This window comes from Balearica regulorum, chromosome 2 (genome assembly GCF_011004875.1).
Source record: "Balearica regulorum gibbericeps isolate bBalReg1 chromosome 2, bBalReg1.pri, whole genome shotgun sequence".
Classification (NCBI taxonomy): Eukaryota; Metazoa; Chordata; class Aves; order Gruiformes; family Gruidae; genus Balearica; species Balearica regulorum.
Window position 1 is genome coordinate 36,123,689 of NC_046185.1, and position 288,358 is coordinate 36,412,046.

Below are 288,358 nucleotides of genomic sequence, written 5' to 3' on the forward strand. Positions count from 1 at the left end.
TCCTACTTCAACACGGAATTAATGGAAAACTCAGTAATTTTTTTTCAGGGCACGAAAAATGTCAGCAAGTGCTAATAGGTTTTTGTTTCTCTTTCCTCAAATTGCTTATATATGAGGCTTGCCCTCCTAAAGTCAGTAAGAGAACTTTGTTTTTATGAAGCTTCAAATCTGCCCATTGAGTGCATGAGGGCTTTTAAACAGGAGGGGAAGAGCACAAAGGTTCACACGTGTGGACATCTCCACAACGGTCTGTGTGTACGTGCAGGGGGGCTGCGGTGGGAGCATGCAGAAATGTTCTTGGCTTTTGTTTTCATTTTGTTCTTTTTTTCAAGGAGAGGGAGGTCCACACTTCAGTCTGAATGTAATTCCTCAGTTCAGCTTTAAGAAAAGTTAGATAAAGAATAATGAAGCTTGTGATTAAAAATGTAAGGTTTTCAATGCATCTTCTGACTATTTGTAAGTAACTGGAGAGGAGACTTCCCTCTATTTATCTTTCCTCTATAACTTGAGGTTAAGAACCTAATAAATCTCTCCAAGTAGTCCCCCTTCACCTCATAGACATCTTGATCAGTACCACTGAGGTTCTGTGGTGTGCAACCAGCAACTACCACCCATTACAGCTGCTTAGTAATATTACCTGAACGCTGTCCTTCTGCTTTTACTCTTTTCCCATAAATTAGTTGAAAAATGTAAAAAATAGCTAAAAACAGAAAGAGAAGGTGCTGTAAAAATGCTGACTATAAGGAACTCCCCAGGTACTGGAGTTTCCAGAAAGATACATAGAAAGCTTCCCCTGTTGGGATTTTTTTTTTTTTTTAAATTTCTTTAAGCTGAGGATTTTATGAGTGTGTCCTTAGAAGGGAAAGGTTTGCTTTCTTGGCAGGAAGGGCAGGAGAGCAAGTCCTCTAACACCCATGAAGTTCAGGGATCAGTAGGGCAAAGCAGCTCGAAACCTCCCCTGGCCTCCACATGAAAAGCTGCCCGACTCCGGACTCCCCTGACTGTCGGTGTCCTGGTTTTCCTCGGAGACATGCTGCCACCAGCAGCTAATGGCTTGGAATAGGAGCTGATATTCCTGTCAATTGTCCGAGAGATGCCACTGGAGTTTTCCACTACTCCTGCTCTAAAATATTCCCTCCTCTCCCTACCTCAAGCTCTTTGCTTTGTGGAGCTGCTACAAGCATCTTGGAAGAGGGTGCATGTTCAAGAGCAATCTTTCCCACATCTTCTCCTGTGATGGGCGTTCAGAGCTTTCCTTTTCCTCCAACTATCATGTATTCATCAGTCCAAGACTATAAGGCCCAAAGAGAGAATACAATTACACAGAAGTGAACTTCAAAAGCAGAATTGTTAAACTATATTTTTTTTCGTCCGTGAACTTGCCATGACTTGTATGCAAGACATTTTCATTCCCCAAAATGGAGAACAAAGGAGACAAGAGGAATGGTTGCAGTGAAAACATGCAGTTCATTTTCTTATGTTTCAGTTTAAAAACAGACCAGAAAGGAAATAGTTACCTTGGATACACTCATTTCTCAATCTTCTCCCCATAGCCAAAGAGCATTGCATTGTTCTGAAATTTGGCACAGGGTTTGGTTTGTTTGTTTCCAAACAGAGAGTAGGGATGTTCGGATTTGAAGATTTTAGGTTCATTAGAAAGACAAACAGAGCTGTGACTACCTGTGTCTGACTTTCTGTAAAACTGAAACATCTGAGAGACTGATATTCTCTGTCTCTCTTTTCCTGTCTCTCTCTCAATCTCTTTGATTCTGTTTGTCTAAATCTCTTTATTTTATTTTTGGAAATTTCATGGCTGGAATTTAGCATTTCTTTTCCAGAAAATCTTTCCTTTATCCAATAGCAAGCACACCTTTTTCCCCCCTCTTACTTTGTCATGATGAAACATCTTCTGTGAGCTCAGACCTGGCTCTTTATTGCTGACACCAGCTGTTGTTACCAAGAAAACTGGGGAGTTTCCAGGTGAGACGTGGCAGATTTCAGCATTGTGTTTTAGATACTGGATCTAGTACAAGTTTTAGACCCTGATATTTTGTTGAAGATGCTCAAAATGTAAGGTTGAAGAGGAACATTTATCTCAACAAGAAATAATTCAAATGCAGGATTTGATTTTAGTCATCCCCGCTTGAAAGCTTTGGGTTATATGTTGGTAATACAAATAATCTGGTCCTTCTTTTATCCCTGTTCTTTAAGATTTTACCTATGGCAGAAGAGAAAAATAAACATTCTGAACTTTTTCTCACCTATTCCACGGTTACTTACATTTCTCATGCTGGAAGGTAGCTGAGTGGTCATGTGGGAAGGTGTAACAAAAATCCTAAAAACAACCACCAAAAAAAAGGGATTATGGAGGATGCTAAGAATATTCAGATGCGTACTGAAAGGCAATTGTTCTTGTTGCCTCTAAAACTGCTTGATTACCACTTGATTATTAGTCTTTTATTTTTATTCCTAGATTACCTGAATGTTTTAGTACCATCAATGACGGATGATATTTTTCTGAATCTCTTTTACCTCTGCTATGCAGTGAAGTTCAGCCACTCTGTACAAAGGTTATACCCAGTTAAAACAGCCTGTTAATTATTTATGAGACAGCAAGAAGACCAATGGGACTTTCACTTGTCCTTCTGGAGAAATAATGAGTCCATTACAGTCTATTTAACACCATGAAAAACAATATCCACAGGTGACCTTTCAGAATCATTGCCAAGTTGGATTTATGGCCATCATGTACTCTCATCAAGTAAGAATATCAAAGAGGGGCTTAAAGTTAAATCGGCACTTCAAATGGCAACAGCATCCTGAGGTTTGATAATAATAAAATCTCTTCATTTTCATTTATTTTATTTAAGCGAGTAAATGTCTCTCACAGACCAGGTCTGATAGCTATTGTTGGGGTTTTTTTCAGTTCTGGGACCCTACTGAATACTTTGGGTATGTGCTGTGATATGACATAATGATAATGGCTGAGATATAGCCATGTCTGTTAAAATGGTCAAAACATCTGTACGTGGAGAAAAACTTCAGCACTCCATTCCTCCAGCCGCACAGTCCCTGAAAACAACTTTGGATATTGAAAGACTGAAAGCTTTTTCAGTAGTGCTTAAGCCACCAGTATAAAAAAATTCAATACCACCATCACTTCCTAGGGATGAGAATTAACTCAAAAATAAAAATACATAAAACTTTGTTTTTAATTAGTAACTAATTCAAAGGAAAAAATACGTTTTGCCTGTCCTTTATGGTAGCAGATTATACTGAGGTAGATACAGTTTCAATCCTGATTCCTAGGTGGGTTTGAAAAGACATGTACATATATCAGAATGGTGACTATAGGAAGAAATAATAACTTAATCTAAATGCTGTCACTGAACAAAACAGCAGCATGTAGGACATATGCAGCTGTGAAACTGCAGATGGAATAACAAGGAAACAGAAGCTGACTGCATATCTTGAAACAGATGTGAAGCAGAAGGGGCATGTTTCAAGCAGCTGATCTAAAAAAAAAAAAAAAAAAGAAAAGAAAGGTTGCATTGAAGTAATTATAATTGATTGCTTATCTTTAAATAACTACAATAATTGGTGATATGCGGTTTCAAAAGGTAGGCTTGGTCCTTGTCTAAATGACTGCACAAGAGCAGGGCTGCAACTTGTGCATGTGATAAGAGCATGACCCACAAGTACCAGTGCCACCAGAACTGCCGGGGAAGCCAAACCCGGCATCCAAGGAAAGCTGAGTGCAGGCAGGAGGCACAAACGTAACAAGATGTTTATTCATCTTCTGTCATGAGCATCACATTCATGTGCTTTTCTTGGCCAAAGGGATAACATCTTCCACCTTCTGGATTGTCTGTCCCTTCCTTCTGCACCAGAGCACTGATAGCAATTTTCTTCTCCCTTACAGCAAAAGAACAGCAAAGCAGAAGTTTTCTTCACTATGAGCCTGTGGTTGTAAGAATTGTTTCTCCTTTGATGTCAGAAGCCATTTCTTCGTGTTGTGTCAGACTTAGGATACAAGCAACACTGACGCTTTTGTGGAGCTCGACCCAAGCAGTCTCCTCCCCTGTGTCAAATAAGCCATCTGCCCATGCAGCTGCACAGCTCCACCTGTCACTGCTGCTGCTGGCCGTCGTGTTCCCCACTTCTCACCCCAACCCCCTCCCACATCACCACCTACCTCAGCCTCCGACCGGTCCCATTCAGCCCATCAGAAAGGGTTATGAAACCTCACCCTGTGTCTTCTCGGTGGTGGCAAAGCCCTGATCAGCTCCATAAATTCCTGTTCATGCTGCCTGATGCTATGATAGCAATAGATGTGTTATCTATAAAACAAAACTTCCAGAGCTTCAGTGATTGCAGATTCAGCAGAAATTCTTGTGTCTCTTTTTTGTATTGAGTAGTTTCAAGACCTTCACACCTTCTGGAAAGGAGGTGTTTATTGAACTCCTAGTCAGAAGGTGCTTTACTAGGAACGTTCCAAGGATAGAACTACCAAATTTTGCTTTAGGGCAACGGAACCTGTATTCCTGTTTGCCCTTCACAGTTCAGAAGCTAGAACTGTATATCCTCCCATAACTCATTAACAGTAAGGAAATTGTAGAATATAATCTTCTCCTTTCTCTACTTACTTTTAAAATCCTTGAACTCTATATTTTGGATTTCTTTTTTTTTTCTTTTTTTTTTTTTTTTTAAATCCCACAGTAAATGAACTGGAGGCTATTCACAAATCAAATATTAAATGCTCGAATATCCAAGATCACCTAAATCCTGGGAACAAAGTTGGCCGCTTTCCAACTCAACAGCCCATAATCTGTATATTTTTTTCCAGTTCACTTTCGAGCTCTATTAAATTCAGTGTAGTCTGGTGGTCTTCGACAATTCAGTATTTTAAGTAGTCATCAGACATTTTTGAAAAAACAACATGAAGTAAAAAGATGCCTATTCAGGTTTTTTTGTCATGAGCAGTGTTTGTGGTCTGCTCTTGAAGCCCTCCCACATTCATCCTCTCCTTTCCACCCCCTTGAAGAATCTGATACACTGTGTCAAAAGCAGAGCCAACATTTGAGGAATTGAATATCTGTCCAAATGGTTTCATCTGAGTTTTCACTTTGGGTCTGTAGAGTACCTGCTGACAGGGAGCAGATTCCTCATTTCCTGCTGTTCAACATACAACTGGATCGTAAATGAAGCTCTTAACACGGCCTCTGTTACCAAAATCTAGCTGCATCCTCCCACCAAGTGATCTCCTCCTCAAGTCCTCATTTATCACTTTCATATTCCACTTTGAAAGAAACCAAACTTCCAGGGAGCAAAGTACCAGAAGGGAACCATTAGGAGAGGATGTTTGGGGAGCAAATTATCCACACAGACCATCAAGTTTTGTCTCTTCATTTTTATAGGTTCAAGACAAACCTTGATCAAAGAGTGTTTCCTTCCTACCCCCAACTCCCAAACTACAGCAGAGGCAATTTATAAGGAGAAAGCAATTTTTGGAAGATTCTGCTTGTTTATTTTACAGGGACCACCACAACATATAAGTTCTTCAGAGGCTACTCTTCTTCAAGGCAAGTTTCTGCCTTGCTTATTGAAACCAGTGTTCTCACCAAAATAAAATACTGTGTATTTTTGATCTGCCAGAGTTTGCTTCTAAAGAACAGGGAACTATTTTGTCTGAGCAGGAGCAGCCACCCTTTCTTCCTGACTAGCAGATACATGCTTTTGGTAATTGAATGCAGCTGTTCTCCTTTCTGCCCCTTCTTAAGCTTTTGAAGGAAATCCTACTTAGAGCGATGGCAGTGCCTTCAGCAGGGATCCAGAACATGAGGGAACACCAAGTGGAAAGACTACCTTTGCAAAGGACAGGTACTACATGACCCCATTCTTAAATCACTGCAGAAAATGTGGGTGTGATGTCACAGGAAAGTATAATTTCAACTACCTGTATTTTAGAGTCTAAACAGATAGCTGGTGTTTCTTTAAAAGAACGTCTTCCACAAGTGAGATATCCTTCTTGTCTCTTGGATGGAGAAGTCAAATTCTTTTGCCAGTGAGATAATGCATATGAAAAAGACTTCTATAGGCATCTATAGACACCTCATCTATTACCTGTCAACATAGCTGCCCTCATAGAGATGTCCAGGGATTAGAAATAGGAGAGTTTCCAATGATAGATCCTTGGGTCTACATGGCCTCTCCCATACTCTCATGAAATTATTAATGTAGGTGAGCCACAGAATACAGCCATAAAAGGAAAGGAATAAAATGAACTTTAAAACTCACTGTTTCTTATTTGTAACGTCACCAGTAAACACAATTTTATGTTTATACCTTTACATTTAGATGAGACTGTAATGTGGACCTTGGGCTTTCATAAGCGAATACATATTTCAGCATTGCAAATTTTGGGAATACACTTTTAGAAGAAAAGCTACATTTCCTATAAATACAAATTAATATACTGTGACAGCTAATGGAAAGTGTAAAATTAATATCAGGAATTAAGTCTCAGGACACTTAATAATAACAATAGCAAGACTTCAATAAATTAATAGCTGTGCTCGAATTGTGCAATTCTTCAGAGATATGCCAATGTATATGTGAGTGACAAGGGCAGTGGAAGTGCTGTAACTTCTTAAAATGGCTCCTAAATTAAGCAGATGATAGTTTCATTCTCTCAGGCTACAGACACAGGATCCAGTAGATAATGCTCAAGGCATAAGCCCAGATCAAATCTCACTGCAGCAGCAGTATCCAAAGGAGCAGAGAATAAGCAGTCAAAAGCATGCTGACCATGCATTGAAGAGAAGGTGCTTGAAAGTCCCTATTTACCCTTGTTTCAGCCAGGGGTACGGTTCTCAGTGTATGGGTGATGCAAAAATAACTCTTGAGGATTGAGTCAAGCATCCATCCACAGGATTTTAAATAAAGAGGAGCTGATGTGCTAGAGATTAACTGCACTGTAAGCATGTCTCCAGTGCTCTGTGGAGTGAGGCGGAGTGTTTCCTGAGGCAGGGGAAAAAAAAAAATCATTACTCCCATAAAATGACACATCACCCAATCTAGTGAACCAGGATGCACAGAATTTTGTAACACTGAGGCAGGTATGGCTCAGGCATGTCTACATCACATCATATAGGCATTAACTGCTGTACACGTGCAACACGTGTCCGTGGTCCGAAAGAAAAGTTCTTCCACGGGTAGTTACTGGTAGTTTTTCTAGGTTAAAATCAGCCAGGGTGCCTCACATCACTGCTGGCAGAATTTTGCCCCCTGAATCTGGAAGCAAACTCTTCTGTAATTAGAAATTCAGGAAGAATTAGGGCAGCCTCTAAAGTATGAGGAGCTTTCACAGCAGCTGCCCTCACGCTTTTACGGACATCAGTGAGAGCGCACAGCTCTAGGATAGATCACAGCTCCTGAATGCTTATTTATGGGAAGAGACGGAGAATCTGTGAATATAACAGCAGTGCTTGGCCTCTGCTAGAACAAATGTTCTCAATGGCTGAGAAGGATGCCAAATTGCAGAAGCCAGAATTTCTTGAGGGGAAATAAACATTTTTCCATTCTCTTTTTTTTCACCCTTTATATTTTTTAACAACCTTTAAGAATCTTTTGGCTGCAGCAGCAAAACTGTCTACAGGAAAAAAATAAATTACTAATTCCTTTAGTTTACACTCTGGCATAAACTTTTTAAACCTTGACTGTCTTTATTACATTCTGAATTAAACCATTTCTGCTGAATGGGGTAATTTATTTATATTTTTGTTGTTTCTGTTGGCATTTTATGTTCAGACATTTTTTGAAGTACTTAATATAAAATAAACTCACATGCAGATAACTTTGGAGCAGTGCAGTACTTTAAAAACCACATGTTTACAATAAAACAGTGAGAGCTTTGAAATCGAAGTTAAGCTCAGGATGAAACTAGAAAAAAAGTTAGAAAGGTTTCTGTGCTCATGAGTTTGACTCTGCCCGAGTTGGGCCAAAATTCTTTTCTCTTCAAAAATGACTTAAATCTGGACTTTCCCCAGTAAGCCAGTGGAGATACTTCATGTATGCTCCTCTCAAGAAAAGCAGAATTGGGGCCTCTCTTTCTACTCTTGGTTTAAGTAATGGAAAATCCCAAAAGCTGAAGAATTTGAGCCACGTGAATAAAAGACAACCATCTAAGGCCCAAGGTTTTCATCCATTCACACAAAATGTTTTCGCTGCCTCTGTCCTTGATTTCTGTATGCTCTGACTTTGTATCCTTTTGCACGCAGTTTTTGTAAGTGAGGGGAGCCTTTAAGTAAAAGTCTTCTACTGGCTGCATTAAAAATATGATAGACATGGTATCATATCAACTCTGAGCTGATACAGAGCAGCGTTTTTCCTCCTTACATTTTTGACAGAATTGTAGTGTGTTTTGGTGGTAGGAAAATGACCAAAGAATGGTAAAACCAGAAACTTCATTCATTTGTAGCCAGATCTTTTCTGGAAAAATAGAAACTCAGCTAGTGTTCTCTGAAGATTTCATCTTGCTCTAATTATACCTTTATTATGTTTTAGCAACTTAGTTTAAGAACAGTAAGAAAAAGTTTGGCAGGTATGCCCCAGATTTTTAAAACTCTGATTGAATAACTAAGCAAAGGCACAATTAGTGTGCAATTCTCCTAATTTTTGGTTGCCGTTGCCTGGTTCATCCAGTTCGGAGCTCAGTGACTGGAAGCTGGGCCTGTGTTTTCTGTTCTGGCCACTTGAGGGAATCAGTCTGTAGCTGTGGTCCATAACTTTTGTTTTTACGCTAAGGAAGTAAGAAAAATTATATTTGTTGCAGAAAGTTTTCCAACTTTACTTCAACATGAAAGACATCACAAAGCACCGGCTCAGAAATAAATTACTCCCTACATACTAAATATCCAGGAAGGGAAAAAAATGTTGATAAATGAGAGTCTTGGGAGTTGCTAAGTGAGGTCCCTGCACACAATTTATGATCATGCACTCTTGGACTTCAGAATGATTAATACAGCTAATTCTCAGTAGAATAAGAGCTGTTTTAGCCCAGGAGAGAACTGTACGCTATTGTTTATAGAAGCAGATAACATCAAAGTGGCCCACTGCTTGTGTTAAGCAAATACAGAATTCTGGGTCAGTGCAAATTAATCCTAAAGGAGTAAGAAAAAGTTCTTAATGACTGCTAGATCAGTGTGTTATCACTTTTCATATAACCAAAAATGGTAGAACTGTTAATGAGAATTACAAATGGCCTCGCTCACCGCAGCATGCTGGCAGCTGTCTATTAGCTTGGTCACCATTAAGTCCTCTGACGATCTGCACATATGACATTTGCTAATGAAGTGAAGAAGATTTAGGCAATTTTCTGAGATATTTGAGCCATTTCAAAACGGTCTTTTGCAACAAACACGCAGGGTGTTTTGCGCTGCAATTAGCTGAGTGGACTGAGCACATTTAAACCCATATCTTCCATTCATACAGTAAGATCTGGTTTATAGAAATAAATTAATTGAATTTACACATAAAGTTACTGGGGGGGGGGGAAAGTCTTGTTGGTTGTGTCTATTAAGCTGTGTTTTCTAGTTCAAAGACAAGGAAAGCACACAGTTTAACTTTGTTTAGAAGGAATAGGTTGCATTTCACAGATTGACAGTACCGCAAAGTTAACTACAAATTGCCTTAGAAACATTATTTGGTTCCCTTAAGGTACAATTTAACAGCTAGACCACAAGAAGGTCTCGAAAATAAACTTCCTTTGTTTTTAGGAGGTGGTTCAGGTTTTATTGGTAATGATTTGTGCACCTCTGAACATACCCCAACACACTATAATTCTGCTCCAGTCCCTCTGGCGTGATCTACGCACCACATTACGGGATGGGGCAGGGCTGCTGACAGGAAAGGAGTGGGAATGGGCTGTGACGGTGCCGTGGCCTTGTAAGCTGCGGGCTCGTCAGCCGTGCTGGCGGAACGGGAGGGCAAAAGTCTCCTCAATCCCTGTTGGCATGTCCATGCCTGTTTACAAGTCATCATAAAATGGTATGAATACACACTCTGTGGGTGATTTAACTCTCCCAGTATAGTCACTGTACAATTATTGGTCCATTAAATTTGTTTTGAAATGAATTGTCTTGTTTCACGCAGGATCGTTACACCAAGAAACTATTTACATCATTATTAGGTCCTCTGATAAATTGTCCTCTGGTACAGCTGTTGTCACTCAGTGAAGTTCATACACATTTCAGGGCTCCTCAGAATATTTGGCCATGAAAGCAAACACTTTTGAGAATGCAGTAACAGCAAAAATAGGTTCCCCCCTTGACTTATAGCTTTCCTTTCTACCCCATGTCTGGGGTGCATCTTTGCATATGGAGACATTTGCTGATGTAAGCCAAGGATGTGAAATATCCTTGTGAGTACACAGAGGGAAAATGTTTGTTCTGCGTAGGGCACCAGCTCCTTTTTTTCCCCACATTGAAACTGTTACATGGGAGAGTTCTTTGCTCAGAGGATGCAACAGAGTAGACCTGTAGCAGTCCCGCTTTATTCTAGCATCAAACTTCCCCAAAGACCTCAGAGATCTTTTTGTACGTATCTGGGTGGGGGGTAACCCAGAGCCCTACGTATGCTGTCTGGAGTAAACGAGCCAACTCTTTAGCAACGCACAGAGGGGCTCCAGATATTTGCCAAAAAAACTGTGGTTGGTGGGAAAAGCTGCTGACTTCCGAAATTAATAGCCTCCCAAAGGAGAGTTTATTAAGAAGGGGGGAAAAAAAGCCACACACACAAAATGAAAATACATCTTCTCTTCCTCTCTTTAGCCCTTCTCGCTTAGTTTGTTTGAGGAAGGTAAGCAGCTTTCACTCTCACCCATGGAAAATCAGTCGCCTGACCAGGAGGGAGGTCACCTGGAATTGCGTAGGTAAAAATTGTACAGCCTGTGATCTTAGTCCGAGGGAAAATGGCCATAGGTGTCTCTCATGCCCACTGCCCCATCACTGCTTAACCAAACCATTCATATTTTATTTTTTTTAATCTTCTCACAGGAGTCTGTCCCTCCTGCCCTTTAATCAGCCTTGATGTTTCTCTCTGAACTCCCTCCAGTATGTCTACATCTTCTACTGGTATGTATCTGGAACTAAACACAGTGTAATGAGTGCAGAACAGAGCTACAGTGTAATGGGCACACAGAGAACAAAATCAGTGTCTTTAGACTTGGGTAACCACTGTCTAGCAGAGCCAATCTACAAAGTTTGTGTTTGAACAGGCAAAATATGCTATTTTTCATTTGCAGATAAACTTCTGAAATCTTCCACCTCCACTCTAATTCCTGGAAAAGAGAGAAACAAAAGGAGACTACTGAGTGACTGCTGGTGTTTCGGCTCTGTCTGCCTCTCAAAAGACCGTGCACAGACCCCTTAAAATGCTCTGCAGACTTTCTTGCTGCCTGGCTTGTCCAGTTCACCCTTTCTAGCATCATACAAGTAATATGCTGTGCAACTGGCCACTCTGACAGCTTTCATGATGCCGAAGTTTATGGCAACTGTAAATCTATTAAGCCACAATTTGCACTTAATAAAATGAAACAGCAAGTAGTTAAATGAAAGCTCAATCCTAAACTGGAGAACATTTTTCAGGAAAAGTCATTGAGCCTGCCGTTGCTACTGCTGCCTTCCTTTGAGAAATTCAATCGTGCTGATTGAGGAAACCTGGAGAGAGCCGACTATTCCTTCCTTTGGTTCGTAATTGCCCCATAGACCATTTAATCATCTGTAGATGAAACAAAGCCAGTGCTGTGGAGTCCCGGAAGGGCAGGCATGCGCTTATCAAACGCTTCCTACCCACCGAGCAGAGCCGGGAGCTCATCCCGATGCCTCCCAGCAGCCCTGCTGTCAAAGCAAGGAGCTGAGAGCAGACGGGCTCTTCCTGCTGTCACTACGCCGGCCTTCCTGCCCGCCTTGATTTTATTACAGCAAAGTCTGCGCAAGCCAATTTTTCAGGAGCGGGGTTTGGAGCATAGAATGAAGGTCTTTCCACCCGAGAAGGCAGGCGGGCACTGAGACACCCGCCAGGACGAGAGCTGCTTGATGCTGTCTTGATGAGAAGAGATAAGCACTGGAAGTTAAATAAGAGGAGCGAGGATTTAGCGGCTCCTGTAAAACGCCTTTCTCTGTCAACTTTAAAATGCCATTCTTGATACCCCTGCCTCTGTGTTCCATATTGCGGTGTTTCTGGGTGACCAAGTGGATGGCCCTGTTTCACAGATGAATAGTCTGGTCAGAAACCATATGCTCAGTTTCATTAACTAGAAGAAGAAGAAAAAAAAAAAAAAAAAAAACCTGGCCAGGGAAGGCACTGAGAGCTCGAAAACCTGATCCATCATACTAATTGGTTTGGAATATTAGCCTTTAGTTGAGATTTGAAATCCATTTCCTCCTGAATATAGGCAATTTGCCTAACAGCTCAGGCACTATACATAACCACGTAAAGCTTGACATGCTGCCCTCGACCCCTAGCTCGTATTTTCTGGAATACACTGAGAGAATGCGGCACTTAAAATAGAGTTACAAGAATTGGCTGCTCCTGGGAGGGCATCTCTGGGCACGTATCTTCCCCCCCTTCTGAAACTTTTGTCGGGAAGAATTCTTATGAGGATTTTTAATTCACAAAAAACACTCAGTGCTGACTAATGTGTGCCAATTAAGTTCAGCCCATTGAATCAACAGTTTCCTGTTACCTGTTCCTTCAGGTAGAACAGCGGCTGATACCCCTGCCCTTTCCCAGGCTTCTGTGCAGGGACCTTTCCTGCCTGAAAACAGTGGGGACACCTGTTTTCCGAGCGCGGAAGGCCAGCACCTGAAATCCTAGGAATGGGCCCGCTATTGAGAAGAGGGTGCTTGATAAGGCAGCCACTGTGATAGGCAGCGGAAATTTGATGATGAAAGGAGATGCCTAATAGATTAATCTGGTGTGATTTGCCAAAACACAGGGTTTTCTGGAAGATTATCCACACTCGCAATAGGGAGCCCTTTGTTTTGTAAAAGTCCCCACTTATCATGGTATTCTTTATCTCAACAAGAAACATAATGGTTTACTTGTTTACATGCATGGCAGATATATTCAGAGCTGGGCTTAGGAACTGTGAACTCCTTTTCATTTGAAATGTTTCCAGCAGGCAGGTTATTAGCTGAGAGGGAACAAGCAGTTGGACACACATAAAATTTAAATCTGCCTTGCTTAGATTGGCAAAAATGAATGTTATTTCATCCACTGGGAAAATGTTTTACTTCCTGCTCAAATACTTTTGGAAGAAAATCACAAGCTCATTTGTAGCCATCATAAATGTATGTATATATTTTTTTAGAGTTAAGTGGTATGTCTACAGAAATGTATTTGTTACTGTACACCAGTTATTTTCCACTAATATTAATTATTTTATTAGCCTGTCTTTACTTCTTCAATTTTACTTTGCTTACTATAAAATGTGACTGATGGCTTTACGTTATTTATACTGAATGTGTGGCTGGAATCTAGCCCTTGATGTACCTTGGATAGAACTGCTTTGGTTTCTGGAATTGATTTTTAAATACCTTACACATCCGGGACTGCAGAACTACCAAAGCACTGTGTTCTTGAACTCTGAAAATAAACAAAAACTACCATGTTAGAAAACAGTTTTATTAAAGCCCTTTTTAGCAATCTTATATCAACAAAGTTTTTCATAGAGCGCAAGATTAAGCTTGCTGGATACACAACGTACGCGCCACACAAAAGCGTGCGCAGCAAGAACACGCATTGTGTTAAAGGAGCTGGAGCACAGGAGTTTCACGGAGTTATTTTTCCGTGCTCCTCAGCGGTAGCATACTGTGTGTACCATATAGGTTTTAAATTTACTGCAGAGGCAGCCAGTTTCCATATCATAATAAGTACGAGGTGGGGGGTCACTTCAAACAAGACGGAAAGAAAGGGAAGGCAAGTGAGCGAGCTGCTCGCCCTGATGCCGCAGGATTACTTATGTGGACCTACCTCAGCAATCCGCTGCAGCCAGCACAACAGTGAGGAAGGAACAGCAATTAGAAAGAGGGGGGAAATGGGGCTGGAAATCTGATAAATCCATCAAAAAGAATAGATCTCCAAAGATTTGTCTGTCTAGACCAGTGGACGGCTACAAACAGGAGTTAGTGGCTCATGCAAATGGATACAGTGTAATGAAAAATTACCATGGAGTAATACTTGGCATAGACAAAGGATTTTATTTTACTTGTAGGACATATTTTATGGTTTATGAAGACATTAGAAATCTACTTTCTGTTTTCTTCTTCCATATTCATAGTTTACATTGCTCATTTTACAATGTGTTCAGGCACACATTGTACTTTTTTCTGTCTGCTCCAAACCTTCCTATAGTTCAAACTGCACTTAAAGCCAAGTCCTGCAATTCAGCATAGTCAGCGCACAGCTGAAACTCAGGACTGTGGGGACGGCCTTCAGGATTTGCCTGGAGTTAGTGCAAAACCATCACATTTTTTGCAAAATTTCTTCTTTGCGCCTGCAGTGTCCATACAGTGTCCATAAAACTCTAAGGTGGATTCAGCAAGCAGAATCAAATATGGCTCCCTCAAAAAAAAAATTTTTTTTTAAAAAAATACTGCTTTCTAATGTTATTTCCTCTTGTTAAGTTTTATACCGGATTCACAAAAGCATCTGAATAGTGTCACATGCTGGAAAACAACAGTCCCATCTTCTGGCCACAATCAATGGGACTACTTTCAGAGGAAAGACCTTAGTAAAGCAAGAGTGAGATCTATGTTCTCTTAACTGTAGCAGTAGAGACAAAAAATAATTTCTTAATGTATTTCTTGGCACTTAGTTCTTTCTTCGCGTTTATTGAAACAATTGCACTTCCAGCATTTTCTATATTTTTAATTTAGGCTGGTGATTAAAACATTCTAGCAAAGATGAGATGATTAAACATTTTAGCCTTTTAAGGCACATTGCTTCCACTACAAAAATGAAAACATCTCTCATTAGGGTAAGTATGGTCAGCCCTATGTTTCATACTACTGTTTCTCACTCCCTTATCTTGAATATATTAGTATAGGCTTCTAAAAGGCTCCTTGATATTTTGGGAGGCTGGAAGGGTGTTGGGTTTTTTAGAATTGGTTTCTTTGTTGGGTTTTGGTGGGTCTTTTAGCAAATGCATCACACCCATTTGTTTGTTATTAGAAGTTCATGGTTACATCACCAGACACTAAAAATAGGATATTTCCTTTTATACAGATACTAAAATATTATGTCTGACTAGGACTTCTCCCCAAAAAGTACCTTCTGCCTTAGTCAAGGTTCTGCACGTACGCTCATATATGACCTATGGCATTGTAACCCACTATAGTGCAGAGTGCTCCAGAGGAATCTACGGCAACATTTTAGATCAGACCAGAAACCCATTTCTCACCAAATCTCCTGGTTGTTCCTATTCACTATGCTTTGGTACACAGCCCAGAGTGGTCTAAGAGCACATTCGATAAACATTTTTTGGATGAAACTAAGCCAGATGTGCTCCAGGACTGCACCTAATGCACTCCAACCACTAACAGGTCCCAGAAGCAGCCACAGACTAGCCCAAAGCAAACTCCCTCTGACACATGCCTGGTCCTCGGCACCAACAGATTTGCTCCGCTGATCTGCTCATACCAGTCTGTACTACCTGCTACTGTATACATAGCTTCTGTGACCAGCACTAATTTTGCCATATGGAAGGAAGTTTACGTGAATAAAAACACAGCGGTGGATTTCAGAGCAGATTAAGATCTCCTGGCGCAAACAGAAGCATTGCATGCTGAACGAGGGATTTGCTGGGAGGCAGGGCTTCAGCTGAAGCAAAGCGTCTTGGTAGACGTACAGAAGAAGCGCTGACGTTACCACACAGGATTGTTTGCTGCACGCTGCTACTTCCCATCAAACCTGTCACTTATCATTACAGCAGACATTTGTGAGTGTGACTGAAGAAAAGTCTCTATTTAAAATCAGCGCCCTGTGTTCCTGTGAATGTCCATCACAGGGAAATATCTCTTAAAAATAAATGGAAAGACTACTGGGGAAAAATGGCATGTATAATGATAAAGTAGCAGGCAATGGCACATCTCTGGAGAGTGACACAGGCCCTTCAGCATTTCTGGTTTGCCATTAGAGGGGGACGAGACAGACCTTTGTGCCTGGAATCTGGGTTGCTTTTTTGCTTTGTTTCTCCAGTTAGGTCTAGTAAAAGATACCAGCTCTCCTTACAAGCCTTGACTCGGTTGTAAACTTAGATCATCCAAGCTACAACAACAGGACAAACTCTGCATAGTGCAAATGTAATTTGCAGGGTCAGCAGGAAACTGATCCTGGCTCTTGGATGAAGAGAGAGCTATATATGTTGTGTCACATCCACGGAGCTGCCAGCACCTGCTAAGAACCTTCAATGCAAACTGAAGCCAAAGTGAGCTGAGGTCACGCTTCAGGCATGCCAGGATGGATGAAGTCATTGTGTTCGGCGACCCTGGCTAAATGTAGTGGCGATGTATACATATTGCAAAACTACCGTCCTCTGTCCATCCTCTGTTCCAGTCGTCCTTGGTCCTGCTTTTGAAGGATATGCAGCAAGGTAGCCTTTTGGCTGTATGAAACAGCTACAAAATTGATTTCTATGTTGTTAGATTAGGTACAGACTTTGTATGCGTGGCCAGAATTTAGCCCATTTTTCAAGGTTTTCCAGAAGATGTTACAAATGTCTTAAATTCATCTTTGAAACAAATGTGTGAAGTATGTGTTATAATATGTATTCTGTTCTACTGACCTCCCTAATGGGAAGACAAACATTACAGAAATCTTTACTGAACAGAAGGATAACTTTGGCATGTCAGCTCTCCACCGCTGGATCTGAGGCAACAGAACATTTATTGTTTTCAGGTCTCTGAGATTTTTTTAAAAGAAAATCTTGGATTTTTTGGCAGCTGAAAATAAGAGCTTTCAATTCAGACAAAAGAATTGTTGTTTCTGGTACTCATCCAAGGGATTAAATACAACATAAAAAGTAATATACTTCTGTCTGTACCTTAATGCCAATGAAGTGTGTGCTCTAATTTTGTCCTTCTCATCTTTATTCGTGGATAGATTTGTCATCTTTTGCTTCTTTGGTCATCTTCCCTGCACCACAAGAGGACATGGTGTGTGACATCCCTTCACTCTCTCATTTGGCTGTACACATCCAGGAATTGACGCTGCAGCAAAAGGTCATCAGACCTATAAATTAGTATGATCTTTGTGTAGAAATTCATCCTCTTTCACATTAGAGGGACAGTTTCCATTGTTTTGTTCAGTGTCCAGCATACCGTAGAAGTAAATGCAGCTGTTTCATTTTGAAGCCAGTAGACAGTTCCCATCACCAGTAGCAAAATGACAACTGTTTGATTCATGCTATCTGCTTGTCCCCTCTATGTAACTCTCCTCTTTCCTATCCCTGACCTATCCGTCCTGTCCATGGCTCATCACTACCCATGAAACTGGACAGAACTATTTTCAGTTATTCTCTGGAGAGGAATCACCTTCCTAGTTTCAGCCTTGCGAGATGCCGCTTAAAGCCAAATCACCACTGGACAAAGAGATCCCTCCATCTCTTCTCTATCCTTCTGCGCAACGCACACGGCAGAAGGATCTTGATTGTCTTCTGCCAGTTCAAACAAAGATTGTTCAGGAGGAATGAGCATTCCCATTGCCGTCCTTCTCTCCCACACAAATGATAATCATTTACAGCAATTTACAATAATACAACTTCGGAAAATATATATTGGAGGAGAAAGTGTTGTTTTAAGAACTATGTGGAATTTTCAACATAAAACTAAGAAGAGCACAGGCAATTTTTAGTGGTAAAATATTTAAATCCCTGCATATTTGACAGATTATTCCACATGAATGATAATGATTTGTTGTAAATGTCACCATAGCAGCTACATATAAATATATACAGTCTAGTCTGACTTCAGAATAAAGCAAGGTTTATCTTTATTACCTGGTACACCACCAAGAAACATCCCTTTCATATTCTTGAGAAAGGAGACCCAAGGTTTGCCTTTTCTTTTTTTTTTTTTTTTTTTTTTTTTCCCTTTCACTTAAATAGTGAGAAAATTGCAATGCAAGCTAGCCAGAAAATGTTGGCAAATAGACTTGAGGGGTGAAATCTGAGAATCCCAGAGACAAAAAAGAGGGATGTTGTCAGGAAGAGAAACTTAGACTTGGTAGCCACCCTCCTAGAGAAGGTAAAAAAAAGCCATGAAAATTAATTAGGTTGCCAAGTGATGAGTTGGAAAAGGAGCAAGGGAGCAATGAAAGAAGAAAGCCTTGAGAAGACACTGAAAGGCAGAGGAAGAGGAGAGGCAGTGAAAGCAGCAGAGGAAGGGAAGTACCGAGTGGCCTCAGAAGCATCGGGAAATCAGAGGTGGAAGCAGTTAAGTTGTCCAAAGGAGCGAGTGACCACGGAAGAGCAGTGATGGAGAAGCAGCAAGAGAAATCCACTTGGAGAAGGTGATAATCCCCTCAGTGAAAGCACGGCAGGAAAGCCGGTGCAGGGGAAGATGTGTGAAAGGGCAGCCCCTGAGTCAGGGAGCGAAGAGGAGGTGGAAAACAGCGGAGCCCATGAGGGAACCTCTCTGTCCGCTCTGCGTGCGGTCGTCCCCACCTCTGCCCCTCCGGCCGTGCTGAACGGAGAAGCGATGGCAGACTGCATGGCTGTTAGCGTAGCTGAAAGTCCTAGTCACACTCCTTCACAGAGAAATTACATTTCTTTAGGCCTGTCCAGAGGGGGAAAGAAACATTTTCTTATATTGTTGTGCCTGTTGGTCTCATGCTGAGAGCAGGGTTTGAACAAGGTCCTCCTCCGCTCGGGCTGTTTGCACCATCCATCTGAAGGCATTTGAAGGTAGTGCCTAAGCCTGGGGGAGGTCCGGTCTCTCCAGCTCCCAGAGTCAGCAGAACAAGAAAGGTTGCTCCAGGCAGCAATTCAGGGCTCCCAGCACAAGCGTCTTTCCTTGACTTCCCTCAACAAGACACTTTTTCTCTCTCTGGCCTGTACAGGCGACCTAAGGAGCCCAGCCCCCAGGAGGGCAGCACTCCACCACCAAGTCTCCCAAGCCAGCTTCAGATTTCTTATGCTGAAAGCAAAAGCTATAGGTAAAGAGAATGTTAAAGCTTAACCTTGTGTGTCTACCAGGATTATTTTTTTTTTTTCCTTTTTACTTTTTTGAATGGGTCATTTCCTGAAAGCTTTTCATTCAAATTAAAAACGGTGAGTACATCAATCGCTTGTAAATTTGAAAACGCTTAAAATACATGTGCAAAATAATAGGAAGAATCGTAAAGCTAACGCATGCGCTCAGCAGTGAAGAACATGAACAGAAGTTGAACATGTTGTCCTTTAAAAGAAGCTAATGTTGTATGTGTTGGTGTGGAAATACCATAGATCCTGTTTCAATTAAATGACTTCATTGAAAGAACCATAGCATGAAAATCGAATGCTACTATTTATTGAAAGTGATAAATCATCCAAGGATTATAGTTCATAAACATGAGACTCAATGTCTAGGAAAAAACGTAACTTAATAACTGCCTTAGGTATATTTAAAAAACCAAGCTGTTCTGTGAGTAGCTAACAGAGTCTGATCCCCTGTATGTTTGTGTCTTATATCCTCTATACGTTACCACTGTATTAACCCTATTCATCTCTCGCGTCCCTACTTGATAATCCCTTTTGGCAAGCGAGAGCGCGGCCTGGCCAGCCCAGAGCTATGGGTTTACTGGTGAGCTGGCCGATACGTGGCCAAGAGCATCCGTCGTGCATCTGGCCGTTGCCAGGCAGAAGCAAAGCTGGCTTTGCCAAACGGGGGCCAAGTTACCTGGAAGAACAAATATGTTTTTTTCTCTTCTATCCGACCACAAATTTTCATAGCAGTTATTGGAACTTAACAATGTTTGAGAGTTCTTCTCTTCTCTCAAATGTGGTTGAAATTGGCCTGAATTTTTGTGGGGACGGGAGGGGGTAGCGGGGGAGAAAGAGAGAGTGAGAGAGAAAACAGGGCTAAAAATAACAGCGTTTGGATTTTTCCAGGCCATTTATCTTGGAATATTAGAAAATGTAATGTGCAAAATAATACCGTTTTTTCTACCAAAACATAGAGTAGCAGACATAAATTGATTATTTTTATTTTGATCCAGTATTACACTTTCATACACACTGACAGCTGCATTTTCTTCAAATCAGAGGACACACACTTTGAGCTCTGCGTTTTTCATCTCGCAAAAGAACAGACAACACAGCGGGAAGTCATTTAGGCACTGGGGGGAAGAGTACTTTCCAATGTGTAGATTATTATGGAGATAAGCCCACAGCTGTGTGAGGAGCACATCGATAGAACCACATCTGTTTACATCAGCTGAGTATCTATCACTTATCTGTAGTGGTATGTTTCCCAAGACAGCTTAACTGATTTGGACTTAATACTTGATTACATGGTTATTTTAAGAACTCTACAATGGCCCATAAGAGAAATCTTACTGCCTTCAGTAGTCTTGTCTGATTTATACCCTAGGTCCCACAACTATTACTAATACAATGTATTAACAAACTAAAGGGAATGTTTTTAATAGTCTGCCATTGTGTTCACACTATCATCAGTAAAGTTATTCCTAACTTTGGGGAGTTAAAAACCCTTCTTCAAAGTAACTGGGCTCAAAGGCTGGTCCTCAGGCATAACTGACAGTATCAGGGGTGGAATGAAACTCAAGTCCTACGCACTAATGCCAACACCAAGATATAGTAGGTCCAGGACACCCCCACTGCTTTTGGCATTCTGATGCCATGGATAAATATCAGTTATTATTTTTGCGAATATTATCCTCCCCTGAGTTCATATTTTCACACTGGTTTCAATTTGGCTTACTGCATCTTAATCACAAATCTCTCCTCTCTTTTCCATGCCTATCTCTATGGCATCCGATTAAATGGTGCAAGACACCAGATCAGCATGTGGCAGATGAGATGCAGATGCAGCTAGCAAAGGCTTTACTGTTATGTATGTTGTAATTTATAGTTTTCATCAAGTGTCACTCAAAGGAAATAGATTTACACACATACACATTTATCTCTGCCTTTCCTCTTACCCTCCTACCTTTCTTTCTTTACTTTCTTTTTCTGTCTCAGTACATCTCTACTGTTCTGTTGTTCTTGATTCCTTAAAGAATGGCACCATTTTATGTATTTAGATGTCTACGGTGAAAAAAATGAAAAGAAAATGGATCAGTGTAAACATTTGCTTTGCAGAGAACTGTAATGGGCAATGACCAAGGAAGTCCTGCTGCGAAGTCAGCAAAGAAGCCAAAACTTTTAAATTTCACTGCCTCCAGTGCACATCAGCCTAATGTTCATTCCATCAGGAAAAACATGGATAAGTTAGAAATCTAATTACACTGACCTTCAGGGGTGATTTTTACTTGCTGTCACTCTCAGAATATGATCTTAGTGCCTACAGTCCCTTGTTCTCATTTTTAAAAACTAATGAGAGTGCATCTGTCCATAGTCCAGATCTCAAGATGCCAAACTTTTTTTTTTCTTTTTTGTTCCCACAGTAATGTTCGGACATGTATGGATGGAGCTAAGAGTTTTGTTCAGATCCGCTTTTAAATATATACTGTTTCACATTGAAAAAAATTGAAGAATCAGATGTAGGGAGAATGAACAACTTTATTTACAGGGAAATAACTGTTTTGTCTGTTCTTAATTTATTATACATTCAGTTGCTTTCTGCATATATCATATGGGCTATTGTACTCCAAATACACTTGCAGACATCTACCAACACAATAATCACTTGTGTTTACATTACAATCAGACTTGACTCATGCCTGTAAAGTCATCCCATTTTATGTATTTACACACAGACTTTCTCCTCGCTCTTTCCCCCCAACATACCACATAAAATGTAAGGAATGGTTCATAAATTCTGAAGTCAAATCTGCAAAAGTCACACAATGTTGGGATAAGGCTGCTGCTTAAACTAGAAGAATAACCAGTAGTGGGGATTAGGAGGTAGTCATCTGTGGGCTGACTCTGGAGGAAGAGCTGGGGTACTTTCTCAGTGCATTTTAGCTCTAGAAACAGGAGAGAAATTTGAACAGTGACCCTCAGGCATCCCAAATCTCACTCCAGGCTGTGGACCAGGCAAGGAAAATGGGGATTTTAAGAAATGACAAAAGACAGCTTCCACTGCCACTACATTATTTATAGACAGCGGGTTAAAATCACTGTGGACAAATGTAATGCTTGGATGCGCAGCTTCAGGAGCTGAAGCTCTGCCACCTGTATTCCAAATGTCAATCAGCTGGATTTCAACACATGGAAGTTACGACTGCAACTCTTGCTCTATGTGAACAGGTTTGCTCTTGCAAGTCTTTCGAAGGTAGGAATTTTTGAACAGAATTTTTTCATGACATTTGGATGAAATACCATTTGGATGCAAAAGGGGATCAAAGAGGCAAAAAACAAAATTTTTGAAAAAAAAATTACTTCAGGTAGAGACAGCATCCAAAACACTCAAATTCCATGTCCGTAGTGCTGCCACAGTACTCATGCGGCTGATGTGGAGGAATTGATATTTTCATCACACAGCTCTATGGCAGCTCTATCTGATGACTTGAAAAGGTGGAAAACAAATCATCTCCTCAAACACTCCCCAGTCTGTCTGGAAGGCCAAGCGACTTAACGCACAGCACAGCAGCGTGCTAAGGAGGCTGTACCGTTTGAAGCACAAATGGTCCCCCTGATCTGATGTAAAGCACTAGGAAGAAAAAAATCAAACAGGCAAAGATCACAGGAGCTCACAGGAGGGTGAATTCAGTGAAAATCACCCAGAGGCTGAATTTAATTGGCAATCGTAACATTGTTTTGTCAGGTCTAATAGCAACTCACCAAGCTAAAGAACTAAATGCAACAGTACAGTAAAAAAAAAAAAAGTGGTCAGGAAAAGCATCACCAAAACCTCACAAGGAGATATCTGGCATGTAAGTGCTAAATTAAACACTTCACCAAATACTTGTTGGCAAGGATAAATGTTGTTTTCATTCAAATCTATAAAATGAGAAAAAAATTACTCTAGGAGCTATTATTTATAGCTGTATTTTTTCCTGTAAACTTTGTCTGTATGAAGCATACTATGCACATTGTTATTATCATTTTAAATCAGTGAATTTTAGATTTTCTTCCACTCTGAAGTGATCCCGCTTCGTACTCTGCATCAGAAAGTCTTTAAATAAAAAGTAAGCATAAAGAGTTTAAGAACACAAACATCACAAGATGAGAATTAATTTATGCAAAAAGCCATAGTAAAAGTACATTGTAAGATTGTAATGCTGTGGTGAATATATTTTAAAAAAAAAACCAGCAAACAACAAACCAAAACAAAAAAACAACCCACCACCCACTTGTAGCAGATTATCTTTTTTTCTGTATTCTTTAAATGTTCTGATTCCAAATTTCAAAATGCTTTCCTATGTCAATGACAATCTTTATTAATAGAGTCCAATTAGTTCCACAAGGCACTTTCTGATGCACAAGCCCCTGGCTTGATTGCGGTGAATGGTGGGTATTTCCTGTGTTTAAGTCCACATATGGATTGAGTAAGGCAGTGGCAGAGAGACTACTGTTTTCCTTCACTACATCTTCATTTCTTTTTCACAGGCTAAGCCTTTTTTGTTTTTCCTGGCTCTGTTGTCAAAACATTGACCAGAGTTTTGGCTCATGGTATTGGAATATGAGGCCAAAACAATCCTCTGGAAACCAGTGTGGCAAAATGTATTTTAAATCTATACATTCACCATTCAACCATGGGAGTAACCACGCCCACTGCCTCACTCTGTGGTTTAAAAACAACATGGGTTTGCCCCCAGAACAGTTTGATTTATTTGACAAGCTTTTTCAAGCTGGGTATATCAACATTTAAACTGTTCTGAGGCTTGGCTTCCTACGTCACATGTACATCAAGTATTAAAACACACTCTAATCATTTTCTGCCTCTATTAAACGAGACAAGGTGAATGCATTGTGCATTCTGCAGGATTTCTTTGAAAACCTGTCAGTCTCTCCAAAGACAGACAGGGTACAGTGATTTTTTTTCCCCTCAAAAACATACAGTTAGGACCTTTTCTATATTATCTTTGTTACATCAGATGGAAAATGCATCACTATAATACTTATGTAGAGCTACTTCTGCGTGCCTGTTCCTGACACACAAAGGTCCTATGCAAAGCAGTAAAAGATGACACATTTTAAGGACTTCTTCGTAAAACATAACATAATGCACAAGTACCCTGCAACATTGCAGATTATTTTCCTGCGTTGTTGGGTTCCTGGAGGGATTCTCTTTCTTCACTAGGAATACAAACTAAAACTGGAACTCAGCTGTAAAACTGAAATCACTACAAGACCAATTTTGCACACATAATCGGGAAAATTAAAGTATAGAGACGGTATGTGGTAGATTAAATAATCTATCCAAACAGAATCTAATAGTTTAAGTACTAGGATGTAATTCCCCTGAACCAGAATCCCTGTACGATTTACTTCCAACTTGTTTCATTCCATTTTTTTGCACTGGGTGCCACAGCACTGAGCCGGGCCTCTTACAGTGTAGGTTGCACGGACGTGATCTACGTTTACACTCACCTACAGAAATATACGCATAGGCACGCAATAATACATCTAAGTTTGGGGAAAGGATCCGCTTCTACCTTGAACCACCTATAAATGACCCGTGCAACATTTGAATAAATGTAAATATCCCACCTGGATTTACTCCCAAACTGCACAGCGGGAACCAAAGACCAGGCCAGAAAGTGCCTTTCATCGTTAAATAAAACATAAACTTCTCAGCCAAACCTGTTTCATTGTGCGTGCTGCAGAAAGCTTTACAAGGGGGCGGGGGGGGGGGGGAAACTCTGTTTGTGAATGTAGCGACACGTTTTACGGTTTCTCTTTTATCTCCCCCAGCCCAGGGCTCCCCTGCCCAATTCCCACCCGGGGTGAGACGGAGCCCGGGGAATCGTCCCGGCCCTCGCTGAAAGAAAAACAACAGCAATTAGCGCGGGGGGGGGCGGGCACCCCGCTCCACGGCCGCTGCTGATGGATGTCCCGCTGCCCCCGGAGCCCTCCGCGGCCCCGGCCCCGCCCGGACCCCGCCACACCTCGGGCCCCCGGAGCGGCGGGGGGCCGGGCTCGCCCCCCTCCCCCCAGCCCGGGGATCCTCACCTTTACACGCAACCTCCCGCCTCCTCGCCGGCGGTTTTGCGTCCTTCAACGTATTCCCGTCGGCCTTCGTCACGAAATCTGTAAAACCCCACGCTGGATTTCTAGTGGCTAAATATAGACAACCAAAAAAAAAAAAAAGGGGGGGGGGACGACGACACACACGACACGAGACAGTAACATGAAGCAGCGTTTCAACAAACCCCATAAACCCGAGATGCAGGAGGTAGCGAGAAGAGGAAGGGGGAAGGGAGGAGGAGAAGCTTGAAAGTATCAGCACAAATAGCAAATAGCTTAGTTTTTACTCCCAGACACCATAACTTGTTTTACGATTAGTGATCTGTTTAAAGATTTGTCCTGGAAGTACTTGATATTGGGTTACAAAAGGCTACCTTAATTGCATTAAGCCATAATGACCCATGAAGGACTGCAAAGACTTAGAGGAAAAACACGCTTCTTCCTTAAAGAAATAAAATAAAATAAAGTAAAATAAAATAAAATAAAATAAAAATAAAAATAAAAAAATAAATAAATAAATAAATAAATAAATAAAAGTCGGAGCGCGGCAGGGCGGGCTGCGCGGCCGGGGGTCCTCGAGGAGAGAGGCAGCGCCCCGGCCCCGGTGGGCTCCGGCCCCGGGTGCCCCCCCGGGTGCCCCCCCGGGTGCCCTCGGCCCCCAGCCCGGCACTGCCACGCCGGGAGGGCGTGTGTCGACCCTGGGCGCAGCCGCCTGCGTTATGGTCCGGAATTAAATGTGTCTACTAATAATCTATAGTCTCGCTCGCCGGGGCAGAGCAGACAAACAAAATTGTCATTCCAAATGAAAAGAAAACACTATTTCTTAGAAGTGTTTAGGAGGGTGCACAGCGGGGCATATTTTCTTTCTTACTGGCAAGAGTTTGTAACTGGATCCCTTAACATTACTGAGAACATGAAAACATGAAACAAAAGTATTGATCCAAGATTTCGCAGAAGAAAAGTATCCAAATACCCACTGGTTGGTTTGAATTTTTTTTAAGGTTACATCAGATGTTGACGGGGGGAAGTGGAAGCTTGCGATATAGCCCTCGCATGCCCCATTCAAACACACGTGGAGGAAAGTGTTATTTGTGTTGTTAAATTTACATTATGTTCACTTTAATTGCATCAGCTGCTAGATAGATCTAGGAATAATGGCATTTAAGAGGGAAATAGCAATCATCTTCAGAAGACTGCAGCATAATGGAGGAACCTAATTAATTTAACCTTGCAGTCTTCCATAATGGCTGCACTTTATCATTTCCACAGATGGAGCTTGAAGGAATTAACAATGTTGTTTATCCCAGCAGACATCTCTGACTGTGGTTAGCCAATGGCAGATTTCCCACTTAAAGATGCATTTCTTCACTTGAGGGAAACCAGCTCGAGTCCTGGCAATAGCTGTCGAAACTCGCTAGTGTTATATGTGTGGGGGATATTGAAAAAGTCTGAGAAAACGCACAAGATGTGTCTCTTTATGGTCTCATCAAGTGACACTGGAAGAAGATAGAGTGTTTCCTTGCTTATTAGAGCCAAGACTTTTCCAATAGCATTTCAATTTCTCTTCCTTTATTTTCCCCTTCACTATATTTTTTTCTTTAACAGCGTATCCTGCTAATATTTTTTTTTTTCCCCTTTAAAAACGCAGTACGTATGTAGTAGTTTCTAGATTCGCAGAACTGAACCCAACACTTCTCCTAGATGATTTGCAATGTTTACAGACGTTTTATGCTTGGGAAACCTGAGTAGACTCGAGGTAAGCACTCCTCCACACACAAAACACAGCAAAAGGCGGATTATTTGAACAAGCTGATTGTTTATTATTTCAGGAAATAATGTCTTTTCCACGCTGTCATATTCTAGGGTGCACACGCACGCACACACTCAAGTCACTCGTGCGTGTCCGACTGGAGTCGGAAAGGGAGAAACCTGCCGCTTTGCAGCTTCTGGCTGTGAGGTAATACCCGCTCTTTCGTGATACTAAACTAGGAATAAACTACAGCGCTTAAATGCTCTACAGTTTTACCTGCATGGCTGGGATATTAAAGAGTGTCGTTTGGCCACTTTGAGGTGGGTATTTGTTACCCCGAGCAGCCGGGACCTAAGGAGTTAGCCGGAGAAGTGAAGTGTGTCAGAGGAGCACATTTGCAGCACGATTCTCTCTCCCCCACTCGTGTACAAAGAGAAACGATTGGCGGTGCCTCGGAGACCTTAAGGATAGTTCTGCCTTCTGTGTGCCGTAGCAGTGCTTCTGTGTTCGAAATAGATCTTAAACTGTATTGCGCTTTTCTTTTTTTTTTTTTTTCTTTTTTTTTTCTTTTTTTTTTTAAGGTTTATTGGTATGTGGGGTTTACTGTTGCTGTTGTTTTTTGGGTTGGGGTTTTTCGCACCCTTACGAGTGCCTGGCAAGCAAAACTCCGGTCCCTGAACTTATACCTTGTCCCTGCCCCAAATGACAACTTGATACCGTTGTGACGCCTTGATACAGAAAGCGTCTTTTCTATTCCTCCTTTGTACGGAGCAGCGTGCAATAGAAACCAGCGTGCGCACGAAAGAATGGGGGGCTGCTATTAAAGTTCGTACTACTAGTAGTTGCTATTAAGCGGTAACGGTGAACGGCAGCCCAGGAGCCACCTGGGTTCCTTGTGCCGTGTCATTTTAGGAGGGCAGGTTTGGATCTAAACCTCGATTTGTTAACGTGGCTGGTATCTCCACTACCAGCCAGCGGCGTGACATTGAATATCGACGCGATATGAAACCCTTGGGTGCGTTGTCAGTGCTCTCGTTCGCGGGATGCTTCCTTGGCTGCTGACGCCAAGAGCACGGCGAGGAGAAGCGCAGGGCAACTACAACAGTGAGAATGCTGTGATTTGGACTGATGACGTGCGCCGTGACGCTAACTCAGCTAATGGAGAGCTCATGATGCCGCTTCGCCAAACAAAGGAGTCTAAACGGTTTGAAGTCGTAGTCATTTGCCACATGGAAATAACCATGTATATCTATATGTATATATCCCCATGGAAAAAGATGGAATATAAGGAAGAATCGGCACAAAAAATAGCGCAGAGGAACTCGGGCTGCGACAGGCACGTAGCTCAAGTCTGGCCGAGGGTTGAAGCGTGAGGCGCAGCACCGCTATCTGCGCTGCACGGAAATCTGGTAAACCAGCCAAAAACAGAAAGAAAAAAATATTTTAAAAAAAGAAAAGAGAGAGAGAGAGAGAGAAAGAGTGATAATAAACACGGCTGGCGAAGCCCGCAGAGGCACGGCACGGCAGCGCCTGCGAGCCGGCAGCACCTGCTCGTCCCGCCGGACCCCCCCGCCCCCCGCGCAGCCGGCTCCGCGCAGCCCCGCCGGGCACCGCCTGCAGCGGAGCCCCTGGGCGCACACAGGCTGGCTGAGCACCTACGGCGCTGGCGAGCCGAGGGGGGGGGGGCCTGCGGTCCCTCGGGGGAGGGGATGGGGGGGATGCCAGGTGTCAGTGATGCGGTCGCTAGGGATTTGGAGTTTTGCTTCGTGATTTAGGCTAACGCCGTTGTGGGAATGCGCCCCGGTGCAAATCCCGCCCGTGTGAACACAGCTTTTCAGCGCCTACTCTTGCTCTACCGTCACATATTCCCAATGATAGTGATTTAACTGAAAATAAAATATTTTTTTTAAAACCTGCTACTAGAAAGATAGAATGCAAATCCCAGTGGGAAGCGCGCATGCTGCGGGATCCCCCTCTCCCCTCGGAGATGCGAGAGGGCCCGCGGCCTCCCACCGCGGGCGACCCCGGCCGCAGCGGTCCCCGCCGCCTCCGCGCCTGGCGCAGGGAGGAGGGCGGGAGGAGAGCGGCCGCCTTCCGCTCCATACCGCGCTCCCGCCTCGGCCGCTCCTCCCCTCGGGTCGGGGAAATCTGCCTGGGGATCCAGCAGGACTTTCCTGTTTACCCGGCCCCGGTGGCCCCCGCTGGTGCTACCGTTGATGTTTGCGCCCTTAAGGAAAGGAGGAGCGGGCAGGGACGAGACGGAGGGAGATGGTGGCAGCGGTGAACTAGGAGACGGGAAGGCTGTAAGAGCAGCTGCTTTATATTAGGACATGGGCTGAACTTGTCCTGCTCAGCTAGGCACCGGGGTACAGCGCTGCTGCGCGGAGGCGGTAGCATCCTCCCTCCAGGCTGAGACCCGCGGAGGCCAAACCTCCCTGGTACCCCTGCAGAGCCGCCCTGCAGCCAAGACACCAGGGCCCGAGCAAGGGCTCTGGTGCGACCCTCCGGTTCCCCCCAACCTCACCCGCGACTAAGGCTCCCTTGGGCTCCGTTCACAGCGCAAGCCGCTCATGCAAAGCGGCGGGGCCGGGGCAGGATTGATCCGGCCCCAGGTAGGGCGCGGAGCGGCTGCGGCGGGCAGGGAGGCTGCAAACGTTTCCTCCAGCGCTTCCCACCGGGCGGCAGCCAGCCGCGGGCGCTCCGTCCGGAGGGCGGGCTCCGCTTGTAACGGGGAGATCACGTAAATCTTCAAATCTCCTATGAAAATTAATAAAAACACACGAAATCCTAGACAGTCCATAGCAACTGATTTTTATCTACCGTTTTACGCGCTTCATTATCCACCTAAATATACCCACCACCTCCCCCCGCCCCGTGATTTAATGTAGTTTACGGAGACCACAGGCATTTTTGGCTCCCCTTAGCCTTTTCATTCTAGCGCTGGCAGCGGGCTGACTTCAGATTTCTCTCAACAGTTGAATGCATCTGGGGGTTGGGATAAGACCGAGGAGGGAGAAAATGACTGCATTTAGTGTACTTGTTTCGGTTCCTCTTCAAATCTACTTGGGGAGCCCCAAGCGCTTCAAACCCCGTGTTTCTGTGCATCGCCCGGGGCGCTCGCTCCCTGTCACCGTTACGCCCCAACGGAGAGTTTCTCTGGAAGCTGGAGACCCTGGCCAGGCTTGGGGGAAGGCGGGGGTTGGCTTTAATCAGCATTGTCAGAGAAACAGAATCAGGTGTGGATTTGTTTCAGGCCATGTTTACATCAATCAGTATTTTCGTTACAATCTTGTCAACAGTTTTAATTCAAAGCGTATGCTGAAGCCGGAGAAATTAAGCTGTCCAAGGGAGAGCGTTATTTTTAGAAAAATATTATTAAACATGTTGGCATGGCAGAAATATTTTGATTGTACTAGGGGCTAATATTTTTTTCTTAGCTTTATCGGCAACGAGATGGCTCGATACGGTGCGTGAGGACGGTCCGTGCTTTTAACGAACTACGGCCGTGGCCTGCCAACGCGGAGGAGCACACGATCTCCTCCTGAGCATTTCCCTGTAAATCTAAATTAGGCGCAGATATAGCCTTCCGTTCTCCCCAGCATCGGCAGCGTCTGGCGCAAGCGGTGCGAGCACGGGGGTTCTGCGGGCAGGGGTAACAGCGCCAGCCCTTGCGCGCCTTGGGGTGTCCTGCGCCGCCCCGCGCAGCGCCCCGCTTGCACCTCCCGGGGTACCCGCGCAGCCCTGCGCTCACGTCGTCGCCCCCCGGTGCTGCGGGTAAAAATGAGGCGGGAGCCCGCGGCGATTTTCTGGGCTTTGCGCAGCAGACGGTGGCGGGCCTGTAGGCGGGTTTGGAGGGGCCAGCCGATGCCAGGTGCGGAGAGCCGCGCAGAGCATCTCCCGCGGAGCCGCGGCCGGCTCAGCCACCCTGCCGCCCCGCTCAGCAGGTTAAATCCACCGGATCAAAGGCTAAACCGACAGAGAAGCGCTCCTACCTGCGCTGTATTTTTGGCTTAGCTATTTGCGCGGGGCTGGGGCGCTCTGGCTGCGCGGCGCGGTGCGGGCGCCCTGCGTGCGTCTCGCCGGCTCTTTTCGCTCCCGCTCTCCGGCATCCCCAGCTCCCTTTTCACATCAAATAGGCCATTAACTTTTGATCCTTGCTGTTACATTCCAGGTTTCCCAGTGATGTTTCCTGCACACTGAGACCCCCGCCCCCACTTCTGTCCCACTTCGCATTTAAACACGACCCGGTAGATCTGAATTTCTGTCGAAAATGTAATTTTGAACATATGCACTCATTCGTCTCTTCGCGCTTGGCCTCACATCGAAATCCCTCTCGGAGGAGGGACCTAAACTTTTAGATGCCCCAGAAGAGTGTTGAATTTTTGGCTTGCTTACGTCTTTTAGCAAGCGAGCCGGAATGAGCCCTATTAAAATACTGACTAATGCCTGCGAAGACGATTTCCACAACTTCAAAGCCCTTACGCGACTATTGGCAATGGCTGAGCTCAAGCGCTGCAAACAGCCGTAGGGATCACAGACGCGTTAGCTGCTCGTGTTTAGGACGTTACTAAGCCGGAGCAGTGACTCAATCTTCAGCCGATTAGGTCTGGGGGGGGGGGGGGGAGGTCCCTATTTGATCCCCTAGTTTTCTCTCTCGGCCGTAGGAAACCACTCGAGTGACTGCAGTGTGGAAGGAGCACCCCCAAGGTGCTACAGGAGGTCCCCTCCGCGACACAACGGGGTCGGCCCACGGTGCGTGAAAGGGAGTGATTTCACGCGTGTACCTGGTTTTGCACCCCGGTCTCTGCCCAGCAGCCCGCTTCTCCGAAACCTCGCTGCGGGGGGGGTGGGAGGGGGCGGCGAGGCGGCGGAGCCCCTCGGAGCATCACTCCGGCCCCGTGTTCCCTCAAGCCTGGGAAGTCCCGTCAAAGCAGCCAGGGAGGGGAGTGTCCAAAACACAGGAGAGCTGTTAGGGCTCCACATCCCCAGCCCGGCTCCGCGCAGCCCCGGGCCCGCGGAAGCGGCTGCGCGGCTGCGGAGTGGGGCGGACCACGAGTGCGGTTCGGCCGGGGCTGCTGCGGCCGGCGGGCTTCTCCCTCCTTCCCTGGTTTGTTGCCACTACGTTTGCAAGGTCAAATTTGCTCGTGGGATATTATTTACTTAAAATTCGCCGTTTCGTTAAGTTTCTTGACAATAAATTCGCTTTCTGGAAATTTTCCAGACGTGTGCTCAGAAGAGGCCTGAACAAACGCAGAGAAGGTAATATTAAATTCAAGCACTTTCCCCCAGATATCTAAGGATGGTTTTTTTCCTATTAACCTGTCAGAAAGGTGTCACAATGCTTTCATATAATTTTGTGCATTAAAGGAATACTATTCTCATCGTTGCAATAAGTATTTGCCTTGTGAGTTAATATTTGCATCGATGGCATTTGAACATCCTGTTACAAGCACAATTTTCTTGAAGGTACCAAGTAATTTTCTTTTATGATCTTCACGAGGATATAGTAATGACGGATAAGCAAGACTTCCACTGTAAACAAAATGATTAAATTACAGGCCAGCCTCTTGGACCGTTAGTAGTTAAATAGAACCACAATGTTTTAAGGAAAATGAGAAACGCCAAATACATAGAAGTTTTCCAAGATCCCAAATAAGGCACCTTTGATTAAACTCCTATATCTGATAAACTGCAGTTCCAACTTTCCAATAGTCACTCTTGGCTTAACTATTTCCACCAGTGGTCTCAGGCAAAACCAATGCACAAGTCCCTGTTTGCAGAATATGCCCTAAAACAAGTGAGTTGTTACTCTGAGTGGTTCAGCCTCCCATTAATACCTTTGTTATGTACACAGACTTCTGATTTCAGGCCTTTACTGCTGAAGAACCTGGTCTAGAATTGTAGAGAGACCAAAGCTAAGGATATTGTTCCGTTTCACACGGAGCGTTCAGTTTGAAGATCTTAATGAATATCAGGAAGAACAATAAAAATTACCAGAGAGTTTAAAAAATATAAAAGGCAATAAAACAGGACCTCATTGATAATCTACTTGATAATCTAGTTTTAGCCAGTTATTTCATGGAGGAAACTTTTGTAAATCCATGTATTCATAGATAGCTCAGTAAGTAGTTTTATTAAAATTACAAAACACAAGTGTTCACAGTGTTAGATCTTAGAAAAAATTAGACGTGAAGTTAGAGACTGAAAAAAGTTCTCAGAACTCAATGAAAGTCAGGGGGATTTCTACCACTGACTGCTATGGGAAGTTTCTATCTGCAATGACACAATTACCAGATTACGAAGCTGGAAGACGATCTTTTTATCTGCTCCACACAATGTTAAGTTGCTCCTTCTCCCACCTCCCTCCATCTTCATCACTTTTAGACAACTCCCCATCAAAAAGATATTGACAAACTAATGGAGGGAGGAGGGGATGAGCAGCATAGCAGAGGGAAAAATATTTAAAGTTTTATTTTCTAAATCAGCATATCATGTGGAAGATAACAACAAGCGTTGGAGGTATTGAAAACATAAGCACTCAGATGAAAATAGTTTATTGTGGGAAGTCAAAGAAAATATAACCAAGACTTGGAAGATAAAATGGATTCACATTTGAGTGGACTATTTGTTATTTGTCTCCTCGTGTCTCTCTTCTAACAGAGCACGTGAAGCTCTGTTGTCACATGTGGCTCACCAGCATGGCATTATAGGTGCCAGTTCATACTGGATCGCATTAGCATCTGCCTCAGAAATGTTTCCATGCTCCATTAGAAACCATTACTGAAAAACGCTCCCTTTGAATCTTGTATTTTTTTCTAGTAATAAAAATTTGGCTTTTAATTACATCTAGATGTAGCTGAGGGTGACATCTGGAACAAAACCCCTCAGGTTTGCTTGACCTTCTTTGCACGGATAGGTCAGGTTTATACTCATGGCAGTGTTTTTGTTCATAATGCCTGTGCCAGAGCAACACCTTGCTCGCCCGTCACAGCTGTATACATCGTGCGGGGGACTAGAGGCAACAGCACTGGAAATGTCTGTCTGTGACTGAAGGAATCTAAGAAGACTCTGAGGCAGACAGGAGGATGTTTACTGCCTAAGGAGGTCCCGTTTCATACTCCAGTTCTAGTATGAAACTTCACTTAAGTAAAACAATGAATATGTGAGAAACTGAATGTATGCTTGAGTTGCTTCTACAAAGTTAAACTGCAGTATAGACTGAGTGCTGGGTTGTTTTTTTTTTAACTTGTCAGGGCAAGGCAAGCAGCCTGCTGCAGTAGACCTGGCACAGAAGGAAAAAACCATATAGATAGAGCACAACAATGTCTCTGGTAATGAACTCAAATCCTTGAGTCTGTAAAACCACATTGTGTTCTTGAGTGATGAATTTTGTATTTGGATCACTAACTTAGTTGAAAGAAGTGTAAAGACAGCTCCCTACTGGCAAAATATCTGAGGAGGTTACAGAATGCTGTTTATTCCAGCTAGTGTCTGGAATAAATTATGTTCAAGAAATTGGCTCCTGATACTCCTATTTCAGATGAGAATTTGTACAGTGTGCTAAGTCCTAACACTTCTGGCCAAACCATAGCCTTCATTAGGATTTGCCATTCATCATACCTGCCAGGAGCTCTCAGATCTGGAGAGGTGCTTGTTTTGAGGAGTGAAAGAATAACAGAAAAGAAACTGTTTACCTTGGAACCACTGTCAGTTCTCGAAGACACTGGTCATCCAAATTTCAGGGTTCTGAGTTGTCAATACTAATACATTTTCTTGCTATTCCTACTGAAATTCATTAGTTATATAAGGAAGACCCAAATTGGTTTTAGATGACACTATAGGTCGTATAAGCCACATTATGGAGGTTTCTACTGCAGATAAGGGGATAATGGCAGCAGGTGACCTGACAGCTCTTGGGGTGAGAGGGAGCTTTCACAACTTGTTTTTACTCCAGTGGCAACAGCAGATGCTTGAGAATTTGTGAGACTGGACTCCAGGAAGTAGGATGGCCACCTGAGTGCTATTTTAAACATTTTGATCTATAAACCGTGTTTATCAATCACCTATTGTGAACAGTAATTATGTTGATTTTTTCACTCAGTGCCTAAATATTATATAGGCTTCACCTGATTCTTCTCACAACATCAACAGCTCAAAACCCTGCAGAAGGGGAAAGCCAACAGAAACACTGCAAAATCAAATCCAAGACAATTCAAATCACCCATTGCCATAGTGCCCAGGGCTTTCTATAAGAAGGAGGTCCACTCTTTTTACTTCCATAAGTAGGCTCAGGGCTCTCACGAGAGCATGATCCTCCTTGGGGCTGTGTTGCCAGCATTCTCACATGTCTATGCAACATCTACCCTCATGCTGGAGCCAAAGTTCATATTTTATTCTGAGGTATCCCCCACAAAAATAAAAGCATCCCTGGGGTCCTAGATGGTCTCTGGCAGAGACCTTCTTAAATATTTTGGTTATGTGTAGGTTTTTAGAATACTCTAATACTTGCATAAAATTAGTAAATACCTAGGAGATATGAATCTTTGATTTTTTACCAGGTAAGATTTCTAGGTGAAAAAGGACAGAATTTGGACATATGCTCAGCCCTACACCTGATTTTGAAGAGAGGCTCCATCACAGACTGGATAGTCAAAGACCTGTTCAGTCAAAGATTGTGAATTTCTGAAGAAACTGCTCTGTACACTGTAGAATTTAGGCTGCAAACATCTGTTCCATGAGTCCAGGAGAAAGTATGTTGTGGAGATCCTGTTTTCCTCTTGGCTTCCAGAGATTTTTATGGATCCACATATGCTCTTCTCCATTTCATATTCCACTAGAATGGGGCAAGTGGACCTGTGACTTTACCTCTCGAGTCTTTCTTATAATCTGTGGAGCACAATTTTTACAACCCCATAGATCACATTCTCCCCTCAGGTATGTTAGGGCAATTTAATCTGCTTCCCTGCAGTATAAAAATGCTCAGCTGAGGTAGTTTCATCCATTATTTCCCATCATCATGGGTCAAGGTGAGTTTGGCTACTGAATTTAATGGGAATTAGAGTAAGTGCTGTTTAATATCTTAACATTGAGTTGAACTAGAAATAGTGTAATGAAAAATTTTAAAAATATACGTATAAATATCCCATATTTGGTAACTCAAGATATGGTCTAATGGATTAACTTCCAAAGAGCGTGGACAGTTTGTTTCAGCTTGTCAGTATGTTTGTACATGGCCCCATGCTTAACATTTTAGTTAACTCTCACCCTTTCACAGGACTGTTACAGTAGAGAAGAAACAAGTGGGAGAAAAACCCCTTAAATTGTTAAAAAGTAAGAATGGATTCCAAGTGATTGGGGTCCTTCAGGACAAACATCTAGATATTCTAATGATTTAAATGGCGTTGTTTGTGTATTGTTAAGGAATATCAAATGACTGTGGGAACATAATTTTGATTTCTCCAAAGGTAGAGATATGTTTTTTATTTTCTGCAATTGGCATACAGGCAGACTGTGAAGAGCTGGGAAAGGAAAATAGCAGAAGAGTATGTACTGAAGACAAAGAAGTGTCTGAAATAAATGGAAGGGCTTGAAACAATGGCAACATTTTTGTTTTGCTTTCTGGTTTAAGAAGAAGAAAGGGAAGAGGAGGCCTGGACTGCAATGTTCATCTTTACAGTACAGGTTAAAAAAAAAAAAAAATCAGTGGCTGTGCTGCTTCCATGTGTGGACCAGCTTGCCAAATTGAGCGGGGCATTCATTTAGGTCAGGCTCAGGTGCCCGTGCTTCATGCTTCATGCACTAAGTTCATACCTCCAGGATGGACAAGCAAAGAGAACGTTCTACCACTGTTTTGCACTGACTTCATACCTGAAGTATAAGACACAAGGAATCAGACCCATGCTTTCTCTCTTCGTAGGTAATGAGGAGAGGCTGATGTGCACAAGCTCTGGTTTTAGGGATAATCCGATGTCCGTGGGGTCAGGTGCCATATGCGTAGCACAGCTTCTCCCAGAGCGGTGTTCCCACGCTGTCCTTGATGTCTTGACTCATTCTTTGCCTTCTCCATCAAGGGCAGCGATGGATCCCAGCGCGGTGCCGAGCGGTGTCAGATAACCCCCTGCGGCCCGGGGATGCCGCAGGTACCCCCCGACTGCCCGCCCCGCAGCCCCCGCTCTGCCACGAAAGCGACGGCGCTGCCAGCCAGGTTTGGGGCGCTCAACCTGCAGCCATCCCTCACGACCCCGCAGCACTGCAGGAACCCGCGATTCCTCAGGACCCATCTTTCCCCTCTCTAATAATACCTTCCTTCTTAAAAAGAAAATAAATTTAAAAAAAAAAAGCAAAAAAAAAAAAAAAGCGGAGGGAGAGAGGCCAGCGACGCTCTCGGTGTGCCCCGGCGAGTCGAAAGCAGCTGCAGCGGGGGGCAGCGGGTGGCGCGGCCGGGCAGGCGCGGTGCTGCCGCCGGGCGAGGCGGCGGCGGCGGCGGGAGGAGGAGGAAGAGGAGGCGGGCGGTCGGTCGAACCGCTCCGGGGAAGTTTCCTCGCCGCCGCCTCCCCGAAACCCCTCCCCGCCCAGCGCGGCTCCGCGCTCCTCGCAACTTACCGCCGGGCGCCGCTCCTGGGGAGCCGCCGGGCCCGCGCCGCCGCCCCGGAGGCCCCGCGGAGTAAGTGCGCGCCGTGCCGTGCCGTGCCGTGCCGAGCCGTGCCGAGCCGGGGCCCGGGGCCGTCGCTGCCCGCCCCCCGGAGCCGGCGCGGCGCGGGGTGCCGGACACGTGGGTGCGGCGGAGGACGGGCGGGACGCGCCGGCTCAGCCCCGGGCGTTGCGCCGCCGGAGGTGGCTACGCGGGGGGCGCAGAGCCGCGGGAGTTGCGGTGGCGAGGGAGGGGCAAGGCTGCGGGAGCCTCGGGGGGGTGGGAGGGGAAGGGGCGGCAGAGCTCGGCTCTCCCGGCGCCGCGGGAGTCCCCGGTGCCGGCCGGGGGTCGCCGGGCGCTGCGGAGCGTCCGGATGGGCCTCGGCCCGTCGGCTCCGCTGAGCGCGTGATTTTTGTGGCAACGGGCATCGCTGTGATGAGCGTGTCTGCCTTCACCCCTTTCCCTGGGGCCTGCCGGCTGTGAGCACGGCAAGTGTTAGGGGAGGTGTCCAGGCCCCCAGCGAGGAGCGGGCGGCTCCTCCTCCGACGGACGGGGAAAGGCTACCCATGCCGGGGCACCGACGGCGATCCCACCGCCCGCACCTCATCGCGCCCCGCGCTGCCCGGTGCCCCGGGCTGGCAGCCTGCCTCCGGGGGGTCGGGAGAAGGCAGGAGGGAAGGAGGGATGCTCGCCTTTCCGCTCTCCCCACATCCCAGCACCTCGTTCGGGACGAGGAGAGTGCCGAGTATCGGCGGCGGGGAAGGGGTACACCCACGGGTGTCCCTCTCATCAGCTCGCCTCCCGGGGTTTTCATTTCGCCCGCCGTCACCTAAGCCGTTCGAAAAGGTCGTTGGATATAGCTAGTTAGGAGATGATTTTGGTCTGTTTTGTTGGTCTAGGAGGTAAAGATTATTTTTGGTGCTGGAAATACTCTGTTCTCTAAAACTGTAATTAAATAGGCAGGTTTTTTCTGTCACAAAGTCAAAGATCAGAGTTTCCTTCAATTATTAAAATATAACATTAGGCTTTTTTTTTTTTTTTTTTCTTTTCCTTTCAGGCTCTAAGGAACATAGTGTTGCATTTAAATTGCAAAGAGAAGAGTAGTGCACATTGACTTTAGTGGCAAAGCCCTTTCATGGTTACATATACTCTAGCAAACTGCAATATGAACAGCAGCACTGGACAGTCACTATGTTTGAAGACTCACACTTTCCACAGTCTTTTAAAATAAAAATATGGTTATAAGAAGAGAAATCAGTCATTCAGTGCTGTGAGAAGCTCTTGAAAGAGAGAGTGTGGTGTGTGGAAAGTCCCTATGAAACAATTTCCAGATTAGAGCTGTTCATTCTCTGCCAAAAGCTGTGTAAGCATGAACCATAATGAGGGTAGTTGTAGGATCACAGAGTAGTCGTGGAGCAGGTAGCCTGTCTGCACCAGAAAATAAGAGACAGAAGGGCAATATGTATGGAAATGCCCCTAATTGAGGACTGCAGCTCATGGAGGTAGCTGGCACGTCTTCTAAAGGCTGGTCTGGCTACCCTCTCCCCAGACCTTTGTCCTAGCTTGCAAACATTTTTTTCTACCATAGATTTCAGCGTAAAGTAAACTGCAAGTATCTGCGTCCTTGAACAAAATTTTAAAATGTATAGATTAGTCTTTATGGATGGTTCAGCAATCTTCAGAATTGCAGAATTTGTAATAGCATCGATAAAAATGTTTACAACCGTGTAAGTAGAAACTAAGTCACTGGTTCCTGACAGCTGTGTTATTTATTCTAGGCCTGATGTTTCATTCCTAATATTCTTCATTAGCTGCATCTTCCCGTGTAAACTGAATCATAAAAAGGAGCCAGCAAGTCACTCTTTTTCTTGTTTGTGGCTCTGTCCTCCTTGCACTGCAAATCCTGCCACTGTGGGCAAGGTGAGGGATGGACTCTGGCAGCGGAATTTTAAAATCTTCAAAGGTCATTTGAACAGTTCCTCCAAGTCAGCTGGAAACTGGGGGCCTCTCGCATCCTCTGAGTTTGGAGAATTTTAGGTTATTTTCTTTGCTTTTTTTATTCAATTATTTAATTATAGAATCTATAAATATTATTGCTTAAAATAACCTTTCCTGGTAGATTTAGAGAAAGAGAGGGAGAGTGATACAAAATTAAGAGATTAAATTGAATTAAGAGGCTTGAGTTTTTTCCTTCCTTTCATTTTTACTCTTTTTATCTTTGAATGTTTAATCTGATATATCAAACATCATAAGATAATGATTTCTCAAATGTCTGGACACTTTTAATGCTCTTTTACTTTTTTTTCCTTTTCTTTAACCTCTTTGTGACACAGCATCTCTTCTCACTCTGTCTCAGAGTGCTAATCCTACTGCATGGCCGTAGAAAGTAAAATGAGAATTTACCATCGAGTTCTATGACACAGGTCAAGCTACCATGGAAAGGCTTTAGTGGTTGGACCAAGAAAGATTTGCCCGGATTTGCTGGTGTGACCGTAAGCTGTGGCTGCTTGGGAGAGGCACCCACAGGGGCAATTCTTGGGGGAGCCTGGGGGGGCAGCTGCTGCCCATACCCAGGGCAAGCCCTAGGCAGCGGGTGGGTGCGTGGGCAGCGTGGGCAGCGCAGGCAGCGCAGGCAGCGAACACCCCCACCGCAGCCCGCCCAGGGCCCCCGCCGTGCCAGACTGCCCGGAAAAATCACGGAGGTGAACTCCCACCCTATGAGGTGGGTCTGCATTTTTGCAGCTCCCCTTATAATGAAGTGAGCTAGGAGAAAGCTCTTTTTATTTATAAGAACGGAAATTGTGTGTAAAGTCCTTAAAATCAAGGAGGCCACAGCTGGGTACTTCATGTGCTCTTAAAAGCTTTTCCAAGTCGAAGTTGTTTCTCTGTCCTTCCTATGCTGTTTCCATAGCGAGTCACACCTACTGCCACTTTAGGCAATTGGCCTAATTCCTGAAATTTCTGAATTTAATTTCTCAGCTCAATAGCTTGAGCTCTTTATCATCTGAATATTGAAGGGGATTGCATGGTTTTGCAGGAATAATTTTTTCTTTTTTAGCTTTTAGGTTATACTGTTCTCAAAGGAAAGTGAAACATGTTCAGAATATTAGTGCAGCTCATTCTTAGCTTTCTCCTTTATTATGAAATATTATTTAACTTAGATATAACATTATTTGATAAACGAAACAATAATTCATCTTTTATAACAAATTGTAAAAATAACGTTCTGTAGATAACAACTATTGTCTGTTATGTTTTTCAGACTTAATCTATTACTATAGCCAGTAATATATGACAATAATTACAGTTGTATCTTGAGCTGTGGTGGGGAAAAAGATTGCGAGAGTATTAGGATAAGCAAACTTGTAAGAAGCGCAGCTGTTGCTAGAGGAAAGGTTGATTTAATGACTTAACTTCAACCCTTGTTTTGCCCTTGTGTGTTTTGTTTTTTCATAAATGTATATAAAATTCATTCTCATTGGTGGATGCAGTTTGGAGGCATGGAGAACTGAAACTAAATACTGCTGGTGCATTTTTTTCTGACAAAGAACACATCATGCATCGTTGCGTAGTTGTGTAAGCAGAACCTATTTATTAAGGTTGTCAATCCTTAAGTTTTCAGGTTTTATAATGTTAAAAATGATGAGTTACTGAATCAATTTTCATGAAAACAGAGTCTGGCAGAAATCAGAGGAAAAGAATGTCATCTGTCGAGCAAGAGATATGACAAAGTTGAACCAACCAGCATTTTAAAATGTTTTTTAGCATTGTTTTCCAAGGAACTGAGAGCCCTATGAATGCTCTTACACCCATTTCCTTCTCCTCCCCTGTAATATTCACACCAATTGTCCAAATTTGGCAAAGATTTATTGGTGAGGTTTTAGTTTCATAAGAAGTGACTGCTGGCTGGAGAAGAGAGGTCCTAGCCAGTGCCTCCTCCCTTGACCCCCTCGGAGCGGGCCTGGCCCTGCGGGGAGCCGGGCAGCACCATCCCTGGGATTACCCCCTGAGAAGCAAGAGCTCGACGATGTAGCATGGAAAGGTGAAGGAAAGCTGGCATCATAGTTAGGTAAACACAGTATCACTTCTCTTTTAAAATTAACTTTTAGTTAGTGAATTGTTGGTATTGCTGGTCACCATGGGTTAGACTTCCAAAGGTATTTAGGTGACTGAAGTTGCAGCTGGGTACTTACTGTCCTTCATAAGGGTGCTTGCAGTATAAAACAAACAAACAAACAAGCAAACGAATGTAAATGGCTATAAATGCTTAACCAGATGTGGTGCTTTTAAATAGCCCATTGGAGCTCACATTGACAACTTTGGAGCTCACATTGACAACTTCGACAGTTCAGTGACCACAGCCTTCTGGTTTTCTCAGGCTTAGGCTCATCCATGCTCTTTCACTTGCACTTTAAACAGAGGTTGAAAGGAAAAAGAAAGGAACTGTCTTCCTTCTTCTGTTCTCATAGATGCGCCTACTAGGGAAACTCACACCTTTACTGCATGATGGGAAGCAGAAGTATTTGTAGTTGGAAAATGTGAAGTCTAGCAGTTGATCTGTTGTAAAGGGTGAAAGTAAGATGTTTCTTGCAGTATGTGAATGCAGTGACTTACCAATGAAAATTTTGGTTGACCACGAGAGACAGGGAAGTTCTCTCATCGTATGGCAGGTAAATAAGAAAGCAGCATCCTTTGCCTTGCCGACGAAGATGTGAGGAAGGTCACTGGTACGCACATTCAGCTGAACGCCAGTTGGTGGTTGATCCACTGTGGATACTGGAACTGCCACTCGGGCAGAGACACCGGAGCTGTGGCTCTGTGCCACACGAGTGCCGCTGCGTGCTCCTATGATTAGCATGAGTCCAGAGGCAATTTGGTGGTTCTCACAGAGTGCGGGGCCTCAGCTGACCCTACCCTGCACCGGGAGATGCCGTGAATTTGGCCTGTGAGTCTCCCAGCTGAGCGCTGGCTTTCCATAGCCGAGGTGACTCACACAACCATGCTTTCTCTAACCCATCCTATCTGGGTGTATTTTTCTGCTCTGTGGGATACTGTGGCTTCCCCTGCTGAAAATACTGCTGGTAGCGTTTCTTACTGGAATATTTTTCCTAGCTTGGGGGAAGCCTCGGCTTTAATGAAGGTTGTTAGAATTTCAGACTCAATTGTATCTGATTTATTTTAAAAAAATGAATAAAAGTTAAAAACCCCTCCCTGATTAAAACGTGATTTCATCTAGAGGAAAATTACTTTTAATTGCTCTGTGTAAACCTTAAAATCTTTACATGTGACTTGTATTAATTATAGTTAGCAAACCTTTACTCGTGTGCACTGAATTGTGCAGAAGCAGTGCAGTTGTTTGTTGTTACGCCACAAACTTTTATAGACTGCATATATTTTACAAACTACTTTAAAAGCCCATGTAAAATAATAAGTAATGCCTTACCTTTAATTTAAATTTATAATAGGTATAGAAGGGCTTCCTAGAGCACGTATATAATCATTACTCATTAGATATGTTGTACAGAACCACATGGGTTGAAAGTAAGCTTTTTAAAGCATTTTACACTTCTTTCCTGAGCTTGGTAACTATTCCAGTTGCATGTTATGATTTGTAGCTCAATATTTTTCTTGTATGTATTTCATATTCTTTATTAACCATTCACTTGGTCTAATAGTGCTAATCTGTGGGTCCCCTCACCTTCTGTAGTGTGTTTGACACATACAAAGCAGAAAACGGATGTGTTGTTCAAAAAACTCGTGACAAAGGAATTGGCCGTTGCATTCTGGTTTTGTTCTCTTTGATAATGATACATGAATAAAACTGGGGAAATTAGGGATTCATGTAACTTTTTGAGAATAAAGATTCCATGGAATGCTAAGAGCAAAGCTGTTTAATCCTCTTTTGAGGCACAGAATTCACATTGTAAATGGTAATTTTATTAATTTTTAAAAGCATAAGTTTCCCTTATGCTTTCACCTTAAAAATGTTCTTTATTTCCTGTCCTAAACTGTTAATGTGTTTCTTTGCTGAACAGTTTCAACCTACATTTCAGATACAAATAAAGTTGATCCCACTGGGTAGTTTAAACATCGTATTAGTTTTGTAAGTCACTTAAAAAAAATTCTGGCAAGCAAGTTGCCAGTGTAATTTTAACGTTGTTCTACAGTTTGACTTTCATGTGTATTTAGTATTCAACGAAAAATATGATCTTTTGCTGTGTTTGGAGAGCTGTGCTTTTAGAATAACATTATTGCTTTAAAATAATATATGTATGTGTGTCTCCCACTTTGGCCCTTTGTGGAGCTTCTTGACAGAGGTGTCCTATTGGGTGCCTCTGCCAGGGAGATGCACTCAGCAATCCGGCCGTCGCTGGCACCAGATTTGGAACCCAATGCACATACTCACCAGGGCCTCAGTCCTGTTCGCAATTTAAACTGTTCCTGACCATGGCAGATGAAGAAAGCAACACAAAGACTTTATCAAGACAGTTTCTGGAGCAGTTATATTTCGCTTTTAGAACTTGTAAAAGCAATGGCAATTTATTAGCCTCATATTTGCAGTTCTACAGTCTTAAACGTTTGCCCTTCCAAGACGCTTTGGGGGTTTTGGTGACTACATTGTCAGGTTTCTTTCTCCACCTTGGGAGAGGTTTCTTTGTATTTGACTACGTCTCTTCCAACATCAGGGGACCAGAGGGCTCTTCTGAGCTTGCTGAATTCAGCAGCCAGCAGATTCCCATTCATTGAGAAACATGCCAACACCTTTTGCCTTTATTTATTTATTCAGGTGGGAATTTTCTGTTATTCTCACTCCACTTTCTCCCAAAAGCTTAGTTTGAATAATTGTGTAATCAGGCTCAATCATTTTTCTAGGTTGCTTCCACTTGAATGGAAGATATTCCAGGTTAGCAATTTAAATTAGCAAATTATTCATAAACGGCTTGGAGAACAAGGTGAACAGCAATGAGAGCAGGCTGTGAAGAATAGCACAAGGACATTATGAGACACGTCACTAGACAATAAAATGACAAATGAAATTCTGCAGAGATAAACGTAAACTGCCAGACCCTGGGCAAAATAGTTGTAGCTGTATGTGGAAAGCGATGGGCACTGAGCTGACTCTCGTCATTCAGAAATGAGATCTCGGCATCAAAGATAATTCCAAGAAAATTTCTCGGTAATGGCCCCCTCAAAATGAATGTTCAGCATTGTTAGGAATCAAAAAAAAGTTTACGTGGGTTCAAGAGGAAGATGGACAAGTACTTGAAAGAGCTGTACTGAGGCTTGCTAGACAGATGAACTCTGTCAGGCTCAGGAAATCTTCTGAGCAGGAATAGCAGGAAGCTGGGAAAATACTGGAGAAATGGCACATGCTTGTTCTGTTCTTGCTCTTCTGTGTCCCATTTATGGCCATCGTTGGAGACAGCACCAGGAGGATTGTTGGTCTGAACCAGTATCGTGGTCCTTCTGTTGTCAACACCCCCTTTTTCTTCTTAGGCTTAATCATACATGGGAGAGATGTGACACAAACTCTATTACATATGGCTTCTTTGAGACATACTTAGGCTTATGGTGTTGTAGCAATTTTAGAAATACTATCAAGATTCAAAATGTAGTACAGATGTATTACCCAGGCTGTCATTAATATAATTTGCTTGTGATGTGTTCTTTGTGGTTATAGTCCTTATTCCTGTCTTTCTTCCCTGTGCTCTTGTGTCTCCTCTCTTAATCTGGTCCAGCACCCAGTGAGATTTCTGTGGAGGTAGATGAGACCTCATGTTGCTTTACCAGAAATGTTAATTTTCATTGAGATTAAAAATACTAAGGAAACAACATAATTTTAGTTTGTAATCACTTTTTTTTCTCTTTATTTTAAAGTTAAAAGTAAACATCCAGTTAGTAAAAAAAAAAAAATCTAGATATTTAATTTATATTACTGACTTAAAAAGAATGACATTATTATGATGCTGACCTAGACATCACAGTGAGCGTAAGTGCCATTGGTTTTATAAGTGCTTGTCCAGTACACTGGAGTGCTTGTTCTCTGTTTAAAAAGGAAAGCTTACCAATAAACCAATAAAACCAAAGTTTTTCAGCCCTGTCTCCTGCAACTTTACTCCAGCCACAACTCCTAACATTTCTTGCATTTCTGCTCGGTGGTATTGGAAAAAAAAGGTCTGTTGAGATGGGCGCGGATGTTTATGGGGATGCAAAAGCGGTGACCTACCTCCCGTGCTGTTGTGCAGAGTATGTTACCTGCAGGCTTGCGTACCCACAGAGAGGTCTGGGGCTGGCCCAGAGTCTGTGTTTAGGTCCATGTCAGCACGGCACTTGGTGTGGGATGTCTTCCAGCAGATGTGCATGTTAGGTACTGCACATCTGGGCACCCATCCGTTTTACTGGTGGCCCCGAGACTCGCTGGAAGGCAGGATGCTGTACTGCATCTGCAGGCATTCCAGGCTAAATCAGAGGTGGTCTTCAGTCGCAGCGCTGGAGTTAATTGTTTGTAAAGCTGCTGAAAGGCTCCTACTAAATTTCATTTTTTAAAAATATCTTTCCCTCTTCCGTTTTATTTCCTTCCTTTTTTTTTTTTTTCTTTTTCTTTTTGGGTTTTAGCTGTTGCACTTGGCAAGTTTCTTTCCTAGCATTTGGAAATAATTGTTTTCTAAATGCTACCCAGGTTATCTGCCAAATTTAACACCTTAAAAGGAAGCGGGGGTGGGGGACGAGAGACCTACCTGGGAATGGAGTGAATGTAGGGAGCCTTTACCAAGCACTAAAAAGGAAACTTCCCAAATATAGCACCTAAAATCAAAACCATAAAGTTCCCTAACGTTAACTGTAAAATACCACATGCTATCATCTAAATGGTAAAAAAGACCATTTTGCCCAGCATCATAACCTCTTTCTTTCTTTCCCTACCAAATGATAAAGCACGTGTGGCTTTTATGTTTTGCTGTTGGTTTTTTTATCTTCTAGAGAATGAGGGAAATACAATTTGGGGAGATAACAATTTTATTTAGGTGTTACTAGAAAATCCTACCAGTTCATGAGATCAGTCTGGCAAACATTTGTTGTGGGTTTTTTTTAAAGAAAATAAGAACAAAGCAGTATCCACCGATGACACTAAAAGTGACCTCACTGCAGATCTTGCAATGGTGTAATCAACCAGAAGGTTCTACGACAGAAGCAGTTTTGCTGGTGGTGCAGGAACAGGAAAAAAAGTTTAATCCCTTCTCCTTGGTGATAGAAAGGGGAAGGTAGCCCAAGGTATTGTGTGTTCCTGCTGTTTGTGATCATAGTGAGCTTCAGGACGGGCTCACTGCAGCTGAACACACGTTACAGCAGCCCTGGGACGGCTCTGAGGTGTGGGTATCAGTGGCAGAGCACGGCTTTTATGGAGAACAGCTCGGCAAGAGTAAGAAATCAGGTTCATTGCCCTTAGAACATCGGTGCCTGTGGGTGCTGGGAGTCAGCCGTGGCCAGTTACCTTTTGGTCAACCTTGCGTTTGGCGATGTCCGTGCAAGAAATCACCCTCCGCCGGTAGCGTCCAGCCCCAAGAGATTATTTCACAGTGTCCCTGACTGCTTTTAACATCTGTTTCCCACTCGCTTTTGTCAGGTTTTGAAGTGGGCGCTCAGACAGGGACAGCCCTCGCACGACGAGGAGCTCATTGAAGCTCCTGGCCACCTCCGCAGCCTGGCCGGGGAGCGGTTGGCAACCGCCCTGCGCCTGGCTGCAAAGGCGCGCGTTCGGATCCGTATGTGCGGGGAAAATTGCACGGCGTTCGGTAACGCTTCAGAAAGAAGGGAATAAAATCCCCTGTAAACCACTTTCTGTACTTCTTTGCTCTTTGTGGTTTTTTTTTTTATTCCCTTTAAAATGCTAGTAGCTTTTTGGAGAAGGGGGCTGCCGGTTATCATGCCTGGTACAATAGTGCTTCTTTAGCTGCTTGGACTATAACTGCTACCATCATATATTTAATAAAATAATAATAATAATATTTAACGAAGCAAATGACTTCAAAATTAGTAGAGAAAAATAAAAGAGGATATGTACTTTCATGACTTCCCTTCAATTTAGATCTTGTCTTTTTCAATAATTTGAAGTAGTTTCCCTCATATTCGGTGGCATATTTTGCATATAACAACTTCTCTGTAATAGATACTCTATGTAATTTAAATGTCATTGTTGATACATTAACAACTCAAGGGAATTTAATTAGTTTTTGTAAAGCTTTACTAAAAGTTTAAAATAACCTAAGATGACAATTATAATAAGGACAACTAAGTTACTCTTGTTTGAAAGTTGAATATTTTAAATTAAAATTACTTAATTACATTGTAAATCAGCTGTTCTGTATTAACATCTAAGCCCTTATGTTACTGCTAGCTTGATTCTGCTGCCAGAAGTCTCTGGTGTCTGCTGAGCAAGACAAGTCTTTACCCCTAACATTGGGGGGGGGGGGGGCGTATATATGGGACCATTTCTTGAATCTCTTTTGCAATGGCTTGGAGGGGCAGAATTAGTCGGAGGAGAATATGCAATAGTGGGCTCTTTTGGTGCTGGTGTGTTATAGGAGCCTCTCCCAGAGAGAGAGAATGTTCGCCACAGCAGCTTCTGCAAGCTAGGTCGTCTAATTATGGTTGAACTATGATATACGCTAAAACATATATGCTTTTTCCTTATGGGCTTTAATAGAAAATGGGTTTTAAATGTAGACGATTACCAGTCTTGGTGAAGTTTTCTTTCCATTAGTAAAGAGAGCACTGCTGATCTGAAAAGCTGTCAGGTCATTCACATACCAGCATTACATCAATTGACTTTTGAATATTTTTCCATTAGAAAAGGCTCCATTTTATTCCCTCGCTGAAGTGGCAGACTTTCAGCTTGTGTGGTTTTTCCATTTATTGAGTTTTGCAATAAAAGAGTTTTTGAAACAGATGTCAGTCATTGCTTAGGAGTGGGGCATTTTGAGAGAACTGTTTTCTTCTGCTCTGTGCTATTATTATTTTATTTTATTTTAAGTTAGAGGAAATTCTTGTCCTTTCCCCTCCCTAACTTTGTCACTTTTTAAAGCCTTGAGTAATTTTCTAACCTATAATCTGGTGTCAGAACAAATATGACCACCAAACCCTGATTTCATAGAAATGTTTCAGATTGGCCATTGTTCTCGGCAGGAGTGGGACTGGATTAGATCTCTCAGTTGTAACCCAGAAAGAAGGGAGTGGATGCATTACAGAAGCATGGTTTGTATTAGCATCTTCCTTAGGGTGTGGAGCGGACCTGTTAACACTTTCTTAATGTTTAAATTTGTGCAATGAGTAGTGTCCAGTATGGATTTATGGTGCACAGAACGATCGACTTGAAGGGATTTTTTTTTTTTTTTTAATGTCTTGCAAGAATCCCATTCAGGTAGAAAGATGCAGAATAAGATTTTGGATCCTGATCCTAAAATACACATATATGTTTCATACGGAGAGTGGTTTTAATACAAATTGAATATCTTCAGGCCATCGGATCTTCACTTGTCATGGATAAGCAAAGTACTATTCACATCTCTGTGTATATAGGGCATATATATACACAGACACTTAAAAACCCAAGATTCACATTTTTATTATTCTTTAGGAGACTGCATTTGCCCCCTGTCTTTTTTTTTTTTTTTTAAAGCCAATTTTTCTAAAGAGGATTTTAGTTAAGTTTGTTTGAATTATTTGAATGATTAATTCTAAATTTTAAGACAGTCACATAGTTTTATTCTAAAGTAAATTGTCTCCGTAAGGAAACCATATTTTGGATTGATGTCTGTTTGGGAGGTAAACCTTTGTTAATTCATCTCAGTGCTTCAGTGTTATTTTTAACATCAAAGAACACCATTTCCAAAGGTGAGAGAACACAAAGCATCCCATATTTATAATTTATAGGGGCTAGGACTGTGACCTAATGTAAACTTGAAGAGATTTAGTATAAAAATATCCTTAGCTTGAGGGCAACGTTTTGAAAACTTTGTGGATTTTCTCTTTTATCCTGGCTCAGTCTACCATCATATTTCTTTGTTATTATTTCCTCTTAGCATTAAAGTACAATTGACATTGATAGATATCAAGGAGAGGCTGAACTTCACAAAAAAAAAAAAAAAAGAGAAAAAGAGATGTGTTGTTGGCACAGAAATACCGTCAGTAGAAGAGTTCCTGGCTGCCTTTTATTTGTCTGCCGACAGCGAGTGAACACGACAGGGCTCTCGCTGCCTGCTTTTGGCTCACGTGGGTTTGCAATAAACAGCTCAGCTATATATTTATTTTTAAGATAAATTCAATTCATTGAAGATAACTACTCCCAACTTGTGAATACTTGTTAGTTAATGGAAAGCTGCAGATGTAAAGATTAGCTCTTAATTTCATGCCAACAAATTAATACAGCTATGCGGTACTGTCTTTTCCACAGGTGTGTGTGTGTACTAGGACTGTCTGAACCTCACTGTAACTAATAGCCCATATATAATTTGGAAGAAGAAATCTTCAATGGAAGACCCCCAGGGAATAAATGGGAAATCTGTAAGTAAACAACTTGTCAGCCCTGAGAAAAAAAAGTTACGGCTTTTAAAGTGGTAATTATTTTTGCTGCAACCAAGTGGCTGGAAAGTTTTAGAAAGCTACACGCACTTTTAACGATTGGGAGCAGTGAATGATGACATTCATCGAGAGGTGGAGGCTTATGCTAACGCTACAGAAAATAAGTATAGATTTAAAAATATTTGTCTTCAGTGATTCATATCAGAAAATGATGGTTGTTGCTTTCTTTAAGAAATATTTGGCTTGCTGCATTTATATTGTTAGCATTTTGATCTATTAGAGAGTTTTCATCTTGTTAATTGAAGTTGCTTCTCTTTGCCTGCGTGAATATATGCAAATACTGCTTCTGGGAGAAGCGGGTGCAACTCCTAGCTGCCAAGTCTTATGAACAGTAGCAAAATTTGTGTTTCTTAAAAAAAATCTTTAGCAGCATTGTTGTTTTTTGTAAATGCCCATTTATAAAGTCACAATAGTAAGAAATTTTGCAAACTATCAGACGTGGTTAATAATATTTCATGCACGGTCAAATGATTAGTGTGTGTTATGGATTTGTTAGTTTAGTTTGTGATATCATTCTTGGCACTCAGTGAACATCAAAATGCTACATATACGTTTTTATTCTGGATTGTTTTAGCAGAAACGGTGCACGTTGAAATTGCCTTATTTTTACCAATTGTAAAGTAACTCCAAAACGTATTATTTAGTAAATTTGATTAGATGTATTTCCTGCATTTTTTTCTGGTTTATTTTCTACGTTTGACAATGCTCTGCACCATCTCTCACTCCTCCTCTTGAATATCCAGTTTCCCCGATGCTTGTGTTTGTTAGTTTTTCACATAGCAACAGAGTAGAAAGAACTAAGCCACCTAATAATAAGCCTGTTGTGTTGCGTGTTTTTGTTACACTTCTCGCCTAGTGTCGTTTTTACTGTCTGAAGCAATATGGCTTTGATTATTTTCCAATGTTCATTTGTTCCCCAGCCTGTCTCTATGTGTACGTTTGGGTATTTATGTGTGAAAAGGACCAATTTACTCCTAGAGAAAGGGGTGGCCATGGTTACCGACTGGTGCTAAACAGGGATGGGATGGTCCGCTTTGCAGTTGCAGTCCCAGAGCTTTCAGCACCACCCAGGCCCGCTCCTCGTTCTGTTCGGCATCAGGCTTTCCTCTATGCATGAAAAGCCTTTTCCCGAGGCTGCTGGGATTTTCTGTGGCTTCCACTGCAATACTGCCTCTCTGTACGCCCGGCATAGCCCGGGCTTCATGTGCCGCAGTGGGTTTGGGTTGGGTAATCACACGCTGGAGCTGTATGTAATGACAAATGTAACTGTCACTTAACATAACAGGAGTATTAAGGGAAATATTTGTTCATGGTTTGGCACCACCAGCACTCCTGTTGGGGTTATTCATTCCATTCCTTCTTTTCACCACTTAGTCCAGAGAGCCTGTAAAATACTTCATCTGCTCAGAATTTCCCTTTGCACTACCCAAGTGGGTGGTAGTCATGGATGCTATCAGGATTATCAAAATCTAAACCAGTAACTGCTGAACAGCCTTGCTGCTTGCACAGGCACTCAAGCTTCTGTAACGGTGAGGACTGGAGAGCCCAAAGGTATATGGCACAGGGCAGAAGTACCACTGTGGGCTGTGACTCTTCTGATTGCCCCATCATTGGATAGGTTTAAAACTGGGGTAGTAAACTGGGGAATCAAATCCTACAATTAGGTCTCTCTTTAATTCATTCATAATTGGACAAACTGCTGTATTTGCAACAGTCAGTTGACCAACATGGAGATTTCTTAAAAGCAGTAGTCAGAAGGCAAAATAGTCTTAGTGAAAATAAAGAAGATGGTGTAAGCAGTGGTTTTGTTTATTCTGCTCTGTGTGTGTGCACGCAAGAAAGAAAGAGAGGGTGAGGGATAGATTAACGCTCTGCACTTACAACACAGAAACTAAAAGCTATTTGGGATTTAAGAGCCCAAACACATGTAGCAACTCCTAAAACCTGATGGTAGTCCACAGGAAAAAAGGAAAACTTTTCTACAAGTGCCAGTTGAAAGGTACTTTAATTTTGGAACTGGTCAATGCAAACTATGCTGTGGAAGCAATTTCAGGTACATGTGGGTAAGGGAGGAGCTCTAGTCAGCAGCTGAGAATTGAAAGTGTATAATGTTTTAGGGAAATAGAGCTAGATGGACAACAGAGGAAGTACCAGGAGAAGAAAGGAAAATGAAAACAGTTTATCAGACAGCACTATGAGAGAGTAGAGGAGTAGGTCCTTTGCCACTGTCTTTGGCCAAGATTTCTCTGTTAGATGAGAAAGAGTATGATGTTTCATATGGGAGTGCAGTCCATCGGTGTTAACGTGCACAAGAGGATACCACAGTAAGCCCAGTAGGCTAACTTCTGCTCTCTATTATGTTCATACAGCTAAGAGGGGATTTTAGCATCTAAGCAACACTTTCATGATCCAGAGAAATGGTGCTAATGTTACCATCGTGTTTGGTTCACGTTCTGTAGGAATGGACTTGAAAACTTGTGCTTGCAAACTTGAATGTTCCATCTGTTCCTGCTTTTCTTTTACTAGGTGCCTGAGAAAGAAGCATACCACAAATCTGAGGCTGGCTAGATAGAGGATATCAGTGTATTTATCCTGCCTGAAAAGTCACTGATGCTCAGTTTCTTTCTTTCCAAGTCGAAAAAAGGCTTTGAAGCTTGTTTGCTAATGATATATGCACCCATTAAAGATGTTCCACTCATGTTTTATCAAGCTAACGTAAGAGTTCTTGAATCTTTGTAAGCGGTGGTTTTTTTTTTAATTTGCATCTCTGTGGTAATAAATTGGTTGTTGATTTCAGCCCAATTTGTCAGTGAAGCAGAAATCTCAGTGATAAACTGGGAGGTACTGTTGACTCTCTGGAGGGACAAGGTGCATTGCAGAGGGATCTAGATAGACTGGAGCAGTGGTGGTGATTAATGGGATGAAATTTAACAAGTCTAAATGCCAGATTCTGCACCTAGGATGGAGTAGTGCCAGGCACAAGTATATATTGGGAGAGGAGTGGCTGTGGAGCAGCCCTGCAGAAAGTGATCTGGGTGCCCTGGCAGCCAGGAGGGCAACCCACATCCTGGGGTGCATCAAACGCAGCATAACCAGCCGGTCAAAAGAGGTGATTGTCCACTGAGTTCAGCATTGGTGCGGCCTCACCTTCAGTACAGTGTGCAGTTCTGGGGCCCACGATTTCAGAAGGATGTGAAGGTCCTTGAATGCATCCAGAGGAGGGCAACAAAGCTGGTGAAAGGGCTGGAAGGCATGTCCTGTGAGGAGCAGCTACAGACTTTGGGCTTGTCTAGTTTGAGAAAAGGAGGCTGAGGGGTGACCTCATTGCTCTCTGCAGCTTCCTGAGGAGGGGAAGTGGAGAGGGAGGTGCTGGGCTCTTCTCCCTGGGATCCAGTGATAGAACGTGTGGGAATGGTTCAAAGCTGCGCCAGGGGAGGTTCAGATTGGACATTAGGAAGCATTTCTTTACCGAGAGGGTGGTCAAACCCTGGAACAGGCTTCCTAGAGAGGTGGTCAATGCCCCAAGGCCGTCAGTGTTTAAGCAGCATTTGGACAATGTCATTAACAACAGGCTTTAACTTTTGGTCAGCCCTGAAGTGGTCAGGTAGTTGGACTAGATGATTGTTGTAGGTCCCTTCCAACTGAACTATTCTATTCCATTCCATTCCATTCCATTCCATTCCATTCCATTCCATTCCATTCCATTCCATTCTATTCTATTCTATTCTATTCTATTCTATTCTATTCTATTCTATTCTATTCTATTCTATTCTATTCCAATCTACTTATATTCTATTCCTATTCTATTCCTATTCTATTCCTATTTCTATTCCTATTCCTATTCCTATTCTATTCTGTTCTGTTCTGTTCTGTTCCTACAACTGGGCTGCCTCAATGACTGGGCTGTTTCAACTCAAAGACTGTCCAAATGCTGTGCCGCTCACCTCACTGATCCTTCTGTGGATGTACTTCTTCACTTGACCAACTTTGGAGCAAACACCAGCCAAGTAGTATTGTTTGGCTTGCTACTGAAATCTGCAAGTCTGGTACATAGCTAACATGTTTACATTTGAAGTGCCATGCATAGGGTGCCATCTCATGCCAGATTTGATATACTAGTGCTCCAATCTCTGTTTCAGTTTGTAAGCCCTGTTCTTCACCATCCTGAGGGGACTTTTCTGCCTGCCAGTCATTTGCAATGAATCCCACTGCTCACGCACGCCTGAAAAGAAAAAAAATCACATCTTGTTTTAAATGTTTTTGACGTGGAGAACTCAGTTTGGATGTTAGAGAAATTCTGATTGTAAGGAAACTGACAATGGCTTGCAGTACACCTTATACAAATTTGGTTTAAAAAAATTGATGTAAAATTATTGTGGCTTATATTTGTGGTAGGCTAAATCTCTAACACTCCCAAAGCTGGCATTGGCATAAATGTATTGCCCTAGAAACCCTCTAGAAGCCCCAGAAACATAACAAACCCTGATAATCAGAAGATTCTGGCTTGATATGCTTGAGGTATACTCACACATGTGTTAGAGGTACTCTAATGGCAACTTTTTAAAAGTCTCCAAAAGGGCATTGTAGAGGTAAGAAGGCATTATATTTTATTTAATTTGGCTATTGATTTTTAAAATAGTGCATATTTTTGCTCATTTGCAAGATTCAGCAACAGGAAGTTTTCACAAGTAAATATTGGCATGTTTTCCGCAATTACTATACCCTATGGGAGTATTTGGGAGGGTATTTGTTCCCCATCAGTCTCTCTTTGGTTGCGGTATTAGATTATTACATAGCATTAAATATCTTTCATTCCTGCCCCGTCCGGACTTACAGTTGAAAATTTTCATTGCAAAATTGTACACCAAGAAGTATTTTCAGCATCGAGTATTTTTGATGATGGACTTCGCCCGTCTGGAAAACAGAGCGAAGACTCTGAGGCCCTCAGCAGTCAAGTTAGATCCAAACAGTGTATACCCAATAAGCCAAGTACCCAATGAGCCAAGAAAGGAGGTGCTTGTAGTCTGCTTCAGCAGTTAATCTTCTCCAATTCCTCCCGCAGCCCCCAAACCTCAGCTTTCGGTCAGCGCTCTGGGCAGCCTGGCTGCATACTTCCAACTTCTTGCTCCTCCCTGCTCCTTGCTGGACACCACTCTCCTGCTTACCCCATGCCGTGTATCAGAGAGCGGCACTTGCACCAAAAATTCACCTCGTACATCCGCTAATGGAAAGATGCAGAGCGAGTAGCTGGTTTGAGCAAGAAAAGGCGGGGGGGGAGAGGGGGGGGGAACCCAAACCAAAAAACATCCAGCACCTGGCTGCAGCAAAATAATGAATTTTGCAGCAAACATGCGAGATTCTGTGGAATCTTGGAAAAACGCCAGACTCCACGACCACAGAAATGCTGAGTCCATGGGGCCCAGAGAGAGATGGCTGGGGCAGTTCACATCTCTCCGTCTTTGTTTCAAGGTCTTTGCAGTCTTACTGAGGCATCAGATTACACTCTCTTCACATTTTCAAGGTTATCTTCACTACCAGAAAGGCTAGAAAGTTCATTTTGTTTCAGGGTAATCTGGGATTTGGCGGCGTGACTCTCCAGCCCGGGAGCTGTTTCAGAGGCCACCGCCACGGAGGTGGCATGGCAGGGCCTGCGGGCATGGCTTGTGACAGCCAGACACGGCCTCCGGGTTTGAACAGTGTCATCAACAGCATGTTTGTTGTGCTGTCACATTAGGGAACAAAATCTATGAGGAAAATGGGTGAAAATACAAGTATTTTACCTTTGGTTGAAAACTCATAGCATCGTCACCTGTGAAAATCATGTATATTGGTGCTACCTCAGTTTCTCTCAAAGGCTGGGACAGCACTGCACTCCCTTCTGCATTCCCTCGCTATTCTGAAGAAATGTGTAACACGCTTCCTTTTTGGAAAGCTCTGCAAGGTAATAACCAACAAGCACCATGCAACTGCAATCTGTAGCTGAGCCTATAAAATGTAATTGCCCACACCCTGCCCACTCCCCTTCCCCTCTCTATCTGCAATTGGTAGGATATTGGAAACATAAACCACAAAACCCACTTATAACACTTGGGAAGTGTCAAAAATAATGAACAGCCGGAACTAGCTGATGTATTTAAATTCCTCAAATTGAAATGAGCTGCTTCTAGGCAGTCTATGGTAACTGCTCAATCAGGAACTATTAGTAGAATTGTTTCTTTAAAAACATTTTAGTGAAAATACTCCTGAAAATTGTAAGCTGTTTGTGGGCAGTTCGAAGAGCATACCTTATTCACTACAAACTATTCATTCAGCTGGGTTTGCAATAACACCACGGAGGAATTCTTGTTACTTAAAATGTACTTTTCCTAATCGGTGGCAGAAACCCTGCAGTGCCGTAGGCAACGATGCTTGCAGCACTGACACAAGTACTTCTACCCACAGCTCGTAGTGTTGGGCATATTCACCTTTGCAGAACCAGAGCCTAAACACAGCATTCATTGTAACTCTTATATTTAATGAGCGTTTGTAATTTTCTGCCAATGATACTGGAAACTAATCCCACCGCCAGCATAACTCTTAGTGCATTTTCCGCACGCACACATCAGCGCTGACCTTATGGTCTCAGCTTTAGGAGCAGGATGGAGACCTTGCACGGATTTCGTTTGGGTTCATCAACACGAACCACCACTGATCTTAGCTACAAACCCTCTTTTCCTCAGAGAGGTGAATCTTTGTCTTTGTTATGGCGTGAGGCATGTTTAGATCACCTTATAAAAATGGGTATATAAAAAATACACAATCCATCTGACTGTTTCCAGCACGTGCATGCATACTGTTCTGCATGAAGTCCCTTCTTGAAAGTCTTGATGAAGTTGTAGTTTAGCCCTTAACAGTAAAAAGCAAACTGCCAGTGAAGTTTATTTTCTTTTTTACTAGGTCTTCTGGACCATTGTTCCGCTCGAGGAGCCATGTTTGTTAGTTTTGGCTGTCTGACTTTTCTTCCTTAAGGATAAACTCTCCTTAGGCAGTTGTACAACTATGCACTAAAAGACTGCATAGCAGTTTATTCACAGCCCAAGCTCCAGCAGAATTCAACTGTGTGACTTCCTGGCTTAAGCGGGGGTGCATCCGTAATGTAAATACCTACTTGATTTTGTGGAAAACCAGGAGGTTTTTTGTTTGTTCTTGAAAAAGATTCCTGCTGGAGGCTTGACTCTAAAGTTGGCATCCAGCCTTCTCGGCTGTGACTCGGATACTGATCTGATTTTGTGCTTTCATGGACATTTTTATATTTTAAAATTTTTAATTCAACATTAGCTTTGCTTACAAGCTACAGAGCAGAATAAAATCGCATTACAAACATCATAATATTAGATTTTATCACCATTTATTTCTTCTCGTCTGCCCAGGGATTTCTACATGTTCGGTAGAACTAATTTGCAGTCAGACACTGAGGTCTTCTAGAAGGCCAGCAGGCTCCACAAACTAATTTATCCAAATAACCAATCCCTCATAGGCCGGGCATAGAAGGACACCAAAATGGCCTAAGCAGGCAAAGCCCCCTTTTGAAGTCTGGAATGTTTTGACTGACTTGAAACAGGCGGCAGGAATGAAGGGATAATTTTCAGTGACCCATGGGACTTTTTTGCCATTTTCAAATATTAGGTAAAACAAAGAGAAATTGCTTGTTCTAATTTAGAAAGACTTAGCAATCCGGAAGGTAACCAGACTCAGAATTGAGTACTAAGGTATAGAGCTGAGGTTTACTCAATGCATTGCGGGTTTGCATCTGGGTATATAGTATTTACACACCCACACATACACACACTTCTTTACTTATACGTGCACATACCTAGACTGTTTTTTTAATTTCACTTTTATAACAAAACTTTAGTACAGAGTATATCTATGCAATATTATGTGAACTACCTGAAACACTGTTCTTAAGTACATACTGTTTTTCTTGAAACAATCATTTTTAATTAGAAGGATGTGTTTCAGTTGCTGCTTCAAAAGCTGGGGTACTCACTCAGATGCCAAGACTTCCGTGTCATACCTGTTTTCTTACACTCCCTGCCCTGGTGCCAGTCACATAAATGTGGAAATTAATATAATTTTTAAGTGAGTTTTCTAGTCTGAAGTAGTCTTGCAGACACAAAGGGGAAGTATTTTTAAGTATACATAAACCCACGATTTGCTATGAACACTTCTATGGAGAGATAGAGAATGTGAACATTTAGGAACAAAATTAAAACATTACAGATCAGGTACCTCGTGTTCAGCTGCTTGAATGTGTATCTTCAAGCCAGTATGGAGCAATCTCTTCAGCAACTTCTTTAGAGGCACGCCCTTGTGATTTTTGTCTCAAATTTACCATGCAGATTTATGTGATAGGTCCAACCCTGTGTTTAGCAAAACTATTGACACAGACCAACTCCAGGTCTCAGCTTTTTCCCCATGACATTGACTCACAGAGAAGCTGGAGCCTCCTGGCAGAAAGAGTGTTGTCTGTAAGGAGGAATCACTAAGCCAGTAGTGAAGCTTCTCTACCCATGCTTAATAGAAGTATGTTTCATTAAAACAGTATTTTGGCAAGGATTTTGGTCACCAACTCAACCTTTTCCTTCTGACATAGTCGGTGGTTCGTGTGCAGATATAACACTCATGGTTAAGGGAGAGGATAAATGCCATCTCCTGCGCTCTTGCAGTGAGGTTACAGGGTTAGGGGTCTGCAGAGCGTTGCTGCGGGGCTCGTGTGTGTGTCCCGATAACTTTATGGATAGCGATTTTAAGTTGGCAGTTTAAAGTTGGCACTTAAAGCTCTATGATACTTGGTTGGGCTACAGCTACTGCTGGTATTGCTCCTGCGTGCACAGCAAACTCCTAGTTCTACTTTGTTATTTTACATGGGATATTGAAATATAAATTTCTCCTGATTTCAGATTTCTCTGAAATATTTGTGCTTAGTATTGTCCTATGGTAACAGACAAATATGATAGAATGACAGAGAAATCCCGTTTAAGTGCAGTTTTCAATCTTATATATACTGACCTCAGATTAGTGGATTTCAGAAACATGATGTTTAAATTAATGTTATTTTGGTGTGAGTGTATATATGTGTGTCTGTGTGTGTCTGTGTGCATGGAATGTATTAGATTAAATTAAGTTATGTTCCAGCTTTTACTTGAGGAATATAATTTTGTTAGTAGTTAATAATGTTAATGCCATGATTTTCTCATATTATGTTTACATATATGGCTACAGTAAAATCAAATTATATTTGCTGGGGGTAAGATTAGTCAGTCAAGGACCTGTTTACAACAAGAGAAATTAAAATTCAGAGTTTAGAGGAAAGAGATGCTTCTCTATTTCTGTCTGCCTTGCTTTAGCTGTGTTGTCTAGACTGTCCTGGAAGTCATAGACTCGCTAGTCTCGTGGTCCGTGCACATAGCACAGCAGCAGAGCCTGGCAGTGACTGGGGAGGCTTCATAGGGATTTCTCATCAATCACACAGAATTTGTCATTCTGACATTTTTGGCATTCAAAGCCTTATATTCTGCCACCAGCATTCACACAGGGTGAACTTTCCATCGTACCAACAATGCACCTATACAACTGTGCAGTGCAGCAGATGGGAGAAAATTTCTTCCCAGCTCCTGTGGTGATCAGCTCATACCCCGGAGCACAGGATTTGATTATCCTGATTATAATTTACAGAGCTATAAATGTTGTTAATGGTCATGAGTCAATCAATGGAATTGCTTGAAGATAAAAAATTGCTTATTTTTTTTCTCAATCTGTTTTAAAAGGAGCAAGTAGGAGAGTAAGTAATTTCAGGCACACTTTCACACTGTCCTTGTGCAGCAAAGTAATTTTAAAATAGAAGATGTGTTACATTTGGGCAAAATGAGAATGGGGATTAAAGGAGAGAGAGCTTTTGGTGTAAACACTGCTTAGGTGCTTGTAGATTCAGGCATTTGCTCTTGCTGAATGTGTGTTTAGTACTGTTGGTATTTTTAGGAAAGTAAGCATGATCTATTTTTTATTTTATTTTTGTTCTTAATAATTGGACATATTTTTCATGTTTGACCACCCTTTTAGGCCTGTAAATAATTTAAAAGATCTAAAAGTATCTCTGTATTCAGAATCAACTGGTTAAATGCTTATATGCCTTGCTTTCACCTTCAGTTATTTGTACATGAAAAAAGAGTCTAAATTTAGGGATGGCCTGTTTCGCTTCTATTTTTCTACTCTAGTTTGAAGCATTAGGAGTTTTGAGAACAAGGTATATTTAGTGGTAGGCTGATAGGCTCATCAGATTTGTGTCATTTGCAATAATATTTTGGAAAGGGAGAAGGTGTAAGGTCGATGTCCTATTTGTCTCTGGTTTTAGTAAAGCATTGTAAAAGCTAAGTGGCACATCAAGCAGGTTTATAGAGTGCAGTCATTGCATAAATCCTCTGCTCAGTCCCTGGAAGGGCTGTATGCTGCCATTATACTTTCTATAAACAGAAGACAAGAACGCTGCCAAATCCTGGCAGCACTGGACACCAGCTCTTTCTGTTCTTAGCTCGTCTTGTTTATTGTTGCTCAAAGACTGTCTTATTTGCCAGTATTGCATGTGCTTTTGGTCATCAGGAGCAAAGAATGTATTGCACTTCTTGGTAGCTGGACTCTCCATCTCCTCAATTTCTTTTCCATCTGCAGTTTTAAATAAAATAATTACCTCTGATGAGTGTAATTAATTTGTCAGTGTTTTGGTCTGGCTAAGGAGAGTTAAAGATAATAGCTACTCAGAAGCAAACACTTTTGGGGCTGGAGAGGAAAACAGGAGCCTTGTATGACAGCTTGAAGAACGCTCAGATTTGGACTGGCCGAGAAGAGCAAGAGGTATGTAAGTGCCACTACATTGGGTTAGACAGTGTAACTTTGTCTGCTGTTCTCCGTCTCACAGGGACTAGTGGCAGACATCTAAAGAGAGTAGGAGAAATAGAGCAAATCCTGCTTTTGATAGGATGGAAGATACATCCAAACCATTGTGTTCAATACTGTCCTTCATGAACTTGCTTTTATTTGGACGTGTTTGTGCTTTAGGCCTCTGTAGCGATGAGTTCCACAAGTTAATTATGTGTTTTCTAAGAAAGTCTTTTTGTTGTTTTAGGCTTGCTGCCTAATAACTGCAGCAAAAACATGGGGGTGTTAAGTTTTCCTGACATGAGAAATAAAGAATTACCAATTTCTGTTCACGTCCTGCAGTCTCATTCCTGATTCTGTAGAATTCTGTTGTTTTCACGACACGGGGTGTCTCTTCCAAGCTGAAGAGCCTCAGTTTTTCCTGAGGCTGCTGCTGAGCTTTGTGTAAGAGATTCAAGACGTGAGCACTCTGGCTTTATGTTTTCTCCTTTACTCTGTGTTTCCTCCCTAGTACTTTTTGACACTATATCCACCCTTTTGACTGCCATTGGCTACTGAGCTGTTGTGTTCAGAAAATTATTGGCAACAACTCCAAGATCTCTTCCTTGGGAACAGTAGTTAATTTAGCACTTATCCTTGCCCATCCTCAGTTTGAGTTGTCTTTTACTTTGCATTTATCAACACAGAATTCACTGGCGCTTGTCATGTGTAGTCACCGTGATGCCAGTTCTCTGTAGGCAGCTTTACTGTGAGCTGGCCTGAGTAGTTTAGTAAATTTATAACCTTGCTGTTTGCCATCTTTTCCAGGGTATTTATGTTTAAAAGAGCAGGTCGTTTTGGAATTCCACTACTAATGTTGTTAAAACTGCCCACTTACTCTGTTCCATCCTTTAAATAGTTATTAATGACAGACCTTTTATTTTACCTTGTGACAAATTGTTTAAGAGCTTTTGGCTTGTGAGAGCTTTGCAGAAATCTAAATATACCACATTAACCAAATCATCCTTATCCAAATAATCATTAACTCCTTACAGAAACGCTAGTAATCTTGAAGTTATGACTTCTCTTTAAAAAGCCATGCTTTCTCTTCCCCATTACATCATATTCCCGTGTGCCTACCAATACTCTTGTTTATTATAGCAGCTGATTTGATCATGCTTCCATTGTTTTAGAGCTCCTGGGTGAACTCTTCGGTCTGGGTGTTTTGTGCCTCTTCATTTTGTTAATTTGCCTCAAAGCTTCCTCTGCTAATACTTTGATGTAGAGCTGTCAGGGTCTTCTCTTCTTGCATAGCGAGTATCAAGCAAATTTAGCTTTTCTGCAACCATCCTGTCTTGACTGAGCATTCCTTTATTACCACAGGCAAATGCTGGCTTTTTGCATGTTTTCCATGAAGTTTTACATTAATCTGAGCCAATAGCAAATGGTTCTTCAGGGGTTTTTTTGGTCTTGCATTTGAATCTGCAGAACTTAAGCCCTTTTCCACTTTCAGGTATTTAGCTGTAATGTGCGGTGCTCAGCCTGTGTAATGTCTTTGGACCCTCAGCATCTGCTCCAGCGGAGTCTTCTGCAGCTCTGCACAGGTCAGCTAGTCCTGTGCAGGTATGTAGAACATCTAAAATAGCACTAGAGGCCTTGTCTGAGCATCAGAATTGCTTGCAGTGTCTTTTTATTTTATTAGTCTTGTCTCCTCCTGTTTAGTAATTTTGTCTTTTTGTACTCTTGCCATCTTTGCAGAGTATAGAGTGAATGTACTGTTGCAGATCATTCTTACAATTGTTGTTTGCTATTTTATATATATAAATACTTGATTTAATGAGATCTATGGATCACATGTATTATGTATAAAAATAGAAAACCAGAAAATGTGGGGGATGAATTGCATGTTGACTTCCAGGTCAAGATTCATAACTTCCAAGAAGTTATGTATTATTTGAAGCGTACTTACCATGCCAACTGTGAGTACTGTGAACATGTCTGGTAACATGACTGAATGCACGCTTGCACCTTTGGAACCTCTTCTTGTTTCTTAGGAAATGAAACAAAAAATATTCCTGGTGTTAGAATATAATAGTTGGTTAGTAACTTTTCCTGGTTTGTATGCTACAGGAGTCAATCAAAGCCCTCCTAATGTGAATATGGGTTTAGTTCTTTTTTGACGTTTAATTGTACATTTCAGAAAGTCATCTCCCACACAGGCTTACAAAAAATTTAAATAGAAGCCTAGAAACCTCTTTAGTTTGTCTAACATGCTCTTGAAAGATTTTGGAGATTTGGTTCCTGTAGGTGGGCAGCCGTAGTCTCGCTCACGTCTAAGGCAGAGAAGGTAGTGGTGTCTCCTGCCCAGGCAGATGCCCTGCTACCGCCTTCTCACTGCTGACACCGCTGAATACGACTGGCTCTTCGAAACGCAAAACTGAGCCACACAGGCAATGGGACTTCTCTTTCTGTCAAAGCTAAAACAACAACAACAGGGTATTTCAACATCCCTGAAGCATTTTTAAACACCGGGGATGAATAATTTTTGAATTTTATCTTCCTGCCTGTTTTGTTGAAGGTGAACGCTCCAAACTACATCGGAATTAGGTCACAAAACTATGGTATGTAGGCAGCATTTTTGAGGCCATTTCCTTACAGTGTAAATAACCATGGAAATGAAGCTGCAAAAGCAGCAAAGTATTTGTTATTATTTGAAGCAACAGGTTATCTTTATGAATCTCCTTTATCTGTGTGAGATTTTCTAGTTTGGGGGTTTTCTTTTGTTTCTCAGAAGTGTTCCACATGAGACCAGAGCACCCTGTGACGATGTGTAAAGCTTTTGTATTATGTGCCAATGACTGAGAACAGAACTTACTGTCCCGTGGTCACTTTTACAGTGAGAGGTTTTATAATCTGTGCAGATGTGACAGTACAGCACTAGGGTGAGATCCGAGTAAAGCTTTTTGCTGTTTTTAAAAGAGTTGTTTGAACAGTTAAGCTGAACAGACTGTCACTAGAAAGAACTCCTTTCTCCAGCTGAGAATTGAGGTGACAAAATTTTGCTTTTCACATGGTATGCAACATATTTGATGCATGAGCTGAATAGCAGAGCTCATTACAGTGAGTAGTAAAAGTGTTGATATAGCTGTGATGAACTAAAGAGGTAAATGAGGTAAGATTTGCAGAAAAAAATGTGTGTTTTTGTAAGATCAAAATGATGGACGAAGGTTGGAAAAATGAAATCAGTTTTAGGTGCAAAAACATTCAGAACCTTTCTTACTGCATGTATTCATTCAAAAAAAAGAAAAAAGAATAGCTTTGAAACTGAAACTCTGTGAATTTGTGTTGAATTGGGCATAATAGTTGGGGGCACCGGCATCAGTTGCAAGTCAGGAAGATATGATTCCACCCCCTCTTCACTCTGTTCTCTGGTGATGGTGCTTGGGGTCGGAGCAGAGAGGTGACTGAACACCTCGTCCTTGCGAGCGAGCATCCTACCCACTGGACTGCAGATATTGCGAGGGAGAGGTTTGAGAGCAACCTATTCCAGAAGAGCAAGAGGGAAGATGCTTTCTTGGAGGAGCAGTTTGAATTCTAGCTCTAATCCGGCAGAAGTGGGGTTTAAGTTCTATTTTGCATTTGGATAGTCAAGGTGGTAAGAAACACCTGCTCCAGGCACCTGCTCTACTCCCCCCCCCCCCCCCCCCCATTTCTTTTGTCACCTAATGTTTTTGTTAAAAGCTCCTTCTCCAAAACTTTCTTCTCCTCTTGCTAGTGAAAAATTCTGGAAAGTTCTGATTTGTGGTCTGACTTGGAAGGGTTAGACAGGTAGGTTTTGTGATAGGGGAGACATCGCCTTCCAGCAAAACTGTATTCACAACTGTGTATTTCACATTCTTTTAGGAACCTGTATCGCACTAACTGAGGAAAGACAATGTTTGGAAATATTCCGTTAATTATGTAATATTATTTTAAGATCAATTAGCAGCTCTGTGATTTTTTTTAAAAATATATACTATTTATACCTAGGGCAAGATCAAAGACCCGTTCTGGTAGGTGGCACACAGAGAGGAAAGAGAAAAGCAAGCTGTTCCTTAAAGAACTTACAAGTTTAGTTTATAGCAAGATATGATGGAAGAGTAAACGTTAGAGTTGTGAGCTCATCTGTTCTAAAAGCAGCTTCTGAGAGCTGAATTAATTTAATTTTTTGAAAAAAGATGCTATTAATGGTTTTTAATGAAAAATAAACATAATCAATATCTTTAATAAGTAAGCCAGTGACTATTTTTTATTTTCTTTTAGTTGAACAGATGCACTAATTGAAGGTTGGCTCTAATACAGGGCTTTATTCCTGTTGTTGTTAAATATCAGTAGCCAGTGAGATCTGCTGACCCTCAAGTCTCAGGTAGTTTCGCCACCCTGGCTTCATTGTGCTCTTGGAACCAGTGCCTGCTGCGATGTTGCTGGGTAAATCCTAGAGCTTGGGACAGAAAAGAGAGTCTGCATTGCTACTGCTATCCACTGTGGCTAAATCCTGAGCAAGTCACTTGGAGTGCAGGATGTGGGGTCCTGCTCTTACCTTGTGCACTACTTTCCTTCCTCCATTTTATTCCTCATCTTTCCCATCTCTGTTGCCTTCTGTTCAAGAAAAACGTGTCGTAAGTAGCCAGCATGATTCCTTTAGCAAAGTCAGTTGTGAATCCTCAGCTGGCGAAGGTGCTAAAAACTGAGCCTTAGTTGTCTGGTGCTAGCATAGTTTGGTAGATCTAAGAACAGCTGATAAGATCATGAGCTCAACTTGGTCAACAAATTACAATTAAAAGTGTGCAGGAGACACAGAAGCTGTCTTTGTTTTGATTACGATTCCCTCTCCTTTTGTGAGTATTTTCATTGTTTCATATTCAAGAATGGAAGACTGGACACCAGCAATACAGCAGCTCCAAATCCTCTTTTTGCTGTCTCCTAGACTTCTTCCAGAGAAGAGTTAATCCAATGACAGTTGGATTATTTTGACACCACAAAAATATTTTATCCCCTTTTTGGCCTCCCCATGAAATGTTTTGGCATACAAATGGGAAGAGAATAAGAAATGTTATCAAACGGAAAGCACCTTAGTACTTTGAAAACATTAATATACCTTAGTATTTTGAAAACGTTAACTGCTCTTCTTTGTTAAAGGTTTAGACAATCTGTGTGAGGATTGTTGTTGTGGGGGGGGTGTGATGTCTTCTCTGTACTTGCAATGCCAAGATGTGTTGACTGCTTGTCACTGCATAGCGAGAAGGCTCACACTAACACCTTTGTTTCCCTGGGCCTCTTAGTCCATCAGATTTATCATATCTAACACAATTTCAAGAAACCTCCTATACAGAGCATGGCCAATCTCCTATGTTTTACAGTTGTTGTCCCCATGTTATGGCAATCGAGGTGTGTGCAGGAGGATGCTGTGGTGAGCAAGGTGAAGGTGAGAAGGAAGGTGGGAACTGCACTGTGTGGTGTAATGCATGAGTGGGTAGTAAAATGCTGTGGATGGTAGCTCTGAACTGTAAGAGAGGCAGGAAGTTTGGAGGAAAGAAGGACAAGTCATTTGTTCCCTCCTTTTATCTCCAGGTGAAAGCACTCCTCCACTCACGTGCCTTTCCTTGACTTTGACTTCTCATCTTTGTTTTCACATTTACCAGCACAGAACAGTCATTTTTTCCAGTTGAGGTTAACACATGACCAAGGATCATACCACCTCACGCCTGAGAAGTTATTTGTGCCTCTGAGCTTTCAAGTCTTATATTACCTGCCATGAAATTAAAAATGCATGTTAAACATTTTCCCAGAATGACTTTGAGACGTATCAGTTGTATACCTGTCTTCTGCTGATGAGCGTTGTGACTATTTGCTTATTTCACACTAATGCCAGATTTACAGTGATGCTTTTTAGGTCATCCTGAGTCCTTTCCTTAAGCTCTAGTACACCTTTGGCTCTTTTCCCATTCACTGTCAGCTTGTGCTAATAATAATCTGTGGATCTCAGCTGTTTTTGTCAAAAGGCCAGTGCTCTTTTGGGGATTTTTTTTTTTTTTTCCTGCACTCATCTTATTCAACTACTGATGTTTTGTGCCACTCTAGTTTCTCATTGTAAATGGCTATGTAGGAAAATGTTATTCCCTCCAAAGCATGCGCAGGGTATTCAGGATTAGAGACAGCTGCTAGAAATAGAAGTCGCATCCTTCTTGGTTTTGCTGAGCAGTTGTGGATAGTTTGTGTCAAACTGACTCCTCAGCGGGAGACTTTATGTAGTGGTTACTGCTGTTACCTAGAGAGGGTTATAAACTTTTGCCATGCTTTTTATTACAGAGGGCATTTACTGTCACAAACCTCTTGTGTTAGTATTTTTTCTTTTTAGTTCTTAATACAGGGTTACTTGGCCAATGTTTCACGCTTATGTATCTTTAACCACAAATCCTTGTGAGATACTAGTTTAGAGAGCGTTGTTATTCTGGCTGTAAGTTTTGTGCCCACTGAGAAATTGTGAGTTACATTTATAAGTCAAAGAGAATTGTCAGAAACAAGTGGTGCTGCCAAACCCAATGTATTTGGTACATTAACATTTGTTTTCTACGAGTCATTTTTAGGTGTAAAAGTAACATTTGAGTGAATTAAGTGCTAAGAAGCGTTACATAGGACCTGTGTAGGTCTGCCAACAAAAATAAACGTGGCCGTGATGAAGTGTGTGACGGTGGTGTTAGCAGAGCTGTAGAGGCTCTTGGAGGGACACTAAACAAGTACCCCTGGGATCACTAACAGGCTGGCCATGGGGAGTGCAGGTTGCTGGGCTTCTGAACCAGAGATTATCATCATTCAGTACAGCCTTTCAGTTTCAATGTTCATAAAGGAGTATTAGAAATTTATTATTTTTAACAGCCCTAAGTCTGTCAAAACTGAAAGACAAGTTTAACTGTCTGTAACATCCAGTGCGTTTAATCCAAAATCTTTGTGTTAGCCCAGTGTGCCCCAGTGTTAGCCCAGATTGCTCTGCTGACACTTTTTAAAGATCTAAGACCTTAGCGAGGAAGAAACTAAATTTCTCTGCTTTGAGATGTCTTTGTCTAATTGGATGTAATGTTTAGGTGGCAAGGAGGGTTTTGTGATTAAGACACTGACCTGACATTGGGATATATGAATCCTCTCCATGGCTGTCCTGCAAACTCCTTGCATGACTGTAGGCATGCCATGTAATCTGTCTCTGTCTATTCTTTGTCTGCAAAATACCATAGTAATGCTTTCCCATCTTGTCATATGAGTCTAATTAATTTGAGATAGTTGTAGTAAACTTGTGTTATGTATAGAAGTTGCACTAAGCACTGTGTCTTCCAGTCCCGAGTACTGAATTTGTGTTTCCTTTTGAAAGTCAAGTGAGAGAGTGCCAGACATGAAAGCTGAACTTTTTCTAAGCTTTTGCTTTCAGTGATGAAAATGATGAAGCTCAAAATATTATTCCTATGAACATCTCTGTAAATGCTCATGGCAACTATATTCCAGTGGACAAATCCAAACCACACAGGGAATGACCCACACGTTTTTGCAGTGATAAAGATCTGAAGTCTAGATTTGAACACTATAATCTGTCCCTGTGGGGGGAGCGGGAGTTATGCGTGCACAGCAAAAGCCCTGAATTTGATCCAGAATTTTCTCCTGTACTCTGTAAATATAGTAATTTCTCTTAAAGCATATTCTTGTGTATGGTTTCTTCCTCTTTGTGAATCCACACACATTTTATCATAAGACTGTTATACAGTCTATGAAAAATTGTATGCTCTTGGACTATTTAAATTCTAGAGAAATTATTTTCTATAGCAGACTTTGACATTTTTAAACACTGAACACATTTAAATGACACTGTTCGATGCTTTCACATTTCTTTGTTCTCATCTAGTCAGAATATAGTGTGGCAATGTTTTGTGATAACCCCACATTGTAGAATATGTTTAGTAGTTTTTTAGTCTATTGAGTAGCTTAATTAATTAATGCAAAGTGGTACTGAGAGGCAAATGAAGGAAATGCCAGGATAAATAAATCAAATTCTAAACTCATTCTTTAGCTCTTTCTAAAATAGGAAAAAGTTAGTAGACTTACTTTTAGACATCTGCTGTTGCTACTGTGCACAAATGATACTACATGAACAGAGGGCTACGTGATGCAATTTTAATAGTAGCAACAATCTACTATCTTGTAACTTGATGGGTTTTTAAATAATGCAAATTTTAGAACAAATATTTTTAAATTATAAATATAAAGGTAGTTGCCATATGTATTTCTTATATTTATTTTATATTTAGCTGTGGTTTCTCTATTAATCTTTGTTTCAAACATTAAATGCCTTCCTCATGGCAGCTGTCTATTCACTCGTACCATGACTACTGGCACGTTAAGTTCAAAGTGGAATGTCATGGAGAATGCAGATAATATATTTAGTTCCTGTCACCAGACAGCACAAGGCACCAGTGCGTCTCGTTCTCAGAAGGGGAAGCCAGCTACTTTCACTGCAATGTTCCCCTTCAGTTAATATAATTTGGTTGGAGGTTTTTTTTTGAAGAAGCGTTAGTCAAATCTATCAGCATGATTTTTACTGTAATCTTCAGTGTTATGAGTACCTGAAATAAATGTTTTAAAATAATTTGAACAGCAGTGTCAGAGAGAATATGTGGAAGAACATATATTTGGTTTTCAATGCTTTGATATGTGCATGCCAAAATATAAGTTGTAGCTGGAGCGGATGCAAGAGAACTCTGGATCTGAATGATCAGAAGCAAGCCATTTTAAAACAAATTATGGAAGCTTATAGAAGAGAAAACTTTCCCAAGAGCATAGTGAAAGGCTTAATCCATATTTGTAGAAAATTGCAGCTGTCAGGCTTTCTTTTATTACCCTAGCAAAATGCTGTGTCAGGTGTTACGAAAAAGTTTGGCCACGCATTTAGAAAATTAATAGCTTCCTTACATCAGATGTGTTAAATAGAAACATGTCTGGTTGTGTAGCCAGTTGTCATATTTTGATGTTCCTATTGAAAGTTACTTCTTTTACTGTATAATTTATGTTCAGCAATTAAGCTATGAGGAAAGAGACATTTTGTTGGAACAGTGATCTTCATGCACATAAAAAACATTTATAGGATGAGAGCAACATTTGCTATGCCAGTTTGCATATGTATAATGTCAGGTGCTCCCGAGAGCAGTTGCTATTCAGTCACAGCAAATTCCAGTGTGAAACAATAAAGAATTGCAAATTTGCCATGAAGAAAAAAGTTGGTATTGGCAAATGAATTTGTATCCCTGATAAATTGTGTTCAGTTTGTCAAAAGAACAAAGTGACAGTCAGTAGAAACGTCTTACATTGATGCTCTGAGTTTCTCTAAGTTCTACGTTTCCCTAATGGGTTTTCCAGCTTTTCAGTGCTTTCAGTTTAAACTTCTGATTTTATGGGGTTAATTTCTTCATTCTATGTTACAATTAGCATACTGAAAACTGGTGCTGCAACTGCTCTCATGGTGAATTTTTTCCCTCCTTGTGTGTAATTTTCCATGTTGAACCTGGTGTATGTTGTGTCTTACCCTGTCACTGCACAGCTCCAAGAAGAATCAGACTTCTTCTTGTCTTCCCACTAGGTAGTCGTAAAAAGCAATAATATTTCCTATTAGCCTTCTCTTCTTCAGGTTGATCAAACCCAGTTCCTTCAGCCTCTTCTTGTATGACATATGCCCCTTAATCTTCTTGATAGCCTTCTGCTGGGCTCATTCCAGTACAGAAATGTCTCTGTTATACTGGGAAGTCCAAAACTAGACAGCGTAGTTCAGATGCAGTCTTTCAAGTGCCACATAGAGGGGAAAATGACTTTCTCTGATATGCTGCTCGCAGGTTTGCTAATACAGCCCCATATGCTTTGGTCTTTTTCACTTCTGGTAGTTCATGTTCAAATGCTCCACCAGGTACCCCCATCCTCTTCTGTAAATGTTTCCTATCCAGTTGACACCCAGCCTGCACCGTCACATGTGGTTATTCTGTCCAGGCACGGGACTTGGCATGTCCCTTTGTGAACATCATGAGGTTCCTGTAGGCCCATATCTCCGGCATGTCAAGGTCTTTCAGATGAATAGCAGCCCTGCCTTACCCATTTGGGAGTGCAGGGTTGTGAACTTGCAAAACTTGCAATCTACAAACTTGTTTATAGTACACACCATCTATCACCCTGCTTGTTAGTATTGACCTTATTATCAATACCTGAGGGATGCCACTGGAAACTAGCTGCTAGCTGGCCTTCACAGGGCTGATCAAAAACCTTCAAGCCCAGAGGTTCAGCCAATTTTTCACCTTCCTTGTCTTCTACTTATTTGTCTGAAAGGATACTGTAGGAGACTTGGGGACTTCTGTCCACAGAGCCAGTCATTTCATCATGAAGGCAATCAGGTCAGTTAAGCACAGGTTGCCCTTGCTAAATCCATGCTGGCTGTTCCCAATTATCTTCTTGTCTGTCATGTGCCTGGAAATGGCTTCTGAGAGGATTTGTTCCATAATCTTCCTGGAGGCTGAGGTTAGGCTGACTGGCCTGTACAGTCTCCTTGTTCTTCTTGAAGATGGCGTGACATTTGCCCTTTTCCAGTCTTCAGGAATCTCCTCTGATCATTATGACCTCTCAAAGACGGTTGTGCTGCTTTTCTGACTCTATCCCTACACACAGGCCATGTGTCTATACTCCTTCATGAGAAGCCTGTCCCTGCCTCCACCTTCTATATACTTCATTTTTGTGGTTGAGCTCAATTAGGAGTGTCTTGTTCAGCCATACTGGCCTTCCGCCCTTCCTGCTGAGGTTCCTACTTGTTGGAAAAGACCATGCTTTGGGGAGATTGTCACTGGTCAACCAGCTTTCCTGGGCCCCTCTTACCCCCATGGGATCCTGCCAAGCAGGTCCTATCTGCTCTTCTGAATGATAAGATTTTAATAGATGAGAGAGTGGGGCTCAGTCATAGTCTGTAGGATGGAAGTGTTCATGGTAATCTGGGATTGGCTTCTGTCTGTGGGATAGGTCAGAAGAGAAGGGAGAGGGTGTATGTCTCATCTCCAGGTTGATAGCAGTGTGAAGGAATGCAGAGAGGAAGAAATGGAGGTACATGACTTCCATTGAGGATTACAATTGGTGATAACAGAGCTGCTGCTGCTACTAGCTAATGGCATCAGCAAGATAAATTTTAGAACTGTGATTTAGACAATCCAAACGTGGAGAAGATGGTTGCTACAAAGCGCATATAGGATTTGTAATGTTTCAGAAAAGTCCGTTAGCACTGGAATCCACAGACTTATAGATCAAATCTAAAAAAGGCAATAATGAAAGAAGATCAGCCAAAAATGTTTTCCCTCCTTTCCTCTTTTCTTCAGAATAATGGTTTATATGTATAAGGTTGTTACTAAACTCTATATAACTAAGAGGTAATTGCATATTATATAACAGTAGCCTATGTTATCACTGTTAATGTCCTTACACACTGGTGACATACTAGATCCCAACATCAATTAATATTTCTAATATAGCAATACTTCAGTGACATTACAAAGATCCTTAAAAAAACCCAAAACCAAACAACAGAAGAGTGTGTAGATACTATTATGCTTCTTCTGTCATTGTTTCTGGAACAAGACGTATATGATTTTTCCTCACTTTAAATGTGATACTGAATCCAAATCCATGTGCCTGTTTTCTGCAGAGTCAAGGTAGTATGGAAAGTTCTGGGTCTTCCAAAGAAACAGGACCTCACATTAGTTTTAATTTACTGCATGAGTCAGAAGACATTCTAAGCTTTAGAAAGTAATTGATTTGTTTCTCTCAGTTTTTCATGACAATCATTTTGTTTATTTGAGTGCAAACTGGCTAGAAAAAGCACAAGAGACTTGATGACAAGAAAAAAAATGCTGGAGTTTGTGTTTTAGTTAGTACTGTCGAATTATTAAATCAGAAAGAAAAAGAAAAAATATTTACAAGCACTATTTATGTTTTGACTGTAATATTATGCATTGTGAAAAATCTTCATATTCAGTGGTTACACTGTCCCTAATTTGCTGGTTTACCGCAAGTGTAAGGCTTGATTCTGACAGCGTTTCTGCATGTGCAGCTGTCTAAGCAGCTCTTCTGAAGTCCTTGCATCACTAGCTGAGGAAGAAAAAGTATACAAGTAGTATCTGTAATAAGCAATCAAACCGTCTCGGTGTTAGGATAGATGAAGATTTATTGGAATCCGGAAGATTTTATTAGAATGATTGGAAAGCTGTTTGAGGTGACAAAAGAAATGGGAGCCGCTCCAGAGAGCAGCCTGCACTGACCTGCCAGAGAGGTGCCGCTGGGAGGGAGCAGGCGGGCGGCACTGCGGTTTGGAGGGGCCGGGGGGTCCCTGAGGAGTCGGAAGCAGAGCAGCGAGACACAGATCATCTGAACAGTCGTAGTAGCAGCGATGTGGCTTTGCTGTATTTTTTGATCTCGTCCGTAACTGTGTGGTACCCGCTGCCAACTCCTCACAGGCTGCGCTGCTTTCGAACCAGAAGGACGCTCCCTACGGCAGCCTTGTCCCTGCCCCGCTGATGGATTTGAGACATGCTCTTTTCTCTCAAGATGAGAGCGATTTTTGAAGGCCATTTCTATCCGTAAGCTTCAAAGGAAATAGCTTTAAATAAGTGGGCATTTGCCTAGAGATTGGCAATATTTAAAGCTGGCTGAATGCCCATTTAAATAAAAAAGAAATCAAACAGTAAAACACGAGTGCCGATTGTGGATGTAAAGCATGGCTGGTTAGGTTGAAAGAGAAAATTGATTTAAGTGTGGTGGGTTTTTTTTTTTTTCCTTACAGAAGAATGCGAAGTAATTCCAATATTTTGAATGACTATTTTCTATGTAATGCTTATGGCATAAACAGAGCCCTTGACTTCTGAGAGCCTGATAGAATTTTATCAATTCCTGGGGGAAGTTCTCGCTTTTGAATGACCAGTAATTTTATGTCAGTTTATCTAATTGATAATGTTTATGCCTGTACAGTGTACAAAACAGAAAACCGCTTTTGTGGCAACTTTTAAAAGCTGAAGCTAGACTACAAAATTTGATAACCACAAAAACTATTTAATGCAGCTAAACTCCAGGGCCCAAATATTTTCCCATTATGTAATGTACAAAACAAATTCAATACCCGCAGCATTAAAAAAAATGCTTTTCCCTGCTTCCTGAGATGGTTATGGTTCTCTGCCTTTTATTTTGAAGATTTCTGTAAGTACTCCATTTGTTGGCCCTGTCTGCAGAGAAAAGCAATAATCAGTAAATGAGTAAATTTACTGATGAGTTGACAAAAAGCAGTAACTCTTCAGTCACTGTCGGTGGACTTTTGTAAGCACATATCATGAAATAAGGTATGATGAGAAATACAATATTGAGTTCATCATTGAGACATGAAGAGGCTGAATGTTGAAGAGATTGAGTTATATAGATATAGGTGTTAAAATGTTAGCAGTTCCTCTGCCTTTTCCACCTTAGTCAGTTTATGTTACTGAATGCTAAAGGCAACATAGTTAATTTTGAAATTGCTAAGGAGACTTCAAGAACAATTACCAAGAACTAGTTTAAATTCTGTAGTCCCTTCCGACTTGCAGTCAGGTTTCCGGCAAGTAAACTGCTGCCCTGCTGACCTTAAGCCTGGGGATATCCTTAAGACAAAATGCTATTTGTACTAAATTATGAAATCTTAGTTTTATAATGTAGCCTGTGTTATCTGGGGACTAAATTGGGACTATCGCGGATTCTTCCCTTAAGGTCTCATGTTTGTTGAAGCTGGATGTTAAGTATCAAAATAACTTTTCCTAATTTTCTAAAATGGACACATCATCATCATCATCATAATCCTGAAGTTTCATCTTTTCTTGATCCTTTAGTGGTAGGAGTTAGACTACCTCAGTGGTTTCTGGAATAGTCATGGTAGTTGAAACTCCATCAAGCAAGTCAAAGACCTTAATAAATGGGCAGGTCATAAAAGACTACTTAAGATACAAAAGAGTGTTACTGAGGTTTTTTAAATTAAATATTTTTTATGCCAAAACCATTTTTGCATCCCTTACAGCTGTGAGTTTCTTTTAATGAGATTTATACAAGTATTCACAAAGGGGAAAATGAGGCACACAGCTGAATATTAGTGCAGCTGTTTTCAGCTCTGATGAACGCAGTAGTTCAGTAGTATCTGTGATGATGTCGTTAATTTTAAATGTTTCATGCCACTGACAGGTCTTTTTCTGTAAAATACACCTGAGTAAAACATACATATCGTGTTAATTCATATTTAATTATGTTATATAAATACATATATGTATGTTATATATGTGTTAAGTGAACTGGGAAGATGTGTAGAAAGCTTCTCAACAGTACTGCAAGTATAACTGTTGTGAATGGATCTCAAGTTTACATTAATGAAAAATGACCTATTAAAGTATATTTTGTTCTAAATGCTAATTGAATTTTGGAAATGTTTATACTGAATCCCTTGCTTGCATTCCTTTTGTATTTATCTTTTAATCTTTTCAGAAGCAAAGTATTACAATCACTAAAAATCTCAAAGTCTTGATTTAGTAGATCACGTCTCCCAGAAGGGAACTTGTAAAAGGGAATTTTATATTCAACTTTTCTAGGTATCTGATTGAAAGAAAATTATTGAGGAAACTCTGCTAGTGCCAAGACTCATTTTTAAGGTGACTGATATTTCTGAACTGCAGCCAAGGTGATGGTTAGGCAGGTCATTTGTCACACTGTTTGATTTTCCATTGTTGGTTGATTTTTGATTGCAAGCTTTTGAGTTTACAGGGAAGATCTTGAGTATGAACCAAGTGGAACATTGCAGTGTTACTATAATTAGTCCTACCAACAAACTGTGCTTTTGCAGAGCTTATGTTTCTATATTTATAAACTATTATTAGTTTGTCGTAATACAAACAACATCTAAATAGTTCACTGTACTGTCTAGGGGCCTAATCACAGACTATGTATTCCTAGGTGAATGATGAAATACATAATTATTTTTAATGATTGGACCTAATGCAAAGATCATGAGAGAAACTATGACCATGTTGAAGTCAGCAAGAGGATTGTCAGTAATTTCAGAGGGACTAGCCTCCCAATTTTTTTGCAACTGTCAATTTTTCTTACTTGAGATAATTCCATGGCCCAAATTCCTCTCTTTTTATAAGGCCAGTTTCTGCCAGCTGATGATTAGTCTATAGTGGGTTAGTCTATTGTGCATTTCAAAGACTATTATTTTGAATTATGTCAGATTAAAAGTTGACCTTTGCTGAAATTTATGAAGCTCAGTTTTCAGTAGCTGTCTCCTGTGTGTGGATTTTCTATTATCTAAAATCTGACTGAGGTTATGAGGCAACCTTTCCTTTTATGGGGAAGAGCTAATCAGGATTTCTCTTCTAGTTAGGCTTCTCTGTCCCTTAGCACTGTAGAAGCTGCCCTCTGTCTGCCAGGTTCAAAAGTTACCAAGCAAAGAATGAGAGACACATGGGCTGCATGACAGCAAAATACTTGGTGTTTTTTTTCTTTTGATGCGAAATTGAATTTTTGTTTGCTGTGTAATTAAAAAATGGGGGGGGGGGAGTAAGTTTTAAACATATCTTCACTTTTCTCTCATGTAAATATTAAATATAAGTAACAGGTATGTCATTGTGCAAGATAAATCTTTAAGCTTCATCCTGTGTTGAAAATATTCTTTGTAGTAATGAAATTAGATGCCGAGTAGCATTCCACAAGATCTTTTAAAATGTCAGATCACATGTTAAAATAAGGTTTCAGATCTTTCACACAGTTTGATTATAAAATTGATAACCAGGGTAATACATCTCAGGGAAGCAATTGTTAGTTATTTAAGATCCTGGAAGTAGTGAGATGGGGAGTGCGGGGAAGTTTAGCAGGAAAGTGTAAGCTCTACTGTTTGACTTCTGTGTCCTATATGTTTTAGTAGGAACTCTTGTAGTTCTCTCATGGGTACCACACCATTCCCCAGAAGTGAATTACCTATGGGTTGGAAGGGACTTTTAAAGGTCATCTAGTCCAACTCCTCCTGCAATGAGCAAGGACATTTTCAACTAGATCAGCCCTGTCCAGCCTTGAATCCTCTGATCATCTTCGTGGCCCTCCTCTGGACTCACTCCAACAGCTCCCTGTCCTTCTTATGTTGGGGCCCCCAGATCTGGACACAGTACTCCAGGTGGGGTCTCATGAGAGTGACGTAGAGGGGCACATAGACCTCCCTTGACCTGCTGGTCATGTTTCTTTTGATGTGCAGCCCAGGATACGGTTGGCTTTCTGGGCTGTGAGTGCACATTGCCGGCTCATGTCCAGCTTTTCATCCACCAGTACCCCCAAGTCCTTCTCTGCAGGGCTGGTCTCAATCCCTGAATCCCCCAGCCTGTAATGATACCGGGATTTGCCCTGACCCATGTGCAGGACCTTGCACTTGGCCTTGTTGAACCTCATAAGGTTCACATGGGCCCACTCTTCAAGCTTATCCAGGTCCCTCTGGATGGCATCCCTTCCCTCAGACATGTCAACAGCACCACTCAGCTTGGTGGTGTTGGCAAACTTGCTGAGGGTGCACTCGCTCCCACTATGTGGCTGATGAAGATATTAAATGGTATGGGTCTCTTTAATAGCTTTAACTGTAGATGAAATTTCTTGATGTTTACTGACTGAAAAGTGACTCAAAGCAGGATTATCATAATTAAAAAAACTCCAACACCCAAACAAGAATTCCTGACCAACACAAAAATTATATAGAACCATAAAACTTTTGATATGCGTTTTAATATCTATTTCCATTTTTGTTGTACAAACAGTGCGAATAGACCAACAGACTTTTAAAAGTCATGTGCAACTATCTATAACTCTCAGATAAGTAAAACTGATCACACCTTATCCAGATCTTTGTGGGCCATATTCTTACTGGCCAGGTGCCATGTTTCATCACGTACATCCCTGAAAAGAAGTATACAACATGATTGATTTTATTTGATAGGATTTGATATTCCTTTATAAACACTCTGTGTGTATGTAAATGACAATGCAAAGTCCAGGGGACTTAGCTCAATGTGCCTGGAAGCATCCTGTTTCAAGTGAACGAGAGGGGACAGGCTGACTGTCTTGAGGACCAGAAAAAGTTTCTATGTCTGGTCAAGACATAGAAATTTAGAGGGATCAGTGACCTAATTAAAGAACATGAATTCTTCTAGTGTTGACGCCTAAAGTTCAAATGTTCTTTTTATACAGGAAACTCGCCTGCCTGGCTGCTACACAAATATTAAAACAACTCTGTGTGAGACAAGTTTTTTCAGCATCTGGTCTGCAGCACCATGAGACAGTAGCGAAATCTTTGCTATGCAAGACCTCCTTGTCAATCTTGAGCCTAAACATAGTAGCCAGTGTAATAGGATGTTTATTAGGGGAAACAAATAATTCATGTCTTGAGATAAGCTCCTAACATAGACCACATTCCTCTTGCAAGTTACTGTGAAATGACTGCTGTGTTTTCTTCCTAACTATGTTCCTTTCAGGAAGAGACTCTGCATGCCTGCTAAAGTCATTTGTAGCCTTGTCCTCCATATAAATGAATGTCAAGGTTGAATAAGATAAGTAATGAGTTGGACGACTACATACTTGAACACCAGAAGAGACATAGCTCCAAGTTTCCTTCCTTTAATCCTTGGTGGGTCGCTCTTATTCTCATAACTTTTTCTCCCGACAAACTTCTTACTGTGTGTTTCTGGAAAAAAATACCTTTTCTAGGGCTTATCCAAATCACATCTACTTCGTTACCACATTCACCTTGGGACAAAAGCCTTTAATGCAAGACAAGGGTAAAATATGAAAACAATGGTTTCCAACTGTTCTAAATCTTTACATTTTTATAACTAAATATTTTAGTGTCAGAAATGTAACTAATAAATTGAAAGCTTTCAAAATCACAACCAGGAGGTATGCCGTACCCTATAGCACATGTTTTAAAAAGGAAATGACTGAATAAATTAAAACATGGGAAGACAATCTGAGTTACATAATAGCTATATGTATTAAATCATTCAGGAGAAGTTGCAGCTGAACTAACAGTCTGTTAAAATGAACTCTCTGTGGTAGACTCTTCACTCACTGAACTTATTTAAAATGTAACAGAGAGGAGTGAATGGTTGTACAAAATGGAAAATTGCTGCCATGAAGAGATATGTTCAGATTTATTCCTTCCAGAAGAGAAGATGATGATTCAGTTACATACAAGGGAGAAGCAATTAACTGTATCTTTCTGTTTAAATCTGATGCTTATTTGAAATGATGTTTAACCCCAAACCAATTCTGTCCCTCTTATCTAAATGCTTATCTATAAAGGGAAGAAAGCATCATCTATTCATAGAGAAGACACAGTGGACCTAATTAGACATTGTTTACAGTCTGCATAAACACCAGGTCTAAACGCTTTCCCCATAAATGTTCATATAAGCACCCCATTGACCATTTTTTTCTCAGAATGTTCAATCATGTTTTCACTTCAAGTGCATGACATAACTACAGCCCGGCTAAAATTAAAGTCTTAATAGCTTCATATACAGTCCCTTACAGCAGGCCCCTTACAGACCAACCAGCCTTATGAATTCAGATCTTACTGTTTTATCTAAATTAGGAGCCAATGAGCTGGAACACATAATTTAATTTTATGATGCACTGAAAGTATTTCAGTAATTAGTCATACCAGTCTGCTACCACACACGATCTCAGAAGGGTATTTTACAGGTTGTCTATATAGTAGATTTTAAAGAACCGATATTATCTGTGATTAGTAAATATAGAAACATTTCTGATCTGTCAGAAGGGTTCCTTTATTGGTTTTTAAAGAACTGAGTTTGAAAAATACTTTGCCATGTATAAGACCAAAATACTGCAGTTAATGCTTGGAGAAGCAGCTCTTTTCCTCCCTTCTGTTCCTTTTTCAAAAAGGTTACTTGCCAGAGCTGCCTTCTAGCGATCTTCGTTTAGTAGCCACTGTGAAAACATTAGCTTTTACTTTGTCAGAGAAAGAAATATAAACATATAGCAAATCCCCCACATTCATATGCTAAAAGCATTAGTATGTCGTTGTTGCACCTAGAACTTGCCAGTTCAAGGGATTGTCTGCTCATGCATCATGGAAAAAGAGTGAATTCCCTCATCAAGTTGCACAGAGTTGGTAATTGTATAACACACAGAACTTTTGCTGAAAAAATATTTTAACTATATTTACTTATTTAGGAGAAATGCACTGAAAACAATAATATTAATTGGAAGGATTCCGTTGTATTTCCTGGCATGCTTTCTAATCAGTGATTTAAATAAAATTAGAGATATTGTGCTTAGATTTCAGGGGAAGAACTTCAGTATGTGATAATGCTTCAGTGGTTGCTCCATCTTTTCTTCGCTGTGTGCCACAGCAGTTGGGGCAATTTCAGTGAGGGAAGACAGCAGAAATCCAGTGTGCCCTGTACTTCCCAATGCCTTTGAGGAAGCAACTGAGCTGAATTCCTTGTAGTTTAGACTGGTTAGGACTTGGAAGCAGGTGAACTGTGAATACATAAGTTCATTTCATTCAATGGGGCTGCAAAGTTTAAACCAGGGGTGGACAAACCTCTTCACTGTAGGAGCTCCGTCCAAAAATCCTTGTGTGTAAAGAGCTGCATGCGGTATATTGCATACTTAGGAGAATCAAGGATAGAAGGAGTGTGATTTCCCAATAAGAAGTGACAAAAGAGTCCCTCTGCTCCCTAGGGCTGACCTGTCTTGCTTCTGAGTCCCAAAGCAGCTGAGGGATGTCATCTTCAGCAAACTGAAACTTGCTGGCAATGCGGAGTACCTGGCAGCCCGACTAAAAACTCGCTGCTGGCTTCTATTTAGCTTCACTGTAGGGAAATCCCTTTGAACATCCACTTCTGTCTAGCACTGCATTTTGGCCAGCCTTATCTGATTGCTTTAAGAATCTGAATCAGCTTAAGCATTAACCTGAGGAGTAAATGGTCTCATTACAATCAGTGCAGCTACCAACAGGCTAAACTTATGGTTCATGATTTAGGACCCTCCATTAACAGATGAATAGAGTGCATTCTAGTGGTTCCATATGTCCCCTCATTTTTCATTTATTGAAAGGTACTGCACCAGCTACAGTTCAGACCAAGCTGCTTTACAACACTTTATTATAATCTGAGATAGGTACATATAGTATGTTGTGAGGTTAGACACAAGTCCTGTTCATTTGAGAAGATACAGTCCATATAACAGTGAAGTGAAAACACGTTTCTTTCATTTGAATCTCGTGATTGCTCCATTCAAGGATCGCAGTTTATTTCTTTTGCTAAATTTCTGGGAGTTTATTCTATTAAAACTAGTGCTTGAAACTGGGAGTTATTTATAGAAGAGTGTTTTTCAGAGACACTTATCAGGAGTGGGGCTACTCCATTTTGTAGAAAACCAAGGAGAATGAAGTCCATTCTTGGGTGATACAGTAGACTAAGCGGTAATGCTAAAAATGATACAAGAGAACTCCTACCTACCCTTGTTATCAATAGTTGTTTTACCATTTATCTATAAAGGACATTTCTTAGACATATATGTATCTGAGGCCCATTTGAGGCTAATTTTCATTGATCTATAAATAAGAATAAAATAAGCCTTTTTGAACTTTTAATGGACTTTTTCGTTCCTAATGGCATTTTTACTACGTTACATATCTTCATAATATTTTAAATATGCTGACTCTAGACTGAACAGTATTAATAGAAACATAAATGAGAGAGAACTTCAACAGATTTTTTCATCTGTCACCATCTCTGAAGCAGGATCAAACACCTTAATTACAATTGTACCAGTGGACACTTATCTAACGTGCTCTTTGAAGCCTGCGATGCTGGAGTTTGCTCCATTCACAGTTCACAGAGGGTAATTCACTGCCCTCTTTGTGAGAGACTTTTAGGAATCAGTGGTGATTTATCGTACCTCTTCTCAATTTTCTCCTTTCTAGATCCACCAACTCTAGATCCACTGAGATCAGTTCTTTAAGTCATTCCTGATAGCTCATGTTTCCTCACCTTGATTGTGTCTGTTGCTCCTTGCAAGGTTCACCTGCTGGTTCACATTTTTATTGGGGTGTGTTACCTAAAAGAAGCTGAGGTTGTGTTGGAGTAGACGTGTGGGAGGATGACTTTGCATGTCTTGCATTTGACATTGCAGTTTATCTGTCATATAGGATGAACACTTTTTTCGCACAGATTGCTTAGACTTGATTTGTCATCTGCTCCAAACTCATTTCTCCAGAGATGCTACTTCTCCAGTAGTTGCTTTCTCATATCTGTTTAGATGTTGCAGTTATTTTACACATTAAGTATAATTTTAGCTTATTATAATTAAAAGGAACTAAAAATACATGCTCAATTTTCTGACCTGACAGTGAAGGGAACTCTAGAAACTTTCAGTGAGCATCTTGAATTCCAACTCTTGCTTTTATTTCGCTGATTTTTATATTTTATCCACACTCTTCTTGAAATAAATGTTCAGTACATATTGAATTAGAGCTATACCGCAACGTGAGTGAAATCACTCTGTCCGCTTTTTAAATGGTTAAACCTCTTATATATTTTATTATTGTCAGTGTCCTGTACCTATAATATTATCAGTCCTTTTTTTCTTGAATTTCAGTGGAAGTCTTGGAAGGACATTTCTTTTTACTGGTAACTTCTGTAAATAAATTAGTTGGGTTTTTTTTTGTCAGATGCTCAGACATAAACTGTTGGTTTTAATTATGTCCTGTAGCACTGCTTTCCTAGACTGTGTTCTTGCAGACATACATTTGCATGTAACTGATGTGGTTGAAGTTGAGGGGACTGCTTTCAGGGCATACATTTAAACATGTGTTTACATCTTTTGAGCACTTAGTCTTTACTTTGAGGTCTTCAGGGAAGCAACTCAGTCTGTTTTCCTCCCTGGAGAGTATCTTGTGCATTATAGTAACAACAAATAATATGAAGAATGGGTATATTTTCTTATTCCAGCATACAACTTTACATGAGGAAAACTAGGTTCTTCCAGATTTTCAATGCCTGCAGATTTCTTCAGGAAGTATTTTTGTTGTCTGATGACCTTTCCTTCATTAGTATGAATTTCCCTTCAAGGCAGGCATTTTTCAATCAACAGTAATTTGCATATAATTTATCAAGAGAAAAGCAAAGCAAAATAATTTTATTTAAAAATTTCCCTTTGTTTTAAGTGTCATTAGCAGTTCTGACTAATCAGATTTTTACAATCTCATCAGGCGCTTTTAGAAAATCTCTATGAACTCATCTAGAGGATGCATTTATTCCTAAGTGTCCTGTATTGCATTACAGCACAGTAACGAGTCACCGTCTGCTACAGATGTTTATGTGAAATGCAATTAACACTCTGCCAATTTAGTTTTTATAGGGACACAATCAATTTTTATTCATTTTAAAGCTAGAATGCTTTCTTTTATTGTGTACTGCCTCTCTGCTGATTATATAGCTAAACAAATTATTCTTCTGTTTGTAGTAAATGGGAGTGTTTAGGCAGACAGTACTGTGGTATATTACATGGATCACATATAAGATAGGAATTAAATATTTGGATTATGTAGAATTTGTAAGAACTAAAAGTTAATTTTAAAATATACTTAAGTTTGGTTTATTAAAAAAAAAATCACATGGAAATGAGAATGATGGTATTTAGAGATGTTTGTTTAGTCATAAGCTTGGTCCTGTGATATGCCTAGTGTCCAGAGCTATCGTGGCTTTCATTATTAGGGGAATAGAAAACTCAGCTTGTTCAGGGTTTCCTTTAATAATGACATTTTCTTAGATACTTGACTTAGTTAAAGTGATTGCAGTGAACAATACTGCAATATTATTATACACATACTTTGCTGCATAAAGAGACCCTAAGTAAGCAGTACATTCAACAAACGTAGGAATGTTGTTGTAGGTAAGGGCTGACAAAGACTTGAGAAGAACGGAGATTTCTAGATTGTCCCTGTTGGATAATATTTTTGGATATTAAGGGTGATGTTAATTCAAGTGAACAATAAGAAGGCAAAAAGAAGACTAGGGGTGGCATGAATGTGAACTATTAGTAAAAATTTTGCTTAGAATGAACTACCTTCTGCACTTAGCAAAATTAGTGATAAAATTGGCTTGTGCTCATTCAGAAGCCATTTTTTTCTAGGAAGTGGTTCCACCTTAAAGAAATATCAGTTATCCTGACTTTAGTGATCACAGGCAGAATCTGTAAATAGGGCGTCTGCTCATTAGTCCTTCTTCCTTTAGAAGCATACCCATATTATTTCCTATCCCTTCCTTATGCGTTTGTTTGTTTGCTTTTCTTCCTTGACTGTTGGACTATGTTAATCTGCTTTAGTAAAAGCTTATCAAAGAGTTGCTCCTTGCTTGTCCTTAGCGTATATAACTGTATAATTGGGCTGGCCAGGGAAACACTTGAATGTGACTTCACATAGGCCATCTGCTGGCATCTTCTGTTTGGAAAGGCTGTGCCTGACCCCCAAGCTGCTCCCCTGGGCACCCCCTGTGTTTCGTGCTCCAGCAAGCACTGTCCTTCCGCCAATACTGATGTTTCTTCCTTGGTGGGGCCTCCAGGTCACTTTTCTTTCTCATGGTCAGTTCTAGTGTTTGTTCCTGGGGCGTTCCCACATCTTGTTCTTTCCATCCTCCAACCCCAGGTCCTGCACTGCCCCTTACACCCCTGCATCCCCAGCTCCTGTCTCACCAGTCCTAGCTTTCTTCTTCCTCCCTCTGCTCACCTCTCTGCCTATTCTCTATGCTTTTCTCAGCCCCAGAGCTCATTTTCTCTCTCATCTGCTCTTCTTTCCATGCATTTCAATCAACTTTTTTCTCTGTCCTTCCTGGACACAATGCAGAGAATGAAGGGAAGGAAAAGATCATTAAAAAAAAAAAAAAGATAAAACCCCATTTCTGCCCTAATTTTATGAGACAGCCCACTCAGAATTCCCCAAAGCATGCCAAGTGTGGACAGATCAGTGCATAGGATTGACCTGTTAAAATGTAGTATGTTGTCAAGTCTCTACCATGAGCTGCAGTTTTACAAGGTTAATTATTTTTTACCAAATTCATAGGAAAGTTAATAATTGCTATTGAAATAAATTTCATGTTCCTGAGGTACAGTCCGCCTTAAAAAAAATAAAATCATTATTTTGAATGTGGGTGGAATCGTTTTCTTTTTTATCATTCTCAGAACTGGCTGAACAATTTTGATCGACATTTCATATCAGTCAGTTTGATATTGGGGAAGCTGTAAATTTACTGTTCCCCTAGAAGTAAAAGCATGTGTACATTTAAGCTTTCTAGATCTCTGCCAGTCAAGCTGGAAAATAAGTTGAAAAGCCATTTCTTCTGCAACTGCCTTGCTCCCCTTTTGTTGTCAGGCTGCAAGGCTTGTAAGTGTTTTTATAGTCCAGGGCACTCAGAAAATGCTTAGATTACACCTACTGACTATCAGAACCACCTCTGTGTTACCTATGCAACTATTAAAATACTTTTAGTTTCAGAGAAAGCAGTAAGAATTTGCATCCTGTGTGTGTTTAAAGCCCACATTTACATCCTCTGAATTTTTGCTACACATTTCAGAGAGGTTTCAGTCTAACTCCAAATGTATGAGTGCTTAAAGGCAGTCTTGTCTTTATACTTGCCTGTTAAGTGTCACGAATGCTTATGGTTTTGTTATCCATACCAACGTCAGTTTACTTAGGATGCAGTTACAGCACACTCCTGAATTTTCTTGACCTTAAACTTTGAGACAGAAATCTAACTTAAAGCACAGAAGCAGTTTCCCGAGATTTAAACTGTGACAATAAATAATGCACACACTTTTGTGTAATGAAATAATTAATAATTTCCCCCAAATTTAGTTACAAACTACTAAAGTTAATATTTAAATTGGTTTTTTAAAGTTCAAATTTCTATAAAATGCATCTAATAACTTTATAGAGCACCACAACACAAATGTAAAGAAAATATTTACAGATTATGATGAACCCCTCCATTTTAAATTGGTCATGTAAGGATGATCGTGTATTCAGAGAAAATATACAAAGGTTTTGTTTTATTTTTCAGATCGTTTTTACCTGATCTGGCTTTCTGTGGTAAGTAACAAAGTATTAGCACCTTTGGTGCTAATACTAATAACTCACAACCTAACGCAGAGTTTTTCGAGGCCTCCCTGCAGACAGTATGAAGGCTTCTTGTTTTACTTCTTAAAATTTATTAGTATTCAAGTTCAGTGAAGCCTAGATGAATAATTGCAGAAAATAAACACCCCTAGGAAGTACGAACAAGGTGAGCTATAGAAGCTGCTCTTACACCAAAGTCAGATGAGATCCACATTTGGTTCTCTTTCATGTTTCTCTTGCTGTTTTTCAAAGGAAATGGTACAATGACAGTGACCATTTTTAGTAACACACTGTAATTGCCGCAGCCTTAGGAGACAAACCATTGTGAAGCAGAGAAAAAAGGCTGAAAATGACCAGCAAGGACACTTTAATGAACACTTGAATGCACCTCAAATGAAAACCAGATGTTCTTTGTTAACTTCAGCAGTAAGCCTTCTGTTCCGATTGAGGAAACTGTACCTTCATCAAGGACAGAGAACAAGGAGAGCTCTCTCCAACGACGACACATATTTTTTGTATGTTTAATAGATAATACTGCAGAGGTATGTTTCTGAACATTTCTGAGCTTTTATGGCATATTTAACATCACTGATATAAATAACAACCCACGGCGCCGTAATTTTATGATATGAACAGTACAGTTCTTTATTTAAGAAAGCTCTGTAACACAATTTGCTTAGCAAATGGAAAATATTTCTGCAAAATAACTACCAAAAAACTACAAAAAAGAACTATTTCATTACCATTTCACTGCACCAGAAGGAATACTGCAAATAAAGTGATACTGTAAATAGAGTTTGATTTTCAGCATAGTTTTGATTTAATAGATTGTAAATACCATTTTTTAGCTCTCTGTTTTCCAAGTTCTAGTGGGACTGCCTAGGTCTGGCAAGTCAACCGCTGACAGGAAACTAAAAATTCCTGGGAGAATTAGTCACAGTATTTATGTGCATGTGTGTATCTATATCAATACATACCTAGACATTCAGCGATATATAGCATTGTATATAAACTCTAGACTGTCTCCTCAGACCTTAGGGAAACAGTTTAATCAGAGATGTTCAGAACTGATTCTGGAAAGCTACATCGTTTTGCTTTAGCACTGATTTCTCCAGGTCATCAGGTTGTTCTGCTGCCCATGGTGTGTGGCCAGCTGAATCCTTGGTAGATAGTGAGAATCCTGGCTCTGTCCCAGAAAATACAGATAATTTTTCTGTCCCATCTGTCCCCTTTCCCGTTAGGAGAAGTGGAACTGGAGGCAGAGACAGATCATGGTGGAGCTAACGGCTTTGTGCTTTATCAGTTGTGGGACTGTGTGGGTGGAAGTACAGGTGGGCTCCTGGTTGGTTTAGCTGGAGGTTAGGAATGGGGAAGAATAGCCAGCTACTTGTAGCTGTCCCTCTCCACTATGTCTGAATATAGTTTTAGGATTATGTATTAATATTTCATGAATTACTAATGTAATACGAATCATTACAATCAGCCACGTCAAGGCCTACTGAATGGAAAAGTAATGTATCATGCCAAGATCTACTTGGAGACAATTTAATTTATGGCTTATTGACTAAAATTTATGAGCTTTTTCTTCTGAGCTTTTAATATATGCTGAATAACAGTTTATCAAGGCACTTGTTCTATAATAAGTGATGTAGATCTGAAAGACTAGCATGCAGTGGCTGATGGGAGGCAATATACTACAGCTACAAGTTCTTCTTGCTTTGTGCATTAATTCTTCTGTAATTAATATTTAATTATTTAGCCATTTATGTGTTTGTATAGTTAATAACTTAGGATGTTAGGATTATAGGAAAATTCAGTTTGGAAGGCACCCCCGGAGGTCCCTAGTCCAACCTCCTGCTCAAAGCAGGATCACCTATAAGGTCAGACCAGGTTGCTCAGAGCTTTATCTAGTCCAGTCTTGAAAAACCTCCAAGGTTTTCATGTCAGGATGAAAAAGGTTTACTTGTTATCCACTCTGAAACTCTTGTGTTTCAGCTTATGCCCATTGTCCTTCACCCCCCCCCACACCACGCATCACTGTAAAGAGCCTGGCTCTTGTCTTATTGATGACCTTCTTGTAGGTACTGGAAGGATGCTATTAGGTTCCCCTTAAGCCTGCTAAACTTGGTAGAGTTTGCCTAATTTAATCCACTGGCCAAGCCACGTGTTATTTTGAGGAATAAAGGGCAGGTTTTAACTTTAAGTAACTCCCAGCAGCTCACTGTTAGCACATGTTTAGGTCCTTCAGATTTTTTGCCGCCTTCTTTGTTAGTACCATGCCTCTCCGTGCTGTCTGTATGTTGGTCTGACATCATGAGTGGTTGTGAGTGTTGTGCCCAGAGGTTCAGCATGGGGAGAACTAAAATGTTGGAGGGGTGTTTAGGTTGTGGATGCTCAACATTCTTTGTTGGATGCAGAAAGGTTTTGGTTTTGAGTGCCTCTTCACATAATAGGAGCAATCTGCTATTTACATTAGTCACGCAAGGTTCCTCCAAAGGTCAGTGGATTGCTCCTCTCTTGTGTTGTTTCCACTTAATCTATTCAGGAGGACATACCCTCTTTGCATCTTTCTTGCTTTCCGCCCTTTTGTGGGGATTTTAAACACTAAAATGAACGTCAGGTCCACAAAGCTACTGGGAACACCAGTTCACCTTCAGAGAACTGTTTAGCTCATCTTCACCAGATTACCCCATTTATCCTACTACTTAGTAGTTTTCAGAAACCTCTTAGGACATCTGCTCCGTTTCTTCGATTGCTACCTGGTGTGCTCTGCATTTTTTAGCACATTTAATTTTCAGCATGAGATGTCTGAAAATGTTCATACTATGAAAAGTAGTTAATCTGTTTTTATGAACATTTTCTTTTTTACAAACAAACAAATGAATCTCAGCTTCCTGAGAATGTGTTTCAAAGTTGCCACTAGCTGTCTTCATTACTTTGCATTCAAAACTATTTTGTTCCTGTGGCTGGATTGAGACTGGACTGGAGGGAGTAGGTGGGGATGTTCCCATATGTCCTCAAAGGGAATTCAAGGGTGTGTCTTACATTTGTTTCAAAGTAAAATGCCAAAATTGACCCAAAATAGGTGTTGTCTCTATCGATCCTTTTTTTTTTTTTTCATTTAAAAGAAAAGATCCCGTATATGCCTAGAGTTAAAAGTGAAAATCTGTTTTTTTTCTGTCCAGTAGTTAAAAACTACAGAACTGACTTGTACAGCTATATCAACTAGTTTGCATACAGCAGTCACAGCACACCAGGAAATACTGTGTGTCAAAAGTTGGAAAGATCAGATTCACAGATATTTTCAGAGCCTTGCTCATCTGTCACAGCTTTATGCTTGGCTCTCAGTGTTTCTGTCCTTATAGGGGAGCTGCGGGCTTGTAGCTGGGTTGCATGAAGCTGATGCTTTCACAAAGCCTTAGTGATGTGTATCCAGCAGATCATTTGGAGCACAAACTGTTGGCAGGAAACATGAGGAATTCCTTGTGATTCTCTGATACTTTTATAATTGCTATTTGGAGATTATTTTTTTCCACAGTAATGTAGTATTTCTACTGTAAAGACCCAATTTACTTTGGTTAGAAGTAGAGGTGGAAAGCTTTTCTTTCGATTTCTGCATTTATGGCAATGAGTGACAGTTTAGTATTTTGTACTCATCCTCAGAAGACTTATCGATTTAGTGCCCGGTGAGACAGCGGAGAGATGTACTAGATGGATGGATGGATGGATGGATGGAAAAGCATGGGGAGGGAGGGGAGCATATCACCAGGTCCTTCTGAATTTCAGAAATTGTGATCATTTAGATTTGGTGATAGCTACTGATGAACAGTATCTACATATGGATAGATAGAAAGTTTGCTCTTTGAGCAAATTTACTGACTTTTCTTTGATAGCATCCCTGCAGTGCATGGGCAAGGTTTTAGTTAGCGAGATGTACTCAGTTCAAGTTCTACAGATTTTGACTGGTTCTTTCAGGGCATCCCTTCCATGCTGCAAGCAGGAAAAATATTAGTGTTTTGGTTTCTTTCTATTTTAAGTAGTCTTCTTCTCCAGTGTAACTGAAGTTTTATTGTTCATTATGCCAACTAGTATGTCTCATAGAGAACTGAGGTCATGGAAATCAGCTGGGGAAGGACTTCACAGCAGCAGGAAGGAGTCCAGAAATGGCAGTGAAACTGTGGGTTTTCATTTGGTTATTGAGGCCTATTAAATTTATGTTTAAATGAGCAAACTTGATATGAATTGGTATACTGAGGAAAAAAAAATTGAGGTCATTCCTGTATTTCAAGCTTTAGCAATTAAAAGTGTAAATTAATGTGCTTTTGCTTGTTGTTTCATATACAAGCCAGGCTGGGATACTGATTCATGTGATTTGTGGAAATAGTAAAATATATACTTACTTGGGAAGTTATTCTCAGGTTTAATTTATATATTTTGAATAGATCTTGTGAAGTTTATCCCAATGTCATCATAAAATAGATTCACTCCTGCTTTAAGTGATAGTAGTACAACCAAATTATGTTTACAGAAGTAGATTTCAAACGAAATAGTAGATAAACCAAATAAGCCCCAAACGCACAATAATTTAGGTGTAAGTGCATTTTTTAAAATGAGTTTTGGGCTACATTTAAGGGCAAATATTACATGTATTTCTTCTGTTTCCTCCTAGTTCCTGTACATTGAGATTCAGTAACACATATATGCAAAAAGCAGAGCTTTATGAAAACATATATTGGTGTACTCATTAGTGCCAGATACCAACTCTTTACTAGAAGATGTTGATGTGTAGAATCACTAGTTAGAAAAAAACCCCTGGTTGTGAAAGCTGAAGTTACAGTATTTCCATATTGAACTGTGGTGATTTTACTGTTTCAGAATACATGGAGCCACTATTCAGGCACACAGCAGTGTTAAAATTTTGCATATACTGGAGTACTGCAGGAAAACTCTGACTGCCAGAGCGTGCAGTTTAAGGTGGCTGACAGCGATTTTCGTAAAGAAAAGAAACCATGAGCAAGGGAATTATACTGCATAGATACATTTTCAATTTCCCACTAAAATATCTCCATGTTATTTTCTCATTTCAGTCGTTTTTCCTTTTTACCACTTACTGGAATTTTGTCTTACAGTCTGGGAAAGCATTGTAACAGGGAGTAGAAATCACAGATTATAATTTAAATGTATGGTCTCATTGCTATTGCAACATGGATATTGCTGTCTGCTGAGATTTTGGTATAAGAATACTACTTCCTGGGGGTGTGTGTGTGTGGAATGGAGTTTGTAACTTAATAGGAAAAATAAATAGAAGGTCCCACTCTTAAACAAACAAAATCCCTCTACCTCTAACTCCTTAAAGTTTGAACACCATTCAGAGTAATTCAGAATTAAAGTTATATACACCAACAAGCCATTGTGTAAATGCAAACTAAAAAAGGAAGAAATAGTCGTCTTTTATATTTGTCCTGTATTGTATATAAAGCAGGGAAAGACTTCATATTATAATGCCTGATGTATATTTTAGCTTGTTTCACTGGAGCTCTCCTTAGAGATGCAAAGAAGTGAATGGAGAACTTCATTAGTTCTTGAAGGACAGAATAGATTATTGAATAATCATCACAGATCTTACCTCCCAGCTGTTTGAATTAAATAAGCTGTAATAAAATGTACACAAATCCTCCCAGAGATTTAAGTAGATGACTCTGCCCGAGGAAGTTGAATTATAGAAAAGAACATCTTAATTTCAGTCCACTGTCTCGGAAACTCATTTCATAGGCACTGAGAATATTGAACTCTCACAGCAATTAGGCTACTGAATTCTGGGCACCCAAGTCAGAAAATATAGCCCCTTGTATTTTCTCAAGACATGCATAATTATTCGGGGGGGGGGGGGGGGGGGGGAGTGAGGGGAGGTGTATTTGTAGAGAAATAGATGGAAGAGCTTATTTTATAAATAAAAAAAATTAATTTGTGATATTTTTTCTTAGGATCCTTTTGCTAATTCCCACTAGAATAAAAAACATCCAATTATTCATTTTGTAAAAGCCAAAACATTATCAGTCAGGCTATTAAACTGTAAGAAACTAAATGTAATAGTCAAGAAGGGAAGAGGCATTATATCTCTATAATGACTCATGAAGGATTCATCTATGTTAGTGTAAAATTAAACACCTACTTTTTATAGAAAGTTGAGGAACTGTTTGTGTTTACAATGCTGAAGGAGGTGCTAAACCAAATAAGGGAACAGCAGCAAGAAAGCCAAATGGCATTGTATTTGTTCAGCTTAAGAGGGGGTTGGTTAAAAAAAAAAAAAAAAAAAAAAAGAGTAATAATACTGGAAAGCACTGAAACATTTTTATCTGAGGTAACCGGTGAGTGTCGAGGTGTAAATGCCTCGGAGAACGTATGTGAGACACAATGAGGCTTCTGCATTCTTCATGTGGGTCACTGAGAAGGTGAACAAAAACCAGACAGATATGATCTATTTGGATTTTCAAAAAAAGCTTTATATTCTTGCGAGAAGTAGTTCAAGAAACACATTACTGCTCAACTTCTGTGTGGGTTGAAAAGTGGCTGGGAGAATAAAGAACAAATAGAAAGAGGAGATTGATATTCATCATGCAAACCCTTCAGCATCTATACTACAAGTACTTTGATAAATACACTTATTAACTAAAAACAGGATGAGTGGAGAGATGGCAAATTTAAGATAAGATGATTTAGGTGAAGAAGATGAAGAAAGGCTGAAGAACTCCTGCGCGACCTGATATAACTGACAAAAACGATGCAAACTGTTTGGAAGGACTGTCTGAGCTGCTGCAGCCAGAGCTCCTAGAGAGATTCAAACATCCTTTTGTGTAGCTCATTGTCACTTCTGCTCAGAGCACGGCACCAATCAAAAAATGAAATGGTTACATTGATACTAGAAAATGTTTTCTTTGTACAAATAATAAGCCTGTATTACCTATAGAAGAAAAATTACTTTTGCAGTTCAGAAAGATTTAAAAGTATATTAACAAGGATAATGCAGCTAACAACAGCATCATAAAATGATATTTTTTTAAAAATGTTACATAATCCTTATGCTTCAGAAGGCAAAGCCTTGGGCAATTGTGTCCCCCTGTTGTTGTTCTAGAAGAGCGGTCATCTCTCTGATAAACGTGTCTGGTACCATCAGATGGGTGAGACCCCCCGCTGCAGCAGTACAGCAGTCGTTGTGTTCAGAGTTCACCGATAAAGACAAAAGTTTCTAAATGAGAAAATGCTTGTACGTGTACGGGTCATTAGAAAACGGAAGTTCAGATTGCAAACCCACTCCATGTAGCTTTTGGGTCTCGCACATTTACTGTGTGCAACATGACACTTTTGTCTTATCTGAAAAGATATAACCTTCGCTATTCATATTAATTCATAACCGATCACCTGCAAATGAGCTAACTACTTAGACTTGTATGGTTTTAGTATCCTAGCCTAGCTAAGTGCTTCTGGAGACTTAAAGCTCAAAACTCAGCCCACTCAAAAAGCTTGTTAATGGGTCCCACATGACACAGCTATCAATTTTTTAGTATCAGATATACATGCTGTATCCATTATAACTTTCACTTAGGGGCAGGCTTGCCCTAACTGAGCAGGAGCTTGTAAGGCTTTGCTCTTAGTTTTGGTCTGAAAGAAGGAAAAAAAAAATAGCAGTGTTAGATGAAAGTGAAACTGTGTATTGCAGAAGACAATGCTCTCTATGTGTCTGGCAGAGAGAGGCCTGATGCATTGCAAAGAGTTGCAAGATTCTGTCTCTGTTTTTAACATTTCCCAGGTTGTTTAAATGTGCATTGTAAGCAATGATAAAATGACAAGTTATCATTGATCTGTCCTTTCCTCCATCTCAGAGGGATTCATTAAATAATGCATGCACCCATGTGAATTACCCTTCTTCACTATACTATCCCCAGACCATTAGCCAAATATAGCAACAGCAGCATCTTTCAACCCCTAGAATCCCTTTGGCTTTCATTTAATTAAATTATCCCATTATGAAAACTCTTATAATGAGATTAAATTTAATTATTTATTAGACACTTATTTGCACTAGGGAACCTATCAATTATGCATGGTTGTGCTAAACATTTTTCAATCCATCACCTTTTCTTTTCATGGAAGGTGCAATTTATTAAGTGCATCTGAAGTACTGTAACGGAGGAGCTCTAGCAGAAATGTGCATGTCATCCTAGTTCAATTAATTGCAAACGTAATAGGAGAACAGAAATATGAAAATTTGTTTTCTCTCCTTTTGAAATACAGCACGCTGACAGAATTGCACATTTTGCAGTTATTTGGTGGATCTCCTTTTTACATCCTACCTAGCAAAATTCATGGACAGTCATTTTAATTCATGGGTTTGGGCTGTATTTTGTGTGTTAACGGTTCCAAATTACACAAAAATTCAGATGTAATGCCTAATTAGAATAGTTCAAATAAATGTTTGTACCACACCGGGGCTTGTAGCTATGTGCATACAAGAATTTCTTATTAATTTATGGAAGATACAAATATTCTTCTAATATAAATTTGTTGATCATAAAGATTTAATTTTAGGCAAATTGTTAATGTGTATAGCCATAAAACATTATCAGTCATATATCTTCTTGATAAGAATTTGGATATGAAGGCAAAACCGTGTAAGCTACCAATAATTGTTTCAAGCAGAATGACATTTTCTGATGAATGTTAAGAAGAAGATATAAATGTCAATACAGCTCTGAGCTTTTCTTTTGTAAGACCTTGTCAATATGTAATTAATTATTCAACTGGAGTTCTGTGTGGCTCAGGGCAGCATTTCAAAGAGCTTTCTTTTTAAATTGCAAAGTCATCATAAGATTGCTTTTACTTTTTTTCCTTTCCTTTTTTTTTCCCCCCATTTAGAAATAGCATGTGTATAAAAGCTCATAGACACCTGCGAGGTGGCATAAGCAGTGCAGTGATAAAGTGAGGAGCAGCAGGCTTTTTAGTAGCAGTAGGCTTTAGCTTTTAATACATTACATGCTTTTAATGCATTACAAAATTCTGCCTTGCTTTAAAAGTGCTTGTGTTTCATGTTCAGATGTGAATGGGGGTCAAAGAGAAAGATTTATGTCCTTTTTTTCCTCACTTATGCATGTAAGAGGATGTTTGCTTCATTAACTTTGAAATTCACTGGCCAAACAGACTGCATATTTTAGAGGATTTAAGTAAATGTGCCCCAAAGTCCACACAAATTACTATGGAGCGTTTCAATCCTCATCTTAAAGGAATGAGACATGATGCATCTGTTAATAAAAATAAAGCAGTACTGCTTGTATTTGGCAAAACAGACATATCTTGTTCTTAGGACTTTATCAACGTCACTGGTTGTTGTTATTATTTGGTACTTTCTTCCTGAAAGTCAGGACTGTTAATTAAATTCCGGTGTACCCTAGTGGGCTTGATAGGATGGTTTTATTCCTGTGAGGGAGATTACATTCATTAGGACAGCTCTCCAGACAATATTCAGAAGTGAAGTTTACTTTTTGATATGCTGCTTTTGCCAGCCAAGGATCTAGCTCTCATTTTCCAGAGTAGCCACCCACCTTACACTTGGATACATATACTCATATGTAAGCCCCATATGTAAGATCGGTACGTAGTCACACACAAATGTTTCATCTGTCAAAGTCCCAAGATCATGTATGAGGTGAGTGGAGGTACCATAACTAGTACTTTTGGTGTCTGACACTTTCTCCACAGAATCAAACCTCTGAGTGAAGTTAAAAAATAATACCCAGACCAAGACCTTTGCAACATTACACTGCAGTGAGATTACCATCTGCAAACTCTTGAATGGTGGAAGGGTAAGTTACATTTGAGATCTTCTCAGTCTGTAAAAGCAGTATTTTAATATATTTTTCAGTAAGTTGCAGCAGAAACTTCATTTTAACTTTGGCAAAGATGTGATGATTGCTGTATTTTGCATTCTGAAACCTCGGTGCTGCAGTCGGCTGTGGAACAGCCCATCTTAGTCTGTGTTGGGGGCTGGTAAGTTGGCAACGGTTATTCTAATTTTTCCCATTGTATAATTAGTTGGCAGCTTCGAACTCTACTTTGAAACCTCCTTTAAGGATCATGTAGGCTACACACTGCAATATGTGAGCAAATAATTTTAAATGCATACTTGAGATATGAAAATGAGATGAAAATGAACATGAAAATGCATACTTGAGACATGACATCTGTCAGCCACCTGCTTAAATTATAGCTGTTCAGCCAGGCCAGATGCACTGGTAGGTGTACTCAATTTCCACACCTATAGTACATGAAGGTTTCAGTGTTTGCAAATTGGCTGTGGTTGCAAGTCTCCATGTACTCCTCTCTTCCTTTTACATGTGATAATATCTTTTCTTTCAAGTGTTACAAAAAAGGTGAGCCTTCTAAGCACTTCAGATGCTGAAACAGTAAAGAAACTGTACATCCAGCTTATATTGCAGAGCAGGGATATTGGATACAGCTTTTCAAAACTTTGGATACAAGTTTTGATAGTTTCACATGGGTGAAGACATGATCTGTGAGGAAAAATAGAATGGCAGTGATGATTTCATCATTGGTATCAAAAACTTGTAGGCAGGCTTTTCATTTACAGCTTGCTAATAGCTTGTTAACTTTCATTCATATCCTTTTGTATTTAATAAAGACAGCAATTAATAGGATACTGCATAGGTATCAATGTGTTAAAAAGCAGCTAATTTCGGCTGTGTACATTTTCAAGCTTTATTTTTAACACTGATGATAAAAACACACAATGTGGCCCAATCTAGCTTGTTAATGATCTTTGGTCTCCTGTGCTGTTATTAATAAAGAACAGCATGGACTTAGTATGGTTCTGAATTAATATTATTTAGAAATGTTTTAAAAGAAAGATATGAAGTTTAATAATAATATTATTTAGAGGCATGGAGTTTCCACTTTTGTTGCTTGTTTATTGCTTTCCCCTTCCATAGCTCTTCAACCAGAAACAGATTTCTGTAGACGAGTTAAGATAGGAGTAAAAATAATGTTGTATCAGGGAAATTATGTTTAAAAGGAAAAAACTTGTTAAAAATGGAGGGAAACATGGGTTTTCAGAAAATTACAGGATGTGGTAAAATTTTTAGGACAATTTAAATGCAAAAAGCTTTCAGCTTTTTTTATTCTTACAGCTTTTAAAATATTTTTAGACAAGTGAGACTTTGTTTAGTTTGGGTAAAAAGACTTCTGATTTGAGATTTGCTTGTTGCAGGAAAAGTTTCCTTTTCAACACATCTAGAATTTTTCCAATACAGATAACCATAGCTGGAAATCATCAAGGCATCAGGTCATTAGGCTTGGGAGAAGGACTCTTGCTTCCCTTGTCCCTGATGCAAACCTTTTTTCCCATCGTTTTAGGGCCTCAGGTTGCCAACACTCCTCCCATTTTCCTTGAAACAAGCTGACAGCCTAAGGCTTTCCAGCAGGCTGTGTAACAAAGCCCTTCCGAGACCTACTTGATGTAAAATCAGGTTCATCATGAGCTCATATATGGTGTCAGTTCTTGTGGCTTTTACTTCTTTTCTAGTGGTCTCATCCCTCACTACATTCCTATGCTGCCTTTGATTTTATTTTCTGGTATTCATCAAAGTAGACTGAACAAATGGGTGAAGAAGGAAGATCCTCTTCACTGGTATCACTCTTACTCATGACCTGCTGCTACATGGTGAGAAAGAGAAAGTCAATCTGGCCCATATATGAGACAGGACAGGACAGTCCAGATGTGTACAGCATCAGGTCTGAGATGCTGGCCAAAAGGAAAAAAACTCAAATGATCCATAATATGGAGGAAGTGACTTCTTGATCACAGCCACAGCTAGGCCCTGGTAGCAGGGAATGCACAACCAAAGTGAGAAAGGTTTTGGTGCCTGTAGTATTGTTTTCCCTCCTTTAGCAGCTCTATAGGAGGAACCTGATTTCTTGAGGTACAGCTTTGCTTGTATAGGTAGGGACTGAAAGGATTTCCTGTGACAACTGACAGATCTCACCCTCTGGGGAACTGTCTTTCTATGTAAAATGAAGTTGCTCTGTCAGCAGAATGAATGTCAGCAAAATGAAAAAGTTCATTAAAATAACTGAACAGAGCTGTAAATAGAGATCAGGCAGTTTCTTGTTATAACCTGGTTTCCTAAAGAAAAAAGGCAACCACATTCTTTGTACATGTCTGTCTAGCTGTATGTCTCCTAATAATAACTTTTCATTTTGTTGAGAAATCTCAATCCAGTCTGACAGAGAGCTAGCAGCCTCAAAAATAACACACTCTATCAGTTTTTACGTAAACAGGCAGATGAGTTGTGGAGAACTTATGTAGATGTCCTTGGCTGATGAAAGGCTAAAGACAAATATATCTTTCAGTAGACATCTGTGAATCTGTAGGATAGGCTGCCCTGTGCTGATGATAGCAGGTCGGAGGCATGTGGGTCTTCAGTACAGGCTAGCCGCCTTTTGACCCTGGGGGTGCTGCTGGTGGGTGAAGCTTGTTGCGTGTCCCTCTCCCCAGACTGCGGTTTTGTTAAGAGGTGTGTAGTACAGTTGGTCCCTCAGCAGTCCCAAGCCCAGAGATTGGATTTCTAAGCAACTTTCATCCCAGAAGCTGGACTCTTTCCTCGTAGGAGCTACACCATCCTCATCAGCAAACCTCCCCTTCTTCCCTGTCTCTTGATTCCCTTCACTTAAGTCTCCTCCATGATCCTCTCTTCAAGTTTCCCAACACGGAGCCTTCAAACCCATTGCAGCTGCTGCACCACCAGATTCCAGCCCATTTTAAGGTGCTGCTTTGAGCAGGCTGTGCTCCCGCTGGCTGCCCATGTTCACTGCCCCTGCCTCTGTGGCCGCTGAACCTCTTGAGGTTATCTGTGCGGGGAGAAAAATCCACCTTTCCTCCACTCTCGGTTTCCAGGAGATGGTAAAAAGCTGGTTAGAAGCAGCAACTGTGAAAAGTGAAGCCTACGAGCTGTAAAACAGAGGGAATCTCTGGCAAGATACTGTAACTAACTCTAAGCCTGTAATTCTGTCTACTCACAGCCTTGCTCTGAAATACCATGGCTGACCTTCCTGGCACATTGTGGGGAAAGTTCAAATATAGTCAAATGACAAAAATCTTTAATTTACAACTTGCTGTCATTAGCTTCTGGGGAAAGAATGTCAAAGTACAGTTTCTGGGACTGTTTGATGGGTTACCAGGTTGATTATGTCTTATTCTGGTTTTAGCGGTGCTTTTGATCCTACTTTTTTGGTAATTGTACTTTTAATTATGTCGGAGGTTCCCAGGATATTAATTTTCTATGTATCTAAACAGGCATTTCATCTAAGGAATGAATGGAACTGTCTTTAGAGATGAGGATTAGGAGCAGCATGAGGAGTTTAGTAACTGATTAGACTGGGAACTTTTTCCTTTGGGTATAAAATGCCACCGGAGCACCCTGAAGTGTCTATATGAAAAGACTGGATGTCCCTTGTGTATTTATAGACAGTTGAGTGGGAGATGCAGACAGTGCACACTTGGAATTAGGCAGTTATTTTAGATGGTGGAAAGCAGGAGGGAAATTTTCAAATTAGAGTGTGAGAACATAACCACGTGACTCATTAAAATTAATAGGAACTGCATAGTTTAGTCTCTGTGCACCACTTTGAAAATTTCCCTGGGTGTTTCTCTATGAATATTTATGCAATCAGAAATAAAATGCAGACAATGAAGCAAAAGCCCGTGTAAATACAAAGTGATCATGTAATTTACATGTTTTTAATTATTGACATAAGCTCCACTTTTGTCCAGTAATAAAAAATGCATATGAATGAAGAAATTAGTGAAACACAAGAGAAAACAGCTGCAGCAATTCTTTAAAAAGGAAATACTTTTCTGATTTAGTTTCTAAAGAAGTCACTAAACCTGCTTGTACTTTTAACAAAGATATTTAAAATCTATAGTCCAGTATTTATTTATTTTTAAAAAGACAGATGATTCTGTCACTCAAGAGGACCGGTTTATGTCAATCGGATCACCAGATAGCAAACAACCTTGTGGTAGTGTACCAAGAGTCTTCATTTGATCTCAACATTGGGTTAAACTAGTTCTTTGTATTCTGAAGACCGTACCTGCACTGAAGGATGATACGAGAAAGGTGCAGGAGGTAAAAGGAAAGGAATATGCATTTGCTTAAGAACTCACCTACCTACAGTGTCCTCTGACCAGTTACTACTGCCATACTAAAACACACAGGGTGCTTATCTTTAATTGTCATGAATGGTGTTAATTTTATTATCCACTGATTTTTTATTCAGCAGCATAAATCCAAAGCAAGGTAACTGGCCAGGTTCATAGTTCCTGATCGTCAGTTTAGTTCAGGGGAAGAATGAAAGATGAAGCAGTTATGTCTGAAAAAAAAATTATCATATGGTGTCTGCACCCCATCCAAAACTCAAGACACCCAGAAGTAATTTCACCTATTAGTATTATTGTACCACCATTGCTTTCCCAAGATGGATGCAGCAGGTCAAAGAATGGCAATGCCTGCGAAATGAGAATAGTTCTGAATCAATATAACCTTTAAAAAACCCTGTCAGGAAAAGTAGATATTCTGCAGCTTTTTCTGTGCTTCCCTGTCTGCCAGCTGGTTTCTACATTTTGAAGTCTTGTCAAACCGAGAAGCAATCTTCTGCCAAATAATTCCATCACCAATTAGTCTGTCATAGACTTTGTCAGTTTATCTTAACTTCACTGCCCTATGGACTGAATACTGGATACCAAACAAAGATCAAGAGAAAAGAAATGTTATGCTTTCTCTCTGTATAACACTGCCTTAACCCAAACATTCTCCTTCCCTGAAGTTGTGAAGCAGCGAAATTCCTCCCCAGGACCCCAAACTGAAAAAGGAAACAGTCACATCTCCAGTAGGACTGAGCTGCTCACACCCTTCCTAGCGAGACCCAGCATGGGAATTTAAAGGGGTGAGGAGAAATACATAACAAATTGATCAGTATCAGAGAGAGTGATCCCTTACATGTCACAAGCAAAATATAAGTGACCTCTGTATCCTATGGAAAATCTAAGGGTAGGATAGGATAGGGTAGGATAGGAGTATTTCAGTTGGAAGGGACTTACAATGATCATCTAGTCCAACTGCCTGACCACTTCAGGGCTGACCAGAAATTAAAGCCTGTTGTTAAGGGCATTGTCCAAATGCTGCTTCAACACTGATACCTTGGGGTATTGACCACCTCTTTAGGAAGCCTGTTCCAAGACAATAGATTCCCCTGGAAAATACATGCAGTTCTTCCCCAAAGGAGAGATTAACTAGCTTTTGTAAAGAAAGACAAATTGTGTAAACTGGTTAACCAAAGGGTAAATTGAGAGAGGGCTGGAAAATCGTGCTAGGTGAATGTGGGCATCTCCAGCTGTTGAAAGCAGCTCACGAACAGCTGGATAGCAGAACCTGCCAGCCAGCTCGTATCGCCACAGGACTGTCCCTGCTGCCAGTCTCATTCAGAATATCTGTGATTCCTACTTCAGTGTTTCAGATCAAGAGAGCTGACAGACTGAACACAAAAGAGATCTAATAAATACATCCACTCCCTTCTCTCATCTTCAAAGTCGAGAGAAGGGAAATAGGCTTCTGACATGCAATAAGGCAGTCACCCCTGCGTGGGAGAGCAGACTCCTCAGAAAGTATTTATAACGTGGTTAGGGGCAAGACACCAGCATGTTGGACAACGCATTGGCTTCTCTGATAAACACTTTCTGAAAAGTAATTTCCGGAGCTAACAAGGAATTATGTAAATGGAGAAATAATCAGATAAAGTGATCAAGACTGAAGATATGAAACACTCTTTCAGGGTGCAGTTATGAAAAGATAATTGGGAGGCATTTAGCAGATTTCAGCTGATGAATCAGAGTTGTGATTGCAGGCAGGTCAGAAAAAGGAAAAAAAATTAAATTGTAAATCAGTGTTTATGTTTTCTAGACTTGCAGGAAGTCAGCGTTTCATTTGTTTTAGCCCAAAATTAGGGGAAATTTTGAAAATGCTCTTTTTAGGAATAGCTCTTTTATGTGTGTGGCTTCCCCACCACCAAAAAAAAAAGGTTTTATTTTCACCACCATCGTACCAGTAGCTCTGATAAACACTCTGACAAACATGATAAGCATTCCAGTAAAGGCATTGATAACATTTATATTGATAAAGTCTTGTAGAAACATTTGTGAAAATGGCAGGTGAGGAAAATGATGATTTCACGAGAGATTCAGTTTCTTCAGGAAATGCTTCCTTTGTGGCAATAGATAAGCCCTGTTTATTGAAAGCTAGATTAAAAGCAGGTTTTACCAGTTGTAGGGAAGGTGCCTAAATTCTCACTGGGCCTGAATCTGTGCCTCTCCTCAGCCCCATCCCATCCCAGAAGCCCACCTGCACTGTGGAGATGCTGTGCCATTCTGTTGAAGGTTTCTCCAGCCACGTGCTTGTATGAGAGCTGCACTTGCATCTCTCCATGAGGTGGGTTTAAAATTTGAACCTGAGTCCTTCATGTGGGTGCCTGTATGCTGCTGCTGCTGCTGCTGCTGCGTCTCCCAAAACCGAGTCATTCAAGTGAAATCTAGGAGGAGAGCGATATGCCCTGGGCAGCAAGAGCTGGGGTGTGGAGGTTGCTGTTTGATGATCCTACAGGTAGATCATGAGTTGCAGGAGGGACCACTCACCACCGTGCTGTCCTGCTCTCCATCAAGAGGTCTTCTCCAGCTCTCCTGGCCAAGGTGCTTTGCTGTGCTGCAAGAGATGCAGTTTCTGGCCCTAACAAATTGCATTTTCATGAGAATGTGGGTGCTGTGATGTTTTCTGAATCCCGGCGAGCCTCAGGCAGCTGGGAACGGTAGCCTAAGTGCAGTGCTCAGCTCTGCAAGGGGAGAAATGGCACTCAGTATCCTCAGTAGCACAACTTAAGCACCAGTTCCAATCTGACTTCATTAGTTTCTTCATTTTTCTTAGATGATGTCCCATACAGTTATTTGGGTTGCATTGTAAGTTAGGTCGAAAGCTAAGGCCAATTCATGGAGTTGGGAACAGTTTGAGGATATTTCGTTTGGGTTTTTTTCCTGGTAAACAAGAAAAAGTATTCCTTTCATTTTGTTGATCGAATTCATAATTACCCAGTATAATTATTCATAATATTAGTACCTTGTCATAAATTTTATTTTTCATTGCAACTGTTAGCCAACAGTCATTAATAAGATGCTAACCTTTGCTTAGTATTCCATCTGTGACTGGAACACCAGAGTTCAGGTATTATAAATCAGTTTGAAGGGTTCAACATCAGTTTGAACATTTCAAGGCATACTCCTTTCATAAAAGGATGAAATAAAAGCTTTTATGAAAGGATGTTTCAAAATTATTTTTTAAATTCGATTTTGTGAATCCATTTGCACATTTCAGAAAACAAGCAGGGTAAGGAATAAATTCTTGGGGATTTTCAAATCATGGAGCTAATCCAAGATCTGTTCAAGTGAACAAAATTTGTTGGATTTACTTCTTCTTTCAATAGAATTCACCCTGCAGAGATGTTAATTTGGACATTGTTGCATTTGATTTTAGGCAGGGGAGGATGCTGTGGATTAGTAGTTCTTCTAGGATGGGAGGAAAGAAACACATTTTCATATGCTAAAGGAGATATTAAATTAACTAGTCATTGCCTTGAGCAAATGACACCTATGTGCTTATGGCATGTTGATACGTGGAAGTCATATAAAGTCTGGATGTCACCATTTTTATTATTTATTAGGTTATCGTGTTTCCACTGATGCCTGCCAATGTACTTTCATGTTTGTTGACTGTTAAATGGCATCACTGCTTTCTAACTGCTAATAGTTCTCATTACTATTAGTTCTCAGCTATTTGAGAATTTATTGGTGTTATGCGTGGATCTGTCTAGCAAGAGAAAAGCCATGTATGTGCTTAAACAGAGCTAAAGTTGGAAATTCGGCATGTATCTTTAAACTGTGCAGTGCAGTTTTATTAAAACAAAGAAACTTATGTCTTGCAAAGTTACAAGCAAGCTTAGGTGAGTGTAAAGATTTAGCCAATCAGTCTCTCAAACCGATCTCTTAAATCAATGTGATTTATTCTTTTTTTACTCATGGTCATGAATTTCTGAACCAAATGTAAACAGCAGTTTTCAAACCTCTTATTCAGGGTCTCTAAAGTCCACTTCTCTTACTAAATTAATAGGAAACATTTTTACTGCGTATTAACTTTCAGCTATTTTTTCATTGCCGTTTGCTTCAAGTCATTTTATGGTACCCATTCAAATTTTGAGAAACTTGGCAGACTTCAGTGCATCCAAACCTGAAGAGATAACTAGACCTGGATCCTGCAGCCTCGGCTGTGAGGGTTGACTCCAACACAGGTACACAGCCATTTTGAGGTCAGAAGGACTATCCACGGGTACCACAATCCCCTTTTGGATCGGACCTCAGTATGGTGACCTGGGCTGAAGGAGACCCCAACACTGGCTGACAGGAACATCATAATGTAGGACCTGCTGAAACGTATTTCATCCTGCACGTTCATCAGATGGTAAAAACAATTTTAGGCAACCCTATATTAGATTACTGTAAAAAATATTTGACCTACCAGTTGTTACTTTATGATGCATACTATATAACTATTTACTATTATTTACTTACTGACCAGAAAAACAAGAGCCAAATCCTGGAATTCATCAACTAATAGAGAAAGATTTATATAAAGCTCCTGCTGTGGTTGGTATACCACATATGTCTGAGGCCAATTCCATAAAAAGAAACTCAACATGAAGCTGATCCTATTTTAATTCAGTCTTTAAGATGCATACACAATACTTTATAGTATATTGGAGGTGAAAATATTAATAGTGTTTTCTTATTTTTTTTAAAAAAAAGATTAGAACTAAAAATAATGAGGATTTTGTGAGAGGGGAGACAGGAGGGAAGAGAAGTACATTGTAGGGGTATCATTGCTGGCTTGTGGCAGCCTTTCTGGGTCTTGCAGAGGAATGAGAGTTTTACGGTGCCCAAGCTGTACCCAGCTGAAGGGCAGCCACTCGCAATCCCTTGGATTTCACCCCTCCCGACTGTAGGCACCATGCAGTTCCTGAGACTCTTTCTGAATTCAGAACCCTTTCTAGGAGGGGGAGCCATCATTCTGGACACTTGTTTTGCTTTGCAGTGAGGGGTGGGGAAGCAATGAACCGGTGGCTGCGGGGGCCCGGGGATGCTTTCCCGTACGGCCACAGCCCACTGGGGCTTGGTGGAGCAGGCGGCAGCACCGCTGGTGTCCTCAGCCAGGGCAAAGGAGCCCTTGTTTTTGTCCCAGGCACCATAAGGCATCGCTTGAAGCATTCAGTCCTGAGCAGTACAATTTTGACATTATTTCAGTAAGCAGTCATCTGCGGTGGAATATGTTGGTGGAGTATGTTTCAGGCTTGTGCATTTTTAGGCTACAAGATTTGCTAAATTTTCCTACGTGTCTCTAATTTAGGATTTGCTGCTTTCCAGAAGAGCTATTAAAAATCAGCCTAGATACACAAAGGTACCCTGCTTATGAATATAAGGAAAGTGGCACCAAATGCACCGAAGATAAATAAACATTTTTGAGTTGCACTCAACACATTCCTTAGACTGATAGCTGCCAAACTGCAATTTTTAAAAAATCAAATTATAAGAGTTAAAAACTGTTTATCTCTGCTCATCCACCTGTGTTTCGAGCTCTTCATGCAGTTTGGTGCTGTTGTGTGTATCTTTGCGTCCCCTTCTCCTGATGTTATTGCATTCTTCCGGTATCACTGCGTGAAAAGTGTTCCGCCTCTGCTCGGCGTGCCGTACCCGTGCCGTGCGCTTTCAGCTTATGCACTGGCATCCAGCGCAAGGTGTGTTTTCATTTGTCTGTGTCTAGTTTGGGAACTTTATTTAGTGCAGGTTGCTGTGTATTATAAAAGGCAAGGCAGCCTTAAAGACGCCTTTTCAGAACTTCATCAGGTGAATCACTCAGGTGGATATGAATGCTTGTCTTTTGCGTATGCAAATGTGGTACAAAACAGAGAGGCAAAATATATGATTTGGTTTTTTAGGTATTCAAATCAAACTTTTGCTTGTTCTTAATTCTTGTGAAACCCTCCTGAAATCCTTATTTTAACCTATTTCCCTCTAAATTAATGACAGGTTTGCAGGGACAAAAGTACTGACTGCCCTCTGTGATTTTTTTCTCCCTTGAGCCTAGGTTTGAGAGGGATCTGTCATCTTATGTTCATGGGCTGAAAATATAGGTGTAATTGTGAATCATTGGTTTAGGAATTAAATATTTCTTTGGAAAGGTGGATTGTCAAGCAGGAAATATATGTAGAAAATCTGTATAATGCACTTAATTAAAAAAAATTGGTATTAGTAGCCTGGAAGTATCGGAGCAGTAAAAAGCATTTAAGCTTTGTTTACATTTTGGCTACAAGAGGTGCCTCTCTTTAAGTATTTAGATAAACAAACCAAAGCTGCTGTTTTCATTAGCATGTAACACAGAGCCCAGTTTCCTTACCTCAGAGAACATTAAACTAAAATTCAGTGGCAGAAAGCAATTTGATCTCTTGCAAATAGGAGTCTTGATAAACCTTACAGTATGGAAAAAACCAAAACCCAACCAACCCCCAAACCTTCAAATTTTGTACCTATTGACATTGCTTAATAAAAACATCTCGAGTGCTGGTGCTTCTGGGTGTGTTTCCAATAGCAATGTGATTGCAGGGCTCTGTGGATAAAGTTACCAATCCTTTGAATTCTGACCTTCAGTCTAAAACAGCTTTAGAGGTTACTCTTTTTCCGATTTGTGAGATTGCAGAGAAGAAGTTAATGCTGCTGGAAGGAAGCGGGGGAGGGAGCCCGGCTTGGAGATGAGAACTGGGACTTTGAAGCCATCTGAGAAGTTTTCCTCTGGCCTTGATTTATAACAGCAAATATTGGCAGTCTGACTCCGAGTAATTATGCAAAGTTTCAAAATAGAGCACGCGGCAATTGAAATTTCTGTGAATATAATTACTATTGAGACCCAATTGATTTTAAGGGGAATTATACTGTTGGGTTCAACAAAGTCCGGATTCTTGGGGGAGCCGTAGCCATCAAAACCCGAGAGCTAGCTTAAGCCCATCATCGGTGTCTATGGGGAGGGGAAACCTCAAAACTGAGTCCCCCTTAAACACATCTGTCTGTCTCCACTGCAGATAAGGGTTGGGATGATCACCTTAAACTAAATGCTTAATTGTCGATGGTTACAGTTAGGTGAGGATCTAACCCCTGCTGAACAAATGAGGGTCGTGGTATAATTACTGTAACGTTCAAAGGAGTTTATTGTGGTAAATTTCTTAAAAACAGTTTACAGGAAAAGCAATTGATGCGAGTGTCAAATAAACTGCCCTTGTAATGATTATTTTAACTTAGACTTCCACTTTTTCCTTTTCATTACAAGGCCCAAAATGTGGAATATTTATGAACTTCACTTTTAGAAGATACTTCACCCCTCCTGATCGTCGTAAGAAAAATATGTGTGACTGAATGTTTCAAGGTTAAGGACGTACATATTTACTGTATTCAACTAACGCAAGGTTTGTGATTTGAATGTGTGTTTATGAATCACTTATATTAGTCATAAATGCAGGTTTGTCTTATTTTGTCAAAGTGAGCTTGGATTTTTTGTTCTTCTGGTTTTCTTCACAATTCTAAATGTTTTAATTAACAATTATTTTTTCTCTATATATTTTTTTATTTGCTTGTCCAGTCTTATATGTCAGCAGCTGAAAAAAACTATGCAATAATTGACACAAATAACTAAAATACAGTAATGATCCACTGCTCCATCTACTGTTGAACAGTGACACGAATAATGCTTCAGGGAAAAAAAAAAGGAATGCATTTAGGAAATAATAATAAAATGGAATTTGCAACAAATAGACCTATTGTTTCTGTGGTTAGTGAACAAACATATTTTTCTTGCAGAATTAAGAATTCTGAGTATGACTTTAATTCAGAACTGAAAAACAAAGAGGAACTTTCCATCTCCCTTTTCACCTTATAGGAGGTGCTGACAAAACTGGGTTTGTTCATGTTAATGGAAAATAGTTGGAGAAAAGACAGTCTAGCATTACCGAGCTGACTCATGTTATACAGTGCGCTGTATTTGTATCACTGGCAAAAATCTCAGTTATTGCTGTGAAAAAAAAATTGCAATAGTTTGTAAATTCTAACTTTTTTCTAGTAGCACTAAATGAAAGATAAGGAAGGCTTAAATAGTTGTGGGAGGACGAACTACGGAAAAATGCCATGTGTGTGAAATGATGTGTTTTATAGCCTTTACAGAATAAGGGGACTTGATTATTTTGTCAGCTCACTGGTAATCTCTCATTTCTACTGTGTTTTTCGTGCATCTTAGTCTTCTGAGGAACCACTGAGTATAGCTTTTATTGCCCGTTAGAGCGCTAGGAAGCTGCCCCTTATCATCACTGCTGCATTTGATTTGACTTGTTCATTTTTGTAAGCAAATTATTATTCGCACATCACAGTGAAGGATGATTATTTTTAATTTTTAGGCAGTCATGTGTCCATGCTGAGCTGGAGTAAAAGCTTGAATGTAAATTAGAAAAATTAGCTCTTTCTCAAGGATGCTTACATGTTGCAATTTACTCCTTTCATTTCACCCTCTGTCTTGCCAACAGCTAATTCTCCATATAACTTTGTTCAAAGACAATTACGTTGCATTCAGTGGGACTACTTTTATAAACAGTTCCTAACATGTTTATGCAGTTTTCGAGCTGAGGTTTTTGTGCAAAAAAAGTGATGCTCTCACTGATTCTTAAGCACCACAGACAGTAATAAAAATCCCCCTGTAAACTAATTTTTCAGTAGTTCGATTTAAAATATAAGACATTGCTTAAGTGAAAGCTGTTGTAGTCAGGAAAGCTACAATATTACTCTTAGATTAAGAGTAGATCTTGCAGCTCTGTGCTCGGTGTCACAGACCTGGTGTGTCAGTCTTTAGGGATAAGTGATGCCGTCTCTTTTGGGAACAGCATCTGCTTCAGATGATCGGGACACCAAAACTTAGCAGTATTTTTGTGTGGCGGTAATAAATAGAATTACCTTCCTGAGATTTCTAGAAGAGAAAAGTGAGGTAGAAGTTTTCAGCTGGGTGTTACAAAGTACGAAGAGAGAGATGACGGTATTAGATGTATTTAAAACTTACCTTCGTGTAGGAAACCTTCCCTTCCCCCTGCCAAACTACTTATTTATTTTGCAGTTAGAGTACTGAGGGTATTTATAGTTTACACTGTTTGTGTCTATAAATATATATATGCTATATTTTTCCCCCCGTTACATAATGCTTTTAAGATGCAACACATCTATTGAAAAAAACATGTATATCTTAATTTTGGAAAGCGAAAAATTGAGAAACACTAAGGTATTTGTTATCAAACTAGAGTTTGACCACTTCTTCCATGGAAAATCTCTGCATTCGTTTATGTCGTAGTTGTCAAGAACTATTTCAGAATCCTGTAAAATCATGGATTTATTCAAAAAGCTAAAGCAGTATCTACTTAAGATTAATAAAGTCTACTATGTCCTATTTTAAATTACACAAAATGAGCCTGGACTTCATACTGAAGTTGCTGACTTAAAACAAGTACAACTGCATGCAAACTAGCAAAGATGTCATTGGGGCCAGCAGTTCATACGCATTTTGACTAAGGACAATGGTTAGCAGCACGCACCTTTTCTTATAATGCATTACCCGTAGACCTTGATTCATTATTAATTTTATCCAGTGTCTCTCAAAAGAATATAATGAAATTGTCCTTCTCAAGCATACTGACGGGTTTTGTGCAGAACACATAAAATGGTTGATTTGTCACTTTTTTTGTTTGTATTTATGAAGGGCTTTCTACTTTTTCTCACGTGAGTAGCATGAGACAATAAGGGCTCCTGTCAAATGCTGCAAACTTCTGCCTCAGCCAGGGACGTCTCTAGGCAACAGCTGCTATGTGTAAGATAAAACTTGTGTGCAGACATAGGAGGGACATTGCCTGCTTCAAGGGGTTCTGATGTTGCACTGCAGTTGTTATGGGAAGAGCCATGCGGCGGCTTTCGGGAGCGATGGGATGCATCTTTTGCTTTAGCGAAGTGTGGTCTTTCTGGGCCTGTTTCTGATATTAAATATTTCAGTAGCATTTCCTACTTAGAGACACACATGCAAGCATCGCACTGTTCCATAAACATATTATATCTATTTTTTCTTAATTATGAGCACATCTGTAATTGCGGCACCTAAGCGCCCAGGAAATACTGTGTTCAGGATGGATCTGCTTTTCTTGTGCTAAAACAAGTGTGTGACACTGCATATGGAGTTAAAACCATATTGCAGAAGAAATAATTGTAAAAACATACCCAATAGCTTGTTAGGCATTTGATATTATGTAATAGGCCTGGTCCTTTACTTCTTATGACTCTTGAGATGCCAACTGCATCAGCAGGAATGCAGAATCAGGGCAAATTCAGCATGATGTAAACATATACAAATCCCACTGAAATCTCCATTCCAAACCCAGTGTTAGTGTGATTGTGGTTTAAAATTGGTGTTGGGTGTCAGTGATCAGCAACCTAGCCTGCACTGATTTGGTATGCAGTTAGCTGGAAGAACAAACCCAGAAAACCAAGTAAACAAACCTCTTTCAAATAGGTTTCAAATAGGTGAAGTGCTCAGCTGGCATAATTAGATTAGTTATTGAAATAAAAAAACTGCACTCGCTTAAACCAAATGAGGATCTGGTCCATGGTTATCAGCTGTAGGATAAGTTCATAGGTTAGACCATACCATGGGGTAATGATATACACTAATCTGAAGTCCAATCTTCAGACATCAGATAAAGAACTTTAAGGCACTGTTTAATGGCTGTATAAACACAGAGGACCCTTCTTTATCTTATATCCCCCATCTAGATCAATTATATGGCTTCAGTTCCCATACTGCCTACATGCCATACTATAGAAGAGATTAAAAATTCAAAGCCGATTCTTTTCTTGCAATGCATCATCAGCACCCTTTTCCTGATCATCTTAGCCCCTGTGTAATTTATCCCGTGTTTATCATCACATCATCAAGCTCTGTATGTGTGTGGGGGGATCTGTCTTAGTTTAATTAAATACAGAGACTGGGCACACTCCTGAAGTTATTACTTAGACAAAATTCCCATTAGGGACTGCAAACTCCAACCAATAGTAAAGCTGTTTCAGTAAGCTTTACTTTCAAAACAGCAAATTTTTTTCATATATTTGTGCTATTTGTTTGTTTCAAATAGTGAATGAAGTAGATTTAGCCAAAAAGTCACATGCGTCACTAGAAGTTGCAGTCGTATTTTTTAAAATAATTTTTTTATTTCCATAGTATCATTGAAATATCACTATTTTTGAGAGGCGGTTTTGAGTTACATTTTCCAGAGTCAGATGGTGCCTCACAACAAGAATATGATCATTTTTGAGGGTTCTTTCCAGAAAAAAAATGAGTGTCTGCTTCCTAAAAGTACGTGCCTGATCTTTTTCATGTAGCAGATGAAGCTCCTAGAGAGAGCGAAGCAAGACATGTCTTTAACTCTATATAGGATTGGGTAGGGTTTTTTAAAAAATGATCTTATCACCGGTAAAGACTTAAATGGTAAGCATTTTCCGGAGGATCATGACTGTTCCAAAACGCATATAGTTCAGAATGATTGCATAGCTTTGTATTTCAGGATTTCACTGAGTTTTACCTGACAAAACTGCACGTCTCCGTAATGAGTAATTTGTATTTCGTTCACAGTTTAATATAGAACATCATAAATAGTTTTCTTGGCGCGAGCTCTGGTTTGTGCCTCTAAAGAAGCGAAGGGACTGTGTTTGTGCTGGCTACGCAGACGGGCCCAATCGAAAGCTGCTTATTTTGACCTGGGTTCCCATATATGGTGTGTGACTGTCCCGAGATCCCTTTTCTCCGCTAAACAAAATGAAATCCTAGGTGCCTTTTCAGCTCGAGGTTGACTTGTAGCTTTGCAAACCGATCTGCTTTCCTGCAGTATTCCCAATGTACTTGCTACAAAATAATGTCTCGCTTACTGGGATGTAGTAGCCAGAAGACATTCCTCCTCTAGAAGTATTGCTTTCATTCACAGATTAGTTAATTGAAGGTAAGGATATATTAGCAGTTAATAACCACAGATTTCTATAAAGAGAAAAAGTTCTGTTTGAATCTATTTATACAGTATAAAGGTGGTTTATTTTATTTAGTACTGTAGACCTGGCATAATATTAAGACTTCTTTTTTTGGTACTGCGAATCGTTACGCTGTTTTCCTCATCATATTTGGATTACGTGTACTGAAAAAGTGTAAAAAAAAAAAATGTGTGACATGAATTGAAAGATAGTGCCTACAAAATGGAAATGCTCCGGAGAACCCTGGTCAAATTTAGTTATTGTGTACATTATAATGTTTTTTAACATAATGTATATATTTTTAAAAGTGGAGGTTTTTAAATTGTGAGCAACTAAAAGGGCTGTAATAGAAATGCATCATAAACCCATTTCAGTTTGATGGCTTACTAATTAAATAATTTAATTACTTATTGATTTGTACAAGCTAAGCTTTAAAGACTTACTTAATGCACAAATTTAACTCTATGCAACCGTCTCTCTCTTCTTTGGAAATACTTGTAAGGTCTATGGAAAGGGCCGTTACACGGTTTTAAATTTTAAAACTTCAGTGGGTGACTAGTAATAATTTAAAATACAAATTTGACTATATTTACGATTGTTTTTAGAAATACAGATATTTCACATATCTGCATGCTTTAAACCATTTTAAACGTTCCAGATACTTTATTTAATAAATACCTTTAAATTGGAGAAGGCTGGCTTAAATAGTTTTAGCAGACCCTTTCTTTACAAGGTTGCAAGAATCTCAGATATTTGAGAACAAATCTGTTACATATCCAATCAAAACGGCATGTCCGGACGTGCATGCTGGTTGTATGCTTAAGAGCCTCTGTGAGTATCCTGATTTAGCTTCTCTCATTGATATAATGTTGGTTTAATTCCAGTTATTCTATTAGTACGGCTTTTCTTTAAACCCGGCTTAGTAGAGGGGACGCATCTACACACAATTAAACTTTTTAAATGAGGAGGGACCCGAGGGGATTCATTACTTGTTCTGGGGTGAGGCTGAAGAAGGTGCAAAAAGGGGCTCTGGGGTGCGGGCTGGGCGCGGAGGGGGGGTGTGCCGGGCGGCCGCCGGCCAGGGGCGCGCAGCCTCCGCGCCGGTTCCGCGCAGCCGGACGGCGGCGGAGTGCGGCAGCCCCGGCTGCGTTTCGCCCAGGCAGGAAGGTTGACTTCAGACCGCGCAAGCCTCATTGCAGTTGTAGCTTTTAAACCAATAAGGTTAGGACAAGAGAATAGCTGCGGTTTGCATTACAAAAACAAAAACAAAACCCAAAGGGGGGGGGGGGGGAAAAAGGGGGAAAAAAAAAAAAGAAGAAGGAGAAGGGGAGTGAGGAGGAGAGAGGGCGCGGGAGCGGCGGCGTGCCCCCAGGCACTGCCTGGGCAGACCCACAAGGCTGAGCAAACAGACGGCAGGGCTGGAGGCAGCCTCCGCCGCGGCTTTGTCTGCCCGCCGCCGCCCCGGCCCCGGCCCCGGCCCGCGCCCCTCCGCCCCGGGGCGCGCCTGCCCCGCCGCGCCATGGGAGGCGCCGCCGCCGCCGCCGCGCTCTGAACCCGCGAGCGCGGAGGTTGCGCGCCGCGGAGACGGCGCGTCCCGGCACCGTGAGTACCAGGCGGGCGGCGCGGGCGCTGACAGCGGCGGGCGGCGGCGGCGAGGCGGGCAGCGCGGGGCAGCGGGAGAAGCGAAAGGGGGAGGAAAAGACCAGAAAAAGGCGGCGATTGCAATAGCTTAATTGGAATAGCCCGGAGTTCTGCAGCGGCGGGCATGAACCGTGCGCGGAGTTGCAGGGGTACTTTGTGCCGTCCCGGAGAAGAGCGACGCTCAATTATAAATCACTAGGTGCAGTAGTTAATTTTGGCCGTGTTTCAGGCTGGGGTTTGCAGGCTTCCCACAAAGCAGATGTTAGGCGGTTCTATCTGTTGTGATCGGCCAGGTTTTGGGGAATCTCCCGTTTGATATCCTAGAGTGCTAATGGTTCGGCAGACGGGAATAACGTGATGGTGAGATGTGCGGGGGGGGGGGGGGGGGGAAGGCACGTAATATAGGAAACCCGTCGATCTTTCTGAAAGAGACATGAGAGCGTGAGAAAAATAATAAAAAAATTGGAAGGAAGAATGCCTGACAGAGATTTTGACAGCGCTTTCTGAAGCAGGAAATCCTTTTGCTTAATATGTTTAAATTTTCCGAACACCAAGGAAAACACACAGATCCCCACAGGAGAACTTTTCAAGATGACAGAATAAACATCTACGCAACTGAAATATTTGACGTTTATTGACATTTTCGGTGGCTTATTTAGAACGATGATCTCAGAACGAGGGAGTTAAAGACCTTTTGAAGTCTCATTAAATTTACATCTTGCTTTGGAGCAATGGAGACCCACAAAACCTTCCCAAGTCTGTATTTCTCCTGGTGCTTCTGACAAACACCGACAAGGGACAGGACTGTCCTTTGCGGTGAAAAGTTTATTCTGGAAGAGTAAAGGTGTTAGTGCCTTTAAAAGTGTTTCTTAGAAGGTGGTTGGGTTTCGGTGGGTGGTTTTGGGTTGGTTTTTTTTTTGGTAGGTAAACATTTAAAAATGAGGCAAGCAGAAGAGATAAAAGCTTTCAAAAAAAAAAAAAAAGGACAGTATATTTCGTATAATTTGTTTAAATGTAAAAATGATCACAGAGAGAAATTTGGGGAAAGAAGTGGAAACGCCGTGTAGTGTATCACTGGAAGTTTTTAACGTTAGATGCCATGCGTAATTTTTTCTTTTCCATCCCATACTGAGATGGTTTGCAAAGCATCTGCCAGACTGCTGCTGTGTAAAATAAATAAATAACATGTATATCTCTCTGTAAATATAGTTATGTGTGCGTGTGTATGCACACGATACACTTTTATGTATATAAACACGTATGCACACAGCGTTTTACGTGACACGCGGTATTTGGCCAAGCACCTCGCTGCTGTCGGAGTTTTCCCAAGGCCTGGTAGGGTCTGGAAATGAGCAGCCGTCCCCTCTCAGCAGTTCTGCGCAGTGGCAGACGGCTTGAGTCACGCTTCGCCTTTGGAGAGCGGAGAAAAAAAGAATGAGTAATCATTTTTGTTTGAATCGCAATAAGTATGAAATACTTTTCGGGAGCCAAAAAAATCTTGTGAAAGCAGAAAGACATTCTTAAATGGCTGGTCATAATAGGAGCATTGTCACATTGTAGGACTTCTTTCTTAAAGGGAAGAAAGTGTTGGGGTTTCAAAACGTTTCATTCATAAGCATATGAAATGAGCATGCAGGATAGCACTTTTAGAAGAATTTAAACTAGTAATTAAAAATGAAATAACTGTAATTACCTGCTTCTGGTTTAATAAGCACGATTTGTCTTTGATGTGAGTATCTAGTGAAAAAGCTCTACCTCCTCTCTTAGAGCCCAGCCATGTGATTATTGGAAGAGTGAAAGTATTACCAAGTTTCATGTCTTGCCAGCAAGGTGCCTTTTTGTAGCCAATTTGCATTTTAGTTTTGTAACATTTTGGCTGTTGAAGCCCTTAGGTCTGTGGGTACTGATTGCATAGCGCTTTTAAGGAGGCAAAGAGCGCTGTTGGGGAAAAGTCCTCTTCTCTCCCTCCTTTCCCCCCTGCTAAAAATGACAGATTTTTTTTTTTTTTTCCCTAAGGAGGAACACTCTGATTTGAAAACTGCCATTGTCTTTGAAATTTGCTTCTTTAAAGTAGAACTGTGTTTTAAGAAAAAGCAAATGTGCTGGCTATAGTTTTCTGGGTTAACTTATTTTCACTTAGAAAATTTCTTTTCAGCTGGAAAAATGTTTTAAATTATGGCCATTTAAAAAAAAAAAATTGCTCCTAGCAAGCGAAAATACTGTGGAAAACCTGTAATTTAGACAAGTACCTACATTTTATTTGCTCTATGCTGCTGAAATTTAGAATCCCTTCCCATTTACAGTTTACTTTTCACAGAACATTATTAACTTTTTGGCTTCATACATGATCTTCTGTCAGATGCTTTTGATTTGTAATTTAGCAAAGTATAATAAACAGTGCAAAAGTCATGAATTTTCCTCCGCATCCTGAGCTCTGTGGTAGGGAAAATGTGATAAAATGTGTACCTTAAGTCTTGTTTGATGATCTCTCAAAGCAAGTTTGCCTTCTGGAAATAATTTCTGGGGTTGAAGAGCATGGTATTAACAGATTTAATGTGGCTATTCAATGGATTGGTGGAGTACTATGTGAGGTTTAACAAAATGAGAGAGACAAATTGAACATCAACAAAACCTACATCTGTGAAGAATTATAAATTTAATTAGAAAAAAGGCAAACTTAAAAGACCTCATTAACTAATCAGAAGTTGATGGTACTGATTTAAGATTCTTAAATGGATGAATTTTAAGTAGCTTTACTATCATTGTCCGTTTTTTTCTCGCCATGTACTATGTAGTGCCCAGATCTGCAATCTGTATTAAAGAGAAAGATGTCAAAGTTACTTACAACAATCAAATTATACACAGTAATATTTTTTAGGTATTAAGGAGAATGTGTATGTCATTTAGCATATAAGGCATTTTTAGTTTAAGCAGAGAGCAGAGTATAAAGGGTGAGTGACAGCTCCTTTTTTCTCTTTTCGATTTTTTTTTTTTTTTTAATGTGCCCCTTTGGCTGGCTGGGTAATGCTGTTGCTTTTTTTTTTTTTTTTTTTTTTTTAACTTTTTGTTTGATATGTGAGTTATGTTGCAGAACTTCAATTATCCAGAAATCTGTTGGCAAAATGGGAGAATGTATGAGAGCAAGCACACGCCACCCAGAAATGTTTTTATTCTATGAACTGGTCGTCATAAGTGTGGTTCCTTACTACGTTGTAATTTTGTACTACACATAAAAAACTGAAAGCATGTGAAGTGTAGCATTTTGTAAACTGTAACTAATTTCACTCACATCTGTGTCTAATTGTTGTCTGCATTCGCATTCTTGAGAGTAGATTTATTTTTCCTGGACCACTCTGTGGATTCAGCTGACCAGCCTAAGTGAGGATTAGTTGTTTTAAAGTTATTTTGATTAAAGAGTCATTTTTAAATATGGTAACGTGCAACACATGGTTTAAATAATCCTTGAGACACAAAGGAATATATCTAAAGTATGTCTAATGAAAATGAAGATTGTGGATATGAACTTTCACAAATCATAGAGTGTTAGAGGACATATAAGGTATATATTTAATTCACAATGAATGAGCTGGATTTTTTTTTTCCCCTCTCCCATGAATCCTGAGATGAAATCTCTCTCACTATACACACACGTGCACATATATGTATATATTTGTAAGTGTACAGAAGTTGTAATTGTTTTTAATTTGGGTAAATAAAATAGTGAAGATTAAGTATTTTAGAGTTTAGTGAAGTATGACTAATACTGTAGGACACTTTGGAAAATACTAGTTAATTAAAGCATCTAATTGAAAAAGGAAGTTTTTTCTTTTATAAAAGATATGTTTTAAAGGATCCTGTGCAAGAGGGAGTGAAGATAGCTCTGTAAGCAAACTTAGTTCTCACCTATAATTTTTTCCAGGTGTTTAGAAGTAACAGCAGAAACATATCCTAAGGCACTCTACTGCAGTTTCTGGGGTAAAGAACTGCGGAAAAAAAAAAAAAAAAAAGACAAAATGCACAGTTTTGAATGTATCTGCTCATCTAGTTTGATTTGGCATGTGACAATGTATTGAAAAGCACATTATGCAGTACTTTAAGTACCCAGTTATAAAAAGATTGATGTTTTTCAGCATGCATTATTGCATGCTTCTTGACATCATTTGTAATGTTCTGCGTTGCCTGGCTGCCCCTAGCAGTTGTTTACTCTTGCTAGTAGTAATTCTGTCTGTGATTAAAAATAACAAAAAACCCCACAACCCTACAGACACGTAAGTAGGATTTGCTTGGATGATTTTTATGGCACTTAAAATGCCTCATCTCTCTTGTCTTTGCTCTGTGATCATTTAAGAGATGTCGGTTCAGGTTGAATGAAAACGCACATGAAGGATTCTCAATGCAGACATTAAGAGGATAGATATATACATATATATATACCTTGCCCAGAGAAGCTTTTGTGTGCTTTTAAGCTGACGGTGTCTAGCAGCGTAGCTTCACCTGAATTTTATCACCTGCTGACAATCGTCACTGGCTACAGGGAAGTCTGTTAGCAAAGTAACAATGTTTTTCTAATAGGATATGAAAATCTATTACTCACCTGAGTTATAAAAGGAGTTGTTTTATTAAACTGGAAAATTATTGCTGGGCTTCCCAGTGGAACCAGGTTCTTTTTCTTGATGAGTGACCTCAGAGGTAAATGCTACGGCTTCCTCCTATTTATCTAGCCAGAAGTGTTCTTTTAAGTCATTTTATCAGAAATCTCATTAGTGACTGGAATTTTTACAAGTAAGACCTTGTGCAATAACATGTGGGATTTTTATTTTAATTCACCCTGGCTGAAGATGGGCTCGTTTTGGAGATAGTTGTGTAATAATGTTGGTGATATATTGAAGATCTTTACCCTATTGTAGACCTGCCCCTTGTTGTGTGTCACGTCCCCCCCCCAAAAAAAAAAAATTAGTGTCAGCCGCTCCATCTTGCTTCACCCCTTGCCTTTGGGGTGAGCTGAGTTGCGGGTTCCCTGCTGCCCAGGCGTGGAGGAAGGATGGTGAAGAGGAAGGCCAACGTGATGAGGGCAAGGAGCTGTCAAGAGTTAAGGGGATGGGAGGGAGAGAGAACCTGGCCGACGATAACAAGAGGCGAGAGGGGTGGAGGATGCTGGGGGGCTCGGGGCTGGAGCGGCTGCCGTGGCTCCCGCTGCCCTTGGCGGGGCGGCGCGGTGGGGTTACCTTCGCGGGGGTGCCGTGCCGTGCCGTGCCGTGGGAGGAGTGAGCCCCTCTGCAGCTGTCACGAACCCCTGATGAATCACTATCCCGTCACTTGGCCGCCGTCCCCCGGCGCGGGGAGGAGGGAGGGAGACCTGCCGAGGAAACAACAGTTGAGCCTTCAATTTAAAGACAATATGCCTTTCACGGGCACCGCACCCTCCTCCTCTCCTTTTGGGTTTAAAGGACAGAATTGTCATCTGTGGTGATATCCTTTCTTTAAATTAAGGCCTCGTAGTAAAGCGGAGTAACAGAGGCTTCTGTTTGTTTCCCTGGTTTGCAGGTGCAGAAGTCCCAAACCAGTTCAGATGTTGCTGTTTCCTCAAGCTGCAGGTAAGGATTTGACTGAATATTGCTATTTTTCTGCAAGCCTTTTATTCTTTTTTCTAACTTCAGCTGATAAGAAAATATTTGTTCTTCTTTTCCGCATTAAGCAGATGAGTAAGTGCTACCGTGTCGCTTTTACGTGCTTGCAACCAAGTCTGTAAACCACGAGCACGTACACTTTTTCATTAAATTGTTTGACTTTATAGTAGATACTGGCTTTTCAAACTCATTGCGATATTGTCCTTTTTTATGTGTAGAGTGGTTTAGGTAATGAAACATAAAATGAAGGATTTAGTGATAAACTCTCAGTTGAAATGTGAAAACTTCATAGCTGAAATGACACTTAGGCTTAAGGATATTTATACCATCACTGTGGGAGGAATTTTATATTTAATTTTAATAGTCTTTAAAAGTCATTTCTTTTAAACTGAAAAAATTACTGGTTCAAATGTCTTGGAGGTGCAGTAACCTGTGACATTTCTACTGGGAGCAATTACTTAGACTGAGTACGTCAAATAACATTATCAGAAGTTTTAGGTATAAAGAAACGGAAGGATGGGGCGTTTCAATCATAAGCTTCCCCAGCACCAACCAAGGGATATGTCGTGGCGGTGGTGGCTGTTTGCCTTCTTATATAAGGCTATTAAAAACACAAATTGGCAATATTCAGCTGCTTGCGTGCTGTATAAACATTTAATTTTTGCTTTGAATGGGAATTGCTCTCTTCTTATTTTGACTAAGCGTCACCTGCTGAGATACAGCAGAGTGCTAAGGCATACTAACGCCTATATGGATTCACTGTATGTTGGTCATATTCCTTTTCAATTGGGCACGCTTTATGTAATCCACAAAGCAAACAAGTGAGCAGACACAATAATGTTTTAATGCTGCATTTGTTTCAACGGAAACAGAGGAACAATTAAGTAGTTTGCCAGAGTAAACACATACATCAGGAATATCTCATTCCCTGTCAGTAGATGATAGGTTTCCACAATTGCTTCAAGTGTTTTATTTGGTTTGGAGGCCCATTATATTGCCACTGAGTGGTAAATCTTGAAAAAGCAGAGTGTTAATTTGTTGTTAAGAGAATATATGTCTTCATATATTGGTGAATCCGTCTATGTACGTATCTTAAAAATACAAGGTGACACGAATGTTTAAAGTACAGTACTTGGTATCTAAATTTTATTCTGTTAGAAGCTGCAAAAATAATTACAGTAGCTGGTCAGTCATGGGGCGGGGAGGGCTGGGCTACAAAATGAGTTTAACGCTAGAAAATACCAAGTTGGGAGAAGCTGCTCATTTTTTGCTGAGCGTTTTCAGGACGTTGATTAATAGCGGGCTGCGTCCCATTTAGGTAATTCCTCTGTAATCCATGCTGAATATGTCACTAAAACAAGTTGCATCTTGTTTTCAGGTCTATGGAAATGCAGGATCTAGCCAGCCCACATAGCCGACTAAGTGGTAGTAGTGAATCCCCCAGTGGTCCAAAACTTGATAACTCCCATATAAATAATAATTCCATGACACCCAATGGCACAGAAGGTGAGCCACTATTTTTTTAGTGTTTCATAGTTTGGTTTGTTTCCTTGTTGCATTGGTGTTCTAGCAGTCAGTAAGCCATATGGAAAAAATGTTTTACTATTTTAGGTGTTATGTGTTTATGTAATACAGCGATGGTCAATGTTTATCAGTAGCTACTATTACCAAGTTTCAGCAATAGCTTTCATTCCAGGTTTATGTTCCTTTTGTGGAGTTTGAATGGACTGAGCAGGTAGTATGTGCAGAGCTTAGGAAAAAAAAAAAATAATCCCCCAAGCCCCAAAAGGGTAGTTTAGTGATGAGAAAAAATAGGAGGTGTTTACAATTATTGTACTACAAAATATAATGTTTCGGTCTTTCTCACTATTTCGGTATTTCTTTATGTTGTCACTTTTTGCAAGCTCCTAAGGCTATGAAAATTTTGTCAAGTAGGCTAATAAAACTGAGTGTTGAAATTTCCTCAGGCTAGCTTGCTGCTCTGATGGAGTGGCCAAAATTCAAACAGGTGTAGTAATTCAATGGGGTAAGCTGATACCTATTTTTCAAGAAGCGGTCAGGCAGTTGATAAGTTATGTTTGTTCTCAGTAGAATACTAACAGCAGAACAACCTAACAGCTTTGCCGGTAATATAATACACATATATACATATAATAATACAAATAATGAAAGACAGAACAGTTTCTATAATAAGCAGTGAAAAATACTCTTTCCTGTAACATTTACATGGCAACAGTAGGAAAGATCGTACATGACATTTGGCTAGTTATGTGCATAGAGATTTTAATGCATTACTAGAAAAGAGAATCACACAGCTTCGAATATGCTTTTCAATATAGATGTATAGTTAGACAACTGTTGTAGCAAAGATACGCCTTTTTTTTCCTAAGAACTGGGTCATATTAGTGCTGTCAGACTGTTTAGGATTATGGACATGCATTGCATTCTTCGAGGAAAGGCATATGTCAATCAAACAAATGTCGCCCCCCCTCAATTCCCCAAACATTTCTGTTATTCATTCTAATTGGAGCCCTCTGTAGTGGGGGGGGTTTATGGGTTATCAGATTAACAGGCGATTGTGCCAGAGGTGCATATAATTTACTTTTTGCTATTGCTGTAAAAGTATTGCTGCAATCAAATTTTAAGCCATTTGAAAAAGAAAAAAAAAGTAGCTTTTTAAAGAATAAATAAAGTGCTTAATGTGTTAATGTAGTTTAAGCAGAAAAATATTTCATGTCCACAGATGAGTCTTCTTCCTTTTTAATACCCAAGTATGCTAATGTATTTTTATGTTCTATTATCAGGTATATACCAGTTTTGGTACAGGATAAAATTGCTCGACTCTTTCAAATTAAAATTCCTCTTGCTTACAAAAGCCTTTGCTGTAAACTTCACCAGCTTTTGTAACTAACTTCTGTGTAATACGAAGGTTCTTTAGTAGCACAAAAATAGAGAATGTTCCTTGAAAGACTGACAGACACTCACCATCTGGCTCGACTTCTGTTCTAAGTAGTTGTTGTGTGCAGGCATACACTCTAGAAAATGGGGTGCTTAATATTACTTTGTCAGGAAATTAGCTGTAAATTGTATCTATTCATGGACTGACCTCAGGTAGCAAATAATTTTCGAAATAGTATCCCAACTTCTAGGTAGGTATCAGAGTTTACTGAAGAAAGTAAATTAAACCACAGTAACTTATTTATTTGACATTAGAATTTTGCAGTTCCGGCTTATTCATTTTGGGTGAATTCTACCCAGAAAGCTCTAAGTTGCAATGCACGTTTACCTTCTGAGACGAAGCCAAACAGTTTTCTTTTCTTTGCAATTTTCCCTCAGGTGACATGACCCTGCTCAGCACTGCAGACTGGTTGCTAAGCCCTAGCGCACAGACCCCCGCAGGTTTGGGTGGCTGCGGTGGGCGCAGCAGGCGTGGGCGCTCAGCATGCGTTTTCAGATGTTGTCCAGAAAGCGTCCTGAGAAATAGCTTGTGCTTGGCGATTCTGGTCTAAACTTTCTAAATTGAAAATTCCTGTCTCTGATTGCTCTTAAGTGACAAATAAGGAAAAGTTTTTGAAAGAAATGTAATCGAATAATTTATTTCTGAATTAGATGTGTGCCAGGAGACAAAATTCGTGAGCAAAGCAGATGCTTAAGAATCTGAAGGTGGAATTTTTGCTGTTAATCTGTTTTATCTTGAGGAAATGTTTGGTTTGAGTTCCTTGAGCTGCTAAACAGGCTTAAGAAAAAATGGAGTGAATGAAGCCAGGGTTTCTTATTTTTTTTTAATGAAGGGTGAAGTAAAATTATTTTTTCTGAGATTCTTTAAGCAGAATCCTGCTGAGACACAAGCGGCAGACTGTAAGGATGCAGTCGTAAGGGCTTGCCAAACACCTTTTTCTTAAAATCTTGCTGTGTTTTGCTTGCGTGTTGCATGTGAAGTGGAGATGTGGGTTGCTGAACCTTACGTTAACACATATTAAATATAATATGTGAAACCAACTTCTAATCTACTATGCACTTATTCTCACTAACATGAAAGAGCCCTCCTTTTCTGGCGTAAGGGACCTTCATGTGAACGAGAAACAGACCCTCCAGGTATTTGCATGTCATAAATATCTTGTAAAGATATGTTAAATTTGATTTGACTATGGGTGTGATTTAGGCAAGTTTCCATACCCTGAAGTGCAGGATATGTTCACTAGATGAGGAGGAGTTAAAAAAAAAAAAAAAAAAAAAAAGGGCAGAAAACCCCCCACCCCTGTCCCAAAGTGAAATGGCCCTGTTTCAAACAAATATGTTCATTACTTCCTCTGAGGCACATTTTCAGACTTGTCTCTTATTGATGTTGTTCTACAAGAGGATGTGGTTGGAAGATAGCTCACTGTTATTAGCTAGTATTTTTAGCTTCACACTTAGTGGTGAGTTTTCAAAGCATTGAATGGGGATTTAGTTGTGTGATTGAGTCTGAGTTTAATCTCTGCATGCAGCTTTGATACAATAACTCTTTGTGTGCAAACTTACCATAGTGCAGAACTGACCAGGTAGTGTTGGCCAAGGACTGCAGCTGAAGAAATTTTGGGGGGGGGAGGGTGTTGGATGACTGCTATTTATTTCCTTCTATCTAAAAATATTTGACAAGTCAGATTTACTACTTCTTGTCTGAGATAGCAATTCTTCTACATGATTCTCTTAGAGCATAGTGATTTCCGTGGAACTTATGCTTTTAAGTTTATTGCAGGTCATGAGACAGTCTTCATAACTCTGGTTGTATGTGTGGTGAGGGGAAAAGTAGCATTTCCTTAACATCTTGTTTAAAAAAAAATCATAGCTAATAAGAAGTGATTACTTTGCTGGTGTTTGGTTTTTTTCTTCCTCTTCTCCAGCCCAGGCAGCATAGTCTTCAAACCAGTGATGAGGAAGTAACAAGGAAATTATAGACTCTGACTCGTCAGAAATTTCCCAGGATCAAAGGCAGAGGAGTAACACTAAAACGTCTGGCTAAAGACACTCAGAAAAATCAGTCCTGGCACGCCGAGGTGGTGTTGATGATATAAATACTGCAGTGTTTGAGTTTTCCATGATCTCTTTAAGCGTTTTTCCACAAAATACCCCCTGTTGTAGGGAGCAGCAGACACTGGACACCACTAAAAATTTGGCCCTATATGACTTGCCTGAGAAAATCTGTTTAAAAAAAAAAAAGAGGGAATTGAAGTAGGGTTCAAAATGTTCGTAGTTGGGCCTTATCTCTAATCTTCCTTTGTTAGCGAATTGCTGTGGTGGGTTGATGCTGAAGGAGTTAAAGAAACAATAACAACAGAAGCTCATAAAATTGTCATTCATTAAGCTTATCAGACAGCTAGTGGCTTTCCAACAACAGTGCTCACTTTGGTAGATACCCTTTAGAGGGGAAAGGCTGCAAGTAATCAATAAATTTGAAAGGAGAAGCAAAGCTGTTTTCCATAGCGGACAACTGCATCCAGTTTCTGCCTACAGCCATCTTTACTTTTATCTAAAGAATGTAAATCAGTTCTGATGGATTACATAGAGGGAGAAACAGAAGCCTGCGGCCCATCATGGTAATGTTTTATGCAACTGGAAAAGAATAGATGAAAATTGGGAGAAAGAGATGTGGTTTTCCAAGCAACTACACTTCATTCATGTTAGGAGAATGGAACTGCCTCTGCCCTCATTTTTGAGTGCTCAGAAGGAAGAAGAGAAGGCATTTTCATATCAAGCGGGAAGGGAAAATGGATAACAAACTGAAGATCAGATTTTCAAAGATATGTATAGGAAGGGAGGCTTCAAAGGGAGCTGGACATCAAAATTCCTTGGAAAAAAAAGGGTTCTCGCTCTTTAAGTACCTGCTGCAACATGAGAATGAGATCCCACACAAAGGCATTCAAAGCTCCCCACTACGTGACTATCTGATGGGTGGCCATTAGAAAGGTTGTTTTAAATCTGGTGAACGTAAATCCATCTTCAAGTTTTCAAAAGGCAGTGCTGTGTAGCACATTTGCTGTTGAGCTGCAATATTATAGAATGGAGAAAAAATTGTTTTCAGTATTTTCCGAAGTAATGGTCAGTGAGATGTTGAAATCCATAGAGAGGGTATGAACTGGTCATTGTTATGGCACATGATGTAGATTTCTGCAAGTAGATGGTATGTTGAGTATTCGTTGTAATTCTAAGAATACTTTGTAGCACTCAAAATAGTCTTTCATTATTTCAATCAAACCTGCACATTGGCAGTGAATAATTTTTAATTTTGTATAAATTATTCATAATTTTTAATAGTTATTCATAATTTTGTGTACTTTGGGGTGCAAGGTTGTGGTAAGTGATGGCAATCAGACAAAATGATCCTCCTTTGGGAGATGTTTTGGTTCTGGTACCTTTTAATTGCTCGTTTCTGGAGTTTCTGCCAGTTATGTATGCTGAAGTTTCTAGAGTTGTGTTTGTGATGAAGATGGTATGAAACTTGTACTTGATGCAGGAATACCTCCATATTTAGACATCCTGAAATAATAGCTGGGTAAAGATGAATGTAATCTTTGCATTTCAGTGGGGTGTTAGTATCAAGAACTATTGATGCTAACTTCTTTACTCTGCCCCAGAAGAGCACAAGAGGACAGGTGTGTGGCCAGAGGCAAAGACCGCAGTGGTCCCAGGCCCCAGACTGGCAAAAGCAACCTGGTGGTCCGTAGGGGCTAGTAATCTGGTCTTCAACCAGCTGCCACTTCTGAAGGATAAAAATCAGATACACATCACTTTGCCCATTTATGTGAAGGCAAGGGGCTGACTTGGACTATCTTTTCTTCCCTGCTCCTCACTTTTTTCTTCTTGCTGTATTACATTGGCTTCCTTCCAGACTCTTTGTCTTATCTGTGCTTTTATTCTCCTCAGAGTCCTTCCACCCGTTCTGACCACATGTAGCATAATGCTCTATTATTCCTCTTTCTTAGGTTTTTGGCCAGTGAAATAACTTGTCTACTCCTCTGCTGGCGCAGTCCAGCAACTCCTGTTGCAAGGTCTTGAGGAAGAGACTGGCTCATAAATATTTGTGTATTTATTGTCTTTTCTGTATGTATGTGCATTTGTTTGTGAAAGCTTCAGGAGTTTGTTTTCCCCCATAACATTTTCCTGAAAGAAAGGACCTCATTTAAATGAAAGTCAATGGCAGTACTGGTTCCCACAGACATTTGAGGGAAAGAAAAAACTCCAAATGACAAAGAACTTAAAAAAAAAAAAAAAAAAAGAAAAAGAATGGAACATCTTGGAAGCACCATTATTTTAGTATTTATTTTTGCAAGCTTCTCATAAATGTCTTCGCAGCACATGCCTTTCCAGACTGTGGATGGAGCGTGGTGGTGTAAGAGCACCCTCTGAGCGTGCCTGAGGGTCCCAGAGCTTTGCTGGCACAGTAGCTTTGCACAGGCTGCAGGATGTCAAGAATCTGTGAAGATATTCGCCACTTCACTGAAAACTGTAACTGCAACACATCTCACTAGGTGTGGCGTCTCTCCAGTGGGACCAGCCTGTCATGCATGATCTGCATGTGTGCAGTCGCATGACTGCACAGCATAAGATAGAAATATCATATGCCTGGCCAGTAATACAGACAAGAAGGAAATCCAGCCCCTGCTGTCAGTGTGCACCAGGAGAAACTCCAGGGTACAGGAGCAGGACATCTAAATCTAGTCTTAACATCACACCTCAATAGACAATAGGGTGATATTTGAAGAGCCTTAGGAACTTCAGAGACTTGTGACCCTTCAGATGATTTAGGACTTCCATTTGCATCCTGTAGTCTTCTGAGGGGTTTTGCTTATCATAGGTAGATAAAAAAGCATGAAACTTGGTTACACTTCAGTGTTAGTTGGATCATCTGACCCCTGGTCAGTGAGTGAAGTACCTGTGCCACCTGGTTTGATGAGACAAGCTGGGGAGTTTTCCACTGCTGCTGGGTGGAAGGGGATGCAAGCTGGTGCTACCCCTCTTTGTCCAGATGACTTTGGCTTTAAGTCTGGCAGTCCTGGAGTTCAGACTCTGGCCAAAAGCAGAGGATATTATTTCCCACTTATGAAAGGTCCCACCCGCTTTGTCGTTCTGCTTCTGTCTTCATGTCTCAGTCTTGCATCTTGTACACCTAAATGGCAGAGTGCGCTTGACTTCTCCATGGTGGTCTCTATTCACTTGAAGCCCTCTGTGTTCCCAGAAGGTAGCTGAAGACAACCTTCTTTGCCATTCATGGGTGGGTCTGTGACACTTTGTGGTCATTTTGTCTGGCTTTGGTTAAAGAGTACGGATATTTTACATGGATGCCATGCAAACTATTACACGTGCGTAGGGGAGTTGCCATGGTCAGATTCCTAACTGAGGATTTAAGAAGGGGAAAAAAAAGGGTAATAGGCCATAAGACCTCTAAAAGGATTGTTTCTGGATATATGCTGCCTCCATTTGGACAGGAGAGATACAATCATTCAGTATAAACTGACAAGTGAGTGTGAAGGGGTAAGAACATTAGTTTGACTTAGATATTCTCATCTCCTAACTCCAGTGAATGAGACTATTTTAACCCATGACTATACTTCTCAGATGAATATCCAGGTGAAATCTTGATTAGCAGCCACAAATTCTATCAAAACGTGTCTCCACCCAGATGGTTTTGAATTTTCTTTCTGATTTTGTACTGTAGCGGTGATGCCGTTTCTTTGTAATTTTAAGTTTTTTACTGCCAGATAAGCAGGTTACAATGACATTATGGATCTTTCAGTTGTAATGCATAACATGAGAGGAAGATGAGGGTTGTGGGGGAACTGTGCATGCAGTGAAAGCTAGGTGTTAGCCACAGACAGAAGAATACTGCAGAAGTTTTGAAGCCTTCTAACATCAGAGGAGAGGAGAGCAGGAAACAGTCTGGGCTTGAACTAGAATGTGCTGCTTAAAGCAGGGACTTTCTTTGAAAACTGAACATAAATTTAGGCTGGAAATCACCTCATAGTAATTACCTTCTGGTAATTTCCAGACAAATGAGATTCAGGAAGAGTCCTCTGCTTTGAGAAACAGGAGCAAGTAAGTTTATCAAGCTTCATGGTCAGGAGCTGATGATTTGATAGTCTGTGATAAACAGAGGGAATAATTACTAGTATAATTGAGTAACCTGTTTATATGTAATCTGTAACCTTTAGTAAGCTGTTTATAATTGCAAGACTTTTCAGTGCAAACAGTTGAGAGTTTGAATAAAATAATGTAAAATATCATCAGCTTAGAGATTTAAGGTAGAATTTTTGTCCCGTTGTTAGTGACAATTATCTTTGAGCTTTAAGGTGAGCTTTGGGCTTCTAGTGGATACAGACAGAGGATGGTATCAATAATAATGCATACATGAAATACTTAATCAAAATATCTACCTGGTGCTTAGCTGCTAATATTATTTGAACATGTCACCTTGAGACAAAGCAAAGCAGAGCTAGAGATTGTATGTATGTCTATAAACAAACAGCCTCGATTACTTTGTTGAGACTCTTTGTGCCCTGTGCACATTGAAAGCTGTCATCCAGGAACAATTTCATTTTGCCCACTTATTCATGTGATACAAAGACTGTAACATTATAGTATTAATTCAGTCTTAAAACTGCAAAATTAAAACTGATTTAATTACTCAGCCATGTTTACAATGTTTCTGTTCTGGTTTAATGTATATGGCGTAGCTGTTAACAAAGACTATTTCAGTAGAGCCAGCCTTATACGTATTTTCGATAATCAAAGTAATTTTAAAAAGATATTTAAAACCCTTACTTTTGCATGCTTGAAGGTGCAATCTTTGTGATGTATTCATATGACTTTTGAGTTAGGAATGGCCAAACGTTAGGTCTATAAATCCATATTTAAAACAACCAGCATCTCATTCCTCATAGCACTTTTTACGGCTATACACACCAGTGACTGCATGACAAGCTGTTAACTCAGAAAGGTGTTACTTGGCCAATGAACCACATGAACTTGTGAGTTCTTGTCTGATGTTCTCTCAGTGGAGTTCAGAAACAGCCATATAGTCATTATTAACCACCTTTTGTAATATTGCTGACAAAACATTGCACGTTGCACTTGCAATCTCTGAGTGTCTTAAGAAGAAATATCTTGACAATTGATATAATGTTAGATCAGCAGTTATGCTATCTCACAATTTTTGTGCTTTTTTTCTCAAAACTACCATGTGTGTTATTATCTGCTACTCCTATTTTTTCTATTATTCTGTTGTGTTGTTTTCTTACACAGTTTCTTTTTAAATCTTGTTTTTAGAATTTCATAAACACAAGAAAAGAAAAATAAGGAGGAAAAATGTCTCTCTGTTGACATAGCCTCTTAAGCTCCTTGGTATATAAACCAAATCTATATCAATAATTCTAAATAACTGTTGAACTTTTTCCAGCGGATTAGATTTCTTTTTGCAGCAGATTAGATTTCTTCTTGAACTTCTTGTTGATAATCTCGTTTATTACATGAATGATTTTGCCGGCACTAAAACTTAGTAGCATATTACTAAATCAGAGTCTGTCTCTCTAATGCAAGTCTGATAATTCTGCACCTCTGTAAAGGTCTGCTTTGATAAAGGAGCAGCAGAAATGGGAACTCTTGTTTCGCTTTCTGCGGTCTCTGCCATGACAGTACGCTGTTGGCAGTTACTGGCAAGCTTGCAACGTGTTCTCTGTAGATGTGTCAATATTCCCACTCATTGCCCAGTGTCATCCTGTGAAAACTTAGAACACGTTGCAGAAATGTTAATTGTAGTGGAAAATATGGAGAGCTGAAATCCAGAGCATGCTTACGGAGCAGGCGGCAGGGTCAGATCTGTGCCCGTCCAAAGCTTTGCTTCCTTGGACAGCTCCTTATATCTCTCATGATAGACATGGATTACTGATGCGCTACTGTGATAGACTGGCAGACTTGTAACCTTAGGAAATCCCTTTGCAGCTGTCTTTCCCCATGGTTCTGGGGGGAAATACGCTCCGTTGTAGGTCATTTGCCTTGGGCAAATGAGAGACCTTCCTTTGCAGTGAGATTCCATGTGCTAAATATTTCCAATGGGTAAAACCATGGCTGTTCGTCTCAGTTTATTTCTTTGTATAGCAAGCTTTCGTCCTCTTGAAATACATTTAGGATCAGATAGAAGGAAATATGTAGTCGTTTTCTGGCATTTTGATTAAAATGCTTGGGGAACGGAGGGCTTTTCAGTTCCTATCCATCTTTATTAAATTCCCAACTAGCTGCGGAGCAAAGGTCTGTTAAGGTCATGGTTGTTCCTAAAGACGGCGTGATAAGGCTTTTTTATTATCACCCTACTAATGGATATCCAGATCAGGATTAATGCGAACAGCCTTTCTTATCCTGTTTTTCGTATATTCAGGAAATATAACAGCTGAGAGAGAAGACATAAGGAACAGTTGTTATGAAAAATTTGTGAGCACCTCAGTCAGCAACTAGAAGCTTCATTTCCATGAAGAAGGCACTGCATTGTATTTCGTATATGTTATCCTCTATCTTCTAAAGTAGTATGTCTACTAAACAGCATTCGGTTATAAACATTGTTGCACTGAAGTATTGCTTGTGAGTCATAGGGACAGAAATTCCACGTTGATAAGTTTTTTTCCAAAATAGCGTCTTGAACAAGGATCTGAGATCCAGATAGGTGCAAAGGCACATGAAGTAGGCTTTTAAACCGATGGCAAATGAGACATTTACATCTACTTAGAAAGAAATTATCCTAAAAATCTTTATCTAGAGCAAATGATGCTATTGGTCTCTACATTGTGTGAGGAGGCTCAGCGTAGTCCTTGGACTGCTAGTTGTGGTGATCCTAACAATGATATTTTATTTTATAAGGAATACAGAAGAATTGTTTCTCCGGTAGAGAAGAGGGGAAGAGTTTGGAGAAAGCATGTACTGAAATCTTCCACCCTTTACCCCAAGTCAGGTTGATCTGTCTCATCTTCCTCTCTTTTCCTCCCCACAGCTGTCAGCTGTAGAGAAAAGCATCTGTCATAGATATTTCCAAAAGTATAATTGCATTATGAAAATTAGTTTCAAAAGATTTGAAGATTTTTGGGAAAGCTGGAGTAATCTAGGAGGGAAGTATTAGTCTGACTGTAAAATGTACCTGTGATAAACTTCTGGGAAAAAACAGAAGATAATGTTGATGCTATAAACCTTGGTATCTAGATTAACAAACTGTGTAGAACTTGCTGTAAAAATCTGGTAGTTTCTGGAAAATTACTTGGGATAGACACTTTGCAACAAATATTTTGTTGCATCTGTGTATTAGACTTTCAGTACTTAGTTATGAAATGAAGTTGAATATGTTATATGCTGTGTTTTTAAGAAATACGTTTGTATTAGAGTTGTAGTTCAGTTCCTGAGTGCACTCTTGAAGTGAACCTTTTGGCCATCCTTTCTTACAACATGTTAATTCACCTTGTGGAGTGTCTTGGAGTTCACTTCTTTCAAAAAAGGAGCTCTGCAGAAGTGCAGCTGATGTTCTCCAGCTGCTGATGGGTGCTCACTCCTTGGAACAAGACTAAACCTAGCGTGAATAAGCCCCTCAAAAAATGCCTAAACTGTGGATACTGGACCCTCTGCACCAACCATTTCACTCCATGAGACTTTTCTTACTGGTCTGCGCTGCTTGTTAATGCAGACGTAGCAGAGTTTTGTGTGGAGCTAGTATTGATCTCCTGAGTTAGCATGTGCAGACAAAGCATCCTGCACAACAATTGAAAGAAAATAGTGAGCTGTTAGTAAAATCTTGAGCGATTGCATGTAAATCTCTTGAATTGAATCTCAAGTGAAGGAAATAGTGAGGCATGTGGAAATAAGAATTTGGATTGGCAAGGAAAGGTCCTTTGTCAAAAGGGGAAAGCGCCTGTTCCTCACCCTTTGCAAACCTGGCACGTAAAAGGTTTCTGTTAGTGATGGTTGCAATTCCTGAACACATATGTATAGGCACGCATACATGCACACCTATGTCAGGATGACTCTAAGGCTTTACAAGTCAAATAGGGTGCACTTTGCCTTGGTCTTCTTGGAGTCACTTTCTGCAGTGGTAAGGAATTGCCTTGCTGAAAGGTCAGGTATGCACCAGGGCTGGTGCGTGGGAAGCGGTGACTGTGTGTGTCAACAACAGTGAAAGCAGTGGGATGTTGATAGTAAGATCTGCTCTGTTGTTTTCTGAAGTGTCATCCTCAGTTGCTTTTGGTGTGCTGTAACTCTAAAAGCTAGGTATGTAAAAATGGATTTGAGAGATTGCCATGCTGATCTGATAACTCCCTGGGGGTAGGTACTGTGCCTGTTGCATCCATGCCAGGTCAGCCCCATCCTTGCCCCGTGGATCGGAATACTGTTACTGAGATTACTCTGGAGTATCAGAAAGGGAAATTTGTTTATTTACTTGAGGCTTTGTTAAAAGTCATTAATTAATAATTAATTATGATGCAGCATGAGCCAGGAGAGAATCTCTCTTACTGTCATTCTTTTTCACTCTCTGATGGACATGTTGGGTCGTGGGTACAGAGGGAATAAAATGTAAAAGCATTCTTTGAAGTATCTGGTGAGGACTGTGTCCCCTTTATTTATTCAGGGTCATCGAGTATAAAGTTGGTTTTCATTTTGAGAAGAGAAATCCACCCTGAGGAAAGTGTTTTACTTCATCACAAATGCTCATTTTTCCTCTAAAAAGTTATTTAGGTGGAAAAAATAATTGAATAGCTCGCAGAGAAACCCATTTAAAAATTATTTCCTTTTTTGTCTTGTTCAAATTGCTGTCTTTCAAGCTTGCAAATGTCTGTGTGACCTGATCTAAATGTGGACCCTTATTGTTGGGTCTGCAGGATTAAGAGGAATCAGGACAGGTGCAGAGGATTGCATGGGGACTTCTGGTTTGTTACAGTGGCTCTTTTTCCTTGGGGACAGAAATAACCCTCTCGATCATTTTATATGTATGTGTAAATCATAGCTGCCAGTACTTTGCATTGTTTGTATACACAAATACATAAAATGCAAAATATCGATAGCCATGATTTAAAACATTTTTGGCAGATTTTTGTTTTATTGAATTTGTGGCTGCAGTGAGTGTGTGTGCATGCGTGTGCAAGAATATTAGGTGCATATAGAATATATTTTATTTATATTTCTATAGTTAAAACAGAACCAATGAGCAGCAGTGAGATTGCTACTACTACTACCACAGACGGGTCTTTAGACAATTTCTCAGGATCAGGTAAGGAATAAACAAAGGTTTTAAGCTCAGCATTTTTTCATTTGCTATTTTCTTATCCCATGTGGTCTAAACCTGTGCACAGCTGTTAAAAAGTCTTGTGCACTTTGCAGCTTATGCCTATTTTTGTTCATCTTACTCAGACAGTGTAAGTCAATAGGAGTTTTCCCCGAGTAAGGAGCATTACAGCATCAGGCTTATTGATGTCCATTGGCGTCTTCGGTGGGAGTCTCACTAGGGAGTACTCTGGCCCAGAGTAATTACTCTTGTTTTCTGTGAGTAAACTTACCTGCCTCTGTGATTAGTGTGGTCACTGAGGTCTTCCTCATTTGTTGTAATTTATTATTATCAAGGTATTCATTCTTTTGTCAGGCTTTTTTTCTTCCTGGAAGCCAAACACATCTTAGCTGCTAATATACAGGAGACAAACACTGTAAGAAAATCCTAAGATGTTTGCACAGTTTTGCATACCTATGGATAACTGTGGTATTTCAAGCACATCGTTTTTATGGTGCAAATCAAATAGAAGAAGGAACTAATACTACGTTGTGTGATTATATTTCCAGAGTAGCAAAATTTGACATCTTGCAACCAGTCAGGCTCCAAGTAGGCAACTCTTTTCTGGTCTTGTCACAGCCTCCATTTTCTGCGTATGCTGTTGAGTATGAAAGCATCAAAAAAAAATATAATGGTTTCTTTTTTTTAAAGTATTTTAAATCTTTGAAAGAAGAAAAGGTAGTGTGTTTCATAGCAGCTATGTACATCTGTGGTGATCTGACTATAGGTCGGACCGTAACATTTGATGTATCTGCAGCCTCACAGGCCACAGAAAAGAAAACTATCAGGTGTGGAACGCACGGAAAGAGATTCCCTGCTTCCCGCCACGCTTCACGAGTGCTCCCGGAGTGTAAAGATGATGGATTTTCCCTGTAGTTGGCCAGGAAAGGGGTAGCTGGCGAAGGGTAATTATCCGTGCCTTGTTTATTTCCAAGTACTTAGCAATAGGGCCTGTTGTTTCTCTGGCTGTCTGATTTTACAGTAGTCTCATAACCTGCTGCTGACCCCTTCCTGGCAAAGGCTTCAAAACCCACCTTGGGGCCTAGAGAAGAAATGGCACCCAAATGGTAACCAGAGAGGGAAGGGCTCCTGAAAATAACCCCCGGAGGAGAGCACACCGGCGCATCCGCCACGCTCTCGGCAGCACCCAAAAATACCCAAAGAAATTGGGATTGGTTAGCATAGAGCTTGGTGTCCGCAGCGGGTGGGGAGAAGCTCGCTGTTTAGCCTTAGGTGTTTCACTAAGAAAATTTGCACATTGGTTGTGACATCTTTATGCAATACTGAGTGTTTTGAAGGTCTGAAAGCATTTTAGAAAGCAGATAAGATGGGGGAAAAGAGAAGGAAGTGTAATATGGTAATACATTGTCTGCATTATGGAATTATTTAAAAAAAGAAAAAAGGCACGTGCTCTGAAGCTGGCCATATGTTTTCAATCGAGGCATGCATAAAGCTCCTTCATAAAATGTAGGTCTTAAAAATTCTAAAAGTTAATAAAATGTTGCACTTCAGATACAATAATCCTTTGAAAATATGAAGGGAAATGTTTCCATTAGGAAATAGATTGTTTGCACTGAAAATGTTGTCTGTGTGCGAGCAAAGAATAAACTATTGCTCAGGAGCTCTACAAAGGGGCAATTTAGTATTTGAAATCTGTAATCAAGATTTTAATGTTAAACGTTCTTGTATAGTTCCTGATAAAATATTATTTTCTATCATCTAAGGTATCAATGATATTTGAATTTAATTAAAATCTTGTTAATACTCTGAAATTCTATTAGGAAAAATAATATTTATCTTTGGTGTGTGTATTTACACTTCTGTGTGCTTTCTTTTCTCCTTGGTGCAGCAATTGGAAGCAGTGGTTTCAGCCCAAGACAAACACACCAGTTCTCCCCACCACAGATTTACCCTTCCAAGTATGATATCTTTTAAAAATAATAATAGTAGTAGTAATAATAATAACTGAAATAGGCAGATTTTAACCTCATTTAAAATAATAATTGGGTCCATCTGTTAAATCATAATTTAAACCGCAGCAGCTTCTAGGGAAAAAATATATTTTTTTAAAATGCTAAGAATGTACTTGAAAAATATTTGGAAAGTTCTTATTTTACTTATTCTTTTATTATTGATTTCTTGTTATTGTTTTGTCTTTGTCTTACAGTTTCTGTTGTCTAGCACAGCCTATGATTATGTGATAATGAAGCAGCAGGAATATAATAATGCTAAAAATAAGTACACGCATGTCTGTCTAATGCAGTGTCTGTCCTATTTTCTGTCATTTGTAATCAATAGCAGACCATACCCACATATTCTTCCTACCCCCTCTTCACAAACGATGGCTGCATATGGGCAGACACAGTTTACAACAGGGATGCAACAAGCTACAGCTTATGCCACCTACCCGCAGCCCGGCCAACCCTATGGAATCCCTTCGTATGGTAAGAAATCCCATCCGTGTTATTTTATTCTAGAGGTAAATATTTTTTAGAACAAGATTACGTGACCCTTGCTTGGGTGCTTAGTGGGACAGCTGTGCTTTTGAGCATTTCTTGGGGAAGACTGGTAATTTCCCCATTGGAGTGAGTGATGCTTAATTTATGTATTAAAGAGCTAAGCAGCTACTCAAGAGGATGACTCTGTTTTGGGATTGAGGACAGAGATTCATTATGTTTTTTATTGGTGATATAAAAAAAAACCCAACCCAGCACTGAAATGGGAAAAGAGATCTAGGGACTTCCATTACACAGACACAGCTCCTGGTGACTTGCCGAGAAGCTCTGCTCTCCAGCAATGCAGCAGGGTAGGTCAGTACGTAAAGGTCTGAATTTCAGCTGATCCAGATTACTGGAACCCAAGTGAATCAGTGAAGCTGCACTGATTTTCAGCAGGTGAAGAACAGATTCAAAATGACCCCCGCCAAAAACAAAATCTTGTTTTCAATGTTTTAAAACTCCCTGGAGGTGAAAATTGAGGTAAATTGCCACGAAAGCTCTGTCTGTGTGATGAAGGAGATAGTACTAAGTAGCAAATATTTTAAAAAAAAATTTAATTTAAAAACAAGCTGCTGTGGGTGAGACCATTTTGCTGCCAGACTGTCTGCTGGCAGACCACATAGCAGTTCAGCAGCAAGGATACATTATTAGAAAATAGGTCTTATATTCCTCTGGGGTAATATACTGAAAATATACAATCCACATACTTGTAGCAGTATATTTTGTAAAGATACATTCAGGTAATGTAAGTTTTATACCAAAAGGACAGAACTCACAGTACAAGCTGTGCCCTTATAAATCAGTAAAACATTTAAGTGCGAAACTGGTGAATTTTTCATCCTGAAATCTGCAAGCTGAAATCCACTGGGTCTCAAGCATATTCTACAGCAGATTACTCTGGGCAACAGGTACAAGAAACAGATTATTATTTCTCTTTTCTTTAAGAAAATGTGTTTTATTAATATATCATCAATAATTATGATCCAAGGAGGCATTCTTCCTGTGGCTACAGCCTTGATTACTTACCACCAAAAATATGGTTATAAACCTGAATTGCATGTTTCAGTTTCAGTTCTACATATTTTAAACTTACACAAACAAAATACTTCAAGGATATTTCAGCTACATTTTCAAGTCTACGGAGATGGGGATTCTTCCCCCTCCCACAAGCTCATGTTGCTGGTGAGAGCTTGCCTGCTATTTCCAGCTGGATCAGGTGGTGTGATAACAGATGAACCCTCTCCCCACCGTGCTCTTCTTGACCCGTTTCTCCTGTGGACACCTCGTATTCATACTTGGCTGGCAGCGGTGGCTTGGGCAGCCCAAACAGTGACTTTTTTGTTTTTTGCTTGGTTCCTCTGAGTGAAATCCTGACCTCACTGAAGTCAACTTATAAAACTCCCACTGACTTCAGCAAGGCCTTGATTTCACTACTTGCGTTTAGCTGTCTCGCTGTCGTCGGAGCTATAATTGAGAGTTGCTTTACTTGGCAACTGCTCGCTGGGGGTTAACATGCCTGCCTGCTCTTTTGTTTTGGTTTTTTTTTTGCCCAGTCCATCCCCCGTGCCTGGGACTTCGGATAATTTTGCCTAACGTTTTTCATCGCAGAGCTGCTTTTGGCCACCAAACCCCTCAGCTCCTGATCCAAGTGGATTTAATGTGTTTTATTCTTTTCAGACAGTGCCTCATGCCTGGGACTAAGGTAGTCCTCACCAATGTACTTTATAGCAGTAATATTTAAAAGCAAATAACCATTAAAAAGCTGTGGGACCTAACACCATATATATTTTTGCATATTTAAGGCACATCATATAATCCTTACTCCCAAAATAAATTACATGGGAAACACTGGGACACTCATTTGCAACAGGCAAGAACTGAAGCCTTGCTTAGAGCCTAAATTCTCCTCTTGGGTCTGCAGCTTAGACCCCATGTACTGCCTGCCTTGCCTTTCCCTCATCCAGGCAGAGAGCTTCCAGCAGGTATAAAGAGCACACTAATGGCACATGTGAAAGGAAAAAGTGAGTTGGAGTGGGGGGGCTTCTTTCTTTTTGTTTCTTTACTCTGGGACTTGGGGGAAAAGTATTCGTGAATTCACCTATCAACCTCCCTCAAGTTTTCTCCCTAGGACAGAGTTTGGGAAGGTGCTGTCTTGAATGCACCTCTACCCTCTTCATTTTTGCACTCCCCCACCTCCACCGTGCCACAGCCATGCAGGCAGGAAGGGGGGTGGAGGGGAATGCCACTGACAGCTGCCTCCCAGGGGCTCCTGGCTTTGGTTCATCTGCAAAGCCCCTGAGGAGGCTGGAGAATTTCCTGAAGCTCCCTCCTCCTGCCTGTTCCGTACCAGCATCTAGCAAAGGCTTCACTTCCCAACTTCTTTTCTTTCCAGATACTGGCCGTCCCTTTATGTTTTTTCACTGTCCCTTCCCGCTTCCTTGCATATGTTAGACTTGCGAGAAGGAGAAGGGACCATCAAGGTTTGATGAGTGAAGGCCTTCTGGATGAGAGCAGGTGGGAAGAGTAAGTCCCAGGAGATGAAAGACTCTTCATAGCATGGAGGTTTGCAAAAGGGCACGTTATTGCTAAGTTGTCTTCACTCAAGTGGCATCCTCCTGCCTCTGCCTTTGATCGTCTCCTCTCGTTTCGTCTGAGGTGGAGACTTGAATCAGGCTGTTAAAGCTGGACTAGAAATTCAATGCTTGATTTAGTTAAACTTTCTCAAAGCAATATTTAATCAGCATTTCAGAAATCCTTAAACAGTCAACAGAGATTGTTGATACCAAAACATCCATAGTAGGAGTTTCCTCTTGGAAACAAGGTGTCACATTCATCATTGGGATTGTTTAATTGTACATGAAACAGAAGAAGCAGGTAAGCATCAGGGAAAAACAAGCAAACAGGGTTACTCTGGCAGTTAGCAGGTCTGGCAGAAGGAATTAAGGGTAATTAATGACAGCAGTTGAAAAATAATTATTTAAATGGCAGAAGAAAATGTGCTGCCATTTGTATATAGGGAGATACTGAAGTTTTGCAAACACAGTAACTTCTCAGCCCTCTCCTACCTTCAAACGTTGTTGAATATTATTTAAAAAAAAAAAACCTACCAAAACCCAACCAGGAAATGGACTTAGATTAACAGTCATTTTCTAAGGAATGTTACTAATTCACACTTAGTTAATTCAGTTCAAATAACAGTGGTTTCTGAACAATGAGGTATCACTGAATGCCACAGTGAAACCTAAGAGTGTTGTATTACTTTTCCATTGCTTTGGCTATAATTATTTTTAAATGGTAGTTCATGTTGGGACAACCTTATAATTAAAACTAAGAGACAGAGGCTGAATTGTGTGCGTTTCCTCAGTGTTTCATTTGCTGATATTTGCTTGCTTGTTGCCTTACAAATTGGGGGAAGGATCACTGAAGTTGGGAGGCAAGTCATTCATTTAATTGGACTTTGGATTATTTTATTACTAAATTTGGAAACGAGAGTGTAATGTGATGTGTAATGGATTTCCCTGTCAGTGGAGATTAATGACTTTGCTATGTTTTTTCCTGGTTTGGGAGATTGCTTCAGGAATAGTTCCTGTCTATTAGGTGTTTATTTGTTAAAAGACTGCCTCCTATAGTGTTTAATTAGCTTTGAAAATCATCATTACACTTAATGCTGTTAGTTCCCTTTATTCACATCTAATTCCTTAGAAAGCCATTGCACTTGGAGCCGTGTAATTTTCATGCAGGAATATTATACAATGCAAATCTCAGTTATGTCATTAATGGGTGGATGGCAGGAGAGCTTGGCTACGCTGCGCTTCATTAAAATCATATAAAGTTGCTAATCTACCTCTGTGAAATGTCATGAATATATGGAAAAGTTAGCCTCTGGCAGGAAAGGAAAAAAGGAATAATGCAACTTCCTGTTCATGTATAAATTTCTTTTGCAGTTATTGGAAACACAGTTTTGAATTTAACCTCTCCCTGGTGAACTTCAGTTTTATGTGTGCTTTTAGACTGCTCTGTTTGTGCATGCTCTTGGTATTCGTTCTCTCATGCATACAATAGTAGGTATATGTTAAAAGTGCTGTTAATTAAGTGGTTTTATTTTCCATCCCTGTTTGAATATGAACAAATAGATTTGCTGTCACTAACTGATTTAGGTGCATTGTGGGCAGGCATCAAGACAGAAGGTGGATTGGCACAGTCACAGTCACCCGGACAGACAGGATTTCTAAGCTACGGTGCCAGCTTTAGCACACCTCAACCTGGACAGGCTCCCTATAGCTACCAGATGCAAGGTCTGTATAAACAGATATTACCATTAATTAGATACAGTTAATGCTGTGGGGTTCTTTTTCCCCCTTATTTCTTTACATTCCTAGGATAAAAATGAATGTTTACTTGAGCACTTACCTCTGATGTTATTGCAGTTGGAGCTGAAATGATGATTGCCTTTGCTGAGAGCAGTAACAGGCCAGCTCTCAGCAGTTTGGAAGATCCCTCACTTAGTGACTTCATTAATTTTTAAATAGTGAAGTGTTGTAGTGTTAGTACAGTAAAAATGTATCTCTGAATAGCAATAGTTTAACAAATAATGAATGTGATAAGACGAGTCCTGGAAAACATGTCAGGATTATGAATTTAGGAAGTGCCAAATATAATTTGACACCTGAGTGTGTTCGGGGAGGGAAAAGAAGATAAAAATACCTACTGCAGCTGTGGAGGTAGCTAAGTTATGATTGAAGTCTGTTTCTTTGAAGTCTATTTAAAAGCTGTTAGTCTTTGTATGTGCGGGCTATTATTATCAATTATATTTTGTAGCCTTACTTGCCTGTTTAGTGTACTTCTTATCTTTCCGCCTTGTTCTCCTGATTCCTTTTTCCCCTTCTATATCGGGAAGTCGCTGGGTGTGCCTGATTCTGGATTTTCACCACTTTAAGAGATATTTTAAAAAATCTTTGTTTACTATAAATAGCTAATTTTGAATATCTGCTGCAGGACCTTTCACCTCTGAATTTGATAGTTGAAATCAGGTGTGTTGCAGATTTTAGAATTGTTGAAATAAGTGATCATTTCCAGAACTGGACCACATTTTTTTAAAAAGTTTAGCATGTCTCTTTTTTATTGTCATGCTCCATTTAAACTGTGCACTATCATGCAAACGCTCCATGAAATATGTTGTGGCAGAACTGCTTTCAGAGACTAAGTGAATGAGTTTTTGCTTTTGTTCTATGGCTTTAAGGGTATGTTTCTCCAGTCCTTTGCTCAGACACAAGAGAGACCTTTTTTAAAAAAAAAAAAAAAATCCTCTTTTGAACTGTGTGTTGAGTAGCTCAGGGCAGAAGCGACCATCTGACATCTGAAGTATTGCTTGCTTGCAGTGTGCTCTGACAAGTAAGCGGAAGATAGAACGAGTAGTATGCAAACTTTCGTCTACATGCTGAATAGTGGTGAACTTCTACTCACCTGAGTAAATGTAACCATAACCAGGTTATTGGTTTTGCTTTTTGCAGATAGCCACACTAAAAAAAAACAAACACACATACCCACCCCCCCCAAAAACCCCCATACCTCTCTGTAGGAGACAGCTCAGAGTGCTTGCCAGCAGGAGCTATGAGGAACTCCTGGATCAACATTCCAGGTTTTAAGGAACTGATAATTCATGGTCGCGAGGAAATAGAGTTATTGAAAAATCATGTCTGTGTTGCCTATAATTTCTATTGCAGTAGTGCCTTTGTGCCACAGTCATGTATCGGGATCCTGTTGTGCTAACTTATACAGCCAAGTGAAAATATAGTCCCTATAGAAGTTGGAGGCTAAAATAAAACACACGGGCTAGGAATGTCTAATATAACAATAAAGGTGGCACTGTTTAGGCATAATAAACAGTTGTCACCCCATGTTGGTTATCTAACAGCTCTAAAGGTGGATTTTTTTGTAAGATAGAGAGCAGAGGGATGTCAATAAAGAGAGATTTTAGGGAGGATAATGAAGTAGTTTTGCAGATGTCTATGGGAAACTCATTCGATGGAGGGAGGAAAGGGGGAGCAGCATGGGATAACGTGAGAGAGTGCTTGTTGGAAAATTTTAAGAGTAAGCAGTGAATTCTGACATTAGTAGAGCAAACCTAGGACTTAGTCAATGGACTACATAGAGGTCTGTCATAAAGGATACTGCTTTGTTTTCTGTGATATGCAAAATGTATATAAGATCAGAATTGTCAAAGTCGTGAAAGGGTGGTAGTTGTCAAGAGGTGGAACAGTAAGATCTTGGAAAGCATTTCGGCTGGACACATCGAAAGGCAAGGATCTAAAAATACTTTGCAAAAGAGATATGTTAAAGATGACCCAGTTGTGAAGCTCTAACGAGAGGTGGGTCAGAGGCAGTGATTTCATGATAGTATTGTCTGCAGGGCTGCGGGAGGAGGTGTCTGAGCCTGGGTTCTGCTCCAGCTGTGCCATGCTTGGGCTGAGAGCTGCCCACCCGTGGAAGGCAGCAGATTGCTGAGGGTCTGACTTGGGTGGAAGAGCCACAGGTCAGAGTAGAAGAGTCGGGGGTCCCCGTGGTGTGTATGTCATTTCTGTTGTGTTCATGAACAGCATGGCGTGTGGATGAGGGAAGGACTGGTCTCCTACAGAAACCTTATGGACCATAAGAATGGAAGTAAGGAGAGTATTTCAAATGAAAATATTGGTGGAGTTGGTAGAAGCTAAGTAGAAAAGAATCACATTGGTGAACAGGTCTTTCCTGCAATTAAATGTTGACAGTATATATCTATATTATACATGAGAATATATGGGGTTTAATGTTTTCATTAGGCTAACTTTTGAATTTGAAACAACTTTAAATTGACTTAGTTGTTCCTTTTGATTGAACAGATGTTAAAAGTAAACCAGAACATTTGTTTCCCTTTCCTCATTTAATTTTGGAAGGAGAACCTATTCATAGTTTCAACTATTATTTAAGGACAAAATTGATTCTCTTGACAGAAGTCGGGGGTAGTGCTGCTGCTGTTCAGTTGTTTGTGCAGAAGCCTCCAGAGAGGGACATGAGTTTGTTCTCCCTTTCCCCTCTAGCAGTATACAGGCAGGCTGCAGCGTCAGCCTTGTCATAGCCTGCCATAGCCGTTCTTCATCTCCTGCGTGCGGCTGCTGAGCTGCTAAATGGAGATAATGGATCCCACAACCTACCAAGCGTTACATGACAGCGTCTTTGGGGCCCTGCTTCTTGCCTGCAGTAAAGGGGATTTCCTCGTGGCCTTTCAGTTGCTGTGCTTGTGCTCCCTGGTTGGGGTTACCTCGCACCTGAAAGCTTTGGAGTTATTCTGGTTCCTCTCCCTGGGGCGAATGTCTCCCTGCAACGTAAAGGCGCTGCCTCGCAATGCGTGTGCAGCCAATTAAACCCGGTGCTTTTCCTGACCCTGCTAAAATTACAGCGTGATTAGTCACCGAACAATAGCGGAGGGGGAGACTGCCAACTTTTGAAAATGATGAGAAAAATCGCTGCCTGTGACTCCTTGCTAAAGTTATTCTGGTAATTGGATTTTTGTTTGTTACAAATTTATCATCCCTACAATGGGGAGGGAGGAGGGGAGGGGGTGGGAAGAGGACCTAGGCGGTTCTGGCCCCCCCCCCACCCCCTTACTTTAATGAGTATGTTCCTGAAGCTGTTTTTCATGTAGGTTGCTTCATAGATGTTGAAAGACCACTTACATGACTAATGGCTGTGGGAATGGGCTGTTGTTCCTATATTGGCACCATTATAAGGATTGCTCAGTGAGAAGGGCAGGGGGAAACACCAAGGAAAGAGCTCCATTTGCAACTGTCTTTTGAGTATCCTTTTGGTTGAGATAAAAGCATGGCTTTTACCCTGCACCCAAGTATCCGACCGCTGGAAGGGTACTAGACCTGTGATGAGCACCAGCATTGTTTTAGTTACCAGGACTGTGATGTTTGAGAATATACTAACCAATTGGTTTGGGAATTCATCCATAAAAAAGTAAACGTTAAGGTATTCAGTTATTATTATACAGTATAAAAATATTGTGCTGGATGGCTAAGCAGTTGCTAGGACAACAAGGGGGAGTTTGCCAAGGATTTTTAAACACTGTAAGCAAACGGAAGAAACCTTGAGTTTAAATAGCCCATCTGGCCGTCTTGGGCTTTCCCAGGAGAGCTGCACTGAACTTCTGCCACATACATTGTACCCTGATGATAGACATAGCCCATGGCAAAGAGACTGAGCTAGGAAAGCAAATGGGCTTCTGTGGCTAATACACAGGGGACGACCGCATCCTGCGCCTCGCGGCAGCACGGGGGCGAGCCCCGCGCCTGGAGCCCGCGCCCTGGTCCCAGCAGGGTCCAACCATCTTCCGACGCTGACTGGGATTCCCAGCTTTAATGTGGGTCCTTGCTCTTTGCAAAATAGACCTTTGACCTGCAATTTACAGCTTTTATCACATTTTAAAGCTACGTAGCTGGCCAACTTGTGGCAGTAAATCTCACGCGCTTCGTAGAGATTCTTATTTTTGTGTTTGTTCAGCTAAGGCAGGAACAGCAGCTCTATGCTGTGCTGTGGTCGATTATTTAAAAAACAAATGGCAAAATTGGAGTATTTTAAAAACAACTTTAGGCCAGTAGTTCTGGGTGGCCCACGGAGCTGTTTCTGAGAAACCTGCTTCATGTTTGTTACGGTCTAGGAGACCCCTACCCCTCCTCCATAGGAACCAGCGCTGACCATGAGATGAAAGAGAGAGATCTGCGTGTTAGTATGTGTGTGTCTTTGTCTGAGAGGAAGAGATGCTGGCTGGCATGTAATTACTTTTCTCATTTGCTCTTGCAAATTATTTGCCAAACTTTCTGTGGAAAGATAATGCATTCCTCAAAAAAAGGTGGGTTTTTTGGTTTTGTTTTGTTTTTCTTCTCATATGGGCTTATATGGGACTATGAGAGTCCTTTTGTATCTTTTCAGAACGGTTCAAACCATGCACCTATAAAACTTGTGTTTGAATGTATTACTACATCACTCAGAAATAACTACAGAAATAAAGAGACACAGTGACTTACATTCTTCCTGCCAAAGCACTCTTAGAAATAAAATAGCATTTCAAAGTTTTGCAATTTAAAATATTTTTCAGCTGTATTTTGGCTCTGGGTTTTGTTATAATAAAAAATAACATCTGTTTTCCAATTTTAAATTAAATTTAAAACAACATGTTTTTCTCATTAGTACTGTTTATCTGTACTATCTGCTAAACTTGGATGTCAACTCTTCTGCTGAAGTAATCTGATTTTAGTTCACAGGATTAGTAGCATCTATCAACAACCACAGAGCTATTTCACTAATAGCAAATACAAGAGAAATGTTTACAGTCATTATCACACTTTAAGTTTAAGCTTCATCTTTTACTCCCACTGCTGTTGGACATACTTCACATCTACTTTGAGTTTTAACTTGTGCACATTTTCAGTAACTTTTGTAATCAAAGCATTTAAATATTTTTTCTTCTGACTTCTTATAGCTAGGATACCTGTTGATTTGGGGTTTTTTTGTTTAAAAAAAGTAAATAGCTCACAAATGCCCTTTAGGGATTGTACTAAGCATGCAGCCCTGCCTGCATTCCTCGCTGTTTGGAGTTGCAAGAAATGTCACTTTTCCCAATGAGTAACCGCTGCATAGGATTTGGTTAATTGAGTTGTGTCGGGTACATCAGAGGATCGGTGCCTCTGCACGCCTGGCTCCCTGTTGATTTCCGTCCCTCCTTGCCTCCTTGGCTCACCTGCAAGCTTTTGCTCCCAAGGTCTCGGTATATCTTTGCACTAAGGCAGGTTTCGGTGGCGAGGAAGGCTGTAAACAACCCACACGCTTTAATGCGAGCTCCTCGCTGGCTGGTGCTCTCCCGCTGGACAAGTTCAATAGGTTGCCTCATTACAGGCTTTCTGGTGGCTTATGTAGCTTCATCCCGTGCATCCATATGTCTCAGCTGGTGGCTGTGTCACTCCTGGGTTATAAACAGCGAGGGCAAAACAGCTGAAAGAGGGTTACTGCCCTTTTAGTGGAACAGCTTCTCAGGTTAGGTATTAAACGAGAGCCCCATCTGTCTGTTTCTGGTGGCTCGTGAGGAGAGGAGGAGGGAGGCGAAGGCAGTAATTCAGTCTGTGCACTAAATTCAATCTTGGGCCTCCCTTCTCAAAGAGGTACTATTCTCCCTTGTGTCGTGCCCGGTAGACTCAAAGAAAAGAAAAAGGTTTGCAGCCCAAGGCTGTCTGTGATCAACTGGTGAATCCTAATGGCTGAGCTGCTCGGAGCAGGGAGTTACCGCTTTTGCTGCTCCTTCGGGTGCTGAGGTTCAGAGAGGAGAGAGGACCCGGTTCTCGAAGGCAATTAGAGAAACAGAGCCAGTGGGTTTCAGTGAGGGGAGACGGCATCTCCTGAGGCAAGGCTTGCAGTTATTGTTCAACAAGAAGTTGAAAGTGAAGAAACCCTCATTACTTCCACAATGCTGAGGACTGTTCAGAGGGGCGGGATAGCCTAATATTCCATCAGACCTGATGTGGCTCCAAATTCCTGTCTAAATTTAAAGTTTTTATTGCAGTAATGAAACACAGGGTGTAGGAACAATGAATTATCACTTTCCCTATATTAACATGTCATAGAGCTGATGACAACCGAATCAGTCAACATATGGGAAATATTACAAATAAGCCATATCCTTATGATATAATCGCATAATGGAAGTTATTTTCTGATACTGTGTTTTAGTAATTCACATAATTTTTCATTTCATTTCGTTTCAGGCAGCAGTTTTACAACATCGTCAGGAATATATGCAGGAAATAATTCACTCACAAATTCTACTGGATTTAATAGTTCACAGCAGGTAAATTTGTAAATATGAGTCAAGGAAACTTTGGCAAACTTAGAATTCTCATCCACTGAAAAAATGTAACCCTTAAATAGCTTTTTGAATGAAATTAGCATAATTTCAATTTAAACTAATGTGTATAAATGTTTTTCTTCAATTCATCATCTTCCAATAATAGAACTAATCATCTGGGTTTGATGTTCTTATTCACACATCTTCAGTAGTGTGCCTAATAAACTATTTGTATGAGAAGACATACTAAATTATGTGTAATTTAGATTTCATTTTACTGCTTCACAGTTTTAGGTCCTCCTGCATCCAGTCCAGGAAGCATACGTGCTGAAAATCTGACATGTGTTTGTAGTTATATTTTGGAATTTATACTAAAAAGTAGCAAAACTTTGATGGACTATTCAGTTGCTTTTTTGTCTTGCAGGAATATCCCTCTTATCCCAGTTTTGGCCAGGGCCAATATGCACAGTATTATAATAGCTCACCATATCCTTCACATTACATGACAAACAGCAACACCAGCCCGACGACACCCTCCACAAATGCAACATACCAGCTTCAAGAACCACCATCTGGCATCACCAGTCAAGCGGTTACAGATCCTGCAGCAGGTAATTACACGGATTTTATGGTCCCTGTGAGGCACGTTTTTGTAAGTTGAAAGGAGGTTGGATTGGATTTTGTGTGTGTGTGTGTGTGTAGTTGTTGATTTTTTTTTTTTTTATTATTTCTTAATCCTGAGCCTGTGGCACATCTTGCACAGATTCTAACAGAAAATAGACTAAAGAAAACCCAGGATCAGTAAAAGTTTAAAGCTTGTACAAAATACAAGTTGTTTGTATTTATTTGTAAAATGCTTGTATGAAAAATTGCAGGACATGGAAAGCTCTTTACACTAAACCAGAACCTGGTGCTTTTAAGCTCTGTCTTCATTAAGATAAACTCCTTTGATTTTTCCTTAAACTGAAATCTAAAGGCCTTCAGACCATAGCCCAACTGTCCACTTGAAAGAGAGCTTTTGTGTTTTTCACTTTCAGAGGACATAATAATGCTTGTAATGGGGAGTTGAAATTGCACAAGTGTTTCCATTTTAAGAAAAGATTTTCAGTGGCTTGTCCTTTTTTCCCAGTCGTTTTACCTTTCTTGCTGGAATTTGGCAGTCCTTTCCCAGTTAAGATATTTTTTGAACATTTATGCCAAACTGCTCCAGCTATTTTTGGAAATGAGAGGTGAAAAATACTTTTCCCATTATTAAAAAAAAAAAATTACATTTTTTAACAGTTCAAGCATGCCAGTAGTTAGTAGATGGCAGAAGTTTGAAATCTGTCAGAGAGAAAGTCCAAGGTTGCAGATGTGTTTCTCAGTAATGTGGTAAAAAATCACCTATGAATTGGCAAGATTATCAGAAGGTTTTGTTTTGGAGTTTTGTTGGGGGAGGTTGTTTTCAGTTTCCTTGAAGTACTTTGTAGGACTGATCTTGCATGTGCAATGTGAGCTTTAATACAATTTGGTAGTACTCTGTTGCTTTTCTGCATGAGTATATACCTGAAGAAAACGTATGCAATGTTGTGTCTTTTGATACATTTGCTGAAAGTAAGTAGGGAAGAAAATACAGCTGGTGTGTGTGTTTATATACACAAGATCATGTGTGTGTGATCAATGTATTTGAGAAAGGAATCTTTCTAAATATATGAATGCATATTGGAGTCTGTGGCTTTTAGAATATGTGGATGCGTATTGGATTCTGCATAATGACTCTGCTTTTCACTTTGTTTTTAATTTTGGGGGGTTTGTTTTCTTGTGGGTTTTTTTTACTTTTCAAGTTGGAAGCAGTAAGTTCCTCTTACCCCAAAACCCAAATGTGATCAAGTTTTAGCTTTTATCAAGACATAAAAATTGAATTGTTATATCATCTGGGTCTTGATCTTTTGCAAAATCTTTGCACATATGTTTTTAAAGTAGTCGATACTTCCTAAAAGCAACAGTAAACGCATATGTGGAGACAGGACATACATTTTTCCCAAGCTCAAACTTAGTGACTTAAAGCCTGTCTTCCTATTTAAATAGTTTTCTGTGCTCTAGAAGCCTGGACAGAACTTTTCTGTCATCAGCTCCTTTTTAAGAAGTTTTTCTTCTCTCCCTCAAATCTTCCAGAGTCTTGTTAAGATAGTTTTGTCTAAAAATCTGAAATAAGTTGGTGGGCTTTCTCATGGATGTGTTCTGCACCTAAGCCCTCTTATAATTTATGCTTTCCTGTATTGAAAGCAGTACATCAATGGGCGCCCTACCACTGCTTGCTTAGACGTAGTCATTCCTTGGACATGTGCACACCTCCTCTGGCATCACTGGGACTGCCATCTCTTTCCCTGAGATATTTATGTTACCGATTTAACAAATCTGAAAAAGTTCCTTCAGATAGTTTGCAAATAACAAGTCTTAATGTAGGTATGGGGTTATCTTGGCCTGGCTGCCTGTACCACAGTCAGGGACACGTTTAGGAAATTACCTGCTGTAAGCCACTCTCTGTTAGGAGAAGCTAATGGAAACCACCTTTCTGTTCCCCTTCACCAACATGGTTGCAGAAGGTGTAGAGCTAGACCCAGATTTCTCCATTGATCTTTCCATATTTGTCTTTATGCATTTAAGTTAGGATCAAACCTGTTTAGGCTCCTCCTGTATTCAGTGGAGAGAGATGAGCATCTCTATTTAGAGTTCACTTTAACTACAGGCTTAATCCTGAGGTGCCAAAGCCTCTCCACTGGTATGAGAGCAGTTTAATGTGGCTGATATACCAGTGTTGGGTTCCTAGGTTAAAATTAGGTGAGAACTGCATCACAAACCTTCAACCCTGGTAGAAGGGAAGCAAGGACCAGTCAGTGAATCCAGTGCTGTGCCTGCCATTTCTCCTCAGACAGTGTAAATTTTTTTACTTTCTTCTTGCTGAGGCTTATTGCAAAGTCTCAGTTGAGCTCATACACGGTATGCTTGGAAGACAAAGCAAGGCTGGGGTCAAAGGAAAGGAGGATCAGCATGGAGGAAGGGAATGCTGGTGGAGTGGGAACAAGTAAAAGGCATATTAGAAGTCTGAAATTCACAGTTGGGTCAAAAACACAGAGCAAACTAAGCAAATTTTAATTACAATTAGTCAAATTTCTCTAGGATGTTTTGCCACATCTGGTCAAGTTAGGCTGCTGATTCTCTGCCACAACTGGAACACTGCATATGAGGGATGGTGGGGAGCAGTGCAGAGCCATCACATTAGGCTACTGTACCCCTTTAGTAGGATGGGCTCCAGCTGCTGAATTGCAGCTGTTCTTACTGGATGCTGATATCCCTAGACATCTTCTATATTTAAAAAACCCATGTAATCTGTGCAGTTCTGAACTATGCCAGGACAAGCACAGAACAGCCTTCAGGCTTTACAGAGGCACCAGAATAATTTGACAGACATAGGTGGTTCCTATGAATTTGGGCCAGTAAGTGAAACAGAAGAGTCTGGTAAGAAACATGTGAAAAGAGAGAAAGTAATTATGTGCTCTTGTGACATTTTTAATAGAGTTTTGCAGACTCAGAAAGCTCAGATAATTTCACTTAAAAATATTTAATTCCTTGTCCAAATATAAAATAATCCTTTTACGGTTTCCCACAGTTCTTAGTTAAATATGCAAGTTTTTGCCGTGCAATCCAGGATGTCCAGGGATTCTTGCAGAAGAACCTGAAATTTTCCATGCTCAGTGTTTCTTCTTTCTCTTTCTTTTGTGGATCTGAAAAATTTCTTGTACCTCAGTCATGACAAAACCTTTTGATTGCACAGAGGTTGATAGTCCCTGTCTCCATAAATCAGACACTCAGATTAATGTTATTTCCTTGTGAACAGAAGGCTGTATTTTTCTAGTGACATAATCAGAAAATTATTAAACAAAACAATCTCAATATGACATTTCAGATTTTTAATGTGTGCTTTGCTTCAGATTTCTTTGGAAATTTTGTTTCAGTTCAGAAGTAAGAATTTTCAAAGTTTTTTTTCCACTCATAGAATTCTAACTGTTTCTTTACAGAAGGAAATGTTTTTCATCAGAATAACGATAGAATATTAGGTTCCTTCTGGGATGAGCTTTCAGTCCATGCATGAGTAGATTATCCCAGGTATGAACAGCGAGTTGCTGATTTTTCGTGTAAGCTGTAGTATGTAAGAGAAGTAATAATAATTAAAATGATAAAAATTAATAAAAGTAGGCTAGTGAGCAAAAATTCACTCTCCCTTCCAATACTCAAATTCATTGAAGTAGGTTCAGAGTGAATAAAAGGAAGTATTTCCTTATGTCTCATATAGGTAAGCTGTGCAGCTCCTTGCTGCAGGATGCTGTGGATGCAAAAAGTTTATGCCAGTTCAAGCATTGTTTAGACAAACTCAAAGATTGGATTCACACAGACACCAACATCAATTCAAGAAATTCTTGACAGAAAAAATCACTGGAGACAGTGGACGAATTAGCACTGTGTGTACGTCTGTCCTTTTTATGCTCTCTCACCTAGTCACCTGCTGTTGGTCAGTGTTCAGATTTATCATGTACGGATAGAGTGTTGCCTCAGTCCATTATGCCTGCCCTGATGTTCTAAAATAATTAGAGGAACATTCATAACATGTATTTCTAAGAGTTAATGTAGGAAATGACTACTTTTTCTAAAGCTTTAAAAATTTTCTCTTGTAATATTTCAACTCCATCATCACAGCTGGTAACAAAAAATTCTTGATTTGTGCAATTTTTCAGTAGACACTTTAGTCAACAAAGCCAAATTTATCCTTCTATTTCATATGATGCTGTATTTATAATTTATTAAACAGTGTTTCTCGCAAGAGAGACTTGCATTGTTCTTGGGATTTGATCAGTTTTCTTGGTTTCTGCAATAAGTATGTTTAAAATATTACTGGAAGGCTGTGGGGTTTGGGTTTTTTTTTTCGTATTACTCACATACTTCACAATGCAGATTAAAAACCCCACAAGGGCTGTGCTAGCCAACAAAAATTGTTCTCAGCCATGGGTCACCATAGTGCTCTTAAAGACTAAACTTCTTTTTCCTTGAACACTATATCACATTTAGTATTGCAAAAGGGAAAGCTACTTTTACAGTTTCTCCTTATCATATTTCATAACAATAAATTAGAGACAGGAAAGTGAAACAGGGCAAATAATAGACTATATAGGCAACTTTTCACTAATACCTGTTTGGAAAGAAATACTGCTGTATTCGCAGTATATTACTGGTGTTCTAATGTTTGCTCTTTTTCATAAATATAAATGAAGAGTAAATCTAGAGTATATATTTATATAGGAAGGAAACTCAATGAAAATTCTGTAAGAAGAGAAATGAGATTGGATGTAATGATGAATGGCGAAGTACAGCACTGGTTTTGCTTTTCTGATAATGGTTGTTCTCTTGTTTTTACCTTAACAGTGTTCAACTTTTAACTCTCGCATTGCATCCAACAATATATAGCCTGACTCACTGTCACAAGATACGTTGAGGCTAAGAACTTGACACATTTTTCAGTAGACACTTTTTTTTTTTTTTAATAGATAAATAGGATGTTCATTGGTTTTAGTAGGATTAAAAGTAACAATAATTTCAAATTGTTTGAAAGTGTAAATAATGAGTAAGGAAGAAATGCCTACAGTGGAGAGAGGTACTACCTGTCCATTATGGGATTGCTTCATCTTTTTTTCTTCAACATTGAAAGTTGGAGAAAAAAATCCGGACCACTGTAGGGCTTGTTAATAGAGTTGTCATACATAGTTAATGTCTACTGTTACATGTAAGCTTTACTGTTAATATGACATTTTGTCATTATTTTGAATATACAATCCTAAATCAAAATTCGCCCAAGCCTTGAAATAAATAGATATTTTTGCCAATATTTTTAGCAGACTATTGAGGATTTCTGTCAAGTTTATAATAGTATATTCATAGTCCTCAATAGACAAACACTAGATTCATTTTTCAGGTGAAGATTTTGACGTTTTGTCTAAACAGCACTAAAGACGTCTTTCTGTGATCCTATCAACAGGCATTATTGCATTTCTTGCAATACTTATTTAGTACTGTTACTTACTGCTAATGTAGTAGTCATATATTTTATAGGGAAGTAAAAAAAAATTAAAAAATCCTCAAATACCTACGTGATTCTGCTGCATTGTTTCATCCTGGTCCAGTTTTATGTAAGCAGTAAAGGAAGCAGTTTGTATAGTGCTCATGGAATTTTGTGTTTAGCTTTATTTATGCAAAAGTAAGAAAATCATAGCATGAGACTGACATATTCAAACTACCTGTATCTTATATTGTTATTTTGGTATACAGGAGTTAAAATAACACTGGCCAGAGGATTTAAGGTCTTTATTCAGAATTAAGTATAAGATTTGATCGGAAACCATTAATCTAGGCACAATCTAAATGGAAAATATTTGTACATACCTACTTGCAGAGATATTTGACTATACTAGCTATCCTAGGCCCATCTCGTTCATGTGATTTACATTGCGGCATGAGATATGATTACTTTGATAATGTGCGTTTACTCTTTTTTGCATACGCTTTTGGTGTAGTAGGGAAAAAGTCTGATGAAATTTGCAATGCCTTTGTCCACAGCAAGAGCTCTACTCACATACTCGCCAGTTGAATTTACCTACTGGTCCTTCTAGAGGTAGACTTGATTTTGGGATTTCTGGGACAGCTAGTTTTCCCCAGGTTTGTCATTTGATACTATTGCTGCACAGTACATTGAAATCAGTAGTAAGACAATAGAGCAATTACTTAGAGGGGATTTTCCTAACAAACAGAAAGGAATTACAGAATATGGTGTTGCAAATGGTATCTCTCTGTGGCTGTATTGGGTATTATTGTCTATGACTTACTGTCATAAATAATCAAAATATTTATGAGATGATGGAAATTGTCCTCTGTAACAAAACCATCAAAACTGCCCAACAATGATGTATAATGGGTAAGTATATGCTTATGAAATACTATGTCAACTTGCAATAATACGGTGCCTTGAAGCATAGGGGAATGTTGCAGTATGGTTCATGTATTTTAGGTAATCAAAATGTAAACATATTTTATTCCTCACAGTTATGCGTAGTTTTTGTCTGGCTTGATGTCACCATCAGTAACAGGGGTTACTGCTAGGGGTCAGGAGCAGAGGGAACCAGTCACACCTGGAAAAGGAGGCATACATTTGTAGGATAAGTGTTTAAAATGTTTTTCTGACTAACTAAAGAAGTCAAGATTGGGTCTATTACACTTCGTCAAGGTTTGGAAGAGGGAACTCTGAGCGTGTGAAGGAGAAACAAGTTGTAATGTTTAGTGTCTGCCTGGGGCACCACGCAGAGAAGTGCTGTAGCACAGAGATCTAAAGTTATGTGTCTGTTAATGAATGCAGAAGAATAACTTGCTACATTATTAATATGATTTTGTGAAGGCATATGTGACACACTGAAATGGCTGTAGTGATCCAGTCTGACGGATCAATCAGCCCCATACCCTGCCTGCTGCAGTGGCCATCAGCAGACACCCCGGGAGCAACAAGGACAGGCTGAGCTTGTATAAGACTTGCCTTGAGCACTTTTCCAGCTTCCAGATATTTTCATCTCAGGGGATTTGCAAAGCTGCTGTTGTTTGTATGTTTAGGATGTGCCTACATTAACATTTTAATTTGGAGCAGGAGTCTGTTTTGAGCTTTGGCTCAGCAGAGCGGTCCTAGAGCACCGAGCTGGAGTCCTTCCAGACAAAACTAACCTGGAAGGTGTCTCCAGGACAGCTCCTAATTCCTCCAGCCCCTACTGAGGGTGCTCAGGAGACTAGATCAGGCTGGACCTACAGTGAAGTGACCTCCCAGAAACAGGCAGTGAAGCCTGGGGTCGTTGCCACCATTTGTTTGGTCCCACAGACCCAACCTCTAATGCAGCACGGCTGTAGCACCCTTCTCTTGCTTCTCTTTCAAGGATGTCTTCAGGCTCCTCTTGAACCCTTGTAATCTTTTGGGAGCCTGGCATTTTTCAGCAAAATATGCCACAAATCTCCTAGTTTTTATCTGAATTTCTTCTTGTGTTCAACCTGGCTGCTGCCAGCTTCCTTTTCTTTAGTATTGGAACAGGCAGTGGAGAGCTGATCCTCACCCCTTTTTCTGCTCATGATTTTGTGGAAGGCTGGGTTTTCTTCTGCATTTCCCTGGGTTTGTGATGCTCAAGAACAGGATAAAATTAAATTCAATGCCTTAGAAACATAATCATTTCCCTTGGCTAATATTACAATACGTCTAGTACTATGAAGTCAGCTGAGGTTGAACAAATTAACCTTCTCCTATCAATGCATGTAGAATAATGGGTATAACAGTAATGTGTTTTGTGGCTGTATAGCTTGACTTCAGCAAGGCTTTTGCTGCCCTGACAGTTAAATCTTTTCACTTAAAAAATCTTATAAGCAAGCTAAACTAAAGCAGTCCAGCAGAAACTACAGTGGAATGATATAAAGCTCTTTAGGAAACCATGTCCAGAGAGAAGTCAGTGAGATCTTGCTGTTAAAATAGAAGGATGGCTACAGCAGCATTCCTCAGTGTCTGCCTTGGGTCTAGCACCAGACCACATTTTCATTAATCATTTAGATGACGGAACAGAATGTGTTTGCCTATTAAATATGTAGATGACACCATGCTGAGAGGGGCTGTGAGTTCTTTGGAGACAGGATGAGAACTCAAAAAATGGAGATGTGATCTGAATAGGAGCAGGTGTGAGGTATACATTTAGGCAGCAATGATGAACTGCACAAATGTGGGATGGGGAATGTTGGCAGCTCCTTCCAGGCTCTACCTTTCCCCGCAGACTGCTCTCAGTACTCCAAATATTAGTGTCACACCAAGTACCCTCAGCCGCTGTTGTTTTTCTTGCTCCAGAATTTGTCAGGGCTTGGGCTTGTCGAGCCTCAGGGCTCAGCTGGGTACTGGATTCTTTAACTGAGTTTCCTTATGAGGACCTGAGAGCGACCATTGGACAGAGAGCTGGTGACCCAGCTGTGCACACAGAGGCTGCCCCGTCAAACAGCCTTAATCCAGAGGGTACATGCTATGGTTTCCCTTTACATACATGGAATAAGTTTCTTGCACACGATGTCACGTTTCCCCCCATTGGTTACTGCTGTCTGTCACACTGTTCATAACAGACTGGTCTCCTGAGTAGGCTCAGAAGCCCCAGGTATTAGCAATGTTGTGTCTTCAGTTCATATGGAGTATTTGGCCAGGTCTTTGAGAAATGGCCGGTTAGGTGTCGCTCCCACCTCGGATGATGATCTAGGGAACCTGAAGCTAACATTGAAAATATTGCAGAAAATGCAAATTGTCTCCTACCAAGTGGTGTCCAGGGGAGGGTAGCCTGCGGGACATGGAAAGTAAAGCTTTGCTTGACTTTGCTTTGGATTACTGTGTCCAGTTTGGAGAGTGATAATCAGAACCTAGAAAAAAGGATCGTCAGGGAAGGGTTAACCTAACAACAAAGGGGATCTGAGAACAGTCTTCAATGCGTGCAAATACAATGAAGGGAATAATTTTTTTTCCCCCGCTTTCACAGATTGAACTGATATTGCTGTAATGAATGCTGAAGTTGTATGTTCTGCTTCTAATGGTGTGGCTATTAAAGTAACAGAATGGATTTCCTGGAGAGATCCATAAGAGCAAGACAGACAAATCTCTCTTGAGAATGATGCAGGTGCAGTGGTCCCAAGAAGGGTCAGCTAAGGTGTTCCCAGCCAACCTTGGGGTCCCGAGATAGGGTTGGGAGTCTTTCTGTCAGGTGAGGGTCTGGCCCATCCAGACAGATGACTTGTGTACCTGTGAAGGGGAGATGGAAACGGGCCTCCACCCAAATTTGCAGCTGTTTGAAATTTTGAATGCAGTATACTTAAATGAAGATGTTTGCAAAAATGGAAAGCTGGCTGGCTCTTACAAACAGACTTTCTTCCCTGCCCTCACCACGCTCTGCTGTGCGTGCTCACTCTCTTAGGTTTACTTGGTTTTATTTGTCATGAAGTTTTGTTTAGACTTTTTCCATGCTATCTGTTCCCTATTTTATTTAGTATTATTTTTACTACCCCAAGCTTACTACTTAGAAGTTTTAGGTGTATCACGTCTGTGAGAAAAATTTAAAAACCTGGGATCTAAAGCCAAACTTCTAAAAATATTGTCAGAGACCAAGAGCAACCCTAATTTAAATTAGTTAGTAGGAAATGCAATTTTTCATTACATCTGAATTTTAGAGCACGTACTTAGAACACCATTGGCCGATATGCCTGTTGAAGAAATTCTGATCTGTTTATTTTAATGGGTTATAATTTATTTCAAGGCTTTTGTGCATTGTTTTCTTTCTTTTCTTTTTTCTTTTTTATTAAGCATTTTAATAATAAAAATATTGTATAGCAGATAAACGCATTTAAGTTTAAAAGGTTGGGAAAGTTTGTCCTAGTTGAGTAGTTGAGTTATGATTTCTTATTTATGTTTAAGTACAATAGGTGAAAGACCAATCAGTATTTAAAGTTTAAAGAGTTTAAATAAATATTGTGAAGTATACATTGTCATGGAAAAAATATATATTATTGGAATGTACATGATCTTCAACATTTAAACCTCTGTCTTCAGTTATAAAGACTGACATAGCTGGATGATTTTTTTTTTGTTTGGCACATACACAGAATCACACATTCTTTGTTTTACCTAGAGTTACATCTTAACTTGTTATTCTGCTTTGTTTAATGTAGCCTGAGATACTTAGGTAAAAGAATAATGTGAAATATATAATATATACTGATTTCCATTAAATGTAGATTTGAAGACCAAACATGAGAATTTGAAGACCTTTTCCTTTCAGCACAAGCAACCATTATTATTTTGAGTAATTTTTTGTGTCGTGTTACACAGATGTCCAGAGTCTTCTCCTTAATCTAACCTTTGACCTCAACAGGATGTTTTTTTAGTAGAAAGAGTCACTTACGTGAGAAGTATAGCTGTCTGTTCAAACTCGAATGCCATGGTCGAGGCTGATTAAAAAGAAAATTAATATTGATACAAATATCCACATCCACTGAACTCTAAAGAGTAGTTCATGTTAACTGAGAAATGAAATTGATAAATATATCAGATGCTGAAAATTCCAGCTGCCTTCACAGAAATAGGTTTTTTTTAAGGAAAAAAAAAATAACTGTAACCATCAAAACAAAAGTCTTTCTCTGTGAACTTAAGACTGTGAAAGGAAGTCATGAAAAGAGATTTAAAAATGTGTTGTTGCATTTCTGAGGAGTATGGTACTTCTACTTAAATGAGTTAGGAAGGATAATTTATGCTGAGTGTCTGCTTTGTTAATGTTCAAGCACTTCACTGTTACTGAGTCTATGGATGTTAAGAATACAAAACATCTTCCAACTAGCAAAGTTTTCAGGAAAACGTTGCTGTCCTTGCATAGGTAAATCATCATTCTTTTTTACTTGTTCAACAACAGTAAATATTTTTGTAAATAAATTTTGCTGAAGCATAATAATTTGTGTGCAATACTGTTTATAAAGAATTGTATCCTGTCTTGAAGGTACTCATTGGAAAAGTTCAATGTTGAGTAGGCCTTTGAAGAATACTATGGATTTCATCTTCATAGTTGATGCATATTTAAAACATTAATTTAACTTACCCTAGGAAAATAAGGACTCTACTTATGCCATATTTAGAAAGAATTCTATTCATCTGGCTGAAAAGAAGCAATCTAAGAGTAAAGTGTCTGTAGCCAGGCAATCTGGAAGTTTTCAATTTCTAGATGTTATTTTTTTTCACACTTGGATGGTTTTTTTTCTTACAGTTCACCATAATGGTTATCTTAAAGCATGTTTGAAAACTTAGAATTAAATCAACATTCTTTTAAAAAAGTTGATATCCCTTAAAATTGTTCATTTGGAGTTTAATCTTGTCTGTGAAGTGATATGATCTTCTCTATGATTTGAAGGAATGAAGATTTTTTTTTTACTTCTTTTTTGTTTGTTTACTGAAATGATTTATCTCTCCGTTTTTACATATAACTTGAACTTGATTGAATTAATTTATGATTGAATTAATTTCTGTATCAGTATTGCTATCTGTCATTGCAGATTTAGTTGGTTTGGTTAGGACTCTTTAGTGAATGTCCTGGTTTTAGTGTCACATCTAAAATACAAGTTGAACATTTTGGAGTTTAAACTGAAAGGTAAAAATGTCATTTCTTTACTACAGCAGAATACAGTACAATCCACAGTCCATCAACACCCATTAAAGATTCAGATTCAGATAGACTGCGTCGTAGTTCAGATGGGAAATCACGTGGACGTGGCAGAAGAAACAATAATCCTTCACCACCACCTGACTCAGATCTAGAGGTACATTGTATTAGATATCTTTGACCTGTTACAGACTCTATTTTTATCATTATTTTGCACAGATAAGTATTATTTACACATCCAAAATAAAGTGGCATTGGAGATCCCTTTTTTCCTAACAGTATTTTTGTAGAAGATTAGAATTTTTCTTCTAAAGAACCTTCTTCATGAAAAATAATTTTCTCTGAAAAATACTGGAGGTTTCTTTCTCCTTTTTATTTAAAAAACAAAACAAAAAAAAGAGCAAGCTTTTCCCAAGTCAAAGAGAGGTTTGCATCTGGGCAGGAGACACTTCTAGCACAATAGTGGTTTTTGTTCTCTCATGCTATGTTCACATTCTTCCCAGTGGCCCATGCTTTATGTTGAGAACACATCTCCAATGACACACCACAGCTAGAAGTGTCCACACTGCATTACTTTTCCTTTGCAAAAGCTTAGCCCATTTGTCATCATGGGAAATACAATCTCACCAGGATTTAAAATACTTGTATTTGAACACTTTATTTTTCATTAAAATATCATTTTGTATGTGGTTAGAGGACAAATTTAAAACACATATTTTCCATTGGCTGTAAATGAAAGAATTATTTACTGATGCCATAAATTTTTACACATACAGCATCTAAGTTCATAATTTTCATTCTTCAGGTGCCTAAAATCCATTAAAAATGAACATAGATTAAGAGGATTTAAGTGCTTAGCAGCAATTTGTTTCATTTTGGTTTTAGAGGTAATTTTCAAGAGCAGTTATATGAACTTTGTTTTGTAAGACTTGCAGAAATACAGAATTCAAAGCCCAAAGATTTAATTTTCAGAGGCTTCTCTTCATTTATTTCAGTTTCTATCTCACATCTGGCTTTAAAATAATACATTGTACAATCTCATTTTCTGTGTGTATTTGACAATAACTATAATTCTATTCTAATAGAATAATTTGATATAAGAGCAATTGTAGTAAAAAGCTAACAGATTGTATTACCCGATTCTGGAAAAAACTTGTTAGTTCTGAAAACAAATGGCAAGGAAACTATGGTTTTAATATATAACCATTTCAATACAATTTTCTCATTTGTGCGCTTACTGATTCAAATTTTAACTTTCCATTTCAAGTATCGGCTTCACAGAGGAACACATTGATTTGATTCTCTTTTTACAGAGAGTATTCATTTGGGATTTGGATGAGACAATCATCATTTTCCATTCCTTGCTTACAGGGTCCTATGCTAACAGATATGGAAGGGTAAGTGTCAAGAAACTGATGGAAATTTTCAGTAATATTTGCTGGTTTATGGTTGATACACAAGGAAGACCAGAACATTAGTTTTCTAGAGGCAAACACCAAATACTGGTGCTTCGAGACATAAAAAATCAAGGAGTAAAGCTGTTTCAGATGTCCATTCTTTGCACTTACTCAGCTCTTATATTCAGTAAATAGTTAAATAGCGTTGGGAGTAATACTTTGACCACTTGAGGTTTGGTTTGTAGGTTCAGAGTGTCTAAAACTTGTTGATATCATCAAAATCTGCAAAGGTTTACCTACCCTCAGAGAGTGAAGAACTTCCAGGAGTGGTTGCTGAAATAACATTTTCATTCTGAGCAATCTACAGTGGACTGTGCTCTGTATTGAGAAGGCAAGAGGAAGAATACTTTTGGACATGGACAGATTAGTCTAAATTTTTTACCTTAACTTTTTTTAAATCTACATATTGACTGATGTTTTTGAAAGTCTGCTTATGAGTCAAATCTTTCTATTACGCACAGTCTATAAATCACAACTGAACTAATGAATATGTCTACAGACTGTGGGTTTCCTTGGTAATTCTCAGAAGAGAAACACGGTCTTAGGTGAATAAGAACAGTTTATGAATGGAATGCCCTTGTGAGATCAAACTTTGTTTTTCCAGGATTGTGTTTGAAAGCTAATGTCTCAGCTTGTGCTAAAATCTCTTATGCCATTTCGTGTTCACCTTGTGTGAAGTGTAACTAGAATGTGATTTTTTGATAACCTTAAAATATTCTACATATGAAGTCCAACTAGATAGTTTTGTCTGGCTTCATGTAATTACTCTGTCTTCTTGTAAAGCTTATATTTATCACTAAGTGGTTTTACCCTACACCCAGCTGAGTGAAAGGCAAAGCTACTACTGATACAGTCCATGCCTGGGTCAGGTTCTGAATTGCTCCCAATAGCTTTTTGCATTATAAAAAAAATCTAAAGCAGTACTGCTTTGCAACCTTTCCTACTTGTTCAGGTACAGTGTATTTTGAGAAGACTTTGCTGTAATAGCAGCTTATCTATTTGAGGAATATGATTAGGTTTTTTATTATGTGCCAGAAAAGCAAGTTAATTCAGCTGCCTTGGTTTCCTAGGTGTTAGTAGTTTATATTTAGGTAGTAAAAAGACTCGAGAACTTTAAATGTTTCAACAATTATTGTATGGATACGTATAGACAATAGCTTTATAGAGTATTAACCATTTACCAAAAGTTATTTTCCATTTCTCAGGCCAAAACCAGCTTTTGCATGGCACTCCAAAAGCACGAAATCTATGACAGTTCAGTTCAGAATGAGAAGAACAAATCCCAGTACTCACAAAAAAAAGTCAGTGCCAAGAGAACCTCACCACTTGCTTTTGGGCAGTAGGGTAGTGCTGGAAAAGCGTAATTAGTCATTGCTGTAGAAGTACTTGTGCAAGCATATTTTTTCCATTTGTTACTAGTTCCCTATAGTGGTTTCATTAATTGAGGCCTGAACATAAACACCTTTCCTGCTGGATGCTTGAGGTTGAGGAAAGTGGCTAGTATTCAGCTGCGAAGAGCTATAAATACATATGCTGTAAGGAAGTGGGTGACTCCTGACTGCAGCTCCCTCACTGTTGGCACTGTTTGCTTGAGATGTAGCTTTCGCCCGGCTGGCTCTGGTTGCATGGCATGTGGCAGAATACCTCTGCATTGCTAAACGACAACCGACCGTTGATGTTAAGAGGCATGACGGATGGCATTAGTGCTTATGCCGTGGATAAATATTAGATTATTTTTTTTGGTGAGGGGTAGCAACGTGCCTGTCCTTGCCTCTCAGATGCAGTCATGAAAGTGTGCCATTCTTGCTTTGTTTTCTTAAAGTCTCATTCATATCACAATTTCTCTTGGCTTATTGACAGCTTCAGACAACAGTTAGCAATTTCCATAGACATTAGAGGAAGATAGTATCGAATGTTCAAAGCAAACATGCTAAAACATATACCTGTCATATGAGAATTGTGGGCTTTATTTGCAGCAATGGGAGGTGCACATTTTTAAAAGAGTGTTTCCTAATGATTTCTGGCCTTTAAAATCAGAAATCCAGATCATAAGTCAATCTGGAAAAAAATAGAAAACCAAACCAAACCTGTTGAGGGGAATTTTTGTTCCTTTCACCTGTATTCTGCTTTTTGAGTGATCAAGCGTCACGTTCTCTTATGTTTCTGCACTGTGGTGAGGGCTAGAAATGCCCTTTTAAAAATTAAATCTAACCTGCTCGCATAAGCATTAAAATACAAAAACTGGATCTTCAAACAAAAAAAATATCCTAATTAAATAATAGGGGATTTGGCAACTTAGCATTCAGCTCTTTTCATAATGCTTGAGTGAGTTTCATGGTGAATGACTATGAATGATGAGCAGCCCTGCTGCTGAAGGGATTGATTTTCTTTTCCTTATTCTCTATCTCGTTCCTCATAACTTCTTGCTTGTGCCACCCTTTTCTGTATATTCTTACTTTCTCGTTTGTTTTTATCACCTGCTCTCCTTTTGCTGCTATTGTGGTCTGCTTTCTCCCTGCTTTTGTCCTTCAGCTTTGTTGGAACAAAATAATACCTTTGTTTTTCAGTTTGCACAGTTGTGGTATAAACTACTATGTTTTTATTTAAAGGTGATTTGAATTTTGTGAATTTCATGGAAATATGTGAAACTAGGATAGGATAATTATTTGTCCTTCCAGAAGAGAAGAAAAAGAAACAAAACAAAATTTCTGTTTGCTTTTGGAATTTTTTTTTAATATGTACAGAGAGAGATCTATTGATCAAATATAAAGTTACCAGATACCTTAATTGACATTAGGGCTTCTAACACCTCAAAACTCATGTTTTGAGCCAGATGTCAACTGATTAAGTTTTGGAATTTGGAAAAACTTGGAGCTTTTCTTTAGTATCTTGGAGCAGGTGGAGATACATCTCAGTATTGGCACTAGAATATTGTGGTCTTTACATACATTTCCATTCACCATGAAAGCATTTATATTCAGAGGCTTTAAAGGAATTTTCCTTTAAATTATAAGCTATTTTAATGTGGTCTAATATATTTTAGAGATTGAGAAAAACAAAGCCTGGTTTCACTTAACCCTTCATTTGTGACCTGTAGGCTTAAGTGGAAAATAAGCCTTGTACCCAAAGTGAACTTTCCTGTTTTTCAGCTTCTTGTTTCTCCACAAAACAAAGAAATCAAGTGGGTAGAATTTAGAAATGACATACAGACAATGTTTTGGCTCCAATACCAATATTCAAAACAAGAGGCCTGCTTAAGCAGTTTGACATTGGTATTTCTTTTCTTTAGCTAAACTGTACCTCCCTCAGAGATTTGTACCTGATTTTGACCATACCTGAAAAGACACTCCGACTGAACCTGCAAATCCCAATCAACAAGAAGAGATTGTTAGCTTTCCTCCTCATTGTGTGGCACCTCACAATAATTAGTTAGCAATTAGTGGCTTAAAACTGCAAAAGAAGGTTCGATATGGGATTACTTTTTTTAAAATCTTATTCTAGCCTGGTCTTTTTTTAAAGTTTTCTGCCCCCACTGTAATGTCTGGCATCAGAGTTTAATCTAGTGCTCTCGTGCTTTTTACTAGAGCAGTTGCCAGATTGTGCCTACACAGATAGTAAAAGCCCTAATTCAGATAAGACTTTGGCTTCTGTTAAATATGTGGTGTCCAGAGCTGCAGCTTAACACAGGTTTTATGCTAAGTGGAACTTTCTATAGAAAAAGATTGTGTTTAATCAAGGAATTAAGGTTTCTTTGAAAAGCAACCTGTTTTGTTTCTTCTCCTAGCTTTTATGGTATTTAATCTGACATTTTCAGTAGGTGCCAATGATTTTCTTATTTGTTTTTCTTCTAATTAAATTAACCTAATAAATGGCATTATTTTAATATTACTTTAGAGAAATCCCCATTCTGTTTTGTCTGCCATTTAAAAATACGTTGGAGTGAAATGGTTCACAGAAAGCTTTACAAAAAGCCATTTTTTTTTTACTCAGAAGTGTCATAAAAGTTTAATAAAAATGTTGAAGTCATGTGTACATTGAAACTTAAAATATATACTCACAGCCATTTGTTTAAAATTAATCGTAAGGGTTCATAACCAATATCATGCTCTGTCTGCCCATTTATTCTGCTTTTCAAAATGATGTTTGTATTTATGGATGAAAGGTCAGAACGGGATTAGTTCTACATTATTATGTTAGCAGTTGATAATCAAGATGTAGCTAGGCACTGGGCACAAAGTTAAGCAGGAATGTCGGAGGGAAAGTAGCCTCAGGCCTAGCTAGAGAGAAAATGTCACCTGCTTTCCACCTCACGTGCCTACAAAAGTAAAATAAAAGAAGACGTAGGTCTACAAATAGAGCAATATTAAAACAGAGAGATAGAATACTTTTGTTCGTGTTTTAAAGTCTTTCCATTTGAATAAAGAAGCCAAATATTCTTTTTTTGGCAGTGCCAGTTTAAATAGAAGGCTTATTTTTAAGGGCAAAGTTCATCAAAGTAGCATGATGCAATTTTTCTTTCCCATTTATAAGGGCTATTTTTTTGATACTAGAAAACTTATTTACTCTTAATGTATGTAAGTTCAAGAGTAAACGTTTTGTCTGTTCTATGTAGCTTTGTTTGTAAATGTTTGTTTTGAAAATTCTTTTTCTGGTTAGTTTTACTTTGGTTTTGGCATTTCCAGAAGGCAAACAGGCTGCCAAATCACCATTCTTCTCCAACTCTTTGCTACTGACACATTTTGCCTTTTAACCAGTAGTTACAGAAAAATGTTTGAAAGTTCAGAGATCATGTTGAAACACCTATTAATTTGATTGAGAGGTGGAAAAAGAAACTACGGATTGCATCTCTTGTGTTTTAACTTTGAGTTGTCATCAAGTTTAGAATGTTAACTTATTTTAAGTAAAATATGGGTTGTCACTTCTGCAGTTCTATTTAAAATACAATTCCTAACAAACTAACGTTGTTAATAGGGGGTATCATGAGATAATATAACATGTTCTTTCAAACTCATGCTTCTGTGCACTTGGATATAGTTGACATTATAAATGAGAAACTTTATATCAAATGTATATATTAGGCTTTCTTTTCAATTTTTCAGATTGAAAATACATAAAACACCAAAAAAAATCAGAACAAGACAAACATCTGTAATGCATTTGGTAACCACAATGCTGAACATGCTTTTTGAGTTTATTAGCTCAGTAAAGAATAAGTTGTTATGGTAATTTCTGTAGAGAAGTTAAAGTGTGTTATGTATTAATAACAAACAATAGATTTGTTCACTCTTCATGGGTGGGCCAAACTGAAAGTGTAATTAAAGCATGGTTTTGTGGAGAATCAAGGAGTGGTTTTAAATATAATTGCCATTTGCACATAAAACGTTAATGGTGATTTGCTTTAAAGTCACTAGGTATTCCCAGGACCGAATCCTTTCACTTGTGACTAGCGAGAATTTATTTTAGGTAACAATAGCATTATCGTGCCACTAGTTGATCATAAAACTTGTAAATGGTTGGAGGAGTTTCAGGTGAAATGGATTTACCCTTTTTACATGGGGGGCAGAGAGCCCATGCCAGGGATGCATATGGGTGACCACAGAGGTACCGCTACAGAATCATGGTGTCACTTGAGTTAAAAGTTATATTTTTGAGCATTACTGGTAAATGTTAGAGTACAGGATTAGAGAAGTTAAAGTGAAGAAGTGGATGTTGCATTTAATCCATCAAATAATCTCTCTTGAAAAGCAGTTCCTCCAGTTTGTGTTCTAGTATGTATGCAGGCACGGTATCAATGGTGTACTCACTTAACTTCTTCTTTAAGGATCCACCCACTTCTGTCTCTCTTGGACTCCGAATGGAAGAGATGATTTTCAATTTGGCGGACACACATCTATTCTTTAACGATTTAGAAGTAAGTGTTCATTCTTTTAAAACACATAGTGGTGATTTAATATTTGTCTCTTTTTATGTGTTGTTAGATGGTTTGACAATTATTTTTGGTTTCACAGTTTTCATATGGAAACATTTAGAAAATATCTGTATCATTTAGTCATAATATCTCCACTAAATGTCTGCACTGGCATTCAAAGGTTACAATAGTTTAAATGGTAGGGTTTTGTCCTCACAGGTCTTAGTATTCATGACCATAGTAGACAAGTTTTAAAAGTGGATATGCCAAAAGTGTCTGTAAACATTAGAATTCAATAGTCTGCACAGGCCATTAAATATTAAACTTCAGCTTCTATAAACAGTTACTGGCTGGGTACAGATTTCTCACTTACATCCCACTGTGGGCAAGTATTACCTTAAACCCGAGGGAAATCATTAATGTTGTATACACTGTCCGTCTCGGTGGCCTGTTCCTGGGGGTCCTCTTCCTTCCCTGGTGGCAGGTACGATTTGTTACACGCTAGGGTTTCTCTGCTTCTCCCCTGTGGCGTGCGGCAAGGAGCTGGTGGTGGCATGCCAAGGGCTTTTTCAGCCTACATAGGCTATGGTTTGGCAACGCTTGTGAGATCGTTCTAAAACTATCCGAACTGCTGAAAGAGACTGTCACCATAATGCCTGGCTGTTTCATCTTAAAAGGGAAAAAAGCAATTTCTGATCATATTTTAATAACACAAAAACATGAAAACAGTCAGATTTCTTTCCCATCATAATGAAGACAGCTGTTTATTTAAAATCCAACTGTTAAGCAAGCTTGTGGTGGGGCTGCCAACACACATTAATCATCAAGTTGTTGTTTTGCTAGATTTTAGAATAGTGTGTTATTCCAGACAGGCAAAAGAATCTAAAAGATTCAAATGCAACTTTTGCTGATCAAAGTTAATTGGCAGCAATTGGCCTTTAAATATTTCCTGATGTTTCCCTTTTCAAAATCAAGCAAAATACACCTTATTTAATAGATGAGCCAAAATCATTTGAAAAATGCCAGTGTGTGATAGACCTCAAATGTGGTTTGTCCAACATCTGTCCTATATTTTGATTTCTTTTCATCTAAAGAGAAACCACTCACAGATGATTTGGCATCTTAGAATGTAATGAAATTATTTAAATGTGCTTTATTTTTTCTTCCATTCCTTAGTGCAGTATTTATTTTTTATACTTACAATAAAAAAGATGATTTCTTTAAATTTTAAAGTAGTGTTTTCTTTCATTAAGGTAGCTGTATGAAAAGATGTGATTGTTTTGGATATAAGAAACACTTTAGTGAGCTGCATGTATAGGACTGATTTTTCAGATTTGTAGAAAAGTATAACAATGCTAGTTATTTTCCAAATCTGTTTCTGATTTCTGGTTATATTTCATTTTATCCAGAGCAGAAAGAGAAAGTACTACTGTAGCTTACCAGCATGTTCAATAAAGTTCACTGTGTTTACATTTGCTCTGCATAGCCAGATACTTAGTAGACTTGTAGCTACTTCTTCATACATAAGGAAGAAATTCTTCCGTGTGAGGGTGGTGAGGCACGGGAACAGGTTGCCCAGAGAAGCTGTGGATGCCCCATCCCTGGAAGTGTTCAAGGCCAGGTTGGATGGAGCTTTGGGCAACCTGGTCTAGTGGAGGGTATCCCTGCCCATGGTAGGGGGGTTGGAACTAGATGGTCTTTGAGGTCCCTTCCAACCCAAACCATTCTATGATTCTGTGATTGTCAGTGTCACTGACTTTAGCGGAAGTTAATCAACTGTGTAGATTATCATCTGCTAATTGGCATTTTACAGCCTTAACTGTACAGCATAGCAGTTTATTCACTGAAGAACTTTGAAGCTGTGTATGGAAAAAATACTGATCCTAGTGGTTCATGGAAACAGAGGAGCTCACTGGATGACCTTGATTCTTTGTATTTCCTCCATAAGAAGCCAGTTTATCTTGTGTCTCCAAACTCAAGTGTAATAGTCTGTGTCTATACCCTAGTCTGTATTCTTCACACACAGAGGCACTTAGGAGTGAGCAGTTGTGTTCATGTCCTTGTACATGAGCTCTAAGTCCTTATATGTATTAGATATAAAGAAGTAGTTCTTCACTATCAGGGTGGTGAGGCACTGGAACAGGTTGCCCCGAGAAGTTGTGGATGCCCCATCCCTGGAAGTGTTCCAAGGCCGGGCTGGATGGGGCTTTGAGCAACCTGATCTAGTGGAGGGTGTCCCTGCCCGTGGCAGTGGGGTTGGAACTAGATGATCTTTGAGGTCCCTTCCAACCCAAACCATTCTGTGATTCTATGATTATGATTTTTGAGGAACATGAGCTCTGATCTGAAAGATCATGGCCTGTCCAAGGGAAAGAAGAGCATGTTCAGTGGTGCAGGGGAGTGGGTTTGTGTGTGTGGATTGCCACAGAGAAGTCTTCAGAGAAGTACACGGGGAGGGGGCATAAGAGAGCCTGTACTTTGTGCACATAAGGACTAGACGTGGCCACAGACTGGGGCTTTCAGTTCACCACAAATTTCAGGTTTTCTGAAGCGTGTTGCAGATACATGCTGTTTTTGAAGGAACATGTCCTCCTGCAGCCACAGTTTATCATTCTTGTGAGTGTCACCATTATTAGCAGGGCCTGCCTGGTTCCCAAGGTCTGCGACCTCAGGGCAGATTCCTTGCACCCATCTCAGAAACTCAAAGTCCTTGCTTGGTGGTTTGGAAGTTCAGGCTGCCCTACAGCTTGACAAGCTTCCATGAAAACTGCAAGCAATTTGGCTTGGCTCTGCCTCAGGCTCGAAGCATCTCTTCTTGCTGATGAAGGACTGAGTCTGGAAGATCTAGTGGTGACCCTGCTCAGGCCTAAGCTTTCCAATTCATGTGCATAAGCATTTGGACTTTTAGGAATTGAGAAGTCTGTAGGCAATGTTGCCAGCAAGCTGCAGAGCTTGGGCATCCTTGCCCAGAAATAGTGTAACCACAGTGTCTAACCCACAGTGTAGACATGTCTTTGGGTCTAGGCATGATTCAAAGCGGGAACCTGAAAGCTGATGCTCTCCGGCTCACCCAGGCTCAGAGGGAACCCTTCCTGGCATATAGAGAGGCTGGGTTTACAGGCAGGCAATCATCTGTCATAACTTTGGCCTATGATGCACATTTTTCCATATACCACAAGTTAATGTTTTTTAATAAAAATCTTCTTTTCATCCGATGCATTCCAGAAAGCTCTAATCAGAACAGCTCTCTTGTTATCCAAGTTAGGGGAAAAGTATTTTGTCTTCTTAAAAACTGCTGAAGACAGATTTAACATTTTGAATGCAAAAGGCAGAGTTGCAGCAGTGATCACTGTTTGATTTGTGTACGACCTAACTGGCTTTTCAAAGCACAACCAAGAAATTTACTTAATGTTGTTAGGTTAAATTCTAAATTTCAGCAGTCATTTTTTAGTCTGTATAAAGTGAATCAATGCCAATATGTATCGGTTGCAAACTAATTTACCCATCCTAATTTAGTGGGGGATACATCCAGGTAAATGAATCATGTAAGTTCCTATATGCTCTTCTGTATATAATAATGATAATAATGGTATTCGTAGTTGGCATTTTTCAAACTCAATGAAAAAAATCAGTCAGATCTCACAGTCTAGCTCTGAAGTCAGTATTCTGTTTATGAATGGGTGAGCTGCATTTAGATTTACAATTAGTTACTACATCATCAGTTTGTACTAGTTCTTAGGTTATTGCTTTGAGAAAAAGTGAGAGAGATGGCTTATTTTCTTCACTTTGCACAGATTTATTTTGAGTAATTAATTCCAAATTGATATAATAGTAAATAACTTCAGATCTTGAAGGAACATTTCTTAAACAGCATGTTAAAGGGGTATGACAAGTTCTTTAATATACTGAAAGGAAAATATTAATGTTTACTAAAGTATAATTTGATATAAGTACCATCATAAACAATGTTTTGTTGCATTAATAGTAATTTTATAATGAAATTTTAGAAGTATAGTAGGCCAAAAAAGAGAAAATAGTGCAGTGTTCTCAAAATTTAGATTCCGAAATCTGCATTTGGGCTTCAAAATTGGAAGGTTTTCAGTATTGAAAATCTTCATTTAAACATCTCATACTCTGTTCTATAGTAGAATTTTAATTGCATGCAGGAGGGAATAACTACATTGATGTAGTGCTCTCAAGAGAACCAGAGTTATCTCATCAAAAGAGAATGTGTGATTTTACATGCTGTCGTGGTTTAACCCGGCAGGCAGCTAAAACAACCACACAGCCATTTGCTCACACACACCCCGCCCCCCCGCAGTGGGATGGGAGAAAAGAAAAAAAAAAAAAAAAAAAAAGGTAAAACTTGTGGGTTGCGATAAAGACAGTTTAATAGGATAGAAAAGGAAAATAAAAATAAAAATAATAAAAATAATGATGATAAAAGAATATACAAAACAGGTGATGCACAGCACACAATTGCTCACCACCTGAAGCTGATACTCAGCTAGTTCTTGAGCAAAACTGACTTCCAGACAACCCCCAGTTATATATGGAGCATGACATCATATGGTATGGAATATCCCTTTGGCCAGTTTGGGTCAGCTGTCCTGGCTGTGTCCCCTCCCAGCTTCTTGGGCACCCATTGCCTTCTCATTGGTAGCTCAGCATGAGAAGCTGAGAAGTCCTTGACTGCTTGGCAACAACTAAAAGCGTTAGTCTGTTATCAACATTATTTTCATACTAAATCCAAAACACAGCACTATACCAGCTGCTAGGAAGAAAAAGAACCCTATCTCAGCCAAAACCAGGACGCATGCTGATTATGTTGTGATAGGGATAATGAGATATAATAATTTAATGGTATATATGGAGCAATTACACATATTAGCTATTTTAGGATGTATGCTCCAGTGTTTTAGGGAAATTAGCAACTGGATGATAGGACTGAAATGTGACATCTACCTGTCTGCATCTATAAAGATTGTGTATATTTATATATTTATACTGACCCTCTGAAAAGATAAGTTTATTCATTTCTTTGGCATATCAGGTACCTGTTATAACTCGGTACTTTAAAGGAATAATTGCTGGTAGTGAATGATTATGAACATCTTATTTTAAAAAGTTAGTTTAGTGCTTTGCAAACTCTATTCTAAAATGGTATCATCTCATTAGATCTGTTCCTTTAGAGATATTTACTGAAGCTGAAAATGTCACTTATGAAGATTTTTTTTTAATCTAACACTTTTTTATGAATAAGATTTTTTTGTCTGTATTGAATTCTATTGAAGTAATTAAAATCAAATTAATTTGTAGTTTTATTTCATGATTATTTTTTTCTTTTAGACTTTTTATTTCTGTTTGTTTCAGGTTTTTGGTTTGGGCTTTTGTGGGGGGGTTCAAAATAAAGTTATAGATATTATGATACTATAAAAAAAAAAATTTTGACACCTCTGAGAAATGCAATAATGCCTAAGGGCACAGTTATAATGATTAACATTCATTTTTCTGCCATCAGTGAAGCACACTCATGGCTTCACAATTCACTTTTGTTTGTGGAGTCTCTATATGCAGGGTGATGATATGTGTATGGGAGTCATTTATAATGAATGGCAGCACGGTACGAGTTTTTCAGCTATGTCAGTTGATGTATTTCTCTTAACAATAAAAGATGAGGAAATGCTATCAGGTATTACTCTAAAGCAGTAACTTTGGTTCTTTGGGAAAAGAAAAAAAAAAGAGTTATGTTCTAACAATTAGGAATGCTGACCTTGATTAATTTCTCCTCAGATTCTTACTTAAAATCCACCTGGATGTATATTAACGTGTTGCTGATACAAATTCAGAGCACAGTCTCTTCTGTCAAAAGGGCAGCATAACTGCTTTATGATTACAAGTATGGTGTTACTTCAGATTAATGAACCTTTAAGGCATTGCATTAGTGTATTACTATGTACGGGCCCCTCTGGAAAGCTGCCTGCGTTACAGTTGCATGCAATTTCCATCAGATACAGCTCTTTAACCGCGGCTGGCTGAAGCAGCAGCCTGGGCAGGGGGGCTGCAGTGCTCGCTTCTCACCCCTTGCTACCGCGCAGCACCTTTGCCCCATTGTCTGTCCTGCCCACCGGCACGGTATGCCGGTCCTCCCATGCCAAGGAGTGGCACAAGAGCAGCCATCTGCATTGCTCTAACTCTCCTGCCTCTTCACTCTGTTAAATAAAGTTAGATTAATATCAAAACATTTTACAAATCCTGCACTTTACACATATGGGAACATACCCGGCTGCCATGAAGCATGGAGATACTGACTTAAAGCGGTGCATCTTTTCACAGTTTAAAGCAAAGAATCGACAGCATTTGCATCCCTGCACTCTAACACTCTGAGTTTGCCCTGTAAACCTCCTCCCTCCACCCATGTGGCAATAAATCCTTCTAGGACTCCTACTAGTCTGTAACTGCTAGCTTGGATTTACTCAGATCTAGAAGTTGATAGGGAGAAATTAACTGCCAGGTATTTTTTATGAAAACTGCCCTTTGTGAATTGTTTTCTGCATAGTTTACTATGTGGATGTGCCTGCTCTCCTTGTTTGTAGCTCCCAGTCATCGGACTATCAGTATTTATCAACACTGCCTCTCCCTCCTATTCCTTTGCAAGCTCAAGGTAGTGTGGAGGGCAGCTTTTACTACTTGAAATGTGAGTGGGTTGTCTGACACCCAGCAGTATGCAAAGCCCTTCTGTTCCCTAAAGAAATGTAAAGGACCTCTAAGGCCCACATTGCAATACAGACTCTTGTGGTACTAAAGCAGATGGTGATACCTCCTGTAATAACACTGGACACTAAAGGGATTGCTCCAAGAAGAGGTGCTCCAGGGAGATCGTGGTGAGAGCTCAGGTCTAATAAAGGAAATAACAAAACTCCGGCACAGCGACCATGAAGCCTGATCACGGAGCAAAACTTCTCCAATGTTAGTCCCTCGTTGGCCTTTGCCTTCAATTCTTACAGGTGAAACTGGGTTGCCTCCCTGCTGCTAGAAGCAAACGCACCATATAAATCACTTCTGGGCCTCAAGGAGACCTTTTCTTCATGACAGGGACATATATTCTTCTTTTCATCAGCCTGAGAATTTTCTCCTTTGTAGGTCTCAGTAACACCGCAGGAGACTAAGTGACTTTCCTCCCAGGTCCTTCAGTGACCGTGCATGCAGCTATGTCCCCAGCCTACCACGCAGTGCCCTGTAGGAATGCCTTTGAAGCAATACAGCCATATGTTCTGTTTCTTTAATCTGAAGGAGAAAGGGAAACTATTTCCCCTCAGACCTTGATACTTTAATGCGCCACAGACTTAGGCGGGTAACTTTTAGCACAGTAGCACTCTGAGGCATGATTTGGGATCATGGGCATTATGATAATACACATTGTTGAATAATAACATTCGGCAGGCTTATTGTGTGCAGGTTACTGCACATCTCAAAGAACCATGACCACTGTAGGGTAAAATGCTTCTCTTTCTGAAAGCATTTTAGCACATCTGGTCCTAGAGTCAAGTAATCTAACAAGTGGATTTTGCTTGGATGCAAACCAGCCCTTAAGTGCAGGCTTTGAGCAAGCTCCAGAGCCAGCTGAGAGAGCAGGTTGGCCACTATTAGCAGTGTGGAAGTCCATCATTTATCCTCTCACGCCTTGTGGAAATGTCATAGAGCCAGCTTTGGGCAGGTGTGATAGGTATGATGTTACCTAGATTTAAACTTAACTCAGTTGTACAGAGGTCCACAGTCCGTGATGGGTGTTGGAGAAGCTGCAGAGACATAGCAGGCAGACCAGGAAAGTGGAGAAGGAGGAGAAAAGCTCTTCTTCTTCACAGAAGCTCAACTTCTCTGCATAGAAAAAATCAGATCAAGATTGTTTGGTGTCTGAAGCCATGCTCCAAGCTCTGAACGTTTATAGGGTAAGCCTTTGCTGGCATTATGTACTAATCAATAACGTGGTGCACGTATTTTACGTACATATTTAGAATCATAGAATCATAGAATGGTTTGGGTTGGAAGGGACCTCAAAGATCATCTAGTTCCAACCCCCCTGCCATGGGCAGGTACACCCTCCACTAGACCATGTTGCCCAAAGCCTCATCCAACCTGGCCTTGAACACTTCCAGGGAGAGGGCACCCACAACTTCTCGGGGCAACCTGTTCCAGTACCTCACCACCCTCACAGTAAAGAATTTCTTCCTTATACCTAATCTAAATCGACCCTCCTTCACCTTAAACCCATTACCCCTTGTCCTGTCACTGATAAAACAGTCCCTCACCATCTTTCCTGTAGGCCCCCTTCAGGTACTGGAAGGCTGCAATTAGGTCTCCCCAGAGCCTTCTTTTCTCCGGGCTGAGCAATCCTAACTCTCTCAGCCTGTCCTCATGGGAGAGGTGCTCCAGCCCTCTAATCATCTTCATGGCCCTCCTCTGGACTTGCTCCAACAGCTCCATGTCTTTCTTGTACTGAGGCCCCCAGAGCTGGATGCAGTACTCCAGGTGGGGTGTCACAAGAGTGGAGCAGAGGGGCAGGATCACCTCCCTCGACCTGCTGGTCACACCTCTTTTGATGCAGGCCAGGACACGGTTGGCTTTCTGGGCTGCAAGCGCACACTGCTGGCTCACATTGAGCTTTTCATCAACTAACACGCCAAAGTCCTTCTCCTCAGGGCTGCTCTCAATCCGTTTTCTGCCCAGCCTGTAGTCATGCTTGGGATTGCACTGACCTATGTGCAGGACCTTGCACTTGGCCTTGTTGAACTTCATGCGGTTCGCACGGGCCCACCTCTCCAGCCTGTCAAGGTCCCTCTGGATGGCATCCCTTCCCTCCAGTGTGTCGACCACACCACACAGCTTGTAGAATGAAGTGACATAAGGTCCATTTTTGTGTTTGCCACTACTTTGTAATTCCTGATCACTGTACCTTAGTCTCTTCATCTGCAGATAACGATGATGATGGTGATAAGGATGCTATCTACAGATACAAGGATGATTATAATGTCATAAAGTACTAAAGAGGGAAAAGACACGGCTGAGCCTGGTGATTGTAGTAGTTGTTATTGTGTGCAGTTGTAGTTGGCTTTCTAACAATGCTTCAGCTTGGTCTCTTTAATGTCTTAGTCCTCAGGAACATCCTGGCACTAATGGTCTCTCTGCTGAGACAATTAGAAAATGCGTGCATTCAAACAACTTTAAAAAAAAAAGGACAAAACCCCATTGCAAATAGTCATCCAAGAAAACTTTCCAGTTTTCCATTGTATTTGTTAATTTGTTTTCTACTGGGTTTTATTTTGGATGATTTTTTTTTAAGTTGTAATTGTTCCAGTTTGAGTCATTCATACGTTTCAAGTAAAGTCCATTTTTTAAAGCCACAGGGGAAAAAAAACCCAAAACCAATTTAGAGCAGAAGACCATCAGTCATCACTAATCATTGCAGTGTTTCAGGTGTTTGTACTTGTGAGCTAGTAACCAGTATGAACTCCATGTAGTCTACTGTTTGGTACCAGGGCTTCTGTTTGGGATGCCTAGATTTTGCTGTAGTACAAATGAGCTAAAGAGTAGGCAGGAATGCTTTGTGAATACATACATTGACACGCAAATCGCCCAGTATAGTAAAAAGCATTTCATAGAATCAGAGAATGGTTTGGGTTGGAAGGGACCTTTAAAGATCATCTAGTCCAACCCCCCTGCCATGGGCAGGGACATCTTTCACTAGATGTGGTTGCTCAAAACCCCATCCAGCCTGGCCTTTTGAGCACTTCCAATGATGAGGCATCCACTTCTCTGGACAACCTGTTCCAGTGTCTCACTACGCTCATTGTAAAGAATTTCTTCCTTATATCTAACCTAAATCTGCCCTCTTTCAGTTTAAAACTGTTACCCTTACCCCTTGTCCTATTGCTATAGGCCTTGGTAAAAAGTCTCCCTGCATCTTTCTTATAATCCCCATTTATATATTGAAAAGCCACAATAAAGTCTCCCCAAAGCCTTTTCTTCTTCAGGCTGAACAACCACAACTCTCTCAACCTTTCTCCATAGGAGAGGTGCTCCAGCCCTCTGATCATCTTTGTTGTCCTCCTCTGGACTCACTCCATCAGCTCCATGTCTTTTTTATGTTGGGGGGCCCAGAGCTGGACACAGTACTCCAGGTGGGGTCTTATGAGAGTGGAGTAGAAGGGAAGAATCACCTCCCTTGACCTGCTGGTCACGCTTCTTGTGATTCAGCCCAGGATGCAGTTGGCTTTCTGGGCTATGAGCGCACATTGCCAGCTCATATCCAATTTTTCATCCACCAGTATCCCCAAGTCCTTCTCTGCAGGGCTCTTCTCAATCAATTCACCACCCAGTTGTTACTGGTGATTGTCCCAACCCGTGCGCAGGACCTTGCACTTGGCTTTATTGAACTTCATGAGATTCACATTGGCCCACTCCTCAAGCCTGTCAAGGTCCCTCTAGATGGCATCTCATTTTTCAGTGTTATATATGCTAGTGAAAAAAGGTTTGTGATAGACAGCAAGCTAACTTTTAATGGTATTAAACCCATCTCCAGGATCATACCCTAAAGTAATTCATATCAGATAACAAAACATGCTTTGTCTACATACTATCCCAAACTGCATGTTCAAAAGTCTTCCTTCTAGTGAAAGAATTGAAGTTCTTGGCAACAGAAACATTAGTGTTGTGCTGCAGTGACAGATTCTGAAGGGTATCATAAAGATTGCTCTATAATGAATGATATGGGACAGCACTTTGAAAATTCTCTTATACACAGTAATGAAACAATATTACTGTTCTAAAAAAACCCTATCTAAGGCTTGATGGAATTTAAGAGATGCAAAACTCACTGTGAGAAATTTAACAGACTGAGAATTGTGCAGTTGATTTCCATGCTGTCAATCCATTAGCAGATTTCAAAACACTGGCTTACCTTATATTGCAGGCACGTATAAACACCTGCCCTTAATGAATTTTTACTTTTGAGGGGTTGCAGCACCCCTGATACGTGCCACAGAGCTCTTCTGCCAATGCAGATTGTGCCCTAAGCACAGATGTGATGATGGTTCAGCATGTTCGATTCAAACCCGGGTAATGACATGATTCATCCGGAAGGCTTCTTAGTGCCAGAATTGTCATTTCAGATATGAATAGGCTCTTTTTGTTATTTAACTTAGCGCAGAAGTCTGAAATAATAGAACGGAGATGCGAAATGAATGAGTAAATAGTTGATACTAATGGGAAAAGCAGTAAATGTTGCTATTAGTTAATGTATTTATTTCCTTTTATTCTTGCATAGAGAGGCTTCTTTCTGGCTTTTAATATTTTGTGGAGTTGATGTGAACAAAATGTGTTTTACATTTTCTTTAAATATTATGAATACCACTGAACAAAAGCCTATCTACTACTACAGATGTCAATACTGTAGTTACGACTCATTCATAAGTTTCCAAAGTAATCCATTATTAGTTTATAACCTAAAAATCCAAAAAGTTTCACAAAATGCAAATAACATTCCTGAGCAGTAGATTTTGTGGTTTGGTCTCTGATTAAGCTGACAGATGTGTAAAATCTCATACAGCCAGTCGAGTCCCTGGTGCAGCTGCAAATGCTGAAGAGTACGAGTTATTCCAGCTAAGATCAACATTAATTTACACTCAAATATCTTTCCCAGCCCACCCTTTCTGTTCACATAATGCAGTTATTTTGTTCTGATTCCACCACTTTGAGGCAAAACATTTTTTTTCCTCACTGGATTCTTTCAATGCAAAACCCAGAAGATAACCTGAAGAGAACATAACAGTCACCTTTAAAAAATTCTCTCCTTATTGATCTTGGTACTATCTTAAACCGCAAATCTCAGATTTGCAGTATTCAAGTTGGTGTTTTAAGTGGATTAGTCTCTGAAAATTATGTACTTTTATTTTAGGAAAGCTAGGTGAAAGTGTCATCCTTACATGCCATTTTGCAGGATGAGAGCACATTAGCCAATCCTCACATAAGTACAAAGATTTGAAAGCACAGCGTAAGCATCTTATGCACAGTATGCACAGTATGCATGGTACGTAGTTTCTATCAACCTCTTCAGCCTAGGTTTAATTTTAGCATGAATTTACAAAGTTATCAGTGCAGTTGTCTGGTATCTTGAGAGCCATCGTGCGGTTTGTGCTGGTGTGGTTACGTATGACTGCTATGATTGTAGTTTAAATTTTAAGAAAATATGCATGCCCATGTATTTTAAACAGATCTGTTTGTGCTGGGTTTTTTTAGTAGGAATTATATTAAAAGTTGCTACAGGGAGAAAAATTAAGAAGTGCCTTTTATTCATTTTCTTTTAAAAGCACGAAAGGAGTGCTTGAAGTTGGTTCCCAAAATGTTTGAGTTTCATGGTCTCGGGAGATTTCTACTGTTTCAGTGTGGTTACAATAAGGCCTCTATCTGAATTTCATCCAGTTCAATGGTCTAATGAAACTTTAAAGAAAGGGGGAGGGGATTATTCCCTTTACTCATTGCTGTATCCCTTTTATTTTTCTGTGTTTTAAAGTAAAAATTGACTGCTGTTAATTGTATTCTTAAAATTTGTCTTTAGATATGGTCAAGAAGCTGGGTGATTCTATGGTGGAGTAAAGCAATCTTAGTGTGTGCTATTAAAGCATGAGGATTTAACGAGGATTTCAAAAAATGTAAATGAAAAGCTTAGCAAAAGAAACAATGAGGTATTGAAGGAATGGGGTATTTGTTTTATTTTCTTCCAAGACCCTTGTCCAGTCGGAGCAGGGCAGTCCAGGCACTTTCTGGACGTTACCTGCAGTACTGTGCAGTCGGGAGATGATCGCTCTTACGTGTTCCCTGGCAGCAGAGTACAGACTGCTGACATGAGTACCAAGCTCAGCCGAAATATTATTGTCACAAGGAGGATCATCTCTATCTAAGCAAATGGTCCTTTCTGAACTGTAGAAAATCATTTCAATCAGTTGAAGTATCTCCTCTTTTTCTTCTGCACTTTGGTGTAACTGGTGTTGCGAATGTAAAGCATGGATACACAGGGGAATAACTCCTTCCCTGACATTGGGAGGCAAGGGGGAGAGCCAATTGTAGTAGCGGTTATAACTAGAGTAAGAGGATTTCTAAGAATTTTCTCTGACTGAAAAGTTTAAAAATACAAGTCAAATATTTAAATTCATTTATTGGAATGAAATGTGTGTATATTTCTTAATGTTGTGTTTACAAGTCCGAAACTCCCATTATGGCCTTGGTCAAATGAATAAAGTATAAATCAAGCCATAATTACCTACAAATAAGAGCTGATGAACAGAACAAAAAAGACAGTGAAAACATACACCAACTATTTTTGTTCCATCACTTTAATAAATTCAGACAGAAATTTGAATACAGGCAACCTCTGACTCCCAAACTATCAAGAGGACTGACTAACAAGACGAATGTCTCTTTCCTGAACCTAATCTCCACCAGTTTGGTGTTTAACAAAGCAAATATAATGACTAACAGAAGTATCTTCCACAAAAAATCATAAAGCAGGGTGTTTTTTTTTTCTAATTGTTCCATTATATTGTGATTTCATACATCTTTCCTTACCATAAGAAGGTAGGAAAAATACTCAGGAAAGAAAGTTTCATATGATGGTAAATTTTTAGGTTATAATCAAAATCACACTCAGGCATCTATGCTAATGTATTATTTCCTGTATTGGGAAAGAATCTATAATTTTAAATACAACAGTGTATATTAAGAAAAAAACCAAAAATATTGCTTGATTGACTCCAATTCAGTCCTTTTTTTCTTTTCTTTTTAGTTAAAAAAACAAGTACTGTGAAAAAATAATTTTAAAACTTGCCAACAACAAAAATGCTTTCACTAAAGTATTAAATCAACAGTGTGGTAATATAGCTTTTGTGTATAAACTTCATATGATCATGCAAAGGGTTAAGCTATGTGATTTCAGGATAAAAGGTTTCCTGAGTTGACTATTATTCCTATGGTCTGCCAACAACTTTGCAATAAATGGAATGATTTTTATGGGAATGTGGTTATTCACAGCAAGACTACAGTTGGTGTCAGTATGAAAAATTCTTCTTTAGTAGATTCTCTCAGCAGGGATAACAGATCTGAAAGAAAGACAAAAAGTAGTTACAGAGAACTCTGGCTGGTGTTGGTGACAAATTATGTTTACAAAATGATAGGGTAACCCATTGAAAAAGAAGAAATCAGAACAACAGTAAATCAGAGTCTTGCTCCTCTAAGTACTGCTGTTCCAAAACAAGTTACTTGTGATTGTGTGTATTGTTTAATAGCTCCCATTTCTCTTGTCCATAAAGCAAGTGAGACTTCTCAGCTTTCAGTTGCAGGGAAGTGAAAGAATTCTTCAGAAATCAGTAAAATTACAGCAAAATTTTCCTTGAGATAACAAAAAACAGTGGTATATATGAATTAAAATAATTCAGGAGAAAGGAGAAAAAAATATTCTTTATTAGATTTTTAATAATTTTAAAATAATTATTAGTTATAATGATTGCATTTTTTATTGTTATTTCTTATTATCACTTGCCTGTTTCTTATTATCACGTGTCTATTTTTTAACTTGAAATAATATTATTAGAAGGAAAGTGTGCTGGAGAATGCATTAATACACTAATGAACTTAATTGGTATTAACAATTACTTTGTTTAGATTAGGTTTGTGATAAGCTTTTGGTCTGCTCAAAAGATTAAACCATTGATTAAGTCTGCAGCACTGCCAGTAGAGCTGGTATTATCTTCCATTGAGATGAGGAGTAAAGTTACATAGAATTTAACGGTTCTCCTCAAACCATACAGCAACTTTATGGGGTTTAATTGTTGATAATTCATAAAGAAAGTTGGAGGATCGAGGGGTTTGTTACTATTTTGGCTGGGATTTGTATTTTTTTTAAGCAATAGGTAGCAGCTGTTTAAGAGGTAAACACAGCTTGGAGTGCTTCCTGCTCTTTGTTTCTCTCATGCACAATTACCCCAGTTCTATTTAAAACATTTCTTTTGTGAACTTGTCTCAGAGCATTGCAAGACCTTGCTGTAGCGTTATGGCATGACTTTCCTTTGTTTTCCTTCACCAGTGAAGTACCAGCAAGGAAGAAAATCAACCTAGCTGTGTCAATGTCAGGGAAAAAAAAATTAATACAGAGCAACAGTGTTGTTGATAGGTGGAGGTTAACCTCTCTTGGGGTAAACAGGTGGGTTTACTGACCCAAAAGTAAATATTTATTAAGATGATGCCAAAGAAAATATATTTCTTAAGAATATTATATTTCAGATTCTCTCAAACCAGAAAGATAGCATGTGCATTCTTTAATATTCTAAGAAATATTCCTTCACTAGAAATATCTAAAAAACAATCTATGAAAGAAATACTTTTTGTTTGAAAATAGTTTTCAAAAGCGCATGATAGTTAAAGATGCAGCTGAAAGCTGAAGCAGCTCTTGGTGATTGTTGAATGTAGTCATTCATGTTGGTCACGTGAATATTTATTGCTGGTAATACAAAAATTGAGAATACAACAGTCCAGTTTGTCATAAAGTGATGGTTTTTGCCAGATGACCTACATTTAGCAATGAACAATGGACAGCAGCTCGTGTTCAGACCACTAGGTCAGGTTCTACAGCTGTGATAAATAGCTGTTTTCCTTGAGGCACCTCTCTGATTTTAGCAGAGTTAGTCTGATTTGGCTGTGATTGGAGGATGGATCCTGGAAAGTCTTAGTGGCCCTTTGGCCCTTTGCTTCCTAATTGGTTAGCTGGATGATGAATAAGAAACAACTGTAGTTGCTTATTACAAAAACAGGTAGAAAGGACTGTAGAACACACTGAAAATAGATTTCTGGGCCATCAAACTGAAAAGAATATGCAATTACAGGAAAAGCTGTTGAATAAGCCTTCTTCCTGGTGAGATGCAAGGGATGGTTGCAGGGAGAGGAAAATTTCAGATAGAGCCAGCTGAATTATCTCCCTCCCACCCCCAAATATCCTAAGGATGGCAGCTGGACTAATCCCTGATCTTTCAGAGTAGAGTCATCCAGGGCCCTACAGAGGAATATCCATTCAAAACTGTCTTTTCTCATTTTGGCTGAAATAAGAGTGCATCTCTTTCTGATGTTTGTAATGTCTGCAGTGGGAACTCTCAACTAGACTGTCGCCAGGTATGCTTTATTAGGAGCCCATGATTCAACTTCTGATAGTTCACCTTCAGCAACAGTGAGTTCTGGAAGAACCAAATGTGATTATTCCTAAAGCTTCAGTAGAGCTTTTTTGCTTTTTTTCTTTTTTTTTTTTTTTTATGATACTACCTTTATTTGTACATGTAAACCTAATTTTTAAGGTACTTTAAGTCCTATGAAGAGTTGTGGACTCCCTTCCAGCAGGCATCGCAGGTTCAGACTGACACAAAGCCCATCTATTTTGCATTTAGCTTTCCACAGTAGCAATCTAGGAACAGCTGAGTTTTGCTGCAGGAAGGAAGGTAAGAAAGGAAAGGAAATACAAATCATGGTAAGGAATTTTCCCCGATATGTGTATGAGGGAATGACTGGAAATAGTTTCTCATCTACGTGATACTACAACCATGGGTGACTTGCAGAAAGCTCATGAAGTTCCACTTCATGAATGTGGGACTAAATTACACCGCACATGTGGCTGTAGGTAAATGAACAGAGATGCAAAACAAAGTCTTTATTCATAGGCAGAACTGTGGCTTTGCTGGTGTGTGCAAAACCCAGCTAAAAGCTTCGACCCATCCGAAATGCATGATGCCTGGCTGTTGTGGAATGTGCTGCTGTGGTTCATAAGTGTTAGAGCTACAAAGAATAACAAATACCTCCTTAGCTTACTTGAGAAGATCATTCCTATAAGCTTATGCAACTTATTGACCACTGAACTTCTTTCATGTGGCCAGTGATGAGTACCTTCATACTGGGTGCCACTGAAAATAGACCCTATATGATTTCCTTTGTCAAGAAAATCAGATAGAGTGGTCTTTGCACACATACAGCTCAGCTAAAATACACGGGAGCCTACCAAGCTCATAGCATCACTTTATCACTTCATTTACCTTCACATTGCTTCCCCCTTTCTCTAAATGTAGGTGGCACAAAAACTCTTGCCTATCCAGCTGGCCCTCCTGGAGCTCTGGTGGAGCAGAGAGTCGTCCTCTGCTCCAGCCGGGCAAGGCAGCGGTGCCTCAGCTCACTCCCGGCTTCTGCCACCGAGCAGCGGCATAGGGGTCAACATCTGCCCCACAACATCACGAAGCGGGAAAGAAAAGGAAGGAGAAAAATGCAAAGTGTTGTGCAAAGGCCAGGAGCAAAAGTTTTAGCTGTCTGTACTAGCAAGGTTAGCAGAGAGAATTTTAAACCCAGTTGTTGTCCCATTAGCAGATAATAATGAGGATGGGAGACTCGCTAGCCCAAGGCATCGTAGCTTTCATTCAAACACATGCATTTAGGAGACGATCAACAGCACCAAGGCACAGCAAGTTTAAGTGAAGTGGTTGCGCAGGACTGAAAGAGAGACCTTACATCTCTTTGTGAAAATTTCCATGTGTACCACAAGAGCACTCTCATTTCCTGAGATATGAGACATTGTTTTCAGGCTTTTATGGAAAAATCATTCTTTTCCTAAGTTTAATTTTGAAATTGTTTAAAATTTAAATATATTTGAACAACCTTTAGTATATAGTTTCAATAAAGTGTATATGTTCCTAAAAGTATACTTTCAAGTTAATACATTTGGGAATAATTCATGACATGCTGACCAGGTTCAAGGCTTTTGTTACTTCTTTAAACACATTCATATTTTATTTTCACTGGCTTTCATTAGTCATAGAATTTTTTTCTTTTTACAAAAGTATATATCTGCAGATAACATGAATCGTGTCGTAAAGAAGGTATTTACAATGTGAAGTGCTGAACTTCTAAAATAAAGTGAACTTGACATTTTGAACTTAACACTGTCCTTTCCAGGAGTGACACAGACTCTTTAAACAGATAAACTTGAGTTGTATTTAGCAGTTTCTATCTATGGGTAAAATTCTTTCTCTCACACCTTCCTCTTCCCATCTCTTTTCCTGCAAAATATACAGAAATAGAATAACAAAGTATTTTGTCAGAGGTGTAGCAAGAATTGATTGTTAGAGAGGCACTCCAAAACACTTCCCTAAGATCATACATTACAGAAATAGAACAGTTTTATGTTTTATGTTGTCTGAACAACTGGAATGTAATGAGCATATTCGGAACAATAGGGAGTATCTCTGAACTGGAACTCAAACAACAAATCTACACCCTAAAGCAAATGAGAAAGCTCTGGGGTTTGGAGGACTGCACTTACTGTGACTGTCCTGAGCTCTGCTGACCCTGTGCTAGAGGTATGATTTTACATTGTGGTCTTCCTTTTCAATAGAAAGATTTCAATGTATTGAGTCATATATACTGGGACACTATCAGTTCTTGAAATTTCTGCTTCATGAGACTTATGAGGTAAAGAGAGCTAGCAAAGTAGTTTTCTTTTGCTGTGGGAATGTAACTGTCATGTTACAGTTGCTCTATACATACTTCTTTAGGTCATGTTTTATTTCAAATTGGATTCTTCCAGTTACAAGGTACAGCTGAAATGAAAGCGTAAACCTTGATTTTAGTATAGCTACTTCAGTAAACACAATTTGCAGAATAAGATCTGTATTTATTTTGGAACAAACACTGTTTACTTTAGGAGTATCGTATTTAATCCAAATGCACTTGTTCGTGTGAGCAAGCAAAATAGGATTTTAATCACTTTTTCTATTAGAAAAGAATGACATCCATTGTGCATTCTGAAAGGATTACGTGTTTGGTGCAGGAGAGCACTCCTTAGTCATTGGCTATGAAAATGGGTTTGTTAAATAATTTTAGTTCTTAGTACTCAGTGTTTATAATAGCTAATGGTTGATATAGCTAATAGCCTTAAATTTATTTTTTTTGTTCTGATGTGCTATTTTAACAGTAAAAGGTGGAGTTTGGGTTTTTGTTGTGATTTTTTTTTTTTTTTGACACTATAAGCTTCTCTTTATAGTCTTAAGTTTAAAATGGGAGTGTTTTGAAAGCCTTCACAGCCTGATTTAATTCCTTGACTGTTCATCCACAAATTGTCAGACAGAATGAAGTGGATTTCAAGAACTCTCTTTGTTCTTCATATCCTGTGCCTGACCCACAGGTAATCTGCACCTTTTTTTCTTCAGCGCCAAATAATTGTGGTGGGAAAGAAGAGAAAATGTTAGGGTCACAAAGTGCAGGCTAGACAGAGATGACAGGTCCTGCCAATTGAGTGCCAGTATTGAGAACCTGCGAACCGTAGTCTCTGCTTTTTCACATGGATTTGCGCTGTATGTTAACAGTCACTCCGCGATGATGGGTTAGGAAGTTCAGCACTTCAGCCTTTATTGCCTTGGCTTGAAAGGAAGGGCAGAGGTTTTTGTATATTTAGCAAGTACAGTAGAGGAGCATTTGGCACAGGCCATGCACATATACGTTGGATATAGGAGTGTTGTTCTATGTAAGGTCAATTTTCTAACCTGTATGCATGCTAGACATTTTGCTGTCCTTCTAATCAAGTAAAAAACAGAGATTTACTTGTCAAGTTTGATGACTACTATTAACTGATGTTGGGATCCTTGCATCCCAACATTAAAACAGAATATTAGAATAAAATTAGAATAGAGACTAGTTGGACCAATCATCTGCTTTTTATTTTTCAGGAAGATAACCGCAGCTATAAGTAAAATGGTGTAGAAAACAACAAATTTCTAAAGAAAAATGGTCATTCACAATCTAGCTTTGGAACATGCAATTGTTGCTTGGAAAAACGTTCCTTGACAATCTGTAAGCCTGTGTTTCCCAAAGAAGCACGTTGTGGCTTATAGAAGTGATGAGCATTTGTGGAGCAGATAATAAGCTGAAAGGTTATATATCTTAAAGGGTATATGTCTTATTTCTGGAAAAGACATAAACAGAGATACTGCTGTCGTAAAAAGCTGCATAAAAAACACAACAGTGTACACTAGAGGATTTTTTTTAAATTAAGCTTTTTTTTCAAATACATCACATTTATAAAGGATTGCAGCTTTAACTTGTTTTGCCAGATCTGTTCTCACATGTACATGACCAAATTTCTCTACTGTTCAGTAGGGAAAATGAAGCAGTGGATATAATTGGGTAATGACAGATATGAGAGGAGCAGAGAATCCCAGCAATCATTTCCTGTGAGTTGGCCAGCTTCCAGGCTGTCTCAATGGGCACGCTGATGTAAAGGCAAAATGAAAATAGCTTGTTCTGAAGGGTGGTTGCTGGTTGGGTTTTTTTCCCCCCTCTCTCATTTGACTTTGCAGACTAAGGTATTGAAACAATTAGTTGACAGCGCGGTGTTAGTTTTCTCACGGTAAATTAAGAAGATTAACCAAATGTGGAAATGTATTTTAGCTATAATCAGCAGATTTGGGACTGTAATACTTCGCATCCTCTGAGGTTATGTTCATAATATTATTCACGTTATTCCTTTTCATAATGTGCAAACTAGGCCAGAGTTATCTTACACTCAGTGTTTATTCAAAGACAGCAGAATTATTAGATTTATTTTTGTTAGGTTTGTAACACAGAAATGTAGATGATCAGCATGCTAGCCATTACGCCACTCCACTTGGCGTGTAGTATTGGCACAGATAAGAGAAACTCTTGTAACAGCCTTAATCTCTTTTTGTATTATTATTAATTTTCCTACAGTAAATTGAATAGTGAAGTGTATTTTACATAATTATGGCAGAAGTGCACAACTTGACGGGTGGTAGCAAAAGAGCAAAGTAATATAAATATTTGCACAACATTTCTGCCATAACTTAATGCTTTGCATATGAATCTTTATAAAGATCCTAAGTTAGTTTGAAGGAATGATTCCAGAAGACTACATAGGTCCAGGCATTTTAAGAGCTGTGAATGATGACTGTGGAGCATCTCTGGGAGTTTTTGGCTCCTCATACAAAAACAGAAAAGAGAAAGAGGAAAAGTTAGCAGGAAGGAGTTAGCAAATGCTTTGGGAATGGAGGAAGGAGAAGACACAAGCTTTCCATGTACAAGTCTTACGCTGGACTCATCTAGTCATTCATTTTCGATTGTTGTTTTTCTTTGGCTTACTGCATTTCACTGGAGACATATTTTCACTTAGCAAATGATGGCAGCAGTTTTACAGAGCCCCTGCAAGCACGTATCTGCTGCTGCTTCTAACCTCAAAGCAGAGCCAATGGAAAGGAACGTAGAAACAAGTCTCAGTTGCAACGTCTGTTGGTTTAATTGAGCTGCTGCAGCAGCGGATTGGTTTCAAGCTAAGCTACCAGTTGTGGCACTGAAAGGTCTGAGGGGCACAAACACGTGGATCCATGCAAGCTAGCTGTGCGAGAGAACAGCAAAGGACAGAATGGGCAGTAACTTCTTAAACTGCTATAGGTAGATTTGCTAAGTTACACACGCTGACACTCTCATTTTCCCTTAGGCTAATTGGTAAGTCCACAGACAACCCCCAATATCACCATTGACATCGTATCTTTGAGCATACTTTCAGCATGTTACTGATGTTTTATATCACCTATCTAGCATCCTCCCTCATCCAAACTTGCACTTTGAAGGTATACAGGAAATGTCTCGTTTCTCTCCCTTGACAATAGCTTTTGCTGGGCTCTCCCAAGGCCAGGTTGGATGGGGCTTGAAGCAACCTGGTCTAGTGGAAGACATCCCTGCCTATGTCAGGGGATGATTCTATGATTTTATGACTCTAGGATTCTCTCTCCTACAGTCTTTTAAACCCTCCTGCATTTTACAGCTTGCTGTCTTTCATGCTGCCATTCCCGAACTGAAAAGACTTGCTAACTCCCTTTGCAGAAGATTAATTTTCTCTCTGCCTTGAATTCTTTCTTAAAATGTAATTCTCCATGAAGCCGTTTGAACAAACCTCCCCAGCTTCCAGACGGCGCTTACTTGACGTAGCTCTGAGGGTGCTGCCTTGGGCAGCTGCCAGGAGGACCAGTCCCGCTCCCACCACCCAGCCCCACTCTCCTGTCTTTTCCCACAGCGGCTGTCAAGCTAGTGTGCTGATTGCACAGAAAACCAACCAAGAAAACGCAACTGCTCCGGGTTCCTGACCAACTTATCCTATGATTGCTGGCCACAGCTGCGAGGGATCTGCAGCAGAGATCTGAATTAGAGCAGCACCGCTTCCTTAGACCAAATTACCCTTTGCGAATACCTGTCCTATTCTGTGTCTGCCCCTCATATGCAGAACATGCATGCGGCACCATGAATAGGGTCTTGTAAAGTTTCTGTATGTTTTTAGTAGCCCAAATCTCATTTTGAAATGCGAATTAAGCACTTTGGCAAGGGTTTCATTAAAATCAGTTCAATTTAGAAGACCTATGTGAGAATAGGGTTCAGATGCCTACGATGCTTTGCCCCTCTGCAAGTATTATCCCTGAACTATACCAAGTGCATTTTGCTTTCCAGGGACTGATCCCAAAGTGCAGAGCTGCATCTCAGCCTGTCTGACTGAAATCCAAACCTTCAGTGCAAACATGTCATCACTTGTAGTCCCTCATGAAGATTTCAAACTGGATGCATTGAAGTTGCAAGGTCAACACCTTTAGGAGCAAAACACAGCTTGCTGCATAATCTTTATACATAAGCCACAGGATATTTTGCTCCTTACTTGCCAATTCAGCCTATTTTAAAAAAGAATCCAACAATTTTAATGTTCTGCTTTGGAGCTGACTGCTGAACTGATTCTATCATAATGAAACACATCTGCATAAATAATATGTATTTATAGTGTTTCTACAGGGACTTTCAATATTAATTTCAGATATCACTTTGCCAGAGAAATTAGGGGGGAGAATACTAGTACTGTATTTCCTATAAAAATTTTTAAAAAGTGTCAAATATATCTGTAAAAGTTTGAAATGGTAAGCGTGCAAACAAACCAGTAGAGTTGTGGGTTTTTATCAATGGTTGTTTAGCTCTAAGTTGGCCTCTGTCACAGAAGCTTTTTTGGAAAGTACTTGAGGATTTTACAAGTTTTTGTGTTTCTATTAAAATATATCTTTGCACTAGTTGGAAGCGCACACTTGATTTGTTGGTCAGTGTCAAACTTCGTTTTAACATGTTCCTGATTATGGTGCATATTGAGTAAACTGCTGTTATAAAATGTTGAGTGCGTGGGTGCTTGCTTATAACTAATCAGGGGAGCGAACAGTGTCTCAGGTAGTCTTTGCTCATGAACCAAATGCTCCACACAAAGCAAGCAGGTGAAAACAAATCCAAGGCATTCTGAAGGAAGGTTGGACCAGGTCAGTTAATGATGGGCAGGTAATTGGCTTCTTTGAAGAGGTATTCCTAAATAACTTTACTGCTAAAAGGGCAATTGCTAAATGAGTGTTTTTACTTCCCATGTTCAGAGGTTGAAAAATGCACCCATCACGCATTAGCCCAAAGTCCGAGTCAGCTAGACAGTGTGAAAAAATACCTGGCACACAAAACTCACATTTAGCCTCAAAGCTGTGTCCTGCCACTCGACAGGAACAAAACAGTCATGCACTGTTTGTGACCTTCCTTCACTTGTAATGTAGTGTCAATCACATTGGTCTTTAATCCTTTCCAAATTATAACATGTATCTCTTGTGCTTTAATTTTGCTTCATTCCCTTCCTGACTTGACTTTTTTCTTCTTTTATTCCTGACAAAAAGGACACTATCTCTCTCTATTATATTTAGTATTTTACCTGAAATTTGTGATGTTCATGACCTTTTCTTCACTTTGCTTACTTTCTTGACACTCTTTCTATACCTTTACCCCACCAATTTTCAGTCTCTGATTTCTTTTCTGGGTTTTTCTCTCCAAAACATCTCTTTCTTTCGATACCATGATTTCTATTTCATAAATCACAGAACCATAGAATGGTTTGTGTTGGAAGGGACCTTAAAAATTATCTAGTTCCAGCCCCAATGATACATTTGTAATTTATCATTTCAGTTCTCACTTTCTACCTACACAGCAGATGGTTGGACAAAAGGGGAGAATGTCTGTGATGTCCCAAGGCTTGTGATGGTCCCATGATCTTGCAGCATAAATTAAAATTCCAAGTCCTCAGGTCCTCTCTAACCATGGGATCTAAGATGTAGTGGTGTCATCTTTCCTGCCTCATGTCTTTTGCCTGAGAGCGCTGAATTTGGAAGTCTGTTGAGTTATTACTTCTTTCAGCTACTCCTGTGAAAAGCTGATCTTCTACTCCTTCCTTTAGTTTTGTGATTACTAAAAAAATTGTTTCTTCTTTACAGATTTCTATTTTGAATCCTCTTCTCCAGCAACTAGTTCCAGTTGTCATTCGTAGTTTACAAGTTGGGGGAGGAAGCTATAGGCTTGATGATTTTCACTGCTACATAGACAACTCAAGCTTAAGTTTTCTATCCATGAAGTCTTTGAGAAGTCACTGAGCAATGGAAGAGTAACTACAAGGGGAAACTCCTGGATTCAGGATGGTGTCCCTTCATTAGCTTATACTCAGTTCATCTTTGAATCATTAACTTCATAGGCATTTGGGTGGACAGTTCCTTTCAGTTTTAAACAAAAAAACTTAATTTCTGTGAATTTGATAACTTGCTGAAGAAGCCTCTGGCTTTTTTTTAGCCAAGTTAATTTTCAAAGCCTGGCAACATATGTTCACACTTGTAGTTTCAGCTGTGTCTGTACATCTAATACATTTTGTCTGCTTGAGGAGGAAATTCACTGTATGGTGGTTAAATATGAGCAAATGTAGTATTGTCTTTCCTGTCCTGGTTGTCGCTCTTAACCTCTCTCTCTAGCACAAGCTACCTATGTGTAAAATACCAAAGAGTACGTATTACAGTAAGAAAAAGTATATGTTGTGCAAGTGCAAAAGACCACACCTTGTTCTTCAAAGCGTTTTAAAAGTTTCTGAGATATTTTTCATAGACCTATGTTTTTAAAAATCTAGAATCCACAGCCATCATGTGAGGCCAAATAGACTTCTTCAGCTTTTTTCTTATCTGAGGTTGTTGACCTCAGGAGAGGAGGAGAAGGTTACAGGGTCAAAGTCTTTTCCTCCTTGGAGCTTGCTGCTTGCTGGGAGAGGGTTGGCTGGAAAATAGATATTTTAGAAAAAGGGTTGAGGGTCATGATTTTAATTCTGTTAGGGAACAGCTGGTTTGAGTTTCTTTCCACTTCTATCTTCCCTCCCTTCCTCACAAATCCATGGAGAGAGAAAAATTTGTTCAGAGGAAAGCAGTAACACAAAAATAAAGGATTGCAGTATTTTCATGTTTAAAATAGATCATGTTTGTTACAGGACTTCACATTAAGAGAGAAGAGGAAATTATTAAAATAATTGAAATCCATTATTGTTTCAAGCATTGAATTGAGATTGATCTAGAGTGCCAGAGGTTTATTTGTTTTCCTGCCAAAAGTTAAATTAATAGTAATGTTCTAATGTTTTTTGGTGGATAAACAATGTGCATTACAATTTTTAATATAGTGATGGACAAAGCTAATTATGAATGTGCCATGTTAGTTTGCATAAAAGTCACTGAAAAAAAATGGTTTGATTTGGCTATTTCTGTTTGGATTTTCTTCATCTTTGCATGCTGCTTTCATGCACGAAGACCAAAGAGAGAGAAGGAAACTCACAGCTCTCAAATGAATGGCAAACTAGGAACAGATTTTTCGTCTGTGCTCCTCTGAAACACTGGCCTCAGGCTGTGTTGGTGTGTGGCTCAACAGCAATCAGAGGTCATAATTTCATTGGCGGTTAGCATCAGGTTTAATTTTTCTAATATGTTACATTTACCAAAATGTCTGGTTTCAGTTACACTTATGCACTGACTGAATCAGCTTTGAGCAGCATGATGTTTTAAGGTACCTGAAAGGCTACAGGAACGTTTATGGAACACATATGCTAATTGTTTTTAACCACTTTCCTTTCTAAACACAAAAATGTGTTTTTGGAAAGCCATTTAACGGTAGTAGCTAATGATGATGTGCATTTATTCTAAGAAATGAGCACAAGGAATAGGTAAAATAGTTGTTTTAACAAGACTGCCATCTACTGATTTCTACAATTAAAAATATTCCTGATGAGTAGATTGCTCATAGGTTTTTATAGCTTTATTTTTGAGATTTTCAAGAAAATTATAAAATCTTTCTGTCATCTTAGGAATGCGACCAGGTTCACATTGACGACGTGTCTTCAGATGACAACGGTCAAGATTTAAGGTACAAGAGAACTGAACGAGATAAAACGTTGCTTTGCAAGTTCCTTCCTGGGAAAGCAATGAACTGCTGTAACCCTTAGAGTAGCCCACTGTCTTTTTTAGCTGTCTTAGCCTTTGCAACCCAGCAAAGTGAGTAGCTGGTGGTTGAATGTAGCCTGTTGCCTTTTGTTAATCTGGGGGGGGTTTCTTATTTCTGACTAGCACCTATAACTTCGGAACAGACGGTTTTCCTGCGGCTGCCACTAGTGCAAATTTGTGCCTTGCGACGGGGGTGCGCGGAGGAGTGGACTGGATGCGAAAATTGGCTTTCCGCTACAGACGAGTAAAAGAAATATACAATACCTACAAAAATAATGTCGGAGGCAAGTGAATCTGAAATATATAACAAATATAGACAAGAAGTAGTACAAAGGAAGAACTTTTGGGTTCTGTACTTTTTTTAACATGGTAGTGTTTAATGAACTGTTCAGTTTGTGTTGTGTGGAAAATTTTTTCTGAGCTAATGAAAGCAAAGGAAAATGACAGAACATTACTTAATTTCAGTGCAGACATGCCCTTATCTACTCCATAGGTCTTCTTGGTCCAGCAAAAAGAGAGGCTTGGTTACAACTAAGAGCAGAAATTGAAGCGTTGACGGATTCTTGGTTAACACTTGCACTGAAAGCACTCACCCTTATTCATTCAAGGTGAGTACAAAGAGTGCGGAGTAGTTAGGAAACTTTAGGACGATGATCTGGAAGAGGCTGCCTGGTCTGGTGGGCAGAATGCTGAACCTAGAGGATCTTCTTGTCATTCCTTGTTCTGGTTGGACCATGCCACTCTGTACCTTGCTCTCCTGTAAGGTGGGAAAAAAAACCCTTTCTTTGTAAGTGGCAATAATAATGGTGAGGGATTCTGATGGGAGGGATAAGGTTTTCCTTGTTCTGTTTTGTTTTGTTAAAAAAAAAGATGTTTGCGTTTTCTCTTCCATAGGACAAACTGTGTGAACATTCTGGTAACAACTACTCAGCTAATTCCAGCTCTGGCAAAAGTCTTGTTGTATGGACTAGGGGTTGTATTTCCCATAGAAAATATTTACAGTGCAACTAAAATAGGTGAGCTATTTTTATAATGTTGTGATACATTTGAAGCTGTAATTCTAAATAAAAAGAAATTCTAGTCTATATTTATTTCTGACATTCATTCACTGTAGCAAATATAGAAATTAGTAATACCTGATCTCATGAAACACTTTTCATGCTAAAGCATCCTTAAAGTGCTTTTCAAATGTTTGTCATGATCCAGCACAGGAAGCTTCGTATAGCTCTATTAATACTGCTGCAGCTTCTGTTAGGAGGAAATATAATTGCTTTTTTGTCATCATTTCTCAAAACTGTGAGGCTAGGTAGCAGCTGAGAAGGCTTTTTAGTGGGCTGTGAGTACAGAATGCTAAAATCTCCTCAGATTAGCAGAAGAAATTCTGTAAAGGTAAGCCCTGGCTCCATTTGTTTTCATGGGCTCTGGAGCAAATTTTGGTAAACAATTTACCAGAAGCAAGAATGTTTTGCTGCAGAATGTAATTATTTAAGTTCATTCATACTGACTGTAATAAGCTTCAGCCGGGCAAATGTTTATTTCTGTTTTCTGGTTCAATATAAAAGATGTTATTCTGAGTATGTAGAAGTACATAGGACCAGATGGCAACGGTGCTTGTAGTTTTTAACGTGATTATGACATATCTGTTCTGTCTCAGATTCCCTCAAAATTGTGGGCTACATGAAAACATTTTTCATGTGTTCTTAAATATCTATAATACAGGAAGCTCAAATGGCCGAGAAAAAATGGTGGATTATTTTTGTTTGGTTTTGGTATTTTAAAAAAAACTTAGTTGAGAGTTTTTATGAAGAAATTTGAAAGCATTACCATGAAAGATTTAAAGCTGTTTTCTGGATAGAAATGTTATAGTACCAACGGTCAAAATTTTAAAGTAAATTAAAACTTTGAATTATTATACTTTAAATACACATTTTAACTAAAACATATTTTAATAAATATTCACTTGTGACTTCACGTACACAGGACAGAAGGGCATTTTTGGAAAACTGCATTGAGTCACTGACTGTCACAGGAAATCATAAGATTTTTGTAACATGACACGATTCGTAATTTTCAAGCATCCTTTCAACCTAGTTAGCATTGGAGGTTTCTTATGCCTGGCGCCACTCTTGGAGAGTGTCATTGAGTTTGGCTTCTCTGCTGGCTGGAAACCTTTTTTTAATTTCCAGCCTATTTGTTCTTACGCTGGGATTGTTCTGTAGCTGAAGTAACTATTTCAAAAAACACAATTTTTCCCATCAGTTGCTGTAGACACCCAGGTAAGCACATACCATGACCAGAGTGAAGTGATCTTTCAGAATGGGACGTTTCAAAAAACTCAACTGCAAGCATTCTTTCTGGCTTCCCAGCACCAGTACCTGAAGCTTTCCAGTATCGGTACCTACGTGTAGGACGGGAGCACTGGGATCATGCAGGGAAGTAATGAGCCTCATTAATGGATCCTAGTGCAGGATCAAGGACCTTGCCCATGTATTGGATTACAGGCATTTAAATCTAAATCTTTTGGGTGACCTTCTAAGTCAGGATACTACTGTTTCAGGAGCTATGATTAATCTTGTCACAAGTTGTGGAGTAAAAGCTAGAATGTCAACTCAGATTCAATCAATTTGCTCAGTTCAGGATACTGTCCGTAAACAGCCAGTAGAGAATTCTCTGGTAGGGAAATTCCCCCCAAAACCTGTCTCAGATTAGGGATGGAGACAAGAAAGGTGATATTGCAGACCTCTAGTCCGCTATGTCTACCATGACGCGTATACTAAAGGACCTCATGGAGCAGATTTTCAGGTTGGCTGTCAGCTGCTGTGGCGGGAGTAAAACTGCAGTCAGCCTTGATATGCCATCCCACAGGAGAGGCTCTTCTCTCCCTGTAGCTCTAATTATATATTCAAAGTGTTAGGGAGTTCCAGACTAAAGAGATTTATTTGATGTCATCCCATCACCACCTATCCTGAATAGTCTGATCTTTTTCTTTCAGGAAAGGAAAGTTGTTTTGAGCGAATAATTCAAAGATTTGGAAGAAAAGTAGTGTATGTTGTTATAGGGGATGGTGTTGAAGAAGAACAAGGAGCAAAAAAGGTAATGCCCCTTTTTCAGTTTGGGTTGATTTCAAGAGTCTGAAAGCAAAACTGTCTTTTCTTCGACATGGGACAGCATGCATTGACATTTGGGTTTTGCATCTTTGCTTTATGAGATATGTTTTGACCATATCTAGTAGAAACCTGCATAAAACTCCAGATAATAATGTGCCCTGCTGTTCTCTGAAAGACACATTAGGCTAGCTATGTATGTTTGATGTATTTCAAAAAGGACCCAGAAAATGGACCCCAGCTTTTGTGCCAAGAACTAATAGTTATGTTTTCATTGGCATCCCAAAATACCACATAGGATGTTATGAATATAAGCAAAAAGTGGCAATTCTTGCTGATCAAAGGCAGTGTGCTATTTCACTATATGAAATACATATATGTCACACCTTGAGAAGGTACGTAGGGCTGGAGTAGTTTATATAATTTCAGTTTTCTTGTGCATCCATAATTTGGATTCTGCATTCATGTAACTACTTGTGGCTTGTCCTGCATTCATAACCTCAGTTAACTGAGCGGAGGATACTATTTGACTATGTCTTTATTATTTTTTGCTCTCCTCTGGGAAGGAGGGAAAAATTCACTTTTTTTTCCCCCCAGTGTGGAGTAAGCTCCATAAAAAGCAATACTTCCCACTGACAAATAATAGGCAGTATTCCTAGCCTTGCTGTTCTACCCAAGTATAGCAGATACGGAGTCTTCACTTGGAGGAATGAGGCATAGTATTGGCTCATTCAGGAGAAAGAGTAGGAAAATGGGCATTTCTGTTCTCACTTGCTTTTACAGGTAAATTGCTTTTACACAGCTGCTCTTTTACCACAAAACACTCTGTGGTACTTCTATATCTGTTTCCACTGTAACTTTCTAAATTGGAGAAGTGACTAATTAGTCCGCATGGCATTTTAACAACCATTGACTGGTTTTGCTTCATGAAATCTGGGGTTTGTGCCCCCGAAGCGTTGTGGGTAGGTTCCCGGCTCGTCCCAGCACTTTGCAGAGTCTCAGTTTCATATATCCCTTTGGCGGACTGACGGGAACAGTTTGCTCCTTTCTCCTTCAGAAATGCCTTTCATCTTTGCAGAGAAATGTTTTCCCGCTGTAAATGATTACATTTTAAAAGCTGCATTTAAGATCACGGGGAGAAAAAAAAATTCTCCTCTTTGTTCCTTTTCTGTTGCTTGGTGAAATAGTGTTGTATATGATAATGGCAGGAGTAGTCCTTTTGGTAACATTATCTAATTCAATGCTTTTTTCAACAGGAAACATGATTCAGAAAAGCATAAGAAAAAGCCTTTCCACTTGCTAAGAGGAGTAGCAGTATAGAAAGTTCCTTTGTGCCATTATTTCTGTGTATTCTTTCTCGGTGGAAGGAATTTTCAGATTCAAAGCATGTTAGATGCTCTGGATTAAATTATCTGCTGTGGCAATGCCAGAGAAGTCAATAAGTAGACCAGCAGCCCTGCCTTTCTGCAGAAACTATTAATTTGATTAAGGAAAATGCTTCTGGAATTCTTGTCCTGCTTCTTACTCCACCGAAAAAAGAAGTCACCATTTCACACTGTGAAAGCAGCATTTACCTCTTAAGTTTTGGCCCTCGCATTCTGCAAGAGCGAGAGCCACACAGTGCCTTGCGGTACAAGGAGCTGCTCCCAACTCAGATGATGCCTTTTTGGTTCTCTGCTCCTCAGGTGGTTTTTATTAGGAGGAGTGAGCATGGGAATGCACCCTAGTTTATACTGTGCTTCAGTTTAAAGATGTATGCCCCATCTAAGGAATAAATGGTATCGCTGTGTCAGAAAACAGTAAAAGCCTAGACCACCTCTGCAGAATGTGCAAACAAAGCAGGAGAAGATTTACCCCCACAAAACCATCCAAAGCCCATCAATCCAAAGTGGCATAACTGTCCCATGATGTACCCCATTGCCTTGCTCATCCCCTGAACCTTGCTAGCTGGTTCCTTCCTTCCTTCCTTCCTTCCTTCCTTCCTTCCTTCCTTCCTTCCTTCCTTCCTTCCTTCCTTCCTTCCTTCCTTCCCTCCCTCCCTCCCTTCCATCAGCACGTTGGGTTTTGTGATATTTTCAGGGCAGGGACAGCTTGTGCGTTATCCCTTTGCACAGCGCTTTGCCGAAGGGGTTTGACCTGTGGCGAAGCCCTTAGTATATGTACGTTTGTTCACACTACTTACAGAATAAACAGTACACCCTTCTTTAAAAAGCACTTGATTGATTACATGTAAACTATAATAAGTATTTTTAAGTGAGCATATAAATTCAAACCTATTTAATTTGAGAGATTGTTTTATTCTGTGTTCGTTTAGTGAAAAGAGCTCAACTTCCAGCTTAGGGGGTAAGAAAGTTAAGGTTTGTTATTAAAAATAATTTACCAATAATTTATCAATTGCTTCATCATAAAACAAGATTTTCATTTATGTCCTTCATTCATGGAAAGTCCTCGGTCGATACAACAATAGAGAAAATAAAATTTAAAATCTTTTTACTATTGTCATTATTGTAAAAATTCAATAATAGAAACTTTTTTATACCATTTAAAAGATCATTGCTCCTTGAGAAACATTTTTAGGATAGACTGTTTTTTCATAAAATGCCTCTTTTGATTGATGAAAATAAATACAAGACACTGAGGAAACCGCACGCTCGTACGTTTCACATAGCACAGGACAAGCCATGGTATCAACACCTTTGTTTAGCTGCCACTTCCAGCAAAATATTTTATAAGACAATTAAAATTCTCAGGACTTCTGCATTGCAGACTGAGGAATAATCATCCCCTTTTGGATCAGTTCAGCACACAGCCAGTGTGGCTGTAACGCCGGGGTTCACGCGGAGGTTGCTACCTTCGGATCGGCTTTCCCGGGAAAAGAGGGAGAGGAGGGGAGAGAGAAACCGGTGTGAGAGCCGAGGGGTGCTCAGGACGGCTGCCAGCATCGGTGCGGGTGCCATGCGGGTCAGAGCCGCAGCATCTCGGTGCCACTGCAGGGACACAGCTATTTGCAGAATCAGTTTCTGGGGTTTTCTGCCAGAGACTCCATTGTCTTGGCATTTTGTTTTGCTTTGCTTTGCTTTGTTTTGTTTGAGCTCATCTTTTGCCTTTGGAAACACAGTCAGGAAATACTTATAAGGCAGAAGAAACCCCAACTCCTGAGTTTTTCTACTTAGGAGAATCCTCCAAAGGATTTCTAATTTGAGAGAGGAGACAAAGGAGGAGGCTCTCTGCACTGAGGAGCTGGATTTTACATCAGGTGATTCGGGAGAGCCTGGGCAAATCGGCTTCTCCCTTTGTCTCCAAAATGGTCGTGCTGCCTCGGAGGGAAATTGGGAGGAAAAATCATAAATCTTTGTGGAGCAATAAATAGAATATAAATGGGTATCCAATATGCCACTGCTTTTAAGCTCACAGTCACACTGTGCTGGTCAGGTTTGGGGTAGGAAGCAGAGACGACTGCTTAGCAAATCTGGCAGGAACACAACAAAAATACTGTGAAAGATGACAGAAACTGATGAGTTTTCTATTCAAATTCATCACAAATCTCAGGAGTAAGTTTTTTGTATCAATATGTATTTATTTAAGGGAAGGAAGATAGCCTGCACTTTCCAGTGTGGCTGTCAAAAATGGCTTTGTTTTGCACATGTATTAATAGAAATGCTTCATTTTGTTGAGCAAAATAGTTGAAGTTTTGTTCTTTTAGTAAATAAACGCTGAAAAATAATATTGCTTATATTTAAGAAATAAAATACCTTAATATTTGAGGTTATTTAATAATATTATAATTATTGGATTTACTGAATTAATAATTTCACTTTTCATGCTTTTTTACACCAAAACAAAATTCAAATTTTTGCTACCATATTTCATTTCAAAATGTTATCAAAATTAAATCATTAAAAAGTTCATAAATGTATTTATTACCAAGTAGCATCTACAAAATGATTCATGTTTTTTAAATGACAAAAGCTATATATTTACTTGGAAGATACTAAAGTAGTACACAAAATCATTGCTTTACTGCCAGTCTAGATGCATATTGCTCCAATATGCAATGAGAAAAGCTTTCTTATAGTTTCATTAGATACTAATGCATCCAGTTACACTGCCTATTTAGTAGCGGTTAGCATTTGTCATCCATTCTCACACAGCAGCAAATGAGATATTAGCATTTTTCATTGTGCTCAGAATAGAAGACACATGTTGTACATGATATGTGTGCTAAGTGTTGGCAGGGATGGCTTTCTAAAGGCAGTATTTAGTAAATAGATATACAAAGAAACTCTTGCCCAGTCATTCAGTAAGAAAAAATGTACTTCTGTCTCATGGGTGTGTTGCCTCTTTTGGCAGGGCTGAATAGTTGTGGATAAATGGAGTATGTTAATGCAGGAATAATGTATAAGGTTTTGTATTATAATTTTATTATTTTAAATGTTTTTGGTTTGTACGATCATCTGTTGTCTTAGATAAGGTGAAAATTACTGTATATGACCCATGAATGCACATGCATATATATGGGCACATGTGTGCGAGACTGTATATATGTATACAAACATACATATAGCTATATGTAGATCTGTATCAGGTTTGTTTCCCCTCCTCCTAGCTATGAAGGCTGCGCCGTAGGGTCAGACTGATAGAGATCTGAATCGGCTGCGTTCGGCCAGGCAGAGAGTGCCAGCGCAGATTCCAGCCCTGTGCAGCCGCCACGTTCCTGGCGTGCTTTATTTCTTGGGAGTGGGCTGCTGGTCTTTTGACCTATAAGCAGCAGAACTGAAAATAATTATAATCCTGAGGTTTACACAACCTCTTAGTTTTCATGGGACTCTCCGGAATCATTCCATGCCTCACCTCTGTAACTGCATGGAGTAAACGGAGGTGTACTCCTTTCACAGACAGACATAAATAAAGCAGAGGACACCTGAGTGATTTGAAATAGAAAGATATAGTCAAAATAATGACCACTTAAAGTTTTGGTTTAAAATCTGACCATAAACAGCTGAGGGTAATCCAAAACTCGATATTGCATATGGGCATCTAGCAAGAATCGCTGTGATTTGATTTAGCAGAAGCTAAGCCTTCTGTTAAATCAATCAGGGTCTTTAACTGCCCTAGCTGCCTGGTGTGTGTACGCTCTGTGATGCTGAGGTTGTTACTAGGGAAGCAGTGTAATGCTGGAGCTGCATGAAGTGGGAGCTGGAAGCCAAGAATTTATTACAATTCTCCCTATTCATTAGTTTGCTGTATGACCTTGGAGAGGGTCCATGTCATTGACTCTTGGCTTCTGCAGAGACACTACGCAAAGGCAGGTGTCCACCAAACTCTTTGCCACGCCACATCTTAGGTATGCTATTTACACCTCCCTGACCCGGTGGCTGAGACAGAGCTGGTGCCAAGCTGACAGAGAAGCAGGGAGCTGTGGCTGGCTGGCAGGGAGAGCAGGTAGGTCCTACCTGGCAGGGGGCTTGTGAGAGAAGAGGGAAACCACAGCTGCGCAAGAAAGGGAGGCAGCGCTGCTGAGCACCGCCTGCCAAGTGCAGTCAGCTGGCAAACACAGCACGGACCTGCTGCAAGCACAAACCTGTGCCCATTTGTTCTTGATGTAACACCCCTATCAGATGTTATAAATTCTGCCAGGAAGATCTCACAGCCTAAATAAGAGATAGCTGCATAGGAGCTTTTGGAGAGTGAGAACAGCATGATTAGGAATTTTTATTTCGTTTTGCTGGTTCATTTCCTGAACGTGGTGCGAGAAATGCATCTTTAGGATAAAGATTTGAGTTGGAAAGCAGCAGTGTCTGATCCGAGAGAGCACAGAGGACAGACTGTCTGTATAATGTAACAGGGAAGACACTGGGATGTGGAGTTGTCACTGAGTGAGCTAATTGCATCGAGTTTCTGTTGCTGGTGGAGCGTAGAGGCAGTTAGAGACAGGCTAGATTGAAGATGTAGAAATAGTAGGTGTCATAGTCACTGTTTAACACTTCTTAAGGAAAGGATTAATCTGTAAAAGTGCTTTGGAAATGTCATAAACATTTTTTCCAATTGCCTCTGAATTATTTTATTTTGTTCTCTCCTTAAGAAGCTATCGCTCATGCATCTATCTTCAAGCTGAGATTTAGTCAGCTCTTTCTCAAGGCTTTGTAACAACCTGGAGTAAAGCAAAGCAGAACAGAAACTCTTCCAATTGTGCTTCTTTATGGGTCATTTTATTTTCTTCCTGAATAAATTTCTTTGCTCTACAAGCTAGGCATTCTCCGGATGTGGGCACCTCTTCCTTCTCTCTTCAGTCCTTTAATGTGCAGCTCTGCTGCTGACACTTGTCCTTCACTGGGTGCACATTTTCCAGATTCCTTGCAGTGCTCCCTTGCTGATCACTTACAACTCTTTAGTCTTGCTTATTAGTATTAATTAACTCAGTATTACCTTCTCTGACTTTTGCAAGAGCAACAGTTGATCGTTCTTAACAGTTGCCATTTGACTTCAGAGAGACTAGCTGTTAACTTATATAGTTATGTTTCTTTTAAAAATCTCCATTTTATTCTATAAATTCAGCCCAGTTCATCATCACATCATTATCTGGATTGAAGCAGCATTCTTCTAAAAATAATAATTATTTTTACACTAACAGACAGATGTTTACCTGACCTTCTAAAGACAAATTTATGATAGGCTCTATGCTAAGGTGTTTGCCTTCTGAGACAGGTATAAGGTAAAATTACAGGGCTTACAGTAAACATGCAGCTGGAAACAGAGCTTTTCACATTATTTTCAAAATTATTCTCTAACTTAAAATGTGAGGAGAAGACTTGAATAAAAAAAAGGGGGTCAGCGTAGAAGTGATAATCAGAAGAGATGGAGTTTTGCCATTGATTTCAGTAGAATTAGGAATTTGCTCAGGAAATGCTGAAGGAGGATGAAGAAAGCATCTCTGAGAAGCTGTAGATAAAATACTTGGGAAACTCAGAAGCTATTGCAATAATAAATTGCTTGTGGTTTGCCTCCTAAAGATGCCAGGACACAAGCTGACCCAATGAAAAGGTGAATATGATCATGTTAGCCTTCAGAACCTTGTTGAATTGACACTATTTTCCCATGGGATTTATAGAATATTGTCCTGATGAAAGCTGATGGTTATCTCTTTTTTATTATTATTATTTATGCAAAAGTTCTTGCTGACACTAGAAACTCTGGTTTAGAGTATAAAGATAGTTCTTAATCAGATTTTTACCCTTCATGGATGAGGTAATGTGTGCTTTTCCTGGTGTTTGTGGTTTTGGTTTATTCAGGTTCTTTGCAAATGTATTTGTGCTCCAGACAGATTTTATTACAACTAATAGGAAAAAAATATGTATTTATTTTAAAATTGTCCCATATGGAAAAGATGTTTTAAGATCAGCACTAACAATGAACGACGTTATACAAACCACTGGGATAAAATACATTTCAAAGTGATGTGAGCAACACATGAGCTATTCTTAATCACCATGGCTATGTTCTTAACTCACCTGTCAGGGACAGTTCCACAAGGAGCAAACACGCTTGGATAGTAAATAGTACTTTCACTTCCTTTATTTTTTTGGATTTTTAATCAAGTTCTGTTCCCTTCCTCAAACTACCCACATGCTTCATGTATAGGTTATTTTTCTTAATTTTTTTCTAGAAATAATATTTTCTTCTGCAGCATGCTGAAATCTGTTTTTCTTATAAAGAGATGAGAAACCCCTCCCTTCCTTATGATCTCCTGACATATTTGCTGTTGTTCCTGTTGGTAAATAGATTTGCTATTACTGAGAATTTATACTGAGGGAGTGGGTCAGAGAAACCAGAGATAAACAAGAAGGGCTCGAAGTTTTAAGAGCTCTTTTTCTCTCCTCGCAGTGTTCCCTTATCCTTGTGAAAGACAATGGGTGGGTCTAAATACCAGAATGCTCAGGGTTATTTTTACATGTTGTTTGTGCTGTTCACAGCATGCTATGCCATTTTGGAGGATCTCGAGCCACTCTGACCTTATGGCCCTTCACCATGCCTTGGAACTGGAGTACTTGTAGCAGCTCAGCAGCACTTTGAAACCCCAGAGCCTCCTTCTGCCCGTGGACGGGATGCCTGTGTCTTGTGTCAGCATTGGACTACAGAACTTTGTGATTTCAACATGTTGACGTACAGCTGCAATTGGTCTTAACCCTTGCCCTTTCAGTAAACGGAGGAGCATGTCTTTTTCTTCAGAACAGCTGTTGACTCTGATATTGCGAGTCCGATGAAAATAAGCCATGCAAATGTTTGAACAATTCATCTTTACCATATTTGCTACCAAAAAGAAATAGAGAAGGAAAAAAAAAAAAAGGAAATAAAAGGTTCATACCTGTGAAGAAAAAAAAAGGACCTGCAAATGCTTCGTAATTTTTAGACTCTTCAATGTGACACACACCGTTTCTTCAACACAGCAAACTTGATTGCACAATGAAGACTGAGATTTTTCAAAATACCAGTGGAGTGATTTTCTTGTAAAGAAGGTTTACTTTTTGGTTTCTCATACCCAGGGTACTCTGTACATCTTTACTTATTTATGAACAGACTATATTTTGACATCATATAACTGAGGATATGTATAATAGGATTAAAGGCTATTATAAGCCTTTGCCTTATGGTACAGCAACTACTTTTGATTTTAGCACATTACAGAGTAGTTTAAAATATGTCTAATTTAAAGTAATAGGTACATCACTGAGACAATCATGTACAGGAAGAATTTTTTGTGTAAATTTGTAATAATGAATGATTCTTTTACATATTGTTAAGGTAAATGCTATTGAAAGATAGTAATGCCTTGTTGGTGAAGAATGAGGCCACGTGTGCACAAACTGTTGTGCGGTGCCTTATCAATGCGTTGGATATAAATATGTAGATAATGGATTTTTTTAGATAAATTTGTCAAGACCAAAAGCATGGATGTCAAGTGTCAATAAGAATTGGGTTTTGTTCTTGTCAGCTGTTTCTCTACCTTTTTCTTCTCTCACCTACTCTGATTATGAAAAGATTGATTTCTTTCCCCTCACGAAGGAAATACAGATAGAACACAACTGAAGAGGAGTCCTTTGCTGTCTTCTGTTTCTTCTTTTAAAGTTAACATAACCCTTTTTAAAATATTGAAAAATGAATTAGCAGATTCATTCCATAAAGAAATAGAGAGACAACACAAATATATTTTAAGACATGACTTAAACTGGAATCTTGGTACCGAATAGTTTTTGTCTCATCCAAAAATGAAGGAAACTATCTTCAGCATTATTTTTAGAAATTAGAAATGGGAATATTTTGGAGAAATTAAATAAGAATAATCATATACATTTAAGTTTTTTAATCCTCTTCCACCAGGAGTCAGATTTTCCTAAGATATAACATCCATTGCCGGCAATGGAAATACTGAAATAGTGATCGCCAAGGAGTTAAAATTTGCTTTTGTCTATACCCATTTACAGGACAAACCTAGACTGTGTCTGTCTGTCTGTGGCTTGTGACTTTTCTAATCTTGAAGGCCATGAGCTACTTGGTCAGATAAACTGTTAGTCTGACTTTTCGGCTTGAATTGTACCAATTCCCTTTACCTGATTTAAATCTCTTAATTAAAAAGAAGCCTCGGCTTTGTTGGCTCGTTCTCCAGCTTTTCTTCTTGTTTTCTTTCGCTAGAAACACCAGCCTTGAAACAGCTACCTGCAAAGCTACAAAGCACCGGTGTAGCTATACAACACCACCCTTCTCTATTGGAGGAATCATTGCTGCTAGAATTCAATGTTTGTGGATTGCTTTATTACCAACAGAGAAGTTTTTTTCCTACCAAGACTTGCACATGTGCTTTACTTTACCCGGTATGAGTGCTGGAATTCATGCAGTACTCACATACATACATAAAGCACATTGTGGGTAGTTTTTAGAATTGAGACTGTAATTAGCCTTTTTTTTCCTCAAGCAAAGTAGAGAGTGATGGGGGGTTGGTTGTCCTTTTTTTTATTCTTTTTTTTGGCTCTTTTCAATTTTTAGTCACTCGCGGACTGAAAAAAAACAAACAGTTTATCTGGGACTTATTGTACAAAAGGTGTGTTGTGTCCACAACTGTGTACAGAATTTTTCTTCATTAATTTTGTTTTAAATTAATAAAATTGATTTGTGAACGTATTAAACAATTGTCTTGTATGCAAGTCTATAATATTTCTGCCCTCTAGGTCGGGAACGAGGAGACATCTCTCTTTGCTGTAACAAGGCAGAAGTTGTTCACCTGCTTGTGCCCTGCTGAGAGCTTAAATAGGATAAAAATTATTTGCATCTAGTTTACAAAAGGCTTGGTTAGATGGTCAGCAGTTGTTTTGCTTATCAGCAGGAGAAGGTCAGTGCAGAATAGGGACTTGGTGCGCGGTGTCCTGGAAATGTGTGCCGAAGTGACTCATAGACGTAAATGCCTGAACGTTAGGTGCCACAGTGCCTCTGAACATCATCCAAAGCAATCCATGTGCTGAACGGATGAGTCTCATTGTTCAGGCATCTCACTCAGCAAGTCTCCCATCCTCTGAGGATCTACAAGCCTGAAGGTCTCTGGGAATTCAGGACTGGTATTTATATTTTGCAAGCATGGAGCAGGGCCGCCCTTTAAATCAGGGGAAGAGTGACAGTGCCCACCATTTTATAGCAGATGCTTTATTGTAGACCCATAAGTATTGGTGCAGAATATGGATTTGATTCACTCTTCTAAGGAGAGGGAGGTGCATGCCCAAACCCATATCTTGCCTTCCATGAGTTTATCCTAATTAACTTCTAGACTAATCTACACAAGAAACATCCTCTACTCCTGCTGGTACTGCTGAACCACCCTGCACAAAGGGATTAGTTGAGCCAGAGACTGCAGAAAAGAAATCAGTGAACCAAAGAGTGAGTACAGCTGCACTGAAGGGCAAAGCAGGATCAGCCAGGAGGAGAAAAAGTGTCCATCAACTGTGTATGGTTGTTTTGTAGTGGTTGGTGAAGAGCCCTCTTTGCTCCTGCACCCATGAGTGAGAGCCTTGAATGGAGGCTAGGGCGCATTTATGCTCACTTTCTGGTCTACTGAGACCTGGGTTTTGTGGCTGCATTGTGGTACAACTTCGAAAGGACTGATAGAGAGTGCCACAAGCTGAGAAAGGCATGGCTTAGTCAAGGATGGGTTTGTGTCTTGTGAGAGAGAAAAGGGATTAAGTCAGCATAACTTCTTTTTGAACTAATTATCCAATTGTAACAGTGATGACCAAAAGGAGTGCATTGCACCCATTCCCTGCATGGCATGGAATTAACTGATGTCTGCCATGTTTTCTGAGCGACTTGATCCTACTGGCATCTGAGGTGCTGGAAGTGCCTGGTAGGTCAGGTCCTTAGGAGGCTGAGGAGAAGAAAAGTCTACTTTCCAACTCTCTGATGCCCTGGGAGTGAGCCGGGAACCAAGACTGACCATATGTAAAGAGGTGAAACAACTAAATGCAAATAACTCTTACCTTTACAAACTGCAGTATCTGATCATTTTAGGTCAGGAACAGGATGATAGTTTCATTGTGGAGTCTGCCTAAGTCTCACTTTAGGTAACTTGAATTCTTTCTGTATCCAGCCTTTAACATCTCCCTCAGTCCCATGGAAGAGGAAAATAACCTGAATAAAAGGCGATGGGCAACAAGCTAAGCTGTAGTATTATCAACCTCCGTGTGCCAAACACCTTTCCTTTCTTGTATCTTCCACACTTTCACCTTTCCTCCAACAAATGTTTACTTGGGTTTTGCTGCAGTGTAGCTTGATCTTTGGCAGTGCTTGTTGCAAGATCTCCAGTCTCACCATGTGTGAGGGACTCAGTTCCACTATGTCACCAGGTGCCAGAAATTGTCTTCCCTTAAGAAGTGGCTTACCCTCAGAACGCTCACAGTGGAGTTTTCTCTGTTACAAAAAAATTGACCAAATTCTTCCAAACAGTAGAATGCTGGAACAAGCATAATGGCTGTAAGTCCATGAGGTTTTGCAATTTACTTCTGCAAATGATAACCAAAGCCTCTGAGGTTTGCTGTTTCTTGTAATTACCAGGATAGATGTCTTTTGGAGACTGAAATCCCCTTGCCAGCTGGCCACGCTTTAAAAAGCCACCTCTAAAGCTATCTCTTCCCCTCGATGCACTGAATGTAGTGCTCAGGTGAGCTCCTGCGCTGCCCATGAAAATGCACGGACTGTTCTTTTGAACTCATTTTGGAAGTTTCGGTGTTTAGGCTGGTGGATGACCACAATGTTTTAAAGACATCCTCTTTCATCATTGCTTCTGATCTCAGATTAGTCTTAAACCAAGAACATGAAATTGCAAGTGTTGCTTAGCTCCAAACATTTGCTTCCAGAACCCTGGCAGGCCTGTAGCTAAACATTGTCTGACATTACTGATGGAAGCTATGTAGCCTAAATATTCCACGTTGTGAGTCAGCTCCTTTGATACATGAATATACATACTCATATTAAAAAATGTTGCCTCAGGTCCCTCATTTATTTTAAACTTTTGCATCTTAAAATCATTATATATACAGTACTATTGCTGTATTTGAGGCAAAAGAAGCCAGATGCAATATGTTATTCTGCTGTAATCCATTAGAGCATTGAGTTTACAGTGGCAAATCACAGCTTTACAAACTTTTACTTAGAATGTGACGATGAAATCAAGCTTTTTGTTTCTATTTCCATCCCTTTCTTTTAAAGCTGACAACCTAACAAATGGAAGCAAAACCAAGACCAACCAAGGAACTTTTTCTATGTATTTGGCACCTCCGTGGAAGTTGGATGCTCAGAGTAAAATTCTGTATATATATTTTCAGCACAGCACCAATGGGGCTAGTCCTCTGCAGTAGGCACCTAAATCCCCTCTTGAAGCCAGTGGCTTTCTTTCCTGAGTTTCTCAATTCTCAGAAATTTTTTTTTTTTTTTTTTTTTTAAGGAACTTCATACAAAGACCCTACTTAAATCGAGACCTTGTAAGAAAGCAGGGATTCCTGTAGGGTGAAGGGCATCATGTTGTGATGTAGGTAGCTCAGAAGCTTGGGGTCTGCTCTTTGGAGCATGTCAGTACTGCTTGAAGTTTCCATTTCTTAGACGCTCACTGATAACAATGTTCAGCTATAATAGCTTTGGTTCTGAGAATAAAACACATCAAGATCATTAGAGCTATGTAACTTTGAGGTAGTGCCAAGCAAGTAAAATTAATAATAGTAATTATTATTATTTATGTCCTTCATGCCTGGAAAGCATGCTCAGTGAGTGGTATCTTTGCCTCAAAAAAGCTTGCAATGCAAGCCAATAAAATATTGTTAGAAATTCTCTTTTGCATTTCCCTTCAAATTGCTGCTTCTATCAGTGTTGTGATTCTTGAATTCTGCCCTGCAACATGGGTAGAGGATGAGTGTCAAGAGACATGTTGCTTTGTGTCATACTTAAAAAAACCAGTCACCTCCCAAGTTTGAAAAAAAAGGGAGAGGTGTGAGGGTTGCAAGGCTCCAAAGAGGGTCTGTAGGTAACCAGGGAGGGTCACTGAGCGGAGCACCCAGCACTCCCAGGTGGCCTCCCAGCAGCTGCCCAGTGCTCTGCCCAGGGATGTGATGGGGCAAGGGACTGGTGAGAGGCCCCACAGTCTCTTGGCTACCCTGTCCCACCAGCTTCATGGTGTGGATGGCCAGCTTGGCCATGGCAAGGAGGACAAGGATGTGCTGTAACTCAAGATGGGCCTCAGATGAGGATGGCGTAAATGCAGAGAGAGCTGGTTGCAGTCCCTCTTCTGGCTCCTTTTGAACCTCTTGCCATGTCCCCAGTCCCTCTGCACAGCATAGCCTCTCACCGCCTGGCAGGAAGGCCACAGCACGCACGCACGCACACACACATTGCCAAGCTTGGTTATGACAGCAGAATTAGAATGGTGTGTCATTGAGGTTGATGACTGCCTGACTTTAAAGTGAATGGTTTGCAATAGAAAACACCCTCTACTCTCATTCTCCAGCAGAGTTATGAAGAGATAAATAAAACTCTCACTTTTGCATACCCAAATCATCCTTCTTTATAGCTGTTTGTCGGCATTTCATTTTATGTTACTGCAAATAAACTTTCATATTCTGATACACTGGGGAAAACTATATTTTTCATTCTGTACTAATACTCTCCATTGCCATTTCTGGGTTTTAAGTGGCTGTTAGTTCCTGCTAATGGTGTTAGAATAACAGCAGAAGGAAAACAAAAGATTTGGATTTAAACAAAGGAAAATACAGCTCTGCCAGCTCTCATGGAAGCCGCATGATGTTGCCAACTAACACCTTGTGGAAGTCAGCCCAAGGCACAAGCAAGCATGCTATTAGCAATCTGCCCTTTCCATTGCTTCACCGCCATTGGCAGTTATTTTTCTGGGAAGAGGTATTTGTGGCTTGGGTTTTGTTTCTCACCTACTCTTTGAAATCTTTTGCGTGGACTGCTCACTACTACTCCCCAAAGGGCTGGCCTTTGACACTATGCTGTTTCTAGTCTTATGTATAGGTGCAGCATTGTTGTCCAAAGTGGGAATTGAAGCATTTGCAAAGGAAGCCCCAGTCTGCTTCATTTTTTTCATTGCCAACTCATGTCAGATTTGACATGGAAGTGAGTTGAGATCTAGAGATTGCATTAAACTGAATAGCTGAGACTGCAGAGACAGGAGATAAATGCAGAGGAGGTGGAGAGTGGTTAGAAAGAGAAAGAAAGAAAGAAGTAATTTGATTTGAAACATGTAAGAGAATAATTCTGGAGAAAAGTAATCCAAAGCAAGGAGTGGGGAAGAATGATGAGTTGTCCAGTGTGAAGTGAATTAACTTTACATTTAGGAAAGCAAGTTTCATTTCTTGGCTCTGCCATAGAATGACCCAGGGACATTGTTAGGGCCTCAGTCCACAACAGCCTCGGACTCAGCAAAGCCAAGTGTTGCTGTGGCTGGCCACCAACGGGGCATCCAGAGCTTCAGCTGGGCATGCGTGCTCTCCATGGAGAGAGCCAGGAGCCTCGGTGAGGAGCTGCTGAAGCCAGCTACCAGCTACTATGCACAAAATCATGCCCTCAGCAGGAGCTTGGGCCCTACATCTTGCCCCTTGGCTGATGGCTGGGAGCCCGTTCCTGTGCAGGAGCAGAGGCTGCCCGTGCTGAGGCACATGGCAGGAGGTGCCCCATGTTCTGCGTTGCTCCTGCTGCTCACCCCCTCTGCAGAACCTTAGTGATTAGTGACCACTTGCACAGGATACAGGTGACTTTAATCCAAGCCCACTTTCAACTCTGTCCATATCTGTGTCTTGTACTCCTGGGAGGCTGCCGGCTGTTAATATTCTCAGAGAGTCTCAGGATTTTTGTGGGAGCGGAAGAAAACAGGAGAGAGGGAGCGAGTGAGCAAGCATGCAGGCTCTCAGAGAAGCACACGAGGATGATGTTTGCAGAGCAAGAATGCTTTGACTCTGTATAGCTGCTTAATGCAAAAACCAGAAGGTCCTCGGAGCTGGCACTTAGTTCAGGGCTCCCACCTCTGAGGTGTGTGCTCACACCACCAAGTTACAGTGATGGCCTTTGCTCTCCTCAGCAAAATCCATTGGATGGACTGAAACAGATTCAGCAGGACAGAGTGACAATATTTGTTTGCCTTCCTCTCCAGAGTAAACAAATGCAGTTCTTGCTACAAAGATGAGGAACTGGATAGAAACAAAATCATGACATTCCCTTTTACCTCAATGAATGCTATAATTCCAGAAGGGATTATTAACCTTGTATTAAATTCATGTTCCGGCTCCTAAATCTATCTATGCAGTCATTATTTATATATGACTCACTGAACATTCAGTAGAGCATCTCTGTCATAGATATCAGAGGTCTACTTACATGCCATTTGGTACTTATCATTAATTTGGGGTCACAGGAGATTAGTCCAGTAATATCTCCACTACACAGCAGGTAAATCCTCTAGGAGTGGTCCTGCTATTTTCTTATAAAATGAGAGTTTGAAATTCAATTAAAAAGGCCCAGATTTATCCCCAGTAACAGCCTTCCTGGAGCTCTTTTGTTTCAAGACAGAAAGTATTTGAACAGGAATTGAAAAATCCCCTAAACTATATACTTAGTTCTCTAGAAGACAAGGAAAACTCAGCAAAATAAAATTAAAACAGAATCACAGATTGGTAGGGTTGGAAGGGGCCCCTGGAGATCATCTAGTCCAACCCCCCTGCTAGAGCAAGATCACCTAGAGCAGGTTGCACAGGATCGTGTCCGGGTGGGTTTTGAATATTTCCAGAGAAGGAGACTCCACAACATCTCTGGGCAGCCTGTTCCAGGGCTCTGTATAGAAGTAATCAAGGTTGCAATATCCCTTTTAAATGGTAATTGCATGGGGGAAAAAAATAAGTTCTTCTGAATGTTAGCAATCCTTTTTTGTGTTCTTACAATCCATCTGAAATCCATCCTTCTGTAATCTTTTGGTCCAGCATTTCTCAAATACTTGCTGTTCTAGAATCATAAAATCTTTAAGGTTGGAAAAGACCTCTAAGATCATCAAGTCCAACCATTGACCAAACACCACCATGTCTACTAAACCATGTCCTGAAGTGCCACATCTACACATCTTTTTGATCACCTCCAGGCACGGTGACTCCACCACCTCTCTGGGCAGCTTATTCCAATGCCTGACCACTCTTTTGGTGAAGAAATTTTTCCTAATATCTAATCTAAACCTCCCCTGATGCAACTTGAGACCACTTCCTCTTGTCCTCTCGCTTGTTACTTGGGAGAAGAGACCAAATGCCACTTGATTCCTCCTCCTCCATTGCTCCAGTTGCTGTGTGACCCAGCAGGTCTGAAGATTCTGCTGAGGATCTTTGGGCATTTCCCTGCAGAAGATCCAAACCAGGAGATGGGTGCACAGAGCGGGTAACAGAGCCAATGTTAATATCTTCTTGGGAGTGAAGGTGCTCTTGTTACCACTGGCTGTTCTTGCTTAACATAGGAAACAGGCTAATATCTTTGCATGTTAAAAGAGAGCTGAGAAGTTCAGTTTCTGAACTACTTTTTGCAATTTTCTTTCTTACAAGTAAGCAGAATTGGAATTCATTTATGGTGGCTATAAATTTATTTCCATTGAAGTCAAAGACTAAATTTCCATCAAAACCTGAACATAAATTGTCTATTACAAATCCCAGACACTGGGTCACCTGTTGGTTTCTAGAAAAGTTCCGGGCATCTGTGCAGGTCTGTAACTGTAGCAGACCCTGAAAGCTTATTGGCATCTTTGCGTAATATTTGCTCTTTTTTTTCCACTAGGAATAGAAATGAGACAAACCTGATGATTGCTATGGCAACTCCAAGCCAGACCTTTTTCTGAAGATTTTAATTTGGTTCTTGACCCTTGTTTTGCTTGGGAATGTGGGTTGATGTTTTTTCCTCCTTCCTGCTGTGCAGTCCAAGTCCTGAGCTGGGCCACTGGGTGATGAGAGCAGATACTGACCTTATGCTCCTTTTTCCTTTCCTTTCCTTTCCTTTCCTTTCCTTTCCTTTCCTTTCCTTTCCTTTCCTTTCCTTTCCTTTCCTTTCCTTTCCACCACGTCTTCACCAACATTTGTCTGTGAAGAACTGATCTATGATTCTGTTCTTGCCATTTTAACTTCTTCCTATGGGGTGCAATGTCCTCCTCCATATTCAATGATACCCCAATGTTTTAAACATTGAAATCTGAGACAGAAGCTATTTAATACTTCCATAATAGTATATAATACATTTCCTTCTGTTCTGAGATGGAGAACACTGTATCTGAAATGGGCAGAAAAAGTTACAGTTCAGATAGATAGATACTAATATTTTCCACAGGCTTCTAATTACTCTTTCATCTGTACCAAATATAGAGTGATGTTCAAACCTTGTGTAGGTCTCTGGCAGGACTTTGAACGGTTATGTTGTCTCTGGTCAGGTTTCTAAAAGCCATTCTAGTAATTTTGAAAACATGCTGGCAAAAGGACTCTGTTCCACAAGACACCGGTTTAATTCTTAGACAGTGGCTTTCTGCTGAATATTTGTGGTATCGTTCTAAAGTGTGGAAGTACATGGGATTTCTAAACCCTCAGTTTCCTGGTGGGAATAGTTCTGGACAGATGGTTTTACTATCCAGATGACAAACTAATTGCCAATAATTTTGTAGAAATAAAAATCTTATTTGTAAGATGTAAAAGAAGAATAGACTATTGTAAATGCTTTGTTGTGTGACATAAATCTGAAGATGAGCTATGAATGCTGTTTTCAAATCAGTCTGTTAATTAGACTTTATTAGACATGTAGGTGAGATTCAAGGGTTTTGTTCATTCAGAGGCACAAAGCATAGGGAGATTTTGGCTCTCATAGATGGAAAAAAAAATTTAATCCACTCCTTTCTAATTGAAAATGGAAAGTAGACCCCCCTTCAATCACACATTGAATAAAAAATGAGGGACAGCTGCAGTCTGAGGTTAAATCCAATTATTCCCACTATTCAGCAGAAAGATTGAGATTTGGATTTTGACCCTTTGATTTACTAAACCACCTAAATAACCAAATGTCATTCCTTTTCGTCTATGAGAGGGTAACTAAGTGAGAAAAGCTAACCAAGATCCAACATCTTTGTGGCTGAACTGGTAGATGAACATGCTAAAGCACGTGTAACAAGTATGCCCTAGATCTCTAACCTGTGTGCTGCCCTTCCCAGTCGCTCCGATTTCACTTCCAGCATCAGTTGCATAGTTAGTATCAGTGTGGGCATGAGGAGTTCCCAACTAGAGCCAGGGTCACCATGCATCCTTCCCACACATCTTCAGATAGATTCTGTTGTGAACCTACATTTGTGCAGAAATCAGTGTTTTAGCCACCAATCACCTTCATCTTCTATTATATTCAATCCTGTGACATGATAAGTCATGAAGCAGAAGCAGCAGCATATATGCCCATGCTCATCTTTCTCATGAACAGCTTCAACACCGTATATGCAGGGAGTGCTCTGCCGTGGCTGGGTTCAAGCTATTCTATATACAGCCCTATTTCATGTATCTGCAAAGCATATTCCTCAGCTCCATTCGTCTCGGACTTTTGCTATTACATCATATTAATTCCCTATGTTCACAGTCAGTGTAGTAATGCTGCAAGAATGTGAACTGTGAAATGGCAGAGCTCTGGCTTGTTGTCTTGGCATATTGGCTCTTCTACACAAGTTAGATTCCTGTTTATTAAATTCAAGTCAAGTCACCGAGTCACATGTCAGGTCCTCATGTCTCATTCATGTCATAATCTTCACTTGAAAGAGAATTTTCTGTTTCATCTTCACGTTCAGTGTTTTGCAAAGGTGGCCTGGGTAAAATAAACAGAATATCATATATTTATGTCTATGGCTAGAAGAAAGGCTTTGTTTCAAACTCAATACAATACTCCTTAACAACAGTATGCACAATTTAAGCCTGTCTAAACAATGCCAGGAGGAAACAATTGCATTAAGTGTATAAATAAAATTAATCAGTGGTTCTCCAAAACATAGCTTAAGCATGCTGTTAGTGATATAGCCCATGAAAAAATAAACTATGGAGCCCTAGCAGTCAGACTATAACCAACTCTGACATCCTCATATATTCCTGTTAACCTACAGTGGTTTATAGTTTTCTTTGCTGCAAAAAGGAAGGCAAACAAATATAAATCAAAAGGCACAGCTATGATTTGAAATTACTCAGCCAAAAGTTGAACCCATGCAACTGTGTCATTTTATTTATCCATCAGAACCAATGTTTTGTTCTGCCAGAACTTCCCAAACCCTCATCTCTGTAGCACAGACAGTAAATCCTAAAGAATCATGTTTTAGTAACACTAATTGGCACAGCTGCTGAAAAAGACCCAAAAAACCAAATAGGATAATGGTAAAAGCCTCTGCCCACAAACCTAGCTTGTGGTCTCTGCAACTTTGCCACAGCGTTTCAGCTTCCCAGATGCTGACTACATCAGTCTGCAAATATTCTACTATTCCTTCATTTAAGAGTTGTTGAGGTTGCTTGGTAGATAACAAGCATTCTGGATCTTTCAAAAAATAAAATAAAAGCATAGGATAGGACCGGACACTATAGGATAGGATTAAAAGCAGCAAAATAAATAAATGGTTTTGATTGAATAACATAACTGATGGAAAGACAGCAATCCTTACTCATCTCCCAGAAACTGAAAGATGGGCAGAAAGGATCAACCAGGCTAAGAGAAAAGATTTGGCTTAGAGAGCATGTTGTGTGCCATGCCAGCACCTGTGGTTAAGTTTAGAGTCCACGTTAGCTGAAATATCTTGTAACAGTTTGGCTGAGGCTTAACCCGTCTGCCTCCAGAGTGGGAAGGAGAGCAGGCAGTGCTCCACGTCCGGAGCATCCGGGCTCATCCAGCTGCAGCGCAGCCGCATATGACCCTCTCCTGCATCAGGGATCTTTGCTTGTGCCTCTGCAGCGCTTGCAGGGGTGCCTCAGCCCTTTCATAGCTAGAGCAAAAATACTGGACACTGTGCAGAGTTGTGCAGCATGTGTATGCCCTAGGGGAATACACATACAAAGGCAAAGCCATAGGAAGGCAAAGCATGAATATGGCCAGCAGCAAAAAGCCCCTATCCTTAGATAGGAGATAGGCCTACAGGAAAGCTGGTGAGGGACTGTTTGCAAGGACATGAAGCGACAGGACAAGGGGTGATGGCCTTAAACTGAAGGAGGGTAGATTTAGATTAGATATTAGGAAGATTTTTTTCTGCTGTGAGGGTGTTGAGGCACAGGAACAGGTTGCCCAGAGAAGCTGTGGATGCCCCATCCCTGGAAGTGTTCAAGGCCAGGTTGGATGGGGCTTTGGGCAACCTGGTCTAGTGGAGGGTGTCCCTGCCCATGGCAGGGTGGTTGGAACTAGATGGTCTTTAAGGTCCCTTCCAACCCAAACCATTCTATGATTCTGTGATTCTCAGACATACAAAAAAGGTCAAATGTTTTCAGTGATGTCAGTATTTCATTGTATGTACATTTGCATTGTAATTGTGTGTTATTTCTATTTCAATTGTTTTATCTTCTTTACTCCCCACAGATCCCAGTGGATCAACCAGATGTCCTGATGTTTGTGAGACAGTCTACCTCCTTCTTCTTACCCTCCTCTTCCTCCTTCTGCTGCATTTCCATGTCCCTTGAGAGTGTCCCATTGAGGCCCACCTCTGGCTTTCCATGTGGTGTGTAGAGTGCAATAAAAGATAAAGAACAGTCACCCTTGGTGGCCACACAGCAAAAGTATATGGAGATGACACTTTTTGCTCTCCCACTCCTCTAAATTCAAGTCTGGAGGCTCTGCAGGGAGGAATCTCATCTCTTGTTGAATTTGGTAATATATTCGGAGGAGAAATCCTCTGACAAACAGAGCTTATAACCTCACTTTTGACCCGGGACCATGGCTCCCATGTCGGCTACTGTCAAGGTGTGTGCCAGATAATAACAGCCCAGCAGCCTTTTGCATTTCATGAAATTTGAACTGGAATTGAATCCTAGAACTACTGCGTCAGCTAAACAGTAAGGGTGTTGTGAAAAGTTTGCTTTTGTGTGAAAGGAATGATCTGAGTGTGACAGAGGGAAGAGAAATAGTTATACAGAAAGTGTTATTAGACCAGTTCTGATGCCACTTGTCTCTCTTCCTTATGAAATATAATCCTAAACTCTTAATAAATCTCTTTTTCTTCCTCATATTTTTCATGTCTGACTGGCTACCCAGTAATTGGTATGGCTGGGCAAAGAGTGGAGGAGTTCATTGTTTTGTTTTCCTCATTATTTGTTTTTTTAAAACTTTGAGGGTATATGGAAAGGAAGTCTTGACAATATGATCATTTGATTAAAAAAATGATAAAAATAATATGAAAACAGTTTTCTGTAACATTTGTTCTAAAATATAGTATCTAGCAAGCCAGCTACATCTGAAGCTGTAAGTGGGTCTTAGTGATTTATCTCAGCAAGAGCTAGTGCTTTGCAGGTTCTTCTGAAGGATGCAAAATTGTTTAATAGGATTTATCCATTAAAGAAATGTGAACCTTTAAAGGCCTGTCTGGTGCTGGCAGAGATTACAAACTCCGTAAGCAAAAGAGAAGACCTTACCCCTTCTACCAGCTGACCTCCAGGTGTCAAAGGACCCACCGCAGCAGCAGTGTCTAAGGAAAAGATTTAGCTTAGAAACCCTAACTTCTACCTCTTGGCTTTATTGTCAGCATTTTGTGTGGGCACCACAGCCTGAGCCTTTCAAGGAGGTTGGGATGAGAACACCTGCCTCAGGATGCCTTAATTTCTGCCTTAATTCATGATAATACAATCAGCTCACAGGTTACATATTGTCAGGAAGGATGTGCTCAGGCTGTGATCCAAAAAGGACTTTGTTGGGGTTTTTTCCCCCTGCTGAAAGGTAAATGAGGAGCAGGACTGGAACATGGAAGAACCACTCTAGGTTTTCTGGAATAACTGGTTTTATCCAATTGTCTAATGCATATTCTGCCTATCTAGTTTCTAATCTTTTTAGTTTAAATCCTACTTTACATTTGATTTTGTTAAATGTAATATTCCATCAATATTGCTGCATATTTTTTATTTCATTTCCTACGCTTTGTGAGTCTCGATTCTTTTGCTTGCAGTACAACTTAATTCTACTGATATCTCTACTTTTCATCTAGGGAAAACCAGAAGTCTCTTATGCCGGGTGAAATCTTGCATTCCCACCTACCAACCTGCTCTATGCACCTATGGTCACTGCCCACCACACCTCTACTAGTCCCACTTTTCTCCAGACAAGCTCTCACCCATCCCAGGTGCTGCTTTTATGCATCCCCCCTTCCATCGAGGGGATTAAGTGCACCCCCAGTCGGTTTGCAGATGACACCAAGTTGTGCGGGAGTGTTGATCTGCTGGAGGGTAGGAAGGCTCTACAGAGGGATCTGGACAGACTGGATTGATGGGCCAAGGCCAACTGAATGAGGTTCAACAAGGCAGAGTGTCAGGTCCTGCACTTGGGTCACAACAACCCCAGGCAACAATACAGGCTTGGGGCAGAGTGGCTGGAAAGCTGGCTGGTGGAAAAGGACCTGGGGGTGTTGGTCAGCAGCCAGCTGAATACGAGCCAGCAGTGTGCCCAGGTGGCCAAGAAGGCCAACAGCATCCTGGCTTGTATCAGAAACAGTGTGGCCAGCAGGACTAGGGAAGTGATTGTGTCCCTGGACTCGGCACTGGTGAGGCTCCACCTCGAGTGCTGTGTTCAGTTTTGGGCCCCTCACTACAAGAAAGACATTGAGGTGCTGGAGCGTGTACAGAGAAGGGCAACAAAGCTGGTGAAGGGTCTAGAGAACAGGTCTTATGAGGAGCAGCTGAGGGAACTGGGGTTATTTAGCCTGGAGAAGAGGAGGCCAAGGGGAGACCTGATCGCTCTCTGCAACTACCTGAAAGGAGGTTGTAGTGAGGTGGGTGTTGGTCTCTTCTCCCAAGTAACAAGTGATTGGATGAGAGGAAACAGGCTCAAGTTGCACCGGGGGACATTTCAATTGGATATTAGGAAAGTTTTCTTCACTGAAAGGGTTGTCAAGCATTGGAACAGGCTTCCCGGGGAAGCGGTTGAGTCACCATCCCTGGAGGTATTGAAAAAATGTGTACATGTTGCACTTAGGGACATTGTTTAGTCGTGAACTTAGCAGTGTTAGGTTAATGGTTGGACTCTATGATCTTAAAGGCCTTTTCCAACCTAAATGATTCTATGATTCCCAGGCAGCAGCAGGGGGAGAGGCTCTTGGTCTGTTGCTTGTGCCTGTGGTAGCATACTAGGAATGCATTTTTGGTTTTAGAAAGCATCTAGACAGGCAAAATCATTTCAGTTATTTTCTCTCATACTCAAAAATTGATGATTTTTAGAAGGAAAGCACATAAATCACGTGGAAGTTGCTAGAAAAGTTTTATTCTTATCAGCATGGAGTAAGAAAATTTGTGATCTGATATTGACAGAACATGGCATTCCTGGGTTAAAATACACATTTACCTCTACTACTGGTTTAGAAATGCTTTAGGAATACACAAAGGATTTTTAAAAATAAAAGCATGGTGCCTCAGGGAGTACCGCTAGTTTAAATAACACATGAAAAGTATTTATGAGCCTTTTTTTATGAGGTGGTCAAAGCAAAGACCATCCAGCATGTAACATAAGACTGGCTAAAGAAGAAAGGTTTTTCAAAACCACATTGGAGAGTTAAGCATGAATGGAATTTTATTTCAGTCTCTACTGCTTATTTAAATTAATGATGTTTTCAGGTGGAGTCTAAATGATAATACAGATCAAGGTGAGTTTTGCCAGGGAACTGGACACTAGTCTATTATTCAAAGAATGTTGCTAACTAATGTTGAAATAATCCTAAACAGATAATAGGTTTAGTGAAAGGGAATTTTTAAATAGTTTCAAACATTTTCAAATGCACTGGAATTGTGTCAACCCATTCTCTAGCAATGGAGATTGAAATTCCTGAATAGTCCCATGTACCTTAATGGCAGATCTCCCAGTATTTATCCAGTGTGTTCAACCACAGCAAAGTGCAGAATAAAGGCCATTGCCTCTTGTTTGGTCAGGCAGAACCAGCTCAGTAGTTCCTGCTGTGTTGTTGCAGAGTTAACAAGTTTTTCCCTACAACAGGAGGAAGCTCCAGTCCATCCCCATGTCAGGGCATCACCTCCAGGTCCAGTTCCTGAGATTGTCAAACCTCGGCCTGTCTCCTGGAGCTCCTAGAGGGGTTCAAGTGCTACCATTCCAAACTGGTCTCTCATATACTTTCCTTCCACTTCGTATGCAATCACACTCTCGTTCCAGCTCTTCTCTTCCTGTCCCTAACTTTCTTATCTCCATGTAGGTCTCTGAGCTAGAAGACTGATTACAGAGACTTGCAATCCCAGGTCTTTTCTGAGGTGCTGCAAGTCCAAGGTACCTACTGACCTAATACACCAATCTAATCAGGTGATCTTTATACTTCTTGAATTATATCTCACTAACCAGGGAGACTGCACTGACTTCATGTTATTCACCGATTCTGCATTAAGCTTCACTGCAACCGTGCAAGTATGTAAAGCGTTTGCAGAAGTACAGGTTGATGAGGAAAACTTGTGACTGGGCATTGTTTAGTTTCTGCCTTCATTATGCATGTACATATTTAGCTAGTTAGGACATTCATTAGAAATTGTTTTTGCAATTGCTATACTAGTAAGTAGGGCAGAACTGAACAAGATTGATTACAATGGGAGTACCCTTAGCTGCTTAAAGTAAAACATGAACATAAAACCTCAAGGTATCCAGAGCAAACTTTATCTGAAAAAAGGAAAGCTTCTAGCATGCTATTTGGATGACTTCATTGCAAATGAGACTGGGGAACCAATCTGGATGCAAAATCAGTTAATTTTTTTTTTTACCATGTTTTGTTTTGGTTTGAGTTTTTTAACAGGAAATTTCTCTTAAGCTGATATCACTGTTGACCATTTTGTAACATCAAACCGCAGCCTCCTGCAGGAAATGTAAATAAATCCTGCCAAGGGTGGCATGGAACTTCAATAACCTTAAACCATTTTACACCTAAATGAGAGCATCTGTGGAAGGGATTAGTATGCTGTAATTTATGCGCAGTGACTTTCCACCTCGAGCTGGTTTGCCTCAACTTTCCCGTGTGTCCCTAGGCAGATAAGCAGACACAGCAAGAGCCTGGGCTGCGCTCGTTCAGTCACTTCATGGAACGATTCCAGGGATCTGGGTGTTTGAAACCAATCCTGCACAGAGACCCCTTGATTTTGGTGGAGGAGCTTCACTGAACGGACTTGCCACCACTCACAGCAATGCTGCAGCTGAGTAGGTTTTTCAGCGATTTTTGTTACTGACGAGGGCAGTAGATCTTGTCTTGGTAACTACTGTCATTCAAGAGCATGCTGTTGGCTATGGTAATGGAGATTAAAAGCATCTTAAAGTGAAACAGCTGCAGTCTCTCAGTTGTTATTCATTAACATTTCATTGTTCAATCTGTTTTATTGATTTTCATAGTGCATAAAATACACAAAACATGCAGAAAATCTGATACCAAATGAAAGAGCAAAGTATGGAGAGAATCATGAGGTCTGAGGAACGGCTACAGTGAAACCGGCAGTCTGAAACAGACTGGGCATGAATTCACCAAAGGAAGTGGACCTAAGCTGCCACCCTTTGTTTCAAAAGGCTGGAAAAAACTATTAAGTGCCTCTGTGTATGTATGTAGTGCCTCTATTAAGTATATACCTGAAATGATAGCAGCCTCTCAAATCAGAACACAGGGCTATGCCTCCACTCACAGGGGTGTAAGACCCTGCTCAAAATGGAAACATTATTTGGGCAGAAGGGTTTTGGCCCTACATTAAGCGGGATATAGTTGGTTGTATGTGTATACATGTGTGTGTGTTTTTGCTCCTTGTAGAAAAGGCTGTGCAGATGCAGTGGCAGGAAACTCAGAAGCAGAAAGTTAAGAATGGCCTGATCCTGTAGAGTCATCAAGAGGAAAAAGCTTTTGTGGGGAAGCTGCCCTAAAAATTTTCTGCTAAAACCAAAGTTGCCTCCCATTGCTTAATACTACCTGGGTTCAAGAACACAGGGCTTGTAGCCAGAGAGAACTGCATGAAAGCTACCTGACTCCATCACCAATTTTTCTTCTTAAAGAGAATAACCTTCATGCCTCCAGTTTTTTGGCATAGCTAATCAAGTTGAAAAGGGTAACAATATAATCCGCATGAACAGTACAAACTGTGCCTGGTGGTCCGGGAGCCAAACTGGCATCATCCAAATCCCAGGGAGGCCAATGGGATGACTCTAATTTCACCCAAAGTGTGCTTTGGGTCACGTCCAGCAGTAGCATATGTATCATCTGAGCATCTATTGCTTCCCTCGCAGAGTAATCATTGTTTTAACTTTAAGTGGTTACAAACCAGCAGCACTCTGATAGCAAAGATGTTACCCTTTCACTATGCTGCTAGTTAAAGACAGAGAAGATGCTTTACATCAGTGAAGTGCTTCACCCTGCTGAGGACCACTCCCGCTTCACAAAGCAGGGGCTGCCTCCAGTGCTGCCTCTGTCCCTGCCGGGGGTCAGGGCCGTGAACGTATGCAGCCGGCATATGCCCTGACAGGGATGGGGGCATCTAAGGCCTCCGGGCAAACCTCATGAAGTTCCATAATGTGATTCCCAGGCCATTTTGGACACTCTCTTCCCTTGAACTTCATGCACAACAAAGCCATAATGGGATTCTCAGTGTGCCTGGGCTCAGTGCCATATGAACAGCAGATGTATCCTGGCAGAGGAATAGTCCAGCCCTGGGCATTGCTTTCCTGTGCTTTGGGAGTATTTCAGGTCTGGCACCTCTATGAAATTGGGCAGAGAATAGCATTTGGCTATGTCACCCGTGCTGAACGCACTAATTAACATTTTTATTAAAGTGCCTGGCTTTTTCTGTAGCCATGCAATGTTAGTTTGTAATATGGACTGTCAGCTTTGCTCTGTGGAGCCAAACACTGACCTTCTTCTATTTCATTCTCTTAGAGCCTCTTTTCCTGTGATTTTCATTTACATAGCTAAACAGTCCAAGCATACTTAGACTACTATCTGTCTCTCTCTAGAATACAACAGGCACTTATCTGGCACTATAAATGTAATAATGATAATAACAGAGCTGTCTCTAAGTGTTTATTTGAACACACTTGGTAAACCCAAGGGAAAGGCTGAATGCAGTGGCATATTTCATTAAAAGACAACTGATGTTTTATTTAACTCAATAATTAAAAGTTTTACAAAGATCACCTCAGGGTGTTTTTTTAAAAGCTCGGTTTCAACTGAATGCCCACGTCAACAGGTACGATAATTGTCCAAGAGAATAATCTTAATATAAGCAATAAAGGTTCTTAGAGATTCAGATATGTTTTCCTCAAGACAATGGAAGCGTTTCTATAGAGATGATGATGACTGTATAAATTAATCCATCACTCCTCTGTGCACAAACTATAGAAGGCTCCCAAATGATTTGAGTAGCTTTCTGCAGCAGGTCAGCAATGGTAAGGAGCTGTAAAATAATGGTACTCAGCTGCTTTAGCTCTCATTCAGAGATTATTTTTGCCTATTGGAAGAGCAGTATTTTGCTTAAAGTAGAACACGGAAAGATGCCAACTGCACAATTGTCAGAGTGCTCTTTGTTTTTTTTAAAATAGTTTCTTTTTTAAGAACTGAGGACTTCTGGAGGGACACAAGAAAAGCAGTTAGCAGGGCAATGTCTTGGGAGCAGTTAATTAGTGAGAACATGATATGAAAGGGATTAAACTCTCCTTTTGTCCTGACGAAATGGATGCTAGCTCCTGCATGGTCTATCCCCAGCCTGGGGCAGAAGCTCAACAGCTCTTCTCAGGCATGAAGTGCTATAAAATCTATTCTCATGCTGCCACTCCAACTTCTGGCATTAACTTTACCGTTTTCATGGCCTCCCAATCTTAGCTGTTTTCTAGATAAAATAGTTTCCTATGCTTTTTGTGACAAATCACTTCTCCTTTCTGTCTCCCTAAGGGAAGAACTAGTTGGTTATGACTGGGCACATTACTCTTACGCACGACACATTTACCTTGCAAACCTTGTGGTGCCAGAAGATGTTACTCACCCTGACAAATATTTGCTATGCCAATATAGCCTCAGCAGTAAGCATGGCAAGTGTTTCCTAATCTGCACAGGGTTAGTAGATTAGCTCAAACTACATTGATGAGTTTTGAAGTTTGTCTGGCTGCATTTACCCTGAGTGGCCTGCATAACACAGAGCTGAAGGCTGGGAGAAGGTCCAGTGAGCCAGCAATGGAGAAATGAGGACAGTTAAGTCTTCAAATACTTTAGTTTGATCTGGTAGAAGACATCGTTCCATGCCCCAAACTTTCCTTACAAGCAAACTCTGAGCCATTAGTATTTTATGCCTTGCCTTATACATATTTAAATAGGGCTGAAAAATATTTACAAGTCAAGGATTTCATGGAAGTGTACGGACTCCACCTGGCATCAGTAGTTTACACCAGTATTGACCAGCTAAGAGCTTGGCCTGTTGTATTTAAGGCATGTCTATAGTGCTATACATGAGTGACTGCATGTGAGCTTTGCAGTGTAAAGGAGAACAATCATAATCTTAGTAAAGTATGAACATGAATTGTTATAGAATTACCATAATAGTGTTTATAGTAGTGGGTATAAATGGTACCATGAGGCTGATTAAAGCTAAAGAGCTACTTTTCCTGCTCGCTGATTACAATTAGCTCTTCACTGAATTGCTTGTCAAAGGACTCCATTAAACTACAGTCAATTGACCTTACAGGCTGTATTTTTAGTATGCATTAAATGCACAGCTGAAGTTTATCACATGAAGAATTACAAATACTCTGACCACAGGTATAGTGAGGTGAGTGGAATAATCTACCTGCAACAGCAGAAGAAGCTGGGGCTTTGTACATACTGTTACATTACACATTTGCAAGCCTTCATAAGCTTTTAAAAGTCCAAATCTGTCGACTATTTCTCTAGTGTGTGGGTAAGTCCCCATCAGCCTGCTCTCTCATTTAGGTATGTCATAAGATTACATTTCAGGAGTTTGAGGGGAGGGAATAATTTCTGTATCCCTAAGGGCCACCGACTGAAAATGTGATCTGGGTGTTCAGTTTCCCAAGGCCCATATGCTCCTCATGGTAAGTTTTAAGACACTATACTTGTATTTGATCAGTCCTTATTTTCAGTATAAAAGCAGAGCCATTCACCTCACAAATCTCGCTTTCTCCATTTCCTTCCTCCAAACAAAACGTCCCCTCCTTTTGGTAACAGCCACAGTCCCCGAAACCATAGTTGATATATAGCCAGCTCTGTTCTTTGCTGGTATCTGCTTTTGCTTTTGTAACTCAGCAGGGTCTATTGCTTCCTCCAAGCTCCACCTAAATTTAACATAAATTTTCACACCCTCCTCTTTGTTTTAATATTTGATACCCTCCCAATCGTCTTCCCTGCTGATTTTCTTAAAGCACCATGAAGGCTGATTTTGATCTCTCTGTGAATCTGACCAAATGCGACTGGCATTTAACAAAAAACCCTTTTAGAAACAAAGCCCTGAAGACTAAATGCAATCATGCTCATTCTGAGAGCTGCAGTCATTTGTCCTTGGCTTGTTTTTCCCAGAAATGACTGGCACAGGCATATTTTTTCATAAGGGTAGTTGGCTCTGCTCTCACTTGGCTGGTCTTGGGAGATGATTTCAGTTACAGTTTCATCTGCCAAGTCCCATATTCCCTTGTGACCTAGTTTGGATTTTATTTTTCCAGCTAGACCACCTGCCTGGTGTTAATTAGTTATGGTTTCCTTTTTATATGCAAAATTGTTTTAACTTCGTGAGCTGGCACAGATTTGCCTGGGCTTCCCTCCTAGTCCTACTGTACAAGCAGCGCTGCCTGCCTAGACCTGTCATCTGCACTATAAAATCAGCCAGCCTCAACCATATATGACAAATTGTTCAAGGGGAAGGGGTAGGAGAAGAGAAGCAGCAATTAACTTTCATGTTTCCCACTTTGAGGCTGTTGTGCTCTCTGGACTTAGAAAATCCTCATCTGACTGAGTTGCTGGTCTTTTTTCTTATAAATTGCTGGGGTTTAATCCAAAGCAGAAGGAGAGGTAAAATATCTTTAATAAGTACTAGAAGTCCATGTGCCCGGCTATTTATAATCAAGCTATACAGCTCTGGCAGGACTGTTCTTTCACACCCAGACTTTTTGCTGTCTACTTGTTATTACGGCAGGCTGGACTGATTATCCTGTTACTCTGACAGGTACTTCCAACAAACTCTGTGCATCCTACCTGCTCCGTTCCTGTTGTAACTGGTGTTATGGAACTGCTGCAGGCACACGCCATGGAAGAACACCACCAGATGAGCTGCACGCCACTGAGGCTGGCCACCAGCCTAGTCCTCACAAGGATGCCACATTAGCCCACAACATTCTGGGCTTCCTCTGGTCTGAATAAATAGCCAGACTCTTCTTTTCTTAGCTGCTTTTTCTTGACATAGTTATTCCGTCTGCCCTCCCTTCATAGCAGCCTTTTGCCTTTGGCCCTGACCAACAGACTTCCCCATATAGGTTATACAGGTTTTATTTCCCTGGATTTTGTTTCTCCACTTCTGGGAACTCAAGCTTTACAGTTCACTTTTTAGAGGTTTATCATTGTTGAAAAATGGTAAAGGTGGTAAAAAAAATGTTTATCTTTTCTAATCTTCTGTCAGCTTTCCCAGATGCCCTTCTAATCCATCCTAGCAGAACATGTCTATTTCTTGCTCAGAGCTGTGTTGATCAGTTATTGTGGTGAGTGCTTGGCTACCCTGAGTCTGCTAGAGTGTGGTGGGTTGACCCTGGCTGAGGGCCAGGTGCCCACCAGAGCCGCTCTATCACTCCCCTCTTTCATTAGACAGGGGAGAAAAGGTACAATGAAAGAAAACTTACGGATCGAGATAAGGACAGGGAGAGATCATTCTCTAATTATCATCATGAGCAAAACAGACCGAACTTAGAGAGGGAATTCATCTTATTTATTACTAAGCAAAACAGAGTAGAGGAATGAGAAATAAAACCAAATCTTAAAAACACCTCCCCCCACCCCTCCCATCTTCCCGGGCTCAACTTCACTCCCGGCTTCAACCTCCGCCCCCCCCAGCGGCACAGGGGGACGGGGAGTGGGGGTTACGGTCAGTTCATCACGCGGTGTTTCTGCCGCTTCTTCATCCTCAGGGGGAGGACTCATTGTTCCCCCGCTCCAGCGTGGGGTCCCTCTCACGGGAGACAGTCCTTCACGGCCTTCTCCAACGTGAGTCTCCTCCATGGGGTGCAGACCTTCAGGAGCAGACTGCTCCAGCGTGGGTCCCCCACGGGGTCACAAGTCCTGTCAGCAAACCTGCTCTGGCGTGGGCTCCTCTCTCCATGGGTCCACAGGTCCTGCCAGGAACTTGCTCCAGCGCGGGCTTCCCACGGGGCCACAGCCTCCTTCAGGTGTCTCCACCTGCTCCGGCGTGGGGTCCTCCACGGGCTGCAGGTGGAATCGCTACACCCCCTCATCCTCCCTCCATGGGCTGCAGGGGGACAGCCTGCTTCACCATGGTCTTCTCCACGGGCTGCAGGGGAATCTTGCTCCGGCGCCTGGAGCACCTCCTCCCCCTCCTTCTTCACTGACCTTGGTGTCTGCAGAGTTTCTTACATCTTCTCACTCCTCTCTCTGGCTGCAAAAGCTCTCTCTAACTGTTTTTGTCTTTCTTAAATATGTTATCACAGAGGCGCTGATTGGCTTGGCCTTGGCCAGCGGCGGGTCCGTCTTGGAGCCGGCTGGCATTGGCTCTATCAGACACAGGGGAAGCTTCTAGCAGCTTCTCACAGAAGCCACCCCTGTAGCCCCCCCGCTACCAAAACCTTGCCACGCAAAACCAACACATAGAGTCATCACCAAATCCAGAGTTTCATGTGAATACGTGATGATCAAAGCTCAGTTATCTACCTGGGAATCCCTTTGTGTTATGACAAAGTTTCTGCTAAAACTTCTTACAAGCGGCAATGAAGGCAACCAAGATCCACATTCAAAACAACATTCTTGGTTTAGCTGTTGGGCACAAAGGCTGTCCAAAACCAAATGGTGCCATGTCAGATACTGATGCTGAATATGTGGCTTTGGATTCTGGTAGACACAAACATGCAAAGCCATCTGTGTGTATAGTATGCCTACTTAGAGGTCTTGCTTGTTTTATTCAGTGCATGTCGTCCCTTTGCAAAATTTCATTGACCTGTAGCTTTTAAACCCAGAGGTACTGTTAAGTACAATACAAGAAAGACATGGAGCTGTTGGAATGAGTCCAGAGGAGGGCCACGAAGTTGATCAGAGGGCTGGAGCATCTCTCCTGTGAGGACAGGCTGAGAGAGTTGGGACTGTTCAGCCTGGAGAAGAGAAGGCTCCGGGGAGACCTTACAGCAGCCTTCCAGTACCTGAAGGGGCCTACAGGAAAGATGGGGAGGGACTGTTTACAAGGGCATGGAGTGACAGGACAAGGGGCAATGGCTTTAAGCTGAAAGAGGGTAGATTTAGATTAGATATTAGGAAGAAATTCTTCACGATATTAGGAAGAGATTCTTCACTATGAGAGTGATGAGGTATTGGAACAGGTTTCCCAGAGATGTTGTGGATGCCCCTCCCTGGAAGTGAAGGCCAGGTTGGATGGGGCTTTTCTCTCTTTTCACCAGAGACAAATGTACTAACTTTTCTGTTTTATCATTAAAGATGTGAATGACACCTGCCAGTTTTGAGTCAGCCGCGTTAGCCTTCATTTATATGGGCCTTGTCCCCAAGCTGTGCAATTTTGAAGATGCTAATTTGGATGACAACATGGGTGCTGTCATCAGTCTGCTGAGACAGGTGACATGAGGCATCACTTGATGCCTTTTTCTGTTTCTACGCTATGCAGGTTAGATCTAGAGTAACTGTACAAGTAGCCAGAAACCTAATATTTCAGTACAGATAAAGAGAGTGGTTGTACTGAAAAAGGCCTCCTTTCTGAATTTGGCCTGAATTTATCTTGTTTCTCCTTAGATACTTTTCATGATGTAACAAGAGACTGTCCTGTGAAGATCCAAATTCAGTGAGGCCAGCCAGCTCAAAGCTCACATACTTTAGGCTACAACCCAGAGATGTGACAAGGATGGAGCTGACCTCAAGCGTATGAGTTACGCTGCTGACTGTCACAGAACTACTTACTTGGTTAAGTGCCTTGGTACATCAAAGTTTCTGTGGGTCCATTAACAGTTCCTTTGAAATGAGAGGGGTATTTTATAGGTCCGTCAAATATCAAAGAGGTAGAGGTCCCCTAATACCACTCAAATTGTGTCTGTACTAATAAACTAAACGTGCTTGGAACCACTCTCTGGCAGTGAGCACAACTGGCACTTGGGTTCACGTCGTCGAACTCTTGCCCTCCAAAGCAGGGTCCCTGCATTCAGGTTGCCCACTGGGAAGACTTTCTGTCCCTTGCTATCCCTCAGACCATGCCTGAGTATTGTCCAGGAGAGTGCTATTTGACATGAGCCAAAACCATCCCTGGGACCTTTTTAAAAATTTAGGAGTACAGGCAATTGAAGCCCAGTGCCTGGGAACATTCCTTGCCACTTTTTAATTTACTAGAATAGTTGTAGCTTCAGAGACTGAGCACTCATCTCAGGTTACTTACACAAGCATGCACAGAGGCAGGAGAAAATTGAGAGGCAGATAGTTAGGAAAACAATCACTTTGTCCTTTCTGCAAAAGCCGCATATACTTAACTGTGATAATCTGGACAAAAGAAAATGGACTTTCACCAGGCTGTTGAAATGCTGGAACATTTCAAACCATGGAACTATTTGTGTGCCAATCTCAAATCTTTATCCATGAAATACTTAGAAGCTACAGCTATGAAAAAAAAAAAAGTTAATATTTGTTATAAAATAAAAATTATTTTATGTGCTTAGAAATGAATAGATCATGTTTTGTAAACTAACAGAAAAAGGATAAATGAACAACTGCAAAACAAAACACTCCTTCAGGAGTCTAATCCTGCTTGAAAGGTGAAATTTTAAGAACAGTAATAATGTAAGAAGAAAATTCCTAGGTATCCGTGAGCTCCTGCTAAATCAGTAGCATTACTGTTCTTATCATATAACGTTGACAAGCCACCCCCTTCCATCATGTACAATCATGAAGAAAGACATCTGCACTGAAAAGCCTCTGTTCTAAGCACTTCAAGTACAACATCCTTATCCAAAATCAGCAAATATCTGCAAACAAGTTATTGTAGGACGTGCAGCAAGCCAAATTGCACTCTGTGAAATCTGTATAACTTATTATCTTTGAAGAGCATCTCAGAGAGCAAAATGTGACCAGTTTCAGCATAGGCCCTCATTTTTTGAATTTTCACAGACAGTGCATCCATGCTTTAAAATTACAGCAGTGCCTCCCCTTCTCCGTCAATGCTCCCACTGCGCTTTCAGGCTGTGTAAATAATTTGCTGATGTGCAAGCCACAAATGCAGCCCTGCTACCTGCTGGCCTTGAGGCCATTGCCTGAATTTTCCCTCTCTCCAGTGAATTTATATACACTTCTGTGAAACTGGATACATTCATCCGTGCATGCTTTAAGGGTACCAGTTCTTTTGAAAACTGTTCAGAAAAGACACCGGAGCTGATGTACCTTACAGTATATGACTCTACTGAGAATAAATGAGAGGGGAGTGAACTGAAGGAAGGGAAGGAGGATAGCTGAGAGTCCCAGCAACAGCACAGAGCCGCAGGAAGTGGCTAATGAAACCGAATCCGACAGCAGCTGTGCTGTGTTGCATACAGTGTCTAGCAGAGATTTCACTGGACTGTCCAGAGGATAACAGGAGGATGTACACCCTGGCATGCACATTACATTTTGTAGTTAAAAAACAGTTATAGAACTTTTTTTTAAAAGGACCACTTTGCTGAAAAAAACCCTCAAAGTAAACAAGATGTGTTTGAAAAATGTAAGCATCCACTTGCAATTTGTGCAAGTTCCTGTAGGGCATTTTCAATAAAGATTTTGTCAGAGGGATTTTCCCGTTTCAGTATTCATGCTGGCATAGAAAATGTTCAGCTGATCCGGTTGAATTATTAGTAATGTAGTTACATTGTTTTACCAGCTAAGATCAAATCAGTTATCTCTGAAATTCCAGAAGTGGTACAAAGAGGAAACAACCTGAGTGGCTCTGAGATATGCTTCAGGAACTGAAAGTGGGGAACAGTGTCACTTTTTACATTCACCAGTTCTTGAGGAGTTACCAAACTATCACATGAACAGCATGGGCTTTGAAATGCTTTCCAGGTCTGTAGGTTGAAAGGGAGGAATTTCTCACAAAGAAGAGTAAAATGAAACCTGCAGTGTGAGGAGGAACCATCCCACTTTCTAATTCATCATACATAAAAGCCAAGCGCCAGCCACAAATTGAGCTGGGATTACTGTGGGTCTTTTAATAAACGACAGCCTTTCTAGGGCAGAGTCTTTGCCAAAGACTATCTGGAGTCTCATTTGGGGCTGACAGGGAATAAGATCATGCACATTTCATTACTACATAGGTAACTTGTGTGATACAGCCTTAGGTTTTGAGTGGCTACTGGATACTGCTGTGGATGCAGCCCTGCTTGAATGGAGTGCTGGCTTGGGTATTTGACAAAATGTTTTGTAAAGGCAGGTTCTGCTGCTGAGCTGAGCTCTCTGCTGCTGTAGCTACTTGCTAACGCTCTCTCAGCTAACTAGTTTAAAGCCAGTGTGGCCATATTTGTCCTTTAAAAATGCAATTAATTTCCCTAGTTTTTAATAATCTGAAGTTAGAAAGGTAGTCTAATCTAGCCATCTGGGATAGGGCAGCTTGAGTCTAAACACGGGATTAATGGCTATAATGGAGTGGAAAACATGTCAGGGAGCATGACGGGCAAAAAGTCTCCTTCTGTCCCACTGCAGGTCGGAAATTAATAAGGGGGTCTAAGACTCATACCAAGGAGGAAAACGCATCCTAGATAAATCTTTTGCAGGGTATTCACTGGTGTTACTAAAATCTGGACAAGATAATGCCTTGAAAGCTTTCTTGGATCCCTGGTTGTCACAGACCAACCCATGTAGCCTGATTGCCCTAATCTGTGCTTTCACCATCACCCTGAGAGACAGTCTCAGATGAGTTGCTCTGGAAGTACCTAAGACAGATGAACTTCCTTCTGAAGGCACCTGTCTCTTTTCTAGACACCAAAGGAACTTTAGATCATGAGCTAGGACAAGGTCATAATTTTCAGCTAGGTAGATGTATGTGAAATGACTCCAGTGTTTTTAAGCCCCTCCAGTTCGTTGTTGCAATGAGCCAAAGACAGCTGTGGTAGGCAAATTAAGGCAACTGCCACTGATGCCCAGCTGCTTGCTCCTACCCTCCTCCCTGAGGCTATTGCCTCCTCAGTTCTGCAGGTCTAACTAGTTGTCAGTGAACTTTACTTTGGGTTTGTGAATGAACCTGGAGGGGAAAAATGGCTGGACAGAGTGATCTGGGGTGGAAACCACCAAACGTGAATCAGCAGCAGCTGGGCTACATCATCTGACCATGACTGAAGCTTTAATTCCGTGGGCTTGAGCCTCGGCCCTGCATGGCCGAGTATTCTGTATATTATGAAGGTCTTCTTTCATAAAGAAAGGGGGAGAGCATTGCTTCCCTATGTGTTAGCACAGGAGAGAAGCAGAAGCCCATGGCAGCTTCTCAGGCAGGGAGCATGAAGCAGCAACCCCGCGAGGGTTCTTCAATGGCAAATCTGAGAAATCAGCTGTACGGCAGCACTGACAAGTCAGCGCCACACGGTAATAAAAGGGTGGGTTAAATAATTTTAGCTGCGAGATCCATCCAGTTAGTTATACTGTGATAGATTTCCAGAAATATCTGCAGAGAAAAAGCTCAGTGGTAGGTCACGAAAGAAAAGCAGTATGTGTGCATATTCAGTTCCAGCTGAACAGCTCTTATTTTTCCACTAGGTTTTTCTATACACAAGATGCTACAAATAATATTCAGATGATATTATGTCACTCCTGGTCCCCCGAATCCCTAGTGGGTTAAAAGTTGCAAGCTCTGTGTGCACTCACATCCCCTGGAAGAACTACAGTAATATGCAAATGGAACATATCATCGCTAATTCCTGGGAACGATAGAGGAAAATATACAAAAGGTTTAATGAACGGAAGAAGAAAGAGAAGTGGTAACTGACATTTCTAGCTAGGGAATATGACAATCAACAGCAGGGCTACCAGCCAAATCCTCTTATAGGCCCGAAAATGCTAAAAGCTTTAGCTGAGTGTAAACAAATGCCATGTTCGGCAAAAAGCAGTCTTGAGGGACAGATCTGTTAACCATCAGCGGGCATGTTTCATCTCACCGCTCCTTTCGAGCCAGTTAAAGGGACCTTTGTGTACCTGCTTACAGACAGGAGCTGCGGCTCCGTGATGCAGGAAACCATTGCCTCCCCCTCAGGCCGAAAAGTGGAGACTATAGCTGCTGCCTACATATATAAAATATAATATAGACCATTTATAAACACAGAATTCTTCAAACGCCTTCCCTTAGGCTACCACTTTGTAATTTATGCACAAAGAGAGCAAGGGAAATGTCAACTTCAGGTGAAAACTGAGGACAGATTTATTTTTTAATTTAGTGTATAAACCTAACCCGTCTTATTACATTAGCCTGCAATAGCATGAAGTATTGTTTAATGCTTAAAAAAATGAACCACATCTCTGAAATCATGCCTTAAAAATCTATGCGAGATAAAGCACAAAGCCAAGAAATAATTTAACTGTTGGTTTCACCCTCAAGTCGGGAGCAATCCCACTGAAGTCAATGGCAGTGCTTATGTACTTGATGTGCTGCCCATGCTTTGATGTACCTTTGCCTCAGGCCTCCATGACCTTCTTCCATGAGAGAAGCCAGTCTTCCCCCTTTTGAGTAAATATGTTCTTCATGCCTGCACAAGCCAAAAGTCAAGTCATTCAGATCATCCTGAGTTCCCAAAATGTTTACCGACTTGTCACTTGTTTACGGTTGGTGAGCTGTTCAGCTGGTGAACCAAAGCATCTCAAAGCAGATATTTAACAGCTTTGGTTGATTTTAACAGCTTTTGTAGATTCCTTCTGTACAATTTCATTCAAAACATCTCAAAGCAGATATTTACAGAAAGGGACAGCAAAGTCTGACTACACCATTTGTAGGGGGAGGTTTGGACTTGGCAATCTCAGAGAAGTCCCTTCCAACCTCAGCTGTTCTGTGAACCTTTAAAAAAAACTCTACAAGAAGTGAAATCAACGCTAAGAAACTCTCCCAAGGAATTTCTCAGACTGTGCTTGTTGTACCAGGAGGTTTTCTTCCTGCAGCAATAACTCACTGGGATCGACCCACCATCACAGAGCCCTGCTACATCAGTGGGGACCTGCACAGCCGCAGAGACCGAGCAACGGGAATGTCTGCTCTGACATTACTCCACTGCAGTGAAGGAAGCATCCCGGCTGCGAACCAGTTCCAGGGATAGCAGAACCCACTGGAAGCTGGCGCACTTGCTTTATTTGCCTATCACAGCAATAAATCTGTGGTTAACCTAGTGATGGCTCGTGGTTCATAATGTTAAAATAATTGCAATTTGATGAACAAACTCCTGAAAAATGTTCTCAGCAAGAAAATGATGTGTTTGAAAAATAACACGAATCATACAGTCAGGTCGAATCAATTTAATTTTCTAGGGCTGTTTGGCAACGCTAAAAGGGTACAGTCGGGCACACAGACTCATTCTTTATTTCTTACACTGTAATTTGAGCAGAGCTCACCATAGCTGTGCTTTTTTTCATCCAGCAGGTGGTTTGGGGATACCTCACCTGCAGACTAGGAGTGTTTACAGATATTTGCTGATTTATATTTTTCTTGATAATTTCCCAGCACTAAAAAGTTAACCTCGCTAATTCTTCTCTACAGTGGAAAATTTTCTTGCGATACCTGAAGGTAGCACATTAATGATTACTCACATAATCTGTGCCCTGAAACACAATCTCTGCAAATATTCACATGGCTTCAGGCTTTTATTTTCCAGCCTTAAGAGATCGTTTTATAGTTTTTAATCTCAGCTCCCTGGGTTATAGGGATATCTCTGTGGCTTACCCATGAGGCACAGCTAATTGCCTAAGAAGTTGCCCAGACAGATGAATTTAAATCAAACCGTCTTTGACAGTCTGTGTCTCCAGAATCTTTGACCTCGCTGCGGTCAGAGCCGTGTGGTCGGCGGTCCCTAGGTGGGATTCCCAGGCTGCATCCCGGTCCTGAGCACATGCTGCCTCCTGCCTTCCCACAGCACGACCTGTGTCTCTTCCCCTTCCTGGGGCAGCAGACGTGGCGAGCCGTCACCGCTTCTCGCCAGGAAAACAAAATGCAGCGCCCACTTGGCTCAGCCCAGCTGGAACAGACACACTTCTTCCTGCTGAGCATCCTTCAGGACAATTACCATCTGTTACAAAAATAAAAATAAAAACCCAACCCTGCCCCCCCTCACGTCCGCCCAAACCCTGAGTAGCACTACTACAGGCATTTTCTTACGTGAAACCCTCGAGTTTGCCTTCCCTTTCTCCCTGTCAGGACTCTGGAATCAGGCCAAATATATTCACTTTGAGTCATGTCTACATGCAGAAAAAGTGATTCAGTTTTAAGGTGTTATCACCTGTAAACATACACTTGCTTTGATAAGTTGTAGATCTACCTCAGGGATAAAGTATGGTTTGGATCAGTTACTGCCTTGGTTATATCCACTAATTCATCTTTCCTAAAACTCCTTCTAACAACTGGAACCACTCTGAGAAATTTCAAACAACCTTTTTCATGTACAAGAATGATTAAGCGGCCAAAAGTGGCATCTCTCCTTTCCCCTTCAGAGCTGAACTTTCCTGCCTAGTCAGATAGGCAAAAGCCCTCCTGTGCCACTGAACATCTGGCATAACGCTGTGCATGAGACGTCACTCCATTGTATGGACAGTTTCTGGAATGGCAGTGGGGTTAGCAAGCGCCTTCCAAAATTGGTGAAACTTTGACTAGTCCATAAAATCACACAAAAAGCTTTCTACCTCCTGTCTCTTACTGCAAACTATTATGAATGCACAATCCAGTGACTGCAGACATTACAGTGACAACCAAGAAAAGGACATTAAGTTAGGTAAAACACAGGTTTGGAATAGACTTCTACTACAGTCTCGTGTTGCACATCATTGATTTTTTTTTGTTTTCCTTTGTCACTGGTAATCTCATTCACCTTTTTTTTAGGAATTTCATCTGTATCATAGAGAAAACAGGTCAGATCATAGTAAAATATGTTTCTAAATTAATTGTAGAAATAATTACATACCATAGTGCTGTGGTTTAACCAGTTTAACCTGGCTGGCAGCTAAAACAACCACACAGCTCTTTGCTTGCTCCCCCCACCCCAGTGGGATGGGGGAGAGAACTGGAAAAAAGCAAAACTCATGGACTGAGATAAAAACAGTTTAATAGGACAGAAAAGGAAGAGAATAACAATAATGATAAAAGAATATACAAAACAAGCGATGCGCAGCACAATTGCTCACCAACCACTGATAAATGCCCAGCTAGTTCCAGAGCCCCAGTGCGCCCTGGCCAACTCCCTCCAGCTTATATACTGAGCATGACATCATATGGTATGGAATATCCTTTGGCCAGTTGGGATCAGCTCTCCTGGCTGTGCCCTCTCCCAGCTTCTTGTGCACCTCCTGCGGAAGGCTCATGCCTCCTCGCTGGCAGGGCCTGGGAAGCTGAAAAGTCCTTGATTTAATTGTAAACACTGCTTAGCAACAACTAAAACATCAGTGTGTCATCAACGTTATTCTCATTCTAAATCCAAAACACAGCACTACACCAGCTACTAGGAAGAAATTTAACTCTAGGCTTTTTCTCTCCCTCTGCCCAGCGAGGGGAATTTTTTCGTCGGCTTCTGTTGATGTTATATTCCTGGCACCATTCTGAGGCATATCAGTAATGTGAATAATGTTGTAATTTTTCTTTCTTCTGTAAAAGCTTAGGAACTATAGAGCCTTAATATAAATTGCGTTGCATTGGAATGATTGCTAGGGAATGTAGGACAGTATTGACACAAACACTTCCCACCCGCTTGGTGAATGGAATATCAGCAAGGTGTGAGACCCAAAGAGTTTGGGAAACAGTCATGAGCTCTGATACTTGACTGGACTCAGGTTCTGATTGTAGGTGCAGAACTTAAGAAGACAGAGCCAATATCTGTAGTCCAAGTGACTACGTTCCAAATTATGAGGTGATCCTAAAAAGAAACATTTATTTCAGGAAACCTCTGCTTTAAGCTGTAAAAGCAAGGAATGGGTCAAGGAAAATACAATATATGTTGGCAAATAGTCGTGAAATGTGTACAAGTATGCACTGGCTTTGCTTTGCAAAGTTTCCAAGTACCTGATGCTTTAAGTGATCATTCTTGGAATGTATTTTTAAATTATAAATATGTATTTAACAAACAGAATAAGTATTTGAGGATGTCAGTCAAGTGTAAGGAAATATCTAAGAGAGCATAGCCAAAAGGAAAGTACTTGCCCATTGTACAGTAATGGATGTGTGTGGGATTCAAAATATATCATTGAGGTAACACAATACCATACAGCATATAACTAGCAAAACCATAGACTTACACTGCTACTGATCTGGCTGAAAATATATTTAGCAGAGCTCTAGAATATTATATAAAGGAAACTTCAGATCGATGGACCAGTTCAACATTTTCCATTCCAAGAACGTACCGAATAGGAAAATAAAATCTCTGTCTAAACAGTAATTAATTTTATTGAGTTTTTTTTCTCTTGCAATATTGCAATTGGAAAAAAAATATTTTTTACTGGTTTATTTTCATGCCTGAAAACTGACATCTTTCCATGCATAAGATTTTTATGCTCAAATCATGGGATTTCAAGGGAAAAAGTTCAAATTAATGGTATAGAGAACAAGCACAATAAAATACAACTCGCCCTAACTAAAGATTAACTCTTGCCTTGGGTGAATTTTGAAAAAGGTAACAGAAGAGTTAGGAACAGAGGAAGGGAAGGTGCCTTCTGCACCACTGAGTCTAGTCTCCCATGAAGTGAACAAACGCGTTTAAGCGCTTGGAATTGCAGAATAACATTTTGTTCAGTTAGGAAAAAAATGGTAAGGAGTCCCAGGGTTTGGGTACAGCATTGTGATTTTTACCAAGGGAGGAGCATGAGGCTTAAAATTTTAATTAAATAATTGGAGATTTCATATTACAGAACTTAAAGCACATCCCATGAATTGGGAAGTATTTAATAAAGCAGTGTGTAAAACAGTATTTTTCATATCTTGAACTGAAAAGAAAATATGCTGGCAAGTGACAAGCTTTAAGAAGAGGTACCACTAATTCAGCAGAAAAGGGTAATTTTTAAGAAACTTCTCAAAGTAACGCCAGGGCAGTCCAGCTGTAGGAATTTTTATCATAGAAACTGTCGAGCAAATACAGCTTTTTGTTATTGTACTATGGGATGTCCTTGCACTTGCTGGGAGAGGTGGTGGGCTTTCTGACTTCTGAGAAACATGACAGCTGCTGCTTCTAGCTATTCCATCTTATTACCTCCAACTCTTTTTTTTTTCCCTAAAAGATTCTCCGGGGTTCAGCCAGCCGAAAGGTAGCAACAGTGAAAAGGCTTTCTCCTGCCAAGGAAGCCACGGTGGATGCGCTCCAGCCACTGTCCCCATCTTGTGCATGTGCCTTTCCTCACCACAGGAGAGGAAGGGCAATTTTTATGGACCTGCTAAACACTTTCCTTGAGGTCAGGACCTCTCTTCAGTGGCATGAGAGGAGATAAAACTCCGGCAGCGACTCACTGGCAAGAGGTGGTGTCTGGTCCCCACCTCTTCCCCTGTGGAAAAGGCCATACGTGGGGTGCTAACGTTGCCGGGAAGCTAAAGGAGAGCAGTTTAATAGCAACAGGTTGCCCAAGTCAGACATGGTGATGCTCCTGCTTGCTCCCTTATCCCTCCTTTCCTGGCCACCTGGAAACAACAGTTCTCCTGTACATCTATGCTTTCCCATCCTAGAGAGATGAGGGAACAGAAGCCGCAAAGCTGAAATTATTGTTGAATTTAGGATTTCTAAAGGCAATAGTGAAGAACTCAAGCTTTATTAGCAGTTGACACATGTGCAATTTATTCCCTCTGTGTTAGAGTAATTAAATGCCTTAGCAGCCGGAGCAATAATGGATACCAAAACCTCAGTACTTTTCTGCAGTGGTCCTGTGAACTGATGACTCCTGAGCCACTGACAAGTAGAAGATTTCAATCAGATTACCTGAAAGGGTGCCTGGAAGCATGATAAATGAAGGTAATTAGTCACTGTCCTTGCAGATCTGCGTGGTCTGTAAAGTAGGAGACAGTCTGCTGCTCCTGCAGGCAGGATATCACAGGGAATCCCAGCCCCACACAAATGGGGCTCTTAACGCATCACCTCCAAAATAAAACATCATCAGCAAAACACTGAGAAAGGAAGAGGGAGAAATGAAGAGAACCTTTTCAATGCCTTGATCTTTTCCTTATTTATAAAAACAGCCACAAGACTACTTTCAGCACAGGTTGGCTCAGGCGGAGGACTGGATCCAGCCTCTTTCAGAGTTCAGGGGTATTCAGACTGAGCCTGTTGCTAATAGCTATATTATTACAAAGGGACTTACAAAGCCACTGCTGATATAAGACGCGTACCCCACAGTGATAAGCTTATACATAAAGGAACGTTTCCCGTAGATCAGGTTACAAGCAAGAACTGTACATGCATTTCTATATATTTAAATTCCTACTAACTAGGAGGTGAGAGTAAGTAGTAACCACTCCACTGAGCCAGCTGTCCCTTTATGGTTATCAAGCCATAAAGTTCTCACCTGAGAAAAGGTGTCAGTATACCTCGAGACAGCAAATCATGCAGAGGTGTTGAAGAAGGTGAAGATTTACTGCAGACATATGCAACCTGGCATTAACTTGGCTGGAAGTCATTGATGCTGTTGAAGGAGAAAGGATTTGCTTGTCTCACAGGCTGTGGTATTTTGCACATTTTCTAATGTACTTTTTCGTAGCAGAAAACCATATGTAAATCTCCTTTAAAACACAGTAAACATAATTGCAGCTAAATCCATTCCAGCCTAAAAAGGGGCAGATAGAGGCTATCCCCTCACCTGCCATTTGAATTTGGATCAAGATGGCACAATCGGAGCAAATCCTGAGCAGTAGTGCTTTCCCCCCTGTCCCTGGGAGACATGCTACTCTGGAAAGGGAGGATATGTGTTTGGCCAGGGAGGGCAAAAGCCCCTGAATGGGCTGGCAGCTCTTCTCTGTCCCTGTGAAGTTGTGCCAAAGTTTCAGTGTCACCACAGCCAGTTCCTTACGAGGTTCCCCTGCACTGCTCTGCTGAGCTGGGCAGAGATGCAGGAAAGAAAAGTGGTCCCTCGCCTGCAGTTAATAACTTAGCACTGAAAAAGGCTGGAAAATGAACAAATTAGGACAAGAAAGTGGCTCGCAATCCACATGCAACTGCCTCCCCATTGCCCTGTGCGTGTCTGGCAGGCGCAGGCGACCCACCAAGCAGGCTGCTGGCTGCTTGCACAATCATCCCAATGGAATGGCATGGAGTGAACAGGAGGTGAAGATTTTGTCCAAGGATAGCGATGGTTAGGCAAAGAGCCTTCCGAGTCGAGCAGAGGTCGGTTTTCAGGCCCAGCACAGATGAACCGCGGCTGCGATGTGGCGGTTACGCTCCTCCTGACCTCTGAGGAGTGCAGGCGTAAGCACAACCCAACGGGGTTTTGAGCCTCTGGCATCAGAAATCTCCATCTGTCCTCAGTGAGGAGGTTTAAACACTGGTATGCGATCAGATAAAGAAACAAATGTATGGAGAGGCTGGGAGAGTCCATATTTGAGATTTACAAATCATATGTGCAGACATCGCAAAGACGCAGGACCAAATGTTGCTCTCTTGTTAGTAATAGTGTAAATCCTTATGAACTCCCTGGAAGTCAGCGAATCTTGTTGCAGATTTGCGCAGGTTTGTCCCACTATGTTTGTTAATGTGTTTAGTTAAATACTGTTCTACTTTGCCTAACATACTGTGCAGAAAAAGTAGCCGCAAAGTTTTAGAAATGCAGTTACTAGTCACAGAATAAGCCCAAACTGGCATTTCATTTTGTGGGAAATGTGCTAAATGCAAAGATTTTGGCCAATACATTTGCTCCACAGAATATGGTGTTTTGCTAAAATGAAAAATATTTGCTAGGAAATATTGAATCTTATGTTTAAATGGTATTGTTGTTAAGGAAGTTGGAGACAATATGTTTTGAACTAAAGGTTTGAATTGCAACATTTTGAGTTGTTGTTACCCAAAATGAGGTTTTGATATAAATTTGAGGTGTGATATTTGTATTTAGGAAACATATCGGCCTTGTGACAAAAATGTCCACTTTCTTAGTGGACAAAACAGTCAGGAGCCTGAATTGCCCAGCACTCTTCATAACACTATACACTTCAGCTATTGTTACTTTTGGTCCAGTAACAAATAATGAGATACTATGTAATAAGCCTATTGTAAACCCAAAACTCTCTGCCATGAATCAGAAAAATATATTGCAATTCACACATTGATAAAATTACTAACAAAGCTGTAAGGAAAAAAAAAAAAAAAACCAACAACAAAAAAAAAAAAACAAACAGGTATTTATTCCTGGAGAGCTTCCTGTGGGAGATGTACTTTCTACTGCTGATAAAATCCATGTTTTACAGATTCAGGATCACTGGAAACCCTCATAGTGTGGTCCTGGTGTGCTCAAGCTCAGAGAGCGCTGCATGTGTACTATAGGAAAAGTAGAATATTAGAGCACAATTTATATTACTTATTTCTGTAAATAATTCAGCATTTATCACTCAACATTTATTACTGTGGCTCTGGATTTCCTCTCACAAGAGATGGTATAGAGTATACTTTATTTAAAAAAATGCACATTGCCTATTGCTTTTTCCTCTCAATATTGTTGGGTGAAAATAACATCCCTGACACATTTTTTTGCATTTCACTAATGCCACCTATTTTATTAAACCCTTTATGTAAAACCACATCAGTTGTACTGAGGGAAAATAATACCCCCACTAATTTAGCTATAGTCAAATCAAAACAATTTTCACAAATGACTGGCAGATTTTTGCATTTGGTTTACATGGTTGGGTACGTTTGTTTTTATTATTCAGTTGTTTTTAATGAATAAATTTGTTTGTGCTACAGGGAACTTAAAATAATTGTAAATATTTTCTGGCTGGTCATTGAAAGGACAACTCAAATACTTTTCAGAATGCATTGATATATAACAAGTGTAGCAGTCTTTTTTTAAATTTTTCTATAGACTCCAACATATACGAATATCATATGTTTTTCCTAAACTGAACCCCCAGGGCTTTTCTGTAGAAGCCCCAGCCAAAGACAAGGGATATATCTGGAAAATCTGGGAGCAACTCTGATCCACCATTCCAGCTTCCAGCTCAGCCTGGAAACAGGCACTCAAAGGTTATTCCAAAATATTCCCAAGGCTACTAAATTTCACAAGGAGTTTCCAACAGTTGCAAAGATTAAGCTGTCTTGGCCTGGTCCTGTTTTCCCATCTTGCAATGAATGCCGCTTCATAAGACTGAATCTAATTTATTTGCCACAATAAAATTATCACACACACAAAATCTGTCAGACCCAAGTTTTGAAATCCTTACTCAGATGTAATTAGGCAAAAGCCTGGCTTTAATTAGAAAAAATATCACATACTCCCAATTCACCTACAAGACTTCACACAGAACACAATTATGTTCTGCAGTGGAAACAAATTTTAGTCTTCTAGCACAAATAAGAAAACCCACCGTGTGAAAGGTGATCTGTTGAAATGAAGAGCTCTTCAAACTATTTGAGTTCTAAACTAACACAAATATTCTTAATATTAGATTTTATGTAAGAAGTAAAATTTCTAAACTGTTTAACTAAGAGCATATGCCTGAGCATTCTTGTGGTTATACACCATATTTCTGATGCTTGTCCTATACATCAGGTTTCCCATTAATTTCATTGGAACCAGGATTTCCCTGGTAGTACCCTTTGTGGTACTTAACAGTTTCACTAAGTTCACTTCCCAGTTTTGCAGCTATGTCCATTCATTCATAACAAATGTAATAAAAAAACCTCAAGTCTCAATTTTTGCTAATATTTATCCACTACGCCCGTAAAAATTATCTCATTCAAATTAATTGAACTGTTCATATGAGTAAAAATCTGGCCTCCTGATTTGTATCAGAAGACAGTCTCAACATTTCATCACTCTTGTAATTTAATAAAAATTTCTATATGCTGAAGAGGAAAGGCTGAATACAAGAGATTCCTCTGCCAGACTGGTGAAAGCTTAGAGCAAGTGTACAGATTTAGACTGAAGAAATGCACAGGCACTTGTGCCATGCTTCAGTTCATCTGGTATGTGCAAGGAACCATAATTACAAACACAGGAATGTCTGCCATGTACTTGCCCAGATAGCGCTGCTGTATCTCTGCCAGAACAGGCAGCAAATACATCACTGTAGAGTTACGGTAGAGATAATATGAAAACAATTATCATGGGTAATTTCAGGCACTTCTGCAGGGCAGCCTTGTTTGCTGGTCTCTACAAACTCATTTTCCCCAGCTTCAAACCAATTTGAACATGATGGGTTTGAGAATTTAGCTTAAACACAAATATTATCCCATTTTTCAGTTGCTGAGGAGTGATTAAAAAAGAACAGAAGAAATATTGAATAAATAAAATTAAATTAAATTTATAAAAGTTAATAAAAATAAATTAGGCTGTAAGTCAGCTTCATTTGACTGAAAAGTGTGATTTCAATGGAGCTAAGCTATACCACAAGAAAAATGAGCAGGACAGCCATTGCATTATTAAACAGCCACTACAGAAGTAGAGCTTACCAATTTGCGTGAGCTCACTTGTGTTTTTCTGAAGATTGGACGAATGTTATTCTATCACAAAACCATGGCATTGGCTTCCACTTAGTTAGAAATCCGTCTTCTTCACTGGAAGTGAATTAATGTGAGTAATGAACAGCACGAGATGTTGGCATATCTGGGGGGCAGGGGGGAGGATGGAAGGTTCGTAAAACTTTCTAGCTTCTTGAAGTTAGGAAGAAAAATATAAAAATATAAATATAAAACTCCAAGACACTTGACTTACCTTGATATTCACCTTTCACATGCACATAAATTAGTATTAAGAATATTCACCAATACAAAGAGAAAGCTACTGAGTAATTGCAGCTGTCCCTCAAAATATATGAACATATTCACATACATACACAGAATTTTATATTATCACCACCACAGTAACTAGCTATAAAAGACCCCCCCCCCCCAAAAAAAAAAAATGGAGGAGGAGAAGTCTTTCTCTTTTCACAAGGTTATTAAGTACTAATTTACAATTTCCAGTATCCTCAATACAGACACTCGTTTCTGTAGTACGTCACAGATTCAGAGAATGGTTGAAAAATATGCATGTCTGTGATTTGTACAGGTGTTGTGGGTAGTAAACTGTCTCCTATAGGAAACCACATAGGACTATTTACAGCTGCAGCCAAACTATGCTGTCAGTAGCCTGGCCCACCTTTCAGCACGTGATTACAAAATCCAAAGAATTTTATGCTGAAGTGTGAACCTTTATGTGCCTTGTACTGAAACGTAATGTGGTGAGCACAGGTCTGAAATCACCCCTTTCCAAATCATTCTTTTCCAAATTTATTAAGCTGCGATTGAAGGTTTGTTGCACTTGTCAGTTGGTGGACGTGTCTCAGATACTCTACATAGTTATTGAACAGTGTAAGTAATATATATATATATATAAAAGAATGATTTAAACCCATAGTTTTTTGAGGCATTAGAGATAAATTACGAGAGTTAAGCAGGTCTGCAAAGATGAGTCAAGTGCTAGTGCATGGCTTTCTACGAAGCCACCGATGCCGTGCAACAGGCGCTTGCCGTGGCAGGGTGGGGTGCACCGGAGGATCTCCAGTTATGCAGCATCCCCTGCCCGGGGGCGGCGGGCGGGCATGCAGCCCCCGCCGGGCTCTCCGGGCCCCAGAGCAGCTGCGGCAGAGAGGGATGGGGGTGGAGGAGGAGGGAGACCCTGCCCATGCCAGCCGCCCGCTCAGCTGGTGCTACTGAAGGGCTGAAATGTGGCCTGAAATCAATCTTCTCTCCAATATTGCTATTTAACTTTCTGTTCAAAGCATATTGCTGAGCAGACGAAAGAACACACGGGCCAGATTTTCAAATATTTCAGGATCTGCTGTTGGGCCTGGATTTTTCTGAAGCTCATATTCAGACACCCAAGTTTGTATAAAAGCTCAGAACAACCTACAGCCCTGCCATACCGTGCTCGCAGCAAGGCTGTCACAGGAACTCAGCATACAACACACCGTCCTTTGCGAGGGTCCAGAATGGAAACAACTTTTTGAAAATTGTCCCCCTGTGGATAGCAGGGTGGGAGAAGGAGGAAGGCATACTGCAGTCAAGAACTGGCCATGAAGAAATACGTGTGCATGGGCTATGAAATTCTGCATGCAGGAGCATACTGTTTTAAATAAGCATGAGACCTTCTGCACGTTTACTACACACATAGTATGTGCACATGTGCAGTAGGTTTAATGTGACACACAAGTATTGGATTTACTGTGCACATGCTGTAAAGCTCATCTATGTGCATGGAGTGGAAATATTTGGCATTTGGGGAGCAGAACTTGAAGAAACAAGAACTGAGACTGGGAAGGCAAGAAGTCTGGAAAAAAAGCAAGGGCAAAGTTGGGGACACGCAGCCCTCAATGCGTCCAACCTTTCCATGACCCAAGCAGCAAAAAATACCCACTGAAAAACTGAATACTCTGCTTGCTCCTAACTACCAACTGTATAACAGCAGAGCAGTCACTCTAAGAAAGGAGATTGTTAGAAGCTTTTAGAAGGAAATACAACACCTTAATAGCACCTCCCATACTGAAGGATATATCACTACTGCAATGATTAAACACTCCCAGGGTTGACAGTGACAGTTGACAACTCTGTTGAAACTAACCCCAATTGTCTTTATGGCATAGACATGTCTGTTCACACTGGAAATGGCTTTTCTGTTTCCTTCTCCTCTATTTGGCAAAAACCATTTTTTTAGCATACTTTTCAAGTTTGGGATAATTAGAGCATTGATCCTGAAATCTGAGCCATCTTGGGGTAGATACAGGGCTGTAGTTTGTGCAGAGCCTTGTGGGTTTCAGGCTCCTTACCCCCATATCTGATTGGAGATTTGGGACCTTTTATTGCATGTTCATACAAGAATAGTCTGCTGGGGAAAATCATAGCAAGTGCCAGCAAACACTCGTACATTTTATAAGGAGGGGAAGACTCCCATTTTTATCAGCTGCAGTACAGATTATAACATTCTGCCTGATGTACAGCATGCCAGAAAAAGCTGAAAGTCTGGCTTCCAGAATTATTGTACCCTCTGTAGCTGCCTTTTGAACTGGGAATCATTTGCAGTCCCCTCCAAGATATTGTAATTCAAGAAAGAAAGAAAGAGAACCCAGGAGAGCACACAGAGAAATCATCTAGCTTACAAGTAATGTTTACTTCTCGAAGTCTGTTTATTTTTCTTTACAAATTCATATAACTGTGCTAAAATAATACGTAATCTATGAAAAACAATGCACCACATGTTCACTTATTGTTCCATTTTTTTTCAGAGGATGGTCTTTCTACAAGTTGTTGTTTTGCTCATAAGCAAACGATCTCTACAAGAGGAACAGTTTCAATTCATAAATCATGAATACTGTGTGATTTTTGGTCCACTGTGTTTAAAAACCTGACACCTTTGTCAAAATAGTTCCATACAATCCAGTACATCAAGGGTTAGCCAATTCCTACGGCTCACATGACTAATGTGGATTAAGAAAGAGGAGGAAAACTGATGAAAAAGGGGCTGTGCAGGGTGCAGGGTGTGAGCTGAAAAGGCCAAGCAAGTCTGAGGGCATTTATTTTGGGTTTGGTTCTACAGACTAATAAAGTGAGTTCAGAGGTGAAGGTCAAGGTCATGAAACATCCTGACCAGTTTGTCCTTTTGGGTGGTGAGTTTGCAGTGGAGATACAATCCTGCTCACACAAATCAGATCCATCTGTAGGAATTCAGAACAAAATGTGACTGTAAACTCATAAAATATTTACCCCCAAATAAATATGATTTGGTTTTCAACTGGTGAATCTCTGGGGAAAAAACAATGCACAAACTGAAGCATAAGAGTAAATTTTGCCTTAATGACAGAGTTGTTTGCTTTTCAGCTGGAAATTTAACAAAAGATGTGGGGCTATGTAAAACAAAAGCTTCTACAAGTCATCTTGCTCAGAGCTGTTCATTTTGTGCCTGGGGCATCCCCATGGAAGGGAGATTTTCCATTAATTAAGTAGCTGTTGGAGACAACTCTTCTTTTTAAGATGGTATTTATACAGTTTCTATTCATCTGACATCCTACATGTGGCCTATTCACAGGAAACTTTGTCTTAAGTACTATGGAAGTACCTAGGAGAATGGAGCTGGGAAAACCAGAATAGAATTTGGGGGTGGTTAGAAAATGCAGAATCAATGCTGGAGGTTGCACTGCAGTCACATGGGGAGAGTGTGTGGGCTTGTTCAGTGGCCAGGGCTCTGGGCTGATAAAGTACCTTTGAATACCCCAAAATTCAGAGAAGTTAAGCTTTTCTTTTTAATTGAAAACTTTATTTCCTATGAGGTAGACATGTTTTTCAAAAAGATGTTCTTTTTTGCATGGGAAAATGTTGGTATTAGACAAGCTTCAGTCAATTAGCAAGGGCATAACAGGAGTGATTCTGGGCTTGCAAAATCTCATCAGCTGAATTGCTTCAAAACCAGAAGCTGAGCCAGCTTGTCACAAGACACCACATCTCTGCATCCCACTGCTCAGATTCCAAACAGGTTGTAAAATATTTTGGGTTGGGTGAGGCTCCAGCTAGTGTTTCCAATACAAAGCTTGTTATCCATGCAGTTTTGATGCACCCGGAGTCCCCTGATCTATTTCACTAAGTAGCAGCTATCCCGGGATGTAGCAGCTAGCCCGGGATGTAGCAACGACTTCTGCAAGAGGCCTGAAACACAGAGCACTCCCCGAATCCAGCTCCGTGGATCTACCTGGTCTCCAGTGAGCAGCGAAACATCAGGCTACGGTGGATCGGGTTTGCTGGCAGTGCTGGTGCTCTCCTGAGAAAACCCAGAGCTATTTTGTCTGCCCAGCAGCAGTCACTGCTGCAAAGGCTTCCAATCCTCCCTGAGCTCTGCCTTAAAAACCAGAGCTGCCCCAAAGCCACCAGTTTGCCTCACCAGGGATTGTTATTAACCCTCTGCACCAGAAGCTGCAGCTGAAGTTTAATGAACTTGCACATGGCCTGATCCCTTCCTTGCACCCCAAGTTGTGCAGCACTCCTGCACGAGTGTCCCTGCTCAAAGTCCCGGTTCCCACAAGTGCAGCTGTCTGAGTAGATCCAGTTTTTAGGACGAGGGCCTTAGTGAGGCTCACGATACGGCCCGTGCAGCAAGGCAGACTCCTGCAGCCATGTTATTTCACACTTCCACACCTCTGTGACTGTCCTTGTACCTTTGCAAATCCCTTCTGAAAGTGTCTCCTTCTCCTCTTGACTGTTTAAACGCTCTTCTTCCAGCACAGCCTCTGCTAGGTCTGCTCATTGCTGATTCGATTCTTACTCACAGTAATTTCTAGACTTCGGTGCCCTCTGCCCACCTTGCCTGGCACTTAACTGGAAGTGTGGTGCAAAGAAAATGTAGTGAACGTACTCAAGACATGCCCATTACCCTTGACACCCAAATTCTTTCAAAACTCAACTCATATTCTTTCCTTTGGTTCACCAACCTAATTCAGAATAGCTGACCAAAAAGGTCAAAAGTGAAGCAAACAACTGGCCCACAAAATCCAACAGCTTAAATGAACTTTCCACCTTTCCACAATAAAGCATTCATAAGCATGGTAGCTAGATACTCCCGTTATTAATGATTCACTAGCAGTGTATTCATTAGTAATAAGCACTAGTGTCATGTCAATAGTGCATCTAAATTGAGCTAATTACATTACCTGATGCCTCATATTTTATGCGTATAATTTATTCCCCATGGGATAAACCCTTGGCTTTTCTCCAAAGTCAGGCAAACAGACCTGGTAGCTTATTCTCCACTGGAACAAGAACAGAGCAAAACCCATTATATCCCATCCCAGTTGGCACCCTCAGGTCCGTCCCGTGGCCACTGTTTGCAGGAACTGTGACATTTCCCAGTTTTTCTTGTTTGCAGGGCTGTGAGTGGTGCTTCTGCCTCACGTTTGCTCTGCACCCTCACGCCTTGGCCTGAACCTCTGTGGCAGCTGCAAGCCATGGCATCTCACCCTCAGTGGGAGAGAGGCCACCACAGACACGTCATTTTGCCACAAACACCTCTGGGAAGGAGCTAGTTTTGTTCTTGCTCAGTATTTCTGTGTTGCTTTAATAACATCCTAACTCTCTGCAAGTTGGTGCGCCCTTTGAAGGGTTTCCAGACATTCAAAATCACACAAAAGTTTCTGAGGTGTCATCCTGCCTTGGGTTAATCCCAAGTAATTTTCATGTCCTGAGTAAATGGAAATAGGCACAGTTTCCAGAAGCAATGTCCTTCTCTAGGGAGTGTGAAGAAAATAGTTCCCAGTAGGGAAAATCTTCAAAATATTTTCAAAAGACTTTTTATTAAAAATGGAGACGTGTCCCTTTGTAAATAGTTTGGCTTAATTTCTTCAATCTCAATGTGGTTGCTTATGTCTTCGCATCCCCATCTGCTGGTTGCCCACCCTTAGTAGTCAGTTAACAAAGAGAGATGGGCAATAGAGACAGTCATACTGTCTAAGTTCAGGAACCTAACTTTAGTGAATAATTTATGCCAGACTATTAACCTGGACTTTTTCTGTAGTCAGTGGAAAAAGATACTTCCAGGCATATATTCAAATCACGTAAATTAGGTTCCTAAGGTGGCACATCAGATGCAACTACTTATTTGCATTTGGGGCAGTGATTCGCTTTCAAAGGAAAATTCAGAGAGCTTTTGTACACAAATATGCTTGTGCATAGTTCATCATCTCTCTTCTTACGGTGCCTGGATAAATATAAGTCTAAACACAGTATCCTTTGCGTAATCTGTTAAAAAACAGTGTATTGAAAATAAAATGATGGACTTGTATTTCTGAAAACATGCTACATACGTCACATCCCTCAAACAGAAATACATACCTCAGAGAGGGTAACCTGACACAGCTGCAAGGATTTCAGGACTAGCCATGTAGCTGGGACATGGCCTAGAGTTTATGCATCTTCTACTTGCACAGTTTTTAAAAAGGGTTCCTGTGAAACGGTATGTCCACCTAGACAGAGGACTACGTTTGCCTAAAGTCTCTGTTCTGCCCACCTATTTCTGCAGATCTCCTCTTAACTACATGGCAAAGACGTCTATGCTGTTCGTTAGCTGTTCTGATTTACCACACACGTACTGAACTTTCACTGGTGAAATTCTCCTGGGGCTCCAAGTGGGACTTTATGCTCTCCTGAATTAACAGAAACTCTGTGAGCGACAAATTGCTCATCAAGGCAAGAGGATGAGTCTTAGACACTTGGAGATTCAGCTCTGCTAGGAGGAATGAACCCTGGGGACTCCGATACATACTGTGTGCTACAGATACCTGGGTATCTAAGGAGGGTTCAAGACCTGCCCTCCTTAGTAGCATGTTTTGTGGTACAAACATCAACTCCAGTAGTGGAAAGAACACCAAAGGGCAAATTTCCACAGTTGCTGCTGCCAGCTGCCTGCTGCACATGCTGAGGGTCATGGTCTGGACCCCTAAAACCAAGGGATTTTCAGTGTTGTCTGCTGTGGGGCTGGGATTTTCCTGCGAGCGTCCTGTCCTCTTGCGTTCTGCTTCCCCAACTGCTGGAAACAAAGGAACAAAGTGCTTAAAGTGACTCCAAACACAGGAGAAGTACAGAACACATTAAAAAGAAAAACCATTCAGCAGGGAGTCTATGGAAAAATCTGAAGGAAGCCTTGACATAAACCAAATCCAATACCTATCCCTACCAGGGTCTAATATTACAGTTGTACTGACTGACATATTATAGCTGGCAAAGACTAATGCTACTGTAAAAAACCCGTTATATTAGTTTGACAGTTCAAATACTCATGAAAATAATTTTTGAAAAACTTTCTGTGCGAGTTTGACTACAAACACAATATAATTAAATTAATACTTATTTTTACTTTAAAATACTAGCACGATGCTTGCAGTGAATAAATAATTGTTTAGCTTTAATTGAAATAATGGGAAAACATTGTAAACTGGTGAATAAAAGTATATTGTTCTAGAGAAACATTTTTCAATATAATTTTATTGTGTCTATTTTACTGTCAAGTCAACAACATTTGAGACCTCATAATAAAAATATTTTATTTGATTTATCCATTCTACTTGAGACTATGAATCTTGAGTTAATGCTGCAAGGTCAGGGAAGTTTAGGAATCCAGTGGTCTCAAATGAATGTCAGTTAGCTAAGAGGTGCTCAAGGAGGGTCTATTAATAATGAAAGCTCCAGGCAAATGTATAATGCAAGCCCTTCAGATCACAACACAGAGTTCACATTCTCTTGAGAGTCATCTGAGGAAGAGACATTTTATTATGATGAAGAGAATATAATATACAGGAACAGAAAGAAAAATCTATATTGTGTATTCTATATGTGAGATTTTATGTGACAGTATACTTGTTGCTACATAGATAATAGCAAGAGAGACCTATGGCAGCAGAGGTAGTGAAGACTTTGAAAGAATGACCATTTTCTAACCTGCATATTTTAATATTTAAAAATAGTCAAATGTCTAAAAAGTCCAAATAGACGGCATTGTATGTCTGGTGATAATCTAAATACAGATAATACAGTTTTGTTACAGCCTAATCCTTCATCTGAGTTAGCAACAAAAGTAACTTCCAAGAGAGGCATAAATGTAAGTGCTTAATAATCAGTATATAATATGCTAAAATCAACTTATAGATGTTAGAAAATGGTCCTTGTGATTTTATTAGTTGGGAAAATAAAAATTGTGTTTTCTGTTTTATGAGTGGAGTGTATAAGAATCGCATAGCAAATTAATAGGATAGCAGGATTGAAGTACAGGATTTACTGGTTCCTAAACCAACACTTAGACTACTGTTAGAATATTATTTTTGTTTAGGATGAATATCAAGAGATGTAGATGCGCAGAAGTTATGCTCATGTTTTTTGTAAAAGGACATGCAACTCCACACTGTCCTCAAGAGATGTTTAGGCGACACCTGTTTTCCAAGACTATGGATGGGTCCTCTAACCAAAGTGAGCGAGCTATGGCCACAGGTACAGAACAAAGTCAACCAGGGCTGTACACAGAGGCAGCTCCCATGGTCCAAGGATGTGGTGGACTGTACTGTTCCCCTTCCACTCCCCGGGAGCTGCTCCTGTTTTACATGCAGGGTGGATGACGCAGGTGTGCAGTGTGGTTGGCACCCAAAATCTTGCCCATGCTGCCAGGACATCTGAGCTCAGGGGCAATGAATGCTGATGGAAGCAGGTTGGGCGGCCATGGTTGGGGTGCATTTACTGAGGGATTTACATAGTGTGGATTAATGGGGGTGGGACCTTGACAGAGGTGTCAGCTCACACATTTTATGCATCCAGCTCACACATCTGTCCCTTATTTCCACGAGCTGCATCTGGTGTGTGGGCTTCAGGAGCAGGCTGCGGTGCTTGGCTGTAGCCCAGGACCATGCACACCTTTTCAGCTGTGGCCCAGCACCTCAACTGACATGGGACAGCGTGCCTATTTCTTGTGACCCAACGTGGCGGGGATAATTGCACCTGTGCTGTGTGAGAAAACTGCAGTCATCCTGTCGTACAAGGCAGCCGTCCCACTTCTGCCTTCTCCTATCACCTCCCCAGGTCACTTTGGGCTGTGGGTCATGTCAGGGATACATCATCTCTGCCCATGACAAACTGAGCCAACATGAATTTTTTTCTGGGGGGCTACTGACAGTTTGGTTGGTTTTGTGGTGTCAAGAAGGGCTATAAAGATCACTTTTGAAAATGACTGTTGAGTTCAGCCATTTGTGTCCCAAAATAAGAACGCATTTTTGGTTCTCTTTAACTGACTTTCAAGAAGGCAGAGAGGTACTTCAGGTGAAGATCTGAGTATGTTCAAACACTGAGGATGTATTAGGCTCATCCATTTGGGTATTTTGCAAAAAGACACGAAAACCATTTCTCATTTTCAGTATTAAGCAACAAATAAATGAACAATATTGTTAGTCACATCCATCTCCCAATTATATTTTGCATAAAGTATAATTGGTCTTACCTGTTGTGTTAGTGCAAAACTTGCTGTTCTCAGCAGCAGTACTCTCCCACTGCTTAGTTATAGACCAGCATTACATCGTGTCTCTTTTCTTTTCCTTGCTGGTAGACTGTGACATCGGCAGAAATGCACATTATCCTTTGGCACCAGTCTATATTCCACCTTATTTTATTGCCTTCCTGAACTTATTTCCTATTACTCTTTTTAATAACAATCCACAGGAAAAAAGAGTGCAAGTTACTAGGGATGCCATTCATCACAGCGAGTCATCTTAAGTCAGTCAGAATTACTTAAGTCTCACTAGAATTCTTGTCCTGGGCTTCTTACCCCACACACCATTTTCTCGGGCAACTGTTAAAACTTTCTATTGGTTTAGTTCCACCAGTCTGCTATCTTATCAGCTTAGTATTGTTAAGACAGAGAAAGTCACAGATATATCTTTTAAGGTAGTTAACTATCCTCATAGCTTTCAGTCCGGTACAGGAAAAGATGCTGGGAGGTTGTATTTGCCAAAGCGCATGAAAGGTCACCTTCTCGAGTCCCGTGTGGTTTATCTGCTGGCTGCTCTTTAAAGAAAGGCTCCTATCCCGGTTTTGGGAAACAGAAATACTTTCTCCCCCAGGATCTCGTAAGAAGTTTATGATATGTTTATGTCATAGGGATCAGAACAAAGCAAAGAACAAATGTTTTTAGCTTGGATCAAATGCTTGGGGAATGTCCAGACTGGTGACATATCCAGGAAAGACTGCTTAGAAAGCTATATCTTTCCATTTACCAGCTTGTGGAAGAAGGCCAAGCGTTTGCCATCTAGCTTTATATGATATTTTGAGATTTTTATGCTGTTAGTTTTTAAAGCTGGTCCTAACATGAACCTGTGAGATGGAACTTCATCTAGGTATGCCAGTAGGGGAATGTACCTGTCAGCTTGCATCTGCTGTTACAGAAACCATAGTTTCTACAAAAGCAAAAATACAATATAATCATAATCCTCGTCAAGGGCCCATGTAGGTACACAAAATCTAATATAGACTGACTACATGGACAAGAAGTCTATGTAAATAGGCAGAATGGTAATGTATTTACTTCATTAAGAGTAGGGACCATGTCTGCCAGTCTCCTGACCTAATAGGCCCTGAGAATCAAGTGGGTTACACCCACCCAAAATACTGATAGTACTGATAAACACCTGGTTTGGTTGTAGCATTTCATGCTGCGATGTTCTAAGGAAACTGATTAAATTGGCATCTCACAGCACTTGGGAATTTAATTTAGTCCTTCCCTACTTCATTTCAAAATTCTTGAGGCTGTCACCTACTAATCCCTTGTGTACACTTTGCATCCGATGTCAGGCACACAAAAGTACTAATGGTTCAGTCATTTGCCAATAGGGCTATGGGGGAGGTAGTTCTTTGTTTCAAATTCAGCATGGTTTTGGAAGTGTTTAATGTTTCTGCTTGCAGACATTAAAAGTTTTACATGCTATGCTTCAGCTATGACTGCTTTGGGGGACCCCAGGAGCACTTCCATGGTCTAAAGGTTTTGAGCTGCATGTTGTAAATCCATTCCAGGAGAAGACCTGAGCAGATATTGGCCTTCTTCCCATGCCCTGCTTTTGACTGACGCTGAGCCCAGAAGGGACCTCCATCAATTTCCCACATGTGCTCTGCTGTGAATGCAGCCATCAGTGGGGCCCGGATTAAGGAACTTGCCACAGTGTGCCTCTTCCTCGTAGACTAGATCAGCCTTTAAAACAGCCTAAAACACAGGATTATAAAGACAACTGACTTTTTCCCCTTGAGGCAGAGATAAGACGATTCAGAACTCACTGAAGCACACTGACAGAATGTTTACAAAGAAAAATGCATTCTGGGGAGACAATCTTTCACATACCACCATGGACATGTCATTTAAATTGTATAAGGAAGTTCTTCATCACTTTTAATGGGGGAAAAAAGCAGTTTGCCTACTTTTTTCCCCACTCGTATCTTGACCCCTAGTTCAGAGAGAGATTGGATCTAGGAATCAAAACTCCATGTTTACAAATAGCACTATAACACCTACATAGCCATTGGTACGAGATAAGTTTTTGTTGTCCGTATTCCTCTAGCTGGTCTAAAAAAAATAAAAAGTCATTAATAATTAAATAATTAACATCAAGCTAAAGAAAATTCCAAATGTAAAAGCTTCTCTAAAGATGCCTGCCAAACTCCTTTGCTGCTATTGCCTTTGGCTATGTTAACAGCCATTGCTTGTTTTGTAGACCTTGAATGCCTGTAGTCTGAAAAATGGTGCTGACAGGAAAACCTAAATGTAACAAATGTCATATAAAAAGGGCTAACTCTGTAATGGCCATTGTCTTGTTTCCACTGTGACTTGAAATGAGAAATGAGAAGGAGGTTTAGGTTGGGGTTTAGTGAGAGATTTTTCACTTAAAAACATAATTACGATATTGAAAAGTCTAACAAAAGATGAAGATTCAAACAGCATGGAGTTGAACAGCAGTGAGCGGAGAGCACTTTGGGGCATGGCTAATGAATAGCAGTCCAAAGAAAAAGGATGGATTAGAAAGACCAATAGTTCTCTTCATACTAATTTCCCAAATTTCTGTATCCCCTTTAGAATGGGGATTATTATTAATTAGGCTATTGCAGCTCCTTTTGAACTCTTATGTCATTGTCGTGGCTAAGTAACACCTTAATTAAACATAATATGAGAAAAGTGGCATTATTGAGATTACTTTTCAGGCTATGGCTGCACATGTATACCTATGCTAAAGTGCTTAAGAAATGTTAAAAAAGCAAAGTAATCAAACGTTTATTGTAACCTTTCCCCTAAATCATTAGAACTCCATTGTTTCTGCTCTGGGCACAAGGAGAGAGAAAGGCAAGTATCTGACATTGTGGACCAAATGTTCTCAAACTGAAGTTGTAAGGGTAAGAGCACAGTGCACATTTAGGGGGAGTAAGATCCACCCTGCAGCAGAATGGTGCCACAAGTCAGTAGGTCTCGATCTGTATTAAGCTGTTAGTAACTCAGGGTGTTATCCTGCGCAGTGCCTCTGGCCTCTGGAAAGCGGCCACAGTCTTCACTTCTCCTTCCTCAAACAAAACAAACCAAGAATAACAAAGGAAAGAGAGAGATAAATCTGTATGGAAAAAAGCTAAACTCCCAAACATGTTTGGAGTCTGGTCACCTTTCTCTGCACCCTGATTTGGATCAGCTTTCTTAGGCCTTTGCTCCCATACCATCACCAGGCTTGGATGGGTCCAACACGTTAGGAGACTGCGGTAGCCTTGCTCTGGAGTATGTCTGTGTTGGCAGACTGTCACAGAGGTTTCTTCAAACAGTATCTGATTCTTAACTGAGGATACAGCTTCATTTTAACCTCAAATATGATCACTGGAGTTTCTAAAAATCAGTGGAATTATTTCAACATTTCATTATTACATTGGCGTAAGGGAAAGAAAGATCAGACTAGAATATAAACCATTGAAAATGTACTGATGCTCTTCTTTGCTCCTGTAGCCCAGTCAAGGGGTAGAATAAAAGCCTTCCCAGGACTGGAATGTGACACTTTTTAAACTTTACTGGAATGAAGCATTTATTTCTAGACAAGACCAGAAGTTCACTTACAGAAGATTGTAGACACCATAAATGTTTAAATTTTGCAGTTAAAAACATTTTATATGTCAATGTCTAAGTGCAACACCTAAAACTTCAGCTGCAGATATTCAAAATCATTGAATAACCACTTTTATTTAGATGCCAAAATACAGATATAGGAGCCAAAATGCATTCACTCAGGTTTTAGTATCTGTACTTCAGACTCCAATTCCTATCTAAGCTTTATTTAGAAGAGGAAAAAAAAATCCTAACCCTTGAGCCAAATCTGATTCATTTTTAATTTTCTTGCACCTAGTTTTATTAACAGATGGATGATAATTGGAATGGGAAACCAAAGCAGAGATTGAGAAAAAGTATGAGAGAGGAGCGTGAGAAATTAAGTATGAAGCAGAGAGTGAAAGGATGAAGACAAAGGAAACAAGATTAAATGGGATAAGGTCTGGGAGAAAAATCCTTTCTGGCCAGACCTATGGAAACTGAAGGCGTAGTGATTATAATTTTGTTTGTAGATTGTCTCTGAACCATGCCAACATCAGATAATTTAGCCATGGTTGGAGTTTAGGAATGACTTACCTTTTTCCTCTGTGGAAGGAAAATCACTTTGCAATACATTTCGTAGGGCCTTTCATTGGATTCAGACTATAGCTGAAGGTGACACCTGATAATAGCAGAAATTAATTCTTGAGCTCTGGCTACAACACAAAGAAATCAAAAGAATTAGCAGAAAGATCTATGTCTTCAGAAATTCTGATTTTCAACACACACTCAGTCAATATAAAGATACCGCTCATGTAATCAGGATTCAGAAAAAAAAGGAGACACGTGTAAGAGCATATATGTAGGGTTTGGACCATACCAGGAAGATTTGAACAAGCGGAAGCAACCATAATGAGTGAAACAAGGAAATTAAAAGCTCTGTTATGCAAAATGAATAGGAGTGCAGGACTATTTTGACAGTCCCTTTGGAAAGAAATGGTGAACCACTGTACTGAAGAGTAAAACATGAGTTAAGTAGGTGTTTAGTGTGGGGGTTGTTAGGTTGGTTGTGTTAGCAGTCATTGTCTTCCATCACAAATGGAAAATCTGACTCTAACTGAGAGTGGGAAAAACATCATGCCTTGGGGTACAGATGAGAGCTGATTGGGATAACTTCATTTCAGGTAGTTTATGACAATTGGCGATGGGGTGCAGGTGAAAGGAATCACAAGCCTCACAATCTCAGCCATAAAGAGTCACAGGGCTGGAAAACCTCTCTTGAGTCATGTGGAGTTTGGGATAGTGATCTTGGAGGATGCGGGTAGAAGCATACTCAGTGAGATGAGAACTATGCCCATGCTTACCTCAGCCTGTATGTTTTAGGGCATTATATTTGTGCAGCTGTGGGGGAGCTGCTGTCCCTCACCGTGAGAGGCATCTCTTTCTTTCGACATCAAGTCCCAGAGGCCTTTGTCTCACTTGCAGCTCTGTAAATTATTTCCTTCTAAAATAATAATGAACTTTAAATGTCAGGTGACCTTTTTTTAATGCTGATGCAATTTGTTCCAATTTGACTCATGCTGTAGCACTTCTCCCTGTGCCCTGTCTCTTATCTCCAAACTGAGCACGATGTTTCAGTTGTGGAAGCTGAAGCAGATAGTGCAAGCAAAGAAAATGTGAAACTATTATTGTTTCAAACACATTACTAAAAACAGCTTGGAAAACAGCCCAGGCTGTTCCAAACCTTGCCTCTTCAGTCAGTGGAAATGGAGGCCAAAAAACCAGAAAAAAATCCCCCAAAACAAAAAACAAACAAACAAACAAAAAACCCCAAAAAAGGAAAAAGAGTCTATTCTCCTGGGCTCTGCATGACTCCATCTCTGCCATCGCCCTGTGCCCTCTTCACTCACACTTAACACCAGATGGAGGGATCTCTGGGACCATCACCTGCTTTGACTCTTGCCTTCAGCTCCCTCTGAAGGCAATAGCACAGCAGCTTGGCACTAAGTGCTTTGTATAGATGCAGCAGTTTCACAGATGTATACAGCACCTTCATTTTCTAAAAATAACTGAGGGCAGGAAATGCTGAGCTTAACTTCTTCCCCTCCGTATAGCACAATATTCAGTGGCATAAGTGAAAATGAGAGTCTTAAAGCAATATCTTAGATACAGATGCTCAGGGGAGTGGTTTAGTAATATATACCATATTTTTCATTTGGTAAGAAGTCCAGATTTCTTAGTGTCCTGTTACATCTGAAGCGTTATGCGCACATGCCTGAACAATTTGTTTAAGTCTATACATCACGCTGTTTCATCACTTGCTTAAACTCGGTGAATTATTTCCCAGACAGATTTTATTTTCAGATGTACCCAACCATCCATATGAGGGGCAAAACAAAGGCAAAGTGTCTCTTCCCCTTCCTCCTTTCTATCATAGAAAAAAATAGTCTCGTAACTATGAAACCAAAATACCTTTGTTCTTGGTGCTGTTGTCATGAAGTATATTCCCACGAAGTTTGTTTAACTAAAACCAAAATTGAGATCTCAGGATGATTCCCACCTCCTTAATACGTGACCCAGAAAACTGAGAAACGTGAAGCTCTGTTATAGCCAACTGAAGAAATATCTTTAGGCTCACTAAAAGTAATCAGGCAGGGATGCTAGACTAGCTCTGCAGAATTAGTTTTTATAGGAAGACATTTTCTAACATTTATGGACAATATCGGTGTACCTGGGACTCTGTAACAGCCAGCAAAGCTAACATCTGGCAACAGAGGGAAATCTTGGGGTTACGAACACTTTGCACTGCTTCAGCACTCCCAAGGCTAGTGTCACCAGCTAACTCAGGGGTTTTTAAGTATTGCTGCATCTAGATAAGGACTTTTCCAGTGTGTTTGAATCTCTGTATAAGTGGTAGGAGCATGGCTGGAAAATAGGCATGAACCCTGGTATTTGTAATGCCTTTTTTAAATATTCACCCCTTGGCTATTGTTTCCGGGAAAAGAAGGCTAAAAGGATGCGGTATGGTCTTTCCCCAGCATAGAGAAAGTAAGGAGGCATACATAAAAGTAAGGAGACAAAAAACCCTAAACAATCAGAGAAAGTCATGAAGCAGTGCAAAGATATCAGAAGAGCTTTGAAAGCTGGTCTAACAAAATAGATTGACATTTTGGGGAGGATCAGAGATGCTGATGGGAACTCTTTTAAATTGTATATACGAGCAAATAGTAGAGCATAGCACATATACAGAAGGGCAACCTGAATCAAGAGGTAACTTGTTGTATGCATATCTTGGTATCGGCTGCAGGTGCATCAACAGACAATACGGACAATAAAAATAAGATTTTCTATTCTACATATATAACACTAATCAGCATTTCATGCCTTCATTTTACATCTACTGTGTTTCCAGTTTACCTTCTTGGCAATAAAAACAAAAAGGGCACTTTATAACATCTGCATGCAATTTTTATAGACACCAGTGATTCATAAACTTTGATTTCAAAGATATTTCCTACAAGTCTTCTTGCTCCACAGGACCACATGAGTTTCCCCGCAAAAATCCTTGATTTGGTTCCAGAGTTTATCTCACAATTTCTGTTGTCTGGGGGATGAAGTGGTTTTGTTATAGCTCAATCATTGCGAGCTATTAACTCAGCAAGCTCAGACAAATTCTTGAGCCAGGAAAGGGTCCTTTAACCATTTTCGTTCAGAGATTCTTTTGCTGCTTTTGCTACATACTGCTGGATTGCAAAAAATAAAGAGAACAAATATAATAATAATTCTAATAATACAGTTTGAACCTTGTCCATATTGTTTCCGTGATGGAAACAGATAGATAAAAAATATGCTAAGATAAGGCGGGGACAAATGACAAAAGAAAGTTGTAGTGGGTTGCGATAAATTGGAACAAAGTTTTTCCTAACTATAACAGGAATAGGTAAATACACAAACATTTAAATGTTGATCTTGGCAATGCTATTACAAAACCATACATTAAAATTCAGTCAGAGTTGAGGCATATTGGTAATTTAAAGCTTGAATGCACTATGAAACTCTTTTAAACATCACACACGCAATTTTGTAATGTCTGTTGATAAAAGTGTTATGGGAACCCCAAAACCATGCGACTTGATTGGAACAACAACTTTGCTGAAGCTGAATTGTGAACAGGAGCTTGTGTGATCTATGCTGAATGCAGTCATCCTTACCACCGCATCAGAGTAACAGCTTGGAAGTAAACAAACGTGGAGGGAATTTCTAGCAGCTAGCACCACTGTGGGCTTCTAGTAGAATCTAGTTTGTGCTCAGTGACTAAATATTTCTTAAAAAACAGCAACAGGTAAAGAATGGGTCCATGGTGGCAAGATGTGTAATTCCAGTAATTGTTGGCTCCAGGAAAACGTTACAGGATAAGGAGAGATTGTGGACTCTGAGTTTTTATTGGCGCAGTTTCAGGCATTGCTGTACATTTAAATGGAGTGCAATAAAAATATTTGAAAGCATGAGGAAAAGGAAACTGTTCTCCAAACACAACAGAGATGTGGGTTTCATTTGGGGGGGGGGGTAAGGCAAGATCAGGTACAATCATACAGACATCTTTGTGGTTACCATTTTGAAGAAGATAATTTTTATGGTATTAAACAAGCATAACTATGCTTTCAACCAGTTGTGGGGTCTCACTCACAGTTCCAGTTATTCAAAGAAAAACCCCAAAACCAAGACCAGAACTGTTTGGCTTTTAAATAATTCAGTGTATCTTTAAGATCCTACCTTTTGTTACCTAAGTGAGTTAGGCTGAGAGCTAGCAGCTTCATCTGCATTCTTTCAAATCTGTTCTTAAAAGTGCCTTTCAGCAGGTGGAAGTGAGTCAAAAAGATGAGGACAGGCGTGTTACCAGGGTGAGAGTCCTGGGTTTAGCTTGTGTGATTCTCCTAGGACCTCTACAACATTACTGGAGAAGTTACCTCTTGATGTGTCTCCTGATTGCATATGTGTCTGGCTGAGCATTTAGTGCACCCTGACCATTTCCGGTATGAACTGATGAACTCATAGATAGTTGTGATAAGATTAAGCATGTCAGTTGGAAATGGGATCCAAAGAAATGTGAGCTCTTTCAGAAAGAGGTCACCTACCTCAACACAGAGGGAATTTCCACTGACAAGAGAAAATGTGAGCGGTATAGATCTGGTTAACTCCCCAGTCAGATTTCAGGTTTTACAGGGTTACACCAGTAGTACAGGAGGTCTATTTCCATGTTACCAAAACTATTGCATGCTTTGGGATAGAAGAGGAAAACAAGACTTTACTCCCTAACTGTGTTGGGAACCTGTAGAAGTAAAAATGGCTCTAAAATGTCCTTAGTCACTTGAGCTGCATTTTGAAACTCAGTTCATAGTTGATGCAGAAGTAAAGGGATGCTGGAAATAGTGATACTGAGGAGTGAGATGAATCAGTCTCTGACACCAAAAAAATATTGAACTATCTCGAATAATAGTCCTTTGCAGCTATCTGTAGACTTATTTTTAATTTACCTGTATCAGGCAAAATTCTAGTCAAAATGAACCATACATTTTTACAAGGGTTCTTCATAATAAAAAAATCCTTGTTTGTGGCTGGGATACACCTTCAGAGGCAGACCTGTAGGCTTGGGGAGACACATGCAATTTGTACAGGTGGGCTTGTAGGAATGACATCTGCAAACTCTGTCCCCTCATAGAACAAGGAACTGGCTGCTGAGAGGGACTTGGTCCCCAGGGGTTTTGCATGTTCACAGCTCTTATTTCTGCTGCTAGGACAATGGAAAAGGGTGTTGCTGGAATATAGCCCAGAACAAAGAGATTGCTCAAACAGAGGATCTTGATGTTAAAATTGTGTGTTACTGGAATTTCGGTTGGTACTTGCCAACATCTTGGAACAGTTTAATCTTCAATATACTATTGAAATGATTTTCAGTGGGAACATCTGGAATACAAAGATGCTATGTTATTTAAGTAAAGAGAAATCCCATGGAATGATGGGAGAAGGTATCACCTTATTATATGGCGTGACAGGGTGGTCTCCTGAAGGAATGTTATGGCAAGGATAGGGGTGAATGAATATGATATGCATAGTGTGGAAGATTATTATTGCCTTGTTATGCTTTATCCTTTTTTCATTATTGTGCCTATATGTGGCTGCAACCTTTCTGTTGCCCAAACACTACACAGTCTGTAGAAGAAAGAGCCAAGTGGGTTGTGTTGGTTAGCCTTAAAAATAAAGGGCAGTTGCTTAACTGTCCTTGGAAGCCGACCTGAGGAAGGAAGCCATTGCCCAATTTCTGTGTTTGTGAAGCAACCTGCTGAGAGAAGATATTGGTACTTTGAAACAGAGAAATGTGTGTGTTGGTGGGATGTCTTTTTCCTTCTTCTTTGGTACAAGGGTATTTCTAAGTTGTGGTAGAATAATTTTTTAAATAAGACAGAACTGTTGCTCCATTCAGCCTGGCAACATACCACATATACTTGGAACATATAAAGGAATAAGATCATCCTATTATTTTATGTCTTGGACATCTCAGGGTTGTGACCTAGGGGAAAACTTCTGATACACAGAACTGGTACAGGAAATATTGTATCTTTGTTTCAGAGAACTTGGCTTCTTTGGCCATTATTTACACTGAGAAAGAGAAGTTGTCTAATTGTTTGCTTAAACAGGATAATTAGCTTTTCTAACACTGCAGGACAGCTGGAGTATAGGACTGTTATACCCATGGGTATCAGAAGGCATTTAATGTGGTATCTGAAAGATGTGGTCAAAAGGTACTGGTTTGAAGCAGAGGGTTTCCCCTGGTAAAGTTGAATATTTACCTGGGGACGAGCAAGAGACAGATGGAAAGTGTGTAGAGAGCAAAAAAGCTCTCTCTTGGAAGGTCATAGGAAAAGGGAATGTCTTCCAGAAAAAAAAATTACATTCTTATAGCCAGGATTTCTGCTAGTAGAGCAGTTTATTATGAGTTCTGCCACACTTTTCCATATAGAATGGATCTATGTCCATTTGGCAAATCAATATGTGACTCTAGAAAATGACTCACTGTCTCTGCTATACAGCGAAGTATGTGCTGCAAACTGGTGCGCTCTCCTCCACTGGACAATGACAAACCATAAGGAAGAGCTGAACATGGACAGGAAAACAAAACGGCCCATTTCAGGTCTTTTCCCATTGCAGTCTGGATGGAGAAATGCCAGGTGATGTCAGGCCCAGCAGGCTCACGGAAGGAAGAGGTTAGTCGTACAGTACTTCCATTTCTGTGCAAGATTTTATAATCATTACCTTGAAACAGGCTAGCTTTCAAGTTCCCAAGAAGAGCTCAGGGGAGAGTGTGATATTTAAGCCTAGACATCTTTTCTCATCTGGGTTTCCTGTCACAATGCCAGTGTCTGTGTGTGCGATGTTCTGGCAGCCTGAAATACTTTGATATATTTTTTTCCCAGGCTTCAAAAGAAAAGGTAAACAATGGGCTTGTGACTCCAGGGCGAGCACTGGTAGCCAAGAGTTTACGAGGTAGCTCATCTTCTTTATGTTTCTGGCATCACTTTAAATATTTTGCTGTGTAGAAGGGATATGTGAAAGAAAAAGAAGCTCATTTAGTGGTTTTTGAGGCTGCAGGTTTGATGCCTAGAGGTGATTTCTGGTCCACACAGGTTTTCTGCTCTTGCTATAGGTAAAACAGAGGTCAACTCTGCATCAAAGACTTAAAATATCTATTTAAAAACAAAAAATTAGATCTAATTTTTAGAAGATCCTTGAAAGATATTTGGGTTTCTTTGAGAGTGCAAACAATATCTAAGTAAAACAATTGGCAGGGGAGGTGTTCAGCTTAATAGTGCTTTGGATTTTTATTTTAAATATTTGAGATTCACTGACATGGCAGCCATAAGTTCAATATGCATATAGTCTGCTTATTTTGTGTTAGAATACTCACATATTCTAGTAAACATAATCTTGGAGCTGTTGACATCTAATGAGAATAGATTTAAAAAACTGATTTTGTATTGTTTAGCGTGGACGACCAATTATAGAGTCTGTAATTGTTCATTGTCACTTCCTATTAGTAATCCAATGAGCTGGGGATGAGAAGGTGACATTTAACAATCTAGATTGAAAAGGGAATAAACATGAAGAGCAACAAGATAATCTTAAGGTTCTTTTCCAACCTAAATGATATTATAATTCTATGATTCTATGAAGAGAATTGCAATTTAGGGGAAACTGAGAAACAGAACCCTCAGACAAATGTACAGAAGCAAAGCCAGGAAATATTCTACCAAAGCATCAGGGAGAACTTCTGATAGCCAAGGGTATACACAATGGTTTATTAATTTGGAGCTCAACATTTGGTTTACTGAAAATTGGCAGGAGCAGTCTGTTCTGTTCAGATTGGTCCATTGCACTTGTCACCGTAGCAGCTTACCAAGCCATTAGAATTGCTTTAAGCAGCAGTTCTGCTATATAACATATAGTCTTCTTTACATTTTTGTTAGACGGAGTGTGAAATTTAAGTTATTTAAAAATAAATATAACATAAATCAAATGCACTCTGGCAAAAGAGACTGGATGACCATATAGCAATTTGAACTTTCTGGTTTACATCTGTATCTCTGCTTAGGGAATGGAAATCTGGTTTGTAATACAGCTGTGAAAGAGATAGACCTTGTACTAATAAAACTTTTGGAGATGGGACATCAGTCATAACAAATAATTAGTGCATTTATCAAAGCAACAGATCAAGATAGTAGAAAAACCTCTGTTAATATAAAATCTTTCCCCTTTTCCTTTCCCTTTCTCTTTTCCCTTCCTCTTTCTCTCTCCTTTTCCCTTTCTCTTTTCTCCAAGTGTGCAGTTTCCACAGAAACGTATTACCCCTCTAGAAAATGTTCTTCAGATTTGGAACTGCCGTCAAAGAGAAACACTAGTGGCTTCAGTATTTTGTATCTGAATACCAGTAAAGTTTCAGTCTGTTTATACTGGAAATATTTCAGCCCGTGATACAGTTGATGTCGTGTGCTGCGATGCCCAGTCCTCCCTTGGTTGTCTGAGTTACGTTATGAGTTTCACGTGTCCCTTTGCCTAGTGTTCTTAGAAGGGGAATATAAATGGTCTAAAAAGACAGACTTGATCTGGGTACTTATAATTATTGTCGAGATTAAAAGTTTGTTGCATTTTACAATATTTTTGCATTCCATTTACATCATTTTTTAAGGTGGAAGATAGTGCCCAGAAAATCAGCTGTGGCATCAAGGGTCTAAAGCCTCTCTGGCTGGATTAAGCCCTTCTTTGCTCCAGGCTACTAACTTCTTTAATTCCCTTGACTGATATAGCCAGGGAACTCTTGTATTTCACTTGAGATGACTGCATAATACATTCCATTACAATCATATTTCCATACTCGTTTTATTTAGTGCCAAGTAAAGAAAAATGCTGGCATTCAGCTTAGTGGTGTTTTCATTTGTTTTCTTGAGTACTTATATAGAACCTCCACCTCACAACAGACGTTCAGGCAAGACAGCAGTGAACTGAGGATAATGCCAAGGTCCTACCATTAACTCTGTATTTGCATGCTCAAAAATAAAGTCTCAAAGCAGTGAAAGTGTGTAAGACTGACCGCATCAGCTTTAAAAGCCTGTGGGGAATTTGACAAGGAGTACAGGCAACGACACAGTTCCAAGAAAGCTGCCGCTGCATCTAATTTGTTACACGAGGTTTCGGGATGCAGTAGTTAAGAGCCTTCCTAAATTAGGTAATCAGCTAGCGGGGCCATTAGGTTGTGTGCAGTGGCTTTTCTTTGTACACAGCCCGCTGAAGAAAATGGATCACTTTTGCTCAAAATCTCATGCTCACAAAATTTCATGTGCCAGTTTTAAGTGCAAAATGGGTCTCCTGAGATTCTGAGTTTTGAAATATTTGTGGAGATGTATAGGCCCTTTCACACAGCTTTATCTCGGCACTGTAAAATTCCCATGGTTTCTCCTGAATACTCTGTAACTGTGTAAAACCCTCAAACAGTTGAGAAGGATACAGATCAGCCTGCTGTTGTCATGGGAGGAGTCCAGACTACATCTGTTCTAAAAAAATAAATAAATATACAAATGTAGTGGATCTGTTAGCCATTTTCCTCAGCTAAATATAGCATAGTGAGCCTGTCAGTCATTAACCTGAGGTTTTTTCAGCCTTTTGGGGGGGACTCTCTTTCCTTCAAAGGACTTTTTAGTACCTCTTAAGTAACCATCTCTCAGGCTTTTTTTACTGTCTGTTCCGACTATTACTGAAAAAGAGAGTTTAGTCAGCAGCTAAAGCCCCTTCTGCTTCTCTCTCCTTGAGATTTATGCATCAGAGAGCACTTTGCTCCAGGGGTAAAGGTCACTGTCACAGATACATTTCCCCATATATCTCCAACTGTTTCTACCCTTTCAGAGAGCAGTGGGTTCCCTGCTACCAGCTCCGCTTTCATGACTATGTTCAAAAAAAGTAAATAGCAATAGTTTAGAAGAGAAGCTTGCTTATTTGGGTCTTTTGAGTGTTTTAAAAATAGATGATAGTATTGCTTTTTCTTCAGCTTTTGCTACTTATTTGAACTGTGTTGTGTGTTACTCTAAAGGCTGCTGTTATGTTCAGGACCCCAGTGCTGTAGATGCCAGATTAACCTCGATGCTGTCTTTGCAGTTGAGGCTTTCCCTTCTCTGGGGACCAAGCCAAGCAGGAAAGAGAAGAGAGTGAGGTGGTCTGGGAGCAGCTGGATAACCTCTATCATCTCGGTCTGAGCAGAAGCACTGGGAGAGAAGATGAGAAAGTTCTTGTAGAAACTGAGGTGGGAGCTAAAGAAGAGAAAGTAGCAGATCAGGGGAGCAGGAAAGGGCCAGGTAGAGCTGAGTGAGGCTTGCAGAAGACCGATGAAGAGTCTGAGAAGAAATTACTACTTCTGTTGTCAAAGCTAAAACTATCAAGCGTTAACTTAGTTCAAGCTGAAACATTACTTATTTGTATTCAAAATTGCTACTATGCCCATTTTCATAGTCAAGTTTTAGTGACACAAGAGAAATCAAATAAAGTTTACATAGATCAAATTCAAGTGATCCCTAAATGCTTCACTTGGAATAATTCAAATCAGTGTGACAAAATCCAACCTCTCTTTTTTATATACCCACACCCCACACAACTGCTTTATGAAAATGAAATTATAAAAGACACCCTTTTACTCTTTCACTATTCAACCTGACATTTACTTGTATTTCCAAGAGGTATGTCCTTGGAATGGTCCGCTGTGTACAGGGCAGAAGAGTTTTTAACTTGCTAGAATTCACTAACCATACCTCTCCATGTCGTGTCTCCTAAACTTACACCTTTTCCACTGGACAATCCAGAAGATCTTGACAAGAATTCCATTTATTTAATTATTTTTTAAAAAAATCAGTCCAATAGTTTCTTAGTAAGATAGCTTATTACTCTCTGACTGGTCACAAAAAAAAAAAAAAAAAAAAAAAATCGGTCAGCAAAAGCAAACAGCAATCTGCCAGCCCTTCAATACCCAGCAAGAGTCTGCTTCTGGTTATGTCATTCATTGCAAATTATAAGGTTATCTTCAACCAAATATCAAACTCCTTTTTGGTTTTGTTTTGGGTTTTTTTTGCAACCAAAGTTTCTTCAGGCATCTCTAGTTCTTCATTAAATGAGCAAAAAGCACAAGCCAGAACAATTCTGGTATGACTTTGTCCTCCCCATTTCAATGACATCCTTAGATGGCATTCTGGTTTTCATTTTCCATGTGTATCTTAGCTTGACAGCCTGCAGATATACATATACAATTGCAGATATACATATACGATATATTTCCCCTCTATTTTAAAGACATGGTTTCATTTTCCTCTCCTTTTATTGACAGACTTGTCATTGATTCCAATGTTCATAAAAGCAATGATGACAGATAGATGTCTGTAACTAAACAACCCACAGTGGGGTTCACTTGTTCTAGTAGGTGGGTTTTTTTTGTTTTTTTCTACTTACTTTGTTTCTCTTTCTCCAGAGCAATGTATGCAGGGATTTATGGATTATTTTCACTGACCAGATGTCAAAAATATAGAATTTTGCTGGGCAGCAAAATTTCCTATCAGCTTTGTCTTCCCTCCTGGATATGGTTCACATTTCTTTGACTTTGCTGAAATTAAAAAGTTTTATTCTAACTGATCTCACATTTTGTTTATTTAATATTCTTTTGTTTTGCAAGGGAAGATAATAGCTTGTGGATATCCTGTTAAGAACTCATAACTGTGTCTGTCACCAGCCCATGTAATATGCTCGCTGTTCCACAATAGTTCTCTATTTATTTTCTCTGGATCATCTTCACAATGCTCGAAAAATCTTTTACTTCCAGTTCTTGAACTGAGCTTTATGAAACACAAACTTGTAACAGCTCCCAGCGAGGGCAAGGTGGTTACGGGAAGAGGAACAGCAATCACAGGGTTAGCGTGCGGAGGCTCTTGATGACAAAACTAGCTAGAGCTTTCTAAAACAAAATGCAAGTTGGCATCTTGTGAGGCAGTTTGTAGAAGAACTGGGGTTTGAAGCAGAACTTGGAGAGAAGTTCAGGTGCTTTTCCAAGGATTTGAGTCAAATATGTCATCTGGAGTGATTTCACCTGTCAGGACAGACAGTTCAGGGAAACACTGAGTCCTCTCTTTTTGTCCCTGTTTTTCAATGTAGAGCAAACCCAATTTAACAGCATAAAACTTGCTGTTCCCTCCACCGCCCGCCCCTTTCCTTTCCCCTGTTTTATTTGTCTAGCAGTTGCCAGCAGGGATCAGACAGTAGGAACAGTGCAGTCAGCACCTTTTTCTGGGGCACAAGCACCGGACCAGAATTTATTGGCTTTATTCGCTGCAGGAAAGATCACTACATCCAAGAAAGAGCTTCTCCTGCGGAGTAGCGATGGTTTGCCACCAGCCCAGTCGGCCGTCTCCAACTGCAGTTTTAAGCTTTGGTTCATGCCCCTTGGGCTGAGAAAAGTCTGCCTCTTCTGGAATGCTAACCATCCTTTCTGGGCCAGATGCCTCCGTTTCATCGGACAATAAATTAGAGAGCTCGTGTTGGACTGGAAGTGACCGTTTCACCTAGCTCAAAATGGGGATAAAAAGACATGGTTGAGCTCCGACTTAAAAGAACGGCCAAGAGTCATATTTATCAGGCGGATCTCTATCCATCTTCTGGGTGGAAAACAGTAGCTGAAGCACTTCCCCTGCCGATGCACACTTTATAAAGCCGTGGGGGGGGTTCGAGGAGGGGGGGTTGGTGAGAACGGGAGGCGTGGGGGCTGCTTTTGTGGGGCAGCCTGCAGTGACACAGCAACCCAGACATATGGTGTCATTATTCAGCCGACACAAATTTGACACTTGGTGAATTTATTATATTTTGGTTTGCTCCTGGTGCCTGAAAGGCTTTGCAACTGTCTCTTCATAGGGCCTGTCACAGATGTTGATGTATTTTCCTCCTCCACAGCCAGGTTTTACTGTGGAAACTGATACAACTTCACGATAGAATTTCTGGATGAATTATTCACGCATTGCATGCTTTCTGCACATAGGGGGTTGGAAGAAATCCATCCTATTCAATAAATGGGCTCTTTAATCCCCTTTAACAGAGAATTTTCCCTGAGTTTAAACCATTTCTATTATCACCTTTGTGATCCTAATGTTTTGGATAACATATTTGCAGTTAATAGCTTTGTTAAATTTTTCACTATATTTCACCTTAACATGCAATTAAATTGTCCAGACACAGTGATGAAACTGATACATCGAAGAGACAATAAACCATATGGGCCAGATTCTCATCATCTTAACTTCTGGTAGCCTTTTTTTTTTTTTTTTAATCCTGCAGATCATTCCATGTCCAGTGATTTATAGGGTAATTCCTGAAATATCTCAATATTTGTTGTTGTAGACAGAATAGGCTGCTAGTAATGCCAGTACCATCTGTGGAGATGATTTTTTAATTGAAAAGAATTTTCAGTCTTGAGAGTAGAGAGTTGGATGAACTCATCACTGCCCCCTGAGAGAAGATTAATGAAATGAAAATATATCGTACCCCTTTAATACCTGGAGAAGTAATAAGGATGCATCAAGTGACAATGTAGAGCGTGGTGCGTGGGGGTAAATTGCTTTAACATAACATGCAAAGTCCATCCAAGAATTAGAAATTGCATTTGCAGTTTTAAAAACTATTGAGGCATGGCTGCTTTGTATTAAAACTCCTTATTCCATTTTCTTCCTGACTTCTAATTCCAGAAGTGGAGTTCAGATTCAGATTCCCTTGCTCCTGCCCCCATATGCAATAATCCGTATTCCCAAAATAATCCCACTTCATTTAATATTAAATAGTTATATGCCTATAATTAAGTTTTGAAATCAAATGGCTACATGAATATTAATCTTATTCTGAACCACTGTAAGTGATACGACTTTTGAAAGACTCAGCCAAGTAAAAGTAAGTAAATTGATGTTCACTATCTAAAATGCAAAAGTGCTATTTTTGTTTTAGTATAAACATTACACTGCCTTGACAAGAATTGGTAATTTAAAGCCTAATACATTTTTCCTCAGATTACTGTGTTTTGCATATTACTAATACCGCCTGTATTGCTCAGTCACCAGTTGTTAAAATGGGATTTGTACTCATATTTTGGAAAATTGCCTTTCTCCATTAAGTTCCATACGTTAAGAGCTCATCCTTCTACCCTTATGGCAGTATTAAAATATGGAGAATATTGAAGCTACCTGGCCTCCACCCTAGTGTTGTGCAGGATTACTAATAAGCGTTTCCAAAAGTGTTTCAGTTCACACAATAACTTTAAATGAAATACAGGAACTAAATTATGTTTCATGTTTTTAGTAAAAAACTTATGAGTTTTCTGTCTCAATTTTTTCCCAAAAACAATTGCATATTATTCATTAAATTACTGTATTTAAGAAAAATACTTTAATTGACAAAATTCTGTCATTACTACATCACATTGCTGTGAAATGAGAAACATTACAGTGAAATATCTTTTGATAATTTGAAAAAAAAAATTTTTTTTCAACAGCTTGGGGCTTTCTCATTTTAAATTTAAGTAGAGCAGGAGATTTTTTTCATGTGAGCTGGATGGACACCATCATCGCTTCACCATCCAAACCCCAAGCTCTAGTTTCTCTTGGTCAGGACAGCAGGTCTAATCAAGTTAGCAAAGGAAAACAGAACAAAACATTCCAGAAAATAAGTAATGCTTGAGATTATAAATGTTTCATCAATAAATTAAAACTTGGAACAAATACAGAATTCAAGTATTTATTTAACTTTTCTTTTTTTTTGACATTAATACACCTACAAAAATCCAGTGAACTGCCATTGATTTGGGTGTAATCTTTGGAGATTAATTTCTGGAGCAGGGAAATAAGAGTGTAAAATATTAAATTCATACTCTCCCAAACACGTACTGTCCTTATTATATTGCTTCTGTTAATGGGACAATTATGCTTTCTGAGTGATGTCTTTCTGCTCTTGCAGTCTTTGAATGGGTTCATAAGCTGCACCAAGTGATGGGGGAAGAAAGGAGATGGGATTATTTAAAAGAAACCCTCTAAAATGATGGTGGCAGAGACAGCAGTAGAAGACTTAGTTCCTTCATTCAACCTGGTTACAGCTATGAAGCTGTATGACACAGTGAAACCTTTAACCAAAAAAAGCTGTGCTTAGATATTTCCATTGCAGTGCTGTGAAGAATTGCATAGGTACACCTTTTCTTTACCCCTTTGGCTGGTACTCTGACACATGCCACTTGACATGCCAACACCTTTCTAGTTGAAAAAAAAAAAAGAAAAAAGAGAAAACTAATAGTAACCAGCCAGTTGCTCCATAATGAATAATGGTTGCTCTTGGCCCAAACAAATAGCAATGACACAGCCAAAGGAAGTTGTATAAGATTGGGGGTGTTTGTCTTTTTTTTTCTCCCCTGAAGGCACTGGCCCAGTTGAGATTGCAATAGCAAAGCTGAGATGTGCTGCTGAATTTGCAACACCTTGCAACGATTGGGAGTCCCAAAGTGAGTCTTCTATAGAGTGAACAATTATCCCTTTTCACCTGATGCCATTTATTTTGCCCTTATGTGCCACTCTGCTGGTACACACATATTCAAAGGTTAGCTCCACTGCTCATACTCAGGAAATGTCACCGAGGCGTGGAGGCTGTGAGCAATTTCAGTGCAGCGCTGGTGGAACAGTAGCCAGGAGCCGCTGGTAAAAAGACAACCACAGTGATCCACTGACGTACATCTTTGCTTCATCTGACAAAAAAGCTCTCCATCTCCAGGCTGTGTGCATATGTGCCGCAGGTACGAAGAGCGATGAACCAAAGGGCCAGTGCCAGACCTTACGCCTGGGAAGTCTCTTCAAGACTGTAACCTTTCCCCTCCTTCAAGTCCCTCCTGAAAACTCATCTCTCACTAACGCGTGTATTAAATTACAGGCTGATAACAGCCCAGCAGGTTGAGAGCTATCTAGGAATGGTGTGTATCGGGGCTGTTCAGCTGGAAGAGCACAGCAGCGGCACCGTGCATCAGTTCCCTCTTCAACACATACCCCAAACGTGTTAAGTTTTTATGTCTCTGAGCTGAGCCTCTGCCGTATAGTCATGCTTCCAGATAAGAGCACAACCGGCCCTCAGGAGCTGGAAAGCCCTGCGCTGTGATATTAGTGTAAAAGCCCGTTCCCTCCCATGCTTTCCCTGCCCTGGTTTGCCCTGCCATCCTTTTACTCACTGCTTTCCAGGCTGAAATCTCGCCAGACTGAACCAAAGAATGACACTTCCCTGTAGCTTCTAGCACAGCGGTGCCAAACCTCTCAGAAAGCACTGCGTCAGTACAGAATAGCAATCAGGTGAGCATCTATTAAAGGAGAGCTCATTACAAGGTCCCAAAGAGGGATTTTTTTTCTTTCTTTTCTCACTTGCATGACTCTCAGCGTTTAATCTCTTCCAATGCTTTTGGTGAATTACCTGCAGTCCACAGCCATTGGAAGTAGTTCAGCTACCGGTGCCATTACTATGATAATACATGAAGACTCAAACAAGGGTGAAAGGAACAGCATGAACAATCCGTAGAAAGAATCCTTTTGTCCATTTTGAACAATAGTTTAAATCATCAAACAAAAATACTTTAGTCAAGTTTTGCTGGTTATAAATATTTCAGCATTCAGCCTTCTATGCAGATCACCTTTAAAAGACTACGGGTTTAACGCTCAGCAATCTGATTCTAACACAATTTTTTGGGGCTTCAAATGGCAACGATTGCAACTACTGCAGTAAATAGAATTCTGTGAACCTAAAAAAAGAAATGCAGGTGACAGGTCTTTAAAACCTGATATTCATTGCTAACCATTCGGCTGGAAATCATGGCTCTAAATTTATTTCGTTTCCCTGTTTTCTAAAGGAAAGCAGAGAGGGGAAAGGAAGAAGGAAGGAACTGAAAATGTTTCCAGGGAATTACTCAATTTTACTGAGTTGTTGTTGTGTGCTTTACTTCACAAGCCAACTCAAAAATTATAGGTGGCCTAGAAATGGATGATGTGATACAATGGGAAATTGTTCAAATTCAACACAGCTGAAGGATACTCTGTTACTTGGCAGGTATTTTGGCACTTACAAATACTTTTCTCCCTGCCTTTTTCTTATGCAATATTTAATCTCATTGTAACTTTTATTCCCACTTCATTCTGCTTGTCATTGCCACCTTGCCATTGCCACCTTGCCAGGTGTGTTTTTGGAGACTACATTTTTAACTAGGATTTTTATATTTGGAACTTTGGAAGTAAATATTTTTTTAAAATGTGTATGAGGGTAAGCAGGCTTTAAAATCTTCCATTCACCTTAGAGAATTTGCTTGATTTTTCATAGCTAGTTTATATGTGTAAGAGCAGATGGACAGCATAACAAATATATCAGGTAATAAATATTGCCTAGTTTGCTATTCAGAATAGCGGACAATATAAATTTCTTGGCATGTTTTTTGATGTGATAATATTAAAGAATTTTGAAGGCAGACCCTTAAAGTGCTTTCATTTTAAGGAGAAAAGGAAGACAGGATAAAACTTGCAGGAAGGGTATTTACTGACACTTCCATATAAGCAAGAGCAGTCTCAAATAATATTTTGTGAAAATAAACTAACCCGCCTTTGTCAGCATTCAGTGTACTCTTAATGTACCCCATTACCCAAAGACAGATGTGTGGATTAATAAGCTTTAGCTATACAAGGAGAAAATTTGAACATAAAATCTGGCCAGGAACTTACCTCACTCTTTTGTTATTCCAGTAGCTTCTTTTAGGTTTTTTTTTTTTTAAAAAAAAAAATAAATAAATAAAAAAGAATAAAGTTAAATCTTTCACCATCTCTATTTTGAAATTCATGCCTCCATCATCCTCTGCCAATTGTCTCTACATGAGTCTCTAGTCATCCCTGTGTTCTGGTCTTTGGGGTTTGTTTGGTTTTTTCCTGACTGAAAACAGACTGAGGTTGACAAGATTAAAGAAATTTGGGGAACCTTTAAACCCTTAAAGGCTGTCTAAACCAGCTCCTTGGATCTCTTACTAACTTCTGACCTCAAAGGAAATGAGCTGAAACAAACAGGATTATTAATATAGGTTTTGATGTTTTTTCTTAAGTCCATACTGCCCACTTGACCAAAGACTTCTGTGTTGGCCCACTGGACATACAGCTCTGTGGGATGGAGAGGGCAGCATCTGTGGAGAGAAGAAAGAGGAATGGGGGCTCAGTTTTACGGGTTATGGTTTTTATGTGTGGCTAGTGAATTCTGGCTAGCCAACTCACAGCATTTTTAAATGGCTAAACTCAGAGATTTCCAAGGTTTTCAGCTATGAAAGTCAAACTCACTTTTTAAGTGTTTAGATATCAGCGCACAGAGTTGATGATTGTTGGAATAGTCTCTTGGTTTTGATACTCAGTTTTGTGATTAGCAATGAATAAGCAAAAGAGTGATGCTTTTTTACAAATCTGCTGGAGAGGCAGATAATAGCCTGTGCATTAACAGAGTCAGAGGTGATTCAGGAAGCAGCTAGAGGTCACTGAAAAACTTTGGCAGAGGTTTTAATGAGTTTTCATTGGGAATTCAGCAGCCTCTATGAAGGCCAGGTCTGTTTAAAAATAACCACTATTTACCTTAAGGGTTCTCAAAAGATGAGCCAGGCTTTTTGGTCTCTGAGCATGCATACATACAACAACATTTTTGCTTTATAAATGGAAAAATCTGCAAGCACAGAGTAAGTACATCTATTTTTGATTGCATGATGCTCTGGGATGTATTTTAGGCAGAGGAGGCCGTTCTGTAGCAGTCACAATGCACAGTGAGATCTTTCCAGTAGCATTGAAGAGACAACAGTGGGTATGACAGAACATAAAGAAAGGGGGAACTCTACTTATTTTATGTAGGAAATTATAAATTTGACTCTCAAAGCAGCATTATCTATAATAGTTCCTTCCCTAAAGAAAGTACTTTTCTCTTTCATATACCTTGTGTGGTGCTTCTCTTCTTGTTTGGTCACAATCTTTTATGTCTCCCAGATGAAAAAATCTGTGGAAAATACTGCTTTTAAATCACAGAAACTTTGCTTTATGGATAAAATACTGGAAAGAAATTTTCCAAAAAAAAAGCTTTTGGGGATAAATACCACTGAGTACCCTAGAAGTGGGCACAAAGTCAAATCCCTAGATCTGAGCACTCTCACATTTAGAAAGCTTGGATCTGAGCAGAGATTTTTCTTGTGCTCTGAATATGTGCACCTAAGGATGATCAGAATGAAAATTAATTGCTTCCAACAAAAGTTAATAAAAGAAAACTCTATGCAAACCAAGTAACCACAGTGTGAAGTAGGAAATAAATTAAAAAACAACCTTTTGAGTTCTGAGGAGCTATCTTCTCTGTCCCAGCACCTGTAACAACTTAGATCTTCCATGCCTCAAGAAATTGCACCAGTTGAGCCTAAGTTATTATTTTAAAAAGATGTTGTTAATCAGGTGCAAGAAGCTACACAGAAACTTTTGTTTTAGCTTAATCCAGCCTTACTATATTTAGCTTAGTCACACAAAAAGAACAAGGTCAGTGACAGTGCAGCCCTTTGTAGAAGATTATTTTAAAAGTAGCACAACGATTAGGTTGCCTGCACACGTTGAATTTTTGCTGGCCATTTAATTAGGAGCATGATCTGGTCTGGTGACATCTTCCCCTGGTATCAAAGACTTATAGCCACATACTTGCATTTATCCTACTTTAACCATGTCTGCACCCAAATGTGTTATCAGTATGAATATCAGCAAGACATTCCTAGCAGAGACAAAAACTAAGATGCTGAAAGCAGCTTCATATGCCACCATCATCTCTTCTGTCCAAGCCCCGGTCATACACGCCGGTGCAGAGGGCAGGCTGCTGGGGAAGCTGTGCAAGGAGGTGGCTGGCCTGCCATCACCTTTTGTGCAAGAAGCCTTAATAATAACCGTGAAACAAAAGGACTGGGATGCTGGAAGTAGCTGGTTTTCCAGCCTAATAACCAAAACGGGTCCATCACTAAGCAAATATCACTGCACTTCACAAATGGTCCATCAGCCACAGCTGCCTTAGTCCTGCACAGGCCCACATGAGTCTGTTTCCATTTCTAACACGTTGCGCATGCTGGTACAACTGGTGTCTTCTGGTCGTTGTTCAGAGAAGTTGTTGCTTTGCTGGAAGGTGTGTGCATGTGCTTCGCCATTTCCCCACAGGTCTCCCTGTCTATCCCTGACAAGCCACAATGAACTGGAAGAATCTTCCGAGAAGCATATATCCATATGAATCTGTCTTTCTATATGTATTTGCTCACTGGCCTAATCCTACTAGCAGATAAAGTTTACTGTAAACTCTCTGTCACATGCACAGAATGTGCAAATAAATGTTTAGAAGGGCAAGCAAAAATGGAGATTGATTGACACCCCCACGGACATCCAGATGAGACAGATTTTGGAACATGAAGCAGAGATCACATTCCTGCTTTGTGGTAAGAACACATTGCTGTCCATAGGGTCGTGATGTAAATCAGCAGCAGTGCTGTACTGGGATCTTTCCATATTGCAGGTACAGAGTAAGAGCCGCATTTGCCAAATGCTGATTTAGCACATCATAAAAATGCAGCTTTTTAAGATGCACTCTGCCCTTCAGTCTCCACACTAAAGGGAAGTGAGGAGGAAGCTTGTAATAGGTCAATTAGTGAATGTTTTCCATCTAAATCTCTGTTTGGAGCATATCATCACACATTTTAAAACGTTCAAAAAGAAGCAGTGTAGTTCTGACTGCACCATAAACAAGATAAGTGATCAAGGAGGTAAAATGTGAAGAAAAGGATGGCCAACTACAGAAAAGCAGTAAGAAACCAGAAGAAATGGTATCACATTGTTCCCTTGAACAGTGCTTTATTACTTAGTTGAGATACAAAAAGTCAATACCAATAAATGATTTTTTCTTTGCAGTTTTTGAAGACCTGTAATTGAAAGTAACTATTTTGCAGAAAATTAAAAATGGATGATACAAGCCTTTAACACATGTTTCAGCGTGTGACTGTCATGGTTTAACCCCAGCCAGCAGCTCAGCCCCATGCAGCCGCTCGCTCACTCACCCCACGGCAGAATGGGAAAGAGGACCGAAGAGTGAAAGTGAGAAAACTCATGGGTTGAGATAAAAACAGTTTAATAACTCATTCATAACTTCCCATGGGCTGGCAGGTGTTCAGCCATCTCCAGGAAAGCAGGGCTCCATCATGCGTAACAATTACTTGAATTGGAAGGGTAAAAGTGCAAAAACTCGTGGGTTGCAATAAAGACAGTTTAATAGGTAAAGCAAAAGCTGCACGTGCAAGCAAAGGAAAATAAGGAGTTGATTCACTATTTCCCATCAGCAAGCAGGTGTTTAGTCATTTCCAGGAAAGCTTCGTCACACATAGCCATTACTTTGGAAGATAAATGCCATCACTTTGAATGTCCCCTCTACCTCATCTTCTCCCAGCTTTATATGCTAAGCGTGATGTCATATGGTATGGAATATCCCTTTGGTCAGTTGGGGCCAGCTGTCCCGGCTGTGTCCCCTCCCAACTCCTTGTGCACCCCCAGCCTCCTCACTGGTGGGGTGGTGCGAGAAGCAGCAAAGGCCTTGGCTCTGTGTAAGCACTGCTCAGCAACAGCTAAAATGTCTCTATCTTATCAACACTGTTTTCATCACAAATCCAACACACAGCCCCATACTTGCTACTGTGAAGAACATTAACTCTATCCCAGCCAAAACCAGCACAGTGACAAAAGAGGAAAGAGCTCCCTAATACTAGAAGAATTAGAAAATGCAGGCTCTGTGTACAGGAAAAAAAAAATTGGCCACAGTTTCCAACTAAATGAGTAGCAGTTATCATTATTTTAACTACCATTGCTTAAAGTAAGGATACTCTAAGTGCTTGAATAATCAATTACTAATGAATGAAAACTGATAATTAGATTAATCAACTTCTTCCCCAATGAAAAGCAATTAAGCTAATTTTTAAATTCACTACCCAGTTGCCAAATTTTGCCTCTTCTTTTTTTTTTTTTCTTCATGACAGCCTGTGTCCCTTTTTACAGTGCTTTGTATCTAGGTCAGATGATTATTTGAGGCTCTCAAATTTCATTTTAAAGAAACAGTGACTTTTAAACCTTTCTGGTTTTGAAGACTGACTCAGAGATGTACTCCAAGCATACCTGTAAAAGATCAGGAACAAACAGATGAAGGAATCTTAAGTTATTTATTTATAAATCTCTTGGGGTTTTGCATCTTAAATTTTGAACTTTTGCCATGAAATCCATTTGACTTTGAAAGAAGACAGAATTTTCCAACACTTTGGAATTGATAACTTTCTTATAAATACTTCTAAAACAGAAATAGCCGGTCTAAAATACAGTCTTGTTTGGGTAATGGTAACATTATGCAGTGGGTCTTGAAGAAATTTGTGCTGGGTTCAGAGGGCTTCACGTTATCCAAGATATATATTGACCAAAGATCTCATCTGCTACTAGGATTCAAAGCTGGTGACAGAAGGTGAGGTTTGGTCCAGATATAATATATGGGAGAGTCAAGCCAGGAGGACAAGCAAGACCAGGAAGAATGCTAATTACATGCTGTTTTCTGGATTTGGTATAATAGTTATATAGCTTGAGGGGAGCTCTGTTTCCAAACAGCATTTCTGTGTTGTTAACATATTACCAGTGCTGAAAGAAGCCTGCCCAAGTGTCTTCAAAACAGGTAGGAAGCCAAAGAGGAAGATGATACACGCATGATGCACTACAGGAGCAATGCAGCAGACATGATACTGATGAGACACACTTGAGAGATACGGCGAACGGTAAATCAGTCTTGTGCAAATATGAAGATAATGTTTGATACTATGAGAGTAGGTGAAAGTAAAAGCCTCTTTAGCTTATTAAGTGCAGTGATTCTCTAATGATTCTGCTGGACAGCACAAGGAAAGGGAAATGTGAACTTTCCTTTCCCCTTCTACTACTCAGCAAACAATTAAAACAATGTGGTCTGTATTGAGCTGACAAGAATATAGGGGTGGAGGGTAAAGAGCCAGTCTATATTTGGGTCTTTGAGGATACAGCATACTTGCTCCTGCAAGTGGCGAGGGAGCAACTGCTGAGAAGAGCAGGGCTGATGCTGTCAGTTGAACTGATTCCCAGCGATGGTTTTCGTCAGCTGACATGAGCTCTGCCCCCATGCTGTGTGTTTGCTTATGGCTGCTCCAGCTGTTGGATGCAAGAGTAACTGCAGAATAGGCAACAATAAAAGTCAAGGCCCAAGCCAGTGTCTGCAGCTGAAAATTTCACTGGGGTCTTTGGTAATACCTTTCGTATACTCTCTATTAGAGATGACTGTGTGCCAGCCCTTTCCCCCAGCAGAGACTCTGATCTGCTGTAATTTCCACCACCTACCAACAGCACAAAGGGAATTAGCCCTGTGAAGGAAAAACCCAGTACAACTTCTAGACATCCTGGACTTCTAGATGATCTGCTGTGGTGGGACAGATAGGTGCTGTACCATGCCAGAAGTGTAACAGCTTACATAGGCGAGCACAGCCAACCCCTAGGAGCAAGACCCTCCCACTGGCATCACAGGCCCCTGCAATTAGGATCCACACCACTTCCATGAGCATTGCTAACTCTTTGCCATTCCTCGTGACACAAGCCACCCTTTCACTCCCCTGTCTCTTTTAGATATGTTTCTTAAGCATGTCTGTTTATTAATTATTTTTCTATGTTTTTTATGATTTTCCATCTTGTATCCAGAAATGGTGTATTATTTTAACAGATGTGTTAGGTACTCTATTTTTTTTTAACTCACTTCAAAGCCAGAAAGACAGCAATTCATATCTGTCTTAATTATCAGTGATCATGATACAGGTTTTTGCGAAAAAACTGTAATCCGCTCTAATTTAAAAATGCAAACATTCATTTACGTACTGGGAGGAAATTCAAAGTGATATTCCATCACTTCACTTTCTTGTATCTTTAATTCAGATGCCAAAATGACTATAGATAACTGTCTACTTTGTAAGGGGAAGAGCATCTTTGATTTTGGAGTTGCTGCACAATTGCTTATATAGGAACAATAGCCTCTGATTCTCACAGTTACACTCCATCCTGCTCTGGTTCAGGGATGTTAGGTTGACCCCACTACGTCACTGAAGCTGGGATCTTCTCACCTGTTCGGATTCCTTTGTGCCCAGCATCATACACCTCTTTTCTTGCCCAATTCCTATACCATAGCCATTGTCAATTTCCATTCTCCTCTTCCTCATCCCTCCCACCCCAACCACCCCAGCAGTTCTGGAGCAGAGCCCATACTAATAAACACAGCAAAGTATATTAGCTTGGGCTCAGTGCCATGCCTCATCCCTAACATCATTACGCTTCTCCAGTAAAACACACCTCACTAGTTGGGATTTGGTGGCCTAAAGCAAGAAAAGAGGAGGGGATGTGAGATGACTGTGAAATGTAACACAACATGCTGAGAACCTCTGAAGTGTACAGATCCATTGGCAGGAGGGTCTTCGCAAAATTCATAGAAGAAATATATGCCTTGAAAATCTCTTAGCATACAATATTAAACAGGGACATGGTAATAGGTAGTCCTATTTCTCCATGGGACAACTTTTATAGGTTCTTAAATGTTAGGAGGACATGAATTAAAATGGCTGCTAAGAATTTTAATTCCCTTTAACAATCTATGTCACATGTGAATTGTTAAAAGAATCACATCAGGTGAAGTGACTAGTGCTCTAGTTGCATCAATGAAGTTTTGCTCATTTCTTTCAACAAAGAATTTGGCCTTAAATCCACATTTAGTATACTCTGTCACCAGTTAGTCCAAAATTATCCCTGTCAAACTAATGATGTGTAACAATTCCCCTCCTCTTCTTCTCTCTTCTCTTCTCTTCTCTTCTCTTCTCTTCTCTTCTCTTCTCTTCTCTTCTCTTCTCTTCTCTTCTCTTCTCTTCTCTTCTCTTCTCTTCTCTTCTCTTCTCTTCTCTTCTCTTCTCTTCTCTTCTTTTTCCTTTCTTCCTTCTTCCCTTTTTTGTTTCTTTCTTCTTCCACCTTTCCTTTCCTTTCCTTTCCTTTCCTTTCCTTTCCTTTCCTTTCCTTTCCTTTCCTTTCCTTTCCTTTCCTTTCCTTTCCTTTCCTTTCCTTTCCTTTCCTTTCCTTTCCTTTCCTTTCCTTTCCTTTCCTTTCCTTTCCTTTCCTTTCCTTTCCTTTCCTTTCCTTTCCTTTCCTTTCCTTTCCTTTCCTTTCCTTTCCTTTCCTTCCTTCCTTCCTTCCTTCCTTCCTTCCTTCCCAAAATTCTAGTCTTTTTCTTCTTGATACAGAATTCATAGTTGTATCACAGCAATCAAAAATTGACAAGAAATCTTACCAATAATAAGAAACTTTCTAGACAATACAGTCCCTTTAAAAAAAAAAAATCTTTGGAAAAGCTGTTCACATTATTATGGCATGTATTGTTGCTAAGGGAAACGATCTCTATAAATAACTTAAGTTTTAGTGATTGGAATATACTACTTGCATAATATATATTTAAAGAACATTGTTCAAGAGGAAGACCTGTGTTTATTAGTTTTGATTAGTTATTAGTTTTAGATTAGTTTAGATTTGGTTGCAGTTTACAAATCTCTGATATCAGGCCTCCATTAAAATGCTGTTTGTTTAAGGAAGTGTTGAAGTGCATGACTGAGCAAGCAAGATGGTCCAGACCTTCAGTTCCCGTCCAGCTGTGGTCCACCAGGTGGTCAGGCCCGAAAGGAAGGATTTTCCATAGCATGGGCATCAACACCTCTAGGAGATGTCACACAGAGATATGTATGTATGTTAGAAATAATCTCTAGCTATGGACTTTCTTTTAAACTTCTCAGATTGGCAGGGTGTAGTAACAGAATAAAAGTGTCAGAGGTGTCCTCTCTGACAAGTGAGTTTTACATCCACTGTCTCAAGGGTGAAGCAAATATAACTGTATCGCTTCTCTCTGAGCAGCACCCAGAGAAAAAAATGGTAATATCTTCCCCAAATGTCATGGTATTTCTATACTGCATCTTGTACACATTTTTGCAGTAAAAGGGTTTGCTCTATATGTAAGCTCCTCCGTCTGCCTTGTTAAGGAAAAAATCTTCTAATAAAACCACAAAGATCTATATATTTAATATAGTAAACAGATGGTAGTCTCTCATGGCAAAACATTTTTGTTCAGTAGTACAATATGACTTTTACAGAAAGTTTCTGTCTACAAAGGTTTTGTTTTGGGGGGCTGTATTTTTGTAGATGAAATGGTTACTCAGAAAGCTTTACAAGCCATGGGGTCCCATTAGAAACTTACTGCTTTGAGAATGGCTTGTTGCGATTTTAATATAACAATGGAGTAAGCATTAACATCTTTTATTTAAAATTCTTCTGAACAATGAAAATGGCAGAATTAGGCTTTGGAGGCTTTGGAGGAAGATTTTTATTTCTTTTTATTTAATGCATTTTAAAATGCATTTGCATATTACTGAGCTGTGAAGGTTTTTTCCTACTTTCCAATCTTCCTTATGCATAAATGAGTATTTACTTCCTTCTTTTCTTCTACACAAACTAGAAAACACTGCTTACAATAATATATGACTGTCCAATGTACTTTGTGAAACTGGCAGAAAGATTTCTTGACCTAGCAGAGGGAGGAATTATCTTCTATTCCTGTAGCTTGATTTCTATTGTGTGTGTCTTGAGTTCTGCATGCAATTCAGATGTAAAAAAAATCAAAGGATTAACAGCTGTAATGAAGGCCTTTGACTCAGTATGCTGCAGTGCTCAGAAGGCTGCAATGCTTCTCCACTACTAGGTCTTCTTCGTGAAATATCTAGGCAACAACTTTTGTCTTTCGCGGGTTAAATATGTGACTAGGCAGCCTCACTTTTTGATTCTAGTGCTGAGAGCTAGTCCAGCGTTGTCTACACTTCAAGTCAACAATCATGTAGCTCTCTACTTCGGGGACCTACCAGACAAAAGACGCGTTCCTGCAAACTTACCAATTCTTCTAGAAAAAAAGGAGGATGGGAAATTTCACACGTCATCTGAAATGAATACCATGACTCATTCTTGTGAATAGCCTCAAATTAGAATAAAGATTGCGTCATTTTCTGGGTCTGTGGGAGGAACTGCTAAATCCTGTCATGAGACTTGGGGGGAAAGGCTGCTAACACACCCCTTGACTGAAACAAATGGAAAGACTTGAAAAATGTATCAGCTTTTGTGAGTAACAGCTGTTGGTTTCTCTACTAGCCTGCTGTCTCCATCTTCCACCGTGTGGTCCAAAATGTCATGTACCAAAGGCAGGACTAGCAAAGGGTTGCTTATGTGGGTGAATTAACAATATAAAACTTTTTAAAGCTATGTTTGGGGGAAGTAAAAGCCATTTATTGAAACTTGTTCTCTAGATCATTTTGCCAGAAGCTGACTGAGATTTCCTTCTTCAGTTTTGTTCTCCAGTAAAACATCCTCCAATACTGGAGGACACAGGCAATTATCAAAATTGCCTGACAAATAAAAAGAATAAAAATAAAGTTTAGAGGTGGTTTTCAAAAGCAGCAAGGCCAGCAGACCAACCAAGTCCAATTTAAAACCAAAAAGAATGACTGCTTAATTTCTTTTTGTTTTAATAAAGAAAAAAAAAAATAATTTTGTAACTTAAAGTGATCAACCTCAGAATCATTACCACTGCAGTTCTATTTTCATTCCTTTCCTTTTTGTTTAAATACTAGTGCTGTTAGTCGTGGTGCGCAGTCACTGTTTTAATCAAGAACTGCGCATTTTAAATATTTGTGTTCATTGTAGCCAAGAAGTCTGCGGAGTCAGTGTTTTGGCCAATTAAGCTTTAATCAGGACAGAATGTTTCAATGTTAAAATATACAAATTGCATCTGATCCACTGGCATATGCTACCTTTTTTGTTATGGCTCTCAGTCCTTCTTCTTAATCTAAATGGCTCAGCTACAGCCCTACATTTCTAAGTAACAACACGAGCCTCCCATTGCCAACAGAGCTGTTGCAAGACCAGAGTGAATGCTGTCTTTATAGCACATCAGCTGTGTAATAGCACGTCTAGCGGGCAGTATTATGATTATTTATTTATTTACTTGCCATCTCTCTTCTTTACCCTGTATTTGAAATTTTCTGTCATTTAGGTTCTGTAATGGAAGACGCATGGGTATTGTTTTGGTACACCAGGGAGAGGCTGGGTTGTCAAAGCTCAAGGCACATTGAAAGGATGCAGGAATTATTGGATGTTCTATTTGCTTTGGGCTGAAAGGCTTAATTCTCCAAAACCATCCACGTAACTTCATCCTCTGAAAGTTAAATTCACTGTACCTCTCCTGCCCCCTCACCTATGAAAGAGACTTTCAGTAAAGGTCAGAGCTAACCGACTAAGGCCAGCACACAACCCCAATGAAGAATGATAATCTCAGATGCCATTTGTTTCTCAAAACTATGAATCCTTGCTAATCTTCCCATTTGTGCAAATTTCTGAATATGAACTGAGCATAACCAGTGTCGTGACCTCTTGTTCACTTGTGCGGGCTTCAGCAGATGTAGAGCCACCTCCTCTCACTTCAGTTCTGCTTCTTGGCATTTCTGCTACCCAGGTTTCTGCTGCTAATTGTGTATTTCAGATTACTCTCTCCTCTGCTTTCATAGCATGCATATTCCCAAGTCAGATCCTATTTTATCCTTTTGGGTCAGGTTGCTAATTTCTCTAGACTTAGAGAAATTCTGCTTATCTTGCCCATATTTGTAAATCTTCTAAGTTTGGTA

At 40.2% G+C, this 288,358-nt stretch overlaps 1 protein-coding gene across 9 annotated transcripts; it reads left to right on the plus strand.

Annotated features, from left to right (window-relative positions):
* Positions 1-37,405: 37,405 nt before the first annotated feature.
* EYA1 (EYA transcriptional coactivator and phosphatase 1) lies at positions 37,406-207,178 on the plus strand. 9 transcript variants are annotated; one of them, XM_075743908.1, is made up of 20 exons: positions 37,406-37,767; positions 50,183-50,292; positions 120,036-120,085; positions 121,497-121,624; positions 123,455-123,517; positions 134,310-134,390; positions 136,294-136,363; positions 136,743-136,888; positions 141,100-141,237; positions 147,736-147,818; positions 148,240-148,426; positions 160,108-160,250; positions 161,407-161,490; positions 167,372-167,461; positions 193,764-193,822; positions 194,023-194,183; positions 194,393-194,507; positions 194,794-194,915; positions 196,892-196,992; positions 204,974-207,178. In XM_075743908.1, exons 2-20 carry the CDS (start codon positions 50,260-50,262, stop codon positions 205,052-205,054), a joined length of 1,935 nt encoding a protein of 644 aa, XP_075600023.1. In that variant the 5' UTR covers positions 37,406-37,767; positions 50,183-50,259; the 3' UTR covers positions 205,055-207,178. The 9 variants fall into 9 exon arrangements, with proteins under 9 accessions (XP_075600023.1, XP_075600014.1, XP_075600016.1 ...); XM_075743899.1 differs by lacking the exon at positions 123,455-123,517; XM_075743901.1 differs by lacking the exon at positions 123,455-123,517 and having other exon boundaries at positions 141,115-141,237.
* Positions 207,179-288,358: the final 81,180 nt, after the last annotated feature.

Bases quoted from the DNA above. Each gene is read 5' to 3' on its own strand.
- EYA1 (XM_075743908.1), top strand. From the start codon at position 50,260: ATGGAAGACCCCCAGGGAATAAATGGGAAATCT. The intron at 123,518-134,309 runs GTTTGGGTGGCT...ATATTTCTATAG, and splicing joins TAGCGCACAGACCCCCGCAG to TTAAAACAGAACCAATGAGC. The intron at 136,364-136,742 runs GTATGATATCTT...TGTAATCAATAG, and splicing joins CCACAGATTTACCCTTCCAA to CAGACCATACCCACATATTC.